This window comes from Ornithodoros turicata, chromosome 3 (assembly GCF_037126465.1).
Source record: "Ornithodoros turicata isolate Travis chromosome 3, ASM3712646v1, whole genome shotgun sequence".
Lineage (NCBI taxonomy): Eukaryota > Metazoa > Arthropoda > Arachnida > Ixodida > Argasidae > Ornithodoros > Ornithodoros turicata.
Window position 1 is genome coordinate 25,446,469 of NC_088203.1, and position 281,100 is coordinate 25,727,568.

A 281,100-nucleotide genomic window follows, 5' to 3' on the forward strand; every position below is an offset into this window, starting at 1 on the left:
GAGAAATGGTGTAATGAACTTGTATACGTAACACTTCCTCGAGTATGAAGAGGAGACACTAAAAGACAAATTGAGTTCGTCCCTTCGTGTCTCTTGTTTTCCGGTCTCCTTCTCATACTCAAGGAAATGTTACCTATACACGCAATTGTTGTCTTAGCGCGTCGTTTTGTAACTTCCTTCGAACTCTGTAATTAGTTTCATCCGATGTTCTCGGAGTAAAACTCGTAGATCCGCAAATGAAATGTACTGCTGACCATGAAAGAACTGATGTTCTGAGGCTGGAACAACATAGAAGGGATAAATACATACAAAGCCTCAATTTGCCTAGGAAATTAACGATGAAAGATGAAAGTACATATAAAGTACATTCAAAGTACTGCTGACCACTCCCAAAGGTGTGATAACGACGCTAAAGACATCTGGGCCGATGCGATAGGCACTCGGACGCCCTCGTACTTCCGGCGAATTTTCTACCCTGTCGCCTAAGAAGCACCCTATAAAATACACGGCAACATACGTCCATCTCTTGGTTCTGTGTGTGAATATGTAGGCAAGCGCATAAACGGAAGATAAACGAAATCACGTGACCTCCGCAACGACTCTCCGGGAGGGGAAAAGAAGAGGGAAGGTCAGCCAAACAAGTCGTCGGCTAGCTATTCCGCAAGGAAAAACGAAAAATAAATCAAAGAAGTCTTTGTCTTTCAAGAAGTTTTTGTCTGAGCATAGGGGCTACCTGTTTTCCTGCTTGATGACAATACGCACGTAACCTCAAAATGACGTTTCCTCTGACACGCGACCGGGACAAAATGGTGATTCTGCCATGAGCGACCATTTGAAGGTAGCTACAAAAAAAAATTTGGGTATAGAACATCCCTTTGGTAGGGGTCCATCTGTATAAACAACTTTTATCGTGACACAGACTTACTAGCATCTTCGGTCGTGCTCGAACCTTAGCCCTGCGTACGTGTTACCAAACGACCCTTCTTGACTGCTTGATACTTCACGTCGAGCATCATACGCGTGACTTTTTTAAAAACAAACTGCAACATGTGCGTGAAGAAAGTCGCTGCGATTGAACTCCGTAACATACAGGTCGGAGAGCAAGAGCGCCACTTTTTAACCCGACATTACCTTCACGTTCATCGACTATACCGCACCATACTCACACCGCAACCTATAGTCTAACCTATCTGACCATTTTCCAATTTAACGTAACAGGAAAGCTTCAATGCTCATTGTTTTGGTATTAATTCCACATGGACTTAAATAGTTTTGAAAAAGAACAAGAATCATCAAGAGATTTTGCTCGTGGTATATCATGACGCCGTGGGAAATAGGTGAACAACGTCAGCTTATGGTCAGCTCAGTTCAGAGGCATGAGTGTCCGACTGTCTCTCCGGTGTTCTATCAGAAAGAAAAGAAATGAAGCCGTGCTCCTGTATCAGTGGTGGAACAGAGATACACAGAGTTTGAATTCAGAGATACACAAAACCTTCCTGGGAGGGAACTCACCGAAACATGACGGAGATATTCATTGTTGGCTTGACTTCAAGTGTAGGATTTATTCACGTCACTCGTAGGGGAGCGCCGCAGTCGCCAGCGGATTTTCCGCCATCATTTATTTGCCATTCATTTGGCATTTCCATAAGTTCTTGTACTATGTGAATATATTTATACCCATTCCAGCAACTTCCATGATTTCAACCTTACTGTCTTCTAGGTACTATATGGCAGCGCACAAGAACTGAAACTTGACCAATTGAAATATGGCGTCGGCAGAACTGAAACCATCGCGGGACCTACATCATGGCGGTGGTCTCGCCTTTTCGAAGCTATAGGGCCCTCTAGAGGGCTGGCGCCAGTGAATAAACTGCATTGCAGACGAGCGAGTGCATTTCCGGCAGCCAAGGTTCCCAAAGAATAAATGGCAATCGTCTTCCACGGAATATATTCCGCAACAGGTGTCTGGCGCCTCGAAAACTATATATGCTCAGGAAATTTGTTTGCGCATGATTCACGAGATACTGGCTGATGATATCTACAACGCGCAATAAGATACATGCAGTGCCAAATGAATTATAGAACGTTATGTAGAACGATTCCCGATGTAAATGCACGATAAATATGTATATTCTGTTCAAGAACCATTCTGTTGTTGTTTGGAACGATATTCGTGCTTCGTGTACATGATATATGTGTGAGTGTGTATTAAACATTTTATGAGCAGAATCCCTATACAGAGGACCGTACAAAACAGTACAGTACTGTACAGTACACTACGAACTACTGATGCAACCAAACAAATTCCGGGTGCAGAGCGCTGACAAGCAAACACCATCGAGACATCGCTGTGAAATTACCGCAATGTGAAAGGGGCAGCATCTCTGACGTGTGGTCTAAATTACTAAACTTGCATAATTAAAGCTATTTAGAAAATAATTGAAGCTATTTAGAAAATAATTGAAACAAAGAAATCGCCATGTTTCGACTGCAGAACACATTTTCCGTCACCGGTCGTGACCCACTTCCCAAATTGTACTCTGACATTTTTAAGTAGCCTGTCTGGCCGTTTCTCCCATTCTGCCCTGTGGCTGTACGGGTGATGTCTATCGTATGAGAGACGAAACGTCTGTTATTAGATTTTGTTTTCTGTTGTGTCAAAACTGTTGCTGGAGCTTTATTTTCTAACCCACATTAAGGAAAAAGAAATGGGAACAAAGAAGTACAAAAAAAATAACGATGAAAGTCACTGAAAAGGTTAGCCAGCTGTAGGACTCGAACCCACATCTTCTGGATTACCGGTCCAGGGCTCTACATCAGTATTCTCATGCAAGAAGTACAACTCGCGGGTCAAAGCGATTAAGACGCAGTTTTGCACGCATCTTCAGCACCCTATTCGAAACAGTGCATTTTAAATACTTTCGTTTGTATTTTAGCATATTACTCAGTGTATTTCCCAAAATGTATTAGGGTAAACAACGAGAATTAGCCGAAGCAGGCCGACAAATATATGGACACGTTGCGCGTTGCATAGTTCGTATTAGCGTATTTATACTCCGTTTCAAATACCTCTCGCAGAATTTTCTGCGAAGTACTATAATACTACATTTTCACAGCACCCTCTACATGACTGCTACAACGCAATCAATATTTACGAAAAATTTGTTTCGTATTGTTGCGTGATAAGATCAATCACGAAAAAGGTGGGCCCCGAAAATTCATATACAAGTGTGTATTGGCATCAAAGTGGAAATCCAGTCACAAGAACTAGCTCCAGTTGCATCTGGTTGAATATCAACTCCTGCACTAGAACTCACAGCACAAGGATAAATGTAGCATTGCTAGTCGTCGCCAGGTAATCGTCGCCAAGCAGCAGTCGCCGCAATTTCAGACGCAAATTCAGAATCAGTAGCCAACACTAATCCAACACAATCCAAGTGAATAACTGAGCTATAGAGATATCGGCCGCGGTGCCAGATCTTGCACGCATAGTCGGATGATAAAGATGCAGATGATATGGCGGGCGTAAACAAAAAACGTAATCAAAAGCTCTAGGAAAGCCCAGAATCAGATCCAGTAGTACTAGCCCCCCACCCCCCACCCCCCTATAGTTTTTTCTTTTTCTGGTACTGCGCGAGACATATGGGGACGCAAACCTCGTTCACCCCACTTCAATTCCCGTGTCACTAATCTAATTGCTCACACATTCTTCTTTCTCTCTTTCTTTCTCACTTTCTTTCCCCTGATTTGCTGAAAACGGGGGGCGTACGCCATTTTTGTTAAATTATGAACCACATAATGCCACAAAAATGGCGTACGCCCCCGTTTTCATCAAATCAAGGCAGAGAACGTTGTCATTCGGGGTGACGGTTGGCTAGGAGCGCACTATGCGGTGAAGCTCCTGCTTCCAGAGCGCACACACCCCGAGTCATCGTCATGGTGTATACTCTTAAAAATGAACTTCACCGCATAGCACGCACCTAGCCAACAATAATCTCGAATGATACCGTTATCTGCCCTGATTTGTTGAAAACTGGAGGCGTTCGCCTTTTTTTGTGAAACTTATGCGGTGGGCAAACGACGCACATTCCCCCAGGCCCATGGCGTCAGTAGTGACGTTGCCCACCTCTGAGGCCGACAACGGCGAGCCCTTTCATCGTCACCACCGCCACCACCCCATTTTTAAGAGTGATAGACTCCCATTTGTTATTTCCCGGAGGCGACGTCACACTGGCCCACTGGCCTTACCAAACAATAACGAATAGACTGCAATGTCCAATGTCCAGTTTGCGTTAACCACTCCGCCGCAAACGTTCCGACCTTGCAGACGATCAATGCGGACCTAAAAGCGAAAATAGCGGCCTTCCATTCTCGATGCCGTGAAGGCGAGCGTGGAACAACGAAGAGCTGCACATGTGGAGCATCAGTATGCAGACGTCTCATTAGGCACAATTCATTGCAGTCATTAATCTCAACGCTGCGTGCGCAGCAAGGGTTAACGGACCATCAGCAGCAAGAAGGAGGTGAAGGCCAGTTCCCATCGAAATTGCAATCTCGAGCATTGTTTGGCATGGACAAAGGCCGTGCCCGAACAATTGGTCATGCTGCGCTTTATGGAGGGCCCATTATAGGACCATGCTGTTAACGGCGTCTGTCTAAGTGGTTAATGCTGTCGCGTCGAGTATATATGAATAATATATTCTGTTTTGTACGTGCGTGTGTGATTGAAGGGCGCTGTCTGTCAATCTTTCTGCTGCTTGCAATGATTTGATGCAATCCCGATAAGTAATGCGTCACAGTTTGGCGATAAGAAATAGGTTTTTTTTTCTTAGCTCTAATGTGGAAGGGCAATGCGCAAGAAAACAGCGTACTAATTTTACCTGGAAGGTATAGCGAGTCGTACGTGCAAGTGTCCATGATGTAGACTCGAAGGCTGATGCATTCCCAAGTAATGCGCTATATTCGTTAATGTTAAATTACGTGGAGTTCCATCGATGTTACGCCTTGAGTTCCACATGTACACTCTTAGAAATGAACTTCACCACATAGCACGTTCCTAGCCAACCATCATCCCGAATGACAACGTTCTCGCCCTAGATTTGGTGAAAACGGGAGGAGGAGCCTATTTTGCGCCGTGCATAATGAGCACAAAATAGGCTCCTCCTCCCGTTTTCAGCAAATCAGGGGCGAGAACGTTGTCATTCGGGATGATGGTTGGCTAGGAACGTGCTATGTGGTGAAGTTCATTTCTAAGAGTGTAGCCCTGAAAGGCAATGAATTCATCAAGGGCGACGGCCCTGGAGATAAGAAGACTTTATATATAAACCCAAGCAGCACGATGTACCGAAAGTCGAGTGCAATAGGGGTGGACGGTATGTGTCTTATCAATGTTCTTTAGTTTCACCAGTCTGTTCAAGGCCTTCCACCTACCCGTCCACCCCTATTGCACTCGACTTTCAGTACATTGTGCTGCCTGGGAAGTTTCACTTGAAAGTAAACGTGCGTTGGACAGGCGGTAAGGTACACGATATCACCTGATATCACGCACCTCGTATCACGATAAACGATAAAGCTAGTAGAAGAACTATACCCGAAACTCCAACGACGATTTCACGTGGGCACGATCGTTATCAGAAGCTATACAACCATTTTTTGTGTACCGCAGATGTTTTGAGGTGCGCTTTCCTTCCGAAAGTGAACAGCGAATGGAACGGTAACGTGTGTTAACTTGTATTTTAAACGAAAGCTACATTTCCGTCAGAAGGACGAGGAGGCAGCAGGCGAGCTGGCATATCGTGACCACGAAGAAAAAAGAACGCGAGACAGGACCAAAGGGTTTGGTATCGTGCATGGAAAAATCAAATAGACGGTGAGAACCAAGCATTTTGCGTTAAAGGGTTTGCTGTGTCTCACATCGTGTGTGTTTCATGCGCCCTTGGTCTTTCGCTCGCCATGTGTCGGGAGGTCTGCTTCTCGGAAACCGTCATGTCTGGAACGCGTATATTTTGAGTGTTTTTCTGTAGACCCCGCGCTATTGTAGTGCCATTGACGATGCATTTATTAGAACAAATAAATAAATAAAATTAAATATCCTATCCTATAGTATCCTACACTCTAAAAACTGAACTTCACTGCATAGCACGTTCTGTGCCAACCATTGCCACGAATGATAGGGCTATCGTTTCTGATTCGAAGAGAGCCACAAAAAAAGCGTACGCCTCCCTCTCCCCTCGAATCAGATGCGATAACCCTGTCATTCGTGGCAATGGTTGGCACAGAGCGTGCTATGCGGTGTAGTTCCGTTTTGCAGAAGGCAGGCCTTCCCATCTCATGCTTTGCACTCCCCGACGAACTCGTGCACCCTCACCGCATCCCCATCCTTCACGTCCGTCCTTTCTTTGTGTTTTGTGTGTGTGTGTTTTTTTGTTTTGTTTTTTTGCTATAGTCGTGACTACGCCCACTTCTGTGTGGCCAACAACGGCGAGCTTATCCTGCCATTACCCCCCCCCCCCCCCGCTCCGTTTTTAGAGTGTATATCCTATCCTATATCCTATCGCGGCTGATCCTTTCTTTAATGGAAAAATGCGACCGCTCCAATACAATATTACACCTTGGAGCCACTTTGTTCCTTACTTCCAAGCCAAATCATTATTACTGAACCTCGTTTCTTTTGTCCCGCAAAATGCGAACGGGGCGTTAGGGGAATCGATTTCATTACACGGATGCATGCTTACATTCATTAATTGTGCATTATTCCTTGTCTCGTGCGGAATACAATAGTGTGCGCTCGAATGTGCGCCCATAGCGAACACTGTGTTTATGTGATCATTATGTACCTGCAGAAATATGCAAATTGTGTGCCCTAAACACCAGAAAATAAGGTGCGGATACAGTAGGCGCTAAAGTAAATATTATCACTCGAGAGAAGCGCAAAAATACAATAACGTGGCGAGACAGAAAGGACACCCTTGTATGCAATGCAATATAAATATGTATGGCGTTGAATTCTTTGTTGAACAAATGGATTTTTGCCAAATCGGTATTCCCATGAATATTCGTTATGCGCTGCGACCTGCCTTTTAATTTCGGGAGTAAAACGGAATTAAAGGGGCACTACATCCTAAAAACAGTAGTTCACCGCATAGCACGTTGCGCGCTAACCTTTGCCACGAATGATAGGGTCATCGCTTATGATTCGAAGGGAGAGGGGGCTTTTTTTTGCATTTTCGATATATGATAGTTGTCACAAAAAGGCGTAGAGATGCCGTTACCCTGACAGCAACATAAAAGGAACGGGATTCACCCCTTGCGTCTATAGATACAGTTATCTGCCCTGATTTGTTGAAAACGGGAAACGTACGCCTTTTTTGTGGCAGTTATGAACAGCATAAGTGTCACAAAAAAGGCGTGCTCCTACCGTTGTCAACAAATCAGGGCAGATAACGATATCATTCGAGATGATTGTTGGGTAGGAGCGTGCTATGCGGGGAAGTTCATTTTTAAGCGTGCATGACCGATAGAAAAAACGCTTTCGCTCTCTCTCCTTCTGAAGGAGGCCGACAATGCGAAGCGTGCTCTGATTGGTCCACTCAAACGATTTGTCCAATCATAGCGGAAGGAGGTTTGAGGTGGCCAATCCGTCACCATCAGAGCATTGTTGCACTGACACTTCTTGAGAAGGCGAAGGAGAGGGAAAAGCGCAACTTGCCGACTCATATTTTCATAAATATGTAGTTTATTTTTTCATGTAATATTTTCATAAATTGCTCCACCGATATTTTTAAACGTTCAAAGACATTATTTAATGTTGATTATATCGGGCTCTACGCTCCAATACGTATAGTACAATTCATTGTTTCATTACGAAATCAAACTGATCTCGTCCATTTTTTTTTCTTATTTTGGTCCGTGTTAGCGTCGCGAAGCAACCGTGGCTGTGGCCGGCGTGCAGACGTGGAAAGATGGAGAGAGGACAGCAGGAAGGAGTGGGGCACACGGAGGTCAGCATGCGTCCTGGTCCGACTTCGCGAGGTACTGTGCGGACATCTAAAAAGTGTGCCGGAAAACCCAGGGAAATCCTCACACAACGCAGTCGGTGCGAGGATTCGAACTCGCGTCACCTCTCACTCTCGACGTGGAAAGCTATCACCCTAACTTAATTGTACGACACGGGAGCTGGTGATCTCATCGAGGGTTGGTGCAGTTCGAATGGTGTTGCTCAAAAGCTTAGAAAGCGTTTGTACTATCACACACTAGAAAACATGATTGTGTTGCTTTCGTGTATACCCCAGGGGTGCTCCTTTAAAAAAAATGTCGGAAGTTACTAGTGATCTTGACGTCTTTTCGATAGCAAGCCAACATGTAAGCTATATATATTGTAAATGGTTCCGTTTCTGTGTTGGGTCTTATCACAAGAATCACACGGGGCTTGAGTGATCCACGTTGCTCTATTAGATTACTAAATTATATACTTCTCTTCTTGTCACAAGTCTCTGTATTTTGGAATACCATCTCCATGCAAAATTGAGGATATATTATATATATACATACCTTCATAAGTGTTTAGGGCGGTGTTGCTGCCATAAATATATCAGAATTCTCATCATCGCGAAGTGGAATTACTCGTTTTAGGCGCAAAATTCGTGACTCGATATTTCTGCATAAGTGTGTGCACGGAATCACGAATTGTACATGTTCAGCTGAAGTCATTTGCCAGTGCCCGTTGGAGAACAATTTGTTGTCGCTCCATTAGGAAGGGTGCTAGGTTGTTTCTGGGCAGATAGCAAATAAATGAAATGAAGTGAGCATTAATATTATTTGAACAGGTACCTTGGTGAAAACGCTTACAAACGTGTCCACAAAAGGTTACAAGCGTTTACTGTCGTGGTATTGTAATCGCTTGTGAGCCATTTTGCCTGGAGGTACGGCTTTTCTAACTAGAAAACATTTCGTTCGTTTGCCACATTCTTTCATTTCCATTTTTCTTGTAAGTAATTACTATACAATTAACCCCTGTTACTTAAAGAAGATGGCTTGACATGATCTTCCCTGTACTAACGCTCTCTCTCCCTCACATACATGAATACAGACAATTTGCAAACCGAATATTTTTTTTTATTATTAGATTCGTACCACGTGATAAGTTTCGCGTGATGAAACGCGCGAAAATCACACTTTTCCTATTTCCAACTCTCCCCGTTCCTCCTTATCCAGTTTTTCTCCTTTCGTTCGTTATCGTCTCTTTCTTCTGCATTTCCCGTCGCGCCTTTTTAACGCTTACCCCCAAAAGGCAAAACTCGCTCAAAGGCACTCATAAACATTCAATTAAGGTTGTTGTTGCTGTTCAAAGCTCAGAACCACCAGACAAAGCTACTGGAATGGAATATCGTTGCCGTACAAGATTTGAAAAGAACAGTAGACGCTAAGAAACAGACACATACGTGCATTCGTGAATCAACTAGGGTATTTCTTTAAAAAAATGAAACGAGCATGAATAAATTAACGGAATATCAGCAAAATAACTGCCCTGAGGAGTCATTATTACATCAAGGAATAGATTGAAATACAATCTCGTAACGTTGGTAAATAGGGAAAAACTTATGATGCCTCCCACGAAAATATGTTACGCCTTTTTTTTGTGACACTCATGCTGTTCATACTTGTCACAGAGAAGGCGTGCGCCTCTCGTTTTCAACCAATGAGGGCAGATAACGACATCATTAGAGATGATGGCTGACTAGGAGCGTGCAATGCGGTGAAGTTCATCTTTAAGAGTGTAGGATGGAACGTTACAGCCATACTTCTCTTGTTGTATCAACGCACACTCTCAAACAGAACTTCACCGCATAGCACGCTGTGTGCCAACCATTGCCACGAATGATAGCGTTATCACTTCTGATTCGAAGAGAGAGGAGGGGCAATTTTTGTGGCAGTTTGGATATATGAAATTGCCACAAAAGGGCGTACACCCCCCTCTTTCTTCGAATCAGAAGCGATAACTCTATCATTCGTTGCAATGGTTGGCGTACAGCGTGCTATGCGGGGAAGTTGTGTTTTTAGAGTGCACCTCATGTATCAGCCCTCATGAGAAACGGAACGTATATCACGAGCCTCTTTTTCTTTTCTTTCTGTCACTCTCTCTCTCTCTCTCCATTCTTCCATTTTTTTTACGTTTGTTTTTCCTGGTTCGCGACCAAACGTGAGTCTAATTCCGGATGCGGCCTACATATATAGTATATCCCATTTGTGTTTGTCTAGTCGATCGAGAATGACCGTGTGTCACAGGGAGAAAGGCTGCCACTATAATGCTGCTCCTCTACATTATAGCACTGCTGCACGGCTCCCTTGCAAACGCATTCGAGTCACGTAATCCGCGGGTGCGACGCATTCGGACCCAAACGTAATGCCTCAGGCAGAATAGTAGTATTGCTCAATGTGTAACCGTGGTATAGCTGGCTGGGGAATGAGGTATACAAGATCTTTACGACTTCCGGCTGTTTCTATAAATTGTCTGACTTCTTTCAGCGGTTTGTCTCGACGGGGCCGTCGACGCGTTAACGGAACGGTTACGACGATGTTCCATAATTGGCGTGGGGTACAGGTGGTCCCCAGGACTGTGGAAGTGTCTCCAAATTTACTGTTATGTGCTGGAATACAATGGATATCGGTGAGGAATACAAGCACACGTATAGTTCTAACAGATGATACAGCGAAACTGGAATAACAAGGGTCAGGCGCGCACTCTTAAAAACGTGCGAGCTCCTAGCCAATCATCATCTCGAATTATATTGTTATCTGCCCTGATTTGTTGAAAACGGGAGGCGTACGCCTTTCTTTTTGTGACACTTATGCTGTTCATAATTGTCACAGAAAAGGCGTACGCCTCCAGTTTTCAACAAATCAGGGCAGATAACGAGATCATTTGAGATGATGGTTGGTTAGGAGCGTGCTATGCGGTGAAGTTCATTTTTAAGAGTGTGCTTGGCCCACACTCTTAAAAATGAACTTCACCTCAGAGCACGCTCCTAGCCAACCTTCATCTCGAGTGATATCGTTATCTGCCCTGATTTGCTAAAAACGGGAGGCGTACGCCTTTTTTGTGAAAATTATGAACAGCATAAGTGTCACAAAAAGGCGTATGCCTCTCGTTTTCGACAAATCAGGGCAGATAACGATATCATTCGAGATGATGGTTGGCTAGGAGCGTGCTATGCGGTGAAGTTCATTTTTAAAAGTGCAGTCCTGCACAACCATGGGGCGGCTTCCCACGCTTCCTTCATGCGTCCGCTATCTCGACCAGCCTCGAAGACCACTTTTTCTTTTTAAGTCCACTGTTTTTTTTCTTTTTTAAAAGAAATAGCAAGCCGACCTGTGCCTGACTAACCTTCCCTCTCTTTCTATTTGCAATGAAAATTCCCCTTTCGTTCCACTGTTTATTTTATGTTCGATATGCTCGGTTGAGCGGTTGTTGTGTAATGCTCAACGCGTCGAGTATTTCACTGCGATACATTCGTGATGGCAAACGTTTCCCATCGCACTCTAATGACAGAAACTCACTGCATACATTGCGCCGAAAGGAGCATTCTTACAGCAGAACTTCACCGCATAGCACGACCCTAGCCAACCATCATCCCGAATGACATCGCTCTCTCCCCTGATTTGTTGAAAACGGGAGGAATACGCCTTTTTGTGACACTTATGCGCCTTCCATTTTCAACAAACCAGGAAAGTGCATGATTCTGGATGACTGTATGTTCTGAGTACACTCTAAAAGCAGGGGGGGGGGGGGGGTGTCGAGGTAGCTTGCCATTGTTGGCCGCACTCAAGTGGGCATCGTCACGACTATAGCCAAAAAAAAAAGGAAAAGAAGGTGGGAGAAAGTGGGAGGGGAGTTGAGGACTTCAAAGTGATGTAGAAGCAGGATGACCGGTACTGATGGGACGGAAGCACACTGTAGGTGAGAGGTCCACTAGAGTGGTCTCTCCGCTAGGCCCGTTGCTTGGAGAAAGCGCACGAGGCCGCGAGTTTTTGAAAGTCGTTCCGCACAAGAACCTTCGGGGAAGAGGACGTCCGTCAGTATACCAGGCCTTGCGTGGGGAAGATGGGTTTCCCGCATGGCATGGTATGCACGGCATTCTGTCAGGATATGCGCAATTGTCTCCGGATGATTACAGTGTCCGCAACTGGAATCCTCCCTGGAGCCGATCTTGCACAGTTGAGAGTTCGTGAAAGCAGATCCTGTGCGTAATCGATGGAGCATTGTCTGCATACCACGGGGAAGATCTTTCGTGGGGAGAGAGGGTCGGTGATTCTGCATGATGTCCTGTATGCCAGGGTGACGCACCTCAACTAGCTGTTTGACGACCAAGAGCCTGTCAGTGTCGGCCGGGACTGCTAAGGATGGGCTGCAGCTGTTGTGTGCTGAGGAAGCTAGCTGGTCCGCTCGTTCGTTGCCTCTGATGCCGACATGAGATGGGATCCATTGGAGCGTAAGCTCACCTCCGGTTAGCCTATGCTGGGCACGCGATCTCCTTATACATCGGGCCAGAATGCTACCACACATGGGGTTTATCACGTTGTTGAGGGCACTTTTGGAGTCCGTAAGCAAGACGGCCTTAGGTATTCCGGTGACTTGAACCGCAGCAGCTGCGTGTAGCAAGGCCAGGAGTTCGGCCGTCGTAGATGAGATTGGGTAGCGAACTGATTTCCCTTGCCAGGCCTCTAAAAGCAGAACTTCACCGCATAGCACGCTGTCCGCCAACCACGGCCAGCCACGAATGAGCCGCTTCTGATTCGAAGAGAGAGGAGGGGCGTGTACACCTTTTTGTGGCAATTTGAATTAATGAAAATTGCCACAAAAAGGCGTACGCCTCCCACTGTCTTCGAATCACAAGCGCTATCAACGGTTGGCGCACAGCGTGCTATACGGTGAAGTTTTCTTTTTTTTTAGAGTGTACTTTTAAAAACCAACTACACCGCATGGTTGGCTAGTTGATTCCTTCATTTGTTATCATATCATATCATATCATCTCATCTCATCCTGGCTACAGTCGTGACGCTGTCCTCATGAGTGAGGCAAACAACGGCAAGCCGGTTTTCGTCACCAGAGTGTATACGTTATGGGGTGAAGTTCTCATCTTAGAGTTTAGAAACAGGCAAGAAGCAGGAACGAGCCACGGAATGGAACAATGGTGCACATTGTTCAATTAATTGAAAACTGCTCGTGATTAATACGAATTAATACAACAAATTGTTTAGCGAGGCGCACGTTGTATTGAACTATATGATGTCAATAGGAAATGGTGACAGGTATTTCTTGATGCCTAGTTATTTTGGACAAAAGAAAACGAGATGTTTGGTTCTTGCAAAATGTACGTATAGGAGGTCCTGCTGCTTGATTTCAACGTGCTGTGGCTTTAATCCGTTGACTGTTTGTTTACAAAAATACAACCTGAAATAAAGATTAGCAATGTTTGTGCCTTGAAGTGACATAGGCGTACCTTTCACTATGTTTGACCAAGAAACTGCTCGAAATATTTTGCTGAAGGTACGCCATAAACTAGTCACGTAGGCAGAGTAGTCACGTGCGAAGAGTAATCAATTTTAAAAGAATTATGCCTTTTCACTATAGCATTATTTGCAAACAGTCGCGTATTGCCGGACCTTCAATGTAATGGGGCTCGATACGAAAACCCGCCCCGCTGATCCTGTGTGCGCTCACGCGCACATACCTGTGCATACAGCGAGATGAGAAATGAAAATATAGAATAATTGAACGTTTAATTATGCGGTTCCACGTCATGACCGTTGAGGCCACGTCACGAGATTCGAAGTAGCTTGTAAGGCTCATAACATAAAATCTATCCAAGAATGCGACCGTTTATGCTGACGAGACGATTTCAGACGATTTTGAGGCGATTTGCGAGGGTCGGCCCGTGGCATTGATGGGGCGACGCTGTTTCCAAATTAACTTGTTTGTTTCTACAGTATGTGTGCGACATAGCTCGATGACTTTGACGTTGTTTGGTTAAGCGTTCACAATAAGCTATCCTCCTGGCATTCTCTTCCTCTTCAACGTATTTACTCCTCACTCTACAGAAAAATGGTGTGGAAAACTGGTAACTTCTATAGTTACCACCTGGGTCAACATAGCATCTGATCAAAGGTGTAAAAGGCTGGTAAAAGCAATTATCATATACTCAACCAAATTACTACAAAGAGGCGTACGCCCCTCTCGCTCACCGGATCAGAAGTGGTAACCCATGTCATTCGTGGCGACAACGTGCCATGCGGTGAAGAACTGCTTTGAAAGTGAGGTAGCCGGTAGAACTTCGCAACCTTTTAGGTACAACATATGCGACAACCTATTACCTCCCAAAAGGTGTAACTGCTCCACCTTTTTTCTAAGTGTGATTGACACTTTGTTGCGTAATTCAAAAGCAAGGAAATGAAAAGAAACAGCTAGATGAAGGGGAAATGTGTCTCATAAAAGGAGCAAAGGTTGATCCCTTTAGATTGCAACAAGCGTGAAGGAGGTATGGACTAAATGAAGCATACTCTTGGAAATGTGTGCCTCTTGGCGAAAGCCACAGGACAGTCTCGGTATACTTCCATATTCTTCACCGCATTCGTGTCTTTGTTTTCCGTCTGAACCCTCAAATGGAAACGGTCATGCACAACGCTAAGAAAGAAAAGGACTGCCTCCTATTCTATAGGTCTAGGGTGTACTTCATATACCGGTAGTTTACCATTTTTCTGGAAGCCAACCCTACAGGACCACTATGCTGGCTGCAATACCATCTCACACCCACAGTTCAACAAATCACACGCCCTCAGCCGGCTTACCTTTTCGCTTTTGATCTCCGAAAACCCACACCTGGTCGTCTGCTAAGCACACACGTCTTCCAAGCCCACGGAGTGACTCGGTCTCGTCCCTACACCCGTTCTTTTTCTGACAAGTGGCACAAAACTTTCGTTTTCACAAGCCCCGCCACGAAGACATCTCACGATCATCCTAAACGCCGGTTATTATAAAGCTGGCGTCGAAGAAGAAAGGAGGCTATGTAGGTCGTTGGGCAAGTGTCGTCTTCACCCCCACCACATCCCCCCCTGCGAATGTTTTGCTTGTTTGTTTCCCCGCTTTCTTTCTGACAGCTTTTCCGTGATTGTGTATACGTCGAAAGTGCCACGAAAGTGAAATGGAGCCGACACGCAGATCTCGCGTCGGCTGCACGGTTTTAGGCTTAAGTGCCCTCTTACGTCAAGTGTGCACGGTGAAGTCGCGTAACTCTTACCATTCGGTGTCGTGACGTCCTCCCTGTTGTTTGGGTGCGTACACGGATAGGTGTGCGTCGTGGATTGACGGAGGTAATTTGTGGCATTTACGGCCAAGGTTCCGTGATTGCTGCTGCTGCTGCTCGCTGTCCGGTCAGAGTGGCCTAGTTGGACGGAAGGAAGCGTGGGAGGATCTTCAACACTTGAGTTCATATCGCTTGAATCGGTTTGAGTAAAACGCCTTTTTCTGTGGTTTGTTTTATCACCGCAACCCGGAGGGCGTGATGCACTGCGTACCTAAGTATAGGGTCGGCCCCGACGTTCAGGTGTCCTCTTGTGAGGAAAGTTGAAGTCGCACGAAATAATGTGTGAGTCCGTTTGCTCTTTCTAGGGGTGCGCCAACCGAATCCTCGAATCCTAGGCAGAGATTCGAGGTTCTGGAATCCGAATCCCAGTGCCTAAAACGGCGAATCCACGAACAACGATTGTTTGTTTCTCTTTAAAACTGGCACGCGCGGAGTCCGCCGGAAGCCTGATTGGCCAGCGGATGTTTTCTTGTTTGTTTGTTTGTTTGTTTGTTTACATTGCTCTGGACTGAAAGAGTTCAGGCAGGAACTGTTTCATTAGAAGTTTAAAAGTAACATGTTTTTTTTTTTTTTTGCTTTTGATTGTGGCTTAGTTTTATGGAAATAATTCAGAGAATTTATGTATTTCTTGTAGTCGATGGACAACATGTTAAGTAAATTAAGTTTAAGATCGATATGGGTATATTTTCTCCTGACACTGAACTATTATTTAATTTGTTGTTGTTTTTCATTAAACAAAGATATCATATACCCAAACAGAACACTATCTCCTGCGGACGTTCGAAATAGATCCCAGCGTCCATGTCCTGAAATGGATATCAGATGGACATCTCTGGGAGCTACATGAATGGACGTCCCTAATCGTACATCCGCAGGATGTACCTTAACGGCCGTTTGAAGAATTGTACGAATAAGCTCCCTGACGGGATATTGCAGGGAGCATTATCAGAGGGGAGAGGAACATGGCAAGGTGTGTCGCGTTGTGAATTCGACTTTAGCTGAACCAGCTAATTGCCTCAAATCAAAAGCAGTAAGAAACACAGAGACTATCGTTATAGTGACTTAATACGCCAAGCGGTCCTTCAGTCCAGTGTTATCAATATGCGCAATCGCATTAAACTTAAACCACCTCACCCTTTAGTTTGACTCGAAGTCAAACAGGACTCTCGAATTTGTGAAAGCTCGCGAGATAAGCAATATATAGTATCTGTTTTTGGGTTTGGAAAGGCATGCCGCTGCCTTTCTAAGTTCATGGTTCTAAGAGCTTTTTTTGTTTTTTAAAAGTTCATGCTCATTGTTCGCAACAGAAATACTACAAAGAAACAAAGAGGGACAACTGAGAAAGAAAGATGCAGTGGCCGAAGCTGAAACAAAATGGTAGAAAAAAACGCCTGGTAAGAATATTTCCACTTACGCAGCAGCTTAATAAACAGTATCAATAATAATGAGAAAGTACAGGGGCCTGAGCACGTACGCAAATAAGTCCGTGCAACGTCCCGGCATCTCCGTGTAGCTTCCTGTCAGGACAAACGACGGATATTTGTGGGAAGCCCAAACCGTGGCCACTCAGGGATGTGGGAGATCCGAATTTCCAGGAAACTATATCCCCAGGAACACCACGGGAACTTTTGTTCCATTTGGGATTCTACTTCAAAATACTCTTCAGTAGAAGTTTTCCAGCCTTTTAAACTCTTTTTAAAGAAAGGATTCGAAAGGTTCGAGATTCGTAGGATTCGTGGATTCGCAGAACCTTCTTTGGATTCGGATATGGATTCGGATACGGGAAATTCTAGATTCGTCCCATCTCTAGTTCCTTCTATTCTACGTTCCCATGGTCTCGAGGTTTTCGTGTTGAAGCGAGTTTGAAGAGCTCATTTCGGCGATTATCTGGAGTTAAGTTGAAAATATGAAAGATGGGCTCAGTCGAGAAAAAGCAAAGCGAGCAGAGAAGATATATTGGACATTGATGTACTAACAGCAGAGGCACGCGACCTTTTTACGGCACGAGTCTACCGCCCAGATGGTGTATTTGCACGTACTCTGGACTGTCTATTGTATGTGAACAACATAGGTAACAAAATGTGCAAGATAGTAATCCATCGAGATTGCGTAAGTATGTATCCGAAACCGAAGGCGCTGACTGCGGTGGTGCTAACGCAGCTCAGTCCCGACTCCGGGAGTCTGTGTTTCGCTTCCCAACATACGTGTTCGACGAATGCAGTCAATACGACGCACTACCAGTAAATACATAAACGTTACAATATATTTAATCACATTACCGCCAGCAAACTCCCCAATCATCATCTTTAAAATAAAGTTGCCTTTTACGTAATTGTTTCCCTGTATCAAGAGCGTTTATTTTTTATTTATTTATTTTATTATACGCAGAGGTGGATTGATTTTTTTTTTTTTTTTTGCTTGGCAAAAGACAATTAAAAAATTGAGATATATTTAGTGCTGGTACTTATATGATTGAACGGAAACATCTCCTGTGAAGATGTTTCCGTTCAATCGTATACACTAGCTTGCTTGCCTTCTCTACTTATGTTCAAAGGTATTTATAGCTTTCGTGCTCGGGAGCGGAGAGATACCCTGGTTCCCAGCTCCCACAGTTTGAAAACTTTGAGCCAATGTTTGTAACATGGTGCATATTATTCCACTCAAAATTGCACTAACATGCACAGCGTTCGTCACTGGAAGCTGAGGTACACTAGCAATTTGTACGACGAGTCCGACTCCTGATATCATTTCGTACGAGTGATTCCTCTAATTTTATCGAGATAATTTCATAAGTTGGTACCTGGTGTAAAGAACGGAACCCATCATGCAGAGCTTTTGATATCACAACACAGAAATCTACGCACAAAGTTTATTTGCATTTCATCGAATGGCTGCGAATGCCTGCATGCACTAATGTGTGCGAAAATTTATTTACAAGTGATTCACATTGTTGACGAACGCGTGCCATCATAGCTGGGTTACTTACACGATGACGTTTTCTCGTATTTCCAGAGAGGGAATTCGTCATTTGAAAAAAAAGATTTGCCGAAGCAAATTGGTAGCGAATTCAAACTGGTAGGCACGTGAAGCAGAAGCTAGCATTCGAAGTAGAGCCAGTAGGGCGCTGCGACGGACGGCACTGGCACGAAAACCCCAGCAAGACCCGATCAGCATCAGGCACGGATTTTTATCAAGTCTGGGAACGTGCCACACACCAGAAAACCGGAGCCTGCAGGATGGATTCGGATCCCAAATTTATTTTGCCGTTGGGCGCTACCGGGCCCACGACACTTGTCATCAACTTTAGCCTGAACTCTTTGTAGCACATTTCAGATCTGTGATCTGGTGTACACACGTGTCACGCGTGAAACAGCTTTTTGAACTGATTTTGTTCAATTTCTGCGGTACCTTACTCACCTGCCTTAATTCAGCAACGCAAAGGCGCGTGACGAGGGGCTTAATCGCTTCCATCGCTAACGAGCGGACGAGGGGCGGGTCTCTCCTAAACACGGACTCGTGGCACGTTTCACGCGACGCGCTTTTTTCGTTAACGGGACAAAGCCGTACTAATCTCGCTCGCGTAACCACCAACGGTGTCGTCTGCCTAAAGAGTGTGCTCACGTGCTCTCAGGCTTCATCGCCTACATGGTCATGATCTAATCGCATCGCGAGGCACTCAACAGCAGGTGGTGGTGGTGGTGCTGGTGCTGATGCTGGTATGAAAGGGCTCGCCGTTGTCGGCCTCACAGAGGTTGTGGCAGAGGTGGAGGCGGACGTCACGACTGACGCCCTGGGGGAATATGCGTCCTGGGCAGGCTGCAGGCTTCGCAGACAGCAGGCTGCCAGCGAGGCTGCATTTTCTCCGACAAATGGGATTGTTTTATTTGTTCCGATAGCTCGCCATACTTGTCGTTCTCTGCTGCAACTTCTTCTTCGTCGTCCTCTCAAAAGATGGCCCATCCCATCTCGTCGCATTATATGTCTCGCTGGTCGTGTAAAAATATTGAAACAGAAAGGATGTCACTGTATATGTACAGTGTATGTATAATCGTCGACCAGTACGCAACAATTGTAAATCATGTTCCCGCCACGACGAAGGTGTTGAATGAAGAAAGGTAATGACACGAGAAGTAGTGTGTGCTGAGTTCTCGGACACATGGAAATCTGGGGCCAGAGGGGGATGAAGTAGTGTTATCAGTAGTATCAGAAGAAGAAAGAGGGAGAGGCTGCCTTTCTCCTCGGCGTAAACACTTACAGCGAATTCAGCTGGTCGTTTTCGTGCAGAAAAAGTTGCAATGGTTCGAGCGTGCATTTTCTGCAGGTAATGGTCGTGGTAAGGCACGTAAGGTTTGTCTGCGCAGTGTGGCGACATGTTGCACGCGCCGCAGGGTAGGACTGCGGATAGTTTGGACCATGACCTACTACTGTATTGAGACCTGGACATCTGCAATGTTCCCAGCACCGTGGTAGTAGTTCTGGCAATCGCTGCTTGGCTATGGGATTTGGCGCTAGCTCGCACTATTCGTTACCACGTGACTTGTCGAAACCGCGGCGATGTATGGTAGGCTGAATTGACAACGACGAAGCAGTATAAGAGAAATAATAGCGCTTGTTTAGCAACAGCCTGTGTATCCCTGCGTAGCAGACTAAAGGCGGTGGCAAGGGTGATTCCCTCTCCCCAATAATGCTATGTGGCGCTTGCAGCGGTCACTAACGTAACTAACACGTGACCCGTCTCTCCCATAGGGGATCGCCAGCTGTCCAGGTCTCTAGTATAGAGTAGGTCGTGGTTTGGACCACCTGGGGTTCTGCTGGTCGTTTCCGGTCGACACGCAACCTATTCCGCTGGTCGTTCGCGTGCAGCTTGCGCCCGCGAGCACTGAATCCGTGCAGGTAACGCCACACCGAGAATATCGGCGGTGCGGACCGGAACACGAGCTCTCAATTTCCGCTTTCCGCTCCTTCTCACCATCCTTTCCATGGTTTACACTTGCTCAACATGGCCGCCATGGAATCGGCAGACCTACTGCAGACGTTGGATGCTTTGGATGAGGCAAGTTCGTCGAGTTACACATCGCTTTATGCTAAAGCGTTCGACTGATTTTTTTTTTTTTTTTTTTGTCCACGGGCGGAGCGTCCTAAGGTGGAGAACGTTACGTCGCGGACACCGTTTCGCACTACTCGGGCGATGATGAACTCGAACTCGGGTGGTATGGATGTGGGTCGTGAATGTGGATTCTTGCATTGCCATGTATTTTATGTCTTGAGTGGTTATTAAACTGGTTGTCCTGCGGCCGCGATTCCGTCTTATACATCAGTGCAATCAGTTGCATTAGTTTTTGGTCAACACTGGCACTATCTAACATGATCTTCTGGGCGGATCGGTGTAAGCAGCACTGACGCAGTTTTCCTGCACCAGCCATACACCGGCGCACGGCCTGTTCTCAAACGACCAGATGAATTCGCTATTATTTTACTACCTCTATGTAAACTTTTCCTTCAAGCATGGAAGTACAACGTCAGGTTTCATAAACAGCAGACTTTGAATAAATCTGCAATGTAACAAAAAAATTTTCATAGTGAGCTTGAATAGAATGTGCAGGCTAGATGCCTTCTGCTAGATGCTTTCGGCTTAGGTATTCATCACAACACCCGTATTTATACAACCTTCCACTGTTATCGTAGATGGATATTTTTCTATTTCTTTCCTCCTCAGATCTCTGTATAATTCTTAGACTGAGCTTCCGCTGCAGTCTTTGCTTTTGTCTAACCTTTTCAATTGCCGCAATGTATGCTTCCCTGCTTCACAAATTGCTGGCTGCCATTCCGACATTGGACTCCTGTGATCTACCCCCTGTTGGCTAAAATGTCTTATGTTTATTCCCAGCCAAAATCTTGCTACTTGGTGTCCGATGTCCTTCTCATCCAACATCCTATATATTCCATGTAAAGCATATGCTTGTGATAATTGTTTCAGATCAGAAATCTGTAGTCCCCCCCATTTCAATAGGTAGCTTCATTTTCTCTTGCGCTACCCATTGCGTTTTCCCCTCCCAAATAAACTGGAAGCAGAGTTTCTCAATTGTACGGCATATTTCGGGAGAAGGGTAAGCGACAGAAAACACGTACGTGCATTTCGTTATCATAATCCTTTTGATAACCTGCGCTCCAGCTGCAAGTGGCGTTCCCAGTTCAAGATACTTTTCCTTTAATTTTTCCAAGTATTTTTATAACTGCATCCAATTGTTGTATATTGTATTGTATTGTATTGTATTGTATTATATATTGTATTGTATAAAACCCCGTCCTTCTTAAACCTGACTCCGAGAATTTTGGACTCTTTCACAACGCTCAGACCCATATTTCCTCGCTTTCCCCACCAACTAAATATACCAATTTTGATTTGTCTCTATTCATTTTTGCCCCACTCATTGTCCCACATCCTTCCATTACTTCCAGAGCTTTTTCAACTTCCTTTTCGCCTTGAACTCCCATAGTGAGATCATCTGCGTAAAGTACTATGATTTTGCACTGCCTCACACTGGTCTTGTATTGTTGACTCTATGAGATGAGCCACAGAAGACTGTGCACTCATCTTCCTAAACTTTCCCTTACCATTTATCCCGCTTGTTATCCGTATCTTGCATATTTCTGTCCTTGAATCAAGAACTGAGACAAGTTCTAAAACAATGCCACATTGCTATCGCACTGAAGTGCAACATCCCATCGAATACTCTCGAGGAGTGCCAACACCGCTGTGCTTCACATTTAAACCACCCCGCTTATCTTACCAATTCCCTCCCCTGGAAAGCTTTAAAATGTTAGAGGAAAATGAGTTCATTCATACTTACTCACTGGAGTGGAACTTGATAATCCCATCCACCACCCAGAAGCCTTTTCACTGCCACTGTTTGCAGAAATTTTGCGGTCCCAACTGTAACCTTTCCCTCCCAAGCCACATGCTCACATAACAGCTCACGATATTTCTAAATTTCGCCTTGCTCCAACAATCACCTCCATGAACAACCCTACACCTATTAAGCCAAACTTGATAGACAATTTCCGCGGCCACCAATAGATAGATTCTTTGCTGCTTCTTAACTACCTGCCCGGTATGGTCTCAACTGCTTGTTCAAAAGTTAGACTTCTTAATCAAAAAAAAATTTGAAGCATAACCACAGGTATGCAGACACTTTACACTCAGAGAATGCATGTTTTACCGTTTCTGTGCGACTACAAAGTGCACAGTCCCGTCTACTGGTCTTACCCGATAAAAAGAATCTAGTCTCCTCCATCCCTCTCGTGTTATCTGGGAAGAGAAGTTCTCGACTAATTCTTTCCTCAAGTATTTGTAAATTTCCACGACCTTGCAATCGCCGTAGTCCTTATTATTGTTCAACTTTGTAAGTTGTACAAAAGCCTGTTTCGCTACTTTGTATAGTCTTGGCTTGTTTTCAGACATTGACACTCTATCATCAATTCTATCGTGCGTAAAAAGTTAGTGCCCCGCCAAAATCTCGATAACAGTTTCCCGGAACTTTTCTGTGCTAGCATCCTGTAGGTTCAAGGTACCGCGTATGCCTGTGCCAAATGTCGAAAATCCGGAATTTGCAGGCCACCATCCTCTATACTGAAAGATTTAATCTTTCTTGCGCCACCCACTGAGTCTTTCCACTCCAAATGAAGCTAAAACAACGTTTCTCTATTCCTCGGCATACATCCCGAGATGGGTGAATGACAGAGAACAAGTAGGTGTACTTTGGCACCACGATAGCTATAATGACCTGTGCTCCAACCGTCAGTGATATTGCAGGCTCGTCGTGATCTTTCATAATCTTTTCGACTGCTGTCTTGAAGTAGGACCAATTCTGCAAGACGCTCCATGCTTATCAAATAGGATTCCTAAAATGTTTACTTCATCAACAATCCTAAGCCCTAGATCTTTTCTTGGGTACACGCCCCACATGGACAACATTTTCGATTTCTCTTTGTTAATTTTCGCTCCACTTCTTGTTCGCATAACCTTCTAAAAGCCGGAATGTGTCCTCCACGTCCTTTTCACCCTGAACAATCATGGACAGGTCGTCTGCATATCCGACTATTGTATTTGTCTGTGCTGAGCCAGGTATTCCCACTCCCTTGATTGATTAACACTGATAGAGCTCTCGCAGGAGGCGATCAAATACCAGTACGTATAAAAGAGGAGAAGGAGGACAACCCTGCCTTACACCTCTTCTAATCATAAATTCCTTCCCTAGACAACCGTTGATGAGCAAACTGCTCATACATCCTCTATACATCCTCGTATAGTGTTTACCATTTCATTTTCTGCTTCGACTTGTTCTAGAGTTTCCCTCAAAAACGCATGTTTCAACCTATCAAAAGCCTTTTCTTGATCAAAGGCCAGCAAAATGCTTCGTACGTCCCTCTCAGCTAACCACTGCATTACATCCTTGATTTCCCAAAGTTTGTCCTGTACTTTTCGACCACCGACTGCTGCTCCCTGAAAATGGCGATATCCAGTTTTCCATGTCTTTTGCAGCCTCTTTACTAGAGCCTTTGCCAGAATTTTGTAGTTGTAGTCTACGTTTAAAAGTGTTATCGCCCTCCAGGTTCCCAACTACTCCTTTAGCTGGGGGCCACACACAACAAGGTAACGGTTCCCTCCATAAACTCCTCTGGTATTGATCCCTGTTTTAGGGAGTCGTTAAACACCTTAACCAGAGAGGGACCCAGGAGGTTTCAATGCTGCTTGTAGAACTCAGCAGGAAACCCATCGGGTCCTGGCACTCTTCCGTTTTTCAGGTTACGGACAGCCTGAACAACTTCTTCGCAGTTCAGTTCAACACCTCTGTTGCGGGTGGAATCGGAACTGAGACGATCCAACTCTGTGAGGTCTCTCCCGTACAAGTCTGAGAAGAACTCTGGCTATTTGTCTCTGACCAGTGATCCTGCTGCCGTTTTTCATTAGATCCTCCATTCGCGGCTGAGCCGAAGAAAGATGTCTGGAGAGTGCCTTCGGGAGCACCAGGCTTCCATCTCAACTGTATTTTTCGCCGCCAAGGACCTTACTGCCTCCCACCGCTCCTTCCTCAGAGTGCTAGGTGATCGTTAGCAGAAGAAACCCAGTGCCGGTTTGTTGAACTTGGCGCAGATGTGCCTGAAGTTTCCATGTAAAAGCACGCTTCTCATGGGACTTTTTCTGGCCCCAGGCCCAGGTCAAGGCCCCTGTACCCCCTGTATTGGCATTGAAAGCGGAAGACCAGCCATACAGCCCTTTACACAATCTGTATTGCATCAAGCAAGAGAACTACCTATGGAGGTAGCCTCTTTTACACAAACTCTATCTCACATACCAGGTAACAACGCTCCAAAGAGACACTGCTTTTTGTACGTGCCATACCCTGCGACCAATCCTGAAATTCCTGAAGAGTCGCTACGGGGGGGGGGGGGGGGGGGCGGCAGTACAGTCCTAGTGGGCTTACTATAACTTGATATGCCACTTACCTTGATCGTGATCAAAAAGCCGAGTCGCTGTAAGCCAGCGGCGACAGCACTCCACAGACCCAAATAATGACTGCTCACGGATGATACGTGTACGCAGCCAGGCTCTCACTGCCTGAAAATAGCCATGCTCCCAACATATGGGCCACCAAAAGCCCAGTTAAGGAAGTTAATTTCCGAAATCAGCCATGCTAGTTGCTTCCGCTCTGCGCGTACGACCGGCAACGGCTCCAGGTACCTTACGGTGGCCCGCTCAACAGCTGGGAGCCCAAATATTTGCGCCACCCTACTCCACAGTAAATTCGTATTGTAAGAGTAAACAACAGAAGCAGAAGAGCTGCCTCAGTACAAGCATGTACTGCCACCCACGTACTGCAATAGGAACCTGTGTGCGTTGGCAATCGGAAGAAGCTTAAACTGACTATTTCCTACACTCTAAATCGTTTCACACCTTTAAAGGTGTAAAATAGGTGTATTAACAAAGATCACACCCCTTTCACACCCTACAACTTTATTTTGGAAGTTCCTGAGGGTGTAACAATGGCGTACTACACCCTCAGGTGAAATATGGTGATAAGTGTGTCGCCTGGGTGTAGAAAGGGAGTATGTTTATTTTCGTTCACATGAACAAAAGTAAATATATAAAACAAGAGGGGACGGGAAGCTACATTACAAAAGTGCATGGCGTGGATTTACAACACGTCTACCATCCAGTAATGTATGCAGATTTAGAAGATCTGTTGAGATAGTGCCTAAATTTCTTAAAACACGTTGCTCCTCATTGCAAGCCAGAAACAAATACATGATAGTGCTCATCATACTCAACTATAGTTAATCTTTGTATGAGAAAAATGGTATCAGGGTTAACAATGTATATGCCTGTAATCTCAACGAACACGGGTAAGTCCTCTCAAGATTCTTTGGCAACAACACAGCCAACAGCAAATGTGTTATCATTATGAACTGCACTTTTCACATAGACTATAGAATTTCTTTGAATATCACGGTTATGAATGTAATTCTGAATTGCTTCTGGGGCATGTTGAAGTAGTATCTCCTTGGAACCATCAGTAGATGTGGCATTTCTGATGAAGGGCTGCGACCCCACATACATTTGATAAAATTGATGTCTTCTTGCTAATGAAAGGGTTATGTTCTTAAAATGGCAAGTTTTTCTAGCAACATCTTTAAAATGCTGGTGTTTCCCTTCGATACGCATACACGACACAGCTAGGAGAGGAACCAAACATCCTGATGAGTCGCGGATAATGAACAATGTAATGCATTGCACAGGGGTTAGATATTTGTGGGTACAAAACTGCAAAGCCTTGAAGAAACGAATAAATGCAACGTTCTAAGTAATGAACATACATATGGGGTAGGTGCCTGCTCATGAGAAGGTCTACAATTTCACGAAAAGCCTGTCATGCTTCATTGCCATGCACAGCTGCCATGCCACCCATGATTTTCTGTATGTCGACTGTGCATGGTTACACACATATTTAATCACCTTGATGTGCATACATATATGGACCTCAATGTGATTATATGCAATGTGCTGGTAATTGTGAATACACAGTTACCAGCATATTGCCACGAGTTTTATTCGGCGTTACAGCCTTTACACCCCAATTGCCATGAGGGTGTTAAAATACACCTTAAAAGGTGTGCGCCATACACCCTTTAAGGTGTAAAACGATTTAGAGTGTACGACACATCTGTGCGAGCGTGTATGTGCTATTATTGTACTTCATGCGAGTCACAATTCCCGGTGTCTTAAATTTTCCTTACACACTACATCGGAGGCTGGAGAATGATCCATGTGTGTGTTTGTCTGAGGCAGGGGGGTGTTTATCTATCCTATGCCTAAGAAATGACCTCGGCATGATTCACTCTCGACGTGACCCATTTGACTACATGGAGTGCAAAGTGAACATGGGTCTTGCTGTACTGACTGTTGTGAGGCTGTGCACTCCACCGTCAGCTACAGTTACATATGTTATTATCACGGATATACCTATTTGCCGGTCTCCCTGCCCCGTTTGTTGTAGTTCAAAATGTCAGTGCGCACCATCCATTGTGGGGTAGCAGAAAGGTTGACATTCGCGGAAAAAGCTGGGCTGATGTTACGAGGATCTGCGACTTCATCTTCTCAGTGACGGTGTTTTCGGGAAGGCTTTCGGGGCCTTTCTCTTTGCTCGAAGGATGTATCCATGTACCTGCTGTGGGCGGTTGGCCTGGACTTTCGGAGAAGTGACCACATTTCCATCTTTATTGGCTTTCAAAAATTCACTCAGAAACAACGACATAAAGTTGCGACGATATCGGATTGGTCAGCCTTTCGCGCCTTGTACGCATCCAGCACCCGAGAAGACCACTCGCTAGACGAGATGGCAGTAGGCATCGACGAGGCCCTTCGATCATCAAGCAAGGATGTTGAAGTCGTCCCTATACACACCTCGACACAAACCCCAGGGTTGAGCAGCTGCGGGCATACTGTCGACGTGTGGAGCGCACAGCCCCTCGGACTGGGTTACTAAAAGACTTTCAAGTAGCCCGCCGCGCTGCAAGACAGTCACTATAAGGAGCTGGCGGCCATTGACCGTAAGCGCTGGACACAGTTCTGCGGATCGTTGTGACCTTTTCACAACCCTGCGAAGATAATGCGTGTGGCAAGAAATTTAAGCGACCCCCCACGAAGCGGCATCCCTTAGGTGGGATTGCGTCCTCGAAGTCTGAAGCTGAGGTGGCTCATGCTTTTTGCAACACCATTGCGGCTGTTTCGATGGCTTCGGATCTTTCTGTTACTTTTTCTATAGATGTTTTTTGTGCGAAGTACTCCATCTTTTTCTGCCCATGTCACTGCCTTAGTCGAACGGGTTCAAGCTGCGCCCACAGTCAATAACCCGGACCTGCATATGAACTCCTCGCTAGCCGGGTTCAGAAATCCACTACTACTGTTTCGGACCTCTACAGCCCTCTACAGGTCTCTCCGCAACCTCGACCAGAAATGTGTGAATTGTCTGCTGGAGGTATTCAATAAGTCATGGACGTCACGGAAAGTGCCTGAGAGTTGGAAGCGCGCAAGTGTTATTCCTCTGTGGCCAGTGAGCCTGACTAGCTCCCTGGGCAAGTTAATGGAGCGCATGGTACTCGCCAGACTGGAGTGGTAACTCGAACATCGCTGCTTCTTCCCGCAACAAATGACAGGTTTTCTTCGGCACATAGCAGCATAGACTCGGTTCTGGATATTCACGTACGTGAAAGAGGCAAAGGTGCACAAGAAGACAGTGTGAGCAGCCTTCCTCGATGTTAAGCGGACGTACAACAATGCCACGCTTCTGTTCTCCGTGGTCCTATTGATGCCGCCCTACCCTCTATAGCACACTCATGGCTAACTGATTTCCTTCATGGACGCGAAATGTTCGTCCGCGCAAGCCAAGGTGATGCAGATCTTGTCACGTTGGCCCATGTTGTGCATCAGGGGAGCGTTCTGTGGCCCATCTTATTTAACGTTGTTATGGCTGGTCTTCGGGGTTCTTGGCTGGTCTCGGGAAAGTGGCTATTTCCATCTGTGCTGATGGCATTTGCCTCTGGACCAGCGGCAAATCTCGTCCTGACCCGCCTCGACGCTAACGACGCCTCCAACTCGCTCTCGACGCTATGCAGGAGTACCTGTCACTGGCGGGCTTGGACATCTCGACGTAAAAGACTCATATATACGAGTCAGACCATGCGGCCCTTCCAGCTTTCGGTTGCTGGCATACTATTGAAGTACGTGTTTCGCCGTCGGTTCCTCGGCTTTACTGCTGATGCAGGGCTCTCTTCGTCGTTACTGGACTTTTTTTCACGGCTCCCACCACGACTTACAGTGAAAATAAATTTCATTCACTCATTCATCCACTCTTGGTGGAAACATATTACAAGCTTGGAGGGCAAGATACAGCGTTGGACTGCGGTGATCCGTCGCTTGGCAGGCATGAGATGGGGAAGCGACACGAGCCCTCTGTTGGCCATCCACAGGGCTTTGCTGCGAGCGTATAGTTTTCCGGTGCTTAATGGCCTCCCACCGTCTTCGGATCATAAGAAGCAGTGCCTCCTGGCGCGAAGCCTTCGTGTGCGCCTCGAGGTCCCGTGAGTAGCAGACCCCGCTGGACGTTCTTCGCTACGGTGAGACCTGCGGACTTTTCCTCCGCCTCTTATCCATCATCGGCAGCACTCGCTCGTATTGAAGATTTTAAGGCTCAAGCACTGCAAGGTCCGCCCGGTGCATTTGAGCTGATCGCATTTGAGCTGAGGTGATTGCTCAGCTGAAGCCTAACGCTCCGCGTCTCGTGGCGAGGACAGCGGCTCCCAGTACCCCTCCATGGTCTCTGCTAAACCCAGTCGTCTGCCTAACTGTTCCTGGCCTGCATGGAAGCAAAAGGGATACAGGCCCGTGTGTCGCCTAGCAGCGTACCCTGGGCATGATGAATGACAGGTACACGACGCCAACGTCGGATTTCACTGACCGGTCATCTACGCGGTATGGATCGTCCTCTGCGTTTGTCATTCCATCTCAGTCAGTCTCCTCTGCTGTGGTTACCATCTTTCGCACAGAATATCATATATATGCACCATTCTTTTTGTTGTCCAAGGAATAGTAGCCAGCCCAGCTCTGTCCTGGGTCGTCTTTACACACTCAAGACCCGCACTTCAGTGTGTGGCGAACTTGGGGATACGCGGCTCCCTCAGTCCTGTTGTCTTTGACATCCTGCAAGTTTACAAGAAGCTTGCTGTTGCAGAGCACACTGTCGCATTGCAGTGGATCCCCAGACATGTCGGCATCAGCGGTAATGAAGAAGCAGACAGAGCCGCCTCGAGCGCCCATCAGCACGCAGCTCTTTCCCCGATAATGATGTCTCGGGGCGACGGTAGATCCCTCCTTTCCACACCCACCGGACCCAAGATGCAGGCTCAATGGCAACACGACGTAGCCCACTCCCTTCTCTCTGCGTAGACCCCGCACGTTTTCCTTTGAAATTCCTCCGCATCCACCGCGCCGTTTTACTGCACTCTCAACCCGAACCGCAAACCGCTAAAAAACCAAACTATTTTTTGTTCTCGCGTTGAACCGAACCGGAACTGAACCGAAAAAAAATTTAAGCGGTTACCGGTTCGCGAAACGATTATGGCGTAATGTGCGTTGTGAGATATCGCAACTACGACTTACATAGCGGATTGAGCCGCGTTGCCAAACAAATTCGAAACCGGAACTGAACAAAACAAAACTGCAACGCAAGTGAGTGCGCGAGGTATTTCCTCCTCGCAGCTATTGCGTTCATTGAGTTGTCTGGTTTTGAGGTCCGGCGGAGCTTGAGTTCACCTAGATTGGAAGTTGAAATGACATTCTAAACACAATTTTGTTGGAGATCGTGCTATGGCGGCTCAGATTTCTTGCTCCCAAAGGAGAAAACGGTTGACTGCGCGTTCGGGAAGGCGCCGTTTGGTCCAACGGGCCTGAGCCAACACTGAGCGTGCGAGCAATGTACCGTGTACTGTACTGTAATGTATGTACTGTACGTGTTAGATGGCACAATTGCGATTTCGAAGTTGCTTCTGTGTCTTGTTCTTGTGAGGTGACCGTTAGCTGCCGCTCACGAATACTCGCCGTAAAGAACAGCGCTAAAAGCATTCGTCATAATTCTCTTATTCTCTTCTATCTTAGACTGTGCAACTAACGGCCAGTCCCTGAGCAGGATGGAAAAGGGTGTATGTATACGGTGAGTGAACATAGGGAATACAGCATGCTGACGTAACATTGCACCTGAAATGAAGATCTGTATCAGGCAGTGTTACTGTGAACCACTGCTGTGTCGGCAACAACAACAATAAAAGTACATTTGGGTTGTTTGAAAACCGTAAGGATGTGCTTGCTTTTAACCCATGACAATCTGCTCAAAATTGACTTTCCTGAACCGGTTCGAACCAATATTTTGCGCTGCTGCGAAGCTGAACCCGAACCAATGTGCCTGAAACTGAACCTGAAACGAACCGAAAAAAATAACGGTTCAGATGCCTGGATTGGATGCGAGGGTTGCACCAAGGGGCGACTAGCGTGTCTCCAATGTTCCTACATGGCGGGAAAATTTTAAATCATTCTCCCCGCAGGTCGCTCGTGTGAAAGTTACCAGCGGCTCAACATTCCAGTGAAACAAGAAAAAAAGAAAAAAGCGCTTGCGAACCGGAGGTTCCGTCACGTTTTCTGTTGAGCATTCGCTCGGTGCCGGAATATCGGGAATGGTGTACTGCACTTAGCAGACGACACCATCGGCCCGGTCGTCAGCTATACGGAATATCTTGCGGCTGAGCCACAGGATATATTCCATGCGGTTAACTTAGCGCGAAGGGAAATGACGTCAACCGCTCGTCCTCACGAGGCAGCAGCGAACCCACCCCGGGCTGACCAATGAAACGGGCCCTTTCCTCCCTTTCTTTTTCCAATAAACATACCCCCCCCCCCTGTCAGTGACAAAAAAAAAAAAAAAGGAAGCAAAAGTCCCTACCGATTAGTTGAGTTCGCCACTATAACAGTACAAAGAGTATCCAGGTTTTCTTTAAACGTGCCGCAAATCAACAGGCAGGCAATTTATATTGGCGGCTTAATTTAACAGTGTGTTGTTTGGAAACCCAGCGCAACACACGCATTTTACTGCGAAACTGCAGCAAAATAGAGCAGTAAACGTTTGGTGTGAAATAATCCCGAATTCGACAAGCAACAGTGATCCATGTTCCCGAGCATGGTATGCCTAAGCGGCCATTTCGCCGCATATATCTTCCTCTTCGGCGCGTCAAACGCCGGCGGCAGCCATATGCCGCCCGATTGTTATCAGCATAAAGATGCCGCTGGGTCGTCGGGGAACTCGTCTGGAGACGTTGTGCTCTGAAGTCGGCTTATACGTGACAACCCGAGGCTTTCCACAAGCGCCATGAAGGGAGTGTGCGCCGCGTTTTGCGCCTGCATTGGCTGCAACAACAGTTTTGCGTACCCGCACACTTCTTCGATGGTGGTCCGCTAGGAATGTCTCGAATTGGAGAGTGTAGTGTGCCATGATTCCAATCTGAACAGAAGCCGCAGTAGCCAGAACGTTCCACCATCGGTTTAAACCGTTTGTAAACGATTTAAACGTTCCCCGCCGACAGTGAAAAGCACGCCACACGATTCCGCGTTGTCGTAAGCAGTTTTATCCACATATTTTAGAAACCTTTATTTGCGTAAACCATAGAAATATCCGCCGGGCAACACTGGGATGACATAATACAATACGGCGGCTTCCGTTATTTCACCGTGGTTCGCGATAAGCTTGGGTTACCTGCAGACTTGTACAAAATACTGCGCAAAGGTATTTAAAATAAGATACTAAATACTCTACGGAAAAAGTATTTAAAATAGAGTACAAAATACTCAAAACTGAAAGTAATTTGAGTAGAGTACTAAATACTCTAAGAAGTATTTAATATACTCTTTAAAGTACTTTAGTATTAGCAGTAAGTGAAACGCGTATTCTGAACGTGGCCTTACAAATGAAGGGAATAAACTTCATCAGCCATGCATATCTTTCATTTGCAACGCCTTGGTGTCAAGTAATGTTTGGTGAACTTTGGTGAACCCAAGTAAACGTTGTTGATATGTTCTGACCCAAAACTTCGTAATCCCTCCTGTATGTCGGTTCGGGTCTTTTAACCTCTGGCACATGTTTATTGCTTTGATGACCAAGGAAATAAATGCCAAGATTATCTTGTACCTAATCCCCTGGTGATTCACCTGGCAATATGAATAGGAACGGTTTTCTGACGAAGTTGGCTATTGATAAGCAAAGCCAGGCTTGGGACCAGCCTATTGTACAAGAGGATAAATGACAGATTCGCGAATTCCCGAAAAAGGAAAAAGAAGAAAAAGGGGGTTAAATTCCAGTGAGCTGAAAATCTCGGCACGGCGGGAAGCGTGCTGCTTGACGAGGAAGGAAAGTATTTTGAGTACTGAGTAGCAAATACCGAAAAAAGTATTTTAAATACATTAAAAATACTTGTCGCAAAAAAGTATTGAGTAGAGTACTAAAATACCAGAAAAAGTATTTAAAATACTGTATTTTGAGTACGTACTCAAGATACGTACAAGTCTGGTTACCTGTTCCCGAGAGTGATTTGCTGCTCCTGAGAGCTGCCGAACTTTTTTTTTTTTCCTTTTTTCTTTTTTTTTCCTTTAGGGTCCAGTGTTATGCGCAGACAATGTAGTTTTGCCACCGTACTTGACGTAGTTTTTAACTTTAATTCTCTAATAAACTATGATTATTATGATAATTTCAATTTTAATTTTCTGTTTTCTATTCTATTTTTCTATTTGCTATTCCTATACTGTTTTCTGTTGTATTATGATGATTTCAATTTTTATTATCTAATAAACTATGACGAAACCTATGACGAAAATTGTGACGTAGGACTACTGACGGCTCAAGCTATCGAGTAGAAAAATTTCCAGAGACTGCACGCCAGCTGTATTTACGCTATACCTTTAAAAATTTTGAGAACTTGACTGCTTCACCCTGTCACGGAGAAGAGTAAAATTTATCCCGCAGGAGACTATCTTCCTTCCATCTATATGTAGAATGCCCATCATGACTCATGGCGATCCCCAGCATCTCACGGGCACAGCGTTATTTGCATTGCGGCACGTTTCCCCAAGTTGTTAACATATTGTCTTACACTCGGTATTTTCGAATACCGAAGCGAATAATTGTACAGGATGTGTGCTGATAAAGTATACCCACATTTGCGCACCAACTTCAGGTGGCGCACGACGATGCAAGATATATACGCGAGCTAAGCCTATATAGAAAAATATATAGAAAACTGTAATTATAAGCTCTCAGCTCGTCGATAAAGCGATAAAACTCTCAGCGCGTCGTCTTCTTTGAGTACGTCCTTGTCCACACACTCAGGGTTTTATCGATTTTAATTATGAGTTACCAACAAGTTTTTACCCTTTTCTACTAAACTATGCGTAGCGTAATAAATAAATATAGCGACGAAACTTTGACTTGCGTACATTAGAACGGGCATCAGTTATCGATGTCATCATGGCAGCATCCCGAGAGTTGCGTGCAGGTGCTGACACGGGGGCGCTAACGGTGCAGAAACCGAAGTAACAGAAATGAGCATCCACGTGAGACTTCATTTCGGTTCCTGCACCGGTGGGAACCCTAGCGGCAGCTGGACACAATTATGTGGCACCGCCATGTCACTTTCGAAATGCACGGCAGCAATGCAGTCTTGGGGAAAGTTACTTTGAAAAATAACTGAGTTACAGTTACAGTTATTCCAAGAAAAGAAGTAACTAGTTAAATTACAGTTACTAGTTACAGTTAGTTAGCGGATTTTCCAAACAAAGACGTGGCATAAACAGGCTTTACTGCAAACATGGAGGTTATGAGCAATGTTCTATTTATATACATATTTTAGTTGAGCAGCAACCGGTGTTCGAAGTTCACATCACTGAGTTTGCCTCGTTTAATTGCGAAAACACCTCTGCCCACGCTCAACAGGGGCACTAGAGGGGATACCAGTGTTATGCTTTATGTGTTATGTTATATGTGTTATGTGTTATGCTTTATGTGCAGTGTTATGCACTGTTATGCTGCAGTGTTATGCTAGAAACATTTTTCTAATAATTGGAAAATTACTCAGGGTAGTTAGGGTGCTGCGGCTCCCTTCCTTCCACCTGTCAAACTCTTCGGTTCCTGCAGATTCCGTGTGAATATCGAAGAAGTCGTCACCGCCGTAATCGACGTCGTCGGACGTCGAGGCCATTAAAGATGATGTGTGCTGATGTGTGCTTCAGTTAGCTGGAGTGGAGCAACAGAGATTCGTTGTGTTGGTGTGTTTGTTATCCGTCGTCGTTCGCTTTTTTCGTCACTTTGGAGTCTGATGGTGACTGCCCCACATCCAATGGAGTTGTGAAATAAATGCAAAGTGGGGAAATCATCGTGAAAATCTATAGTTTCGAAATAAAGTAACTGGTCACTCAGAAAAGTAGCTAGCTATGGTTACGAGTTACATTTTTTGCAACTAGTTGCTGTAAGTATAGTTACTTGCAACTAAGTTATTTGCCAAGACTGGAGCAAAGTTAGCGTGGCTATTATTTTCTTACACAGAGTTTGGTTACCAAGGTTTCTTTTTTCTTTTTTATTCAATCTTTTTCTTCCTTTCTTTTCTTTTGTGTTGTTGTTTGTTTTGATCGCATAAATTCGTCGTTCTTCCGTAGTTCGTATTCGTGCACTCTTAGAAATGAACTTCACCGCATAGCACGCTCCTAGCCAACCATCATCTCGAATGATATCGTTATCTTTCCGGATTTGTTGAAAACGGAATGCGTACACCTTTTTTTGTGGCAAATATGAACAGCACAAGTATCACAAAAAGGCGCACGCCTCCCGGTTTCAACAAACCAGGGCAGCTAACGGTATCATTCGAGATTATGGTTGGCTAGGAGCGTGCTATGCGGTGAAGTTCATTTTTAAGAGTGTAGTCCTTCTGGTAAGCAGGCATTACGTCACGTGCTCAAACGTGCACTCCTAAAAATGAGTTTCACCACATAGCACGCTCCTAGCCAACCATCATCCCGAATGACAGCGTTCTCACCCCTGATTTGTTGAAAACGGGAGGCGGAGCCTATTTTGTGACACTTATGCAATTCATAATTGTCACAAAAATGGCGTACGCCTCCCGTTTCCAGCAAATCAGGGGAGAGAACGATGTCATTCGAGATGATGGTTGGCTAGGAGCGTGCTATGCGGTGAAGTTCTGTTCTAAGAGTGTGTGCATATACCGCATCTGCACACACCCTGCATATTCAATTCCAATCCTTTATTTCCTAATTCTTTTCCTTTCTTTTTTATTTATTTTATTCCCCTTTCATTTTTTTTCTTTGCGGAATAGCAAGCCGACGTTCCGTTTGGCTGACCTTTCCCCCCGTTTTTGTTTTCCTTTGGTCTAATAAATATATCCAAATCGAATTCCAAATCCGATTATTCTACATCGCAATTTCGAATCAAAAGTATGTGCCTTCCAAAGTGAATATATTCGCGTAGTTTCAAAGCTGCTCCCGTAAGTAGCGAACTCCACGAGAGCAGGTACACAGCGAGACAAGTGTTTCCATTAATACGAAGACCTGCATGCACGTATCACCTGCATGCGCTGTATATCCGTATACGCGCTTAACACGCGTGCGGCTTCGGTTAAAGAACCATTAGCATAGTAGTAGCTTCGTACTTGCTTCGGGTATACGTCCATGCGCTTCGGTTTTAGAATGACTATTCGCACAGCCCAAAATAACTCACGTGGACAGTGCAGCATTACCCGCTATACCCTCCGCGGGAACTAGGCGCAAAAACAATGCGCGGCTGTGCCGCAATGAGGTTTGGAGCGTTGAGTCAACAGAGAAAAGTTTAAGGAAGCAGCGGAGAGAATGTTCTTCTCTGCTTCTGTGTCAATTACGAACACAGGTCGTGACTGTGTCTGTCGCGTTACGATCACAAGGTGTCAGGTATGCTGTGCGACACAGTTACACCTGCTTTCGCGTCCGGTCCATGATGCGTCAGCGTCTTTTACGATTTCCTTAGCCCTCTTTCGTCTTCTCGTCCGATTTTTATTAATCTTTCTCTTATATTAACTCGTGGTCTTTCCATCGCGTTACATGAATTTTCATTAGGCAAGGGATATAACGCGTCACTCTTAAAACAGATGGTTGTAGCGGTGATGGAACTGCTTGTCGTACACTCTTAGAAATGAACTTCACCGCATAGCACTCTCCTAGCCAACCATAATCTCGAATGATATCGTTATCTGCCCTGATTTGTTGTAAACGGGAGGCATACGCCTTTTTTGTGACACTTATGCTGTTCATAATCGTCGCAAAAAAGGCGTACACCTCCCGTTTTCAACAAATCAGGGAAGATAACGATATCATTTGAGATGATGGTTGGCTAGGAGCGTGCTATGCGGTGAAGTTCATTGTTAAGAGTGTAGTCGGCGACGCTTAGACAGACAATGTGACGACTAGCGCAGGTGGATCGGTACGTCCTGGGCCGACTTCACTGGGAACTGTGCCGATATTTGTCTTAAAGCGTCTGAAGAAAACCCAGGGAAAACAGCCAAACTCTTAAGTAGGAATTTCACCGCGTAGACGCTCCAAGCCAACCATCATCCCGAATGACGGCGTTCTCGCCCCTGATTTATTGAAAAAGGGGGCGTACGCCTCCCGTTTTCAACAAATCAGGGGCGAGAATGATGTCATACGGGATGATGGTTCGCTAGGAGCGTGCGGAGTTCATTTTAAGGGCGCAGACAGCAAACACGGCGCCCGGATTCGCACCGCCGGACACAACAGATGGTGGTGGTGGTGAAAGGGAAAGGTGAAAGGAAAAGGGAAAACATAACAGAACTTCACCGCATAACACGCAGCTGATCAACCATCGTCCCGCATGAGATCGTTCTCTCACCTGATTTGTTGAAAACGGGAGGTGTACGCTCTTTTGTGACACTTATGCAGTTATTCTAATTGTACACAAAAAGGCATACGCCCAGCGCTTTCCACAAATCAAGAGTGATAAAAAGAGTGATAAAGGTATCACTCCGTACAGTGGTTGGCTTCTGGCGTGCTATGTGGTGAAGTTATGTTTCGAGAGTTAGTGCTAGAAATTATTTTGTATCACTGATAAGCTTCAAGCTAAGATTGCTCGAGAGCGGGGGGGGGGGGGGGGGTCGAGGTAGCTTGCTGTTGTTGGCCGCACTCAAGTGGGCATCGTCATGACTATAGCCACAAAAATAAAATAAAAAGAAAGAGGGAGAGGGCACTTTGAAAGAGATGTTCACCTGGCCAACCACCATCCCGAATGACATGTCTCTACCCCGATTTGAAGAAAACGGGAGTCGTACGCCGTTTTGTGACACCTGCGCAGTTCTGGGAATTATCACAGAGAGGAAATAGCCCCGTGCTTTCCATGATGTCACAACGGTATCATTCTGTGCAACGGTTGGCATTCAGGGAGTTATATGGCCAAGTTCTGTTTTCAGGAGGTCACGAACTCGATTAACTGACGGAAACAAAGTATTTAGTACAAAGTTAGTGTTTATAGCAGCCACGTCCTGAACACTAACTCTTGCCTCACTGCCACACTCTAAAAGCAGAGGTGGTGGTGGTGGTGGTGGTAACTTGCCTCGCAGCCTATAGGAATCTAAAAACAGAACTTCACCGCATTATCACCGTTCCGTATGATACCGTCATGTCTCCTGATCCTTTGAAAACAGATTGAACAGAGAAAACATCATTTGCGCTTCACTGCGACCAGCTGACAAAAATATGTAAACCGAAACCAATTAATTACTGCAAGAAATGACCAGCTTTGATGGCAGATTTTTCTCTAGAAGGTGTCCACTGAAAGTCAAAGAAGGGGTAGTACCCATTTTGATGCCGACGGCGCCCTGCTTTAGAAGTTACGTTTTTTCACGAAACTCATTTGAATTTTTATTTAAATATTGAGCGCCTCCCACTCATTCACACGGTGCGCAGCTTGTAGGTGGTATCGGACAGATACTTGGAAAAAAGAAAGTTCGTCGATTGGTGCACCCGTACGCAAATTATTTAGCCCGGGGATTTAACAGAGACAGAGGTACGCCATTAATGTGGCATTATGCAGTTCATAATTGCCAGATAAATGGCGTACGCCTCCCCCCCCCCCCCCCCCGCTTTCATCACATCATTTAAGAGAACGTTGTCATTCGGGACGATGGTTCGCTAGGAACGTGCTATGCGGGGATTTAGTGCAGGGATTTAACTGAAACACCCGGTATAGGATCACGTCCTAAGCAGCAAAACATTTTGGCTTAATATTGGGCCAATACTGGGCCAAGATGTTGTGCTCCTTGGGGTAATGTGGCGAACTCTTGTTGCAACAGGACTTACTACAGTTACGAGTACATATTAAGAAAACTTGATCTGCTTACTTTGCCACAGCGACGCCTCACACGGGACTTTACCTTTCTGCATATAAGGTGCCACAAGGCGACATGATTGTCGTGCACGTGAATGTACTTCCTTCTGTTTCTTTTCACGTACCTAGACGGTTATTACCAGACAATGTGCAACGTTTTACGTTCCGAGGAGCCGGACACTAAGTCCTTTACATCGAGTCGTTAAACTTGTCGATAATTTTTGCATCGCTCATGATATTGACATCTTCCAGGTACTTTGCTGGGTGTTATTAACTGTTTTGTTGATTTGTCGTGCAGTCTGTCGTTCTTGGGCACCTAGAAAAATAAAACACGTCAAATAGCTCACACAATGTACATGTATATCCACTCCCGATAATTATTAGTCCGGAGACCGACCACTGTGACGTCACTCACGATCGTAGTTGTCTCGACGACGTAAAGTTAGGAATTATGGTCATTATAATTTTTCTTATTGGCGCTTCGGTGTTCTGACGTTACTCGCCCAGGAACGTAACTATACAGTGCACGCCAAGCTCAAGGCCCCCCCACCAGAGCAATGAACAACACCCTTATCTCATCTCGTTTGCTGAGCATGATGGGCGCGCCCCTTTCTGTGGTAATTTCCATTTCTGCAGTGCAACAAAGGTTGTACGCCCCACATCGTCTCTGCATGAGATATAAGGCAGCGATATCATTGTCGACAGAGGATGGCCCCGATCGTGCTATGCGGTGAAGCTCTGTTTTGCGAATGCGGCAATCTTGGCTGTATATAGGCCTACAGGACCTAACGGGAGTTTTGAGCATTACCGCCTTTGTGATTTTTCCATGTCATAGTAGACTTGTTGCACAGGCGTTACTGGGCGTAACACCTTATTTGGTAGAATTGCGTATTTTGCCACGTTTCCATGTCTAGAGTCTAAAAACTTAGCTTCACCGCATAGTACGATACTAGCCAACCATAATGCCGAATGGCATCTTTATCCGATTCCTTGAAAAAGCCTTTTTGTGACGCTAAAGCAAGAAACCTTGTTCTCTTTCTGCAGGAGGGAGGTCTTGCCCTTTGCACTCTCCGACGGACTCATGCACCCTCTACGCATCTCAACCCTTCATCCTTCATCCGTTTTTTCTTTTTTTTTTTGCGCTAATGCCCATTACTGTGTGGCCAACAACAGCGAGCCGATTAAGATATTACCCCTCCCCCTTGTGACATTATGCAGCCATGTTAATTGTCACAAAAAGCCGTACGCCTCGCGCTTTCCACAAATTAAGAGCGGTAAAGGTATCATTCTGTGCAATGGGGTGCCAGGCGCGTTACGTCGTGAAGTTCTCCTTTAAGACGTGTAGAAACCATTCGAAAAATTTCATCCACCCGAGCGTCTTTTTTTTTCTTTAGAAACACAAGAAAAACGAACGTCATTTTTACATCCAGGTTACGCTTTACGGTGACGTAAACATATGCTACCACACTTTGGCAGAGTATACTACACAAGGTTGTGCGACCGACGTAAAGTTGTTTGAAGGCTTGCTTTGAGATACGATATCTGATATCTTGCTTTGAGATACTTTGAGATACGAATGTCATGACCAGCAGGTTATGCCGCGTATCAGTGTCTCGTTGGCGTTGCACAGAGCAAAACCGGAAGCTCATGAGAGTGACGTCACGAAAGTGCTTGCTATAAGATTCAATTATAAATAGCGGGCTAGGAATTTAGTTGAAATATTTTGCACGGTGACTCTGAGCATCACCAGAAAGCATGTGACAGCATTTCTTTTTTAACTCTGCTTTGGGGCTGAATAAAGGGACACCAAAGTGCTAAAAGTTCGTCCTCAAGCACTGGTAGATATGCCACTATCTTGTCTCTGCCTATTACCAGTACACAAAAGAAACAAGGTTCATATGCAAATAAAGATCGACATTGAATTGACTGACACCGATCGATCGATCACTTCACCGCATAGCACGCTCCTAGCCAATCATCATCCCGAGTGACATCGTTATCTCCCCTGATTTGCTGAAAACGAGAGGCGTACGCCATTTTCGTGGCATTATGCCTCTCGTAATTGCCACAAAAATGGCGTAGCCCCCCCCCTCCCCCGTTTTCATCAAATCAAGAACATTGTCATTCGGAGTAATGGTTAGCTAGGAGAGTGCTATGCGGCGAAGTTCATTTCTAAGAGTGCAGTTCGCTTGTGTGACACGTTGGACAGTAATATTCCCTTCTGGAATATACATAGTCTGCAACACTTCGCAGCGGCCATAGGTTTTACATATTCATTATTCCACGTACATTGCGGGTTTCCGTCGGAGAGTGTGGGTGTTATGGAGCAAGGGTGCATTTTGACCGAGTACGTACTATTGATAGTCGCCCGTATAGATAAGTTCGCACGATAAAAATCCGCAATGTGCGCTAAAGGTGCAGGATCGGGTTAGCGTGAGTTCACGACTCGCGCGAGAGGCAAGAATAGAAAGGAGGAAAACTTCCGCTTTTGTGTTACGCGCACGATCTTTTATTACGGCCATATTCCGGGGCGACCCGTAACACGGCAGGGATAATCAATGCGGGGTTGATAGTAAAACGAGAAATACGTTTTCCGGTCGTACATAGGAAAGCGCTCAACATTTTCCCCGTTTATAGTGAAAAATGTTACTGCTGCGTCGAAGCTTGTTCGTAATATGAGCATTAAGATGGGCTGAGGTAGTGAGGCCAACGTAGTGCCCAATGCCGATGATGAAACCCCTGATGAGAGTAGCCGTGTGCTGTATGACGTTAACGGAATATCATCTTCCTCACAATATATATTACAGCTTTCAAACAAGTGTCAGCCTTCACTAATCGTTGAGAAAGTTCTTCGTTGTTTTCTTGCCTGAACCTAACTCGGGAGAATGACACTGCGCTTAGGTCGTATATTAATAAATGTTAATGGTGTAAATGGGGCATCGTGTAAAGAAATCAATGAAAGTATACACATTCCAATTAGTTCTTCTAAAGGCTTCGTTGGTTATTTCTCTGCACCCACCTTCCCGGTTGTCCGATGTCAATTTCATCCACTAATTTATCCAAGACTAACGTCTATGATTATTTTACAGAGTGAATATTTCGTAACCCCTCGAGTTTCTGTTGTACTAGTATGACATTTCTGCCGTCTTCGTACGTACTGATAAACCAATCCCCTCTATAACGATGTATTTTGTCTGGAAACGCAAAGCCACGAAATACAACTCAGCGACAATGATAATTGTCATCGTTATAGCTGTACGCCCACAGCGTACATAAATAAATAAATGTTTATTCGATATACATCTTTGGGCAGTGAGAGCTTCCTGTGTCGCTTCCAGTGCAGTGATGGTCAGTGCGCTCTTAGGACAGAACGGGACAACGACTACTCAAATCCCGTTATAACTCCATATTAGTGGAGAGAGCTGTGCGCGCGCCTTTTTGTGGCAATTAACATAAATCCATAAGTGTCACAAGAAGGAGTACAGCTTCCGTTATAGAACAAATCAGATGATAGAACGATATGTCATTCGGGATGACGGTTGGCCACAGGGCTGTGTTGGGAGGTGAACTTCTGTCTGTCACTTGTGCACCTCTCCCAAACGGGCCTCCTGTGTGACCTAACAATGCAGCCGATGAATCTCGTTCATTTTGTGTTGGTCAGAAGGCGACGGCACTTTTCATTCTGCGAGGAGACATTTTTGCACCAGCTCGCGTGGCGTAGCAGTTAGGGTGATCGCCTTCCACGCCGAGACTGGGAGGAGCAGCGGGTTCGAATCCCAGCATCGGCTGTGCGGTCTGGAGTTTTCCCTGGGGTTTCTGACAAACTTCCGATATACAATATTTCGGTATCGACATACACGTCAAAGCAACTTGTACCCTACCAGGAAGTCGCTGGCGTCCTCTCCCAGGTTCGAACTCGGCACCTTGGGATCAGTAGGCGAACACATTAGCACCTGGGCAACGTTCCCTTCCCCATTTCGGTCGCGTTGTCTTCTCCTACAATTTGCAATATTAGCAGGACTCTTGAATCTAATTACAGCGACATGAAGCCAATAACAATGAAGCCAATGACATGAAGCCAATAACAGCGCAAAGGCCGGACCGCGTGGTGTGTACGCAGCGTGCCGAAATACGCGTATCAAACCGCATCAGGCGCAGATCCCGCGGCTGCGTACACAATAGTGTTTTGCGTACGTGCTGCCGCCACTTACCGTGTATTCACACGAGCGACATCCTCACGGAAGATTCTAGTGGAAGAAGTGGAAGAGAAAGCGAAGACACTTGTTCACAGAATCCAAGTTCCGTCCAGCGTTATGTTGAGCATTCACACGGTGCGAAATATCGGGAGTGGCGTACTGCCGTGCTGCACACCTAGCAGACGACACCGGGACAGTCTTTTGCTGTCGTCTGCTACAGAATATCTTATGGCTGCGTCGCAGAATATTCCCCACTGTTAGCGGTGTACGTGAAGACACGACGTTGAGCGCTCGCGCTCACGTGACTGCAGAAAGCTATGACGTTTTTCGCATCTTCCACTGCAGTATTCTAGGGAATGTCGCTCATGTAAAAACACGGAACAAGTTGAACATCGGGCCCCTATCCAATCCACTGCTTCCGCTACCTCTTCCCACAGCACAGCATTCAAATGTACATTTTTGTTGTCAGAAGGCTGCATATCCCGCAAAATGGGTTTCTTCTCCACCTCAGAAACTATATTTTCTCGTTTTTCCTGCGTCTTCTGCAGCTTTTTCGTGAGAACAGCCATTGCTAAAAAGGATGTAGGTCGCTTCTTCTTCTTCTAGGACGGTAGACCGGAGGCAGAAATGCCTTCCTGCACTCTGACTGGTTGCTATGGGCTCCCGTCAACTGACCGCTGAGTGAAATATCAAATCTGCTCTGACGCACAGGATCATGCGCTACGAGCAGCTGCGACGTAAGAAATTTTGCGCTGTGCGTAAAAAGGCAACTTTCACGCGTGAAATACGCCCCATGAGGGGCGGCCTTAAGTTCATGTTCAAAATTACGAATATATTTCCCATGCTATAGCGTCCTCGCATTCTGAAAATCACTACAATCGACTGTCCGCTGCGATCAAGTGCCAACCCGCATAACTGTTAATGGTCCTCATGGAGTCGCAATTTATTGACGAGGACAGACTGCGACCCGAACGGAGCTTTTATTCGTGAACAACGCTGATGAAGATTCCTTCACTCGGGGAAGGCCAAACAGGCCGCTGGCTATTAACCTATCTGAGTGGCGATCAAATACAATTGACTTCACGGTTCTACTCATCGACCGAGGTGTGCCATTTCGTTTCCCCGATTCGCCGATTATCCATTTCTGTGATTGGTGCCGGCAGATGGCGCCATTTGCGACTGCTGTAGCTGGCGTATAATGGCTGAATTTGAATAGGGCATAAGCCTGGAGTCATAGGGGAAAGAACGAATGTAGGTGCACTGTTCCACCGAAAAGTGAAATTAGAGGGTCAGCCACGTGGGGTCACCGATAGTTTTCTTCTTTGCGTTTTTACAGCCGGTGCTTTGCCGTTGAAAGAGTGGCTTCGAATAGACCTCTACCCGAGAAACGTCATCATGACGTTGGTAGACAGACTGAAACCGAAACCAATCGGAAGGGGACGGCTAGGTTCCACGAATAGGCACTTGTTCGCTGCCTCCTAACTGAAACAAAAGTAGGATCGAAGGTGGTGTCTCTTTCAGGAACCATCATAATCCCCTCAAGACCGTGACTTTCGGGTGCGTTCTTGTTCGCCCCTATAGCTTCGAGCGTAGTTCACTGTTGGTGGCGCTGTCGAACACTATGAGTCGTTTGTTTCCAAAGAGGGAGAGGTCTATTGATGGACAGATGTACCCTTAGCCTTTCAAAATCGACAGCACCTAAAGTAAACAAGGCCTGTTCGCTTATACCGCTAATCGTACTTTTGGCGGCCGTAACAATGAAGACATGTTGCCATCAGCCGCATGGGGTTCCACTGGTATAGTAGCAGAAAACCTGTGCTTGAAATCGTCCGCGGCGATTACCTGAAGTAGACGATATTCTGTCTCCAAACGTCCGCGTGGCGAAGAAGTGAGACGGTTATGGCGTTGGTCAGAAGAACGCTCCGAGAGTGGCGTGTGCAAAGCTCTCTGATCGAACAGCTCAGGTAAGGTGACATTGACAAGATGCAAAATAAGCTAAGACTTTTACGTCATTTGCCCTACACCACGATGCCCTGCACTCTTGTCTTACCCACATGTCCCTCTCCTGTGCATAGGCACTCTAAAAACAGAACTTCACCGCATAGCACGCTGTGCGCCAACCATTGCCTGCCACGAAGGATTGCCATGAATTAATCGCTTCTGATTCGAAGTGAGAGAGAGAGAGAGGTGGGGGTGGGGGCGTACACCTTTTTGTGCCATTTTGGATATATGAAAATTCCCACAAAAAGGCGTGCGCCTCCCTCTGTAGACACAAGTCATATCTTCGAATAACAAACGATAACACTATCATTCATGGCAATGGCTGGCGCAGAGCGTGCTATGCGGTGAAGTTTTGTTTTTAGAGTGTGGCTTGGAGCTCATTCTGGACAGACGACTGATACGAAAGACATCACGGGGCATGTCGACAGTATTTTGTTCAGTTTTCTTTTAAACAGGGCTCCGAAAAACGTCACGTGCGATATGGGAGATAACGTCACGTCACCTTGATATCGCTCAGCACTTTCTGTGTCTTCGCAGCCTGCAACCATGTCTTACAACCGTGTCTTTGCACATCCTGCTTTAGCGCAAAGGGCGACTTTTACCGTTCTTCTCCAAGCGCAAGATTCGCCAATTAAGATGTACGGGAATGATTAATGATATAATTATCTGCTAGAATTCTTCCGCGATACTTGGTAGTCGCGTGCTCTGTCATTATTAGCCCCGCCCTCGAACTCATGTCGTACCGTTCCTTAACGAAAGCGGAGAAATAAATTTTGTAAGTCATTCGTCGCCTGTTCTTTTTAAGTTGCTCACTGTATTAATTAGAAAGATGATCGCTTGGTAATGACCTCATCACTCTTTCTTTTTTGTTTTTTTGTTTTTCTTTTGAAGGTTTTGAAATCGAAATTGACACGCTAATGTTTCTAAAAAGCCTTTTAAGATATTCTTTCGTCCGCACGGTCGATTTCGTTTTTCTTATTAGGTCTCATCTTTCTAGAACAGCTGCCTCCTTATTCCTCTTTAGTTGGAGTGGTACACACAGTAATATCCATGCCCTTCTGCACTTCTTCTGGTTTGTCGCCAAGACGACATCCGGTTTCGTAGCAAACAGGCTCTGCGCCAACCACTATGCCGATTGACACATATCGCTTCTGATTTGGAGAGAGAGAGGGCCGTATACGTCTTTTTGTGGCAATTCCAATTGCCACAAAGAGGCGTACGCCTCCCATTTTCAACAAATCAGGAAAGTGAAAGATATCATTCTGCATCGTGGCTTGTTCCGAGCGTCTTTAGTCGCGGAAGGACCGGAAGTCTTCGTGGCAACGGAAGTTGTGACGGGGGCTTGTTTATGTTTACCCGAGAATATCATGTATTAACTCAGTGGTCCATGGACCTAGAAAGATAATATCGGACAACGATAAAATAGCATAAACGCACGTAAACCCGTGGACGTGATAAATGACGAGGAAAACCTGAGCTTGGGCACGAAAATTAGACAGCTATCGTTGTGTCGCCCTCTCTCATTTTCGCGTCCAAGCTCAGGCTTTCCTGATCAGTGATCAAAGAATCTGCCCATATCTCTCTATATAGACAATCTATATCTGAACATATAGCACACGACGAACCGGTTGACTGGGTGGTCTTACACTTGCAGGAGCACACTGTGCTACAAACACCCCCTTTCCCAAGGGAGGATGAGGCGACCAAGTGATGCGTGGGTACAACAATAGCAACTGGTATAGCAACAGCAACGTTACAACGTGCGCCAAAGTGTCGTTATGGCACACTACGTCTCTTATGCGAAACTGTAAGAAGGCAGAATGGAATTATCTAGCTTTACAGGTTAAAATATTGATATTTATGCCCCCCCCCCCCCAATCCTCCGATGGACGAGAGCAAAATGGGAGAACACTATGTATAGGCGTACCTGACGCTGATATTAATCAACAAGCGACAACTAAAATCACGAACAACACAAGCACCGCACACGGCACAGCGTGTGTCTAGCGTCTGACGAGAAATACTGGAGTTGGAAATGGGAGTTGGGCTAGTTGGTATTAGTAAAGAAATTGTGGGAAGCAAGGTTTCTTATAAAGTTCGTCTACTATCCACCGTAATAAACGTTTCAGTCAAAAATGAGCGTTTTGGTGATTGTCGCTTTTTCGTTATCGTGTTTTTGTACTGCTCTCTTCGTCCTGGTGATAAAGGAGGGAGGAGAATGCAGTTTAGATGCTGAAAAAACCGTGCTTATTTCGTAAGGCAGCGCGTCAGAAACAACCACACAAATTATTACCGCTGATCATCGCATTATCACAGCGCTATTTATTTCACGAGAGCGCTATAAATACGCACTGCGTAGCGAACGGTTCTCGAACCTGGGAGTAACACAGGCCAGTGTGACGGCGTGCGGGGAATGCTCTCTCGTTCGCTGTGGAAAATTCTTTCGTTGCGGCGTTGTTTGGCCGCACCGAACGGTGCCCCAAAGCCACCTAGATACATAAGAGCCTCGCGTAAAGCCTCCCTCTCATTCCTTCGCCGCGTGGATATGTGGGATGCGTTCGTTTATTCTACGATCGAGAGGAGTCGTAGTGGTTAGGATGATCGCTTTCCACGCCGAGACTTGGAGGTGGCACGGGTTCGAATCCTGGCACCGACTATGCTGTAAGGTTTTCCCTATGTTTTCCGAAGGCTTTCGAAACGAATGTCGGCACAGTTCCCCCTGAAGTCGGCCCAGGACGCACACTAACCCCCCTATCCCCCGCACCTTCTTCTTGTCCTCTCTCCATCTGCCCACGTCTGTGCGGCGCTCGTAGCCGCAGTTGCTTCGCGGCGCAAACACGAAAAAAAACTATAGGGGGTTAGAGTCGTGACTCAGCGAGTCATTGTACGGCATCCAATCCAGCGATACGCTTTAGGAAGAGCGTGGCTTGGAGTCTGAAGTGACTTTACGGGAGTCGCCTCTCGCGAGCACCACTACACTCTTAAAAATGAACTTCACCGCATAGCACGCTCCTAGCCAACTATCATCTCGAATGATATCGTTATCTGCCCATTTTTATTGAGAACGGGAGGCGTACGCCTTTTTTGTGACACTTATACTGCTCATAATTGTCACAAAAAAGGCGTACCCTCCCGTTTTCAACAAATCAGGGCAGATAACGATATCATTCGATATTATGGTTGGCTAGGAGCGTGCTATGCGGTGAAGTTCATTTTTAAGAGTGTACGCCTTTTTTGTGCCACTTATGCTGTTCATATTGTCACAGAAAAGGCGTACGCCTCACGTTTGCAACAAATCAGGGCAGATAACGATATCATTCGAGATTATGGTTGGCTAGGAGCGTGCTATGCGGTGAAGTTCATTTTTAAAAGTGTACGCCTTTTTTGTGCCACTTATGCTGTTCATATTGTCACAGAAAAGGCGTACGCCTCACGTTTGCAACAAATCAGGCCAGATAACGATATCATTCGAGATTATGGTTGGCTAGGAGCGTGCTATGCGGTGAAGTTCATTTTTAAGAGTGTACGCCTTTTTTGTGCCACTTATGCTGTTCATATTGCCACAGAAAAGGCGTACGCCTCACGTTTGCAACAAATCAGGGCAGATAACGATATCATTCGAGATTATGGTTGGCTAGGAGCGTGCTATGCGGTGAAGTTCATTTTTAAAAGTGTACGCCTTTTTTGTGCCACTTATGCTGTTCATATTGTCACAGAAAAGGCGTACGCCTCACGTTTGCAACAAATCAGGCCAGATAACGATATCATTCGAGATTATGGTTGGCTAGGAGCGTGCTATGCGGTGAAGTTCATTTTTAAGAGTGTACGCCTTTTTTGTGCCACTTATGCTGTTCATATTGCCACAGAAAAGGCGTACGCCTCACGTTTGCAACAAATCAGGGCAGATAACGATATCATTCGAGATTATGGTTGGCTAGGAGCGTGCTATGCGGTGAAGTTCATTTTTAAAAGTGTACGCCTTTTTTGTGCCACTTATGCTGTTCATATTGTCACAGAAAAGGCGTACGCCTCACGTTTGCAACAAATCAGGCCAGATAACGATATCATTCGAGATTATGGTTGGCTAGGAGCGTGCTATGCGGTGAAGTTCATTTTTAAGAGTGTACGCCTTTTTTGTGCCACTTATGCTGTTCATATTGCCACAGAAAAGGCGTACGCCTCACGTTTGCAACAAATCAGGGCAGATAACGATATCATTCGAGATTATGGTTGGCTAGGAGCGTGCTATGCGGTGAAGTTCATTTTTAAGAGTGTACGCCTTTTTTGTGCCACTTATGCTGTTCATATTGCCACAGAAAAGGCGTACGCCTCACGTTTGCAACAAATCAGGGCAGATAACGATATCATTCGAGATTATGGTTGGCTAGGAGCGTGCTATGCGGTGAAGTTCATTTTTAAGAGTGTACGCCTTTTTTGTGCCACTTATGCTGTTCATATTGCCACAGAAAAGGCGTACGCCTCACGTTTGCAACAAATCAGGGCAGATAACGATATCATTCGAGATTATGGTTGGCTAGGAGCGTGCTATGCGGTGAAGTTCATTTTTAAAAGTGTACGCCTTTTTTGTGCCACTTATGCTGTTCATATTGTCACAGAAAAGGCGTACGCCTCACGTTTGCAACAAATCAGGCCAGATAACGATATCATTCGAGATTATGGTTGGCTAGGAGCGTGCTATGCGGTGAAGTTCATTTTTAAGAGTGTACGCCTTTTTTGTGCCACTTATGCTGTTCATATTGCCACAGAAAAGGCGTACGCCTCACGTTTGCAACAAATCAGCGCATATAACGATATCATTCGAGATTATGGTTGGCTAGGAGCGTGCTATGCGGTGAAGTTCATTTTTAAGAGTGTACGCCTTTTTTGTGCCACTTATGCTGTTCATATTGTCACAGAAAAGGCGTACGCCTCACGTTTGCAACAAATCAGGGCAGATAACGATATCATTCGAGATTATGGTTGGCTAGGAGCGTGCTATGCGGTGAAGTTCATTTTTAAGAGTGTACGCCTTTTTTGTGCCACTTATGCTGTTCATATTGTCACAGAAAAGGCGTACGCCTCACGTTTGCAACAAATCAGGGCAGATAACGATATCATTCGAGATTATGGTTGGCTAGGAGCGTGCTATGCGGTGAAGTTCATTTTTAAGAGTGTACGCCTTTTTTGTGCCACTTATGCTGTTCATATTGTCACAGAAAAGGCGTACGCCTCACGTTTGCAACAAATCAGGGCAGATAACGATATCATTCGAGATTATGGTTGGCTAGGAGCGTGCTATGCGGTGAAGTTCATTTTTACGAGTGTACGCCTTTTTTGTGCCACTTATGCTGTTCATGTTGTCACAGAAAAGGCGTACGCCTCACGTTTGCAACAAATCAGGGCAGATAACGATATCATTCGAGATTATGGTTGGCTAGGAGCGTGCTATGCGGTGAAGTTCATTTTTAAGAGTGTACGCCTTTTTTGTGCCACTTATGCTGTTCATATTGTCACAGAAAAGGCGTACGCCTCACGTTGGCAACAAATCAGGGCAGATAACGATATCATTCGAGATTATGGTTTGCTAGGAGCGTGCTATGCGGTGAAGTTCATTTTTAAGAGTGTACGCCTTTTTTGTGCCACTTATGCTGTTCATATTGTCACAGAAAAGGCGTACGCCTCACGTTTGCAACAAATCAGGCCAGATAACGATATCATTCGAGATTATGGTTGGCTAGGAGCGTGCTATGCGGTGAAGTTCATTTTTAAGAGTGTACGCCTTTTTTGTGCCACTTATGCTGTTCATATTGCCACAGAAAAGGCGTACGCCTCACGTTTGCAACAAATCAGCGCATATAACGATATCATTCGAGATTATGGTTGGCTAGGAGCGTGCTATGCGGTGAAGTTCATTTTTAAGAGTGTACGCCTTTTTTGTGCCACTTATGCTGTTCATATTGTCACAGAAAAGGCGTACGCCTCACGTTTGCAACAAATCAGGGCAGATAACGATATCATTCGAGATTATGGTTGGCTAGGAGCGTGCTATGCGGTGAAGTTCATTTTTAAGAGTGTACGCCTTTTTTGTGCCACTTATGCTGTTCATATTGTCACAGAAAAGGCGTACGCCTCACGTTTGCAACAAATCAGGGCAGATAACGATATCATTCGAGATTATGGTTGGCTAGGAGCGTGCTATGCGGTGAAGTTCATTTTTAAGAGTGTACGCCTTTTTTGTGCCACTTATGCTGTTCATATTGTCACAGAAAAGGCGTACGCCTCACGTTTGCAACAAATCAGGGCAGATAACGATATCATTCGAGATTATGGTTGGCTAGGAGCGTGCTATGCGGTGAAGTTCATTTTTACGAGTGTACGCCTTTTTTGTGCCACTTATGCTGTTCATATTGTCACAGAAAAGGCGTACGCCTCACGTTTGCAACAAATCAGGGCAGATAACGATATCATTCGAGATTATGGTTGGCTAGGAGCGTGCTATGCGGTGAAGTTCATTTTTAAGAGTGTACGCCTTTTTTGTGCCACTTATGCTGTTCATATTGTCACAGAAAAGGCGTACGCCTCACGTTGGCAACAAATCAGGGCAGATAACGATATCATTCGAGATTATGGTTTGCTAGGAGCGTGCTATGCGGTGAAGTTCATTTTTAAGAGTGTACGCCTTTTTTGTGCCACTTATGCTGTTCATATTGTCACAGAAAAGGCGTACGGCTCACGTTGGCAACAAATCAGGGCAGATAACGATATCATTCGAGATTATGGTTGGCTAGGAGCGTGCTATGCGGTGAAGTTCATTTTTAAGAGTGTACGCCTTTTTTGTGCCACTTATGCTGTTCATATTGTCACAGAAAAGGCGTACGCCTCACGTTTGCAACAAATCAGGGCAGATAACGATATCATTCGAGATTATGGTTGGCTAGGAGCGTGCTATGCGGTGAAGTTCATTTTTAAGAGTGTACGCCTTTTTTGTGCCACTTATGCTGTTCATATTGTCACAGAAAAGGCGTACGCCTCACGTTTGCAACAAATCAGCGCATATAACGATATCATTCGAGATTATGGTTGGCTAGGAGCGTGCTATGCGGTGAAGTTCATTTTTAAGAGTGTACGCCTTTTTTGTGCCACTTATGCTGTTCATATTGCCACAGAAAAGGCGTACGCCTCACGTTTGCAACAAATCAGGGCAGATAACGATATCATTCGAGATTATGGTTGGCTAGGAGCGTGCTATGCGGTGAAGTTCATTTTTAAGAGTGTACGCCTTTTTTGTGCCACTTATGCTGTTCATATTGTCACAGAAAAGGCGTACGCCTCACGTTTGCAACGAATCAGCGCATATAACGATATCATTCGAGATTATGGTTGGCTAGGAGCGTGCTATGCGGTGAAGTTCATTTTTAAGAGTGTACGCCTTTTTTGTGCCACTTATGCTGTTCATATTGTCACAGAAAAGGCGTACGCCTCACGTTTGCAACAAATCAGGGCAGATAACGATATCATTCGAGATTATGGTTGGCTAGGAGCGTGCTATGCGGTGAAGTTAATTTTTAAGAGTGTACGCCTTTTTTGTGCCACTTATGCTGTTCATATTGTCACAGAAAAGGCGTACGCCTCACGTTTGCAACAAATCAGGGCAGATAACGATATCATTCGAGATTATGGTTGGCTAGGAGCGTGCTATGCAGTGAAGTTCATTTTCAAGTGTGTACGCCTTTTTTGTGCCACTTATGCTGTTCATATTGTCACAGAAAAGGCGTACGCCTCACGTTTGCAACAAATCAGGGCAGATAACGATATCATTCGAGATTATGGTTGGCTAGGAGCGTGCTATGCGGTGAAGTTCATTTTTACGAGTGTACGCCTTTTTTGTGCCACTTATGCTGTTCATATTGTCACAGAAAAGGCGTACGCCTCACGTTTGCAACAAATCAGGGCAAATAACGATATCATTCGAGATTATGGTTGGCTAGGAGCGTGCTATGCGGTGAAGTTCATTTTTAAGAGTGTACGCCATTTTGTGCCACTTATGCTGTTCATATTGTCACAGAAAAGGCGTACGCCTCACGTTTGCAACAAATCAGGGCAGATAACGATATCATTCGAGATTATGGTTGGCTAGGAGCGTGCTATGCGGTGAAGTTCATTTTTAAGAGTGTACGCCTTTTTTGTGCCACTTATGCTGTTCATATTGTCACAGAAAAGGCGTACGGCTCACGTTGGCAACAAATCAGGGCAGATAACGATATCATTCGAGATTATGGTTGGCTAGGAGCGTGCTATGCGGTGAAGTTCATTTTTAAGAGTGTACGCATTTTTTGTGCCACTTATGCTGTTCATATTGTCACAGAAAAGGCGTACGCCTCACGTTTGCAACAAATCAGGGCAGATAACGATATCATTCGAGATTATGGTTGGCTAGGAGCGTGCTATGCGGTGAAGTTCATTTTTAAGAGTGTACGCCTTTTTTGTGCCACTTATGCTGTTCATATTGTCACAGAAAAGGCGTACGCCTCACGTTTGCAACAAATCAGGGCAGATAACGATATCATTCGAGATTATGGTTGGCTAGGAGCGTGCTATGCGGTGAAGTTCATTTTTAAGAGTGTACGCCTTTTTTGTGCCACTTATGCTGTTCATATTGCCACAGAAAAGGCGTACGCCTCACGTTTGCAACAAATCAGGGCAGATAACGATATCATTCGAGATTATGGTTGGCTAGGAGCGTGCTATGCGGTGAAGTTCATTTTTAAGAGTGTACGCCTTTTTTGTGCCACTTATGCTGTTCATATTGTCACAGAAAAGGCGTACGCCTCACGTTTGCAACAAATCAGCGCATATAACGATATCATTCGAAATTATGGTTGGCTAGGAGCGTGCTATGCGGTGAAGTTCATTTTTAAGAGTGTACGCCTTTTTTGTGCCACTTATGCTGTTCATATTGTCACAGAAAAGGCGTACGCCTCACGTTTGCAACAAATCAGGGCAGATAACGATATCATTCGAGATTATGGTTGGCTAGGAGCGTGCTATGCGGTGAAGTTAATTTTTAAGAGTGTACGCCTTTTTTGTGCCACTTATGCTGTTCATATTGTCACAGAAAAGGCGTACGCCTCACGTTTGCAACAAATCAGGGCAGATAACGATATCATTCGAGATTATGGTTGGCTAGGAGCGTGCTATGCAGTGAAGTTCATTTTTAAGAGTGTACGCCTTTTTTGTGCCACTTATGCTGTTCATATTGTCACAGAAAAGGCGTACGCCTCACGTTTGCAACAAATTAGGGCAGATAACGATATCATTCGAGATTATGGTTGGCTAGGAGCGTGCTATGCGGTGAAGTTCATTTTTACGAGTGTACGACTTTTTTGTGCCACTTATGCTGTTCATATTGTCACAGAAAAGGCGTACGCCTCACGTTTGCAACAAATCAGGGCAAATAACGATATCATTCGAGATTATGGTTGGCTACGAGCGTGCTATGCGGTGAAGTTCATTTTTAAGAGTGTACGCCATTTTGTGCCACTTATGCTGTTCATATTGTCACAGAAAAGGCGTACGCCTCACGTTTGCAACAAATCAGGGCAAATAACGATATCATTCGAGATTATGGTTGGCTACGAGCGTGCTATGCGGTGAAGTTCATTTTTAAGAGTGTACGCCATTTTGTGCCACTTATGCTGTTCATATTGTCACAGAAAAGGCGTACGCCTCACGTTTGCAACAAATCAGGGCAGATAACGATATCATTCGAGATTATGGTTGGCTAGGAGCGTGCTATGCGGTGAAGTTCATTTTTAAGAGTGTACGCCTTTTTTGTGCCACTTATGCTGTTCATATTGCCACAGAAAAGGCGTACGCCTCACGTTTGCAACAAATCAGGGCAGATAACGATATCATTCGAGATTATGGTTGGCTAGGAGCGTGCTATGCGGTGAAGTTCATTTTTAAGAGTGTACGCCTTTTTTGTGCCACTTATGCTGTTCATATTGTCACAGAAAAGGCGTACCCTCCCGTTTTCAACAAATCAGGGCAGATAACGATATCATTCGATATTATGGTTGGCTAGGAGCGTGCTATGCGGTGAAGTTCATTTTTAAGAGTGTACGCCTTTTTTGTGCCACTTATGCTGTTCATATTGTCACAGAAAAGGCGTACGCCTCACGTTTGCAACAAATCAGGGCAGATAACGATATCATTCGAGATTATGGTTGGCTAGGAGCGTGCTATGCGGTGAAGTTCATTTTTAAGAGTGTACGCCTTTTTTGTGCCACTTATGCTGTTCATATTGTCACAGAAAAGGCGTACGCCTCACGTTTGCAACAAATCAGGGCAGATAACGATATCATTCGAGATTATGGTTTGCTAGGAGCGTGCTATGCGGTGAAGTTCATTTTTAAGAGTGTACGCCTTTTTTGTGCCACTTATGCTGTTCATATTGTCACAGAAAAGGCGTACGGCTCACGTATGCAACAAATCAGGGCAGATAACGATATCATTCGAGATTATGGTTGGCTAGGAGCGTGCTATGCGGTGAAGTTCATTTTTAAAAGTGTACGCCTTTTTTGTGCCACTTATGCTGTTCATATTGTCACAGAAAAGGCGTACGCCTCACGTTTGCAACAAATCAGGCCAGATAACGATATCATTCGAGATTATGGTTGGCTAGGAGCGTGCTATGCGGTGAAGTTCATTTTTAAGAGTGTACGCCTTTTTTGTGCCACTTATGCTGTTCATATTGCCACAGAAAAGGCGTACGCCTCACGTTTGCAACAAATCAGGGCAGATAACGATATCATTCGAGATTATGGTTGGCTAGGAGCGTGCTATGCGGTGAAGTTCATTTTTAAGAGTGTACGCCTTTTTTGTGCCACTTATGCTGTTCATATTGTCACAGAAAAGGCGTACGCCTCACGTTTGCAACAAATCAGGGCAGATAACGATATCATTCGAGATTATGGTTGGCTAGGAGCGTGCTATGCGGTGAAGTTCATTTTTAAGAGTGTACGCCTTTTTTGTGCCACTTATGCTGTTCATATTGTCACAGAAAAGGCGTACGCCTCACGTTTGCAACAAATCAGGGCAGATAACGATATCATTCGAGATTATGGTTGGCTAGGAGCGTGCTATGCGGTGAAGTTCATTTTTAAGAGTGTACGCCTTTTTTGTGCCACTTATGCTGTTCATATTGTCACAGAAAAGGCGTACGCCTCACGTTTGCAACAAATCAGGGCAGATAACGATATCATTCGAGATTATGGTTGGCTAGGAGCGTGCTATGCGGTGAAGTTCATTTTTACGAGTGTACGCCTTTTTTGTGCCACTTATGCTGTTCATATTGTCACAGAAAAGGCGTACGCCTCACGTTTGCAACAAATCAGGGCAGATAACGATATCATTCGAGATTATGGTTGGCTAGGAGCGTGCTATGCGGTGAAGTTCATTTTTAAGAGTGTACGCCTTTTTTGTGCCACTTATGCTGTTCATATTGTCACAGAAAAGGCGTACGCCTCACGTTTGCAACAAATCAGGGCAGATAACGATATCATTCGAGATTATGGTTGGCTAGGAGCGTGCTATGCGGTGAAGTTCATTTTTAAGAGTGTACGCCTTTTTTGTGCCACTTATGCTGTTCATATTGTCACAGAAAAGGCGTACGCCTCACGTTTGCAACAAATCAGGGCAGATAACGATATCATTCGAGATTATGGTTGGCTAGGAGCGTGCTATGCGGTGAAGTTAATTTTTAAGAGTGTACGCCTTTTTTGTGCCACTTATGCTGTTCATATTGTCACAGAAAAGGCGTACGCCTCACGTTTGCAACAAATCAGGGCAGATAACGATATCCTTCGAGATTATGGTTGGCTAGGAGCGTGCTATGCAGTGAAGTTCATTTTTAAGAGTGTACGCCTTTTTTGTGCCACTTATGCTGTTCATATTGTCACAGAAAAGGCGTACGCCTCACGTTTGCAACAAATCAGGGCAGATAACGATATCATTCGAGATTATGGTTGGCTAGGAGCGTGCTATGCGGTGAAGTTCATTTTTACGAGTGTACGCCTTTTTTGTGCCACTTATGCTGTTCATATTGTCACGGAAAGGCGTACGCCTCACGTTTGCAACAAATCAGGGCAGATAACGATATCATTCGAGATTATGGTTGGCTAGGAGCGTGCTATGCGGTGAAGTTCATTTTTAAGAGTGTACGCCATTTTTGTGCCACTTATGCTGTTCATATTGTCACAGAAAAGGCGTACGCCTCACGTTTGCAACAAATCAGGGCAGATAACGATATCATTCGAGATTATGGTTGGCTAGGAGCGTGCTATGCGGTGAAGTTCATTTTTAAGAGTGTGCGCCTTTTTTGTGCCACTTATGCTGTTCATATTGTCACAGAAAAGGCGTACGCCTCACGTTTGCAACAAATCAGGGCAGATAACGATATCATTCGAGATTATGGTTTGCTAGGAGCGTGCTATGCGGTGAAGTTCATTTTTAAGAGTGTACGCCTTTTTTGTGCCACTTATGCTGTTCATATTGTCACAGAAAAGGCGTACGGCTCACGTTTGCAACAAATCAGGGCAGATAACGATATCATTCGAGATTATGGTTGGCTAGGAGCGTGCTATGCGGTGAAGTTCATTTTAAGTGTGTAGTGTTGAACTCTTCAACTTTCGAAAACGGGAGTCATGACTGTAGGCATGACGTCACGAGAGTGGCGCCGCGGCATTTTTGTACACCAAAAGTCGGCTCTATCGGCTCCAACAAATAAACGAGTGCACCCATGAAGACGCGGTGTCGTCTGCTTCACCGAATCGGCGCGGACGATTTCAAGAACAGGCTTCCTGTGACTACCAGTGGCAACCCATGCGGCTGATGACTGCTTTTCTCCACCGCTACGGCCGCCGAAAGCACGGCCGTGATTGGCGGACTCATAATGACTACGCCACGTCGTTTGAGCGATCAGGCTTTCTTTGTCTAGGTGGGGTTGACTGCGCGGAGTCAGTGACCAGTGGCGGCAGACTTTCACGACACGACACTTCTGCCATAACTTTTGGTTGGCGCTGACATGTTTCGTCACACGGACACCAGAACGTCGTGACCGGTGACGTCAGCTAGGCAACCACAGGGTAGAGTGAATCGCGCGCGTAGAGTTCAAACGTCTGCAGTGCATAATGCCAGCTGAGCTATGCGCTCGAAAATGTTACGGACTAATCTGGTTCCACAGCGATCGGTTCTTTCGTGCACTGTTCTTTTGAAAGTCCCTGTCGCAAGACTACTCACAATTATCCTTGCCACCTAGAACACAATTTCAGCTAAGGGCAAGGCATTTCCTACTTTGACAAGTTTCTGCGTTACTTTGCGTTTGGTTGTGCGGTACGCGAAACACTGAAATCGGCGCGCTATTCCCGCGCATACGCGCAATGTCATGCGACAACACTGTGACGTTACGACGGCGTTCTCACCCAGCGTCTAGCCAGGCAAGGCTAAGCAGCAGCAACGACCTCCGGATGGCTGTCATATTCGCTCCCACGTGACCACCTCAGAGCGAACGTCATGCAGCGTCACGCCGAACAGATGAGGCTCTCTAGTTTTATATCCCTGTCACACGGGCACTTTCTATGCTGCTTGAGGCCGATCCGCATTGACTTCCTCAAGAGTGCTCGACATTTCCGCATCTACACGGGCCAATCTGAATGCGCATTGACGGGTTGGATTGCAGCGCAATAGCGAATAGCCGCAAAGACCGCGCGTTTCGACATTACACGCTGCGCGGTCGGAGATCGCTCGCTGTGATGGAGAGTGCTTTGAATGCAGCTTGAGAAGCCCGATCCCGTTTCGGGGCCTGCATTGAGTCGAGCTGCATTGAAGCCCGATCCTGCTCAACGGTGCCCGTTTGTCTACGCCTGATCTGCATTGAGTTTGATGCGCATTGGCTCAATGCAGCTCGAAGGTGCCTGTGTGACAGGGGTATTATTCACCCTGTGAATCCGCAAGCGCTGCAAGCTCTCACAGCAAAATACAGATACAGTCTGAAGATACAAAGATTGCGAGCGAAAAGTCCTGGCTGGACAGTTGTTTAGAGTCTTCTGTGCATACCACCGCGTCTCAGGAAGCTCTGCAAAGAACTCGCGATCTCAAGACTCGACTCCTTCCCAGGTTTTGTCTTTCCGTGTTGTGAATATGCGAGAAAAACGAAATGAAGTCCATCAGGTCTCGCTACTAACGACGACTACTAGCGGAGTCCAGCGTGACATGCTCGAACTACTCGTCAGTTACCATGCTTCAGTGGCCCAAAGCTGAAGGCGCCAAGGCCAAAGAATAGAAGCCTGATTGGAGCACTGGGCACAAGTTTTAATCGACCACTTTTGGTTTGTTCCGTCACTAGTGTGAAATAGACAACAGCGGTCGACTGATATGCGATACTCTAGTGGGATATACGCGATAGTGTGCTCTTTCACCCTCTCACATTGTAGGTGAACGAAAGTCGCGTCTCCGAAGATGCGCAATGAACAAAATAAAGGAAGAAATGGTGTTCCTTCCCGATTTTTTTTTTGCGGACGATCTGTCGAACGGATGTTTGTTCTGAAAACGGCTCCGGCATCAGGTGACCGAAGGGACCAGATGTTCTCAATGGGACAACTTCGTAGCTTTTATAAGTAAAAAGTTGATTACTGAAAGTTAATTGAGACATTGCCTTAGGAGTTTGCTAATGCCCTCCGAAGGAGTGCCCTTCAGCATATGCTATATTTCAAATGATTTCATCTCGGAAAAAGTGATATATATATATATTTTTTTAAATGTGTTCGCATTTAGCTAGGACACCCTGTATATCGCCTTATTGTGGAGGTATTGACAGTACCGTAATCGCTGGTCTGAACTTCTCTAGCGACATATTCGTTAAATGAGATCGAGACGGTTCCGCGTTAACAGTTGCCTGAAGGTCCTTGTGATCAGTCACAACTTAAGCGTCGTGTGTCACATGAACATAATTAGAATTCGAGGACCATTAGAGTCAGGATGTTGGTAAGTAACGATGCTGTGCTGAAATTGAAGCGTGGCACTCTGTCGCATTCTCCTGCGTGAATTTGAGTTGTGTTTACTCAGTAATTACGTAGCTAAATGTTCAGTTTCCTACCTTGTAACGCATTAGGTCGCCTGTTTGTTCAAGCAGCAGGTCATATAGTCCGAGTGCTCCTGGTGAAGTGTCCTGATCACCGTGGTCCGGACATCTATGATCTTGAGCGTTGGCAACTATTTGTCTGAATGTTCTGCTTTGACCCGTGATAATTCACTGGTCGAAAAACGTAGCTGCATGCCTCCCGCGTTGTTCTGCGAAGACTGAAAGCCCAAAATGTCAGCGGAATTAACAGAGTTACGGAGGGAAAAGAATATAGGCTGTCACATTAGCAACTAGCAAGAACGTGCATCACATTAACAACACGTTACAAATTCCTAGACCAACCACGGCTGACGTGTGCCGTAGGAACCCAACCACATGACACCTTATTCCGAAGGGCGCCTCGCGGCGTTTGTCGGGCAGGGGGCCAAGCGGCAAAGAAAGGAAACCCGAAATTCCCCTCACCGTACGGCCTGTCCCCTTCCCAGGGGCGTCGGAAGGTGGGGGCAGTCGCCCCTCCGGAGTTTTCGCAAGGGGGGCCCTGCCTCCTGAGCTTTTGGTCTGAGGGTCGCGCGCTACACCATCTTTCATCCGTAGGTCTCATCCGAGACACATTCGCTTTCATCTTTGTTATCGCAGAATGAAAATGAACACCGGTTTAATAAGTAGAAGACGAAATTCACCCGAATAGGTACTATCCTCCCAATTATCCTATACGTGATACTCTATGTGCAGACCTCCCACGCGAAGAGCAGCGACACGCCATTCAATAGCCTTGCTCAGACGGTACACGAAAACGCAATTTTCTCTTCAACAAAGGACGCCGCCTTGTTTTTGATCAACGCACGGAAACATTCGAGGCCAGAAAGGGAAGCTCTTATCCTGCGGCGAGGAGCTTTTAAGCAGTTCGCTGGTATACGTTTGATGACTCATGTGGCGTATCTGGCTGTTTTTGCCCGAGCCGTGGCTGGAGCCTTTTCGGTGCAGCAACAATGACACCCCTTTGCAGACGAAATCATTGTACTTTTGACGAGAACGAGGAAAATTAAGAAACACGCCACCGCTCACTTACTTCTTTAAATTTGTTTTACCGCATTTTATAAAACCATCAATAAGTATTTAAGTTTGTGCTGCTCCGATGCCAATTTCTTTTTCGCGTCAAGGTAATCAAGAACGCGAGATGGCCTTCCCTATCTGCATTACAACCTCCGCTGTCATCGGATTACTTGCACGAGTTATTTTTAATCAGCGTACCAATGGTTCCCATTGTTGTATTTGCCGCACTGCTCAACCTTGAACCACGCACCATAGTGCTCACCGCTAGGTTAGGCTAGCCCCCCCCCCCCTTTTCTGTGAAAGACTTCCGACGCCTCTGCCCCTGCCGGTCCATCGGATGTCTGCGAGAAATGGTGGAAATGGCGCACACGAAGGCAAGAAGTGGCCAAGCAGATATCTTGAGAGAACAGCTTTTATTCTGGTCCCAAACACAAGTCTAGGAACACCGTCATATGATTTAGAATGCTTGTCCTCTTCCACCCTTTCTGTGAAAGACTTCCGACGCCTCTGCCCCTGCCGGTCCATCGGATGTCTGCGAGAAATGGTGGAAATGGCGCGCACGAAGGCAAGAAAGGCCAAGCAGATATCTTGAGAGAACAGCTTTTATTCTGGTCCCAAACACAAGTCTAGGAACACCGTCATATGATTTAGAATGCTTGTCCTCTTCCACCCCAAATATTTTGGACGATATCAGATCAGATAATTTACAATTAATCGATCGTTTTCGTTTCGCCCTTTCATCCGAATACAGGCAGCAGCTTGCTCTGCCTTGACGTACCATGGTTCGTCGCAACTTCCTGTTGTCTTGCGCTCACTCCCATGGTAGACGCGTGTTGTGCGTAGCTCCCATCCAACCCGCAATTTTTTTCTCACCGTCCTTTGTTGCTAACGATGGAAAGAGATGTGTGGTGCTTCGTGAACGCTGTGGCCACATCACCGAGCTGTGCAATGCCACAGTGCCGTGTATGCCAAAGGGAGTCTGGCCATTAGGAGGAGCATAAAAAAGAGGCTCGACCTGTCAATCATAACTTAGGCGCATTTCATTGGTTGCCGTTTTCCATGGGAGCTGCCATGACACCAAATTTTCTCCAAGATGGAGGATGGGGCTTGGAATAGCGAAGCGGAAATTTCGTGACAAAAAATTTTCATATACTACGTTTAATTTTCATACTGTAAGCATATATCTTCATGTACGCATCTGCAAAATCAGCTTCACTTTCGCTCCGCAATCGTTATTTACGCGAAAATGGGATGTTTCGTCGCTAACACCCCCCCCCCCCCCCTTCCGGTAGTAAAAGTATCCTGCTCTACTGCAAAGGAAGCAATGGGACTGTTTCACGAAGTTTGGGGGCGCTCCGAACCGTACTCTGCAGCGCCACTTGTGGTCGCGTAGACGGAGGGTCTTCCGTACACATTCACGTATCACCTACACCACGGCCTTTGTACCTGAGGAAGCGTAGACCTCCACGCGAAAGCTTGTACAAATTAAACTTAAACAAAAATCTTCAGTGTCGGCTTCTGTATTTTGTTTATGTGATCTACAGGACTTGACTCCCCTCTTCGTATACGCATCTACACCACGGCTCTGAAAAATCGTGACGCAAGGATTTACACATGAGAGGTGACGTTCCCGGCACGGCGGTAAGGCAGGGACACGCCGGACACGCCAGTCTATTAAGGGCGCTCTACACCAGAGGAGGACAGCTGGCGCTGCGGTCGCCGGACGAAACTTTAGTGCAACAGGGTCCCCGTGACGTAATTGTGACGTTGGTAGACATAGCGAAACCGAAACAGCGCGGACAGAGCCATTTATAGGAAGAGTTTGGTCATTCTTTGATCTTTTGCCGCCTCATGGGTGGAGCCTGTTTTGACGTCAGAGTCGTCGTTGCGCCGCCCAAAAAGCCTCAATCCAAGCTGAATCCGCCATCTGGTGCGCGACATTTTGATGCTCTCCACCCTGGTTCACAGCTTTGTGGTCGGATTGAATGTAATCTACAGGAATAACCGGCTTATGGCCCACAGCCACCTGTGATAAGAGGGGCTTTGTTGCCGAACTGAGAGTTCAAGGACGAAGGGCTTTCGAATGACGATGTACACAGGTGTCTTCCCTCCTTGCATCGTAAACAACGATCAGCATCAATATGGCGTGTGCGACCGGCTGCTGACGGAACAACAATAGAATATGGCGAGGGTGGTCAGCCGTGACGTCGTATGACGCGCTTCAAGTGAGGCTCCTCCTAATGGCCAAACTCTCTCTATAAACGGCTCTGAGCGCGCACGGAGAACACCGCCGTTTCACAATGCCGTATTCCTGCATGAAGGTCGAAGGTCGCTTATTTGTATTAGTGGTGCACACAAATGAGGCCACGTTTTGAGTTACTTTGGTGTCTTCATTCCCGTTCCCAGTCCACCGCGGAAAAAGAAGGCTCCTCCGAAGGGTAGGTTGCATGGTATCGAAAGTCAATGTCGTAATCCTGTGGTTTGTTATTACGACTTAGTCCGCGCTTGCTTGGTATAGGGACACCACGTGCACTCCCAGAGAAACTCGTGCCGTTCAGGCTACTGAAGATGGAAGATCCCGGTAGCCACCGTTAGAAAGGACTACCGGTAGAATGGAGCAGAACAAGGCCATACAACGAATAATATGAAAGAATTGCATAAAAACCTTACAATATGAAAAGCCACATTTAAACATGGCTTTCTTGCGACTTGATTTTTTGCTGTAGTAGCTCCAGTTTGCCAAGTTGGCGGCGCTGTTGTACCATCTGACGTCATTAGTTTTTAAGCAGGGAGAGGTCTATACGGTCTTGAAAGTATGTGACTCATTGGCATAACTCCCTACAAAACAGGTCATCCAGCGTTCAAAGACGCGAGAGCGCAAACCCTGTGCCCAGAAACGTCATTCTCCCTTGGGAACGTGATATTCACGTGACCCGGGACGTACACACAAATACAAGTTGGGCGAAAGCATGCCAGAAGAAATATCGAAACCGGATGTGTGCATTCGTTTCTCCTAAATGAAGTGGTTTTGTGAAGTGATATTTTGCATGTATATATGTACAGTTAAGACCCAATCGAACCCAACTATTTTAAGAAAATGATTGGGCCATCTCAGACAGTCCCTTTCATGTTAGCATATCTTCATCGGGTTGCATCAGTTCTTGAGGGATCAGTTCTTGCATCAGTTCTTGAGTTCTTGCGACTCGTGCAATACGGTTTGGCTCGTGTTATCTGAAGAGCATTGCAGAAAGAGTAAACATATATGTGGGAATTCGTAGCGTTCAGCGCATGAAAAACAAAAAGGAAAGGTGCAATAATAAATTGCTGAACACCAACTTTATTTGAATGATGATGAGTGTGGAGCTTCATTCCCAGGGGCGGTTGCCCGGTTCACACGATTGTGTTCCGAAGCGTGCGAATGCGTGTGCGTGAGGGTTGCCGTGGTAACCAATCTGTGCGTCGCCCCACAAAACGCAAGGAGATGCATTATCGTAGCCGCGCCATGGTTCACACTACTGCGTTTCATTGCGTGCGGATGCCGGCAAACTTCGGCTGCCGTGACAACAGACACTTGCGAGAAGGAATCGTAGCGTTCCGTGCATGCGTGTTGAGGCGCTTCTCCTCTGTGCAATACGAGTTCCAACATGGCCGCTGTAAACATGGAGCACATGCATGGTGTGTGCAAAAAAAGAAAAGCAGGAGTATTCATTGCATTTGCTTCGAACTGGCACCAGCTTCTGTCATGTCACGCTCAAACGTGGACACAAGCTCTCTGCCATAAAGCTTCGTGGTCTAAGAGGCCACGAAAAACGCGTATTGACTGCCACTTGCGCTACCCGCATGTATGTGAACACTCTAGCGGATCGCTTGTGTCGCACGCATGCGTCTGCATGCTATGAAACCAAGCTGACGAATGTCAACGCATACGCACGCATTGGAACGCAATAGTGTGAATCGGAATTTGCGGTAGTATTTGGTGCCCCGTGCGCACTGCACTCTATTATCTGATAACTTGCTCGTTATGTTATACTGCTTGCCGTGCCCCACACCTGCAGCTTCAAGTAACTTGTGCAGGTGAAGATTGTGCACTCTTTATGCCTATATCGGCATGATTTTTCTCAGATGAGCCTCTGAACACCCTAACAGTCTGCATCGTCCGTCTCCAGGAAAGTAGGTTGCAGTAGGGGTTGCACGCTTTGGAAAAAAATCCTGGGAACACCCACGCTCGCAAGCACCGTTCATTATGCGTGTGTAACGTATCTATTTGTAGCAATTTCATTACGACATATGAAGTTTCCTTCCTTGAGTGCGAACGGAAACGCACGCATGGGACACGGTCCACCTGCCACTGTGGAAATACTTCATGCTGTTAGGAAGTTTTTCAAGAGCGTCGCTGGATAGTGTTTTCGAGAAGCTCGCCGGTGTACGCTCGCCGGAAAACGCGGCATGCGATTGTCGCATCCGAAAAGTGTGTATAAGACCGATACGGTAATCTTAGTCACTTCTTCAGTCACCTTGGCCAAATTTCTCTTCCGAAAACAGCTTACACATTAAATTGTAGAGGAGGTGGTGTCCCTCTACGTGAGTCCTGACCGGCGATGATGGAATGTCCCAGCGGGCAGATGGTCGTGGCCTCACGCTAGGACGGTGCCGGCAGAACTGCCGTGCCAGCGCCGTAGCGCGTGGCAACAGAGGCACGTCGTCATCGTCGTCCACGGGCCGCCACATCACTCCCCCCTCAGACGCGAAGCGGTGCATGCAGTTGAGGTTCGCGTCGATACCATGAAGAGGAGAATGATGACGGCTCGTAAATGGTGGACGAGTCGGCACACGGCTTGTGCTTGTGGCTGTTGATGCAGCAGCAGCGGGATGGCGGGAACAAGAGCGCTGCGATCCGTGCGGGTTCCAGTGATGAGATGTGTATGTTGAGTGCTTGGATGCTTGAGTTGTTGCTGATGGTATTGAGTCCCTGCTGAGTGTGTTGAGCCCTTGTTGAGTACGCTGAGTGCTTGTTCAGTGATTGCTGTCGAGCGTTGATTGTTGCTGAGTGAGTGAGTTGCTGAGAGGGTGACAGTACCGCGACCGGTACGACAGCGTGAATGCCGGTTGGTGCCAGAGAAGTGCCGAGGAGGACCATCATGAAGCAGGTGGAGGCCGTAAACTCAGCTTACTGTGGTCTCCCTGCGGGTCCCCGGTGGAACAGTGGTCTCGGTGGGCCTTGCCTGCTAGAGGGTGGTTCGCTGCTGGTTTGCCGACGAAAAATTTAGGATGTTGCATGGCCGAATTACGCCGAACATGTTGTTCGTTGTTCGGGTCACCAAATGTAGAGGAGATGGAGTTCCTCTACACGAGTCCCGATCGACGGTGATGGTATGCCACGGAGAGGCGATGACGGTGGCCTATCTCCATGGCCGCGCCGGTGGAACTGTTGCAAAATTTGGGATGGATGAAGAGGTTCGGGTCACCAAATGTAGAGGAGATGGTGTCCCTCTACGTGAGTCCTGACCGGCGATAATGGAATGTCCCAGCGGGCAGATGGTCGTGGCCTCACGCTGGGACGGTGCCGGTAGAACTGCCGTGCCAGCGCCGTAGCGCGTGGCAACAGAGGCACGTCGTCATCGTCGTCCACGGGCCGCCGCAAAATAAACGAGTTTTAGCGATTCGCACTCCCTTTGCAGCTAAGGAAGCCCCAGCGATCGGAAAATCATGATGACCGCGATGGAAATTGATTATCTGAGGCTGGAACACAAAAGAAAGGACAAACACACAAAGTCTCAAGTGCCTAAGAACAATCATCGAAGAAAGAAGGAAGGAAGTCCAGAAGATGTGGGTTCCAGTCCTGCAGCTGGCTAACCTTTTCAGTGACTTCCTTCTTTCTACCATGATGACGTCGGCTAGGCACACGAATGCACGAATGGAAGTGCAGCGTAAACGATCCCGTTCGCACCATATACTACTATGGTAATATACTATGGTAATATACTAAGTGAAAAGTCCTCGATAAATACGCCTACTTTCGCTTACCAGTGCGAGTTCCGACGCGACCATGTTGCGTGCAACACGGTGCATGCACGGTGCGTGCAACACCTCGAACACGTCCAACGCTGACCAGAAACATCTCGCAAGCCGATCAGACTCTCCACTACCAACAGACTCCATCCGTCCCGCCCACCAATCGGTCGCAAAGGGCCCTCCAGCCGCTCTCTGATTGGACTTGTCCGCGCCAAATGGGCGCTCACTGATTGGCCTTGTCCGAGTGACGTTTTCGCCGACTTCCACAGAGGGAATTCCGGAATACCCTCAACATCCGTCGTCGCTCTCTTCTCATGCGTTACATCAAGCTGCACAGGAACAACTCCACTAATTCATGTCAGATTTCCGGCTTTATTGTCAGTGATGAACGCGGAGTAAAACAGCACTATAGTTTTGGGATCGACCGCGAAGGATGCGCTAGTCCAGAACTATGAAATGAAGGGATACATGCTTCTGAGCACATGACCTAAGATTTACCTTCGGCAAGCGAACAGTTTTCTCTTCGCCTTTCTGGACACCACAGGACTTCGATGCTTATTGTGAAGGAGTTCATTATTTCATTCCCCGCATCACCACTAGCAATGGGGTAGAGTATCACCCCCGGCGATGAAACTCCCCAGCCATCATCCCGTAATGAAGTTTTTGTTGTCGTTTGTTTTCTCATGGTGTCAACAACGCCTGCAATGAAGAGAAGAGGCAAACTTTGTCCTCGTTTTCTTTTTTTCTATTGACACGACGCTCCTTTCTGAGACCCGTGCGCAAACCCATACTTCCGAACCGCCACTTTAGCATGGCAAAGGTTGTTGTTCCCATCCTGAAACCAGGCAAGCCCCCAAATGCCCTATCCTCCTTTCGTCCGGTGAGCCTGACAAGCTGTATGGGGAAACTGATGGAGAGAATGGTTCTGCATCGCCTCGACTGGTGGCTCGAAAAACGACGTGCGTTCCCTCACGAAATGGCTGGATTTCGTCGCCACCGAAGCTCCATGGATCCAGTTCTCGACCTAGTCTCTACAGTTCAACATGCTCGAGCCCATCGACGGATCGTCCGATCGGTCTTCCTCGACATCAAGCGCGCCTATGATACCGTCTCGCACATTTGTGTGCTACATGCCTTGCGCTCGTTTGGAGTATCCGGTCGGCTCTTCATCTGGCTCCAAGACTTCCTTACGGACCGAACTGTCGCTGTCCGTACGTCCCAAGGCCAAAGCCCTCAGCATCCTGTTCCCCAAGGAGTCCCCCAAGGAAGCATTCTCAGCCCGACACTGTTTAACGTGGTGATGGCCGGCCTACAATCAGTAATTCCTCGCAAAGTGTCGTTCTCCGTGTATGCAGATGACGTCGCCCTTTGGACAGTAGGAAAATCACGCCCGGCTCTCCAGCGCCGCCTGCAGCTCGCTTTAAACAATATCCATACGTACCTGACGCACCTCGGGATGGACCTTTCACCCGAAAAGTGTGTCGAGCTCCCTTTCACGCGTAAAGCTATGGCCAATTTCCCACTTTGGCTTGGCTCAAAGAAGCTAGAACCAGTACGCTTTCACCGCTTCCTTGGCGTGGTAATCGACTCGGACTTGCGCTGGGCTCGGCACATTAAACACCTTGAAACTAAAGTGCAGCGATGGCTCCCCGCAATCCAACATCTTTCTGGCCCAGGATGGGGCTGTGATCAGCGTTCCCTGCTCGCGGTTCACGCGGCCTTGGTGAGGGCAACTGTGCTTTACAGCCTTCCTATTCTGCACAGGATATCAACAACTTCATTAAATACGCTTCGGTCCCTGTTTGCTCGAAGCCTTCGTCGATGCCTCGGAGTTCCCAGAATGGCTGAAACACGACAAGTACTGGCTGAAGCTGGTGAGCTCCCGCTTGAAGTTCTCCGTGAACGGGAAACGGCTCGGCACTACCTCCGTTTGCGTGCTCACATTCCCCGCCACCCGCTACTCAAGAAAATTCGATACCGCCCTGGAAGCGACTTCTATCGAGTAGCGCAGAGGACACGCCAGACTCTCACTGGCTTCATAACTAAGGACACTATACCGCCGGAAGCCCCCTGGTCTCTCCCGGTACCGCCCACGTTTGTACGCCTCCCAAACCTTCTGCAAAGAAGAGATCAGGTCCCCCCTCAAGTCCTCCGAGCCCATTTTCATGCTCTGGTAGACGAGAAGTTTTCTACGTTTACGGCAGCATATACTGATGGCGCATCCCGAAACAACAAGTCCGCCTCAGCCTTCGTCATTCCATCCGAAGGCGTCGTGCATGGAAGACGCCTTTCACATCCAACCTCCTCCACAGCTGCGGAACTCTATGCCATCCTTTTCTTTCTACAACACATCGCTGATTTTCCACCCCGGGAATGGGCAGTCTTTACAGACTCCAAATCTGCACTTCAAGCAATTGAAACTTCCGGCATACGAGGCCCATCCGCACCCCTAGTCACCGACGTGTTAATGGCTTACCACACTATCTACGCCGCAGGCCACAGGCTAGTTCTCCAGTGGGTTCCAGCCCATTGTGGTGTCGTGGGGAACGAGCAGGCCGACAGCGCCGCAGAAGCAGCACTCTCGTCTCGGAACCGGACCCGTATTGTTCTGCTCAGAGGAGACCGCCGTTCAATTCTGCGACGTCTAGTGACACCCCTGGCTTCCCGCCAACGGACAACCGACATTCTTCCCCCCTCTATGTTGAACAGAGTTGATCCCATGCTCGCTTTCCGCATGCCACGAAACACATCTCGTCAGGATGCTGCATTAATCCACCGCATGCGCCTCGATGTGGCCTTTACAGCTCAGTGGCGTTACCGCTTGAGACAAATTGATTCTCCCACCTGTTGCCACTGTGGTGCTCTTGAGGATCTGGAGCACATTCTTCTTCATTGCCCTCACTACGAACCTTCCCGAATCACACTCTCCGAGTCTCTTCGTCAGCTGGACTCTCGCCCTTTCTCCCTACCGAAATTGCTTGGTCCCTGGCCCAATCCAGCCCAGCAACGCTCTGCGCTCAAAGCTCTTCTGACATTTCTGGACACCATCGGACTTCGATCGTTATTGTAAAGGGGCTCGTTATTTTATTCCCCCCATTCCACCAAGCACTGGGGTAGAGTATCGCCTGTTGCGATGAAACTCCCCACTCTCCAAGGCCGAAAATAAAGTTGTTGTTGATACCGTTATCACTCATGATTTGTTGAAAGCGCGGTGTGTGACTTTGTGTGACGCGGCTGCGCCACCTGTTGGCCGCGCGTTAGTTGTCATAAAAAGGCGCAAGCTTCCCGTTCAGAACGGTGGGCGGCGCATGGGGAACTTCGCCAATAATCCTGGCGGTTACCGTGGTACAGGAAGCTTCCCAATGAAGACTTCTGAGGGATGCTCGCATGTTTTCTGTGGTGGGTAGTCCTCTTGGACTACCCAAATCCCAGAGCAAGAGGGTTAGCACGCCGCTCCCTCTTCTGTGCCACCCCCCCCCCCCCGTTCAGAACGGTGGTTGGCTGAGAGGGTGCTATGCTGTGAAGTTCTGTTCTGACGATGCCCACTGGAGTGCGGCCAACAACGGCAAGCTACCTCGACCCCCCCCCCCTGTTTTAGGAGTGCAATGTAAGGAGTACCCTTTGACCACCCATATAGCAGTAAAGAGGAGCAACATCGGAGAGAGGTCCAAAGCCTATTTCAACCATGCGTGGTATCACGATACCAAGAATTCACACGAGTCAGTTTTCTGCCGGCAGCAAGTCGGGAAGGAGTGAGAGGATATCAGAGATAAACGAGGTCACTACGCGTCTGAAGACGCCTGCTCGTTCTCACCATTCACACGAGTCATTTTCCCGGCGGCTGGCAGTTTTCCGATCCCTTCTGTATTCGCGCTTGCGTATCATCTGAGTCTAGCGTAGGATGGACCAATGAAAGAAAAAAAAACTTATTGGGCTCCCAAGCAGCACAATGTACTGAAAGTCGAGTGCAATAGGGGGTAGACGGTATGTGTCTTATCGATGTTCCTTAGTTTCACGAGTCTGTTCAAGGCCTTCCACCTACCCGTCCACCCCTATTGCACCCGACTTTCGGTACATTTGGCTGCTTGGGCTTGGGCTCCTTGTGGATGATTCAGAGTGCATTCACGTGAGAAACGGGACAAGATATGGGCCAAAGAATAGGCTCCGAAGAAGCGCTATGGAATGTAAAACAGCATTAACCCAAATCTCCGTGTGGACGACCCAAACGCCTGTCGGAGTATTCTAATAATAGACGTTGTCACATTCGGTTTTATTTTCCACTAATGAAGCGTATCTCGATGCTGAGCATCAATATAGGCGCGACAGCGTGCCGACAAGTGATGGTCTGGCGATGAAGCTGTGATGTCGAGCTACAGGTAGTTAATAATTAATTAAACTAAATTAAATTAAATTTTTATTTTCCTTTCGGTAGGACGAGTAGCTTCCAATTATTATATTTTTATGCATGTATTGGAAAGGTGCAAGCGAACGATTATATGTAGTCAACGGCTGTCCAGCGAAAGAAATATCCGCGTTTATAAAATTCATGCTTTGTATTCCGTGTCTGTTTCGTCACACGTAGAAAAAAAGCTTCCTATGCAACACTACATTGTAGGCATCTATCTATGCATTGCATAATTGTTCCAAAGCTGCTGCGCCGGTGTGTCGTTGTACCACTTTCGCGGTAAAGCCAAGCATCGTTGGCATTCCAATTCCACAGATTGGCGCCACAGATTCCGACGACCGACGGCGTCTGTTGCGGGCACAAGAGAAGATGACGCAGCGGGCCGCAAGCATGAACAGCGTGTTTGTATTCGATTTGATCTGAATAGTAGAGCAACATCCACCCCTGTGGAAGCTGAGCGACGAACATACCGGAATGTTCCCAAAAAACACCACATTTCGGAAAAAATATGTGAGGAACTTAAAAAGCACGCAGACGTCCACATAACAAAAGGTGGGTGCACATAAAATGCGATAATTTTCGCTTTTGCCGCATCCTCGTAGTTCATTTATTCTAAATGTGACACCGTTTTTAAAGTGTTCCGTGCATTTCCCTGAACAGATATTCTGAAGAATCTTTTTTCGTCGAAACGGCGACAATATGAAGACGAGAAGCGCACGAAACCAGCAACAAACAGCGGATCCGCGGCAAAAGTATACACTGGAAAATGGCAGTTTTACAGTGCCTTCACATTCCTTGACCAAAACTGCCCGTCTGGCCCTGTCATAATTACTGGATTGAAAGAGGTAAGCGCTTGAGAATCACTGTATTTAGGCGTGAGATGACAGCAAATACGCGTGGATGAAGCGTGAATAGAGCTAGGCGAGGGAGAAGATTATATTTTTATTATGGGCTAAACTTTTCTGTCCGCGATCACCCCCATGGTGGTACATGCAATGTACCTTTCTTCTGAGTGAAATTGATTTGCCTTTCTGGCTGCTTGTGTCACCCAGGCACGGCAGCGGGATGAGGAGCACAGCATACCTCCTGAGGTTGAGGAGCAGGATGCAAGCGTATTGCATTCCCTGGAGCCTCTTCGACTTGATGAAGGAGGAGGAGAAGAAACAATGGGGCAACAGGAGTTCGACAGCTCGCCAGATGATGCAGCTATCGTGTCCCCACGTCTTCCAGCTCCTCGTCAGCACAAGAGGAAAAGCAAGAACAGCGACGAATGCAGTGAGAGGGCGGCGGCATTAAATGAAATTGCAACGGCACTGGCCGCACCATCACTACAGGCCGATGAGTGTAGGTCCTTTGGCAAATTGTTGAATGCCGTCTACGTCAAATGCCTGTGACACTACGAGACGAGGCGGAAGTAAGCATACTAGCTTTGCTAAATGAAATCACAGACTGATTGTGCCAAGTATGATCTGTAATTTGTGCCTTGCAAGACAATAAACAAAAGTTTTCATGCAAAAGTGTTGCCTGCTCGCGGAGGGGTCCTTTGTGCACGCACCGGCTGTTCTCCAGGTTATGCAAATATATTTGCCAGACGGATTCAAATAACCAACCACACAAACGTACAACAGGTTTCCAGAACCAATAAGGACAGCAGACAGGGATCTAAAGAACCCATGAACATTCCCCACATAAAAGATAAAGGACAAACTGTGCGGGAGAATGGAACATCCGAGGAAGTGGGGTTCAAAGGTGGTGAAAACGAGGGCACATGTATGAGACGTAAGTGAAACACAGAACACTTGTTGCATTGCGTGGGAAGCCCAAGTGACCATAACGACTCAAAAGAAAATTGGGGTATTATGAAGAATGCACAGCTAGAATATGGGTTGAGCAACTGCAGGGGACCGCCGTGCACGTTTATAATCCCTGTGGTTCCAAAGAAAAAAAGTAAATTAGAAAACATATTACATTTGCTATCAGCGCTGTAGCCAGATCTTAGATTTTCAATAGACAGGTGATAGCCAATAGGTACACATTTTAATGTTAAAAAAAATAACACGAACACAAAACAGGTTCCATCATTGCTGCAGAGATCCAGTTGTGCTGAAGTACGTCCGCAGAGTGTCGCGCACAAAGGCTGCGCGCGATGAATATCGTGCGCACGTGCGGGCATATCAAATGCCCTTGATTGGGTGACGCAGTTAGTTTGTGCAGTTCGCGTGAAGGAAGAGTCGCACTGCTTGAGCAAGTTATGGAGAACGCAAACTGTTTTGTATGAGCAAGGACACTTTCTCTGGGGTTGCGTAAATTTTCGTATGAAAAATCCTGAAACGATTTGAAAGCACTCCAAATGTACTCTCTATAATTATCCGTGCTCTGATAGCCTATAGTTGAAGGTCCTCTCTTCCGGGTTGAGGGACAGCCCAGGGTAGGGCTTCATGACATTTTCGGACAACGGGAAGGCGTCATCAGCTACTATCACGGCTGGCAAACACAGGGATGAGTTGGTGAGCCTTACACTTGTAGGCAGGTTTGCGGTGCCATTGGAAAACTGCTTTCCAAATGGCGTTCTTGCCCAGACGCCACCATTACTTGCAGAGCCTGGTGTACCACTGTGAGCATACAATATGTTCTGCCGCGCATCAACGAGCACGAAAAGTATCATACTGAACGACTTCTTGTAGCTGCAGTACAGCGATCCGCTTTTTCCAGGTTTCACGATTTCGACATGTTTGCCGTCCATGGCTGCCACACAGTTAGGAAATTACCACAACATCTGGAAGTCCTGGGCTTTGTCCAGCCACTCCTGTTCGCTTCTTGGTAGCTGTATCAAATGTCCAAATTCGGCCAGAATTGCTTTGCATGTGTCCCATAGAATGGTATTCACTGCACTGTGGCCCATTCGGAACAGGAACGCCAACGATGCTTGGCTTTCCCCTGAAAATGATACTACACACACGTATAATATCTGCTAATGCGGCAGCTTCGGAACAATTATCCAATGCATAGATGCATGCCTGCAATGCAGTGAGCGGAATATAAAGTAAGAATGAAAGCTGACATTTCTTTCCGTGAACAAACTTTGACTCCATATAATCGTTTGCTTGTACATTTCCAATACAGGTATATACAGTACGCATACGATAATTACAAGCTACTCTTCCAACCGAAAAGGAACGCTGAGACAAGTTTTGCATTCCATGACGCTTCTTCAATATCCATTCCTTTGCCCACATCTTATCTCGGTGTTTCATGTGCCTGCACTCCTCGTCATCAATGAGGAGTGCCAGTGCAATAAGTTTTCTCCTTCGTTGATCCATCTTAAGCTGGACACAAACGAGATGCCAGTGCAACGAGCGAAAAGAGGACTGACTGTCAGAAAACCGACTCGTGTGAATGCTAGAGGACGAGCGGGCGTCTTCAGACAGGTGGTGACCCCGTTTTCCTTGACCACCCTCTCACTCCTTCAAGACTGTCTGCCGGCAGAAAACTGACTCGTGTGAATACGGGGTTAGTACAGTGCGCAGTACTTCTGTTACTACTTCAAACGCTTCTCGTGGTATGGCCTGGGCCCTTCGGTGGTTCTGAATAAAACTAAATGGAAGGTTCACCATCAAATTCCGGACAATGGATTGGAAAATTGCCAACACGGTAAGAAGGCATTAGAAAGCGCCATACCTGTACCAGCCAAATGCACGTGTGCCTATGAATGGTCTAATGAGATGGGCAGTCAGCACTTGGACTCATGACCCATATGCCTGACCTGAATCAAATCGCACCACAGGGATTGACTGGGCCATCAGGTACAGACAGCAAAAATGCTTCGAAAACAAAACTTGGCTAACGGCCGCTTTGTGATTGGAACATGCGAATGAGAGATGGCTCTACAAGCACATAGCTAAGGGATTTAAAGAGGGACACCAGCAAGCTTTTAAAGAACATTTACAAAAGTTCATTCTTTTTAACAATACATTACAACTCCTATTTTGACGTGTTCTGCACAGAATCTTGGACATCCAGGTAGATGTTGTACTCTTGGTCTAGTCCGAGGTAGCTGTCGCTCATCAGGAAACACGTGTACACCAGCCGTCCTGGTTCTGATGGTGACATGAAGGTCATCTGCGAAAATGAAGGTGAAGAAAGCGAAAACATTTTATTTCACGTGGTTCCATTCAATTTTGGAACAAAAATTCGAGGGTCTTTAAAGGACCTTTTGAAGCTCAGTCGTCATTTTGGAAAGGATGTAAAGCACAGTATATGACCACGGCTTCAGCATCTACAAGTTATTGCACGAGAGAATACATGACTATCCTTGCGTTTGCTGACCAAGAGCGAGGGAGGCTCAACCTCCTGGATGCTGGCCAATAGTAGGATGCGGAAGATAGGCACTTCCCAGTCCTCTGCTCTCGCCTAAGCGATGTCGCAGAGTTATTGTTGTTTCACACGTCACAAGGCTTCTGCCATGGCGCACCAATCTAACCAATGGCTTCGCCATCCGTCAACATGGAAACAAGGTCAAGCGGGAGTCGCGCGTACGGCGGTTAACGGACGGCGAAGCAGTTGGTTAGATTGGTGTGCCATGGCAGAAGCCTTGCGACACGCGAAAAACTGTAACACTGCGCCATCTCTTAGGCAAGAGCAGAGGCTTGGGAAGTGTGCCCTCCGCACCCTCCTATTGGCTGGCATACAGGAGGTGGAGCCTCCCTCACTCTTGGTCAGCAAACGCAAGGATAGTCGCATAATTTGCACTAATAGCTCCACATGAATAAGAAAGATGGAAAATCAAGGGCTTTCAAGGATCAAAGGACTATGGAAAACTTTGAAGTTGGAAGTTGGAAAAACAGCATCTTCAAATTCCAGGATATTCAAGGGTTCCAAGGACCAGTGGGAACCACCACTTCAGTTTCTTTTTTTTTCTTAGTTTAGTTTTATCTTAATTTCTTTTACTGACACACGTCCCCTTGGACAGTACCAATGTTACGATAACGGTTCTCCAACGCATGCGGTGATTCACATGATCAGCATAACATCTTATAACTCTAATCAATACATAACTCTTATCAATCTGTCTCCGGGTGTTCCTCTCGTTAAATTTCCTTACCGTCAGGTAAATTCAGCCTTGTAGCTACCAACATAATCCATAATGTCAGGCATTGCAGTCGCGAATGATCGGGTTTAACTTGGAAAATGTCACAGATCGATTGGAAACTGTACACATTTCCCTAAGACACTGAATATTTTGCAAAAAAAACAGACAATTTTGAGGAAAACACTAAGTTCCACAAGACATAGCAAATTCTGCGAAATTTCACGGAATCACAGAAAGCTAGAGACTTGCGCATGACACAAAGAAAAGCAGCAAGGCTCATCTTGGGTCAGACGAATTCTTCTTATCGGTAGGAAACTCTGACATGTTGCTCTTACACATAATTATATAGATAGAGCCTAAAGTTTTAGGGTTTTACCCGATTCTTCCCCGAATTTGCACCCCGAATTGAAGGTTCACCCTTTAGGGTGAAACCCGATTTTTACCCGGCAAATTCCCCTCACTGGGATGTCTGTAGGACTGCATTAACTTGCTTTTTTTTGCAGCAAATGCAATTACATCACCATTTGTACCAAACCACCACAGTTAGTTTGAGTAACTGAACCAGATTTCTCCCCGAATTTGGCATACCGGCTGTTTTTTCACCCGAATTCGCATGAATTTAGTGCACACGTTTATTTACCCAATTTTTACCCCCCGAATTTTGAAAAAAAAAATTTCCCGAAAACTTCAGGCTCTATATATAGACTACTTCTTGCAAAAAAAAAAAAAAAAAACTGCAATGACTACAGTGTGAATGTCAACACGTAAACTTCTCACGTGATGCCTGGAGGTGTGCGACCGGCAGCTACCGACGCGCTTGAGTGCGATGAGTTCTTTGCTCTCCTTGTGGCCGAGGATGAGGAACCAGCCTTCATCTTTGGGCTTGGGAAACTTTGGAGCGATGGCTGCAGCGCTGGCGGAACCTCCTTTCCTTCCCGACTTTACGGGGCTGGAGACCGCTATCTGCAGCACATACTCACGGCCGGTCTGCACAGCCAGCCAGAAATCGTCCGGAACGGCTCCGCCTGGACATAATGCAACATAGCATCTAAAATGGTGCGCATTTATGATTAGGGGCTCGTTTTTTGAGAAGTTCTTTTCTTTTTTTTTTTTTTTTGATTCGACGGTAAAGATCGGGTTTTAATTCGTGAGATGTAAAACAAGGTAAAAAGCGGGTGACACTGGGTTGAGAAACGTACTTAGGGTGGAAATTAAAAAAAAAAAAGCTACTTCTAGCATTTTATTATATGAGTGTGTATAAGATGCAGAACAGCCGTCCTGAATCCATAAAGCTCAGTGTTCTCCAGTGTTCATATTAGTGGCTGAATTGGCACTACGCCAAGTTAGTTTCCAGGCTTAATCGTAAGTGAAGATGATGTAAATCAGGTGTGGCGTCTGTGCTTTTCGCAAGCTTAAGGTTTCAATAATGGACTAGGGCTGTGTGCTAATGAAAAAAAAAAAAAAAAAACTTTTTGCGTTATGTTTGGAGTATGCTTATCGCATTCTTTTTGTGCCATGCCGGTACGTATGCCTCCTGAACTCCCTATATACAACCGTTATACGGAATGTACATTGATGCTTGGCCTGTGTACCACTTCGTGTTTCTTCTTCGAGCACAGGCCTTGTTTTTCTAATAATTAGTGCGCTGTGTATAAAGGGTGTTTGCTCTAATGTGTCCAGAATTTATATTTAAAGCGAGCGATAACGGAAAAGCGAGCAGCACTTTTCTGCTACTTGAGTAAAAAGCAGGTACTGCTTCACTAGTAGCACCTGTTTCTTAGTCAGGTAGCTGAAAAGTAGTGCTCGTTCCTCTTTTATCGCTTTCTGGAGACGTTAGGTTAGAGCAAACACCCTGTATTCGTTACGCTATCCACTAAGCTCAGCGGTGGAGCAGAGCACTGCTGCAGCAACGCTGGCTGATTCAATATGGCGCTCCCCTCGTCAGTACGTCCCACTTTTGGAGGTTTCCTTCTACTAGCACACTCCTTGAGCTTTCTGTGTCCCACGGTAAATGGTCACCCTTTGTTGCGTCAAGCATGTGCATGCGGAAAAAAATCGGGCAAACTGGTTATCTCCTTCGGCGTTGACACCAGAATGTTGAATTCCTCTGCTGTGTCAGGCCATCGACCCTTTCCCGCCTCTTCGATGAGGGAGGCTTCCTACTCTAGATCCAAGCAGTTGCGTACAGACTCTGGCAGCTATGCGCGCATCATGTCGTTGAAGGCACGTGCACGCGACATGCCTCTCTCTCTCTGCCTCTGTGGAGGGGAACGTTGATGCAACAAACATGTGTCGCTACCTGGTGTCACTAAATGGTGCTCCATTTTGACTCCCGTCTCTGGATGCCTCTCCATGCAGGCTTCTGCCAGCTACCTATTTACCGTGCATCTACTATGCTATGATCATACTATGTGAAGTCAACTCGCAGTAAACTCCATATAATCCAGTTTGAAGTACATTTCTATCAGGACACGGTGAAATTTCAAACAAAATGATAATTCGCATAAAGCAATTTTGTTCTAATGATGGTTCACTGTAAACAGCACTGAGAGAAGGGCTAAACACTCAGTAATGTTTCTGCTTACTTGTGGGCCCCTTCTGCACAGGCGTCCACCTCAACTTTTCAGCAACAGATACTTCTTGAAGGGAGAGACCGACATTCAGGCATGGTAGATGTTGAAGAGTCTCCAGGATCTAGGGAGGGAAAAAAAGAAAAAGAAGGAAACATAACAATGTTACCTGCATTCCAGAAAAACAACTCTCTAACTGTTCTTGGGTAAAAGCAACATAAAGCCTGAAGTTTTCGGGAATTCGTCCCCCCCCCCCATTTCTTTGGGGGGGGGGGGAGGAACACAATTGGGGGAAATCACCATTGAGGGAAATTGGGTTACGACCGAACTTCAAAAAGTCGCTTTGGGGTGCAAGTATCGTGAAAAATAGGGTTTAACCCGAAAATGAAGAACTCTACTCATGAACGATGGTCGATTAAAGGTCAGCACTGTGCTTCCTGTGAACAAGGATATTAGGAAAAAAACATGTTGGTTGGGTATATATATTCTCGATGATATCAACCTCAAGGTGAAGTTTTTATTTTTCGTTATTTTTGAGGGACAAAGTCTGTTATATCCTTTTGTATCTGTGTTGTATCAAAGTTCCTTAGCAAACTTTGCTCAAACGAACAAAACAGAGCAGACGTGCTGTCACTCGCAACAACGTCACCATTTATAAAGTGCCGTAAAATGCTGAGCACGTGCAGCGCCTCAGCTCTCATTGGCGGAGCCAACTCCACGTGCTCTGCCTCACCGCTGTCATCACTGCCGCTGGCCATGACAGCTGGTTGTGGCATCGACTGCTGCACTATTCCTTCCACGGTCCTTAGTGATGAAATCACTGACAGAGCGTTCGGCTCCAAGATCTTCCCAGTCATCGATCACTAAGTCATTCTCCTCAACTTCGAGGCATGTCGACACAGCTTGGTTACAATCCCGCGCTTACGGAAGCAGTTCTGGATTGTGTCCTTCGTTGCTCGATCCCACGACACTGCAACGAAGTGTAGGGCATCCAAAAGACTTATTTGAAGGTCCTTGTCTTCCCTTTCCATCTTCGCAAGGAGGTGCCGGACCAGCAGCGCCTTAAAATGGTGCCTCGCGTTTCAAATTATTGCTGCGTCCAACGGCTGTAAATGGCTCGGCGCATTTGAAAGCAGAAACACAAGCTTCACGTTTCGTAGCTCCACGTACTCCGGGTGGGCGGAACATTGGTCGACAATCAGCACTATCTTTCTGTTGCTGCACGACACCTTGTTGTCCAGGTTAGAGCACTGCACGGGCCCGCTGGCCGGGCCAGGCCTTGCATTTTTTATGCGGGCCTGGGCCCTCCTGTTAGCCTTGTAGACGCAGGGCAAATTGCCTGCGTGTTTGAAACATCTCGACTTTTCAAACCTCCCTATGACAGTCAGTCTTTTCAGATCCGTCGGCGTTGCAGCAGAAAAGAACGGTCACTCGGTTCTTGCTCTTCTGGCCACCCTGGCACTTCTGCCCCTTAAAACATAAGCGTTTGTCCGGCTGTACGTCGTAGAAAAGGCCGGCCTCGTCAGCATTAAACACGTCACGTGCATCGTACCCAGCAATAAGAGACGGCAGCGTCTCGGTCATCCAGTCATTGACAACAGATTCGTTCACATGACATGACATCACTGACGTGACATGACGTCACTCAGGGGAACGACCACCGTCATCTTCTCACACTCGTTCGTATCATCGGTAATCGCTGGAAAACCCGTTCGTATCATCCGAAGTGTAATACATGGGAAGAATAGGAAAAAAATTCGTATCATCCCGAAATTCGTGTCATCCGGGATCATATCATCGGGGTTCTACTGTACTGCTTTGAGAATTAAAGCTCGATGATGGTTCTGCACAGAATTCTCGTTGACAGAAGCTCTGCTGTCATGCACAGCTGTGTGGCTACAGTAACTGCCACAGCAATACGTTCTTTCAGGAAAGTGTTTTTTTTTCCTTGGAAGAAAAAAATAAATATGTACTGCAGGTGCCCACAAACACCACCGAAGCTTCCAAACATTTTACCAGTTGCAAAACTTCCAAAATGGTACAACTGTACATTAACATTGCTCAGAAGACATATTCACAGTGTCAGCTATAGCTACCTTCAGTTGGTCAAAAGAGCTTAGTAAATTTCATTGGCACATACGCTCTGGACCTGGCTATCTTCCATGCCGTGCTTCAGCGCAGACTTCAAAGCTCTTGCATCCTTCCAGTATAGGTCTACAGCTTCTGGGAGGGAATCAACAGATACAGACCTGGAAGAGCAAGAGTGCAGATCTGTTCTAGCAAATGTTTTGAAAGCAAGCTAAGGCAATTAATTCAACAACAACACCAGCACAAATACACTTACACCACATTAAAGAAATTTATTAAGTGATCTATTTTGGGGATTTTCAAAAGCATTCACATGAAATTAAATGGCTCGTAATAAGTGTGTGCGAAGGTCTTCTACAAGTGCTGGACCAGACTGAGCAGTCAGCAGTAAATCTTCCACCAAACTCCTCCGCCACAGAAGTGTGGTCCTCACTGGACACTGAGCACGACATTCCACTAATTCTTTTTGAGATGTTCTTTGTTCAATGTTGCGCATGCACACCACACTTCAAAGCATGAGTTGTTTTGGTATGTGACCATCGCAGCGCAGTCTGAATTATTAGAGCCTGAAGTTTTAGGGTTTTACCCGATTCTTCCCCGAATTTGCACCTCGAACTGAAGGTTGCCTCTTTAGAGTAAAACCCGATTTTTACCCGGCAAATTGCCCTCACTGGGATGTCTGTTGGAATGCACTAACTTACTTGTTCGGCAGAAAAACGCAGTGAAATCACCGTTTGTACCAAACCGCTACAGTTAGTTTGAATAACTGAGCCCGATTTCTCCCCGAATTTAGCCTACTGGAAGTTTTTTCACCCGAATTTGCATGAATTTAGTGCACATGTTTACTTACCCGATTTTTACCGCCCGAATGTAGGAAAAAATATTTCCCGAAAAACTTCAGGCTCTATTAATTATCCTGCGCAGGAAATACGGCGCTTTCCTGTAAATCTGGCGCTTGAGGGACGATACATACTAAAAATGAAGCAGGCTGCAGGAGAAATAAGTACTAAAAATTGGACAGATCTCTTGCCAAGGAGTCCCATTATTGGACGCGAAAATACATTGGCTCTATGGGACGATTGACGGTGCTACCACTTTGGTCCTAGTAAATGGAAGGTTCGAATTTTTGGAGTCCAAAAGAACGGTCAGAAAGAACCGTAGAACACCTAGATGAAAGGGAAACCTTTGTCATCTGGTACGTACGTACATACGTCAGCCACAAAGATTGCTACTTCCATCGCGACGAGACAAAACCAGGAGCAGGGCTGCAATCAGGACTGGCTCCAAGCATGTAGATATAAAGGAATATGAATCCTTAGTAGTTTTTGTTGCTTTGTGGCAAGTAAGTGGCAGAACGTATCTACTCACCACTATGCCTTTTTATAAGCGTGCACAATTTGTCGCGATCTTTTAGTGGTCGTGAAATTCGTGAAATTTTCACGAATCAAAATATGTTTACAGTACATTCAAGTGACGTCCCATACCTAAAAGTTGCTAGTGTCTCTGCTTCACAATGTGGCAGGGTCAGGAGGGTGTTGTCCTTGTACCACCGTGCTTGTATCACCATTTGCATGAGTGTTATGCCACTAAGAGCAGGACAGAGCCAGCCTTGGTTGGCAACTATGTCAATGATTGCCTGCAAAAAAGCCGTGCAACAAAAAGGGTTTACGGTTCCTCACATGGTAGTTACTTGATACACAACAGATATTCATTTCTAATGACATCAGTAATGACAGTAAGAATACTATATGTAGTGGCAATTCTACTGCAATAGAACCTCGTTAATTCGAAATCGTCTGGACAGCGAAAAAATTTTGAATGAAGCGGGTGTTCGAATTAAGCGAACCTGGGCACATGGTGTAGGAAAATATCTAAAGACCTCATAGATCTTCTTCGTCTATTGCTTTCTGAAAATGACATCGCATGTCACCGTTCGTTCAAGATGGGCTACGAGGTCCATCATACCACAGCGTGCGCCGTTGGCATAACAAACTTCCAAAGACGACAGCGCGCGTGCAGATTCATCGCGCCGCCGTCATTCTGTTCATTTTGCATGCTCCGTGTTCAGACCGATGTCCCCCGTTAGAGTTGCAGCACAGGTCTGTACTGTGTCTTCTATCCAGATGTACTCTTTGAAAGACGCGAAGCCCTCCTTGGAGCATGCATCACTGGCAGGAGCTTACAGCACGTTGCAGATCCCACAGCTGCGATGATCGACACCATTTCTTTCATTGTCAGCGTGTTGTACTTCACCCGCGGAATGTCTCTCCACAGGCAAGAGGTGGACTTCGAAGTGGATCTCAATAAAAGCGCGAAACGAAAGCAAGCCGAAACATGGTTCACATAATCCGTAATGGCAGCACAGATCGGAGTGGGACGCTGGGTGGCAAGGAAGTGTGAGGAGCGAGAAGGTTGAGGCGCGTGATTGGCAGCTGGGAAAGGGAAGTCAGCGAGGGAGCAAGCACGAGGTTTTTACGGCAGCTCGTCGTTGAGTGGGTTGGAAGCCAATGGTAGATGAAATTCGGTGGGAGGCTTACGAATTAAGCGGGATACGGGTCAGTTTTCTTCAAATTATGCGGTCAGATTGCAACGCGCGAAGACGGAACTGCAGCAATCCTTCCAATTAACCGGAATTTCGAATTAAGCAATATCGAATTAGCGAGGTTCTACTGTATACATAAATAATAACTCCTAGTTATGACTGCATCAAAAATAGCAGTGGGAAGGCTTAACAGGATTTAAAAAGAAGCAAGAAAAATAAAAGACAAAGGAAAGCACAGCACACTCATTTAATGCAGTTTAACATTCCTCTTCTTCCTGCTACCAACGTGCTCTGTGTTATGAGCTGATTATCTGCTCTTGCGATATTACAGCGCAATCCTGTAAATTCGAACTTCCGAGTAAGTCGAATTGACATTGGGGTCTTGGCAAAGTCCATGTGTACTTCAATGGGGGAAAATGCCCAGCAATTTGAACGTATGACGCGCACCAGTTTATTTGAACAAGACTGCCCCGCCGCACCTGACTCCTAACTACGCATCGGGTCGAATGCGGCGGGTGCACTGCTCATGCATGCCAGAGAAACCTTTGCTTATTAAATGCCAAGTTTCCATATTACTTATAAGTCAATTTCTCGTAAAAGGAAAGCTCTTGCTAGAGGAAACAAGAGTACGGAATGAATCGCCGTAACGGTAGGCGCAAACGCAACCGGTATGGAACGATGCCGCTTACTCGTCTTCGGCAAAGCAAGCGCGCCTTGCTGTTTTGAGGAGAGCAAGACCGTTCCTGTTGGCTACACAACCAAGAAAAAGGCAGCAACATTATATTTTCTCAAATTGGATTGGCAATATTCGCGTTCGTGGGGCTCGCGATTGGGTTGGGCTTAAAGGGATTGCGACAAGTCATCCCGGGTTATCCCAGATAAACGTAAGAAATGGTGCTTTGCATCGATGTGAACTGGAATTGAAAGTTTCACAGCGAAGATGGTAATAGAAATGGATAGAAACAGAAACGGATAGAAATAAATAATAGAAACGGAGAAAACGGGCACTGCGGATACCGAAACTCTTGTGTGTCTGACATCACAGACCTGGGCGCAACTCTGAGATCTGTGACGTCTGCACTCTGCACGGGAGTGCATTAATGGGATTGTATCTCACTAAGCGTGATACATATAGGAGAATAATGCTTGTTTCCTCTGTATTCTGGCTCGCAATACAATGCGCTCATGATGTAACGAACCTATCTATGAAACTGTCTCCTCATTCGGAGCAGCTCCCTTTACTTCAGAATCCGCTTTACTGAAACAAATTGTAAGTCGCCTTCGAGTTCGAATTAACGGAACTGCACTGTGTTAACATTTTCCTGTATTAAGCAGTTGGGGCTGTAAGTTACGTACCCTGGCCATGTGGAAAACAGACTGTGGCAGCCTATCTGCAGTCATGCTCCTGCCACAGTCCGTTTTCCACGTAGCCGGGGTATGTAATTTACAGTGAAGAGTAATTAACAGCCCCAATTGCCGTATCGCTGCAGATGGGCTACCACAAAACCAAATACCAATATAATAAACCAGAATACAGGCTGAGGCTGTTCTTGAAAAACCTTGATCTACATTCCAGTTTACAGTCGCCGTCCGATTTTTCGGACTCGGCGGGGATCGCGCAAGAGTCCGAATAATCAAGTCCGAAAAAACGAATTTCGCTTCAAAATAAACTTTACTAAGCCCTAGTAGGCTGGAAAAATTTGTCGATGCTTTCCTAACGCGATTCCAGCTCTGCCTGATAACATCAGCTTCTATTTCCCGAAGCGACACTTCGTCACTGTAGGCACACTGACAGAGGCACCGCCGTCATCAAGACCGCAAGTCGGCTTCACCTAACGCATGCGTGCTTTAGGTGAAGCTCGCTTTACAGCTCTGTCGCGCGACTCGCGGGCGGACAGCACATGCTGGGCTGTTGGCCAAAAACGAAGATGCAAAAGCGCTACGCCTCTTCTCAGACCTCTTCTACTCAGAGGAATAGAAAATCAACAATCATCACTGCCTATTTTTTTGCTTCAATATTATAGTTGGTTGATTTCTTTTGATACGAATTTCAGATGATACCAATATTTTCCGTCACCTCAAGAGAGAAATTCGCGAGTTGCGCAAACGGAGTCCGAAACATCGAGCGACGGAGCTGCACGGCGTCCGAAATTTTGGACGTTCTTATACATCAACTCTCTGGGACCCGCGGCCGTTCCGCGAATGAGTCCGAATAATCGAGCACGTACGAAAAATCGAGGTCCGAAAAATCGGTCGGCGACTGTAACCGTTGTGTCAAACAGTGCAAAGATCCTGCAATGAGCTACCTTTAATAGTAGTTATACTTATCAGGATGATTAACTTCTATACAAGAACAAATTATAGAACATTTTTTACCTGAAGCACCCTGATTGCCTGGTCCAAAACAGATTTCAGATCCGTCATATAATCGGAACATGGTAGCTGCAGGCGTGAAAAATGTGCTTGAAACAGAAGGAAGGCCTTGGTGTGGGGACTGTCGAGGGTGCTGGTGTCTACGGCAATGGGACACATGTTTGCAAGGTCACTGAAGAGACGGATAAAACAATTTAGCCAGTTTAACGCATACCTCAATTAGCTTACCCATTGAGAAGGTCTTCATTGTGGCGTACTGGTAGCTCGTTGTACTCCCTGACCTCTGTGAGCACCTTCAGGACTTGCTCCACAGAGGACTCCACACGGATTGTATTGTACAGCAGGTGCACACTTTCATGGCTCATGTAGTAGAATGATGCAATCTTGCCCAGTGCTGTTGCAATCAAGCTCCTCTCATCCTGGCAAATTTTGAAGGGACATTGTGCAAGTTGCAGTGAACATCATGCATGAACAGTCTAAGGTTACCAGTTAAGCACAGAGAAAATAGGCAATGAGACGCAGGTATGTACTATAGGCGAGTAAATATCGAAGTTCACAACACAGTCGCCGACCGATTTGTCAGACACCGTCATGGGATCGTGATACCCCCCCCCATAAAATTGGTGTGCAACAGCCACCGAAATTCTGGATGCTACGTAGCCTGTTGTTCAGACATGATTAAAGAAAAGTTTCCCCATCTGTCTCTTGCCTTCAGTGCAAGTGCTTCTGATGCTTAGAGACACCACGCGTAGCGATCTTGGCTTGCAATAACGAAGTGACTTTGGTCTGAAGTGATTTAGCCTTCGAAAGTCAGGTAAAATGATGGCGGTTGCTTTTTTTTTTTTTTTTTTGCTGTATCCTCAATTATTTGTGTAATGGAGGCTTGGAAATACCTGCTGCCTTCCCATTTTTCTTGGCAGATTTTACTGACATGGACAACACAGTCATGTGCCGAACTGACTGTTGACGAGATCAATCTGTGCTTGATGGATCCGTTCCAATGACGACGGTGCTGCCATATCCGGCAGATGTGATCACGCAGGAAGAGCCTTCACCAACGAAACACTGGCAAGCTTTTTCTGGCCACCGAACTGAATGAAACAGTCTTTAGTAGATGTGTGCAAATATTATATATTATAAATATTATAATATATTATATAAATATTATATTGAAATTTTCAAGTACGAATCGTTTACAAATATCTGCAAAATTGCAATTCGAATATCGAAACAAATTTCGAATATCACATCATAAGATAAAGTCTATTTTACTTTTTTTTCTTTTTTTTACGTCTTTCCTACTTTTGTTAAATTCAGTGTTAGCATAGCGAAGCAGCTGTGGCCATGAGTGGCGTACAGACGTGGACAGGTGTAGAGAGGACAGCAGGAAGGAGTGGGGGGTCACTATGCATCTTGGGCCAACCGGATAAAGTCTTCTAAGAGTAACAATTAAGCCCCGGTAAGGTAACATTGTCACAGTTGTGTGCTGCTGTTCCTTAGAAAAATGCCCCTGGGCATTCACTTGAAAAAAGCTATTACAAGGAATATGTATTTGTGCATTGGCTTAAAACCAGGTATACATGCTTATCTGCACATGTACAATCAAATTATTTTTACAATGAAACAATATGTGTTGTTCTCATGAGGCAAAACTGAAAACCGCAAAAACAACTTGCACTCCATGGGCACTGAAAACCTGCGTGGGCATTGTAAGTGCTGGCGAAACAGACAGACAGAATAGAAGTAAAGAATAATGGAAGTAATGACATGTTCAGAATGTGCGATGGTTTACTGATGAGCACATCTCAGCTCACAGGTTATCAAGAAGGAAAACTAATGTAGCAAGTGCTCTCTTCTTGCACTGGCAATGCCTTCTGCATTTGCCGTGTAGGCGAGAAACTGCATGGTTTCGCTGTGATCTCACGGGTGAGACCATTCTTCCTGACGGTAATTCATAGTTTGGAACAGCCTCGTTCATTAGTGCAGTGAAACCACAATCCTCGATGATGTTGCAAGGGACACTACTTTCTGCAAAACTGTATCAAACAGAGTTCTCACCGAATCAACGTCCACACAAAGAGAATCCTGAAGTTTCCTTATTGTGCTGTTGACCAGGTTGGACAAGTAGAGGTTTAGGGACTTGGACTCTGTGTTCTCGAGACCGTAGTAACTGTTTGTGAAGACCAGAAAAAACAGCAGGTCAATGATACGACCTCCAGCAATCAGCTTCGGTGGGTGGGACGAAATCTCAGGCCTTTTCAAAGTTTTGTTGCAGCACTTCTGGGATGTATGAGGAAGGGTAGAGGAAGCTCATGGGTGATGAAGAAACGCCTGCTTATATAAGTAGAGCCTGAAGTTTTCGGGAAGTATTTTTTTCTAAATTCGGAGGGTAAAAATCAGGCAAATAAACACGTGCTCTAAATTCATGCAAATTCGGGTGAAAAAACTTCCAGTATGCTAAATTCAGGGAGAAATCGGGCTCAATTACTAAAAAAAAACTCTACTGGTTTGGTACAAACAGTGATATAACTGCCTTTGCTGCGAAATAATGCAGTTTGCATTCGTACAGATGTCTCAGTGAGGGCAATTTGGCGGGTAAAAATAGGATTTCACCCTAAAGAGGAAACCTTCAATTCGAGGTGCAAATTCGGGGAAGAATTGGGCCAAACCCTAAAACTTCAGGCTCTACTTATAAGTAGAGCCTGAAGTTTGAGGGAAATATTTTTTTTTTTTTAATTAATGGGGTAAAAATCAGATAACTAAAGATGTGCACTAAATTTGTGCAAATTCGGGTGAAAAAACTTCCAGTATGCTAAATTTGGAGAGAAATAGGGATCAGTTGCTCAAACTAACTGTAGCGGATAGGTACAAATGGTGATGTAGCTGCATTTGCTGCCAAACAAGTTAGTGTGCATCAGGTGTGTGCAAAAATCGGGTTTCAGCCTAATGAGGCAACTTTCAATTCAGGGTGCAAATTCGGGTAACAGTCAAGTTAAACCCTAAAACTTCAGTCAACCAGCATTCTTCTGTAGCAGAACACTTTCATATATATATACACACATGACTCCAGAAAATGAGGCTGAAAACAAGAAGCTGTGAAATGACTATTATTTAAAATTAATAAGATTTAAGATTTTAAATTTAAGGGCTTATTTAATCAAATTGTCAACCAGGAGTGCAGTCATGCAAAATATTTTTGCTGAATGCAGTCTCGTCACTGCACAACTCCGATTTACAAAAACGCCCTGGAAAATCAGCCTTGTGCGAGAGGGCGTGACCTTCCCCTGTCCCCCACCCCCCTCCACTACTACCTAACTGCAACCAGCATTGCATTACAGCGCCACTGAGCGGCCGCAGGCGACATGGAGTACCTCGGGTTCTGCAGGAGCCTCCTGAAGAAGTACGTCCACGTCATGTAATCCAAGCAGTCTTGCATCGAAGTTATGGTTCCGGCCACAATCTCCGCATTTATGTGGTCAGGAAGTACGTGCAGCAGGCTATAGACACAAACATGGTTGAAATGAGTCGCAAAAATAAGCCGTCGTGCTAGCGGAACCGCACCTCGACTCCACGGGGAACGGTTCGTAGAGGAACTTGTTGTAGAACTTCTTCTTGAGGTCGTGAACAAGGACGACGGCCACACCTTGGTCGTCGAACTGAGGTCGACCAGCACGTCCTATCATCTGGAGAACATCTAAGAAAAAAGAGTGGCAACTGTTTAGACAGAAAACACCTATGTGAAAGCAGATCAGGCAGCAGCAGAAGTGACTTCAGCAGCAAATGAGCACATGTCACAGTTATGATGCCTTGCCAATTATAAGCGTGAGCAAAACGTATACTTTAATGGCACCTTTTCAAACAAGCTTTTGCCTATACAGTTAAACTCCTTTACAACGAAACTCAGGGGACAGCAAAAAAAATTTGCAGTAAAGGTATTTTTGTTAAAAAGGATGTCCATTATTGGACCTATAGGGCTCCAGTGGGACCGCAAAAAAATTTGCTGTAGTGGTATTTTCGTTAAAAAGGTGTTCGCTATAAAGGAGTTTGACTGTAATGTAACAGAGTAGATGAGTAAACAACTGCTACAACAGTATCCAAAAGTATCCAATATTCAAAACGTTTGAATATAATTTTTTTTCTTAGTATGAATACGAATCAAATATCAGAAATGTTTAATTCATATTCAAGAGTTTGAACACTTGCACACCTCTAAAAAAAAAAAAAAAAATACAGTCACTGTTCAAAATATCGGCGGCTCTCGTCCTAAGGCACTTCGCTTCATACAGGTTTGAAATGTTAGTCATTCAGAAGTATTGCCATACTTATGCATATCAATACAAGGGATACAAAAATAGAGGGGATGAACATCAAGCAGATCAAATGACATAGTCCTTTCTTGGTAAGTGGATTAGGATAACGCTGGTTTGGGCAAATTGCTGCCTCCATTTAAAGCCTGAATAACCAATAGCAAAATTTGGATAATCAGGCAAGAGGAGAATGGTACCAGAGCAAATCAAGAGGGGCACGTGCAATTCCTGCGGCTTTTTAGATGACTGCCATATCTCAACATTTCAAACTGGGCACTTCCCAGTTATACGGAGGGGAAAATGGGTTTTCCAGTTGAACTATCTCTATCAGTGCATCTGCATACCTACCAGTGATTGGGAAGTCTACGTAACGCTGCACTTTTGCATCGTAGTACTCAGTGCCCTTCACAACAACTAAGTGGGCAGGGAAGTTGACGCCCCAGGCAAGAGTGGAAGTCGCAATGAGGACCTGTATCATAAAATTAGACAGAAGGACGAGACAATGTAGATATAATACTGGCCAATACTACAAAGCAAACACTGACCTGTATCTTCTGGTTCACAAACAGTTCCTCAACAATCCTGCGGTCCTTGTCTTGCAGACCAGCATGATGCAAACCAATTCCAAACGCCAGGGCGAGCCTCAGGTTTTGGTCATGTATCCTACTTATTACGGAGTCCATCTGGATGCATGAAAAATTTTATTTCGAACGCACGAAACATGAGAGACCGCCTCTACACACCATGAATTAGCAAAACAGCAGTTACAACGAAATTTGTTAACAACCGGCGAATAATTAGACCCTAGTGTTTTCCGGTTTTACATCTTTCCAAGCTCTGGGGGTAAAAATAGAGTCCTATTTCTTGAGCTGTAAAATAGGGTAAAATCGGTCTACGTGGGCATATATGGGGTGGAGAAGCAGATTTCCAGGTGGAAAATAATAAACTGCACGTCTCACACTTAAGATGAACGGCTGTCTTGAGAAAAAAAATTGAGAAAGAGGCACTCATCACGAGAGCCGGCTACTCCAGATCACTTAGAAAAAAAAAAAGGGTAAATACAATAAGCACAATGAGTGACAGAGACAGTCAATCAGTCACTCACACACAGTGTCCACAGACACTGTCACACCCCCTGTCAGTCACACTGACTCTCACCGGCATGACTTTGCACTTTGGCAGTTCATTTTTGGGAATTTTCAGGTTTTACGCCAAGTGATGATAAAGATGGTGCCAGTAGTTCATGACAGACAAACAAGATCGTGTGACATGACACACTAGCGTGTTGCAGGACCAAGTGCAATCACTTTTCCTGGTTTTCAGTGCACCTGAATGCATACCTCCTCGTGCTGCATGTGTAGCCACTGCCTTGGGTTGTTTTCGGCTGCCAGGAATGCGATGAGGTCCAAGGCCGTGAGCCGAGTTTGGCGTCGTGATGACACGAAGATCAGCACTGGCTTTTCCGGGGAGTACTGCAGAATAGCTACAACACAAAGCGTACACGCAAGCACCGCTTAGAAATACTCATCAACGTTCCAGATTTCAACGTTGACAAACGAGCAAACGTACCACGGTATGTTGGCTTGTTCATGAGCGCCATTCTTGGGCAGTAGTGCTTGCCGGGAAACCCTGACACGTGCACTTCCAGCGGGACCGGTCGCACTGCAGGTTTGAAGTTGTATAACCCTATCTGAACCACAGAAAAGTTTTTGTTGAACAAGTTCCCCTCATAAAGAGTAGCCAGTCAACTAACCTCCCCAATGCCGAGCCAGTCCGCAAGGTCTCGTGCATTAGCTAGTGCCGTTGACAAGCCGATTATCCTCACTTTGCGGTTGGTGTAGGAGCTGATGTAGTTGGCACGGGACACTATCACCTCCAGAACTGGCCCACGGCCCTCACCTGTTGAGATCATGAGATAGAGCGAAACACACTTGCACATGTTTCTAATAATAATAATAATTTGGGGTTCACGTCACGAGACAACTGCGATCATGAGCGGCGCCACAGTGGTCGGGTCTGTGGTTTAATTCTTGCTAAGGCCCCTGGTTTCCTGCTGCGGCAAATTCAAAATTCTGCGGCACCAACTTGTAAATTCCGTGATTTTCCACGGCAAGCAGTCAACGACTGATTGAAATGAGCAACACTTTATTTCCTTGGATAATGTGAGAACAAAAATATTTTGTAAAATTACAGATTCAAAGCACTGTTGTGGCTCAGCATTACGTACATGATATCTCATGTTCTCCTCTGACTGTTTCTGGGCTGTCAGCATTATTTAAGAGTCTTTAAAGGCAAACTCCCAAACATCAAATCAAAATCTCCCATTGCCACCGCTAAACTGCACACGGAAGGGACGCCACCCCTTCCTCATTCAGAGTTTGCGCAATAAACTTGGGCTAATGTTATCTTAAGCTGAACTACAATCTGTCTGTGTTCTACTGCAGCTTGGGCTTCGTAAAGCCGGCTTCACCTTATGCAGGGAAGCGTCAGGTGTCACCACTTTCGGGAGGTGTCTGCGGATATTCTGGTGTATATATTCTGGTGTATATCTGCGGATATATAGGTGTCTGTGGATATTCTGCAAACAGTCAGATATTCGGAAATCTGAATATTGGCATTCGTTTCGTGAATAAAATACTTCCGAGTGATTGATATTTGATTTGAATTCGAGAACTAGAATATCCGCACACCCCTAAAAATAAGGGATTCCATGAAACTCCGTGCCAAACGAAAGATTCCGCGATGAATTCCGGATTCCGCCAAATCGCAGAAAACCCAGGGCCTTAATTTTTGCCCACCTGAGGGTTCTTTAACGTGTGCCGAAATCTCGCCACACCACATTTAATGTCCTTGCGGAAGACAGTGTGTCGAAGCAACTTGCACCCATCCACCAAGTTGCCACCGTCCTCAGCTGGGTTTGAACCCGCGATCTTGGGATCAGCAGGCGGACACGCTACCGACTGAGCCACCAAGGGCGGCCACAAGGTTCTGAATTGTAGCATTTCGACACCGTAACACAGTGCAATCCTGTTAATTCGAAATCTCAATTCAAACTTCTGGATAAGTCGAACTTCCGCTCAGGTCCCATCAAAGGCACGCATATTTCAATGAGGGAACACGCCCATTAATTCGAACATATGAACGTGCCCAGTGGTTTACTCAAACGAGATTTCCGACGCAGCCAACTCCCGAAAGTGCGACCACGTGCAGCCCCGCGCGCTACAGGCATGCCAGGGACACATTTGCTTATTAAGTGTTCAGTTTACTTACTATAATTATATGATAATTCGTATGGTGTACAACAAAGGAGGTCAGTTCTAGTGTTCTACCACGGTCGGATTGTGCCCTTGTTGCGTGTTCTTCATGGATCGACGGGTCAGTGGCGTTCCAGAAGACATGAATCACTGCCACCTCTTTCGTTAAAGCTGCTTGGGGGAAGGCACCAGGAAGGTCAGTCTACTCGAAGCTGGACGCGCCCCTGTTACGCATTGTTCGTGCATTGGCAGGGAGGTGCTGTCGGCCCTTTCGTTAAAACTAGAGTCACTAAATAGGTGACTGCAGTTAAAACCTGGCTATGGGGAAAATACCAGGGCAAAATAGTCATCAGATAAGTCGCAGAGCGCCCGTGAGAAAAAAAAAAATTGCGCATAAGCTGTGGCTAATACGTGTGAAATTACGGTAATATGAGTGAGCAACTAATGATATCGAGGAAGAGTTGAAAACCCAGTAGTCCATGTGGTGCGAAAGTTACGCGAGTGGAAAAGTGTTGAAGACTTCCATCTTTCAAAAGTGTTGAACATCGTTATACGGCTCAAAACTGCTATCTCCATTGCTCTATGGAGGCCGTCTCTCTGTAGAAACAATGCAATGCATACATGTATTTTGAATGTGAAAGCATAAATCATTGTTCTGGAAGAGCTATCGTTATACCAGGTATCATCATTAGAGCCTGAAGTTTTAGGGTTTTACCCGATTCTTCCCCGAATTTACACCCCGAATTGAAGGTTGCCTCTTTAGGGTGAAACCCGATTTTTACCAGGCAAATTGCCCTCTCTGGGATGTCTGTAGTAATGCACCAACTTACTTGTTAGGCAGAAAAATGCAGTTACATCACCATTTGTACCAAACCAGTACAGTTAGTTTGAATAACTGAGCCCGATTTCTCCCCGATTTTAGAGTAATGGAAGTTTTTTCACCCGATTTTGCATGAATTTAGTGCACATGTTTATTTACCCAATTTTTACCCCCCCCCCCCCCCATTTAGAAAAAAATATTTCCCGAAAACTTCAGCCTCTAATCATCATGAATCTCCACGCATCCTGTACGGTGCTGGACCTTTGCACAGTGCTCAACAAAAGTTTGCAGAACGCGCGAGCACTGTATTTTCCCCCACGGCGCAACACCCTAGTGGGCGGGCCAAAGTGATTTCGTGCCTCAGAATGAGAACCCCCAATATTTCTATGAGAGACTGGTCTTCTATGTCTGCGTTCAAAATATCGGAGGCTCTCATCCTGATGTTCTTCCCTCGACAACACAGTCAAGGTTTTCTTCAACCTTTTTGATGACAGCTAAAGGCTCCAATTTTCTGTGGTGGAAAATTAATTTTTCCACGGGGCTCCAAAGTCAAATCCGCGGGCGTCCGCGAGTAAAAATCGCAAATTCCGCGCCATTCTGCAAGTGTGGCACAAATGCATGTCTGGAAGCAGATGCACTCAGATCAAGCCAGTCAGTACCTCAAAGAGATGAACACACTTTTATTTTCTGTTAACCACGTTCTTTTCGTCGACCTCCACCGACACTGTCGACCCACGCAGCACGCCAATCTTCGTGTTTCTCAAACAGTTCTGGAATTCGACGGCGAAGTGCGCTGGGCCCGGTATCAACCCGCCGTTGGTAACTCGCGTCTCCAAGAAATTCCTTATTTTGCGGCGTCCAACGTTTTTCAGCGGAATATTAACGCCAATGAGTGCTTCCAGAAATTCCGTAACAACGTCCATTCTTGCTTCCCGGGCTGTGACCACAGAGTCCAGCGTCTGCAATCTTACATCACGCTGCTACAGTCCAGAACAACCAGCAGCAACGTTATTGCCTCGCTGCGTTTCCTCCTGCCTTCGCTTCAACTTGTCGGCGTTCATGCGGTGCCTGTTTCTCATTACGCTGTCGTTGATCGTAGATTTACGTCGATGGTCGACAGACTTAGCACACACCTTGCAAAAAAGGATGCCTCCGTCCTCATAGAATACGGCGTTTCTGTATTCCCGAGCGCGATCCCGCGCAGTTTTCTTCCTAAGGTGCGACGTGACACCAGGAAGGCGTTCGTTCTCCACCGTTCCCCGAATGCACGTGCGCGCTGACCCTTTCTCATTTCTTTACAACACGCGGGGAGAGGAGAACCGTGCCATGTGACTCGCGCTGGTCGCGCGTCTGCTGTCGGCGCCGTTTGCACGCATCGCTCGAAGCAAGCTTTTTTTTCTCACGAGGCTTTTTTAGCGAAGGGCTTTTTTAGATCTAATAAGCATTATTGACTAAGGGAGCATAAATTATTAGTTACACAGCGAATTACAGCATTCCGCGGAGTTTCCGCGGAAAAAGGGCGATTCTGCGGAAGATCGTCATTTCCACGAAATTTCGCGGATTCACGGAATCGCGTAAAGTTGGAGGCTTTAATGACAGCAAGGGGAATATCCCAAACACTTTGTCATATTTCACTCACACATACAACTCACGTTTTTTATAGGGGTGTGCGAGTACTCGAATTTTCGAATACGAATCGAGTAATACGCTATATTCGGTTGATATTCGCAAAGGATATTCGCTATTCGCAATTTTCGAATATTTTTCGAGTATCTGCCCACCGGCAGAGATGCACGCAAAGACACCCGTGCGTGCTGCTAGACTGGTAGCGCTGCGTGGTGACGTCACCGCGCGTGAGCTTCCTCCTCGCGCTCCTCGCCACTCCTCTCCCAAAGCGAAGCGAAGCGAAACTGGCGAAACCACGTGCAACTGATGAAACCGTTGAGACGCAGTCACGAGTCGCGCAGGGCATGGCAAGTTCGGCTGTGTGTACAACTGAAAAACTGCAGGATGATGGACACGATTGTGAAGTTGTGCAGGATAACGCGGCAGCGAAGCGAACAAACAGAAGCGCCGTGTGGGACTACTTCCAAAAAGAATTGGCAGTTTCTGCTAGTTGCAACCGGTGCTCTGCGCGCATCCAGACACCATCGGGGTCCACAACCAGCATCGTGAATCATCTGAAGCGACATCACCTACTTTATGCTGAGTTTAAGAAGAAACATGAGGCTAAGAAGGCGGAACAGCAAAGTCGACAAGTTCGCCACAAAGAGACAGCTGCCACGTGCTCGTAAAGAAGCATTGGATGTCAAAGTGGCACGCATGATAGCCCTAGACTACCAACCGTACCGTGTGGTCGAGGACCGCGGGTTTCGAGAACTTCTGGCCGAAGCGGTACCAGACTACTGCCCTCCTTCAAGAACGACGCTATCCCGGACGCTAGTACCGAAACTCTTTCACGACACAAGGTGAGAAGTTCAAGCAGAACTCGAAACCGCCTTACAAAATGGTGTTGAGTCCATGTCATTTACGTCCGACATGTGGACGTCACGCTCGAACGCCAGCTTCATAAGCCTAACGTGCCACTTCGTCGATCACAGCTTTCAAGTGAAGAGGTACAACTTGGACACGCGTAGTTTTTCGGGAAGGCATACTGCGACGCAAATATCATCGGTTCTCCGCGACATGGTGAAAGACTGGAACGTACCACTGGATAAATTTCCAATCTACATCCAGGCTAGCACGCAAGTACCTCGCCATTCCAGCAACGTCAGCTTCCAGTGAACGGGCATTCTCAGCAGCAGGAAATGTTGCTACACCATGCAGAGCTGCCTTACTCCCTGAGCATGTCAGGCAGCTGACATTTCTGCACGACAACCTGTGAACTGTTGAACAACAACTGAACAGAGTATTCCAGTGTGCTTAGACTGGACTAAGAAGTGTTGTGTTAAGTGTACCTCAGTGCGCCAAGACTGCCTGAATTTAAAACCAAGTGAAGGTTCAACTATTTCAGTGTGTTTGAGAGTCTCCAAAATGTACATTTGTGGGAAGAAAATAAATAAGAAATGTGTGACATGTTAGTTCTTATTACTCGAAAGTATTCGAAATCCTGATTCCAACTATTCGTACTCGATTCGCAGTGAATTTTAAATATTCGAAAACTATTCGCAGTCTAGAATTTGGTACTCGCACACCCCTAGTTTTTTACTATTGAGCACCGCGACATATTCTTTTCCTGTGGTACCTACCCAGCAAGTGGATCTCGTCTATGATGATCAGTGAGACCTGTTTGACGTAGCCCCGAGTGTGCCAGCTCCGACTGATGCCGTCCCACTTCTCTGGCGTGGTCACAATAACATCGGCTGTCGTGATCACCCTGAAGTCTGGAGTGACGTCTCCCGTCAGTTCTGTCACTTTTTTGCCGAGTCTGTCACGCAGGCGAACTTTCCAGTCCTCTATCCTTTCACGTACGAGTGCCTTCAGAGGGGCTATGTAGACGATCTGCAAGGAGTTGAACTACGTCAATGACAACGCCTAGAAGTAGAACAATTGTCGCAGTTGCCCACTAATTCTTCCGGCTTCGAAGAGCTAGAGAATTGGTCCACATTACCAAGCAGTCAGAACCTGTTACTCAATGGCAAAAATCCACCTTCTTCTCAAAGTCTTTTTCGAAACGCTAATACAGTCAACCCTCGACTCATGAACGGCATGCATTCCTCGGAAAATCGTTCATAACACGAGGGATTCATGAGAATTGAACGTCCCCGCACACTAAATGGGAAATCTTTAAAACAATCCCATATCTTTCTCAAGACTCATTTTCTGGAAAGTGTGTTACACTTTTTGTCTACAGATCCAAGTCTACAGGTTCCAAGTTAGCTGCAATCATTTGCGAGTTCTTGAATTTGCAGAACGGCGAATTCTGACTTTATATCTCCGCGTAGCGAAGGAGGGAGAGGAGGCAACAAGCAGGCCCTCTGTATCTAGGTGGCGTTGCCTCAGCTTTGGCAGCAATGGAGGAAAAAGCGTAAAGCAACACAGTGAACCTAAACAATGGTTTGACAGGTTGGCCGCTCTGTCCTTGTTTGTGGCGAAGGTCATAGAGTGTTATCTCAGGGAGCGGAGCAATGATTAGCGGACATGAGGTGCATTCAGTTCAATGGAAATCTGGTCGGAGACTCAACTCAACTACATTTCAAACAACAGACAAACACACAACTACACAACTACAACTACAAACAGAACAAAAACGGGAAACGTTTTAGAGGGTCGTTAAAACGTTACAACGTTAGGTTAAAACGGCGTTACATCGCTGGGAATCGTCAGCAAGTTGTCAGCGCTATTCGTGTTGGAGGCTACCCTGTTTCAAAGAGCCTACGTGCACAGCAACTGACACTCCCTTGCTCAAAAGCCCATGCTCCGATTCAAAGACTCCACCCTCTTCTTCCGTTAGTAACGAATGTGAGCGAGAATGTGAAAACCTCACATACCTTAGCACCAGGGTAGACATTGAAGACCCGAAACATAGCAATCTCTGCAGCGATGGTCTTCCCAGAGCCCGTAGGAGCTCCAAGCAACAGGTTGCTGTCCGTATGATACAGTGTGTGAAATATTTGCGTCTGGATCGGGTTGAAGTGACTGAAGTTGTACAGCACCTCGTAGGTCATGTCCGAGAGAGCGCTCACAGGCAGGGGCAGCAAGTCCAGCAGTTCTGCAGAAGGCATGCATGTTTATTACCTATACCTATGGGCCTGACTTTTTCGGGTTAAACCCGTATCCGCCCAATATTTACCCCCCGAACGAAATCTGTAAAATTCGGGTTTCACCCAAATCTACCCGAAAACATCCGGGTCGCGTGGCACGCTCATAAGCGTGCATTAAAATAAAGTTTGATAACATTGCTAAACATTAGTTCCATGTTAAGACAAATTTTTATTAAACAAAAAAAAAATCACCCGAATACACCCGAATTCCTGACGACAGAATATACCGTAACGGGATTTAACCCGAATACACCCGAATTTTCAAATGAAAAATATCACCCGATATTTACCCCCCGAATTTGGCCAAAAATAAAACCCGAAAAAGTCAGGCCCTACCTATACCTATCATTTTCAACAATGTGATCATGTTTTATAATGCGGTCGCCGACAGATTTTGAGGATTTCCCGGAGCAACGAAATTGGTCCTGAATTATCCGGCAGTTCAAATTTTTAGTGAATTGCATAAATCCACTTTATTTAAAAAATCTTCGCTATGAATATTCAAACTGACTTTTAAAAAAAATAATGTGCATGTATCTGCTTTGGTTGCCCAAAAGCACAACAATGTACAGCAGAGTCTCGATTATACAAATCTCTCGGGGTGAGGAAAAATAATTCATATAATCCGAAATGAACCAAACGTAACAGGTAAGATAAGAAAATAGACAGTGACTGTTCACTTTCCATTACTCTCCGTGAAAGAAGTCGATCGTAACGTTTTGGAGTCTTCGTTTTTGGCCAACATTGCCGAAATCAATTGCCGCAGAGATTCAGCTTTGCAATTTCAGCAATTCGATTCAGCTCCACCGCAACATAGCAAGTCTCTCTTTTGTGTCGCAAGAAGTTGCCCCGATATGTTCCCTCTACGTGTTCTGGTCGCTCTTTTTTTGCTAAACCAGTGCACCACCACCCAGCTCTGTGGCTTATTGTTAAAGCCTGAGGTTTTAGGGTTTTACCCGATTCTTCCCCGAATTTGCACCCCCAGTTGAAGGTTGCCTCTTTATGGTGAAACCCGATTTTTACCTGGCAAATTGCCCTCACTGGGATGTCTGTAGGAATGCACTAATTTACTTGTCTGGCAGAAAAATTCAGTTACATCACCGTTCGTACCAAACCACAACAGTTAGTTTGAGTAACTGAGCCCGATTTCTCCCCGAATTTAGCATACTGGAAGCTTTTTCACCCGGATTCGCATGAATTTAGTGCACATGTTTATTTACCCGATTTTTACCCCCCAAATTTGGAAAAAAATATTTCCCGAAAACTTCAGGCTCTATTTATTGTGGCGCAGGACAAGGAGGTAAAAAGATCGAAACAGTGATAATATGACCAGGATCAGGGCTGTCTAACCCCTTTGATCCTATCTCTCCAACACGAGCGGGAAAGTCATTGCTTGCATCGAGTAACATGATGTAATGGAACCAGAAGATCGGCGCACGTGTGTAACGGGTCAACGACCTCTGTAGCTTCCTCGGCTCATTCGTATCATCCGCGAGTTTGCATCATCAAAACTACGAACTACAATACATGGGAAGAATATTCGTTCCGTCCGGGACCAGAAAAGAATTTGTGTCATCCGTGATCGAATCATCGAGATTCTGCTGTATCGAGGTGAATTTCGGCGAGTGCATCATCAGTGTGGTCACCACCGCAAGGGTCCTCAACATCCTCGTCGCTGCCCTCGTTTTTACTTTTTTAAATGTTGTTGATGCCGAAGAGAATGTCGCTGCTAAGGCCGCTGAACTGTCAAACGGCGATGACACATTAGCCTCGATCGTTGATAAATTTATGTTTTCACCTCTACCAGACACGTCTATCGTAGTTACATCATCGACATCCTCCCGTGAAGCTGAGGTCAGCCATTTCAGTATTTCTGATACTCAAAGGTACCCATACTGAAAGATAAGTAGAGCCTGAAGTTTTAGGGTTTTACCCGATTCTTCCCCGAATTTGCACCCCAAATTGAAGGTTTCCTATTTAGGGTGAACCCAGATTTTTACCCGGCAAACTGCCCTCACTGGGACATCTGTAGGAAGGCACTAACTTAATTGTTTAGCAGCAAATGCAGTTACATCACCGTTTGTACCAAACGAGTACAGTTAGTTCGAGTAGCTGAGCCCGATTTCTCCCCGAATTTAGCATACTGGAAGTTTTTCCAACCGAATTCGCATGAATTTAGTGCACACGTTTATTTACCCGATTTTTACCCCCCGAATTTCGAAAAAAATATTTCCTGAAAACTTCAGGCTCTAAAGGTAAGCAGTATATGTTGTTGGGCTAGTTGGTGCATTGCAGTACAGAAGATAGCACTAAGAGAAGATGTAGACGGCACGTCTACATCTTCTTAGTGGTCATCTGTTCTTAGCGCTACCTTCTGTACTGAAAGATAAGAAAGATAAGATGCAAATACCCTTTGCGCCGTAAAAGCAGTACGAAATGTTGAGCACGAGAGCGGATTGTTTCGCTGCATTTCTGGCGCTCTCGAGACTGTAAATCCTCAAAACCATGCAGGTGTGAAGTAAGACAACTATAAATAAATTAGAGCCTGAAGTTTTCGAGAAATATTTTTTCTAAATTCAGGGGGTAAAAATCGGGTAAATAAACATGTGATCTAAATTCATGCGAATTCAGGTGGAAAAACTTCCAGTGTGCTAAATTCAGGGAGAAATCTGGCTCAGTTACTCAAACTAACTGTACTGGTTTGGTACAAAGGCGATGTAACTGCATTTGCTGCCGAACAAGTTAGTGCGCATTCCTGCAGACGTCTCAGTCAGGGCAATTTGCGGGGTAAAAATCGGGTTTCACCCTAAAGAGGCAACCTTCAATTCGGGGTGCAAATTTGGGGAAGAATCTGGTTAAACCCTAAACATTCAGCCTCTATGAATAATCAAGATCAAGCCCGCCTTCCGAGGAATGGTCCAAATTATTGGACGTGGAAATAGATTCGTACTATGGGGCGTTTGACAGTGCCAATAGGCAACAGTATAGTCCCCCAAAATTGGAAAGTCCGAATTTTTGGAGTCCAAATTATCAGCGACTGTAAGTGATTTTCGAGTGATTATCTCAAGATTGTGTTGCAAATTTCAAGCATGGTCGTCACAGCAAAAACAGAATAAAACAATTTTTGTGCACCTGTGTGTGGAGGATGTCTCTGGGGTAATATCAGGTGATGAAACATGAGAGGAATCGTCTGCTCCGCGCCCAGCCAGTAGTCTGAGTCCACCCGCACAAGGTACTGTGGTGGGAGCGGTTCAGAGATGGGGATCGTGAAGACCAGGTTCTGCGTCTCCTTCTTCACCACCTAAGAATCGTTATCAAGCTGGTAATAACCACAATTTTTCTCTCTCATATACCCAATACTGTACAATCCAGGTGGAGTGGGGTGAGGTGGGGTGGGGTGAGCTAGCAAAGTTGTGCAGCCACAGCCAGGCTTAACTGTAACGCACCAGCACCACGGAGCGTTAGATGCTGGGTTTGAGATGAGGTCACAGTGACCAGGTCCACTATGTCTTGGGCGCAGTCACAAACCTGGGTACTAAAGCTTTGCAGCTGGTGTCTTCGCAGTCTACGCATTAGCTCTTTCATTACCGCACGCATACAGCGTCGATCACCGGATGATCGACGGTTTTCGAGCAGCGCTACTCGGCCTCCAAAGCAGATATGAACAAGTGGTGACATTTGGTGGGTACTATAAACACTTCAGAATGAGCTTCGTCATGAAGCTGGCTCTGTGCCAAGGAGGCAGTGTGGAGGTTTTATCCTGGTCGCCTCTTCGCGTTCCCGTGCCGTATCTCTTTCGCAAATGCGCAATACAGTCAAACTCCTTTACAGCGAACACCTTTTCAACGAAAACACCACTACAGCAAATTTTTTTGCAGTCCCGATGGAGCCCTATAGGTCCAATAATGGCCATCTTTTTGAACGAAAATACCTTTACTGCAATGTTTTTTTTTGCTGTCCCCTGAGTTTCGTTGTAAAGGAGTTTGACTGTACTCGCATTTGAAGCATACAGTTGAGCCCGTTTATAACAATATTGACGGGAACACGAATTTCAATTGTTATAACAGAGTATTGTCATATGCGAGTTTTCGCGAAATAGTCGCGCAGTATGTGGTACAATCGGGAAACATGCGAGAACAACAGTAATGCAGATTGGCCATACCTGATTTATTGCAAAAATGAAAACAACGTCGTTTGCTTCAGCCTTGGACCGCTGTTGCAAACACTCTTTTCTAGTTTATCCAAGCACAAAAAAAAGTTTTGGTCGAGGCCGCGTGCAGCCACGAACTTGCTGAGGTCCGTGATAGCCTCCACAGCGCGCTGCACCGTGACTGGGCGGTCGTCTTCATCATCGTTTTCACTTTCACTGTGTTCATCGTTTTGGGTTGGGCACACCTCCTGGATGATGGACGCATCTGTCGCTTCCTCACGCGTTGATGCGCAGCTGTCTGCGTTCAGGAAGTCCTCGAGGGTCACGTCGTCTAAGGGCGCAAGCCGCTCCCACGCTGCCTCCACTTCTCCCTGGATTGAGGCTGCCTCCACTTCCTCATCTACCAGGCCTGTGTTTTCGTCAGGAACGCGTATTCCAGCTTTAACAAAACAGTTCCGCACTGTCTGGCGCTTCACTTCATGCCAGGCAGCGTACATCATTTGTACGGCCATGCTTAGGGTAATCTTCGTCACGGGAGTGGTACGGGCCGCCGGGTTGGGTCCGAGGTCGCGAAGGATCCGTTCGATAACTCTCCGCTTGTAGCAAACCTTGAAGTTTGCAATGATTCCCATGTCAAGCGGCTGAGTTTTGCAGGTGCTGTTTGGAGGTAGAAACAGTAGCTCCACGTTAGACAGCCGGGGATTGACGCGATGTGCGCTGCAGTTGTCCAGCAGGAGGAGGATCTTCCTGCCTTTCCTTGCCATTTCTTGATCGAGCTCGACAAGCCACTCGGCGAACAGCACCTTCGTCATCCATGCTTTTGTGTTGCTCCTGTAACGCACGGGCAGGCTGTACAGACTTCGGAAGTCTCGTGGTTTCGCTGACTTGCCGATCACAAACAGCTTTTGCCGATCGCTGCCGTCCATATTGCAGCACAGTAGGACCGTCACTCGAACTTTGCTGTGCTTGCCACCAGCACACGTCTCGTTCCTCAATGCATGTGTGTGTGACGGCAGGAGCTGAAAAAACAAGGCAGTTTCATCTGCGTTGAAAACATCCCGTTCGTCGTACGAGGCGATTTTCGCGGCGTGCATATCTATCCACTCGTCGATATTCGAGATGTCTGCGGAGGCTGCTTCGCCGACGATTTTCTTAAATCGGATGCCGTGTCTCTCTTTAAAGCGGTGCAGCCAACCGTTTCCAGGACTGAACCCCTCGTGCTCCATCAGAAAGGCCAGTTGCTTCGCTTTCGCTGTGAGAACGGCACCACTTACGGGGATATTCCGGCCACGGACTTCCAGAAACCACTTGTAGAGAGCGGCCTCGACGTCCGGGAGTGCTGCTCCCCGCATTCTCTTTCGTTTCCCGGACGTACCGTCCAGTGTCGCGGACGCAAGGATCTTGTCCCGGTTCCTGATGATTGTAGAAACAGTCGGCTGCGAAAGACCATACTTTGTAACCAAGGTCTTCACTGGAATCCCGGAACGATGGTCGTCGAGGATGCTGTGCTTCGTCTCGAGGCTGATAGCTTTTCTCTTCAGCTGACTTCCCGACGACGCGGACGCCATGGTTGCGAGTGCAGTCGAATATTCACGTGCCTACAATCTGCAATGTGTGCTGTCGGCTCTGCAGGCACTCCCGGTGTCGAAGTGGAGGAGAAAAGGAGAAAGAGGAAAGGAGAAGGAGGAAAACGTCTCTCCGCCACCCTCTCCGAGGTCGCGTGCGTTAGCTGCGGTTACGCAGTTTTGTCCCGTGACTCACTAATCCCTCTGCTCGGGCGTCTAATCCCCAAGGACGCAAAGTGGCCTCAAAAGTGTTCCAAGAAACCTAGCTTGCATTGCTGAACGAATGGAACCCTATTCTTTGAGTTCTGTTCTCATTTTTTCCCCCGCAGAGCAAAATCCCATTGTTATACACGAGCAAGGCATTCCTATGACCATTGTACAAACGAAGTTTTGTTTGCACGTGTTTCAATGGGCTTGCTGACGGGATCCTACAATTTCATTGTAGTATCAGAGTTATTGTTATATTGAAGATTGTAATAAACGGGCTCGACTGTATTTGGGTTCGACTTCGTCGATTAGTATGCGAATAACGACGCTGAATGTGTTAGGTAATCATGTTTTTGTCCTGAATGTGTGGATATGTATAACTTGCACTTTTGCTATTCTTCCTGTGTCAAAGCTACCCGGGAGGAGTTGAAAAGCAGCGAAATAGCAAAATGTAGCACAAGAACGAGGAAGTTGAGCAAGAAACGAATGTTTTCTTCAGAAATTATAATGTTCATTTCTGTTTTACTCCTTCAATGAGCTCTATCACTCAGTTACATAAACATCGTGAGTGTTGACGCGATTTACCACAACTGATGAACTTCTTAGTCCAGGGTGTTGATATTTGCAGATATTGTTTCTGACAAAATTTGCCACATTTTGTATATTCTGGAACTTGTAGATTGATATTTTTGTTCAAGATACAGGCGCATCTTCGCAAGATTTTTCTGCTGTTCGCACCAATTTTTCTTGTGTTCTAAAATCAATTTTGGACATACATGGAGAGCTTTGTTTCTGAAACATACATCATTTGAGAGAACTGATGTTCTGAGGCTGGAACAACATAGAAAGGACAAATACATCCAAAGCCTCAATTTGCGCATTTGTGCATGAGTGAGAAAAATGTAAGAGTGAAAGGGGGATGAGTGAGAGAGAGTGGTTGATTTGTCCCTTCAGACGACGCGCCCTTGGAAGTCGCTGGGGAGGTGTGTTAGCTTGGCTCAATTGGTAAAGCCCTGGACCGGTAATCCAGAAGATGTGGGTTCGAGCCCTACAGCTGGCTAACCTTTTCAGTGACTTCCACCTTTCATCGATACATCATTTGATAGGGCCTTAATTTGGCTACAGTTTCCTATATATGGAAACATATTTTGAAGTGGTACTGTCAGGTCACAAAAAAAATATATTTGTCAAACCACCCAAAAATGGCTATTTTTGCGGTGGTAAGGAAAGAGTTAAAACGTTACAGTGAAGTCAAATGGTGACTGTACATGGCAGCTTTCGCAGCAATGAGTGTAGCTAAGGGACGGAGGACGTGCGATCACTTGCATTTTCTGGTGGAAATATCGCGTGCCTCTGGAGAGCTTAAGAAGGTTCACCTGCTTTCTGTTCAGAATGAAGTACTCGTAGTGGTAGATCTCGTCAGAGTTGGGATCTTCCACCCAGATCCAGAAAGCTTCCGAGCCCTTGTGCACACTAGCATTCCAAATGAAGTCGGCTGTGATGTCCAGTTGCACTTTGAGAACTGTCCTCGTGATCGGCTGAATGCTTGGTACCACCACAACTGAAGGTATCTGACGTGCATACTGGTGAACTTGCGTGCCAACCTTGGGATTATGCACCATCAACCCTGCGGTAAGGAAGTATCATTAGTATCAGATATCGTCAGCCAACAACAAGCATCATGAAGAGACAATGAAAAAATGGCTAGGAAGATGATGCATAATGTAAAAAACCCCGAGACTAGGGAACACGAAGGGACAGACACAAACACGAAGTCTCAACACAGCTGAAAATTTTACTTCATAAACAAGAATTATATACAAACAGAAGGGAAGGGAACACCAGTTAAGAACAAAATAAGAGGTCATTTCGGGGGAACGAGCAGTCTGTTCAAGGCCGGACTCAGGATTACGGATGGTTTGCTGACACAGTTCCCACAAGAAGTTATGAAAAGGGTCTCTCTCAAAAGCCTTCTGTGAGGGTCCACTTCGGATGCCTTTACAATTGTTTCATCCCATGGAGGGAAGCAATCTGAGCATTCTTCCAAATGTTTTGCAATTTCAGAGTTTGAAGCTTTATTTTTTACTTTTAATGAATGCTCTCTCAATTTGAGACTTCGTGTTTGTGTCTGTCCCTTCGTGTTCCCTAGTCTCGGGGTTTTTACATTATGCATCACGAAGAGGCCTCTTGCAATAACGTTGTGGATAAGTCAGTCGCCACCAAAGACGACTAACTAACGGAATGCCACTACCCGCTACTCCAGAAAAGGTAAGTTTGAAACCTTTGAAGGGTAACTTGATACTGCTAAAAATAAAGGTGATGCAAATACTTTTCCTTGCACGGCTTGGAGTAGCGACACTGAGTTCCACAGGTGAGCAAGGAAGCCATTTTGTTTCTGCTCCACACCAGCACCATCCCCAGTTGAGGAGCAGAGACGGCTAACATAACGACGCTTGCCGTGGAGTTCGTGGGTTAGGGAAGCGTGTGTGATTGTTGTGCATCTCTATCTATGAACTGTCCACGAAAGCATTGGGAGGAGGTCAAGGGCGAGCTTGCAATAGAAGCAACATTTTGGAACACGCCTGATAGATGACATCGTGAGCGCCGTCAGGTGATGCTAGTGTGGTGTGGAAACAAAATGCCCTCTCCTTGCTTTCCTGCCCTTCCATGGAACTCAGTGTCTAGTTGAGACACTTGCTGAATCATGCTGATACAGACCGCAGGCAACCTTGAGAACAAAACCGCATACGTCCCTTTAAACGCAATTACATAAAATATACCGTCCTTCGTGCCATGAGGTTTAACTGAAAAGTAATGCACAGCCGACACACAGCTCGCAAACGAAAAGAGGTATTCAGACCAGGGTGTCGAACCGCAAAGAATACGGGTTCGGTTCGGGTTCGGGTTCGCGTTGTTTTGATTTCGTTCCGGTTCAGTTCCGGTTCGGCCACGCCAAAAACCGAACCGGTTCGCAAACCGGTTCGCAGCCCCGAACCGGTTCGCGAACCGGTTCAACGCTTCCGTTTTATATGTTCCATAAAACTACTTTTATCAGGAAATGCGTGACTAATAGCTTACTGCTGTTGTCTGCATTGACGTCTCTAGAGGTGAGGTAGCCCTTTAGTGAGAGAAATGAGAAATGGATGAACACTTATTGCAACTAGAGTTCACGCTGTTGAAGCGGTGTAGTCCTGCTACTTTCTGTTCCCAAAATATCTTTTTTCACACGCACAGTGCCAGCAAGATACACTTAAAGGAAGCCTAATAAGATGGACAGCGTAACATAGACGACAGTACTTGTCGGCACACTGCCTTCGTAGCGTGAATCGATCTGAAACCGTACTGAAGCATGTCGAAAATAAGCCTGCAAGCCTTACTCTGTCCGAGCTCACAGCAGTGTACTTGTTAATCCACAACACAACGGCAATGTGTCACGACGACACAACTGCGCTACCAATAAGCAGAACCACATTTACTTTTCAAAGCACGACCAATCAAACAGGCACCGTTCTGCGTACGCTCCTTCTCCACTTCTCATGTTTCTGACTTGTTTAATTTGTGCTGCTCACGTGTAAAGGGAAATCTTGGGCGCTTATTTGGTCACATATTTGTCCTGTAGAGCTATATAACTGGCCTACTCCATTCGTGTTTTATTCGTCCGCGTGGCACCTGGTCTCTGAAGAGTAGACGCCGCACCGCGTGCGTGGGGCGCTAGCCGCGGCGCTCACAAGGACAACTGCGCTTCAACATGTTAAAAAGACGTTGAAAGTATACTTACTATACGTCGTCGTCTGACTGCTAGGTGAACATTTCTGAAATTTATGATATAGGCGCGTGATGATGATACCAATGTGTCTTCGCTCGGGGATAGAGAGGAACTCTTATGCTGACTTCTTTTATGTCCGAACCGTTTTGTTGCGAACCGGTTACCGCTATTATTTTTTACGGTTCTGCTCCGGTTCGGGTTCAACAGTGTCATGAAAATTTCGGTTCGGGTTCGGTTCCGGCAAAAATAACGGTTCGGGTACGGTTTTTGGTTCGGGTTCGGGTTCGGTTCGACACCCTGATTCAAACGAATCTCTCTCTTCTGTTTGCAACAGTTGATCCGTGCCCATGTCATTCAACCATTTCGTTGCCCATTTCGTTGCCCATTTCGTCTGTAGATGCTGTAATATTTGTTGTCCATCAAGCGGCCAGCATGCAGCATAACTAGGGTCTTGTTCTTCTGGGGTTAAATCCGGCAAGACCCATTTTTTACACCCACAAAAACTAAATTGGCAAAGTGCCAATACAGCCACTGATATGGGCACTGGAGAATGATAAGCACTGCACCTTAATTGCAGCGTGTTCCGCAGCGTGTTCATATCGAATGTAAGAACCCCCATTTTTACCCCCAACCCCATTTTACCCTCTTTTTTTTATGTTGTTACAGTAGCAGACATTGATTATTCTGACTCGTTCCGTAGTTCGGACTCTCACGGAGATTTGTGATTCTTCCCCATAGGATTACAGTGAAACTTCACTTGAACGTACTTCAAGGGATATCAAGAAACAGTTCACTTAAAGGAGTACAGAGGGCCATCCAAAAAAATTTCAGATTAAGACATCTGATGAAAGTGTGTGTGTCATTATACCGAATAGCGCGAAAGGTTTTAATGTGTGCAATTTGTTTCCCAGAAAAAAACTCACATAAACATAGCTCCGCGCCTTCACCCTTAACTCGCCACTCCAGCTATAACGAGGATGAGGAGGTATGATGGCACGTCACCGATGACGGCATAAGGAGACTCGTTCTGGTTTGCCGATCAGTGGGGGTCAGCACATTGTTCCTTTGCCGCCGTAAACCTGTTTTGCCAGTTTTCCCGGAGAATTGGGGATACAAGGAGCGCCCGAAGCATTACCGAGCAAGGAGAAAGGCTTTATCAGAACCCCGAACAGCCGAGTAGCAGACGACAGCGGAGTAGCAGACAACATTTTTCTAGGCCAATCAGCGAGCGCTCTCCTTATAGCGTCAGCGCGAGGTTCCAGGCAAATCACAGGCTGGTACTGCTCTTCACCACCGTTGCGCACGGTCGCTTTTTGCGGCATATTTTAAATTCAGTTTCTGCAATAATTATGACTCTGTGGTGTAAATTACTTCGCATGGTGCATCTTACTGGCAAACTTCACAGTTTTATAAGAAGAAAACTGGGTGTTAAAAATGACTTCTGTGCTACTTTAAGTGAAAGTTCACTAAAGTTCACTGAAATCAGTACAGGGCAGCTTGCTGTCACGAATTAAAATAAAGCTGTGGTGCCTAAATGATATTTAAAGATATTTATTTTGCATTATTCACAAGTGCATTGAGATATCTGGTACTTAGCAGAAACCTTCACTTTTGCAAATCAAACCGTGGTGTTGTTTCACAATGTCCGCTTCGCACTTTCCGTGGTCCGAACCTCATAAAACTTTGTCTCTCGTCTAATGATGGTATCGTTTATGTAATGCACATATTTTGCTGAGAAAAACAAAATGCCACAAAGCACACACGTCAAAAAAACGATGAAAGAACGGGAACATTCGTTCTGGCCTGTCACTTGCCATTCTGCTGCATGTCACTGCATTCTGGCTGCAGCTATGGCTACGACCCAAATTTGGCGTTCTAATCAAGTTGTAGTCGAAAGCCAACATGGCGGTGGCCATGATGAATCAAGAAGCATGCAGTGGGGCCATAGAAAAGATACGTAGAACTGAAATTTGCACCGCATTGGGATTCGTTGAACTGGAAATTATTTACATTGGCTACAATAAAGTTTCGGTGGGGGATTCTAGCAAAGTTCGTTCATCCGAATAGTTCGTTCAAGTGACGTTCGTCCAAGTGGTGTTTTACTGTAATACATTTTTACTGGCATATTTCCTGTCAAACCAAAGTCCGAAGGCATGATTTTCCAGACCACGTACAACGCTTGCGGACAAGAAGCACCAACAAGACTATTTTTGGCATTACGGCGGAAACTTCGAAACCGCCGTTTTGGATTGTGTGCTTGGATTGAATTGGTGATTAGAATCATAGGCGAGACTGCTCTAAAACTTCCGAACCGTACCGCTACGTGACGCCATAGCTTTTGGCGCCAGCACTTTTGGGAATTGGGACGGCAGTCGAGTTTCAATTTGGGCACGCTCTCCCTGTGTCAAATTTGTGATGCTCGTGCAAATGCAAATGCATATCATCACACGCAGGTGCCACGTGAGAGGCAGGGCACTATTACAGACTTCTTTGGTGCAGTTGAGGTGAAATAAGGTTTAATTTAGTGATCGGCAGGTTTTTCAGACCCCTGTATTATTCAAACTTTTTTCCAGTCACTGCAAGTCTGGAAAATTGGTTGGCTACTGTAACCCTACTCATATGTAGAGCCTGAAGTTTTCGGAAAATATTCTATTCTTAATTTGAGGGGTAAAAATCCGGGAAATCAACATTGTGCTCTAAATTCATGCACATTCGGGTGGAAAAGCTTCCAGTATGCTAAACTCGGGAGAGAAATCTGGCTCTATTACTCAAACGAACTACAGTGAAACCCGCATGTAATGATATTGGCGGTAATCACAGATTCCATCGTTATATGGGGTACATCGTTAAACGAGGGTTGACCTAAATAGTGCGTCACCACAAAATCGATCGCCACCCCGCGTGTTGGAAAAGAAAGAAACAGATGCCAAAAAACACGAAGCTGTGTGACATCGCACTGGCTTGGGAAAACAGCGACGAGAACTCGTGGAGGGAACCAGGGAACATTACACGTCACCATTCCGCAAGTCGGCTTCACCTAAGGCAGGCCTGTGTGCTTTAGGAGAAGCTCACTTTAGAACACTGTCGTGCGCTGGACCTTCTGAATCATCTGTGAATTTGAGCAGCACTGGCCAAATACGGAGACATAAAAGCGTTACCACCGACCTCTTTCACTGACAGTATTGGAAAATGAACAGTTGCTGTCTACTTTCTTGCCTCAATTCTTACTTTGGTTTAATTCTTTCTATACAAACATCGGATGATACGAATTTTTTCCGCTACCCCGTGAGATTCGTATCATTGCCGCGAGGTTATGCGCACGGGACAGCATCCAACATCGTCATACGAGTACTCAGAAACGCGGTCTCCATCGCTGTACGCGATTCGTTTCCCCGTAGAAACAATTTATATTTTCACGGTAAAATCACAAAACCATCGTTTTACAAGGGATATCATTATACGAGATATCATTATCAGCGGGTTTTACAGTGTACTATTTGGTACAAATGGTGATGTAATTGTCATTTGCTGACAAACAAGATAGTGTGCATTCCTACAGACGTTTCGGCGAGGGCAATTCGCCGGGTAAAAATCTAGTTTCACCCTAAAGAGGCAACCTCCAATCCAGGGTGCAAATTTGGAGAAGAAACAGGTTAAACCCTGAAACTCCAGGCTCTACTCATATTACTCCATGGTACTCATGTTATTAGTACTATATGTTGTTCGATATTATGCACCTTTAAGACGTAATCAAACTACACCATACCCAGGTCCTTCGGTACCATGTCGCGGATGCGGTCGAGGCTCATGTTTTTCTCTTCGATGTTGCGCAGTACAGAGTAGCCAATATCGGGGAACTGCTTGAGCGGGCTTTCAAAGCTCCACATCTGTCGCTCCACGACCTTGCAGAGAGTCAGCAGTCGACCAGCCATGATTGCTCCGCCAGACCGCAGCACCATGTCAAATAGTGCACGAAGAATTCGGGTCGCGTTCTGCAACGTAACATTGGAGTACACCCTGTTTATAAGGGCCAGTCAGTGCTAGTGAGAGCTGATTCTGAATTACCGCATTTGCTCGCATAAATAACACACTTTTTTTTGGTCCTGCTAGGAACCTGTCGAGGTAGAACTTTGCAAAAAATTGCATTAAACGTTACCTGGATGATGTAGGCCTGATCAGACACTAGAGAGAACGTGTCCACGACCCCACGTGAAATGTAGTTCTGCAGGAGAATGTTCACTTTGCCATGAGAGTTCTCGCTTCCTCCTGGCACGGAGAGTTTGCAGCTTATCTCCAGGATGGTGTCCAATTCCTCCAGTTCGTCCTCTCTGACCTGGAAAGGGTGGGGGCAAAGAAATTGTGTCCTTGAGCTGTTGTGCTTGCTGCAATACGTCCAGGTATGGCTGTGCCAGACATTGCACAGTCAACTTTTGTTAACTTGTCCGTTTTCCTTTTTTTTGCTTAAAGGAGTACAGAGGCCCATCCAAAATATTTTCAGTTTAAGACACCTGATGAAAGTGTTCGCACCAATTTACCAAACAGCACAAAAGGCCTTGATGCCCGCAGTTTTTTTTTTCCCAGAAAAAAAACGTACACAAACACAAGCGCGCTCGTTGAGTCACGACTTGACCCCGGGGTGTAACGAGGATGAGAAGGACGACCGTAGCGTCATACCACACCTGCCAACCTGACAAACTCAAAACTTGGGAGATTGTCCGAGGGGGAGGGGGGAAGGGGGGGTACACGCTGCGCATTACACTCGAAAGAGCATTGCCGCAGCAGTATTGCGATTTCTCTACGTCGTATGTAGCCACTATCCAGTGTAGCTGCGGCACACCATCGTTGCTTCTGTCAACCGCAATTGCGAAGACGCGTCGTCTCAGGCTCTCCAGCATTGCATTTTATGCTGCCGCAACCGTTTCACCTATGATGCCAGTGGTGTTTGTCAGTCCGTACCTGTAGCGCTTCGCTACGTCACATTTTAGGAACGTGTTCCGGAATAGCAGTCACACGTGGTCGCTTACTCTCCGCAGCTGGTCGTACTCAACCAGAGAACCCATGCAGGTATTTCTTCTGTGTGGTGAGCGCCTCGGAGGAGACAAAACTATACGATACAGATTTGATTGTAGGACAATAGGGCATCTTCTCGAGAAACACAGACACAATGAAACCCACGATCTGCCGCGACCTGCTGCCCCGGATTAAGTGTATGTACAACAGCCTCCAACACGTGTTACGGGCTGTTGAATTCTTCAGGAATATATGTTTGCGCAGATTTTAAAGGAAAATCAAAGGGAAAAAGTCCAAGGCCCCAATTTTCCGGGAGATTGGAGGGCCCGTTCGTACAATCGGGAGATTGGACGAAATTTGGGAGTCTCCTGGATAATGCGGAAGAGTTGGCAGGTATGTCATACAGTCTTCGCGGTCAGTCAAGGTCAGCGCCTGTCTCTTTCTTTGTGTGTGTGAGGGCTTTCTCCTTTTGTAGTCTGTAAACCTGTTCGCTAGGGGGATATTAGGAATTGAAAGGGTGACCATGCGCATGGAGGATTTGATTGTCCTCACGCCCGAGTTTCCCTGTGTGCTATGCTCCTTCACAGCCCTGAATAGCTGACTAGCAGACAATACTCTGAACCAATCAGTGAGCGCGGATAGCATCAGCGCAAGGTCACGGGCTGGAACTGCTCGCCACCACCATTGCATGAAGTCACTTTCCAAGAAATCCAATTCAATCCAATTGTGCACAAATGCACCAGAGAGTACATTCCGTATAGGGCCAGACTTTTTAAAGAGCAATTGGTTTAACCCAATTCCTCCTGAATCAGTTCAGGACCCATTCTGGCTAAACCCATTTATACACATGTTTGATGTAAATATTACATATTTGAGTGCAACAATAAACTATGTGAAGCACATTTGATGTTACACTGTATGGTGCTTGTCATCATAAATTGCAATGTACTTAAGGTTGACTAAAATGTGCACTTTAATTGCAGGTGACTTGCCGGACAGAAAAAAAAAAAGAATTACCAGATGACACCTGAACATATCACTAGCGCCTGATTTCACCCCGAATTATGTATTTAAACTAGAGGTGTGCGCATACTGAAATTTTCAAATATGAATCGAATACAAATACAGTCTAAACCCGTTATTATGACAACTCGTTAATCCGACTGTGACCGAAATTTTGAGTACGGACCAAAAAGAACACGTGTATTCTGCCCTCGTTATTATGACCGTCGACTGTTGACCTCGTCGACCATGAACAAAGTTTCGAGAACGAACGGCGGAAAACCCCGGTGTTCTGTCCTAATTGTGACCACCGACTGTTGACCCTGCGGCTTTTGTGATCCACCAAGAATCCACCAAGATCCACCCGTCTTCAGAATGCGTTAGTGAGTCATAGTCTTGCACCGAAAGCAGTGCTTAAAAGGCCAGGACGTTTCCTCCCTTGACCATTGCGTTCGTGCCGAACCGAAAAAACGCATTCGAGACGCAGGTTTTGGCTGTGCATGCAATGGGACAGTGAACAACGGTGTTCAGCTCAACGTCAACAAAATTTCGACATTTAACCATAATTTCACCGAACTGTAGGCCTCATACAAATGTTCAGAGTTTGTTAGCTATCCACTAAAGCCGCGATTGTGCTGACTATGTATGAAACGTACCGCGGTCTCGGGTTTCGCTGGGGCGGACTTCAAAATGGCGGCTGCACACAACAGCGTACTAGTTTCGGTTTCGGTTACCGAACGTACAGCGACGCATTTGTAAATGAGCGTACCTAGGAAGTCGCTTTGCAGGTGTTCTACTATGCATGTTTGTCGCCGCAACGTACAAATTCCAGTGCGCAGCCCGCAACAGCTTTGTAACAAGTTGCTATGATATTCGAAAAAAATCGGATATTCGGACTTTTACGAATACTCAAAAACTTCGAATATCAAATTTTCGAATACGAATCGAATATCGCAAATATTCGATTCATATTCGAAATTTCGAATACCTGATGCTATTCGAATGCTATTCACGACATATTTGCAGTATCCACATTTTTGAATATTTTTCGCATAATACTGAAGCAAGGTATCGCTGTCCTGTCACCACTCGAGAAGTCGGCTTCGCCTCATTACAATACCGAGTTAGGTGAAGCCCTCCCCACGTTACTGCCATAGTGTCTTTGGTGCGCGGTCCGTTCTGCAATTCGGCTTCACCTCATTGCACTGGAGCGTTAGGTGAAGCCCACTCTACATTTTCTACAATATTCTGTCAAATAAATAAAGTCTACAAATTTTGTGAGCTAATGGTCAACACTGTTGGCACTGGCATTGCAGGTTCCAGTAAATGTACTCCCAACTTCAAGTAACAGAACAAAATACACGGTGTTTCACCTAAGGTGATAAAAAATTCAAACTGGCGACGTACTCGCTGGAGGATTGTAGGACTTTCGGCAATTACCTTCTGGAAACTTTTGCCACCATTAAGGAAGTCGTTTGAAAATTTTTAATTGAGGAAAATGTATTTTTGTCAATTGAACTTTGAAAATTGCCAAGCCAACCGAACTTTTTTCTTTAAAAGAAATATGAAGTCCCCCACGGATAACCGCAGACCCAACAAAAACTATGCATAGCATTGCAACAGAAGTAGTCGAAAAAAAATTAGTAAAAATTACTCTTTAGCCCCGCCTGCTAGATTTTCTAAAAGAAGCGCGCTCAAAATGCGTGTCTAGAGGAGGAAGTGTCACCGCCTTTTGCCTTCTTTGTGATAAGACAGCTGTTTTGTTTTCTTCGTGATAAGAAGGTTGTCACCAGCATCAAGGTAAAAGCGGGGGAAAGAAAGGTAAAACAAGAGGCAGGAGCACTTCCTCCTCTCCCCGCGTCTCTCGTACACTCTTCTCTGCGGCAATCGAGCAGGCGGGCCTAGAGCGGAAATTTTACTAATTGTTTTCGACTATTTCTGTTGCGATACTGTGAATAGTTTTTGTTGGGGCTGTGGTTATCCGTGGAGGGCCATAGCTGGGCGTCCTCGCTCATGAAGACGCCTCACCTCACGACGATGAGGTGATGGTGAGTGAGGCCACACCACACAGAATGTTCCTTATGAGGAGAGTCGCGAGGCATTGTCCCTCATGAGGCCCACCGTGAGGGCCCTCATGTGGCCAGTCGTCATGAGGCCATCAATACATGAGGGTGCAACGTATTCCGTGAGGAACCTCACGGATGAGGCTATGAGGCCCTTGGTGAGGAACCTCACGGATGAGGCCGTGAAGCCTTTCGTGAGGAACCTCACGGATGAGGCCGTGAAGCCTTTCGTGAGGAACCTCACGGATGAGGCCGTGAGGCCTTTCGTGAGGGACCTCACGGATGAGGCCGTGAGGCCTTTCGTGAGGGACCTCACGGATGAGGCCGTGAGGCCTTTCGTGAGGGACCTCACGGATGAGGCCGTGAGGCCTTTCGTGAGGGACCTCACGGATGAGGCCGTGAGGCCTTTCGTGAGGGACCTCACGAATGAGGCCGTGAGGCCTTTCGTGAGGAACCTCACAGATGAGGCCGTGAGGCCTTTCACGTTCACGGCGGTTCGGGCTCCTCTTTGCTGATGCCAAACACTAACATTAAACCTCGCAGTTACAGTAACAACTGTTATCAAATTTATCCAAGCACAGCACGAAACCCTATAAACGGTTTAATGCCGCACAGTATCATTAGTACCAACTACCGACACAGTAGTTCAACACTGACGTGTCATGTGAACATGATGGAAAGTTCTTTTGAGGCTCATGTCAGGCCCGTCAGGCCATTAGGGTATTTACGAGGCGAGGGCTCGTGAGGATGAGGGGTTGTGAAGCCATGAGGGTCCTCATGAGAAGAAGGTACGTGGGGCCATGAGGGCCCTCATGAGGTGAGGGCACGTGAGGATGAGAACTCGTTAGGCCATGTGGGTCCTCATTAGGCGAAAGTACGTGAGGCGCCGTGAGGACATGAGAGCCCTCATGAGGTGAGGACACGTGAGGATGAGGACCCTCGTGAGGATGAGGGGTTTTGAGGCCATGAGGGTCCTGATGAGAAGAAGGTATGTGAGGCCATGAGGGCCCTCATGAGGTGAGGGCACGTGAGGATGAGGACTCGTTAGGCCATGTGGGTCCTCATTAGGCGAAAGTACGTGAGGCACCGTGAGGACATGAGGGCCCTCATGAGGTGAGGACACGTGAGGATGAGGACCCTCATGAGGCCATAAGGGTTGTGAATAGCCTCATAAGGTGAAGGCATGTGAGGATGAGGATGGTGAGGACTCTCAGGATCCTGATGCCCTGAGGTGAGGTTTGTGAGGGCAAGATTCAAAATGGAATGTGAGGATGAGGGCGACTGAGTTTTAGTTACTGGTGAACAAAATTTGGTGAGGGTGAGTGAGGTCAATAAAGCCTGTGCTTCATGAGGTGAGGATGAGTGAGGCCGCAGGAAAATGCCCACCTATGTGGAAGACTTCATATTTCCGTAAAAAAGTGAGGTTCACTTGGCAATTTTCAAAATTTAATTGAAAAAATAAATTTCTGACAATTAAAAATTGTCCAAAGCCTTCCTTAATGTTGGCAAAAGTTTCCAGAAGGTAATTGCCAGAAGTCACACAATCCTCCAGCAAGTACGTCGCCAGTTAGAATTTCTTATCGCGTTAGGTGAAACACCCTGTATGTGCAGTTTCTAAAACAAGGTGCAGGACATTCACATTGTAAACTTAGAAATGAGGAGATGCACACAAAGCAGGACACATGGAATATGTTGACTAGCTCTCAATGCAGTTAATCCCACTAATGCAGTTGACGATACATAACACAGAGACCCTTCTCTCACGGTACGTTATGCTGGGTGAAAAAGCTCACGTGCTTGGAGCAGAAAATCTGCACATCACAAAATATTTCACATTGAGGTATTCCAAACTATTCAAATTGGGCCTTTTCTGCTTATTCAAACTTGATTCGCCATTTGAAGAAATCATTCAGATTCAGATTGAGAGCTTTCTTAACTCACTTGAAGTTGGTCAAACTCCTGTGCTTTTGAAACAGCAGCCAGGATGTCACCTTCGGTGAGGGCCTTTCGTTCAATGAGTTCGTTGAAGTGCTCCACTGTTGCATGCTTAATGTAGAAGTGACTAGCAGTACGACCAAGGTTAGTAGAGTCTAGTCGTTCTGATCGTTGGTCGAAACGGATCATCTTTGCCTTGTCCAGTGTTTTGGCAGCACATACTATGAGGTCGTGTCGGCATTTCATCAGCAGTGGGTCTTCCTATAGGGCAAAAGGAATTACAGGGGCGTCAGCTCAAGCACTGTTCTCACAGTTTTATGCTCTTTCAACAGTATCCTTATTCGCAATGTCAACTTGGTAGGAATATACAGTAAAACCCCATTAAGCTAGCTGTACCTGGCAGGGACGCGGAAAAACTAAGTTTTAAGCGGTACTATGGCATATCTGGAAATACAAGATAAGCACCTACCTCAATGGCAAGGAAGAAGAACAGAAATCAATGGCATTTTTTTAAAGAAAAGACATAACGACATATTAATTAACAGAATTACAGAACTCTGTTAGCTTTGCTTGTCAGCAGGCGAGAATCGCGCCCATGAGCTAGCCCTGCTTTCTTTGCTCCTCGCTTGCTGGCTTGAATCAAGTGCAGCTTCTCCTTCACGGTCAAAACTCTGTGCTTTACCGGTTGGGCGGTGCTTAGGAGGATCACAGAGAACAGAGGAGGTGAAGGGCGTTCCACAGCTCTGATAGCTTTCCGCTTTGTATCCCCTTTTCTTGTGGCGGGGGGGGGGCATGATCCCATTGGCTGGGTTGCGGGAGGCCAGGCAGGCAACATGCTGTATCCCACACTCTGTGGTCATGAGTCACACCCCCGGTTGGCCCCATGGAATTCCGCTTCTTAATCCATGCCGTTGTTATTTGTTATCTTGAGAGTGTTGAGCTGTCGAGCGAGGTCGTCAAAAGGCCGGCCGTGTGGCGTTCGCAGTGTACGGAACTACAACAGCTACGGATTAAACGATAAGTATGGGAAAAACGACTGCGGTTTAAGCGGACGTAAAATACATCAGGCTTAATGGCAACTCATTCAGGGACTTGGCTCAACTATTGTTAAACCGAAACTACGGCTTAAGCCGGTATGTTTCAACGAGGTTTTACTGTACCTGATTTACTGGATACGTCGGAGAAGATGTGATCAATGATAGGCTCAAAGCTCAAAAATAACCCTACTAAAAAGTAACCAGCTTAAGACTACGGCACCATGGTTAAAGATTGCACCTCACGATAGTGTCTGAATGTCGGCACAGTTCCTTCTGCAGTCAGTCCAAAACGCATACTAACCCCTAACCCCCCCTGTCCCCCACTCCTTCCTGCTGTCCTCTCTCCATCTGTCCACGTCTGAACGCCGCTCATAGCCACAGTTCGTGGCGCTAACTTGAAACTAAAAAAAAAGAACAGTTTTCCTCTCTCCCCTATTGCTTGTGGAGTAACCTCATTGGCCCTTTTGCCAAATAAGGGTGTAGGATTTCAAGGTGAAGGGCAGTCGTTTCTTCCCTGGACCCCAGGTGGCCTACGAATACCCCGTTATCGCTGCCTTGTGAGCAAACAGGCACTTGTTACCCTCCCCTCTCCCTCCCACACTTTATCCTCTTTACCCACTCCCATGTGCAGGGACAAACTTCAGAGTCACTGCCATAGCATATATGGGGGCTGTACTGAAAGCAATACAGAAGTGAGCATGACTCTAAAATTTAATAACATGACACAGGTAATTAAGACTGGACATTGATAGAGTGACTAATCAACAGCATTTTGTCCCTGGTACAACAACTTCATGGAACTAAATAAATAAAAAGGGTTCTGATTGTTGGGCAGAGCTGCAAGCTACTATAACTAAGTATCGATAGCACGACACATATGTAACCAGACGGAGCACCTCATTTGAGAATGCTTACCACTAGCGTCGTATACTTGATCCCGTAGACATGTGGGTTACGACGCATTCGCACATAGAGGTATGTGTAGCTGAGCCACTCCACAGCTTCACTCACTGAAGACACAGTGCCCAGAGATATCTGCAAACATCCAAAGGTGCATTTCTTTTATTTCACAAAGTGTATTACTCACTTGCTCATTATGAGCACCATGAGCACCAGATCGGGATATACCACACAGGCACAGCGTAACAGGCACATATAATATAGTTAAGGCCCTCGGTTTCCCTTGATTCCGTGAAATTTCGCGGAATCTGGAATTAATCGCGGAATACTTCGTTTTGTACACAATTTCACTGAATCCCTTATTTTTAGGGGTGTGCGGATATTTGAGTTCTCAAATTCTAATCGAATATCAATCACTCGAAGTATCTGATTCGCGAATCGAATACTCAATATTCGGGTTTCCGGATATTCGACTATTCGCCAAATTACGAACGACACCTCCCGAAAGTTGGCTTCACCTGACGCTTCCCTGCATGAGGAGAAGCCTGCTTTACGAAACTGTCCATGCTGCAGGACAAACACACGCAGATTGACGTTTAGCTTAAGATAACGTTAGCCCAAGCTCATTGTGTACACTTCGCCTGAGGAGGGGGCAACATCCCTCCCATGTGCAGTTTCGCAGTGGCAGTGCGGGATTTTGATTTGAAGTCTGGGAGGTTGCCTTCCGAAAGTTAACTACGCATTAAATAATGCCTACAGCCCAGGAACAAAAAAAGTAGGGGTGTGCGAATATTCGAATTCTCGAATTCGAATCGAATATCAAACGCTCGAACTATTCGATTCGCGAATCGAATATCCAATATTCGATTTTTCGAATATTCGACTATTCCACGAATATGAACGGCACAACCCGAAAGTGGGCTTCACCTGATGCTTCGGTGCATGACGTGAAGCCTGCTTTACGAAATTGCCCTTGCTGCAGGACCAACACAGGCTGGACGGAGTTTAGTTTTTTAAGATAACGTTATCCAAAGTTAGTTTTGTAGACATCGGATTCGCACACCCCTAAAAAAAGGGTGCCCGAAAAATGTAACTTCCTCTTGGCATGCATTGTAAAGTCCTTCTTATAAACTCTGTAAATGCTGAAAGATCTTTCAGCAGTTATAAATTGATTGCAGACAACAGACCGCATCAGAGGAGAACACAAGATATCATGTAAGTAATGCTGAGCCACAACAGTGCTTTGAATCTGTAATTTTATAACATATTTTTTGCTCCCACATTATCCAAGAAAATAAAGTGTTTCCCATTTCAAGCAGCCGTTGACTGCTCGCGGCGGAAACTTGCTGAATTTACAAGTCGGTGCCATGGAATTTTGAATTTGCCGCAGCAGAAAGCCGAGGGCCTTAAATATAGCAGTGCAGCCTCAGGTGCACGAGTATGCCAACGCGGTGCATGAGTAGAGTAACGCAAGGCGAGAAAAGGCGAAGGTCAAAGTGCCGAAACGGCCAACTTATATGTAGAGCGTGCCGCTGCTGCTTTGTGCGCACAACATGCTGCATTTGGAGCACTTTGGCACAAAATTACAGATTTTTATCAGGGTGGCGCAAACGCTTGGTGCAAAATGGCGCCTTTGGCACAGGAGTGGCATCACTGTGAGCACTATCATACAACGTCATGAGTAGAGCGTGCTCAACTCTGGTGCGAAGCGTGCCCCCGACTGTCAGCTCTATGGCTGCCAGAGCACGCTGGTGTGCACTGCAGCTGCAGCCAACGTCGTTGCGCACGCAAGGTCATCCCACATGCATGACACTAAAGACAACTACTGTACAAGGCTACAATCAAAAGCAGCGACTGCGTGATGGCCACAACGAAGTGGTGTCTATGGCGATGCGGCTAGCCACCTTTCACCAAGCTCTTAATCTTGTTCTCTGAACTTTGGACATGACTGTAACGTGCAGGTGATTTTTAAGCCCACTTTTTGAGTCAGAAAGGTGCTCGTTAGAATCCTGCAAATACGGTATATTCATTCTAGACCATGTCATTATAAAAAGGTTCTATAATGAGCAGAGTTCGAGGTAACTCGTTACTGTAACTAATTTCCTTTCTTTTGCTAATCTGTAACTTAACTCGGTACTTTTTTCGGTGTGGTAACTTACGGAGGAACTAGTTTCTTTTTCCGGTAATTAACCTAACCAAAGTAACTTTCAAGCTAAGTTCGAAGTTACTTTTAATTCACTTTTCACTTGTGTCCACATATTTTCTTGCTTTCTCTCTGGTTCTTTCATGGCATTTTATGTCGTAAAACGTGATATTCAATCACGGGTAAGATGTAAAGCATTCGAATTGTTGGACATACACGAAAACGATGTAAGCGTGTTGCACTCCTCCGCAGGCAACTCAAGGTCTAACTCAACTGCTCAAGCGCGCATTTTATGCCCCAAGTAACTTGGAAGTAACTTGTTCTTTTTTTAAGTAACTCCCGTAACTGCGAGTTACATTTCAGGCTGAAGAACTTCGTTATTAACTTACTTACGTTTTTCACACGGTAACTTAACTTGTGACGAGTTCTTTTTGACGGGTAACTTCGCGATCTATGATAATGAGCGTGACTACTCCATTGCATCGGCAATTTGGTGCATGCTGTAGTTCACGCATAAATTTATGGTTGAATCTAAATAATAAACACACACTGACCTCAGCATTCAAGTTGTCTACAAGGTTCTCATGGAAGCTGCTCTCAATAGGGAACTGACATGTGAGCAGTGACAGGTACTTGTTCAGTTTGGCATGCGTAGTAATGATAGTTCCGTGCCCTTCTTTGTCAAACTGGGGCCGGCCAGCACGACCGAAGATCTGCATCACATCTAGGATCCCCAAATCCACAAAGCTGCCATGCTTGGAGTCGTATATGTCGGTTCCCTAAAACACAAGGTGAACGTTATCGCATGTCACAAAACACAATACTCATAATACTAAAATATTAGAGGTGTGCGAATATTCGAAATTTCGAATACGAATCGAATACTTGCGATATTCGATTTGTATTCGTATTCGAAAATTTGATATTAGAAGTTTTCGAATATCATAGCAGCTTATTACGAAGCTGTTGCGGGCTGTGCACTGGAATTTGTATGTTGTGGCGACGGACATGCATAAACAGCTGCAAAGCGACACGTGGAGCTTCCGAGGTACGCTCATTTGCGAATGCGTCGCTATACGTTCGGTAACCGAAACCGAAACTACAGTGAAACCCGCGTATAACGATATTGACAGTAATCGCGAATTCCATCGTTATACGGGGTACATCGTTAAACGAGGGCTGACCTAAATAGCGCGTCGAAAAGTCGCGCGCCACCCCGCGTGTAGCAAAAGAAAAAGAAACAGATGCTTAGAAAAACGCGAAGCTGTGTGACATCGCACTGGCTTGGGAAAACAGCGATCAGAACTCGTGGAGGGAACCAGAGAACATTGCAGGACAAGTTCTGGCAACACTACACGTCACCATTCCGCAAGTCGGCTTCAACTAACGCCTGCGTGCTTTAGGAGAAGCTCGCTTTAGAACACCGTCGCGCGACTCGCGGGTGGAAAGCACGTGCTAGGCCTTTTGAATCATCTTGTGAATTTGAGCAGCATTGGCCAAATACGGAGACACAAAAGCGTTACCACCTACCCTTTCACTGACAGTATTGGAAAATGAACAGTCGCTGTCTATTTTCTTGCCTCAATTCTTATTTTGGTTTAGTTCTTTTTTATGTGAATTTCGGATGATGCGAATTCTTTCCGCTACCCCGTGAGATTCGTAGCATCGAGATTCTACTGTATCTTATCGCGGTGAAAATCGCCGCGAGGTTACGCGCACGGGACAGCGTCCAACATCGTTATACGAGTACTCGGAACGGCGGTCTCCATCGCTATACGCGGGTCGTTTCCCCGTAGAAACAATGTATATTTAGTAGTACGCAGTTGTGTGCAGCCGCCATTTTAAAGTCTGCCCCAGCGAAACCCGAGACCGCGGTACGTTTCATACATCGTCAGCACAGTCGCGGCTTTAGTGGATGGCTGAAGAACTCTGAACGTTCGTATGAGGCCTACAGTTCGGTGAAATTACGGTTAAATATCGAAATTTTGTTGACGTTGAGCTGAACGCCGCTGTTCACCGTCCCATAGCATGCACAGCCAAAACCTGCGTCTCGCCAAAACCTGCGTCCATACAACATCGTCGAGGATCACAGTTTTACTGCGCCATAATGCATGAGGCCATTCCAAACCATGCGTTACCGACAGTAACGATGGTCTCACGTGTGACGTCACGCGTGAGAGCAGTGAAACCGTGCAGTTTCTCGCCTTCACGACAAATGCGGAAGGAATTGTCAATGCAAGAAGAGACCACTTGCCACCTTCATTTTCCTTCTGAGATGCTCATCACTAAGCCATCCCACATTCTGAACATGTCATTGCTCTTTACTTCCATTCTGTCTGTTTTACCAGCACTTTACAATGCCAACACAGGTGTTCACTGTTCATGAAAGATTTTTGAAATGAAAGTTTCTTTTTACGGTTTTCAGCTTGCCTCATGAGAACTGCACACTGTTTCATTGTAAAAATAATTTTACCGTACATGTGCATATAAGCGCGTATGCCTTATGCTAAGCCTATACAGTGAACCCTCGTTAATATGACCCCCGATAATCTGACATACGCGCTTTACGACCATATTCTTGGGGAACAATGCTGTGAAACCCCTGCAAATCCCCCCGTTAATATGACAATTCCGCATTATGACCAAAATTTTCGGGAACGACCATGGTCATAATAATGAGAGTTCACTGTACATTAATACATATTCCTCATTAGCACTTGGGACATTTTTCTAAGGATCAGCAGAACACAACTGTGGCGATGCTTGTTTTCGGGGCTTAATTAACTTCATTGACTCTTAGAAGCCGTTATCCTATGACGTGATATTCGGTATTCGATTCGATTCAATATTCTAAGGACAATTTTGTAGATACTATTCATATTCGATTCGTATTCGAAAATTTCAATATTCGCACACCTCTATAAAATTTACAAGATCAGGGCCTTGTGTTCTGGGGTTAAATCAGGTAAAACTAGGTGTGTGTGCGAATCCAAATATTTTAAGTCGAATCGAATACCGAATCGAATGGGGGAAAAAAGTCCCAATACCGAATCGAATATCGAATATTCGTGCAAAATTTACAATATGCGACTTTCACACTAAAAGTTTCCATTTTGTGGCCCATGGCTTTAGTGTAACTTTTCTGGCATTAACTGCCACAAGAGAGACACGCAATTCTTCTGTTTAAAGCACCTACTCTTTAATTTTACATCAGAGTGCTTCCTGCTTTTCAGGTGAGCCTACACTTACTGGAGTACTGGAGTGGTTACCTTCATTTCAAAATTTTATGTCAGGAAGTAGCATGTTATACGGATGAGGCTGTAATTGTTTCAGACAACCACAGGCCATTTGTGAAACAAACGAATTGGCATGCTGCCTCAGCTTTGCCATGAACACCCTTTAGTTTCTGTGCTCTCACCCGAGGAAGTTGCACTGCTGAAATTTTAGACATAAAGGACATCTTTAAAACAACCTTCTTGTTTGTGGGCTGTAGTCGTTACTCAAGAGTTTTAACTTTTTAAAGGCAACCTCACAAACATCAAATTAAAGTCCCCGTCGGCACCGCTAAACTGTATGTGGGAGGGGCGCCATCCCTTCCACAGACGATGTCTACAAAACTAAGTTCGGATAACGTTATCTTAAAGGGAGGCTCCGCACCAAAAACGTGTTGAGGTAACATTGCGACATCAATCTGTACCGTATGATATTTCAGTGGATACAATTTCTCATCCCCAAGTGGCCCAGATGATTAGAAAATGAATATTTTCCTTTGAGTGATTAGGCGCTTCTCCACGAAAAAGCAGTCCAGCAACACTGTGCTTCACCTCATCGGTATTCCTCGTGTACGGCTTTCTGTAGGTTTTGCTTTTACTGCTGGCGAATATTTTAGAATGAAATCGAGGAAGCAGACAACTGGTCATCCATGCGACACGAAAAAGTTACAAAGCGCGTGCCCGAAAAACAGCCGATGGCCCACACGAGACTACCGGTGACGTCACGCATGGTACAGGAGGTAGTAGAGGGAACCTTCAGAAGTTTCGGTTTCGTTTTGAGCTTCCCAGCTCTTTTGGCAACTAACGTGTCCCCGATTGCCAAACCAACTGTATTTCTCATTTCGGAAGAAAGTATCGAACTTATTTATACAGCCATTATAATAGTTTCGAATTGTCCCGGAGTCTCCCTTTAAACTAAACACCCTCCGGCCTGTGTTGGTCATGCAGCAAGGTCAATTTCTTAAAGCAGGCTTCACCTCATGCACGGAAGCATCAGGTGAAGCCCACTTTCGGGTTGTGTCGTTCATATTCACAGAATAGTCGAATATTCGAAAAATCGAATATTGGATATTCGATTCGCGAATCGAATAGTTCGAGCATTTGATATTCGATTCGAATTCGAGAACTCGAATATTCGCACACCCCTAGGTAAAACCCATTTTCACTCCCTGATCTGCATCGTCACTTGAGCATCGTCACACTGAACTGCACTGTCATTCAACCACAGGTAAAACTCAAGTAAAAAAACTACCATACCTTCTCAAATCTAAGATGACCAAAACAAAACGCAAAACAAACAAAATGCAACGCTCTATAAAGTATTACAGGAAACAGCTGCAGGGTTTACCTTAATGACGACAGCATGTGCTGGCAGGTTGACTCCCCATGCTAGTGTCGAGGTGCAAACAAGCACGTTGATGAGCCCGTCACTGAAGAGCTTCTCCACAAGATTTCGGTCAGAACGCAACATTCCAGCATGGTGGACAGAGAATCCATAAGGGAAGAGATCTTTTATGGCTGCATTGCGGGACCTCATCATCTGATTTAACGAAAGGCAAATGTGGCATGGTCAGCTGGTGCTTTGTCAAAGGAGCACTGAAATGACATCTAGCACTGCTGGAAACCCTGCTCAATTAATCGAGACACCATGGAAAGTAGTTTTGCTGGACGGTTGTCTTATCACCGCACAATTCAATTTACAAACAGAATGCCCTGAACAATCAGCTCTGTGCAGAGCAGCACACCATTACAGGCACTGCCCGGCCTGCTGTCAGTACAGATCAGGCAGTACACTGCCGAATACAGTGCACAGAACTCTCGTAATAACTAGGGACCAAGATGGCAAAGAGGGCCACCTCAACAACTGAGCCACCACATCAGGTACGGTACACCCCCTAACGTGTTACGAAGAGTACCTCTTGCCAGCCTCGCACACCATTCACTCATATCTAGGGCCAGAAGTTTTCGGGTTTAACCCCATTTCTCCCCGTTTGTACCCCCTAAATGCAATTATCAGACTTCAGGTTAAACCTGATATTTGTGCCCCGACGATGTCGGTAAAACCCGAGAAACCGGCCAAACGATGTCGGTAAAACCCGAGAAGCCGGCCAAACGTAGAACATAGAGGAGGGCGCAAGCTAACCAGCCAGTCTCAATCCGTGTCGAGCCGAGCGACGAGTCAATCCAATCCAACATCTGATTTGCGCATGCGCACCAAGCGGCAAGCTTTCTGCGTTCTCCCCGGTTACGGATGCGTCATGCGTTAGTGTCGGACGCTTTTGGTCACACTTATCACACGAACTTCGTTCAGTTTTGCAACGTGCAACTTTGTGTGACGCTTATTCTTGGGATCAAAGCCTGCTGTCCTGATGGGCTGACCAAAGAAGACTGCCCACGACTGGGCGAGGGAGTACTCAGATCTTGAGGTTAAGAAGAAGAAGGCGCGCCTGGACGCTTTTCAGGACTCCAGTGAAACACCTGCGGAATTCACGTTGGTCTGCAAGTACTGCTGCCTGGAGATTTCGCCAGATCCAGCAAAAAAGCCTTATGATCGCATCAGAGAGCACGTGGCGTCGGCACGGCATGGCAAATTGAAAGCGGACTTCAAGAAGGCCGAGCAGGCGAGAACGAAACGATAAACCATCTTCGACATTACCGTAAGACAGTGGAGCTAGGAAAAAAGAAGCAGAAGGTGCGATACACGATTTTGTGCGCGCTGTCTGCTTTGCAGGAATAAGTCTGGAGCATGCAGACGGTGAACTTGGGCGCTTCTTCAAAAGGTATTGCCCGGCCACGAGGACAATGCCATGTACGAAACAGCTGAGAGAAAAGCTCCTCCGACAGGTGTTTGAGGCCGCCAAACTGAAGTTTTTAAAGAAGATAGCCACTGCAAAGATAAGCGTCATTGTAGACGAGTCCCCAGACGTCATCGGCACTCCTACCGTCAACACTCTCTACATATTAATAGTGTAGGAATCCTGCCACTGTACAGATATAAAATAAAGCTTTTGGACTGGAGAATGCATCCTGCTGTCAGTCACCTGAATTTGCATGAATTTGGCCATCTAATATATAGCACCCCGAATTGAGAAAAAAGTATTTCCCAAAACATTTTCGTCCTAATATCAGACCCGATTTCTCCCTGCACCACAATGCACTAGCACAGTGCAAAGAATTTCACCCGATATTTGCAGGAATTTAGGGTGTAAACGTATTTCCCCGATTTTTACTCCCCGAATCTGAAAAAGAGTAAAACCCGAAAACTTCTGGCCCTACTCATATCGCGGCAGAAAGCCTTAAACGGTACAGTACCCGTTCCTTACAGAACAGGAAGCAATCCACACAGACCCAAGTGCAAAAAAACATCACTTGGATTCAATTGGATGTTACGGATGACGACCTGCCACATCCTAAAGCACTAAAGTAATGGAAGAACATTTAACTGCTCTTACAAGACAAGTCTGATGCAATAATGCAATTTTTTTTTTTGTTTTTTTTTTCAATACCTGTTTCTCAGCTGCAGTGTACTGCACACTAGGTGAGACCCTGAACTTTTCGAGCTTGCCCTGCTGCTGAGCCAACTCTCGTAAAGATCTGGCTGTCTTTACGGTCGAGTTCCTTGAGTGGACAAACACCATCGCCTGAAGACAGGAAAACAGATTGATAATGACCAGCAGTAATATGGCAGTGTAGATATTGTAGTTAGGGCTGTGCAAGTACTCGAAATTTTGCGTTCGAGTCGAGTCGATCTCATACTCGACTCAAACTCGAGCCGACAAATGATGACTCGCCAACTTTCGAGACTCAATATCGTTTCGAGCTCACGTTAGATCCACATTAAAATCCACCCGTACAAGATATAGCCTGTCACAACGATTCTGTCATTTGGAAACACGCATTCGGCGCAGCCGTGATCGCTGTCATAATTCCGCCATGTTGTTTTCACTATTAGCTTCGGCTAACCTCGACTTGGCTACAGACTGAGTAGTGACTATAAATGGCAAACCAGCTTCAACTGGCTACTGCTGGCTATGGAGGTGTTGCACACGTCTATCCCACATCAGACATGGGAGGAGCGCATTTCAATTGACATTTTTGTTCAGGATACAGGCGTATATTCATGAGGTTTCTGCTGTTCGCACCAATTTTTTTGTGTCCCAAAATTAATTTGGGACATACATGGATAGCTTTGTTTATGAAACTTACATCATTCGATAGAGCATCCACTTGGCTGCATTTTCATATATAGCAACAAATTTTGAGGTGATACTGTCAGCTACAAAAAATATATTTGTCAAAGCAACCCCAATTTTTGCAGCGGTAAGGAAAGAGTTAAACCGCGCCTTGTAGACAGACTAGTTCTCCTACCTAATAACTTGTAAATCTCTCTATGCTTCTTTTGGTTGCAACGTTCATTTAGCAATGTTGTTCTTAGGTGGCGCATTGTTTCCATAAAGCTTTTATAATTTTATAGCTCTCTTCCTGCTTCTACATATTACCTATCATTTAATGTAACGCCAAGTACCTTATGTACTCACATAATTTGCACCCCCCCACTCTTTCACTAAAAAAGTTGTGAAAATAAAAATTTGTATAATGTGCAATGTCATCGCGTTTTCCTGCGACTGGTATTTATTTATCGAAGACTGCGACGTTATTTCTGACCGAAGCAGCGATGATGGGTCATAAAGTCAGCGTAATAAAGTACAGTCGAATCTCGATGATACAATCATGGATGATAGGAATTTCAGGATGATACAAATTCTTTTCCGGCCCCAACCAGAATGAAGATTCTTCCCATGCACGTTCGGATGGTACAAACGCATTATCTTGCCTTTACGGATGATTCAAACGAGCAGAGGATGTGACAGAGGTTGTTCCCCCGTGACCAGACACACGTGAAGGGAACATGTCAGGAAACCTTCTGACAACATGACGCGTCAGCATTCCGCAAGACGGCTTCGCCTAACGCATGTACGCTTTAGGATAAGCTCGCTTTGGAAAAGCGTGAAAAGCACGTGCTGGGCCTTTTGAATCATCTCACAAATTTCGGCAGCACTGGCCAAATATGAAGAGAGAAAATCGTTACGACCGACCTCTTTCACTAACAGTTATGGAAAATGAACAATCGCTGTCTATTTGCTTGCCTCAATTTTTACTTTGGTTTAATTCTTTCGATACGAATTTCAGATTATACTAATTTTTTCCACTACCCCGTGAGATTCATATCACTGCCGCGAGGTTACGCACATGAGACAGCGTCCAACATTGTTATACAAGTACTCAGGACCGCGGTCTCCATCGCTGTACGCGGGTCATTTCCCCATTAGAAACAATTTATATTTTGACGGTTAAATCACAAACCATCGTTTTACAAGGGATATCGTTATACGAGATGTCATTTTATTTTAGTGTAATTCTTTCGATATGAATGTTTTCTGCTGCCCCGTGAGATTCGTATCATCGAGATTCTACTGTATTATTCACCTGAAGGCCCATCCTTTAACAGATTTTACACACGTTTTTCAAGTCGTCTTGTTAATGCCTCACGTAATTTGCGCACCCCCAACCTTTGTGTCATTTTTTGGTAAAAAAAGTGCAAAAATTGTGCGACTAAGTACGGTACTCAAACTCAACTGGATACTCCAAACAGTGATCTGTTATTACTCGAGCTCGACTCAAGCTCGAAAGTTTTGCTACTCGCACAGCCCTAATTGTAGCTCTAGAAGACCAAAGAACAAGCGCACAACAAAACTCTACTGCACAGTTGTTTGAAATATCGTCTTCATGTTAAGCACATCTACATCTTGAGAACTGACATCTACTCTTCACCAAAACCTGCCCTACTTGCTTGACTTTCTGACTACGTTTTCTTTAATGTCAGTGTGCCATATTTCTAATTCAGAACAGACTTCCATAAAAGACTCACTTCCTTGGCAGTCCCGCATTGCTTGCAATGTGCATAGATCCAAGATAGTTTATTTTAAATTATGTCACGTTTACTCGCATCATTAGCGTGCTTGTTTAATTAGCACACACACCACTCGGGCATCCAAATGTTGATACTTTTTCCCTTGGAACACCTGTGTGTTTCACGTAGATCCTTGGGCTCTAGATTTAAACCTGGTAAACACGGTTTTACCCCAACTTGCATCATCGTCAGGGATGCTTCACTAATTACACTTACTAATTAATCTGAATGAAAACTAAGTTTTGCCAAAGTACAAATTGAGTCACCAGTATGTGTGATAGTGAATGCTGCTCAACATTCATGCTAATCTGAAATGCGAAAAGTGCCCTTTTTACTGTCCATCCAAAGGTCTGGTTTCTCACCTGTTGTTGCCCAATTTTACAACTCCTGAAGCAAATCCTGATTTTAGCACTAGCTCCTATAATCTGACGGACAACACATCTGCTAAGGTAAACAATACTACTGGGCCCTTCATGCTTTAATCTACTAGTACATGTTTTGATATGCTGAATGGCTTATTCGTAACACTAATAGAAAAACTTCAGATATGCATTTAAAAAAAAAAAGTACTAATAGTATGTGTACGAACTGTGCCTAAGGTAAAAACAGAACCCTGCCTGATAACCTCTCTGCACAACTGCAAAGACTTTGTCAAAGCAAACTTCATCCATGTCGGTCATCTGCTGGAGCGGAGATGGAGCTTTTACTCCGATGAAAGTCTGTCCCAGTGGAACGGGGCGAAAACGGTTGTCGAAGTAGAACAGGCCGGCCCTGGGGTTCACTCGTAGAAAGTGGGCTACGTCCTCGTAGTTGGGAAGAGTTGCAGAAAGTCCCACTATACGAATCATTCTCTGTGATGACTCCACCTGCAAGGAGTGGCAAAGTACAGTAGAACCTCGTCATGGTAACTCTGCTTGTAGTAAAACTCCGCTTATAGTAAACAAGAACTCCGGTCCCGATAGAATATATACGTATGCATGCACCTGATATAATAAAACTCCTGATGTAGTAAAATTTCGTCCTGGTCCCAGAGAGTTTACTACAAAGGGGTTCTACTGTAATGGATTAAAGGGATTGCAACACTCCAGTTACAATACACCGGTTCTTAACTTGTACTAATTGAAGGGACTTGTTTTCAAGTAACCACACTTTCAAGAAACCCACATTCTAACCAAACATATACAACGCATAGGCACCTACATATAAACATCCAAGATAGGCAGACAGCTGCATCTGTACAAAGCAGGTTACACAGAAAAGGGGGTAAACAGACAGTAACAGTAACTCTCAGTGCATGTGTTCTGTGTGTTTTCTTGTATCATTCTTCGTCAGTTTTGTTAGCCCTGCTGGCACTACGGCTTTACTGCTTGTAACAAATGTACCACTATCCAGACAAAAACTCATTCATTCATAAATACAGTCAATCCTCGATATAACAGAAGTCAAGGGAACGGAGGATTTTTTCGTTATACCGAGTATTACGTTCTACCGAAATTCGATAAAATCGTGACGTACAAATTGTGGGAAAACATCATATTGAACGTAGAATTAATTAAAAAGAGTGAAAGAGACAGTTGAAATACGCACCACACTTTATTTTGCACGGAAGTAGTCTGTCATCTTCGTCTGGCTTGTACTGAACAGGCAAGGGGTGACATATCGTTCGTATGCTAATATCGCCTTGACGGCCTTTTCTAAGTCATCACGCACGCATGCAAAACATCAATAGCGCTGACGACCTGTTGAGGTAAATCATTGACGTCCAGAAGGGAGGCAAAGTCCCTCGCTTTTTGCTGCAGTATTGCTCCACTCATCAAAACATCCTTCGCCCCCATGTCGATGAACCACGTGAAGAGAGCTATTTCTACTTCCTCGTACGGGGACGTCTTCATCCTTTTCCGACCTGCGCTCATGCCGGAGTCCTTCGCTTTCAGGATTTTTTCTTTGCTTTTCAAGATTGTTGACAGTGTGCTTGGGGACACGCCATACTCCTTAGCTACGTCAATCTTCTTTCTCCCTCAAGAGACTGCATTGATCATTGCAGCTTTCTCTTCCAGCGACAGCACTTTTCTTTTCTTTACGCCGCTATCCATGGTGGGCTTGGCAGGCAGAAAGAAGACTCGCTGAGAGCTGCCAGGCACAAAACTACGCCGTATGACAGGACACGCTGCTAAGTGAAATCTCGGGGCGCACGTGCTCTCTGCGACTGGGTGGTTCCATGCGCACGCTCTCGCTCCCTCTCTCAGTTTTCTTCTTTTTTTTTTTCTCCTGAAGTCCACTGACCCCGCTCTTGAGGAGTAGGAGCTTCAACGTGCATTAATCTCTCGTTTTCGACGAAAAAGTGTTTTCTGAGCGGCCTTTTTTTTTCCGTTGTAATGAGGTTCCGGGTTAAAATCATTTTTTGCAACGAGAGCTGAAATACATTGTTTCCTGTGGGAGCATGACTGGGGAAGGTAAATTCTCTCGTTCTACCGAGAATTTCGTTGTATTGCGTTTCGTTGTAGCAAGGCTTGACTGTACTCATTCATTCCATAAAACATCATTCTTACGTAGTATTACATGTGGGACGCACTGAAGGCATCATTGAAATGTCATAGCCCTCTCCAAGCCTCCAGTCAATTGTCATTCATACAAGATGCTTCATCATCATGCTTCGTTAATTGGCAGTTTAAGGGGAACAGTTAAAATATTACAAAATTTACCGACATCATTACAGCAGTTAATGCAGAAGCTAGTGTCGAAACAGTCTGATAGAAAATCCGGTACGAGAAGTGCATCCGAAACTCGCAAACACAAGAATCAAAATTTTGATCACGTAATCATCGCAAGCACACCGTCAATATGAACAAGACTCGCCTGATTGTGACGTGCTAATAACTTTGAGGGACAAAGTGCACGTTAGAATTATGCAAATATGGCACTTGCCATCCTTAAAAAACGTCCTTCTGAAACAGAAACATACCTGTCTCAACGTCCTGGCAACCAATGCTTCCAGCACAGGCCCACGATCGCCGTGAAGAAGGTGCACTTCATCCAGGATGAGCAGCTTCACCACCTGATTCAATGCTATGTCACCTGTTGACTTTCGAGTCACTACGTCCCACTTCTCTGGAGTAGTGACCAACATCTGCAGCCGGGGATAAACAAAGAAGCCTGTCATGTGCTGCTCTTGTTTACTCACATGATCGGATGGCTTCACATAGATGTAGAAAACTCACGTGTGTCTTCATGATCTCTGCCTTGCTCAGCTGCATGTCTCCAGTCAGCTCTCGCACGACCACTCCGAGTGGCTCGAGCCTTTTGCCGAAATTCCGAACCATTTCGGCAGCCAGCGCCTTCATTGGTGCGACGTACACAATCTAGGACAAAATATTATGCGTGTCATAAGTAATCGACTGTGGGGATTAAAGGAGCGCAGAGGGCCTTCCAAAACATTTTCAGTTTTAAGACATCTGATTACAGTAGTACGTATATGCGTCAATTTGCTGAGCAGTACAAAAGGTTTTGATGCATGCAGTTTTTTCCCCAGAAGAACACGTACACAAACGCAGCCGCGCTTGTTCACTCTCAACCTGCCTCCAGGGGTGGAACAAGGAGGAGAAGAACGACCTATGACCAGGGATTGAAACTGGAATGGAATTGAAAACCTAAAAGCGCTTGGAACATGAATTTTTTCCAGAACCCTAACCGGAATGTAACTGTAATGCACCATCGGCAATTAACCGAAATCGTAACCTGAACCAAAAAATGTGAATTCGGTTACAGGTTCATATGAATCGGTTCAAGCGTGAACGCAAACTTTGGATGCGATATTTGTATTGCTTTACAACTCTGATTAGTGGTGTAGTACGTGCTTCTGTTAAAGTAGATCCCTTCGTTACGTGTTTTTCATTCAGAAGTTGTGCAGGCCTTGTGTAGATAGTTGTGTACCATATCCAGTGTTCTATGTATCGCCGTTACAGTAATCGATACCTTTTCGGTATCGGAGTGCGTATCGCGATATCTGCATCGTTATCGATACCGATACCATTTTAGTGCCCCACCCTTTCTTCACCGACCATATTTATCACTCTTATTCATTGTCAATGGTCCGCCTAGCCATTGGTCAATTGGTCAGCCTAGTGAGGGCTTTCTTCTTTTGTAGCCTGAAAACATGTGCCCTCGGAGGGGATTAGGAACTGAAAGGGTGACCATGGGCGTTCATTGTCCTGTGGGAGTGTCCCTGTGTACAATGCTTTTTCAGATGCCTGAACAGCTGACTAGCAGAAGATACACTAAACCAATCGGAAAGTGCGGACGGTGTAGCATCAGCGCAAGGTCACAGGCTGGTACTGCTCTCCAGCACAACTGCGCACGGTCGCTTTGTGCGGCATACTTTCAATGCAGTTTCTGCGATAATTATGACTGTGTGGGGCGAATTACTTCTCATGCCACATTTTACTGGCCTACTTAACAGTTTTATAGACAGAAAACAGGGCGTCAAAAATGACTTCTGTGCTACTTTAAAGGTGATATAAAGCTACATACTCTAAGAGTAGTTAATTTCACTCTGTTACAGTAGAACCTCTCTATAGTGAACCCGCATGTAGTGAAGAAACGGATGTAGTGAAGAAACGGATGTAGTGAAGGGAAATCTCGGTCCCGATTGAATGCTCATAGACGCCCATGTATTTGCAACCCGTTTATAGTGAAGGCTTTTCTGCCCGAGAACCGGGTATAGTGAAGAAAAGTCGGCCGAAACTCCGAAATTTCCCCGAAAAAATTGCTCGTTCCGCCATCGCGGTCGAAAACGGAACTCACGTAGCGCCGCCGTGCTCCGGAAGTTGGGCGTGATCAATGACGTAGGATAAAAGGCGTGGTCATGAGTCATGACTAGGGCCCGGATTTTGAGGCACTAATAGGGGGCGCTCTTGACCGCATAGCACGCAGTATGCCAATCATCATCGCGTATGATATCGCTAAGCTGAGAAAGGGGGTGCGCACCGTTTTATGTATCAACATTCCTTCCAATCGGAAGATAAAACGATACGGTTCTGAAGGTTAGTTGGCCTAGAATGATTTATCCAACGAAGAGCGCTACCTGTTAGTGCCTAAAAATCCGGGCCCTGGTCATGACCCAACCAGCCAAGCTCGCCATTTTGTTTTGTCTTGTCAGACGTGCCGTGCATTGCGGTGCATTTTGAGCTAGTGTAGCGTTGCAAGCATGTCAAAGAGAAAAGTTCTCACCATCATCGAAAGACAGCAGCTGCTTCACGACGTGGACGCCAGAACACTGAAGCGCAAAGATATTGCGAAGAAATTTGAAATTTCTGAAGCGGCAGTGTCCGGCATAGTGAAGAAGAGAGCAGCTATCGAAGACGCTGTTGCAGGTGGGTGCAATGGAAAGAGGCGTAGAATGAGGGCATCCCCCTACGAGGACATTGACACGGCGGTGTTAAAGTGGTTTTGTCAGGCCCACGCAATGAACATCCCCATGTGCGGCCCACTGATGAAAGAGAAGGCCTTGGAACTCGCGTTGAAGCTGGGACATGAAGACTTCAAAGCTTCGAACGGATGGTTTGAATGATTCAAATTACGCAATGGAATATTGTTCCACAGAATATGCAGTGAAGAAAATGCGGTTGACGATGCGACAGTCGCTGAGTGGAAAGAAGTGCTTCCAACCATTTTCGAAGGATATGCACCAAAGGACGTTTTCAATTGTGATGAAACGGCAGTCATGTGATGAAACGGCTGCCAAACAAGACTTACAACCTGCAAGGTAGCAGAAGCGCTGGTGGAAAAGTCAGCAGAGACCGTGTCACGGTTCTGTTGTGCTGCAACGCGGATGGCAGCGAAAAGCTACCGGCCCTCGTGGTCGGCAGGTCCAAGAAACCGCGAGCTTTCAAGAACATAAAGTCCCTCCCCGTGCACTACAAGAGCTCAGCAAAAGCATGGATGACGTCGCAGATCTTCGTGGAATTTCTTCGTGCCTGGGACGTCAAGCTTCGGCTCAAGAACAGACACGTACTTCTGCTTCTCGATCGGTGCTCAGCACACCCTACAACTTTGTCACCACCACTAGCAAACATAAAGCTGCAACTGTTACCAGCGAACACCACGAGTATGCTTCAACCACTAGACCAGGGAATTATTCGTTCAATGAAGGTTCATTTTCGGAGGAAGATGGTTCAGTACCTGCTCTTTCGTCTGGAGAACGTGGATTCTACAAAGCTGGCGACTGTTGACCTTCTCAAAGCCATGCACTACATCGCATCATCGTGGGACGCTGTGACCAGAGGGACCATTGCGGCATGCTTTTCGAAAGCGGGAGTAAACAATGATTGTGCAGCAGCACCTGTGTGTGATGTTACCATCAGTGATGATGAAGACTTTGTGCTGCTGGCCTCACGACAGCAACTGGATGCGCCTTGTACATTTGGAGACTTTGTGGATATTGACAAGGAAGTGCCAACATCAGGTCTTTTGTCAGACAGTGAGATCTGTGAGGAGGTATTAGATGCCTCAGAAGCTGAGGGTGAGATGGAAGTGGAAGACAGTGAAGGGCCTCAAGAGCCCCCCAGTTACCATGAGGTTGTAGCAGCACTTGATGTGATTAGAAGAGCATTAAATGCTAAGGATGTTGGAGAGGATGAGTACAAAATGTTGGGCAAGATTGAAAGTTCCTTAACATTCTCCAGGCAAAATCTTGTGCAGACCACCTTACTGCAACATTTCAAATAGCTCCAGATGTATTCACTATCATGTGTTTTCATGTAAATAAAGTGTGTGTATTGCATTACAACCAATATCTGCTGCTTACATGCATTCTGTGGGTCATACATGCCAGAAAAAAGTGAACTACTGATATAGTGAAGACCCTGATATAGTGAAGATATTTCATGGTCCGGACGACTTCACTATAAAGGGGTTCTACTGTAATAATTTGCTAGGCAGGACATTTAGGGATCATTTCGTGGGACTTTAGTTTCACGATGTACGTTCTGTACAACAGGTTCATGGGGCCCATATGGATAAGAATGCTGGAAGTTGAGGCATTGCAAAGAACTTGTATACGTAGTATGTCGACATCATTTTGTCTGCACTAGTATGCTCTTATCTGATGGGTTACTTCACCATGATATCAAGAACAGCCAGTATTTCTGTGACATCCACATTTATGATCACCCTCATTCTCAACCTCTTCTTCAGACACTAAAGTTGAGAATGAGGGTGGAGTGGACGAAATAATGTTCGCCTGAATGTGGAATCAATGGCCAGTAGCGTAAATGTTGTCAGAGTGTGCTAAATTTGTACCAATGATGCAAAACTATATTGCACTCAGATCTGTTTTGACTTAGTAAAACTCATTTGCTGCAAATTACAAATTGTTTCCAATCATCATTAACGAGATAAATTTGCAAGAAAATTACAACTGTGAAATTTGCACAAGTTGCTACTTGCTAGTGAATGAGATGCCACCGATCATATGACATGGTACCATTCCTAGTGGACCTTTGATGCTATTCCTCCTTGCTAACATTTATGATGAAATTCAGCAGATCCACCACCACTCTAGGAAAACAACTCTACACAACCAAGATACTTCAAGTAGAAAGCAATGAGCATAATACCTTGAAAGAGTTGTTGAGCACACGCCCATCAATGTGCTGTTTCACTTCATGTAGCACTGCCAGCATGGCAATATTTGTTTTGCCTGCCCCAGTTGGGGCACAGATGAGCAAGTTCTCGTTCGTGTTGTACACCATGTCGAAAACCATCGACTGAATGCGGTTCAAAGTCTTCACTCCTTTGAACCCAATCTGGCATACCTGAAGGAAGACATATTTCCCATGCAAAATGATTGTGTAAAGTGAGACACCCTAAAAATGCATCTAAAAACAACAAGAACGTATTGAAGCAGAAGGTTCGTCCACTCTACCAGCTCTACTGATAATTGTTGGGCCATGCTGACGTCAACTTATGTGGGAATACATGTAGCTGTTTTCAGCCAAAAATCTAGCCACGATTAAAACATGTGCCATTCTCTGGGCAATGCTGCATGTTCAAAATTTGAACAGAAGTGAATGCAGACACAAACAAGTGAGCAGGCAAGTTAGAAGGAATGCCCAAGTTATTTAAAGCCAGCTACAACCACTTTTAAAACAAAGGCCGAACACAGGCAGTCAACCAGAACTGAAATCAAATAGTTTGTAAAACCGCAAACGAGGACCTTTAACTCACGTCATCTAAGGTTGCGATCTCAACAAGGTTGCTGCCAATATTTGTTGGTGGTGGCTTGCTGGGTGGTATTGACACCTCTTCGTATTTCTGAGCGTTGACAACCTTGATGTCTGCAGGTAAGCTCATCTGCAAATGAACACATATAAACGGTACATTCCCCCCAAAATACTGAAACGTAATTCAAAGGGGGACCCCCTGTGTGGTACCTCACACTGTACACTACTTGAACGCATAGTATGTGCAGCAGCCACTATGCGACCACAAACCAGCACTCTGACACGTGAGGCTACAACTGCCTCCAGTTACGTCAGTCTTCTTCCCAACCCATCATCATCTAAGAAAATTGTTGCTGCAACAAGTGCCTTAAAGAAGTACAGAGGGCCACCCAAAAAAATCTTCAGATTAAGACGTCTGATGAAAGTGTGTGTGTCATTTTACCAAGTAGCACAAAAGGCTTTGATGTGTGCAATTTGTGTCCCAGAAAAAAAAAAACTCATATAAACATGGCTCCGCACGTTCACCCTTAACTCGCCACTCCGGGTGTAACGAGGAGTAGAAGGTATGATGCCACGTCAACGACGATGTTACAAGGAGAACTCGTTCTGGTTCTCTGGTCAGTGGGGGTCAGCGCCTTGTCCCTTTGCCACCGTAAACCAGTTTTGCCAGTTCTTCCAGAGAATTAGGGACAAAAGGAGTGGCCGAATCATGACCGCGCCAGGAGCAAGGCTTTTTCAGATCCCTGAACAGCCGAGTAGCAGACGACACCGGAGTAGCAGACAACTTTTCTCTGGACTAAACAGCGAGCGTTCTCCTTGTAGAGTCAGCGCGAGGTTCCAGGCAGATCACAGACTGGTACTGCTCTCCACCGCCGTGGCGCACGGTCGCTTTTTGAGGCGTACTTTAAATTCAATTTCTGCGATAATTATGACTTTGTGGGGTGAATTACTTCGCATGGTGCATCTTACTGGCCTACTTAACAGTTTTATAGGAAGAAAACAGGGTGTTAAAAATGACTTCTGTGCTACGTTAAGAGAGTAGCTGCTGTTTGTGTAAGACCGAAGGAATGCTACTCTGGGTTAAACCTCTGATTTTCAGAAACCTATCTGATTTACGGCACTGCGATCTGCCCAATGGGAATTTGCCGACTACTGATGATCGGCCGTCCATCGGTAGTCGGTCGGCAAACGACTTCATCAGCCAAGAATGATTGAAACAAGCATGGGCCAATGTCACTAATAGGGTATGTTGGTCAACGGACGCTGGCCCCACAGCACGCCCTGACACCTTGTTGAGGTGTTGTTAAAGCGTTAGCATGCATCGTCTGGCCAACATTGGGTGGCCGTCGCGAAGAGATTCACCGAAAAGAACACACAGCCGCTCTTTTTTCGGTAATAGCAATACATATCGCAAGATTTAAACCATATGGTGTTCTCGATCTCAAGTGGAAAGTGCCGACAGTCAACCATCGGCCAGCAGTCGGCTTTTGGTTGGCGTGCAACTTAGTCGGCCATTGCACGTTGGACCAACGTCAGAATGATGTCGCTCACAGTTGTTGGCGAACGACGTTGTGGGGCGATTTGCGGGTGTGCTATTGAGTTTTGCAGAATATGGGCGGGCCAATGTTGGTCCTGCATTGCAAACAAACCCTAAAACAATGCAGCTCTTACTCAAAAAAAAAAAAAGAAGAGAGAGAGAGAGAGAAGGCGGTTGTCCAAAAGTGGGATGATAGTTGGCCATCGACTCTTTCGGCCGGCCAACGTTGGTGCAATGTTGCATATTGATAGGCAGAGTGAGGTTTGATAAGCCGTCGGCGAAGGGGCAGACCTGTACCAAGAACCAGCTCGTTGGCTAAGCACTTGCAAAGCACGGCTAGGTTTGCCAGCCGAACTCTTGCCAAGCTTGGTCCAACCTCAGCATGTTTCCATGGGGAGAGGGAAACGCGGAATGGTGAAGCACTTCATAAGTCCGACTTTGGTTTGGCCATGAGATTGTCTCGAACCCAAAGCAGAAAGAAACAGACACGTTACCTTCATGGTGAGCTAATACGACCAGCAATTCCTCATTTCATTGTTGTTTGTGTACACGTTGAATTAAACTTAGACACCTCACCCATCATCTTGACTCACGCACGAACAGGAATCTCGAATTTGTGGAAGTTCGCGGGACAACCTATGTACAGTATCTGTTCTTGCTCGCGAAAGAATTGCTTACGCTTGTCCCGTCCTAGAGTTGGCAATGCAAGAAACGCAATTGCTCTTCTTTGTGATCTGTTTGATTCTGGTGGTCACAGGCATATTGGAAGCTTTTATGATTCTCCCTCTATTTTTTGCACTAATTGAAATATTGTTTCATTGTGTGAAATTTCTGTGCTTTAGACGGCGTGCTCACTGCCTCCTGAGAAAAATACGGACAAAAAACAAAGGATGATAAATTGTCACTCTACGCTGCGAGACAATTGAGTATGAATAACGTCCATCCAACGTCGAGCCTATTGCTCTATGACTCTGGGGCTCATGGTCGGCCCATCGATAAAAATAGATTGCTGCCTAGGGTGAAGCCAGGGAAACCCCAAGCTGCGACCAATCTCGGTTTTATGTTGGCACTAACTTAGCCCTATGTCGTTTAGGTCGGCCATACACGTTGGCCCAAACTCCAGCAAATTAAGTCAGGCCACGTTAGGCCAATGTCAATCCCCGATCTTGGCCCGTTCGCTTTTACGTAGGTCAGGCCGACAACTTTTATTCTGACACTATACATTGGGCCGACTTTGTGCCGACATTGTTTTTTCCATTGGGTGGATGTCTCGCGTTATATTCTTGCGTTATATTATACGCAGGTTCAATTGAATGCACTCCCGAACTCTGTGGTTTGTGCCGAAAAGTTCTCTTTTTCTAAATCAATAACTGTGCTGTTAATTGCTTAGGCATTTACGACTAATGATGGACAATCTGATATGCGTGCTCTTCATTTTGTTGTTATATGTGTAATTGCTTGTTTGTTTTTTAGGATTTCAGTTTTCTGGAGGGGTAACGCACACACATGCTGCTTTTCTTGCAGGCAATTTGGGGGTGCGTTACAAGACTTAGGGGTGTCTTAAGGGTAGGGGTGCTGTGAAAATCCCTGTTGTAAACTACTGCAGTTCTTGTTGCATACCTGCAGTTGCGCTTAAGTGCTATGAAATGTACGTCCTCTCCCGCATTGGCCCCCAGCAGGGCGGTCTAAAATAAATAATAAAGAACACTAGCCTCTCAGAATATGCGCGACAGTTAAGCAGAGTATGTAATCATAACAGCGAAAGGGCTAAGGCGCAGGCGGGAACCCGAGGGAGGACGTAATGGATGGGAGGATGCACACTGATGCACGGCACGTAATCAAGTTCCTTACCTTAGCACCCGCAATAAAGGCGGCATTCTTTTTCGCCTCGGCGAAAGAGTCGTAGACATTGGGATATCTCTCCGGTTGAACGGTTGGTCTTCGTGGCAACACTGGAGCATCTTTGACTGTCTGAAGCTCCGCATTTAATTCTGAATGCCTGAACAGCAATACACGTAACCATGACTTGGTGCAGTCGGGGAACACGCAGAAACACATGAAAAGCGATTCCATCTGTCACAGAAATAGACTACTTCACAGATGGCCAAATGGTCGACGATGCAGAGTTCGTAATCAGAGCCTGAAGCGTTGGGGTTTAACCCGATCCTTCCCCGCATTTGCACCCCGAATTGAAGGTTGCCTCTGAAGGGTGAAACCCAATTGTTTACCGGGCCAATAGCCCTCACTGAGATGTCTTTAGGAATGCACACTAACTTGTTTGGCAGCAAAAGCACCACAGTTTGTACCAAACCAGTAGGGTTAGTTTGAGTAACTGAACCCTATTTCTCCCCGAATTTGGCATACTGGAAGTTTTTCACCCTAATTCGCACGAATTTAGTGCACATATTTATTTACCCAATTTTTACCCCCAATTTAGAAAAAAAAAATATTTCCTGAAAACTTTAGGCTCTATTCGTAATGTAGTAGTGGCTTGGAAACATAGCAAGATGAGCACAACACTCAAAGGGACAGTCGCATCCATTCTAGACTACTACTAATATAGTGTCATTTCATTCCTTGTGGACTACTGACCCTAGGACCCTATTCGCTACTATCCCATAGAGAGCATTATGTTGTAGTGAGCATTGTAAAATATTTGCTAGACCCACGCTGCTATAATGACGAACATGAATCAGACTAGGGGCTGTGCTGCGCCACTGTTAGTTAGCCAGGTCAATGGTTATAGTTAGAGCCTGAAGTTTTAGGGTTTTATCCGATTCTTCTCCGAATTTGCACCCCGAATTGAAGGTCCACCCTTTAGGGCGAAACCTGATTTTCACCCGGCAAATTCCCCTCACTGGGATGTCTGTAGGAATGCATTAACTTACTTGTTTGGCAGCAAATGCAGTTACATCACCGTTTGTACCAAACCATTACAGTTAGTCTGAGCAACTGAGCCCGATTTCACCCCGAATTTAGCATACCTGGAGTTTCTTCACCCGAATTCGCACAAATTTAGTGCACATGTTTGTTTACCCGATTTTTACCCCCTGAATTTAGAAAAAAAAATTTCCCGAAAACTTCAGGCTCTAGTTATAGTGCGCTACTCTGTAGTAAATGGGCCAGGTAGCATACAAATTTATCAGGCTCGAGCTGGGAAACCCACGATTCTTCAGGATCGGGCTGGGACAGACATGGAGTCATTGGGCTGGGCGGGTGAATCAAAGGAAGGCGGGGCCTATGCAGTGCTCTGTGAGATGAACACGGGATGCCGAGTGGCTGTGCTGAATGCAGAGTGCTCAGCATCATTCAGTGCCCGTACTGGTGGCTGGATCGGCACTTTGCAAAGTCCCGGGTTTTAACCTAAGTGCGGGTGATGCGGATTGGGGGTGCAAAAGTTCATTTTATCGCGTTTTGAGCAAAAAATACGAGGCTCTACATATCCACCATTTCAAAAGAGACCATACAAGTTGGACGTGATAATGTGGTAATAGGGGGCACCACCTCCGATAAAAGGGGCATTGCTAGCCTGTTATCTCTTGATAAAATAAGGCGCACAGAGTGCAATAAACAAGTTTTGTTCGACTGCTTCCTGTGTGTGTGTCGTCTGCCTGCCACCGCATGATGCCTACGCGAGAATACTGCAATGGGCGACGATCTGGCGTTACCAGCCACGGGGAACCGCACTGAAACAATGAAGGTCGTACACTCCATACAAGCACCTCAAAGGTAAGTGAGCGCAGCACAGTATTGTCAAACGCAGTAAAGTTAAACAAAACCGCACGAAACTGAGCGACCAAAATGACACCTCGAATAGGACGGCTACTTGAACTCGATGAAGCCCACTACAATTTTAAGTTGTACATGGAGAACTTTGGACATTACGGATCGGCCAATGAAGTTCCACAAGAAAAGAAGAAAGCAGTCTACTCTTGCACATCTTGTGGTGGAAGGTTTCGTCGTGGTCATTCATCACTCCGCAGATTGTTCCGCTTACCTTTGCCTTCGAAGAAAGTCCACGTTCAACTGAAAGTCATCGTCCCCATCCTTGGATGGAACTTTGCCCTTGTCTCGGTTGAGCCTTTTCTCTTCTTTTTGTATCCTCTTCTTGAGGTTTTTTTCCTGCTCAGACTGTGATGATGCAAGCCAAGGTTGAGGTCAAAGTCAAAGCCAGAGCAAAGAGCTGCTCCGCCGTGTCACTCACCTGTATGGTAACCTGACAGCCGTACATCGGCTTCTGGGGATTGTTCTTGAAACTTGGGACCACGTCAGGAAGCAGATTTAAGTTGACAGCATCTTCGTTTATATTTTTTATCAACTCTCGACGATGAGCCAGAATGTCTCCAATAACAGTCAGGAAGCTAGCTCCTAATATATCAAAAAACTGCGAGAAAACAAATTTAAACTCTCACAAATCAATTCACTGGCCCATTTATCATGGTTTAAGATGAGCTTCAACATGCAAGATTCACAACTCCTGCACAAATAGCGACATTCCATGTAGGGTGAAAAGATAGCGAGCATTAAAAGCTGAAATACTTGTAGAATGTGAAAGGTGTGCATTGTAAAACCTACGGTGACAGCATTTTCATTTTCCATCGAACTCTAATATGCAACGAGGCCTAAGATAGAACACAAAGCTACTCCAGCTGGACACTTCTTGTTTTGCTACATCACTTTTGACAAAGTGGCAGGCACGCAGATCCAGAGTCACACATGATGGGGTACTCGCTCATTTTGCATTACCATACCAAATACGCACCATTTGAGAGCTATAGAACAAGAGTTTGCAAAAATCAGAGGCCGCACCTTCTCTTGGCTCAACATGTTCAGTCATTCTTCAAAAAACTGGTCTTGTCTTTAATTTAGGGGCACAGGGTTTTGAGATAGATTTTTTTACAAATAAATTTAGTGTACCATAGGTTGGCACTGTTCTAGAAATTAATTCAGCATCATGTCTATGGGCCTTACTCACTGCCCATCTCATCGCACTGTAACAAGCGTATGCAGTTTCCTGCATTTATTTATCCGGATATTCAGGGTGTGTTTATCTTTGTCTACGCCATTTTGCAAAATCGGAATTTTTCTGCAGTAATATTCAGACTAGAAAATAAGTGCTTCAATTCAGGTGCTCATACATTCGTATTACAGTGAATGATGAATGCAGAATGTTAATGCTAATTACAGAAACGGTAACGCCTGCATGGTCTTTATGGCATGGCATTACTACATTAGCCTTCGGAGCCCTTGTGCTTGCGACCCATCGCAAGAATGGCACGAGACATGTTCTCAGAAATGGGAATCCAACTGGGATTTCCCTTTTCTGCCCTGTTATGCAAGCCTCTCCTCGACATTTTCCAGTTGTTCCGATCTATTCAGGATAAGGTCACTTAAGGATATATATTCAGATTTCTTTTTAATAAACCAAATTTGCAAAAATGCTCATCTGGCCAGTGCTTTTTGGCGTACTTCAGAAAATGCTGAGCATCAGAGACCCTAATCGTTACGAAGGCCTTGTGTTTTGGGATTACCGTAATTTCACGCGTATAAGCCGCACCGCAGATAAGCCGCAGGACGCGTTTTTTGGGGCGTTTTGAAAATTTTCTGGCAGATAAGCCGCACCCGCAGATAAGCCGCGGGGCAATATGAGACGACTGATTTGTGCGACAAAGGAGACCATAGAGAAGTCCATAAACCCTGTGGTCCATACTCCGGGATCGGCACAGTGTCCAGCAGAGGAGATCAGTTCTGGAGTTCTACCAAGATCGGATTGTGCCCTTGTCGGGTGTTTTTCGTGGACTGATGGGTCAGTGATCTTCCAGAAGACGTGAATCACTGTCACCACTTTCCTTAAAGCTGCTTGGGGGGAATGCACCAGGAAGATCAATCTACTCGAATGTGGACCCGTCCCTGTTACGCACTGTTCGTGCATCGGCAGGGCTGTTCCAGAGACACTGTCGGCCCTTTCGTTAAAATCGGCGTATGGGGAAAATACCAGGAAAAAATAGTCATCAGATAAGCCGCACCGGTGGATAAGCCGCAGGGCGCCCGTGAGAAAAAAATATCGCGCGTAAGCCGCGGCTAATACGCGTGAAAATACGGTATATGTTTCTTGAAAATTAGGAGGGCGGGTGCAAAAATCTGGCTTCAGGAGCCATAAAACAGGATAAAGTCTAGCAATACCAGGTGGAAAAGCAGATTCTTGAGTGAAACATACAAAAAAAAAAAAAGAAAGAAGATCCATTCTCGCATTTTCGATGAACGCGAGATACAAAACAGCCGTGCTGAATGTGCACTGCTTAGCATTCTCTAGCACCTATATTGGGGGCTGAATTTGCACTTTTGCAAAGTTACTTTCAGGGTTTCTTGGGTTTCACTTTAAAGGAGCAGCCTAAGACCGAGAAAAAAAATTAGTTTTTTTTATCGTGATGGAATGTCCGATCACTAAATAAAGTTTTCACGCAAGGAATTAGCGTAATTGCGCACACTTTTGGGTGATGGTCCACTAACGTGATAGACAATAGTGTCACTCGAACTACAAAATGCAGAAAGAAATGCTGGACAAACACGCCACGACAAACGTGACAGCACAACATGGCAAAGTTGGTGAGCATAGCGTGCCTTCGGTTGTCAAGTGTGATTAGTGGCATTTTTCGGGAGTGTCTCGACACATTTTTCACCGGTATGTATGAGCGGTAATGGGTCGGAATTTTTTCCTCCTGACCGGGCGGCAATTGCACAGTATTTGGGTACTTCTTTCATCTTGCGCAATGCAGTGGTAACGTCAACATCGGCTCTACTGAGAGCCTGTATTACCATCATACTAAAATTTTTAAATTTTGCATCGTTTGAATATTGTAACCAACATTCCCGCGCAATTTGCGAACCCCCAACTTTTCCGACTTTTTTTGTTTGTTTGTTTTTTTGGGGGGGGGAGAGAAAGTGCGCAAATTTTGCAAGTAAATACAGTAAGTGTAGCTTAGTTGTTGCGTTCCAACTTTCCCCCGTGTATTGAACGCACCAACACAATGGCAATGTTTTTGGGTAAAAAAATGTGCCCCGTATGCGCGAGTATAAGTATGGTATACCCATTCCGTATTCAAATTCGAAACATACCTCGCTTTCGAGCTCCTTGTCTGACTTATGGGAATCCAGCAGCGGAAGAACAATGTCCATCACTTCATCCAGCAACAGCCCGCCACCAGCAGACAACCCCTCTTTCACCTTTTGCCTCAACCAGTTCGCGTCAACCTTTTTCTTGGTCACTTTCTTCGGCTCTGGCTCGTGATACGCAATGTCCAACATCGCTTGGTCCTTCACAAAGAGTTCGTCGTCGGAACACACCTCGATGTCTTCGTCTCCGAATGGAATAAAGTCTGCCACCTTCACTTTGCGTCCAAATTCTTCAGACTCTGGGAACGAATCTTCCAGGCTGTTCTTCTGTTCCAGAAGGAGGCACTTGGTCTCCGGAGAGAGCCACGAAAAAAGTTTGTGAACTACATCTCGCGCTTTAGTCGCCAGCTCCGGAGGGAAGCTGCCAAAGGTGTTCCGGAGGAGGAGACGCTGCTTCTCTGTGACGAATTCCGACGTGTCGTCGTGGAACATGTCGATGAGCTGCAGCACAGCGGAGTGAAGGAGGTCTTCGGTAGACACATCCCCAACTGCAAATGTGCACAAAATAAACCGGTGTATGTGAATGCACTGTCTGAGTCTTGGGATAAATTCGGGTGGTCATTACGTGGCAACTCTTTTTGCCAGACCTCAAGCAGTCATGTTCGCTTGATCAAAGTGCAGCAATGTTGCATGTTTTCGTGGCACTTTCCGAGCGCCAGGAGTTTGCCAGCTAGCGCTTTTTTTCGCCCGGCCTCGATACAAGCTGGCAGTGGGTTGCCCAACTACCCGAAATCATCACATCCACACCGCGAGAGTGTGTCATGAATCCATATGCTGAAGTTCACGTGGGTTAGCAGACGACAGAACCCAAAGATAAGCGACTGCGACGCACCTAATGTGATAGGAGCAACTGAAACCATTATATTCCGGGTACTCATGTTCGGGTGGCAACTGTCACGTGACACAGTGCGGATAAAAAGGCTAGAAACTTCCTAGCGCTCTGTCGTATTGCAACATTTTGACCAAGCGAATTCGCCATTACTCTGCTTGCATAGTGTCTAACTTTTTGGGGTTGGATGCCTTTCCCAGATTCAGGGGCAAATAGGGTGCTACTGATAAAGTAAGGTGACATACATTATTATTACATGTATTATGAATAGGGAGTGACTTTTTCGGGTTAAATGCTTTTCTCAGATTCGGGGGGTAAAAATCGGGCGCTATTTTTTAAATCTGTAATTCGGGGAGAAATCGGGTGATAATTGTGTCTTCGGGTGTTACCGGGTGTTTTTGTTTCTCCTCTTGTCTATTAAGTCATTTCCTAATCTCTCGCTTTCTGTTGTTGTTGTTTTTTTGTTTTTGCGGGATCCTGACCTTGCAGCAGTAATCCCCGAAGACATAGACAGTGTTAACACACATGGGTGTATTGCAGGGAACGTAAGTGACCAATTCTTACATGTGTTACACGTGGCGACCTTTGTTCGTCTTCAGTGGAAAAGTCACTTGAGGATTTCATAGTGAGTGGAATTCGGGGAGAAATCGGGTTTAACCCGAATTGGTCGGAGGTCAGTTCGGGGGGGGGGGAATAACCGGGCGGAATCAGGTTTAACCCGAAAAAGTCACTCCCTAATTATGAACCAGCCACGGTACGAGTTAGCAGGGTTTTTTTTTTTCAAAAAGTTTGTTGACAAAGTCAGAGAGGTTCGACACGTTCACGCGTATACAATGACCACTTTGCAATTTCCCAATTTCGACACGCATTTAAAAAGTGCACGAATCAACACCCTAACCCTTTATTTTTTTTTACAAAACAAGGAAGACGTTCATTTCTTTTCAACATGCATTCTGTAAGCATAGCAGTATCGAGAAATGCACATAATCCAAATCTCATTCTCGTGCTCGTCGCCGAGAGCCACGGTTGAGCTCAGATAGCATAGGAGAGGGATTTCCGCGCTCCAATTACTTCACTGGGGAATGGGTCTTACTGGGCTTGACCCTAAAATGCGAGGCTCTTTTTACTGTTGTACTCAAATAATATTGAAATCAGGCTTGCATACAAATTACTACTAAAGGGTGCTCGTTGAACCCGAATTGCTCTTAAACTGATCCGGGAGGAAATAATCTGGAGGAATCGGTCTTAACTCTGCAAAGTCAGACCCTACACATGCAGCATCAGTATGAAACACACCAAAGAGGGTTCATGCAAAAAAAGGCTGCATCCTTGGACATTCCACAGACTGTGTTTAAATTTGGTAGCTTTAGGCAAATTTTTGGCAAATCCCCTTTCGAAACACAATAAAATTTTTATTGAAAAGCCTTTCATGTTTTCAGAGGGGTCACTGCCACCTGTCCATGTCCCCCATCATTTGCTGACCGTTTTGTTCTCTACCTACCTACATCACAGACAAGAGCCATGCAGGTTACTCACGAAAATCTCGGGCACAGTGCAGAAGGTCCCTCAAAGTGCAAATGACCTCCGTGTCTGTTTGGTCTTTCAATGACGAAAATGTCTGTCTTACGTAGTTCCATGATGCACTACTTTTCCTGCAAAGAAAAAAAAATGCACATCACATTCGTTAGGCAGAATCAGCTTTCAGAAAAGACAGATAAATGTGCCTAAACCTGACCATAGTTTCTTGGCTAGCACGGCATATGTAGGGCCCGACTATTTCGGGTTAAACCCGATTCTGCCCGATTATCTCCCCACCCTTCAGTTTCGCAGCCAGTATTTTCACGAAATTTAGCCCCGAACTGGGAGACACCACCCTCGACGCTCTGTGCTTTCTCAGGTCGTGCGTCAAACATTGTACAATGTGATAAGCACGCAGCGATGGTGTTGTAAACTCTTTAGTGTTTTGTTTCTTTCCACATTCGTCTTTTTTGTTGCTGCTACACAGTGGAATGTTACACAGTTTGAAGAAATTATGAAGTAATATTTCCTGTGACTTCCAAGTGTTGCGGAACTCGCCTTCTTTTCACGTGCAACAGTGAAATGCACATGAATAGAAAAAGAGTGGCATTGACATAGCTGAAAAAAATAAATAAATAAATAAATAAAATGTAAGAATGTCATCGTTACTATTTTACCAATGGGGTTACACTGCGAATTTTCGAGTGCCTTCCTTCAGGAAAAGGTAGAATTGACAGAGCACACATGAACTGCGCACAACACACCGATATAGTCACTTGAGGTAAATTGACTTGGTTAGATAATGCCGGGTTAGATAATTCTGACCCGCGCAGGACTATACTTGAAAGCACCACCTGAAGTCGTTACAATCCCGAAATCCCGTCCTGGGATCCCGTGATTGACAGCAAAAAATCCCAAAATCCTGGGACTGCAAAAATGGCTCAAGATTGACAACCCTACTCCAGACACACTAGCAGTGAATGGTACCGTACAGACTTGCAAACAGGTGACTGGCCTAGGCCTAGGTAGGTGGCTACCTAGGCACATGTCTGTAACTCCATATGGTCCCATTCACTGCTAGTGTGTGACTCTCAGGGAAGAATGCGCCGGAGCGTGATCCATATACATTTGTCCAGCACTATATACGGTTTAGTAGCAACTCGTGCACAATAAAATGTTTATTACTAAAACAACCTTCTAATTCTAAGAGACCGCTAGCATGTATGTTGCACACGGTTGGTGAAAAGATTGTGTGCTACAATAAATGATGCGAAGCACATATAATGTTACAGTATGCTGCGTCTTGTGACAATAATTCGTGAGGAATGCATGTCTGACCAATAGGTATCCCTTTAACTACGGGCTGCTTGCTGGGCAGACAAAAAAATCACCCAATGACCAACGAATCGACCAACGAATCAACCAACGACTGTATCAATAGCACCTGATTTCACCCTAAAATTTGGTCTAAAAATATCACCCTGATTTCACCCTCCCACCCCACCCCCCTGAATACGGGAAAGGGCATTTAACCCAAAAATGTCAGACCCTTGCTATAGTGCGTGTTTAAGCAACACAGGTTCAACATTTTCATGACTCTCAGAACAATTTTGGTGCAAGTTTTCAATATCCAAGATGTCTGTTTTTATCGTTTACAGATTTATGTTTACGTACAGATTTACAGATCACCGTTTACAGATTTTTAAAATAAAAAAGGTATGAGAACAGCATAGATGCTGTTTTTCCATTTGAGTAATACCAAGGCTCTTGAGGCTGTTCTTGGGCACCAATAACACACTCTTATATAAAAATACCCATCCCCAAATTTTGATAAGCAAATGAGCCAAAACTGAAGCCACGGTCGCCGGGAACGCAGGGAGTACAGCGCTCATTTCATGCCACGTGATTTGGCCATGTGATTTTCGTGTATAAATCCCAAGCAATAGAGGAATCCCATTCCTTCTATGTTACTGTCACTGTAATAGAACCTCTCAGTCCACAAGCTGCAAATTTTGCACCGCAGCGCCCCTTTACGGGTTATTAGAGGACTTCAAGAACAGCTTTAAAGGGTCGGTCGCATCCGGAAACCCATCTACGAAACTGATGTCACGATGTTCTGCATCGGCTGACAATCTACTTGGCAAATTTTTTGGTCCAAAAAATGCTTAGATATTAAATGAAGAAATCTGAAGAATTTTTACAAGTTTTTTTATTTTAAATATCAGCGCTTCTCCCGCAGCTGCAGAGGTTCGACGTGTGGTGTGATGTCACTGCCCAAGCTGAGGTTTGAGAGGGCAGCGTTGAGAGTAGAAAGGTGCCGTTGAGACGCCCACACATTCCTTTTCTTAAAGTTGCACCCTGATTGGTTCATAGAGAGTGACGTCTCGTTTTTCCAAAGAGGCATTTCCGGCATTCCCGCAACATCCGGCATCTGCTCTTGTCACGTATTCCATCGAATAACAGTCAAACTACACCACTTTTTTGCGTGGCATCTTCGATACTGCGGTCAGTGGTCCACGAGGAATAAAATGACAGTACAATTTTGAAATCGAGTGGTACGGATGCTTTTGCTGTCCGTTTAAGGCATTATCCAGAGCCACTGGATGGTGATGAGAAGACATTGTTGGTGATTTTAACACGTCTTCCAACAAGAACAACTGACTCATGCTACAGACAGTAGGCTGGGTATGATGATGTTAAAGGACCAGCAAAAGGTTCCACAAAACTAAGCTATGTTTTTCCACATTTTTATAATGGGGAACGTGAAGAGTCATCCCTCTGTCTTGCGGCACTAATATAACGGACATATGCCCTTTACCGTGAATCATCTTGCTGATAATGTTTCACGATCATGATGTTTCAAGTTCCACCTGCAATATGATTGCCTGCAATGGGAAACCTTACTTTGTCCTTTTCTCTGTCCAGAATTGCTTCTTTTCCAGGAGAGCATTTGAAGGCTCCTCGAAACACTGCTCATTTGCTGCAAATGTGGAGAAATTCCGAAAGGTCTCCGATAGATGAGGCTGAAGCCACTGGGCCATCCCTATGTAAAACAAGGACAAAAAAAAAAAAAGAAAATGCAGTCACAATTGTTTCTGTTGGTGGTAGTACCTGAATGAATCACTGTGGTACTGAAAGTTGCTGAAAGTACATCGAAGGTGCTGTAAGCTAATGGCGGCAACATAGTTTCGTTTTCGGGGGCATTTCATTCGTACGGGATACTGGGTCCCACATGCAAAAACCTGAACTGACGAATCACCTCAACAACAGTCAAAGAAAAAGATGCGCAATGGCTTGATATGATGTACCGCTGTGCAGTAGATTTTCTGGAGGAAAATGGGGCTTCGAACAACGATCTGAACGTTTGGTTTTTGAACACTGTTACGCGATCTTTAGAGCACAGAAATGAAACTGTAGCAGATAAACTTGAATATTACAAACAAAAGCTTATCGCCTGTTACACAGTAAGTGCAGTCTTGACGTAAATACCGCAAAATATTCAACGCTATTTACTCAGTGGCGATAACCGGTCGAAAGCCGGAGCAAGCACAAACCTCGTTTATTCCTTTCAACTTACCGCTTAGTGAGGATCACTGACTATTAAATCGCTTAAAGCTTTGGAGAAAACATATTTCGGTGACTTAATACCGTACATTGCGTAGAAATTTCAATTAGAATGTGCCACGACATTGACAGCCTGAAAACAGCATGGTTCGAAAAGGGTTGAAGAACGAAGCGCCAAAACTTCCGTAGCGGGCAAGAAAGCCATTTCCTGTGAGCCTGATCCTGATCTGCGATGGAATTCGAAACTAGAACGACACGTTCGTGCGTAGAATCACGTACTGGGGGTTGAGAGTGAGGATGACACACTGTCAAGTGGACACAAAATTGGAAACAATGCATTCCAATAGTGGTGTATTGCACGGTACACAGCGCTTCAACTCAATAACGACAGCTGCAGGAAGATATACCTGAACAACCTACCTGAGCGAGGCGGTGTGCAGCGAAAGGGGTGTGCAGAAAAATAGCACCGGGTTACGTATCTTTAGGAAAATATTGGATACATTTTCAGAAGCCTAGTGTCTGTAACTCAGTAATACTTTTTTCAGCAACTTTCTAGCACTTTTTAGAAGGTAGACGCAAGTGATGGCACACGAATATGACTACGTGACGTGTGGAAGCCAAAGCATTGAACAACTACGATAGCGGGTGGAGTGACCGTTCGTGGGTACATAACGAGCATGTACCATCTAGTCCAGAGGCCTGAAACTCAAATCGAGTCGCGGGACGCCATGAACCCAGACCACGTCATGGGGGGCCACCCAGCAAAGAAAGTGCGGTAATTACCATAAAACACCCTGATGGTACCATGAAATAAAAAGCATACACAAAAAACAGGAGCGGTGTATAGTCATTGTGGAGCCAGGACGTGTGTGCAGGATGCATGTTTGATACTTCAGGAGCACTGAAATTATCTCCTATTTACGCACTGTATTGTTGCCTTTGCCTACAATTTCAAGTTGGAAAAAGAAATAGAAAAGCTCAGAGAGAAAAACCTAGCTGACATTATTGACCATGGATGGCGTAGGGTTTTTGCTACTTGCTTCTAAAGATTAAAACGTAATGGCCTTTGTACATAACGTGCTCCGTCTCTATATTTTTTAGTGTGCCACGTACTATTTCACTTAGTGTTACAATCAAGATGGGCCCATCTTAATCCTCGCCAAAACAGTGAGTTGGGCTAGTTGAACAACATTCGTCGTGTAAAGCGCCTTGTCCCGTGTTCATCTCTTACGTCCTACGTGCTTCACCCTTTTCATGATTAATCCTCACATTAGTTACGGTGGCAGTCCTCCAAAGTGCACGCGAAGGCCATGTTGCCGTGTCCGTGGTGAAGTTCATGAGCCACAAGTGCTCACATACGTGTATTCTGCCTAACATGGACAGGGGCAGCAGTGCGCCGGGCAAGGCTAAAAACAAGGCCTAAAAATTTGGTTTCATTCCTAATTCTTCACTGAATTTTTAAGAGGGCAGCTTCGTTCTTTTTGGTGGCGAAGGACCCGCGGACCACAGAGTACGTCATCGAGGGCCATTCAGACCTCTGATCTAGTCGACATACTGTGAATAAACATATGTGTATAATTTGCTACTGATATGCAGGGATCGGAACCGGTATTTTCTTTGGTCCGGTTCGGGTTCGGGTTCAGGCATATTGGTGCGGCTCGGGTTCGGCTCAAGGAGAACCCCCCCCCCCCCGCACACACACAGACAAAAAAAAGAAATCGGTCAGCGGTCGGGACATTTACAGGGATTGGAACCGTTACTTTTTCCGGTCCCGATTTAACCGGTTCATGGGCAGTAATTTTACAACATGAAAGCGAGCTTACGCTCACCGTACACGGTTGTAAGAGAAAGATGTGATAGAACCATTTCAGGTGAGTCAAAAAAGGTCGGTCAGTAGTACAGTTATTTCAAGTCTGAACCGATTTCCGAACCGGTAACCGTATGCATTTTTTTCGGTTCAGTTTCGGTTCGGTTCAGGACAAGCAAAAAATTGTTCGGGTTCGGTTCGGTTCGGGTTCGCCAGAAAATAACGATGTTTTCAGGTTTTCGGTTCGGGTTCAGTTCCGGTTCCAAACCCTGCTGATATGTGCATATAGAATGTTTAAAAAATAAATTATTCATTTACAACAATGGAATGTATTACTCAATATACCCGGTGAACCGAGAAAATGATTATCGTTTAGTTTACTTTTGGGGATGATGGAAGAAAGCATGACTAATGAAAGTATCGAGCACCGTTAGGGGAGTACCTGTAACTGTAGCATTACATTGCATTGTGTACTGGGAACGTTGATATTGCATCTTGATTAAAGCACTAAGAACGCGTAGAAGGACAACACCCCAACACCGAGCCGGCCCGAGGCGAATATCCACCTCGGGCAGGACAAGCGTGATAGAACCCAATTGGGTTCTATCTTGCGAGAAATGCTTCACCTGCGACACAAACACCAGTGGGCGGTACGTTTAGAGTGATAAGTAGTTTAGAGCGATATCTGGGGCGTTTCCGATATATTTTTGTATTCCTGTTCCAAAGGACACGACGCTTTATCTGCTCCGAACACTATAGATGAAAAAAAAAAGAGAGAGAGAGAGAAAGCTGTAAATGTGCTATCAACACGCTCACAGTTTAACAACTGATTGTATGATGGAACTAGCTTATTCGTTGTCCATGTTATGCAATATGGTATACATACCTGTTTCGCAAATGTGAGCTAGAAGTTAAAAATGCGCACCCCCCCCCAAAAAAAACACACACACACACACACACACACACACACACAAATCATATTCCAAACTATTCGACAGCGCCTAGCCTATGAAAGTGCAATTCAAGAAGATGGTCATATGAATTTGTCTGATTAGAAAGCAACTAAAAGGAACAAGAATAAATTGATTTGCTGTTATTTTACTTTTTTCCACATACAGGGTGTTTCAAAAAACGTGTCATTCGGACTTGATAAAAAAACGGGGCGACGGAAAAATACGGGGTAAACGGCATTTGTGTGGCAAATGAATTTGCCACCTTGAAAAAATATTTTCATTTGATTTTAATTAAAATAAATTGAATTTCTTTAATTGAACTCCAAAATTTCCCAAGTCAACCTAACGTTTTTGTTTTGTTTTTTACAGAATTAGAGAGCCCGTAGCGTACTTAGTCAGATCCACTAAGAAATCCGCTCGATATTGCAAATGGAACTGCCAAAAAAAAGTCCCGAAGTTTCGGGTATTCAACGGCGCACCAAATCAGACGCAAAGATTCGTGGAGAGGAGGACATGCTCCTGCCCCCATGAAAGATAGGTCGAAAAAACGCAGGGCGGGAAAAAAGAGGCGGAATCATTTTTGTTTGCTGCTTATCAACGTATGATGGAATGTCACCTGCCTTATCTGCGCGTCTTGTGCAGCACTCCGGTCCGGCGATAAACTGTTCTAGCTTCATGGGGGCAGGAGCATGTCCTGCCCTCCGCGCATTTTTCCGACTGATTTGGTGCGCTGATGAATACCCGAAACTCTGAAGCCTCAACCATTCCATTTGCAATATCGAGCGGATTTCTTGGTGGATCTGACTAAGTTCGCTACGGGCTCTTTAATTCTGTAAAAAAAAAACGATATGTTGACTTGGGAAATTTTGGAGTTCTATTAAAGAAATTCAATTTATTTTAATTAAAATCAAATGAAAATATTTTTGCAAGATGGCAAATTCAGTTGACACACAAGTGCCATTTACCCCGTATTTTTCCGTCGCCCCGTTTTTTTATAAAGTCCGAATGACACGTTTTTTAAAACACCCTGTATGAAAAATAGCGGTAGTGGAGAAAGAGTCCACCCCTACCCCTATTTGCCACGTTACCAATTTAAAATGTAGCGCGATCGCTACCCAGATACTGGAAAGTAGCAAATACGGTACACTGTGGGGTACTGTAAGGATGTGAAAAAGTGGTAACTTCTATAGTTACCACCTACACTCTTAAAAATGAACTTCACCACATAGCACGCTCCTAGCCAACCATCACCCCGAATGACAACGTTCTCGCCCTAGATTTGTTGAAAACGGGAGGAGGAGCCTATTTTCTGTCCATTATGCACGGCACAAAATAGGCTCCTCCTCCCGTTTTCAACAAATCAGGGGCGAGAACGCTGTCATTCGGGATGGTGGTTGGCTAGGAGCCTGCTATGTGGTGAAGTTCATTTTTAAGAGTGTAGGTCAACATAGCGTCTGACAAAGGGCTTAAAAGGGTGGTAAAAGCAATTATCATATATCCAAATTCCTACAAAAAGGCGTACGCCCCCCTCGCTCACCGAATCAGAAGTGGTAACCCTATCATTCGTGGGAGTGAATGAGGTAGCACTGCTACCTCATTCACTCCCACGAATGATAGGGTTACCACTACCTGCTACCGTACCTGCCACCTACCTGCCGTACCACTACCTGCTACCGTAGCAGGTAGAACTTTGCAACCTTTTAGGCACAACATAGACAAATATTACCTCCTGAAAGGTGCAACTGCCCACCCTTTTTTCTGAGAGCGTAGCCGTGCTACTAGTACCACAAAATGAAGGACACACCGCAAGCATTTGTCCTTGTTTTTACCCAGCACTGGGGTATTTTAACGCTTTTTGTTACTGTTACTTACGTTAGAAATTCTACTGGCAGGGCAGTAGCATTTGACTGCATGACTACACTGTAACCTTTTAAAGTGGCGTCCCGATTTTTCACGCGCCGATAATTTTTTAACGGCTTGTGACAAGTAGGCCGGTCGCGTTTACACTACTCTTGCGCCTGCATCTCACAACCACGTGTCGGCCACGTTTGAAATCACTCCCTGTACCTGTACCTATGTGGAAAGGAAGAAATGTATATTTTCAGCAAGTCGAATATTCTGGCAAGTATGCGTGTAACTGGCGTAGATCGTGGTATGCACTCCCTGTATGACAGCGTATTCACAATAATTATGCAATGCAAGTTCTTCTACAAGATTCTTCGTCCTGGAACTTATTGGGACCCGCTAAACAAAATGTCGGCCACCCTTGGCACTCGTTGCTCAGCCTGTTGTAGAAAACTTTTCTTCGAATGGCTTTCTTCAAGAAATGACACATGGTGAGCTTCCGCTTGGTCATGCACTTGGATCCTGCAATAAAAACGGTACCTTGTGAAAAAAACAAACAAAAAAACACGCATACAGCTCACTTCACACATGCGTTTCAAAATGCGGTTGCCTCCTCAGCGTTCGCGGCGCGGCCGAGAGGAGCCGGTGACACACATGAGTTTGCCGCCAGCGTGCAAACGAGTTTCGTTGTTGCTATGTCAAGATTGTACCTGCCCTTCTTGCGCTCTCTGTTCAAATCATGCTCTGAATCATTTCTGCTGGCGCCATTAATCGTCGGAACGACAGACATGACACAATATGTCAGTAGTACTCTGATAGTATAAAAAAAGCTGTCAAATTCAAGCTTAGCAATGTGATGCGAGATAAATATTGATATGTACAATATACATATTCATACATAAATTTTCCTTGTACATAAGTATTTTGAATTCCAAATGTTGAAATATAGTTCGGAAGTTGACAGTGAGAACTTGTGGCGGTCTTGGACAGATCCCCCCGTTTAAAAGAAACAAGGCGATTGGCTGCTTATGTTTTCGGAACTGTTGTCGTGAACTCGCTAATGCAGATGCAGAAAAGGGGTTGCGGAAGAAGCTAGACATGTCGGCGTCCAGCACACATGATCACACTCAAAATCGCAATTACCTTCGTTGATTATGTGGTTTGCCCAGCTCGTCGTTGACAGCATTTTCGTGAGAATGAATTAACTGACCCGACTGACACGATCACACCAAGCACACACACAAAAGGACAAAGGTTGCCCGCGTGGTAATAGCTGTTGTGCTGGGAGGCCCGCCGGCGCCAAACGAACCCCCTTCGCGAGCTCTCCGATTTGCGGGATGAAAAGAGTTCGCGTTTCTGCTATTCGAAGCTGCAGGCTGCAGCTATATTAGATGTGTGATTGTGATCGGCGGCATGTTTTGTGGCTGGGCTGTCCAGTTGTCGATGTGTAGCGCAAAGAGATGGTCACGTTGTATACCGTTCATGAACAACTTGGTCTCGTAGCGACACGTGTCTGATTCCTTCATAGCTCTAAATTATACTGGTATTGTGGAAAGAGACAGTCGAGAGCGGTGTAGCAGTGCAACACAGCCGATGTCGCATCTGCGGAAAGCATTCGCACGGCTGCGTTCATTTTATTTTTCCAACATCTCCTTCACTCTTAAAAATGAACTTCACCGCATAGCACGCTCCTAGCCAACCATAATCTCGAATGATATCGTTATCTGCCCTGATTTGTTGAAAACGGGAGGCGTACGCCATTTTTGTGACACTTATGCTGTTCATAATTGTCACAGAAAAGGCGTACGCCTCCAATTTTCAACAAATCAGGGCAGATAACGATATCATTTGAGATGATGGTTGGTTAGGAGCGTGCTATGCGGTGAAGTTCATTTTTAAGAGTGTAGATAGCATCAGGCCTGCGCGCTTACGTCACCCCACGGAGGCCTGCCTGGCTTTGCGACTTGCTTCAAGTTTTCTTCTCGTTCGCTCTTTCATCGACATCATAGCAGCATCCACAGCAGGCCTTCCTGTGTGACGCCGTGTCACGTGGGAGCAGGCCTGGTGCTACCTAGGTGGTATTGGTTTTTCCCACACAAAAATGCGCTAATGGCGCCTCTTTGGCGCTAATGGCGCGAACAGATCACTTCTTTTCGTGTGCGTTTGTACTGCTGTCTGGCGGTGTTTCGAAACTTTAGGGGCACTTTTTTGAAACCGGGGAAAAAAAGAAAAAAGATACAGAATTGAGATGAGGTACATAATCACGGGCAAGAGAATCAAAGACTCCCTTACCCCTCTACAACTCCGCCATTGACAGTTTTGCTATAGCCCCTGCAGTTAAAAGAATCACCAAATAATTTTAATTAACGAATTATGTAATTTACGAGGAAACAAAAAATAGACTGAGTATCTCTGCACCCTTTTTAACATTACGCACTATAAGCCTCGTTCAACTGCAATGCAACGTTTTTATAAAAATGCTCGACTCATTTTAAATGGAACGCACTTCAATAATAGTGAAAACAGAAAGTATCGGATGTATGATGGCATTGGGAATGCCATTCATACCAGCGATACTCCTCTAAAAAGAAATCTGGCATTTGAAAGCGACGAAGCAGTTTGAAGAATCCTTATCAAGCTCGTCACACGGTGCCCGTTATCACCAATCAAAACGACGTGATCCGTGATAAGTGTTCGCTCTCTCCTGTCCTCCTCCTTCCTTTCGCGTTTCAATCCTCCTCTCACCTATACACGTGTACAAACGTACACTGTTAAAACAGAACTTCACCACATAGCACGCTCCTAACCAACCATCATGCCGAATGATATCATTCTGTGTCATGATTTGTTCAAAAAAGGAGGGAGGCGCCTATCTGGGACAAGATAATCTGTCCCAAATAGGCGCCTCCTCTCATTTTCAACAAATCATTGCACGGAATGATATCATTCGGAATGATGGTTGGCTAGGAGCGTGCTATGTGGTGAAGTTCTGTTTTAACAGTGTACAGTTGTCTCACTTACACAACGCGTGCTATTAGGCGAAGCGCACTTTAGGGAGACGTGTCCGCGAATCTTGGGCATGCCACGTGCCTTGATTTGGCCCAGGAAGGAAGATTAAACGATTATGTCGTTGCGAACGAGTTCACCGAACGAATGAACGGCGGTATGGCGGCAGCGTCTGTAGTGCGCCCATCACGTGTTGCCTACGTCGCAGACACCCGAGTAGTGATGCACGCACCGCCATTTCCGGCGCCGCAGAGATGCTCGCAGACGGCTTCCGAGTCGTAGTGGAGCTCCATGCACGTTCCGTTCTCAGGCCTCCATTGTTGACAAGTGTTGGTCGTAGTATTCATGTAGTACAGAGGAATGAGATCAGTCTTTGTGCACGTGCCGAACTCGAAAGGTAGGTAGCAGATATCGTCTGCAAACGAAGACAAAAGGAAGTTATGACCTGGTAGGAAAGAGTCACAGCCGAAGCCATATATACAGTTCCCGATTGGATCGAATGGCTAATAGACAATGGATCGCCTGACTCGATGTTCTACTCGAATGTTCTATTATGTTTCTTTCATGCTATAGCGCACGAAGTAAAAAGCAGATATTCGGCCGACATGTACGTCCAACCATACTAAGCCATCGTCTGTTTCACTTCATTCATGTTATTGCCACACTCCCAGAAACAAGGGTGGAGCGGTTATACCATTTAGGAGGTATAGTTGTCGAATACGTTGTGCCTAAAAGGTTGCAAAGTTCTACCTGCTACCTCACTCTCTTCCACGAATGATAGGGTTACCACTTCTGATTCGGTGACCGAGGGGGGCGTACGCCTTTTTGTAGCAATTTGGGTATATGATGATTGATTTTGCCACCCTGTTACACCCTTTATCAGAGACGATATGTTGACCTAGGTGGTAACTATAGAAGTTACTATAGAAGTTACCACGTTTTCACACCCTTTTTTCTTAGAGTGCGCTCTAAAAACAGAACTTCACCGCATAGCACGCTGCTTGCATACACGTTGCATGGCACGTTGCCTTGCATGCACGTTGCCACGAATAATAGGGTTATCGCTTCTGATTCGGAGAGAAGGGGGCGTACGCCTTTTTGTGGCAATTTGGATATATGAAAATTGCCACAAAAAGGTGTACGCCCCCCTCTGTCTTCCAACCATATAAGCGATAACCCTATCATTCGTGGCACTGGTTGGTGCACAGCGTGCTATGCGGTGAAGTCCTGTTTTGAGAGTGTGCATAACCCTTTTGTAGCAATTTGGGTATATGATAATTGCTTTTGCCACCCTGTTACACCCCTTATCAGACGCTATGTTGACCTAGGTGGTAACTATACAAGTTACCACCTTTTCACACCCTTGTTTCTTGGAGTGCATAACCCCAAGTGATTCGCGATTCCTTACCTACACTGTTAAAACAGAACTTCACCACATAGCACGCTCCTAACCAACCATCATACTGAATGATATCATTCTGTGTCATGATTTGTTCAAAACAGGGGGGAGGCGCCTATCTGGGACAAGATAATCTGTCCCAAATAGGCACCTCCCGCCTGTTTTGAACAAATCATGACACAGAATGATATCATTCGGTATGATGGTTGGTTAGGAGCGTGCTATGTGGTGAAGTTCTGTTTTAACAGTGTAGAGACTCCTATATGACTCGTTCCTTGTGACCAGCGATATCTTCCCTGGCGATTACGCCCCACCCTATCGTTACGACAACAACAACTGATGGAAAATTAATCCACCATGATCGGCGAACGAAACTCACCGGGGACCTTGCGGATGCACTTTTCCTGGCATTCTCTCATTCCCAGGACGGACATATTGGCGTAAGAGGGCGGCACATGCAGACAGCCAACGTCGTAATCGACTTTGTTGAGGCACTGCTTGAGCCTCGCATCGTAATAGTGGGTGAAGAAAACGGTCTCGGGAATACAAGGCATCACCTCGATGGCTGAGGTACATGGATTGCCTGCGAGCGTTCATCGGACACTGTTAAAACAGAACTTCGCCACATAGCACGCTCCTGACCAACCATCATACCGAATGATATCATTGTCTCATGATTTGTTCAAAACAGGGGGGAGGCGCAAGTTTGGGAGAAGATAATCTGTCCCAGATAGGCGCCTCCTCTCATTTTCAACAAGTCAATGCCCAGAATGATATCATTCGGAATGACGGTTGGCTAGGAGCGTGCTATGCGGTGAAGTTCTGTTTTAACAGTGGATGGCAGACACTTATGTCGTTAGATGCAGCAGTTAGCGCTTAGTATTTACCTTCTGCAAGGCCTCTTCCACGTGTTGGATCACCAAACCCCACTGTGAAAAAAATAGTGCATTTTTTGTGGATTTATACGCGAGTGTTAAGCGACATTGCACCTTTATCTTAGGAGTCAGGTAATTATTCGTATATTTTGACTTTGACATATCAGACTTGTAAATACTCTACTCAAGTTACTCTGTCTTAAATACTTGAGTAACTTGGTGTATTACAAATACAGTCAAACTCCTTTATAGCGAACACCTTTTTAACGGAAATACCACTACAGCAAATTTTTTTTTTTTGCGGTCCCGCTGGAGCCTATAGGTCCAATAATGGACATCCTTTTTAACGAAAATACCTTTACTGTGAATTTTTTTTTTGCTGTCCCCTGAGTTTCGTTGTAAAGGAGTTTGACTGTACTTTTAAAAGTCCGTATTTAGTATCTTAACTTTTATTTTTTTACTCGCTAACGGATACTTCAGTTCTTGTTTTTCTTTATTTTTTTCGGGTTGAGCGTTATGCCATATTGTGCATACATTTCATCTGAGGTTCTGCCGGGTACCACCATCCTTCTGCGGCGCCTACAGTCTAAAGGAGCGGGACAATGTGTAGACTAGAAGGGCGCATTGGTAAATGTCCGGGGCAGGGATTTCCACCAACTGTTTTTCTTTTTTTTCAATGCAACCCCCCCCCCCCCTCCCTGAAATATCAGATTGCCCAATGCAACTCGGCTACCAATGCATATGCCCATAAACAGGTGTCCATATAGATATAGCCCTTCCCTCCTTTGCAAGCTCTGTGCCCCCCATCCCCCAGAGGTCCATTTCTGGGGAAATTACTCTTCCGGGGTCTGTCAAGGCCAAGGTAGAGGACCGTTGTTTCATGGGGTCATAGCGCGTGAGTACGGGTACATACGTTAATAACACAAATTAACAGTTAATGGAAACCATAAGTACAGTTAAGACGGCCGGCACGCTTATGTCCGTTTTGTATCCGGGCGAACGCCATTGTCGTGCATGACGTCCGCAGAGGAGAGCATGTACCAAGAAGACATCGGCGGAAATATCATAAACTGCAACTCGATAGTATCTCGAAAGCAACGAATCCCATTCGTGAGTAGTTGGCATTGGACTCAATTATACTCTACTCAGTTACTTTTTCGCTTAGTACGCGGTAACTTCACTGAAATTCTACTACTGGGCACCTTGTACAAACCTGTACGTTACATACCTAACTGTTGGAGTGCTGGAACGGCACCCTCTGTTTTGGGAACAGAAAAGACAGAGCGTGTAATAAACCATTTGGAAGAAAATTTGACATCACTGGTATCACAACTGAAACATTTGTAGAGGTACAGTTCGCATCATATTTAACTTGAACGCCTTTCCGGCCTGCGGACCCTTGTGCTGCGTAGCAGAAATAACGGCGGAGGGTGTTTTGATCATCTATTTAGAGGGGTGAGCCTCGTTACGAAGGCCCCTTGTAACTCCTTTTTGGGAGTAACCCTCGCCACAGATATCACTCCCTTTTGTGTGTGTAATTTGAAAGCAGGTGATCGTTTACGTCGTCCCCTGAGATAAAGCCTGAAACTCCACTTCTGAAATTGGTTATTCGAAACATCGAATCTGTTCCTTCTCTGGACGGGTTCTGGATGGGGCAGAACTGGAACTTTTACCAGTTTAACGTCATTGCCGCTAGTAAAGATGAACATCACCGCATAGCACGCTCCTAGCCAACCATAATCTCGAATGATATCGTTATCTGACCTGATTTGTTGAAAACGGCAGGCGTACGCCTTTTTTGTGACAATTATGAACAGCATAAGTGTCAGCATAAGGCGCAAGCCTCACGTTTTCAACAAATTCGGGCAGATAACGATGTCATTTGAGATTATGGTTGGCTAGGAGCGTGCTGTGCGGTGAAGTTCATTTTTAAGAGTGTACAGCAGTATACTTTTACAGGAGTACTCTTAAAAATGAGTTTCACCACATAGCACGCTCCTAGCCAACCATCATCCCGAATGACAGCGTTCTCACCCCTAATTTGTTGAAAACGGGAGGCGGAGCCTATTTTGTGACACTTATGCAGTTCATAATTGTCACAAAAATGGCGTACGCCTCCCGTTTCCAGCAAATCAGGGGAGAGAACGATGTCAGTCGAGATGATGGTTGGCTAGGAGCGTGCTATGCGGTGAAGTTCTGAGTGTAGTTACAGTTAATTTTACAGTAATTAGCAAGTTGTGGCAGATCGGAAGGCGTTCCGTACCGAACAACGGCCGGTAACAGGAGCCAACCCGCCTTCAGAGTGACGTCACGTTACCGATATTTGACTTGACACACTCTAAAAACAGAACTTCACCACATAGCACTGTGAAGGCCAACCATTGCACAGAATCACAGAATGATACCTTTATCACTCCCCATTTGTGGAAAGCGCGGGGCGCACGCATTTTTCTTTTCTTTTTGAACTGCATAAGTGTTAAAAAAAAAGCGTACACCTCCCGTTTTTAACCAATCAGGGGGCAAAACGATGTCCTTCGGGATGGTGATTGGCTAAGAGCGCGCTATATGGTGAAGTTCAGTTGTTTGAGTGCAGATTCCTGTATCGTTTTAGAGTGATTAGTGAGGGGGTTTTAGTATATCGTACGCTATCGCCTTTCCGTACGTAAGGGACAGCGTTGGTTGTTCAGGGCGTGTGCGAAACATAAAGAGAGCTTCGCGCTGATTTTGCGCACTGAGCAAAGCTCTGCTTGTGCCTTGCGCGTGCGCAGAACCGCCAACGTACGCGAAGGCGATAGCGTAGGATGTACTAAAACTCACTATTCCGGTATACTAAAACTTTGTATTAGTAAAGCTTTAGTATATCGTACGCTGTCGCTCTTTGCGTACGTAAGAGACAGCGTTGTGGTTCTGTGCAATGCGCAAAGCTGTCTATGTTCTGCGCGTGCGCAGAACCACCAACGCTATCCATTACGCACGCAAACGCTATAGCGTACGTAAGGGATAGCGTGGTGGTTCTGCGCAATGCGCGACACTCTATGTTTTGCGCGTGCGCAGAGCAACCAACTTTTCCTTACGTACGCACAGGCGATAGCGTATACGATGCACTGAAACTCACTATTATGTATTATGAATTCTAGCGGGCGAAAGGGGAATACCTAAATCTTTTCGGTAGACCACGGCGACCAGTATCACCAGGGCAACGGGCAAAATAAAAAGTGCAAAGAAGCATACTGTACGTTTAAAGGTACAACCAGACCTGGAAACAGAAAAATAATTAATCAGAACAGGGAAACAAAAGTGAGTTTTAATGCATCGTACGCTATCGCCTTTGCGTACGTAAGAGATAGCGTTGGTGCTTCTGCGCACGCGCAAAACAGAGCATTGCACAGAACCACCACACTATCCCTTACGTACGCAAAGGCGATAGCGTAGGATGCACTCACTAATGCCACTCTCAAGAGCATAACAGTAAAAGTTCGCAACGTATAGGCGTGTAACCAAAATAGCCGTATGACCCACGTTTCAAACGCTTCAAAATTCTTGGGCAGTGGCGTCACTAAGGGGCTGCGACGGGTGCGGTGCGCTTTATAGGTGACGCGCCGCACCAGTTACCTACCTCTCTCATTCTCTCTACCTACCTCTCGTTCTTTTGTTTTCCTTTGCTATCGATAGCTACATTTTGGTTCTCAGTATCAATGCTTTCGTTCCTGTCTTCGTTTGCGCACTGCCACAGTGACAACGAAAACAATCACGTGCGACACGAGTTAGCTGTAATGTATGGATGGTGCGCTGCAAGCAGATGTTTATCATAATCGCACTCATGAGACTGAAATGCCACAATCAATCCAATTCAGAGTGTATCACGTGACCTTGTGGTTGGTTTGAGCGGCATCAGAAGGTCTGAAGTTGTATTGTAAAACTTGTATGAGTGAGGCATTTTCTTTTCCATTTTTATCTGCTCCCCGATAGTTTTACGATAGCAGACTATCCATAGTACTATCGGTAGTCTATGGAAACTCGACTATCGAAAGTGCTATCGATGGTTTTCTTACTATCGATAGTTCGACTCTCATACGACTACCGATAGTATCGATTGTACTATCGATAGTTTTGCATCACTAATAGAATCCCATGCTTCCTGTGATGTTACACGCTGAGCGGCGTTATGTACGCACGTGTGAGGTGGCCATTAATTTCAATCATAATCGAGACTGCCCACTGTGACAGACAAGGGTACAAGCAAAAAAAGAAACAGATGCACGAACTTCATGCAGTTTTTTGTTTCTTTCTTTCATGTTCCTGTACAGTAGTGCCGGTTTCCTGGCTATAGATTTTTCTATTATCCTTTTTCACCTGCCGAAAAAGGAATTGTGATTCCCGAATTGTGATTTATTCTTTACGATACCGACGCGAAAAATGCAGTCATTTTTACGTATGCATTCAGTGCTTACTGGCGACCGCCTTTAATTTAGTTCATGTTTGAACTTGAGCCCATTGGTGGTGAATATTAAACTACGGCCTCCTGCCTCTACGTCCTCCCGTCCTCGAACCTTTCAATGTGTCACAGGGTATTTAGTGCATGTACCGCTGATAGTTCAGCATCCGTCAGAAGAAGAGATAAAGACACACACAGACACGAGACAAAACGAACAGTTTGCACTTATACTTGCCTGGTTTCTGGTTCCATTTTCTGCAATCAAAATACACATAAATGTAAATATGCGCATACATGCGCACATAGACACGAATGTACTTGCACGCACATTAGTAATGTGCGCACAGCTGCGTGCGCGCTGCGCCAGGCAGCGTAAGATGGGACATACTTGTTTCTTTCATGAACTGTCCATTTCCATAGTGACGATGCAATGGTAGTAATATCAAGGCAGATAATTTGTACAGGTATGTTGTGCTCTCTTCCGTTTCTTGTTTCTGAAGGGAGTTGCTTTCTTTTCCCTACACATGCGTTGAATGCAAATACGTTCGCGCGGTCCTCGGTTTCAGCGATCGGTGACATAAAATTTGCGTTGCACTCGTACAGTTCCTGTTATACGTTACGAGCCTATATCTTGCATTATGATTGTCTCTACATTGTAACTGTCGTATCCTATGAATATGGAGCTATACCAATTTGGTGTGGAGTATAGGGGGCGCCTTTACAGGTCGAAGCGCTGTATTTTTGCAATGACATACATAAAGCAATGACATCCAACAGATGCAGTTAATACACGTTTCGACAATCGAGCATGTCATCAGCGATTGAACAAAGTTACTCCGATGACGCATTACTGGCGGCAAGCTGTAAATTGATCAGTTCAAGTAGCGAGTAAAATATTGGCTAAATATTTCGGATCTTTTTTAGATTGATGTTTATGGGTTGAAATACTCTAATCACATACACTGAGCGTAGTATTTTGCGTGGACGTACCCAAATCAACGCAGCTTCGAAGTCTTGCGACGAAAGAGTTGTTCTTCTCTTCTTCTGTGAAGTGTCGCGTAGCGCATAGTTCGACTCAGAGCGCGCGAAACAGGCATCATTTCTTCTTCTTTCTATCGCTGACTCTCGAATATGGTGGTTCGACGAATGCATACGATAAATAAGTCAACAGTATCAATTGACATTTATCACGGGGGTAATTCCATTTTAAATCGAACAAGGTTCGCCGGTGACATTTCTTGATTTCAGTAAAATATAGATATATATTGGAAAAGACCTTAAGGCGGTGCATCAGAGCCGGCACTTCGTCGTCTACAATCGAGGGATGGCGCAGCGAGCGAAATGGTTCGCGCAGACACCGCTTCACAACATTTTGGCGCTTGCTTGGAAATGCGGTACCGCTGATGTAACTTCTTCTTATTCTGTTATTTTTGTTTTCTCTTTGCGCGCGACGGGTCAAGCGAAATCTTGTGCAAACATATGACCGCTCGTGCTCACCCATGCCAAGTCCAATACTGTAAACACGCATATCGCGCTCAGCCAGACGGAACAATTAGTTGCGCGGCTTTTGAATGCGCACAGGCTGTCCAGCTGTCTCCTGAACTTCTTCGTCGATCTGTTGCTGTTCCGTGCTGTGTTCTTGTCGGGCGAAGGGTTAGTCACCAGTCGTTTCGTGTGATTTCGGCAATGCTTTCGCATATAATAAATGAAATTCCTCGTAACACAAAAAACCTAGGTTGGACACGACGCGGTTGAAACACGTTGGTGTCGGCATGTTATAGCTTACCGACATTCCGCGGAAATTGCGAAACGAAGCCGCAACCTGTTTTTGTTATTTTCTGTCACTCTGGGCTTACAAATCTCAGACCACGTTGTGGTGGTACAAAACACTTCATTTACTTGCACAGTCAGCGGAAATGAAATAAAACTGCAAAGAGGCTGCATGACGTTTCCCATATCCTTGGACATCAGTGGAGAAGGAGGAAAAAGGCAAAAGAGAAGAAGAAAAGGGAAGAAAAGCAGGGTAGAGGAGAAAAATGTGTCTGCCTGGACCATACAGCTGCTTGGAACGTAAAGTGCGAATGGAGGTTTCCAGTTTGGTCGTCTGTATAATTCGGGTCCGTTGTGCTCATCCTGGTCGTCACTAACCACGGCCCCAGACTTCACCCAAGCACAGATCAGCATGCCGCGAACTGGGTCTCTGATGTCCCATTCGTCTGGAAGTGACCTTCAGCTCGTGGTTCTGTCAGTCTGGATCTCGGAGTGAGAGCATTTCGTAACAAATTGTCATTGTGAGTGTCATCTTGCCTATCCGCGCAGGAACTTCCAGAAATCCTCTCTAGCTTTCTTTTTCGTCCTCGTCGTGGCTGCCGACATCACGACCTTGTCTCGATTAGCAAAAAGCACACGGCACACTGATTACAATTGTTCTGGCCTGGCGTACTTCCTTCTGTAATCGGGAACTCTAATTCGCATGCTTCGAGGATAGCGAGGGTCAACAAGCTCTAGCAGGAGGCAGTCGCTATAAATTCGCGCAAGGTACACCACCCTTTTCTCGTTCCACAAGGCGTCGTCCAGTACCTACAACGAAGAGGCAGTACTGACGGTTGGTTATACGTGGAGTTGGCCGTGGATCTGGTACCGGTAGACATGCGTGCACTTCCACAGACCGCACTTACTTCCTCAGTTCCGGTACGTGACTCTGTCCTATACCCTTGCTACGGTCCGCCAGTTGGTCCTGATATTTCACGAATGTTCCGGTCACTATACACGGCATGTTCAGCGCAGCACAGAACTGAGCATGGGCTCAATATCGCGCTCCACTAGAGAGGACTCCCAAAACTACAGCGGTGTTCACGTCCATATGATCTTGTCCGATGCTTGGTGGACGCTCAGTGTCAGCCACACCCTTTAGTCTGTACATTTTGCACTGCAGTGTTAGTTCACTGCGCAATCCTTTTCTGCGTTCAGAAACGACTTTCATGTCCGCAAGTGCACAACAATGGGTGATGGTTTCCGAGCGCCTTGAAGCTACTGAACAGGTGCATTAGTGACAGACAGACGTAACTAAAGCCCACAATATTGACATGTAACTAAAGCCCAAAATACTGACATGTAACTAAAGCACTTGTAGAGGGGCGCATCCTGCATACTCTACCAAAAAAAAAAGACGCCGTAAGCCGCTTTCTCCTTTCTTGTTTCCACCGGAGGCTCAGCGACTGCTCTATGGTGTCTTCCTGTAATGCGGCATGCTCCTCCTCTGAGAGCTCAAGCAATTTTTTGTAGTCGATGCATGCCGTCGCGAAGGACGTTGGCTCCATGTCTGGTCTTTGCGCTTGTTCCCCATAGTCAGCAATTCGGCGCTCGGGCTTCTTACGCAGGGCTGGAAGGCTGGCCTTCTTCGCTTTGGTGTTGAGACGGCGCTTGGCCCTTGCCTCTTCACGTGCACTACAACGTTTTTGAAGGCTCAAAGTGTACTTCCCTGGCTTTGTTTGACACATCTCCTTGTGCACACGATGATGCAAACCTTCACGTGAGTTCACTGTTACGGCTGCGGCAAATGCGCGTGTTTGGTAAGACCGCCTCTGACAGAAGTTGATCCGCTTTCCCCCAACAAACTTCGCGATAACGGAATTGAAGTGCTCGGCGGCGTTATTGTCAACATTCATCAACAAGCTGCGAGCATTGCCTGCAACACGACTTAGTGTGATCTCAGTGACTTAGTGACTCAGTGACTAAGTGACTTAGTGACTCAGTGTGATCTCAGTGATCTCCAGTGTGATCTCAGTGCGCAACCCTGTTCTGCACTCATGAATTATTAGCGAGTTTTAGTATACCGTTGGTAACGTCGCCGGTAAGTTACCGTGCCCACCGGAACCAATGACAGCGTGCGTGATACAGAATCTTAGCTGTTGATAGAGTGCGGTAGACGCGGTAACTACGGTGCTCCCGGTAGCGGTATACTAAAACTCGCTATTTCCATATCTCAAACAGCCAGAAGCTTTCGTGCCTGTCCGCAATGGTTTTGCTTCAAGTGTTTCCTTTATACGATAGCTGACTGGTGCTCTGAATTTTTTCTTGCATTCCTGTTTTTAATACACAATTTCCAATGAAGTGAGGCTGAACGCGATCGTCCCGGCGTTATATGGGGGAATGACATGCCACGTTCATGCCCTCCCCCGCCCCTCCCCCCGAGAAAATAAACATCGATGAATGAACAGCTCATGTATAGTATAGTCCGTTCACGTATTTGCGGCAGGGCTAAGCTGCGTGTGCTCGTGCTCCTGCGTCACAGTCAACGTCGGCTTCGTCGTCCACCTGCACGTGCAGCGGTATAGCATTTCCAGCGCTCAAATTGTTGTGCCTTGTGACGATACCCTCCATGAGAGATGGCAGCACTGCGCTGCCCATTCTGAAGCGGCGTACTCCACGGATGACCATACCTGACAAAAACTCGTGTGCCGAGTCAACGGCTTAACATAGATGAAATCTTTTTGTTGGTATTGGTTCTTGATATGTTTTTCTAGTGCGTGATCGAGCCAGATTTTCGATTTTGGGCGGCTCTATTTTGTAAGCGAGCGGAATCTCGAAATATAGCTTTTCCCAAACCTTTCGACGACGATATAAAAATTTCTGAGTCTAAAACGCAAAATCTGCTTCGATCAGGCACTAGATCTAAGCATCCTCTTCCATTTAAAAGCAGTTGCACGGAGATCAACCGAATTTTCGCGGCGCTACGGGAGTTGAAAAATGTATGGGGATTCCCATAGAGCGTCGGTGGTGATGCACCGCCTTAAGCGAAGACGAAAGCAGGTATCCAGAGCTTCCTACGATCAACCAGTCTACAGATGGAGAGAGAGTACGGTGGCGCCGTCTTCGCGACGTGATTTTTTCTCGCGACTTTGCTGCCTTACTGACGCCATGTCACTCGCCTCACAATCCTCATAGCTGGCACACGTAAAGGCTGGGCACTCTAGTATACCTGTAAGGAGTACAAACGGTCACACTTTAAAGGGACGCTGAAGAAATTATGCATAAGTCAGCAGATATGGCAAAAATTCCACATCTTTTAGCGCTTCTACTTACTCGACGCTAGGTTGGATATTCCTAAATGAACTATAGTTTTAATGCGCAATATTTCCTCTATAGTTCAATATATACAACACCTTCCTACCTCGTTTCGTTGCCGGAAGAGATGTCGCTGAACTTAGATGAGAGCAGAAAACTGCCGATGTTTGATATGGCATACCCCAGCCGCTGCGATACTTATTCAAATAAATTTGCTGTTACTGAAACGCCAACGTACGTGCACATAAATGCTTGCATAAATCTGATAAAACAGTGGAAACAAAGGGGGGGGGGGAAGAGAAGCGAGAGAAACAACGAAGGAGACGCATATTCGCCATGTCACCCAGTATATTACCGCTGAACCTGCAAAACGCTTTCCTATGAAGTAATTTAATTGCGATCACAAGTACATGCTCATAAAAGATGCAATCACACAACCATGATTGCCACTGAAATTCGAATATGGTTACTGTGTTAGTGTTATTGGGTTTCACCGAAGTTACATTCATTTCATGTGTAGTTTTCATTGTTACCTTATTCTTCTTCCCCCAGGAACGAAGTACAAGTATTTATTTATTTATTTAGAAGTGTCCATCATCTGAAAATCCTACTAGATAGTGCATTGTAAACATTCACATACAACAGAATGGCGTAAATGCAGGCTAGCTGGTGGATAAATTCCATGATAGGCAAGCTATGGAACTTGCCTAAGCTGCTTGCCTATCATGGAATTATCCAACTTACAGCAATATAAGAAAAAAATCAACAATCATGTGCCTAATGCACCAAGCTAGGCAATTCACGTTTAAACACACCACAGGGCGAAAAAATTATCAATGCTACTATCACGGGAGGACGCATTATAGTTACTCTGAATACGATGCCAAGGGCCAGAACTAAAATGACAGAACGGTAAAAAGTCAGACAAGAACGCGTGTGTTTACTTGGCACTTAAAAACAAACATTATTAAGGAGACTGGGAGAATCAATAACGTTCTGAATTAATTTATGTAAAACGAAAAAGGTCTCCAAGTGTTTTTCTAGAAGACAAAGTAGGCATGTTAATCATGTGAAGTACAGTGAGATAATTATAAAAAAAACACGTTCAAAGTATTTATCATACAAGATAGCGGTAAACTTCTGCACTGTTTCAATAGAAGAAACCTGAGAACTTGTATATATAAATAATCGAAAGTAATTCAAAAAGTAACTTCAGCTGCGTTACAGATTACTCGCAAAACAGTTACAATCACATCGAAACAGTACAAAGTTGCAATCGCATCGAAAGTAATCCTGGAAGTAATCAATTCACAGTATAGGTTACCTTCTTTATCGGAGTAATTATGATTCACTACACTAAGCTCGGTCTAAAGCTGGCTATTTGAAAATTCTAGCCAAAAGCGAAAGGTACACTGATCCATATTTCATGACGAGAAAGCGACGCTAACAAAGGACCAAAAGTGAAGGCGAAATTCGATGATAAAATAACTAAAATCTATCTCTCTAGACACCCGTCGACAAAAAAAAAAAAAAAGTATTTCCACGTTCGCCTCGACCGCCTCTACTCAGTCGCAATACGGAGGTTAAGAAACCCTTTAATTCAAATACTTATCGTACATATACACCAGAAAACCATCGGTCACTTCCGGAGCGACGGTCCGGTCAAGCCGTGGGATGGCAGACAAGTTGACCGCTCCCTGGCTCTTTCTGGAGATCCCACGACTCGTACACTCCTTCGCCGCTTGTGGGCGCCACCCACTGTTAATAGCGTTTCTCTTAATTCCTCACCATTCAAATATCCGAAACTGGACGCAAAACTACAAAAACCTTGACCTTGTCGCTTTCATTCATTCTCGTTTTACAAAGCCGAAAGCGAAAGTATCCAACTGGGTATTCTGCAATTTACCATTTTTGTCGTCTGCATTCACGAATCATAGCCAGTACGGTACGAGACTTGTCGATGAAGGCAATAAATTCTGCAAATCGAATGTTTCGTCGCTATCAAACTTTATTTTTCCTTTTTTTTTTCGTTTTGCTTTTTTGTGTACGAGAAAGAAAGGGGTGAGGCGGTTATTTTAGGCTATTATGCACATATACCGGATCTGAGCGAGTGTTATAATACGGGCTTTGATAAAAAGGTTAAGAGAGTGAAAAAGTGAGGATGGGGGTTGGAGATAAAGTGGGTGTGTCGTGGTCTATAGATGTATTTTCTGTTTGTCGTCGTTCTTTGGCCTCTCGATTATGTCGTGGAGGTGTCGTGGGGTGTAGTTCAATCACGTGACTGGGCCAGAAGGGTTTAAAAGCGGTATCTGCCAGTGTGGAAGGCATACAGAGCTTTGTTAGGTTCAAGGAAGAAGCTGCCGACATGAAGGTACTCCGAGTGGTTTGGTGTTGTAGATGGTGCTATCGGACAGTATGATTTATTGGCAATGTGCTGTAGACTTATGAGTGGCAAATACTAGTACTGTTTTCATCAAGTGTTCTGAGTAATCTTAATGTAAAGTTGTGAGAACACAAATTTGAGATTGTTCATGTAAAATGTGTCAAACGTTTAGCCGTTCCTGATTTTATTTCCAGAACCCATCAACAAAGACTCCTCTCATATCATTGTGGCTGTTCGGAAATCTTCCTTCTAGTAACTTTTGTATGGATTTGTTTTCAATAGTACTATAGTATTTCATCAAGTAATCCTGAACAGTTCGGCACCTTTGAACCCTCAAAGACAGTGCATTGCAAAAGAACACTAATACATCAAAAATACCTTTTAGGATTCGTCTCGTAAGCACTCACTTTAATTCACATTTAGTGTGAATTAATGCTCGCATTGCACTCCATATTCAAGATTAGTGTTGTAAAGTTATAACCTGATGTAACTGACGTATGTTTCTCTCTCTCTCTCTCGCTTTACGCAGTTCGTCATAGTATTCGCCACCCTAGCAGCGTTCGCGAACGGGGGTACTGTGCCTGCTGTGGCAGTACCCGTCGTGGAAGGAGAGGGCACCAGCACCCACTACAAGTCGGAAGATGTAAGTGTACACTTCTAATACTTATTCCGTTATAAGTCATCCAGTCCTATACTCACTGCACACCGAATGCGCATTGTTAATTGTTTAGTATTGTAGCAAGGGGGACAAGGAGGGTTGAGCACTCATGATCGATTAACAATGATTTAAGAATAACAGCTGACGAAAAGGCACTTAGTAGAATCCGTAGCCCCCTACATCCCGGTCTCCGTCCAGTGATGCTACCAGTTATTCTGTCATGGTATAGGAAAGCACATGGACACGTAGTCACCCTCGAGACTCAAGTCTTTCTAACGGCAGCTTGGTACGTCTGTGAGGGGGTAGCTAGCATAGTGTAACTGGCACCATGTCTTACCGGAGATCGCAGTGTGTGGGTTCACGCCACTGATGGTGGTGCTTTTTCGTCAACAATCGTGCATTATTTAATCGAAGTATACAACTGGGCATTACAAGGTTCAAGTGTTCTCTTCGTCAACGTTCGATGTTTCATTGTCTCAGCTATTACACAACGATTCAGAACACTTTTTCACTGATCCTATTTCAATGTAGCGAACGGTCATAAAGTCATTTAAAGACTACGAGGCGCGCTTGCCGCTTCATCGACTATCTTTACCACTATTACACGTGCATCTGACGAAAATCACTCATGAGCATGCTAAATGTGGCGAGTGGAGCTGAGCATGATTGAGCAAATGGAGAGCTGAGTGGGAGATGAGTGAGCACATGAGTGAGCGGGATTCACCTGTGCCGACCTCTGGCATCTACTCGTAACACGATCGAGACAATCTTGTGCATCGTTTGCTGGTGTACAGTGCAGCTTTGAAACGCGAAACGTGGTTTACGTGGGAAACCTCGTGGCACACAGAGATGTACGACAATAAACATGCCAGATTTACTTCAGACACGTTGCTCAATCTTCTTGACAAATACTCGTTTCCAGGGCCTAGGGAACTATCAGTTCGGCTACGACATCTCCCACACATCCGGCGGTAACTTCCACAAGGAAACTGGCTCTGCTGGTTACAAGGCTGGTTCTTACGGTATCCGCGACGCCGACGGACGCGTCCGTGTCGTGAACTACGTTGCTGACGAGAACGGCTTCCGCGCTGACGTCCAGACCAACGAACCAGGAGTCGAACCCAAAGATCCAGCCCACGTCACCATCAACAAGACTCCTTCGGTCGCACCTGTGCCGTCTGTCGCCTTTAACCTTCCCGTACAACCCCTGGTGACCGTTCAGAAACCAGCATCAGTCGTCCTCGTTCCTCCCAAGACCACCGTCGTCGAAAAGACGGTCGCTCCTGGATCCGTAGTGGCAGCTCCTCTGGTCTTCCAGCCAAACTACCCAGTCGTGCCCGGACGTGTCCCCGCACCAGCCCATTTCGTGTCCTCGCCCTACGACGTTTACGGTCAATACGCTCTACCCCAGTACCCGTACTATGCCCCGTACGGTGCCGGATACCCTGCTGGTTACCCCGCTTATTACAACTACGCGTACCCCAAGGCACCCGTCTCCAACGTCGTTTCTTATGAACGCGTAGTTGCTCCCCAGAGGGTTGTTCCGTACCCTGGACAAGTCCAGTTCGTGCAGCATGCACCATCTCTGCACCTCCTCAACCCATGGGACCGGAAGTAGTTTTGGAAAGCGAGAAGAAACCCAAACTGGTGGCATTGTGGCAATACTGTTCGAAGGACCGGACGAAGTGGTGTGAATGATTCTTCTTTGACTGATCTCCTCCTATGTTTTCGTGTCGTTCGTGACACTGTTTGCTTGTTGTGCGCTTTTTGTTAAGCGTATTTATTCTGCACTGCCCCGTTATTCACCTGTCTGCTGTTGTGTCTGTTAAATTGGTCGATAAAATAAAAAAAGAATGCAGGTCATACTTACGTTGTCCATGATGTATTCTCATCCTCATTACAATCGAAACGACTCAACTTCACAGCGTAAGACGCCCAGAATAAACCACCATTTAGAATTATATATTTATCTTTCCTGGTCTTTCGAAAATACGCTCTGCATGCAGGTCACGATTCCCTGCAGCTCCTCAGTTCCCCCTTTCCCTCAGCCTCTGACGTAACCTAACGTGGCACATGATTGGACGCCCCCCACCACAACAAACTGCACGCGGAGAGTCCACGTAGGTCGGTTCACGTGGGAAGGAAGCAACGATGTAACCGCAACCACAACATCGAGCACGTTGGTTACTCCGCGCCGACCGATCAGTGGAGGAACGCTGCCCACGTGATTTCTCCGCCCATTTTCCCCTCTCCTGCAAGAACTTGCACGTAGTATAGGAGGTGTCCACATCGTTGTGGCAAACTGTGAATGCGTTAAATGTCACAAAACGGCGTACGCGCTCTCTCTTTCTTCGATCCGCCGGGACGGCTGACACAAGGCGTGTTATGCCGTGGAATTCCCTTTTTAGGGTGTATTAAGTCTACATCGCATTAGATATTGTAGAGCAAATGTTAGAACAATTCAAGTGTATGCTGATCTTTCCGTACGCCCAGGCGAACGTGTCAGGTAGGAAAATTGCTCAAACGGAGAAACAGAAAGGCACAGGAACGCAACCAGGTAAAAAAGAAAGAAAGAAAGGTGTTCATGGCAAAATTGGCCGAGTATCAAGATTGCAGAGTAATGTTGATCGTGGAATCAACACCGTGTGTTTCCACAACTGCCATGCGTAAAAATAAATATCCCACTTCACAGAGGTTAATATGAGAGGATGAATTAATGGCGAGCGCGACGGCGAAGACAGGCCGGAGTTCTGTTTAGAGCGCTTCGAGGAGGCCTTGCACGAAAGCAAAAAGGAAGCGAAGAGCCCGGCACTAATACCCCCAGGGGGGGTCTCGAAGCAGCCCACAAATTGAAAAAATGCCAGGTCGTGACCATTGGCGGATCCAGACCCTCGGTTGGGGGGGGGGGGCATTCCTTTGTCGGAGCGCGTAGCGGGGGAGGAGAGAGAGGGAAATCCAATGTATGACCTGACGTTTTGGGACGGAGCGATCGCCCCCCCCCCCCCCCCCGTTTGATCCGCCACTAGCCGAGCCCGCTATTCTGCGTTATCAGGGAGCCCTTGGCAGTAGACCCGGATGTTCCTCATAAATGCGCTTGCATGTGGGGTTCGCGACCCCTTCGACGCTTCGCATAGCCACGCTTTCACGCCGCTTTGGCTTGTGCACGATGGCCAAAATCTACAGGGTGTCCCAGAAAACGTGTCATTGAATTATAATAAAAAAACTACGCCACCTAGAATCATGCGGTCAACGGCATTTGTTCTTATTAGGCTTTGCCCACCTTGTAAAGTTAATGTCATGTACCCCAAGTTTAATTATGCAAATATTTGCGAACTGAACTCAGAAATTTGCCAAGGGAAGGTCACTTTTTTACCCCACCAATATGAAGAGCGTGCCGAATTCACTCAAATTCATGATAATTGACAGTGATATTCACGAGCTATCCCATCGGAAAAAATAGCCGAATATCATGCTTTTCGGAGCACCGGACCATAACGCGCGGTGTCTTTCTGAGCGCAATCGCTCGCAGTCCGACGAAAGGAGGTTCCGAAGCCAGCCCACAGAGTGATAGTAGAAAAAGTAACAGTTCCTAAAATTGGGAGAGGGAAAGCATTATCCCAGCGAAAGTCGGACGTGATAAGCCATGACTGCGTTATCTCTTTCTGCGATGCCGGGGTGGGCTGGGTTTCCGGTGGCGCAGCGGTAACGCGTGCGCTTGGAGACTGGGAGGTCCGCGGTTCGAATCCGCGGGCCGGCTGTGCCGTCTGGGGTTTTTCCTGGGTTTCCCTCAGATGTGTAATAGGCGTATGCCGGCACAGTTCCCCTGAAGTCGGCCCATGGACGCAGCTATCCTCCCCCCGAGCGGATTCCGCTCGGTCTTCCACTTCACCCTTTCCTCTCCTCCTCTCCACCACCTTTCCCTTCCCGAGAAACATGCCGCCTAATCAGGCAGGCAGACCTCTCGGGTTCCTCCCAACGACACTCCTCCTCCTCCTCCTCCTCCCACCTCCTTTCGTCGGACTGACACAGCTTGGGCTGAAAAATTCATCGTGCGCTATTCTGTGCGACCTCCGTCGGGCATGATGTTCGGCTATTTTTTCCGATGGGATAGCTCCTGAATATCCCTGTCAACTATGATTAATTTGAGTAAATTAGACACGCTCTTCACATTGGTGGGGTAAAAAAGTGACCTTTACTAGGCAAATTTCCGACTTAAGCCCGCAAAAATTTACATAATTAAACTTACGTTACACGACAATCACATGAGGAGGTGGCAAAAACCCAGTAAGAACAAATGCCGTTGACCGCACGACTCTAGGTGGTGTAGTATTTTTATTATAATTCAATGACACGTTTTCTGGGACACCCTGTATGTCGTAAGTTCCACTCACTCCCATTAAAGGCCACGGCGTCTGCGTCTATCGCGGCCACAGGGGGGGGGGGGGCATCCAATGTATTGTTCCGTAGACGAAAGCGTGCTGGGCGAACGCAATGCATCCTGGACAGGTCCTGGTCGTACGTCACAGCACACGTCAAGGCACACGTGACCTTAAAGATGGCGGCGCCCGTGATCGGCGGCCAGACCGTTTGTAAACAATGCGGTTGTTGTTTCTGGACGACGTTTTGGATGTTTTTCGATCACGGTAATTATTTTTATCCGATAATCTCGCAGTAAAACACGCAGTTTTACACATAAAGCCTCGTATTGTTGACAACTTCCAAAGATGGGATGACCACCGCGCGTTAAGACTTACCGAGCAGATGCGATGTACTTAAACTAAGGTGAAATGGGCTACCATGTTGCGGAAGAAGCACCGCATACTTTACGCTGGCAAAATACGTCCATCTCTTGGTGTTAAGACGGTGAAAATATGTCGGTAAGCGGCAAAACGACATGTAAACAGAGTCACATGACCTTAAAATCACGTTTGCTACGACGTGCGACCAGGACAAGATTGCAGTTTTGCCAAAAGCACCCGCTTGAGGGTAGTTACAACAATGGCGGGTTAGTGTCACCCCTGTGATCGCGGCATACACACTCTTAAAAATGAACTTCACCACATAGCACGCTCCTAGCCAACCACCATCCCGAATGACAACGTTCTCGCCCCTGATTTGATGAAAAAGGGAGGGAAAAAGGGAGAGGAGGCACAAAATAGGCTCCTCCTCCCGTTTTCAACAAATCAGGGGCGAAAACGTTGTCATTCGGGGTGATGGTTGGCTAGGAGCGTGCTATGTGGTGAAGTTCATTTTTAAGAGTGCACGGACGCCCCGCCTTCACGGTGCACAGCGCAGTGGCGTCTTCTCGAATTAGTGCATACGCCAAAATCCTAAGAAAACCGTATCGCCTGCGTTGTCGGTGAGCGTCGCATGCACGTTCATGCTTGTGGTTTCAGACTTCTGCGTGCCACACAGCTGTTTTATAATTGAACTATTTCTGACCGCTGTCAAAACGAAAATCATCTGTGGAGTCAGGAAGCACAAGCGCTGCGTCAGAGATAGCGCGCCTGCCATTGTGCAAAGCACCGGGAGCACGCCCCTTTTTACTAAACGGTGTTACTCGTTTTCGGGAGCGTTGAGCTCTCGATGAACTCTCACGCTCCAGCGTAAGTTTTTTTTTTAAATTCCACGTTAGCGCCGCAAAGCAACTGTGGCTATGAGCGGCTCCAGCGTAAGAGCTGCTCTAACGAGTGGCGGGAAATTCAAAAAGGTGGGCACGTGACACATTGCGCGTGACGTGTACCACGGCCTTCACGTATCGCGCGAAGAGCGCCGTGCACGTGTTCTATCACGTGCCCACCTTTTTAAATTTCCCACCCGCCTTTTTGAATTTCCCGCCACTCCTTAGCTTGTAACGACCGTAACGACAATGAAGCGATTAAGCCCCCTGCTCCGTGAAGTACGGAGGAAGGGGGAGGCCGCAAAACCAGTGGGCGTCCTTGGAAACTTCACCTGGGCGCTCGTGGATCTGAAAGACCGTTTAGCAGACGCGCCGGAGTACGAGGGTTCAGAGTACCCATCGAGCGCGTTAGATAGAGCCACTACTCAACGCACCCCAAGACGTTTTGGCCCAGGGAACTCGCTCTGAATGTAGCTCCAATAAAATGTCAGAGTACCGTTTTCGCTGGCGTTCATGCGCTGAGATCGGAAGACGAAGACGTCCGGCATCGCGAGGAGGAAAACGGGGGGGGGGGGGGGTCGCGACGGTGTCGTTTACATTTTTGTGGTCTGCAGGTCGGCGAAGTTTAGGGAGCACTGGTCTATGGTCAAGGAGCCCAAGTTGGCGTCGAAGCGGCGTTCACACGTGTACCGGTCACAGTCCTCGATGATAAGGGGAATCGTTGCTGGGGTGTGGCAAGCTGGGCAAGGCGACGTTGAGTCGTAGACGCCGCAGAAGTGATACAGCTGCGAGGGAAGCCGTCTGGCATCTTAAATGATAAGGACGGGTCCACTGCTTGGAGGTGTGACCATTGAGTACAACAACAACAACAGATAAATTAATAATGATGAATGGGGAAATTCGCCAGATGAGGTGTGGCCCACTACCACAAGGTACAATGGGCAGGATTAGATGTGTCCTGATGATGAGGTGATGAACGACGCTGTGTAAGGGTCGATAGTCAGTGGAGTCAGTGAGACATCAACAGAACGCTAGGCAAAAACACAACACACAAAAACACAGCACACAGGTATGTGGGCACAAGGGTAGAGAGGAGACCGGTGTCCCGGAGAGAAATCTGGAAGTACTCAAGAGCTTGGCGATGGTCGATCTGGTTAGACCAAGGGCCAAGGATGGTTGCCAATGTGAATAGTGCGACCGCGATCGATTGCAGGCGACACTGTAGAGCTGCTCTTTGGGAGGTGTAAAGATGGCACATGCTTGGTATCCACCAAAACAGCACAGCGAGAGCAGAGCATAGAGTCGGAGCGGCCGACCAGATGCTTGAAAAACCATCCCACCATTGGAGAAGAAGCAGAAGAACAGTCTCTGTTCGAAGTATTGGCGGCTGTCGTCCTGAGGCAATTCTCTTCATACTTCCTTACCGGTTCTATGGTGGCTAGATGAATGTTGTCTGGTGTGAGGAGCGGGCGCAGCCTCCTACCCGACGGTGCGGGACTGTTGCGGAAGACGGCCACTAGGCGCGCTGCTCCACGGATGTATGCTAGTTTCTGCGCGCTCTGGCTAGTCCCCGGGCGGAGTTCTTTCGTGCGTGACGTATCAGAGGGTGGGATAACGACGCTGTCGCGTCTTTGAAGTGCTTTATTTTACTTTATCGTCGGCGGTGCACTGCTTTGTGGAATGGTGAACCTTGAGAATACGTCTAACGCCAGTGTGAAGAAAAAGCACCGTGCAAAAACGAACAGAGCGCAGGCCATCCGTCGTCGTACATGAAAGAATTCAACAGGGGTGGCCTACGCTACTGTTCAGAAACACTCTTCAAGCTTATCTCCAAACTTGAAGATACCTTCACAAGGTTCTTTTCATGCCGTAAAGGGCATGCAGACAGCCTATACTAGAAGTCATGGCATGTGCTATGGGCAGTGATGGGCAGTACTTGATGTACCAAGTACCCAAGTAGTACTTTAAGTACATTTCTGTGTACTTGTACTTTACCGTAAGTACATTTTAGGCCGTGTACTTTGTACCGTACTTAAAGTACTCTTTTCCGAGTACTTTCCCATCAAGTACTCAAGTACCCAAACTGGACTCCAGACAAAAAGTCACAAAAGAGTATCAAAAATGCACCCTACAAAAAGAGCTAAAATGACAACAAGAAAACGAAAACACACGGATAGCGCTATCTGTGTGTTTTCGTCTTCTTGCCGTCATTTTAGCGCTTTTGGTGGGATGCAGTACCAAGAGTGCCGTCTGACATTTTACTAAAAAGGATTTTTGTGCTGTTAAAGATCATATTTGTTGAAGCAAATTTATTGTTGAAAGGCTTGGAACGTTGAAAAGGTATCAACACTTCTATGATTATGTAAAACGAATGGAATGCATAGACATCCACACATTATGATACTGCACCCGGCAGCACAATGAATTGGTATTGTCATTTCAGTTCTTCCAATGCAGGGTTCTATACTTTTTTTTATATTGTTTCCTTCATTGGCAAATAATAGTCATTTTATATCACAATGTGTGATTGCATCACATGATGGACACTCTAAAAGACACACATGCTTTAATTTTTACATTTTACGTTTTTTTAATTGGTCACATGGATTAGATTGCTGCAGATCACAGTCGTATAAAAATGATGGCTTACATTGTGCTTCCTTTTTTACTTTCTGCATATTCTTTTTTAAACATGTTGTATTTCAAAAGGCAGCATGGAATGCCCAGAAATATATAATCTCAGTTGGTCTGTACTCCCCCCCCCCTCCCGTGAAATTTCCTAGCCTGTTATAGTAGAAGATTGGTACCGGAACACCACACTAGGCGGGTGATCTTCGATCATTCAGGGTATAATATACAATCACAGGCCAGTTGACAGATTACCTCTCTACATGTAACTGCAAATTATGTCATCTGATTAAGTTCATATTGATGGGACATTGATGTTATGAAATGCTCTCACTCCGAGATCCACGAGCTGAAGGTAATCTCCAGACGAATGGGACATCAAAGACCCAGTTCACGGCGTGCTGAACTGTACATGGGCGAAGTCTGGGGCCGTGGTTAGTGACGACCAGGATGAGCACAACAGACCCGAATTATATACTCGACCAAACTGGAAACATCCATTCGCACTTTACATTCCAAGCAGCTGTATGGTCCACGCACACACATTTTTCTCCCCTAGCCTGCTTTTCTTCCCTTTTCTTCTTCTCTTTTGCCTTTCTCCTCCTCCTCCACTGACGTCCAATGACATGGGAAATGCTATGCAGCCTCTTTGCAGTTTTATTTCATTTCCGTTGACTGTGCAAGTAAATGAAGCGTTTTGCACCACCACAACGTGGTCTGTAATTTGTAAGCCCAGGATGACAGGAAATAAAGAAAATAGGTTGCGGTTTCGTTTCGCAATTTCTGAGTAATGTCGGTAGGCTATAACATGTCGACACAAACTTGTTTCAACCGCGTCCCCTCCAACTTAGGTTTTTTGTGTTACGAGAGTGCGCAAACATTGCAGAAATCACGCGAAACGATTGGTGACTAATCCTTCGCCCGACAACAGCACAGCACGGAACAGCAACAGATCAACGAAGAAGTTCAGGAGACAGCTGGACAGCCTGTGCGCATTCAAAAGCCGCGCCACTAATTGTTCCGTCTGGCTGAGCGCAATATGCGTGTTTACAGTATTGGACTTGGCATGGATGAGCACGAGCGGTCATATGTTTGCACAAAATTTCGCTTGACCCGTCCCGCGCCAAGAGAAAACAAACATAACACAAAAAGAATACGTCACATCAGCGGTACTGCATTTCCAAGCAAGCGCCAAAATGTTATGAAGCGGTGACTGCGCAAACCATTCCGCTCGCTGCGCCATCCCTCGACTGTAGACGACGAAGTGCCGGCTCGCCAAAGTTTTGTCAAAAAAGCAAGACACATATACTAAACAGTAAAATGCGAAGTGATACAAATTAAATTCACAATGTACATGATGAATACTTGAAGTGCTTTGCCTAGTACTTTGTACTTTACTTGAAGTACTAATGACGCAAGGTACTTTGCCCATCACTGGCTAGGGGATTGTTGGCCGAGGGGAATGTTGGCCGTCAAGCCCATAGTGAATATTTCACGATGAACATTGTAAAATTCTATGCTGTGATGAGAATGCACTTCCTCGTAAAGAGCATTAACCGTTCTCGCGCAGAGCGGAGCAAAAGCAGAACCTTTCAAAGGAGGCGCGTCTCCAGTGAATACACTTATGTGAGCATTCAGACTCGTGTAAAGATGTTCTTTGTTTTCATTGTGTGCATATGTATGTACATATATATCATGATGAGGGGACGAAACAGGTTATTTCTATTGCTGTGTATAATAAATCTTGTTTTGGCATTGCCAGGTTGAGATTTGCAGATGATCGTGTCTTCACTGACTGATAGGAAACTTTATACATCGAGGAACAAAAAGAAAGATCAACCGGCCTTGTTGTTATGACATTAAAAAAAGAAAACTAAAAGTAAGAATGAACAAAAAAAATAACCTGATAAAAAGAAGAGATATAAAAGTTGAAAGGGGAGGTTGCCATCAGGTCTGTCACGTCCGAGCTACGCATGGGACATACCAAGCTGAGCACCTGATCCTTTGCATGCTTGGATAAGCGATCTTCAATGTGTTTTAAGCTGTTCGGTTTCCATTGATATTTACCCCTCACTGTTACATTCCTCCGCAAGACTTCTCGGCCACACGGGCGAAAACGGCCCGTTCAGCAGACACGCTTCGGGAGCGTTCGGGAGAATCTTCGCATCATGCTTCGCATACATCCAGAGCCGTATATTAAAAGGGAGTCTGGCCATTGGGAGGAGTCACAAAAAGAGGCTTGACCTGTCAATCACAGTTTCGCTCCTCTGATTGGTTTGCTTTTTACCAAGGGGGTCGCCATGACACCATACTGCCACCCAAAATGGCGACGAAAACAAACACAGTGAAGCGGGGATTTCGTGACAAAAAATTTTCACAGACTAACCTGATTTTACGCTGCAAATGTACATCATAATATAAATTTCTCAGAAATCAGTTTCAACTTATGCTCATCCATCAATATCTAACTGAAAATAGTGCGTTTTGTCGCCGGTGTTAGGCCTAGTGAACACGGCGATCACAACGAAATCGTAACAAAAACGGCGCTGTGCTGTACAATATTATTTTTAACAGCTGGATTTCATGGATATAAACATTCTTGCCTCTTATATTCCAACTATTCATGTAGATTTGTTTAAAAATCATACCGACAACAGAATGTGTCCCAACAGGTGGTTCTGCCGGCAGCGGTACAACGACGGAAGCAGACGACAATTCCCGACGTGCCTTACGCTCCCTAGGTGGCGCTTATCAAATTTGCACCAACAATCCACTACTTTTGGAGATTGCGAGAGGTATCCATTTCAATCCCATCCAATCCACTTGCCACCCAAAATGGCGCTGCCCATGTTGGATAGGGGGGGGGGGGCAAATAGTGAGGATAGGCTGATTGATAGCGCCCCATATTTCAACACCTCATTGGCCGGAAAGCTGAAAAAGTGGGTGGAGCTTCAGGTATAGGCATGACCCATTAATGGCCAGACTCCCTTTTAATATACGGCTCTGCATACATCCGTGTTGGCGCGCCACCTGACGGCGTCTTCCGCGAACGGGCCGCCCGGCTGCGGCGCTCCTCACACCAGACAATATTCATCTAGCCACCATACCGGTTCGCTGGATTTCTACCCGGCTACATCCCATAATTGAGTGCATTGAAAGTACAACTATGAGATTTCCAGCAAGCACATATTCGGGCATCTCGATACCTCTACCAATCACATGGATCTAGTGCGAGTCACGAGCACTCACAGATAAAATTTAGCGCGAAGGACATGATTAATGAGGAATGATTAAAAACCTTGGTTGAACGACGCAAACGAGCCGACTGGGTCTTAAAGGTGAGCAGGGCGGAAAGTAATTGAATGCCTCTCTGCAATAACGATGCGAACCAATTTGCATTGCTTTCAAGAGAAGTCTTTAGAGGTCTGTAAATACAGGCCTACTTCACATACATGCGTAAAGAACATGAGCACTGCTGCGTTTGAAAATCGGTGCAGTAATTTCCAGTTTAAAAAAAATTGTTTTCATTATTTCTAATATTTCTAATTTGTTCAAAGTGCAAATTTTCACTTACATCATTGTTGCAGATAGCCATTCAATTATTCTGAGCCTGGACCACAGGAACTCTTTAGCTTTTCCGACGACTGCCATATTGCGATGAAAGTGGTTCATTGTTACAGAGGTGAGAACGGGTAAGACTAATAATATCCGCACCCGCACGGCACCCCCGCAGCTAGGATCAGCGAACGCATCCGCAACGACATTAGTTCCGCGCCGAGACTACATGGGGGGTGATGGGGGTTCCAGTCCCCGCACCCACTGTGCTGTCTGAGGTCTTAGCTGGGTTTTTCGGCAGACTTTCCAGACGAATGTCGACATAATTCCCCCTGAAGTCAGCCCAGGACGCATACTAACCCCCTGCCCTCGATTCCTTCCTTCTTTCCAGGTCTGTACGCCGCTCATGGCCACAGTTACTTCGCGGCGCTAACACGGAAATAATGCGAAATAATGCGGAAATAAATTTGTGGGGAAAGGACCTACATGATAAAAATGTGTTTACTTGTGTGTGTACAAGCTGCTCAGACACATTATTTCATCCCCAGTAGTCCAATGATAGCAGTTAAAGGAATGTAATTGGATGACGGTGTTCGTCACCATTTTGAATTCCAAGTGCGCTCGCAAGTATGGCTCCATCTAGGAGACGTCGGCAGAGACACTAATTCTCACTTGCGGATATAGAATGCGAATATTGCGCCAATATCGAGCGGCTTTATCGGCATTTTATCCGCATTTTCAAACTCCATTTATTTCTAGTTTTCATTTAGTTTATTTCCCATTCAGCACAATGGGCGGGGTCGAGGAAAAAAGTTACAGAGGCAGCTTGTCTCCGGCCGACATTAGAAGGAGGCAGCATGTATACCAAAACGAGTGTCACGGGAACAATGTTAGACACATAACTATGTAGGATATAAACAATCGAAAAGCATACTAAATATCATAATGCTACATACAACAAGAACAAATGGTACTATACGTGGTAACATTAGAAGTATTGACAAATTGAAACATGACACAGCTACAAATATCACAAACAAACAAACAAAAACGAAAATGGTTTCGAGAAAAGCCTTACTGTTTCGCAACCACCTTTACCATTCGGCAAGTATCTGCAGCAATTGCTTACGTGAGGTGTGCACAGTATCTACATTAAGGTCAATGCAATGGTTTAGAATCCGCGGTATAGTGTATTGCGCAGATTCCGTACGCCATAATTCGTACGAAACGTGTGGACATATCAGTCTTCCCATCGTCTATACCGGGGTACATATATAGCTTCTGACGAAGACAAGTCACGATGTCACGAAGACAAGTCTTATGTTAATTATAGCTTCTTTTTTTTTTTTTTTTCAGTTTCCTTCTTATAACAGTGAAGTACCCTTACGTCGTCCAACTTAAATAGCATATTTATAATGGTATATTTCTTAAATAAGTCAGCTGTTACGAGCAACAAAATTGTTAGTACACATCGCACGTAATGCCTTTTTCTGTAAGGTATACATTTTGTTCTCATTTGAGATAGTGGTTGTACCCCATACTAAGCGGGCGTATAGTTCAAGTGAGACAGGAACAGCGAGTTGTGCAGGGTGAATTTGACGCTAGCAGGAAGAAGATAACGTTGCTTAGAAATTATTCCGGTGATGTGATGTGATGTGATAAAGAAAAAAAAAATGTGGATGTGAGTTTCGACGATGTCGAACTGGCTACCCCAGTACACTTACACACAGAAAGTACAAACAGATGATGAGATGATGAAACAACAAAGAGATGATGCCCAGAGAACAGAGATGATAATGGAGCTCAACATGTAGTCAATTATTCTAGTAATCCTGGAAAGCTTAGTGATTACATGATCATCCCAGATCAACCGAATATCACACATTTTTAAAATTTCCGTCCAAATGGCGCGCGGATCCTCGGATATAACCGTTCCCGTACTTGTACCACGCGCATCAAATTGCTGGCGTCCTCGGCTGGGTTCGAACACACAACCCTGGGATAAGCAGGTGTGCATTGCCAACGGATCCAGGAATGCTGATCTGGGAATTTAAAGTCATGCAGAGTGAGCAGCAAGCGAAGACATTTGTAAACATCAGCAGTTACCGGTTGCATCTACGAGACATATTTATTCGTCCAAATTTCTTCTACTCTGAGTTCTCAAACACTCGTAACAATACATGCAATACATTTTGTTAATAGGGGGTCTTAGTGCGCCCAAGGATACATGGTGCCACCGATATCAATCCCGAAAAAGGATAACGACTGATGAGTGGGAAGGACACATCCGTGACCATCCTTCAGCAAGTTCGTTACGAAATGTTCTCCCTGCTCGCACACTGATATAGGAACCATGCATAAATACACCTAGCGGCAAGCATGTCCAATCCTGTGATTCATAATTTCATGTTATAAAGCAGGATACATAAAAAATGGCTCCTCCTTCAGCCCATCTAGCTCCGAACCAAAGTTAAAGATGATTTACTTGGTTACACAGTAAGCAATCGATTCACGAACGTGGCTTTGGTTAAATATAAAATCGTACTGCTAACATAGGGGTACCAGAGCTGAAGAGTAGAGCAGACATCCAAGCGGCTTTGTATTTGCCTTCTGTTGCTTCAGTACAGGTACCCGCACTGAAAAGTGAACTGTCGCTACCATAGGCGGGGAGTTTTCAATCTGCCGGAGGGGGCCGGGGCACAACCCCCCCCCCCCCCCCCTCATACAGAGAGGTCGAGCATGGTATCAGGAATTTCGTGTTGTGACGTTATGAGACGAACTTTTACAGGATTCTCATCATCACTCGCATGCAACACGCGATCGATTCTTAGGATATCCCTCGAAACTTTCATCTTGAGTGTCAGCTGGGCAGATTCCCGGAGGGGGGCCTGGTCCCCCCTAAGAAAGTTTCGGGGGTGCTCAAGCCCACAAGCCTCCCCGCACTCGGCGCCTATGGTCGCTACCAAGCGAACCCCCAAGCAGTAGTTTATGAGGATGAAAAGTATGCCCAGAGCAATCTGGGCAGGACAGCTGTCGTGCGGATAATTTTAATTAGGTATAGGTGACACTTCCGGAGTAGACTCTCGCTGATTTCCGGAACAGAACCGGTTTTCTATGTGTTCACTCACACGTTGCTTGTGTACAGAGCATGATTGCATATGTTTATCCCCAACTCACACCGCAATTAAAGGACAACATACGGAAAGTCGCCGTCTCACGACACGCTAATGCCCTCTCAATCACTTTTCCACAGACAGGAACCGATTCAACCTTGCTCGGATTGATGCAGAAATCGGCAACCACATTTGAGAGCTCCAGGCAGATACGGGTGAATGACTTTCGCATTTCAGAGAACAATACGCTCACGGTGAAAGCTCGCACACGCTTATTGGACAACTGCATTGCGCCGTAAGTATGGCTTTTTTTTTTACCAGAAAAAGTAGTAAAATGCTGAGCCTGGATCGGAAAGTTGTAATCTCTGAAGCGGAACAGCCATTGTCTCTTTTGACCACGAGACCGAAACCGAAAGTATACTTTCACACGTAGGAAAACGTCCGCATAATGACAGACAGGCAAAGTGGAGAAAAAAGAGAAAAGAAAGAAAGAAAGACCAACACACTGGTGAAAAAGAGCGAAAGTAAATTTTGCCAATGCTCGATGAACAACGCCATCGAGCCAAAGCGTGTTTCCTCTCATCGGTGAACGGGTATATATAAGGTGCTGAGTGTTCTTGCAGTCGTATAGTTGTTGCAGGAACCTCAGGGAGCACAGCCGGTTCGAGATGGCATTCTTCTACAAGGTGAGTTCTATGGTCTGTATGGCGAATTGACAGGTGTGAGCCGCGGTGCGCCTAGGAGAATTACCGCCCGAAAATGATGAACATACGGGAGTTCATATAGTATGTCATGGAAGCCTTCCAGCAGTATCTCGTTCCGATCTACTGACGAATATATAGTTTCGTATCGTCAGGAAAAATTCCTCCGACATATACGCTAACCCGTTAAAATTTTACGAAGTCAGAAATGAAAGCAACTCTTTCGCTATCAATATGTTCACGTTTTGCGAAGAACCAGAAGCGCTTCAACGCCAAGTGCTGCCTGGAAACAGAGCACGTCTTTCCTGAGGACAGCAATTGCTTCGTCACCAACTCTTCACTGTCATATAGAAGGACGATAAACGGCTATGCCCTTCAGAAATAAGATAACATCGTGGATCTCCAAGGTTTTGCAGGAGCCTTGTTCCAAACCAGCAGAGGACATTATTATTCTACATATAACTCGTGATTGCATGTGAACGGTAACTGAACGTTAATCTCAACCCGCGATAATTACGCGGTGGACAAAGCTACTTTGAGGTCAGTTCATCGAGTATTACAATCATGGGAGATTGTTTGTGACGTGCTTACTGAAATGTTAACCTTCTCCTATACACCGCCTCACGGAGAAGGGCACCTTTGCCACAAGTGATGAGGTTTCGTACTAGCTTAACAACAGCGACAACAACAACTTTATCTTATGGTGATGACTGGGGAGTGGCCTAACGAGCTACATAATGTATGTTGAAACGCGCTCATAAGGAATTTCTTGTTTCATGTATAAACAACGATCTCTGGAATGTGGAAAAAATCTCTTGATGTGGATGGTTGCAATAGCTGGTGGGTATTATTGTACCCGTTGAATCCAAGAATCCAACTGTCACGATAGCACCAGCGTGAAATCCTTCTGCGAAGGCACCGAATTAATAAATAATAATCGATGCCAAATAAAACAGCGTAAACGCGAGCATGCTGGTGGACAAGATCCATGAAAGCGTGACCTTATAGGTCTTTTGAGCTAAGGTTGTGTCGGTCTGTCTAATCCTCGAGCCCAAGCTCAGACTTTCATCGTCATGGAAGGTTCGCCGGTTTCATCAGAAGTTCTGGCCACGTGTCTTATAGGAAACAGTTGATATGTAGCTTTTGAAAGGGTTGTGACTTTATAGGAAACAATCTCTGGATATTATCACTAGTTACGCACTTTACTTGTGCTTCCTACATAATGGAACTGTGTCACTTTACAGACAGCCCTCCTGTTCGGCCTGACTGTAGCCATAGTGAGCGCGCAAGACGGAGACTTTGGTGGCGGTGATTTCGGTGGCGGCGGCGGCGGTGGAGATTTCGGAGGCGGTGGCTTTGGCGGTGGAGACTTCGGTGGAGGAGGAGGAGGTGACTTCGGCGGAGGATTCGGTGGAGGAGACTTCGGTGGCGGTGGAGGAGGAGGAGATTTCGGTGGTAGCTTCGACGGTTCCGCTCCAGAGCCTGTGACTGTTCAAGCGCCACGAAGCAAGCGATCGGTACCAGTCGATACAGCTAGTGCGGAAACTACGGCGCACCACCGCGTGAGGAGGGGAGGGCACGGCTACGTGGGGCCAGTGTACACATTCGTGAAGACGGATCACGATGGCAACTTCAAATGGGGTGCCCGTCATCTTGTAGGCAAAGCGTACGGTGGAGGCCATCATGGCGGAGGACACGAAGGTGGATACTTCTAAGCACAACGACGTTGATGGACACGAAAGAAAAATGAAAGCGGAGTTAACACACTTTATCTTGTATGCTATGAGTTTTGTTCTTGATTCTTTCACACGGAATTAAAGGGGAGAAATCAGTGTCAGAAATAATGGTGGCAGGGGCTTGATATGGCATTCATAATATACTTTACGGAAGGCGTCAAGCACGCTCCGACTCCACAGAAATTCATCGTTGGAGCTGGAACCTTTTTTACCTGTTTACGTATGCCCATCTCTTAGGAGCTCTTAACAAACCGTCTCTAATGATTATATGGGAGGAACGTTTAAATGGGAAGTGAAACGCCCCTGCATATTTTTATTTTTGCTTCTGGCTTTGACGTGTTGTGTAACAAAATAACATGAGTTATTGGGAAGGAACGACGAGAGGTGTCTGATCTGCATACCTTCCAGAAACGCTCCACGCCTTCAACGAGCTCGTAAGAGAACGAGGGAAGTCGACGTCGCCTCGTGACGTGCACGGTCCCGGTGGGAGGGTCCATGATGCTGAAGCGCCGTAGCAGAAGCAGAGGAACTTTCGGCGGCAAATATGAGCTTACGGTTGCTCCCTATGAAGGAATGACGTCACGCAGGCCTGCTGACGTCACACGAAGAGATCAGACCGTGGTGTTTTGTAAATTTTATTGCGCAGTGACAATACGCTGCACAGCGAAAATGTTGTGCATGGTGGCTGCTGATAGAAGTCCTGATGAATGAAACAGGGTTTCGGCCATGTTAAATGTCACTTCCTTTCTGCTCTGAAGTAATGCGGCAGTCAAAATTTTCTCAGTAGGAAAGACCCGCACGCCCTCAAAACAATGCCTGTTCCTCAATTGTCCCTTTATTCTAGTGTCTTTCATTGTGGTAGCTCATCATGTTATGGTTTATGCCATAGTGAGCTACAAAGTTCAGTGAAGGCCCAGCCGAATTGAATCGGTTTAACATCGGTTTCTCGTCAACATAACAACACACACAACACAAACACTAAGCCACCATAAAGACATACTGCACTTGAGTCGCTTAATGGTAAGTCCCCTGCAAAACACTTCGGAGACTGCAAAACATTAAGAAACACAACAGCGCAGGAAGAAAAGACAGGGACGATGAAGTGACGAGGACAAGTGCTATGTTCTATTGATTGATTGATCTTCTCTTCTGCGCTACTGTGTTACTTGATGTTGCACCAACCCGCCCAATCTTCGACGCTCTTCAATTTCACAACACTAGCGTCCACAAGAGGCTAGGGTTGGCACAGCCATTACTAACGTGCTCTGGTTAATTCGAAATGTGCGTGCCTGCCCTATTGCGAACCTGCAGAGTCGACGTCGTTGGGCGCTTCAGTGTGATACGAGAAACGTTCTGCATTAATATGCTCCGTCTGACCCGAACTTCTACAAAGGTGACCACCTTCAACACCGAGACCGTGAGGGGACCCATATTCGAATCCCTTCATCGGCTGGGCTAACCGCGTGGAGTCGGCACAGGGCGACCGCCTCCTGACCAACCTGCCGCCGGACCGGCAGGCAGATCGCTAGACAATGACATGTCACCAAGTATTTCCGTTTTTCTGCGGGAATTCAGGAGGATTAGTGAATAACCACCACCTTTTAGGGATGCATATATCTTTGCAGCATGTTCTGAGGTAAATAACACCTGAAAAGCATCACCTAACATAGATAGATAACACCTAGCACGTCTCTTTAAATATTAATACGCTTCACGTGTTGAATGTTGAGTTAGAGATGCACGGTTGCAATTCCGTTTTTGAGCTGAACAGGACTACAGGTATAAGCAAGCAGCTTTGTTTTCTTTGTATTCGATGTCTATTACCCATTCGGAGGAACGAAAAAAAGTTATATTTATCAGCATTGTCTTTCTTCAATGCGTAAAACAGGGCACCAAAGGACACCTTGTTCAAAGGTCATGACATTTGTTGTATTATTCCACTCACGACACACACGGTGGCGGTATGGCTACCTTAATGATAAAGAGAAATAATACTGAAAAATGAAAACATGTCGGCATTTCCTGCTACCGTCCGAATGTTTGTGCCTTCAAGAGACAGATGCTACGGCCATGTATCTTCGGTAATATTGTTCCGTTGAGTATTCGGAACCTTAAACTGTAAAATTGTCTTTAAAAAGCGGGAAGTGCGAGAACAGCGTATAGCCCCACTCAGGGCCACGAAAAGTTCGTTGACCGTCCAGATATAAGTGGCGACCCACTAAATAAACGTGTCACATTCCGTGGCAGAAGACACGACAAACGTTGCCAGACTACACTATTTTGCTCCCCTATTTCAGCTGCGGATGACTTCCTCGCCTCGGTCGCATCGCACGTCATTACGTATCCGTCCAACCGTACGCTTATACACTCTGCGAGATGCTTATGCTTTTTAGAGCGTTACATTGGCGTAAGATAAGCTTAAGATTGGTATGTGCGTGGTTATATTTGCTCTTATATTGAAGGTGATATTGAATGTTTGTTTTTCATAGTCAGTTTTCAGAAGGCTGGAATGCAATGAAACGGAATCTGTATGAAAATAGGAATCTTTTACACAAAAAGCCTTTACACAACGCTCAAAGAGATACTGACACATTGTACTGCATGCCAGGGAACCGAGGGAAGAAGAATTATTTTCGGCACAATACATACCCTCTAAGGCACTTTGGAGTGGCGCTCTGACGTCAGAGGAGCAGGAGCCACGGTCATTCTCATTGGTTCTCGTAAACACGTGAAGGGTCTGCTGCCACTGTTCGCTGCACGCCACACTTGGCAGTGATCCATGTTCTGACGTCGTTGCAGGTTGTGTTTCGGTATTCATGGTACCGATTCCCTACATAGGTTCACATAGATACAGATAAACGTCGACGACTTGCTTCTTTCCGCGCCAGTAAGGGCGCTCCGCCGATCTGATGTCACAACACGACAAAAGGAACTGGGAGAGATGACGAGCACTCTTGTAAAATCAGGAAAAGTTCGCTTCCCAAAAGAAATATATTGTGAGACAGTTCTTTTTTTTCTTCTTAATGAACGTATAACCCCCCCCCCCCCCCCCCACACACACACACACCTGCAAAAAAGAAAAAGTTCGAGGTTCCTTCTGTGATGCTGTGAGGTGATGCTGTTTGCCTGATCCTGGCAGCTTTGCCTGATGCATTATATACAATGTCTTCTAGAATGCCTGAAAGCATCTTATCAATCCTGGATTTCTAATTTCGTTTAGCATTTCCATACGGTGTTACTCCATAACGTCTTTCACACGATGCTGTGTGAACCATTTTGCTAACGTAAAGATACATGTATTCTCTCGTCCTACGTGTACAAGAACAATGGAACCACACGATCCTTTTTTACAAATGTATGGGACATGTGAAGGCTAGGTATAAAACTGACTGGATAATCGGAAAAGATTCAGTTCTGCGGCGTCAGTCTACGATGCCAACTCCTACATACTAGAGTCATTGAATAGCTTCGCTACTGAAGCTGTTCAGTGACTCTACTAGATATACCAGAGATATACGCATGCAGGAATAGCATCATGATGAAAGAAGGAAGTCACTGAAAAGGTTAGCCAGCTGTACGACTCGAACCCATATCTTCTCGGATGTGGGTTCGAATCCTACAGCTGGCAAACATTTTCAGTGACTTCCTTCTTTCATCGTTAATTTCTTAGGCACTTGAGGCTTTGTATGTATTTGTCCTTTCTATGCGTTCCAGACTCAGAACATCAATTCTCATCATAGCGTCATTGTCATTTGTCATTGTCATTTATGTTTTTCGGTTCCCTGTTCTCTGCAAAAGCATATTAAACTAATAAAATAACATAAAAATAAAACAATAAAAATAAGAAGAAAAATCCAGGGCCTGAGAAGGTTAAACACGCAATATCAGAAAGCTAGTATAATTGAAGCCACAGAAAGAAAAACTATTTTTATTTGTTAAAATAATAATCAAAGGCCAATTCGAAAATTATTGGTTATTAAAACAGGACTACTAGTTGCCTCATGTCGGAAGTGTATTCTTGAACGCTTATTCGCCTGGTTCACATGCTCCGGGATTCCGAAACCGTAACTCAGCACCTACTGCCGAACGAAAAAGCCCTGCTGGCAACCGTGGTAGAAGCTTTGTAGCCCAAACAATCCGTATCCGTATCCGACACAGATGGCGGGAAGCGCCGAATGGCTGCACGCCGACATTTGGCGAGGTAATTGCAACTTCTAAAGCTTATTTTCGGTAATGAAATGAAGTCATGCACTTTTTGTGGGAGTTAAGATGTTGTAGACCACATATAGTTGAGAATCATCACGTATCAGAGAGCAACGGGTGCACGAAACAACGATAACAGGCATTTGATAGGGCATGTTGTATTTGCATTAGCTTATTGTTGGAGGAAGCGAAGAAGCGGCGCGGGAAATTCTATTCCTGTCAGCTGCATTGTCAGTGATGGTGAGCACGGGTTTTGTTACGACTAAAGAAGCGTTAGGTGGTCAATGTAAATATGTATTCTGTTCTAACGGAACAAAGAATGATGACAATAAAACTTGTAGAATTAAAGTAGCTAAGCTGGCATAAACAAGTTTCGCCCGCATTCGGTGCTAATTCTCATGTGCGAGTTATTGTTGAAATACCAACTGTCTGAGAACTTCGTCATGCTTGTCTCCTCACACCGCGTCTCGGTTTTTGTTCCTTAGTCTCCTTAGCGCCCAGCCCTTTCTGTCGACCAAGTGTTGTAGCCCTATTTAAACGTTATTTCGAAACGGTAGAACGGTGTATTTAGGATTTCGTCACGAGGGAAGGGCACCGGCTGCGACCACCACGGTTTATTTAAAGTCACTGGATGTGGAAAGATCTCATTGTAGGATATAAAATTTTGAGTCACAGACACAAACTAACAGATGCCTTCCCTCTCTGAACGTTCCAGACAAATCTCCTATTTCTCTTTTATCCCTCGTTTAATCTCTTCCCTAATGACTAAGCTCGATAGAACGAAAAAAGGTTCTAAGCCAAAGGGCAACGCCAACAGGACTATTTCTGCAGAAGATACGCTTGTCCGTGTATTTACACGGCCGACATCCCCACGAAATGTTGTATAGACCTGTTGCTCTGGGCCAGGTGGCGCAAGTGAGCAGCAACATTAGCGCCCCAAATTATGCAACACTCCCTAGTTTAGCAGACGACGCGGCACTTTCAAATACACGGTCCCGAGTTGTTCGCAGTTTTCAAGAAGCACCGCTTTTTCTGTGGATTTCCTACAGGTTTTGTAGCTTTCCTTGGCACCATACCGTTTGAAACATCATGCAAAACCCGCTGATGAAACTCCTTAACGTTTGGATCCGTGGCCGCTTGGGCCAGAAATGGCGCTGTGCAAACTTCAGTGCAACAGCCCTATAGTGGAAGAAAAAGCAACGAACCGCTCACGGGGCGAAAGTTTCACCGTCTGCTGAGTATTCGTACACAGCAGGCGACACTGTTCGCCCTATCGTCTGCTACGGAATATGCAGTGTTGTACCCGTTACCGAAATATGGTATCGCGATACCGATACTCGTTCCTTGAGTAAAAAGTATCGAAATACCGATGTCGATAGTTCTTGTTAAAGTAACGGAGTACCGCTACCGTTACTAAAAAATAATAACGCGGTACTTTACCCGGTACTTTTGTTGAAAATACAAAGTTGACGCAACATAGAAGTCTCGCTTACGTGCAGAGGCGCCGCTAGCTATTGTGGTACAGCGCCCCTCGCGGAAAGCGCGCGCATAGTCATGCTGTAGAGTGACGAAGCGAGCGTGTTGTGTTTGCGCTTAGGTATGGCTGAGATCTTCTGTGCTGAATTTGTTTGGCTCGCATGTGTTAACACACACTTAATAATAATTGGGAAATTTACGTGTAACGGGATTCTGCAATATGACTAGCTACATGCTGCACATGCAGCCAGGTATAGAACTGCGGATAATCTTGAGCACCTGCTGTGCTCAGCAAGCCTACACGCTGCTACCTGAGCTACTGAGACCGGCAGTGCACGAAATGGCAATCCATATCATGCAGTGTTCAGCATAGTGGGCATTTATCATACTAATAACTCCTATTCCCTACAGTAAAAGACGAAGCAAGAATACAGGGCTAAGCAAATTCATCAGCACAGAACTCATGTGGGACATATGTCGCCCATGTAGGGCACAAGTGTGACCAGAATTCGAGTATTACGTATATTTACTTATTTTTATTTATACACGTATTATTACGTGTGAGATGTTGTCCATTGAGACAGGTGGCATGACTAAGACGGCTTTCAATGACGGCGGATGATGATTGACTCCATGTCTGCACCTAGCCCCGGAAATCCTTGTCACTGAGGATCACATGGCTCTTTTTCACGTGCTTCAGGAAGTCAGAGTTCACAATGATGTAGAAATGTGTAGCCCGCGGCCACCGTACGGTTTCGAAATACGGTAACATGCCCTCTGTCGTTCGATGCCTCTTGTGAGCCGCGTCCACGCCGTGATCTCCTTGGTGGTATGCATCAGGAAAGGCAGTGGAAATATGAAAGGGCTGTTTGCAAAATTGTTCGTCTTGCTACCGACGCACTGCATACGACAGTTCTCTTCGATGGTATCTTCTTTTCACTTGGCTGCAAATGTTTGTACTCACCTCATCGTGAAATAAAATGTGCCGCACATTGTTTGTTTCTAGGCGTAGATGAACTTATTCAATCCAATGAACTGTTGTGATCCAGCGTTCTCTCCTATCCTTCCCGTGTGGCTTTCCGAGGAACGAGTAAATGGTTATACAAGGCGTGGATATCATCGCGTAGCCGTTGTTTGCTGTTTGGTGTTTTGGTGCTTTATGGCACAAAAGACATTGTTTGTTCTGCCTAAATGCAGCCCATCGATTAGAATTTTCGTTTTTTATGGCACAACATACGAAGAATTCGACAAACAGAGAATGCAGTAGATGTGAGCGCTAACGAGCCAGCGAAACAGAAGAGAGCTATCGCCATCGCGACAGCGGATATATGCGCGCTCCCGCCACAGCGTGGCGCTGGCGTCGCTCCAAAGCTGTAGCAAACGTTGGCTGTAGCGCAGCTCGCCTATAATAGCAAATTGGGAGAAGACAGTTTTGCAGTAAAAGGACAGCATATTTATTATGTAGCTCGGACACTTTGCTTGATTTTTATCAATAGCTGGTTCTCAAAGTCGTCTTCTGCCATCCTAGCAGGCCGTGGCCTCTCCGGCAGCGGACAGAGACCGATATGACAATTACAATAGTGTCAGGCCCATACATACCGTTGAGTCCAATGACAAAGGAAACCTAGGCGAAGTTACAACATCACAGTACATATGTGAGCGTGACTCAGTGCGACACGGCAGCTTAGCCGTGGAATTCAGAACGCATTGTCCAGGTCTTGGCCTCTGTTCGTTGACCTCAACGCTTTGGTTGAGCACAGCATGATTATGGTTCCTCCAGGTTCCAAGAAAAAAAGTGAACATGTGTTTGGTATAATTCCCGTTACGGAGCACGTACGCGTGACCACAGACGTCTTGTGGAGCGCACGCGGACCAGTGACAATTAATAGGAGTAAGAAATATGATTAGTGAGCAAAGAGGGGAGCATTAAAAAAGTATCGGTAACGACACGGAGATCGCGTTACCGTAAATTTGTAACGGAATTACTTTTCCGACACCGATTTAAAAAAGTATCGCGATCCGCACTGCGATACCGAAAAAAGTATCGATTACTGTAACGACGTCACGTACAACACTGAAGATATGTTGCGGCTGAATCGCAGGACATCATTAAAAGAGTACGAAAGGACATGACGTTGAGGTATCGTGCTTACGTGGAAGCAGAAAGCTATGGTTCCTTTCGCATCTTCCGCTGGAGTATTTGGGGAAAATAGCTCGTGTAAAAAATGCAAAAAGCCCTTCTCGCCGAATGAAGGACGACGTTACGTGGACACCAACATAAAAGGAACAGGATTCATTCCTTATAGGAAGGGGGCGCTGGGCAAATAGCGCTCTTGTACGCGGTTCAGGTGTGTATTGTCATCATGCAGGGAACTTACCTATACAGGTACTGGGGTGGGTAGCAATAGTGCTACTTTGTATTACAATACTATCACTGCAATACTTTTGAGTATTTGCATTATGTATTATAATACTCGGATGCCGGACAACTGCTCACCGCCTCTTTCACCACACTTTTATGCGCACTCGTGTTTTTATGTGATGTGATTTTATTTCCCGTTTACGGCGCTCATATATTTTACTTTTTTATGTTAGCTGAACTTCTTTTTTAGTTTTTTAATGTTGAAGGCTTCCCGACAACACGCTTCCCGAGGGACACATAAACGACACGGTCACAACACGACGTGTCGTTTATTCTCCGGGTTTTAATTAGGGATGTCCGGCAGAGACTGTTCTTCTTCTGGGCCCAGAAGAACAATCTCTCTTCGAAATATCGGCGGCTCCTGTCCTGAGGCAACTCCCTTCATACTCATTACTGGTGGATTTCCTAGGTATATTTGAGGCAGCGTAGAAAGCTAACGAAGAAGTTCGGCTAACATAAAAAAGGCAAATATATGAGCGCCATAAACGGTCAAAGAGGTGGTGAGCATTTGGCCGGCCTCAGCAGCTTTTGGTGAGTAATTGTCCGGTGAGCAATTGTCCGCGCCCCATAATATTATTTTTGGAAATTATTTGTATCTGTATTATAACACACTAAAGCCAGGTATTAAGCGTATTATAATACTTTGACCGTGTAATACTTTCCCAAAGATCGCAAGTCCGACCTGCTGAGTGTCACTATCAGTAATTTTTCCTGTCCCACAAACATTTGTGCACGAACAAGGCCCGTATTATTCCCGTGCCCGAAATTATCCCAAAGGGAGTGACCTCGGAGCCAGATGTTACTGGAGGCTTCCCCGCATTCCTTCCAGTTCAGCATCCGTAAGGGTGAGTCATCCCATTGCAAGCCCTTTGTCGTATGAAAGAGTTCCTACAGTACAGCCCCTGTACTCTGTGGACAGTCACACACTTTTGAACGGCCCACATATTATCCTCCATACTGGACGAATTCAAAACTCTGCCACACTGAGAGCAAGCTCTTCAGTGTGATCGAACTCATCAGCGCTATCTCATCATATTCGGAAAGGCCATGCACTATAGCGGACTACCCCTTTGAGAACATGCTCAAAATGTAAGCATCTGAAATAAAACCTGATTGGAGAATGACTGTTTCGATAAGTGATGCACAAATTCTATATTTCTGCTTTTCTTTTCATTCCCTTCTCCCCATGTTGTGTATCAATGTATTACTAGTATATTACTCGTGTAATGCACACAAGTATGGTATTATGTATTATAATACGTCAGAATCAAAGTATTACGCACTAGTATTATGATACCGATTACTAGGCAGCATTATGTATTAGTATTATAATACAAAAGATGAGTATTACTGCCCACCCCTGTGGAGGGCAGCCCCCTTTGCATGGTTCAGGTGTGTATTGTCATCAAGCAGGGGAGCTACCGTACCGGTTCCTCGTTACTGAGTGTGGTGGTGTACAGATGAAGTTACGAGGGTCAACTGTGAGCCGTACAAGAAGTTCTATTTTAAGAATGTCGCATATCCAAATGTAAGGACAAAACTCGCAATAAATGTGTCTGTGTTGGGTCCCAAAATCCTTCCAGGTTGCCTGTCAAAAGGAGTCTGACCTATAAGAACGGGACGCCAAATCAGAATGATACGCGGTCAGCCCACACGCACACGTGAAAATAAGGCGGTCCATATCGCAGTGTCACCAATATAGTTTTAAATGCAAACGCTTTGCGGCAGTGCAACCAGCTTGAATAGCGACGAAAATAAAACCATTGCCAGATACAATGACATTTATAAACCTGTTCTACCCAACAGATGTTCCGATCACCGAGGTCCCGGAGATTCTGCGGCAGCTTTACACACCGGTCGCTGTCCTGACAGACGTTGTAGAGCGCATAGCCAGCTTGACGGAACCCCAGAAGCGGCAATGCCAGCTCATGAAACCCAAGCTAGATCGGTTCATCGTTTCGCCAAGGGACAGGCCCGTTCCTGTAAGCATAAACGAAAAGCTCGATGGCATGAAATACGAACCGTTTCGACGCCTAGCCTCGGACAAGGTGCGTTGGTCTCCTCCAGACATCTTCCACATGTCTTGGTTCAAGCTGTCGATCCGGAACGTCTTTTTTGGGCGCAGAACATTCAAGGACGTTTTGGACGTTGTTGGAGCAAGGCATGCTTTGAACATCTTAACTAGCTGCGTGTTGTTTGAGCGTATTGGGAGCGACCAGTATGTTCAGTGGACCGGCCCTCCGGCCTCAAAGAAGACCCTGATGCCCTTGAAAAGACCGCCAATGGCTTCGAAACCGTCGGGAAGTACGTCTTGGTCTACATTGGAGCTCCGTACACTGAAAAAGCTGAAGAAATACAAGAAGCGGACGAAGAGCGTGATCTCATCCGTGACCGAAAAAGACTTTCGTGAGTTAACTAAGATAGACATTGCCAGGATCGTGTACGGTGCAAGCTGTGCGAAGAGGCTTCGGTCTCAATACATGCTAGGGTCACCTGCAAACGCGCAGAATGCTGCGGCTCTTCTGGAGAAAATCTTCTGTAAAGAACCGTGGAAGTCATTAACGAGCGAACTACAGTCGCTGAAGGCCGTGCTGAGGAATCTGCTGAAGAAGTACAAGATTTGTAATAGCGACGAGCTTCTGAACGAGCATTGCAAAGTGCTAAAGTGGGATCCTTACATACTGTCAATGTGGGACCTATGTGACCACTGGAATGATACGAAGAGTGTTGTAGCTTTCCTCTACGCCTTCATGTTACGTGTCATTCCGGACGACATTCTGGGTACAAAATGCAACTGGCGCCGCTTACTCAAGAACTTGTCTTCTGTCCCGACTTTCGTGAAACATGACGTCGTAACCGTAGCGCACTTCACTCGTGGAATCAAGCTGAACCACATCCCGTGGCTGCGGAAGGTGCAAGATCATGCGCTCAGAGATCAGCTGATGCACATCATGGTGGCGTGGTGCGTCAACATGATGCTTTGTCTAATCAGAACGTTCTTCTACGTGACGGACACGAGGAAGACTAAACGGAAACTGCTTTACTACAGGAGATCGACGTGGAATGACCTGAATAACACCTGGGTTGCCCGAAACGAGATGATGGTTCGCGAAGAGAAACCGAATCCAGTCTTTCTTGGAAAGGGCCGTCTGCTCCCAAAAGACTCTAAAGACGTGCGACTGGTGGTGAAGATGAAGAGAGACGAGAAGACAGCTCTGCTGCGAACAGCCAAGGTGTTAATTGCGAGCCTCAAGGACGAAGAAGTGGAAGACCTGTTTACTCGCTGGAAGAAATATGTCGTCGCCTGGAAGGAAGCAGGGAAGCCAAAGATATTCTTCGTCAAGGGAGACATCGAGGATTGTTTCGGTTCACTGAATCACGACATAATACTTGACATAACGAAACGGATATTTCGAAGACACTCGGTGTCGCAGCTTGTCTTGAACTGCATGCGTCTGCAAGTCCTTAATAAAAAGCGTCTCGTCAGGACTCCGGTTCAGATCCTTGCTTGGAGGACTCTCACCAAGCCTCTGAAGGACACTCGTCGCCGTAGCCTGGCTGTAAAGATTCTAGTGCCGTTACTGTCAATCACACCGTCCGAAGGCAAAGTAACCGAAATCGTGCGGGACTACCTGAAACAGTTCTACGTCCAGCTATGCGGGGAAACGTATAAAATCATAAGAGGTGTGCCACAAGGATGTATACTCTCTGCTGACATCGCCGACGTTTATCTTCAAGAGCTGCAGCGAGAATGCCTCTCACCGTACGTTCGCAGACCAACAGATATGCTGCTCCGATCAATGGACGACTTTTTTTTCGTGACAGAGAACAAAGACACTGCTGAAGGTTTCCTGAAGTGCTTCAACGATAGCTTCAAGAAGTACGGCCTGTGGGCAAATTCGTCCAAGATAGAAACGAACCTTGCGAGCGACAGTTCCACGCCTCAACGCTTCGCTCATTACTGTGGGTTCGCGTTCGACAGTGAGACTCTGGAAGTGTTTCAGGATTTCGACAGCAAGTTAGAACCCTTATACTGCGTAGGGCATCGCAATGCTCAACAAGGGTTAGGACTCTTGAAGTTCTTGGAGCCGTACAGCTTAGCCTTCTCTCCTCTGGAGTTAGACACGACGGTTAATTCCGGTCCGCGGGTGCAGGAGAGTGTGACGCGACGCGTGGCCGAAATGGCAGACCGCTTCTTCTGCGCAGTCAAGCAAATGAAGTTTGTCAACGAATTCTACGTTTCGAGGGTTCTTGTGGGCATGGTGGAGAGTTTCCTCGCTCAGATGGCTGGGTTCAAAAACAGTGGCTTTGTGGAACTGAATTTGGACCTGGATGACCTTAGGTGTATTTTCGTGTTTGTCTTCAAGAACAAGACGCCGAAAATGTATAAGGACGTGCTCTTTACTCTGAAGAAGCGTCTTCTGCAGATGAAGAAGAAAAGTGGACACCACAGGGTGAAAGAACTTGAACGTTTCGCCCATAGGTGCTTGCTGCGACGTGCTCAAAGAAGGATTGTGAGCGATTCCAGGGGGCAATCTCCCCAAAACGGCTGTGAGCGATCACCAGAGCCTTCCTGTATTACTCTCAGTTCGTGTGATTCTCTTGAAGTCATTGATTTGGATTGAAATGGTAAACTCGAACCAGATCCAATACTGGCTCTCAAAAGCTTGAAATGTCTCCTTTTACAGCGCGTTCAGGAATCTATCGTCGCATGTTAAAACACAGTGCAATACACAAACTTAGTCCACGCTATGTGTTTCGTATGTTAACGCATTGCTTTGTAATGTGCGCACTGCCCACAGCTCTACTGTAATTTAAGTTGATGCTCGTTATTTCCTGTTCCGTAAATAAATTATGTTCCGCACTGGAAACCTATTCTTCGTGCTGTTTGTGTTCGGTTGATACACGGAAATTTTCTGATGGTCTGAAATGACAAGGACGGTGCCCAGCAGAAGAAATCTCTGTTCGACATATCGGCAGCTCTCGTCTTGAGGCTTTTCCCTACACAAGAACTATGTTTATTACATACATGTCGGTTAATATACTGCGACCTCGCTATGAAGGGAGTATTGACAGTTAGTTCTTTGTTACGCACTGGATTCATGGATAAAATATTTCATCATAGAAATGCATTTTATTTCGTTTAAATAAACAAGAGATCACTCGGACATAGACTGACACTCGAGTAGGAACACATGTCATGTACAACACACTTTATGACCGCAGTGTATTTACAGCGCAAGCAAAACAATGCATGTCCTACAGGTATGAGGAAGTGACGGCAAACGTCCCTTTCATGGTCTGTTTTATCTATTCAAAGTACCAAACTGATCGAATAGCCTGAGTATGTAAATATCAAGATGAACTTCACACATCATAATAATATTGGGAATCAAAGTTCGACATAGTACAGCGACTGTGACACATTCGGTCTGTTGAAAGGCTTCGCTAGATTTTGTCTCAATATTTATCATAATATACTTTGAGTTTCAGGTGTGATCGTTCATCACGAATTCCCTCTTCTTTTGGCACGCGCTGTGGAGAACGATGCCCACTTGTAGACAATTAGCTGAAGACGCCATTTGAAGACGCCTACTACAAGGGCCAGCAATTTTGCACACCAAATTCTTCACGATGGTTCGCCAGCTGTACAACAGGACACGGACAGAAAAAGGGGGAAAGAAAAAAGAAGTAAAGCTGAAGGCACAGGGGAAATTAAGTACCTAGCCCATTCACGTTCTCACGCGAAGAGCCAGTACTATTGCTTCTGTGTTGTTTCAGCGAGACAACAAAAAGGACAACACCTGTCTCGGTGTACGAAATCCAAACCGTAAGACTCGAGACAGGGAACGGAGGGCAAGGTGTATACAAGGCTGCTAGTACCCCGTTGCTCACTTCCAACATACTCGGCTTATTCTTACCGTTACCCAAACAATCGTTTCAAGGCACACATTTTCCCCACTCATTATATAAATATTCTACAAAAGGTATCAAAGAAAACACCACGAATGAGCGCTGCACGAACTTCGCCATATCTTCTCTAACATCTCCATAAGGCACCCTTGAAGAGTGGCAGATCTTACTTAGACTGACGATAGTGTCCTTGTTGTGGTTGGTAAGAGGCGCCTTGCTGAGCACCACCGTAAGCTCCTGCACCAGCGAATGGGAATGGCCCGGCGGCACCGGCTCCTTGAGCTCCAGCTCCGAAGGATCCGAGGGCAGCACCGTAACCACCGGCAAGAGCAGCGCCGAAACCACCAGCGTTAGAAGCAGCGCCGTAGCCTCCGTCTTGTGGGGCGCCATATCCAGCGGCGCCAGCACCGCCGTAAGCTGCTCCCTGTGGGGCGCCGTATCCTCCAGCAAGGCCGGCTGGAAGACCCTGAGCACCGTAGCCCTGATGTCCTTGCTGTGCGGCGTATGCGGCGCCTTGGTTAGCAGGGCCGAAAACGTTAGCCCCAAAAGATGGAACCTGTCCAGCGCCTGGTGCGCCTTGCGCTTCTCCACCGTAACCAGCAGATGGAACAAATCCGCCTTGGCTCAAACCAGCGAGGGACGGCACACCTTGCGCTCCACCATAAGCACCTCCTCCGAGCGCTTGCTGTGGAGCAGCGAAAGCCTGCTGAGCAGCTCCGGCACCACCATACCCTCCTTGAGCAAAAGCAGCTGGGAAAGCTTGTTGAGGAGGAGCTTGTTGAGCGTAAGCACCTGGTTGAGGACCAGCAAAGCCTCCTGCTCCACCGTACTGAAGACCACCAAGAGCTGGAGCACCACCGCCGTAGGCCTGTTCAGTAGCACCTCCATAAGCCTGGCCAGCACCTCCATAAACCTGGCCAGCACCAGCACCTCCATAAGCCTGGCCTGCGTCAGCACCTCCATAAGCCTGGCCTGCGCCAGCACCATAAGCTTGAACAGGAGCTCCACCGTACGCCTGGGCACCTCCGGCACCAGCGCCAGCGTGCTGAACGGCATTGCTAATACTAAAGGGACCAGCAGCTCCAGAGAAACCGGTAAACTGAGGAGCCTGCTGAGGTGCTGGTTGAGGAGGTGGGTTGTAAGCTGCGGGAGCCGGTGCTGCGTAAGCTGGACTGTATTGTTGAGCTCCACCTGCGGCCTGGGCACCGGCATAAGGGCTGCCATGGCCGTAAGGCTGATCTTGGATGGGTGGTGGGGAAGGTTGGTATTGAACAGCGGCTGCTGGTTTAGCAGCTGGTTGCTGAAACTGCTGACTCACGCTGATGTGAGCGTAGGGCTTCTGGAGCCCGCCGCTGCCACCGGCCGCTTTGCCTCCTGGGCTGCCGCTGCTGACGGAATACGAGAACCCATCCTTCTCCTGGTTGAAGTCGATCTTGGTGCTTCCATCAGGGCCGACCTTCTGGCTGTAGGAAGGGGCCAAAACACCGAGACCGATGGAGAACGGAGCGTCCTTCTCCTGGGCAAGGGCTACGCTTGCGACGAGGAGGATAAACACCTGCATCGAAGCCGAAGAAAATACAGAATCATTGTAGAGTGTTACACTACATCACATCACATGATCGGCCCACGTGCTGCACACAAAAAAAAAGAAAGAAAAAGAAAAGAAAACACTTTGTATATCGCGTCGCGTCTGAATGGACATATGGTGACCACTCTACGGTGCAAAAGGCGCAAGGCACCAGCCTTGTAACACTTTCGACATTCCTTATGGAACACTCTAGACAAGGCAGTCGCACGTCATTTTGGAATGTGACTAGCTTACGCGATACGGTAGAGCTATTGTTCCGCTGTGCCGCGCCCTCGCCAAGTAAGTCATAGTTATAAGCCTTTCTTTTCTCAGTCCCTCGCTCCTCAATGGCTAGAAGATCGCATAGAAAAGTAGTGAAAGCCGGGTAAGAGATGAGGGAGTTATTAGTTCCGAATTAGGCAGTTCCGAGTTGCTTTTGTGTAAATATTGTGCTCATTGGATGCTGATGTAGGCCCCATGAGTGCAGGAAAGACCATTCATATATGCTTTTCCAACAATATAGGTAAATCTTGGACCTCTTCAGGTATCGCTTTTGATTTCCGAGAGAAAAACCTCATTTTACGAGCCTCCCGCGGGATATGCGGAGGGATATTGGGAACACTGGTTAGATCAGCCCCACACAAAGTTCATAATCTTTCACCGAATCAAGTTTCTACACAGTTAAAACAATCTTCGCCGGACAACGCACCACTAGCCTACCGTCATCCCGAATGACATCGTACTGGAAGCGTACGCGGTGACAATTATGCAGTCATGTTTATTGTCGCAAAAAGGCGCACGCCCCACGCTTTCACAAATCAGGAGTAACGATGCTGTCGTTCTGCGCAATGGCAGGCCTTCAGCATGTTATGTGGATCAGTCCAGTTTTAAGACTGCCTCTTGGAGAGCTTGTAACGCAGGCTCACGATTAAAATCCCTGTTTCATTCTGTTTCTCTATTTGTCTTTCCCTTCCCCACCATTGCAATTCCCGCCTCCACTAATGCCCTGCATAACTTTGCATCCCTGTCCCATATTCCGTGTCGAGAGAGGTCTGCTACCGCTGCATACAAACCACCTTATACATCGGTATACATCCGTCTTATACCCTAGTCAGACGGCAAACTACCAGTTCCCGTTGCACAGTGGTTAGGGTGGTCGCTTTCGACGCCGAGACTGGGAGGCGACACGGGTTCGAATCATGTCACCGGCTGTGCTGTCTGAGGTTTTCCCTGGGTGTTCCGAAGACTTTCCAGACGAATGTCGGCACAGTTCCCCCTGAAGTCGGCCCAGGACGCATACTAACCCCACTGTCTCCCTCTCCTTCCTGCTGTCCTCTGTCCATCTGTCCACGTCTGTACGCCGCTCATAGTCACAGTTGCTTCGCGGCGCTAACACGGAATTAAAAAAAAAAGACGGCAAAGTTGAAAGAAAGAAAAGACGGCAAAGTTGAACTAGTTGGGCTACAGGTGAAGTAAGGGCCGTTAGCAGAACGGCCCTTACTTCACCTGTAGTCCAACCATCATTTCGAATGACATCGTTCTCTGCCCTGATTTGTTGAAAATGGGAGGCGTACACCTTTTGTGACAATTATGCAGTTCATAATTGTCGCAAAAAAGGCATTGTCGCAAATCACGACAGAGAACGAGCTCCGGCACCACCATACCCTCCTTGAGCAAAAGCAGCTGGGAAAGCTTGTTGAGGAGGAGCTTGTTGAGCGTAAGCACCTGGTTGAGGACCAGCAAAGCCTCCTGCTCCACCGTACGAGAACGAGGTAACTCCAGAGAACGAGGTAATTCGAAATGATGGTTGGGTTACAGGCTATGTTACGGCCGTTCCGCTAACGGCCTCAACTTTGCCGTCTGGGTGGTGGTGGTGGTGGTGGTGGTGAAAGGGCTTGCCGTTGTCGGCCTCACGTAGGTGGGCAACGTCACGACTGACGCCCTGGGGGAATGTGCGTCCTGGGCCGACTTCTAAGGGAACTGTGCCGACATATGTCTGAGAGCGTCTGAGGAAAACCCAGGAAAAACCCTAGACAGCAGAGCCGGCACCGGGATTCGAATCCGGGTACCTGCCAGTCTCGACGTGATAGGGTGGTGGTGGTGGTGATAGGGTATTACACAGTACGTGCACCTCTAATCTAGCGACAGCCATCGAGCATATCGGTGCATAACTCTGTCACGCTGTTCGAACCAAAGCATGCCGTTCGCGTGATGAACCATTTCCACATCCACGAATAGACCCGAGTGATTGTGAACTGACATTTCCCGCAAGCTATAGTTAGGGTAAGTTTTCCGACATATTCGGCAGTACACTTAACTAGGTGAAGCACGCCTTCCAGCACAATGTGGCTTTTTATACCCGCTTACTTTGAGAAAATGCCGCGGTTCATTTAAAATAGCCATTTTGGACCTGGCACTTGAGCTGCTAGACCGGATGCGAGCGATACGCTCCACTCAGGCATAGAAATCATTCAAACGGAAAGCTGTCTCTCGCGCTTCACTTCGTTCAGGAAGCTTTCTGTGGTTGGCGTCAAATTAGTTTCACTCGGTGTATTTCGCTTTGCCATGCACTGGGCATTTCGTATTCGTTCGTTTCGGTTTGGTAGCCCCAGCGGAACATGGTTGTTGGCTTCCGGGGTGTTTCACTTTTGTGGCCAAAGTATAAGAAAAAGAGGAACTTCACAGCTTGCTTGAACTAGCCTAGCGTTGTGTTGATATCTCACTGACTCAACTGACTATCGACCGCAATTTAGCGTCGTTCATCACCTCATCACTAGGACACATCTCATCCTGCGCATTGTGCCTTGGGTTAGTGGGCCGCACCTCATGTGGCGAATTTTCCCCATTCATCATCATTAATTTATCTGTTGTTTTTGTTGTTGAACTAGTTTACCACACTCTAAAAACATCACTTCACCGCATAGCACGCTGTGTGCCAACCGTTGCCAAGAATGATAGGGTTGTCGCTTCTAATTCGAAGAGAGAGAGAGAGGGGGGTGTACGCCTTTTTGTGGCATTTGTGATATATCCAGATTACCACAAAAAGGCGTACGCCTACCTCTCTCTTCGAATCAGAAGCGATAACCCTATCATTCGTGGCAATTGTTGGCGCACAGCGTGCTATGCGGTGAAGTTCTGTTTTTAGAGTGCATACTTGAACTTCAAGCTTGCGATTGTCCCATCCCGCAGTTAGCAATACAACTCACACCATAACGGCTCTGCATCTACACTCTTAGCAACGATCTTCACCGCATAGCACGCCTCTAGCCAACCATCATCTCGAACGCTATCGTTATCTGCCCTGATTTGTTGAAAACGGGAGCCGTACGCCGTTTTTGTGACACTTGTGCTGTTCATACCACAAAAAAGGGGTACGGAGGCGTACGGCTCTCGTTTTCAACAAATCAGGGCAGATAACGATATCGTTCGAGATAATGGTTGGGTAGGAGCGTGTTATGCGGTGAAGTTCATTTTTAAGAGTGTAGCGTTGCGTGGAATGGTACAGTTATCGCTTCTGATTCAACACTCTTAAAAATGAACTTCACCGCATAGCACGCTCCTAACCAACCATAATCTCAAATGATATCGTTATCTGCCCTGGTTCGTTGAAAACGGGAGGCGTACGCCTTTTTTGTGACAATTATGAACCGAATAAGTGTCACAAAAAGGCGTATGCCTCCCGTTTTTAACAAATCAGGGCAGATAACGATATCATTCGAGATAGTGGTTGGCTAGGAGCGTGCTATGAGGTGAAGTTCATTTTTAAGAGTGAAGGGCAGAGCGGTGAGTACACGTTCTTGTGGCAGTTACCATTTGTCGAAATTGACACAAATAAGCGTACGGCTCCCATTTTCAACAAACTAGGAAAAAGAACGGTATCATTGTGATGGTGCCGTTGTGAATGACGTGACCATAGTTATGCTGATGAAGGTAGTGTCTCCTTTTAGTCATAATCTGCTTTGAGGAAAGTGCTGGGCGCACGCCTTTTTGTGACAATTAAAACGACTGCATAAATGTCATCAATGCATAAATGGCATTTGGGATGCTGGTTTGGGATTCTCTTAAAAATGATGGTGGTGGTGGTGATGGTGAAAGGGCTGCTTAAAAATGAACTTCACCGCATAGCCTGCTTCTAGCCAACCATAATCCCGACTGACAAATTTCTCGCCCCTGATTTTTGACGGACTGGAGCCGTACGCCTTTTTTGTACCGTGAGGTTCATTTTTAAGAGTGTAGGAGCGTGTTATGCGGCAAAGAGTTCTGTTCGGCGGATGTTCAATGAACTGAAATCGTAAGTCTCTGACGACCTGCATTGTCTTGCTTGCTATGTGAGCCGGTGCATTGTCCTGGAAGAGGAAAACACCTTTCCGCAGTTTCCCGCGCCGTCTGTCTTTCAGAGCCTCCTAACCGGCAGAACAAGCTACAGCAGTATGCTGCATTAAGTGTTTCACATTTCTGGAGATAGTCACCCCCAAAACTCCTGCCTTGTCACAGAAAGCCGTGGCCATGACCGCTCCCACTGATCGTCGAGTCATGAATTTTGTCTGCCTCGCGGAGAACCCGAGATCCAACATCCCATGGACTGTCGCCCAAGAAGAGTGTCTCTCGAAGACTCAAAATGCTTCCAAGGTTTCTGCAACCCCAATGACATACCTACTGCTACAGTTAACACGGAAAGCTGGGCGAGTTTGTACATACTCAAAACAATAAAGCGCAATAGTCTGATCCTTCTTGTTCTCGTTGTTGCCCTGTATCGTTTTGAATACCTACTGCGTTATCTGGATATGCCTACAAGGTCCCCACAATTGTTTTTTGGCCGAGATTCTCCGATCAGCCAAAACGACACAGTCAACAAGTTCTGGTGTTGACAACGTTCGGATGTCGCCGTGATCTTCCGGCATCACGGTTGATACGAGCAGGATGGGCTACTTGTCACTTAATGCTTGCATCATGCAATCACAGGTTTCCCTTGGAGTTTTCTTCTGCAAGTACAGGAACTTCATGACAGCCCGAAGTTCAACCTTGGCAAATTCCACGCTTGTAGCAGACATCGTTTTGTTGATTGCCCGAGCAAAACTGAACGCTTCGCGTTACAAACCTTCTGCGTCTCGCTCTTTGTGTCTACACGATGACGAGATCGCGTTCGTATATTTGAAGTGGGTTGGGCCGATAACTTCTCTGCACGCCCTCAAATTTATGTTGTTGTTCTCTCACCAGCACAACGTATAACCAGAAAAATATTTCCGAACGTGTTGTTCGGGAATTTTACATGGAGGAGAGGATTTTAACTTGATTTTCCCTCTCCCAAATGCATTACCAAAGGCACAATATCAGGGGTTTGAACCCCTATGACCCCCCTCCCCCTCCCATATTCACCAAAATTCTGTCGTGTTGCCTCCTCTTCCGTCCGCCGTACGGCCCGTTCGTTGGGTACACTGGCTCCCCCATTCTACACTTTTAAATACACGGGGGGAGCATCGGAAATCAATGTGCGGGAAGTAATGTTTGTATCCCTCACATTTCTACCGTCCTCCGCCGGGATTGAACCCGCGACCTTGAGCTCAGCAAGCCAGCACGTTACCGACTCAGCTACCGAGGACGACAACTTTTTCAGCAATTCGCACTTCGGGTGTCCCACGGTGTTTCCAGTTCGGTAGCTAGTCATGAGCTCACCTTGCCTCGGAAACGTCGTATATTCCTTAAGAGTAGCTCACATATGACAAGTGCAAGTTCCAAAAAAGTGAAATGCATTCTAATCGACCATCCTAATCGACTGGACTTCTACGGTCTAACTTTCTTCTTCACTTCTAAAACCTACAGACTATTATGGTAACATTTTCCGCAAGAATCGTCGTTCTTACTCTGGAAGGAGGAGGAAAGCTTGCAAAAAGGAAAGAAAGAAAAGGAAATCAGAAATCGAAAGAAAAAGAAAGCTGCCTCAATGATCTGCGCGCAAGAGCAAACTTCGCAGTATACATCTCGCGTAACATAACCTGTTAAAATGACACAATCAACTGGTACGGTCACATCAAGCGCTCTTGAGGTAAGGGTCCAGTTTTCTTACAATAAATACCGGGTAAAGCATAAATTGTAACACTCGACATCTGACAATAAGCATCCAAAGTGTTGGATGGTGGGGGTGGGGGTGGAACCGCCTGCTGTATAGCCGGCCACGCTTAAGCGGGCAACGTCACCACTAAGCAGGGGGATCGTGCTTCCTGGGCTGACTTCACCGTTTGAACTTTCTCTCTGCCTACCAACCGCCTGCTGCACTTCACAAATCGCTTGTTCGTGTTGCGAGCACTATACATAACCGCTATCCCGTCGTATGGAGGCTATCCAAAACTTCTTATAGTTCCCGAGAATGCCTTATTCTGCGGCATACGTAAAATTACTTCAAATAACCCGGTTCCCCCAAAATCTTGCCGTTGCTGAGGTACTGCTAGAAGTTCCCTTTAGTTTCGTTAACAAAACAAAACTCGAGCTAAAATGTTTGTCGGCAGGAGTTCGCAAATGGTTAGATTTACGTCTCCTCCTCTGACTCCTCAATCTCATCCACAATTCTTGACCCACCGGTATCCTCATGGCGACGATCGGTTAATCCCAGTAGACGACAGGTCACACAAAACACACACACACAGTGGGACTGAGTGAAAAAAAACTTTCGCCGGACACCAGGGGCGAAAGCTTTTATAGCGGGCGAGGTACACGTCCAGCCCTCGTCTTTCCGCGAGTCGTTTTCTGACCTAATTCCAACACCTCCTCCCTCACCCGAGAGGAACGCTTCATTTCCTTGCAGACGACAGGTGCTCGAGTTGAAGTGGTTTCTGCTTGCTACCTGGCCTCCCGTGGGTCCGCGTATGGGTGAAGCCGATGTCGCGATAAAGAAGTCTAGTACAAAAATTCGGAGAATCATTGTCAAAAACGTTGCTGCTGTTTGTGAGCACCAGATGACTATAGAATGAGTCTGGTAAATAGGCATGCGATGCTGTTGGAACTGTGTATTGTGTGTTGCTCTGGGTTGACAAGCAACAACCTTTTAGTCTACGCCGTCAACATGAACTGCCTGTCCGCTGCTTCATGTACCTACGTACGTACCTTTAACGCGCTCAGAGTTATTGCACAGTGCCTGAGCCGGATGGCCGTTTCTTTTTTATAAAGACTTTTCTTCTGATTGGTCATCCTGAACACCGCCCTGACATGGGGTCAACGTACTGACGACTGTAAAACTGTTCTCCTCAACAAATCCTCAGCCCAAGCTGAGAATATGAGCGCTGTTCTATAAGGCGGACGGAAATGTCGATGTGACACAACGAGTAATTTCCTCTTCAGAAAACGGCGCTTTCTCAACAGATGACCTCGAAAGCAACAACTTGCTCTAAACTATGACGAGAACAACTATTTTGTCACGGGTCTCTTGGTCACGAGATTCTTTGTGAAGTTCGATCAATCAAATATCGTGCGTGTATAATGAGGCGATTCTGACTGCCTTTGTGGTACCGTTACAGTATCAATGTGCCACTTTTATGATTCCGGAACGAAGACGCCTGAAGCATACATACGAAAAGGTATCGCCGTGATCTATAATATGGGATCCCGTTTAAAAGTCATGTTCAAATTTCATGCTCCCGTCCTGAGGCACTTCCCTTAAAATGTTGTTTGATATGTATAATGTAAGCCTACAGCTCACATTCAGTTGACTTCGCACTTTGCGAAGGACACATCCGAAGCGCACCAAGCAGCTTCAAAGTACTGAAAAAAAAAATATATATATATATATATAAAGAAGAAGAAGAAGAGAGAGAGAGAGAGAGAGAAAAAAAAGAAGGAAAGAAAAGAAACAGGCCCGAAAGAATAAAAGAAACTGCTCCTGGGGAGGGTCTACCTCACACTTATGACATCGTTACGAGAAGACGCCGATATCAGGTCGGCTTGGAAATTACGCTATGTCATGCGTGCTCAGAGGGAAACAGTGTGTGATCCAAGATCTACTGGTGATGGTGATGATGATAGATAGAAACAAAAAAATAGGGAGGTGAGTCACGACTAAATTGGACTGGCTACCCCAGTGCACCTGAGCTACCGAGTATCATAGACAGAAAATCACAGAATGCTTCCCATGGATTCTATCGGCTACCACATTCATTGCGAATCTAACGCTGTGGCTTCCATTGCACGACACACCCACCGTTCCTGTTTATGACGCCGATGTTATCTTCAATCTTTGCATAACACAGCGTACGCAATGTTCGAAAGGAAACGCCCGCCTCAGCAGTGCGGCTTTACTGATAGATATGGACCTGTAAAAGCAAGAAGACTTGGAAAAGGCCCCCTTAGGTGCTGCAGAGATATCAGATATTCGCCGGTAAGAAAACGGTGGCAAAGCGTCGCTTGTCCAGGTTGCAAGCGTGAAAAATGAGTTACCAGAAAGATATAAGTTACCAATGTCGAGAAGCTGCACGAAATTCGTACAAAAATATTGTGTGTTCTTTCTTTATTCATGTTCACCTGATGCAGTGGTCCTCTCAATTAGACTTTACTGATGACCTTACAATGTGAACTTAACACTCATTTCAAGAAAAGCATTTGAAAACAAAAGTGTCCTCGCTTGCGGACACCCAAATGGAATAAAACAGCGCCCCAACACCATAATTGAGTATCTTTTTTCTTGTCGGCATATACGTCAATAACATACTTCTCGTAAGCGTTAAAACTGAACGCGCTTGACACACTTTCTATTCTGTCTTCGTCCATGTGACACCACTGTGCCCTTGTGCTCTACTTCACCTATACTCACCGTCACCACCTTAATCCTTCTACTTTTTTTTTACACAAGGAAATACCATCAGATTAATAGAATCTAAGTTCACTTTCCACGGACCTTGCATATATCAAAAGATTTGTCTCGCTGATCTCATAGACAAAGTCCTCCCCACAGCACACTAGAGAATAACCTCATCTATATTCTACAAGTTCCCTTTTGTGCTCGAAATAATGTCAATGTCACCGACCTCTAAGCCTTGCCCATATCTGCGTATCGAGCGATGCTTAAACGGGAGGAACTTTGCCGGATTTGGGCTATAAGATTTAATTACAACCCACATTGGGAGGTAGAAGACTAGGTCGACGTGCAGGGCATACGTAACCAACCTTGGATAAGCAGAAGTGCGTTTCACGAGAGAGAAAAAAAGGTAGGGAAAGATCTTATAGACAGGGGGGAAAAGTACTTCAAGGTCTTTCAACCTTGTAGTGCGGTCAAAGCTGTTTCGGAACATTTCACAACCGCGATTATCTGTGCGATATGTAACAGCACTCTGAAGCATGTCGTCGTCGCCTTACGATAGGAGCCGACAGCGCTGGTCGATCGGCCTCGTAATGTCGTCAAAAGTCTAGGTCGTCTAGGGCCGTGAGATCCACAATTCTAGCAACGAGCGTTTGGCCAAATATTTCCGGAACACTGAGGCGGTCACCAAAAACCTCAGTGAAGAACAGTAAAACTAGCAAGCCAAGTAGTAGCAAGCCAAATATTGTGAAAAAATTTGGAACCCGAGAAAAGGACAGAGGAGGGACGACACGACACGTTCTCGAAAGTCCCTCCTCTGTCCTTTTCTCGGTTTCCAAATTTTTTCACCATGTACCAGCTGGCCTGCACCCTTGCCCTTTTGCCAAATATTGGCTGACCTCTCTCAACACTTAAAAACAACAACAACACTTTGTGGTTTCGCGCACTTTGGTGGTTTCGCGAAAAACAAGAATTTCATTCTTGTTTTTCCTTTTTTTTAAAATCTATCTCATTCGCATTTTATGTTTTCTTCATTTCTCGTACCATCGCAACTGGACCGGACTACCACACTTGGAGGTACCATATAATAATTTGCTGAATTCATCCGTCCACGTTTAAACATATTACCAAGCAAGATCACTGTTGAACACTGTACCTTTGCCTTGTCCCCCCCCCCCCCCCACGCACACACCTGTTTAAAATAAAACAAGATCACGATTATTAAAAGACACTATAGTACTGTTTTAAGGAGCGGCATCTGAACGTTAATGGAGCGAATGGAGTGCCGCAGAAGCAGCACTCTCGTATCGGAAACGGACCCGTATTGTTCTGCTGAGAGGAGACCGCCGTTCCATTCTGCGACGCCTAGTGACACCCCTGGCTTCCCGCCAACGGACAACCGACATTCTTCCCCCCTCTATGTTGAACAGAGTTGATCCCACGCTCGCTTTCCGCATGCCACGAAACACCTCTCGTCAAGATGCTGCATTAATCCACCGAATGCGCCTCGATGTGGCCTTTACAGCTCAGTGGCGTTACCGCTTGAGGCAAGTTGACTCTCCCACCTGCTGCCACTGTGGTGCTCTTGAGGATCTGGAGCACATTCTTCTTCATTGCCCTCACTACGAACCTTCCCGAACCACACTCTCCGAGTCTCTTCGTCAGCTGGACTCTCGCCCTTTCTCCCTATCGAAATTGCTTGGTCCCTGGCCCAATCCAGCCCAGCAACGCTCTGCGCTCAAAGCTCTTCTGACATTTCTGGACACCATCGGACTTCGATCGTTATTGTGAAGGGGCTCGTTATTTTATTCCCCCCATTCCATCCAGCAATGGGGTAGAGTATCGCCTGTGGCGATGAAACTCCCCACTCTCCAAGGTCGAAAATAAAGTTGTTGTTGTTGTTAATGGAACGATAACACAAGTACCCTGAATGAAGAAGAGACTAGGTACGTCACTGAAAAGGTTAGCCAGCTGCAGGGCTCGAACCCACATCTTCTGGATTGTCGGACCAGGGCTCTACCAATTGAGCTAAGCCTCGCGAATGTCCTGCAGCTGGCTAACATTTTGAGTGACTTCCTTCTTTCTTCATTCATTGTTCTTTGGTACCCGAGGCTTTGTGTGTTTGTCCTTTCTTCTGCGTTCCCGTCTCAGAACATCAATTTCCACTGGTACCCTGGTCACATTCGAAATGACGGGAGGACGTGATGATGATGATGGTGATGATGATGGTAGGGGAAAAAATATGGATATGGGAGTCCGCTCACCGCGGGAGGACGTGTAAAACACTAATTTCTATAGTTTATCTTTTTTTTTCTTTTGCTCTCTAAAAACAGAAAATTTTGCAACAGAACGACAAAGAAGTGCCAACCGAATCATTCGGGGCAATGGTTGGCGCACAGCGTGCTATGCGCTGAAGTCACGTCGAGACTGGGAGGTACCCGGGTTCGAATCCCGGTGCCGGCGGTACTGTCTGGGGATTTTCCTGGGCTTTCCTCAGACGCTTTCAGACATATGTCGGAACAGTACCCTTATAAGTCGGCCCAGGACGCATGTTCCCCCAGGAGGTTAGCCGTGACGTTGCCCACATCTGTGAGGTCGACAACGGCGAACCCTTTCACCACTACCACTACCACCATGTTTCTAGAGCGTATGATGTGTTCCACAATTCGAAATTTAAGCAGAACGATGTTAGCACGTTATGAGGACATTTATGTAAATACACAACTTTTCGGGAGATGAATATACGTAACCGAAACGAACAACGAAGAAGGTCCCGCAGATGCCGTTATCTCTGCGGCATCTATTCACTTCAAATGCAGGAACAAATGGCTGACTGTGTCAAGCTGACTTTGTTAAACTTAACGCTAGGATTCTGACTTCGCATATTCATTCTGCTGGTCATGTGATGTCCCGTGTGACTTGAGAGAAATCTATTTATGAAAGCAAGCACATTTCTAATAGATTTTCATGCTATTGCGTGACGGTTGCAGGATTCATGACCCGCAAAGTTTATCCGTATCTTCGATTTGATTACACTGTACCGCTCGCTAGTACTTCCGGCTAACATGAAAGTCTGTTAGCCCTGTGCTCACGTGATTGATGTGTAAAATATATGGACACCTTCACCGACGATGTAAACGATGACTCATTGTGAAGAAAACATACATATGTGATCGTCTGCGTAAGACGGTGTAATTTTCATTCCAGTTACAGAAGCGAGATTCTTGAGAGAGTGTTGGCATTGCATTTCCGTATTGAACGTATATTTTCCCCAATGTCTTCCTTGTTCCTCCCCGTTTTCATTATGATATCTTATCACGCAATAGCGGAAATGCATGGCACAAAAACGATGAAGTAAATTAAAAAACGCGAAATTTTGAGGTCAGGCCACTGAAAAATACGTATTGTGTCACACTGCCTACCGTATTCGAGTATTGGTCGTCTGTTTACATATTGTTCCATTCATCATCAATTGTTGTTGACCACATATTGTTCGATGTATTCCGAGTTTTACTGAATTTTTATGAAAATTCAGACGATTCTGTGTACAACGTGTGCAAAATCTCGGCGTTCTTTGCGTCAGGGATTTTCCCAGCACCCGCGCCCACCTAATGCTCAAACCATGCACAGACAGCGCATAAACACACACACACACACACACACACACACACACACACACACACACACACACACACACATACACAAAGTAAAATACCGTCCAGAAAGACCAAACAGGCCACAAAAGCAGCAGATATGGGCGTCACATCCTGGGACGGATCTAGGATTTTCCTCGAGGGGTCCTGCCTTGGACAGTATTCTACTACACTACCTAAGGTCAATTGAAACTCTATGTAACGACAGAAATTGAGAGGGGGGAGGGGGCTAGATCCATCTTTTGACATATGCACAGCTGCGCGCGACCGCGTGCTTTTCGTCATACGCGCGCTAACTCGCCCAAGAGTAGCGCTTTGTCCTGTCATGCCTTCACTTTTGTCTTCGTTCCGCGCCGGTAGTCTAGTATACAACAATATCAACTATCCTAATTTATTATCCTATCGAAGCATACTGGAGTGATTCAAATTCAGACGCACCAAAGTAAATTAAGAGTAATTACGCCTTCTACTCCCTTTCTGCTCTTTGCGCTCGTCTTTGTTTTGATCATCTCGCTTTAGTCTCGCTCCGACACTCACCCTGTGCTGCCAAGAACGTAAAGATACTCAAAAGAGCGTAAAGCTAGAGAGACAGGAACTGTAATAGACTACACTGTTAAAAACGATGGTGGTGGTGGTGTTGATGGCCGGAAGGCTTGCCGTTGCTTGCTGTTAAAAACGAACTACTTCTCATTGCACGCTCTTAGCCAACCATCATCTCGAATGACATCGTTCTCGCCCCTGATTTGTTGAAAGGGAAGACGTACGCCTTTTTTTTCTCTTCTTTTGTACCGCTTATGCAGTGCATCAGTAATTCACAATCTATGGGTCGCGACCCCCAGGGGGATCGCGAAGCGCCCCACAAATTAAAAAAAAATGCCACGCCGTGCCCGCTATTCTGCGTTACCAGGAAGCCCGTGGCAGAGACCCGGAGGTTTCTCATAAATGCGCTTGCATGCAGAGTACGTGACGCTTTCGATGCATCACACAGCCTCGCTTTCACGTCCGATTTCACTTGTGTACAAGGGCCAAAATCTACGTCATGAGGTCCATCCACTCCCACAGGCCACAGCGTCTGGGCCTATCGCGGTATACACGAACGCCCGGCCTTCGCGGTGCACCGCGCAGTCGCGACGCATGGCGCAGAGTCGTGTGACACAGCTGAAGTCCTCGATTATATTAAAGGACATATCTCGACTCTCAAGCTTCAGTTTGAGAAGTACTCCCCGCAAAGCCAGTTCAAGAGACATGGCAGGATCAGGGATCCATTTGGCACGATTTATCTTTCCGGGGGCTTTAGTACAGCAGACAAAGAGCAATTCCTGGACCTGGGTTGAGATTGAAGCTTGAGGTTGCGGTTTCCACGATAACCACATGACGGGAGGCAGAACCTATTTTGTAGCCATATGCGGCACTGGGTAATTTATACCGACTCCAAAGCAGCTCTCCTGTGCATTAAAAACATGGGCATCCGCGGTTCCCTTTCCTCAGTGGTGATAGGTATCCTGTGCGCCCTGAAGTCCCTACAAGATCGCTCCCACTCCGTTGCCTTTCAGTCGGTTCCAGGGCATTGCAGAATAACTGGGAACCACGAGGCCGACGCTGCCGGTGCCGCTGCACATCAACAACGGCCTTCTATGCCCATCATACTCTCGAAAGGAGGCAGAAGATCCCTCCTCAGGCATTTGTCCGATTCATGGTCTACCCTACAGTGGCAACACGACATTCCAAATAGGTCATCTTTGGAAAGTGTAGACCCAACGCTGTCATACCGGCTGCCTGCAAAGCTTCCTCGTCCCCTGAAGTCGCTCATCCACAGGCTACGTCTGAATGTGGCCTTCTATCCGTTCTATCGCTACCAGCTAGGCTGTGAGGCTAGCCCTATGTGCAACGAGTGTGGTGTACTTGCCAACGTAGAACACATACTCCTCCGCTGTCGGACCTATATCAACGAGAGGCGTACACTGCAGTCACAGCTTGTTACCCTTGGCTGCAGCCCCTTCAACTTGTTGTTGAGCATCCTCGGCCCTTGGGACACCGCGGGCCACTCCAGGGCAGCCTTACGTCATGTAGTTGGCTTTTTTGAGGCGACAGGCCTAAAGGACTCATTGTGACCCCAACAGCGCTCTCGGACATTCCCACCGTCACGATCAGGATCGCCATCGCCACTCCGATCATTCCCGTCATCTCTCATCGTCATCGCTCATCATCGTCATCACTTATCATTGTCACAACTCATATTAGGCCCCTAGCTATGGGGGTAGCTTTCCACTCCTAGAGTGGAGAACCTCCCCACTTCATCATCAGAATATACATCATGTCTATGTTGTTGTTGTAGCCATCATGTGAGGCCTAATTTTCACAAAATAGGTTCCGCCTCCCGTTTTCAACAAAGCAGGGGCGAGAACGTTGTCGTTTGGGACGATGGTTGGCTAAGAGCGTGCTAAGTGGTGGTACACCTTTTTGTGACAATTAATACCCTAGTCAGACGGAAAACCTAAGGCCGTTAGCGAACGGCGGTAACTTCACTTGTAATCCAACCATCGTTTCGAATGACATCGTTCTCTGCCCGGATTTGTTGAAAACAGGTGGCATACGCCTTTTTTGTGACAATTATGAACTGTATAATTGTCACAAAAAATGTGTACGCCCCCATTTACAACAAATCAGGGCAGAGAACGATGTCATTCGGAATGATGGTTGGACTAAAGGTGAAGTAACGGCCGTTCCCCCCACGGCCTTAAGTTTGCCGTCTGACTAGGGTATTACATAGCTACACAATAAGCGCCACAAAAAGGTGTACGCCACCCATTTTCAACTATTCACAGGGGAGAACGATGTCTTTCAAGATGAGGGTCGGCTAGGAGCGCGTTATGCAGTGAAGTTCTATTTTAAGACTACGTGGATTAAGAAGAGTTGTTTATTTACAAGACACGTTTTTTACACTCAGAAAGAAGTAACAAAAATCACTATGCAGTCATCAGTGTACCAGTATCAAATACAACACAACAAGCAACGACATAGCAGATACAAGACTCATGAACTATCACTATCACTCACACTAACGCTCACGTGGTGGCAGACACGCACACACATACACATTCTTCGCATAGCCGGGCCTCATTCACATCATAGCTTCCTTTTCTCTACTTCCCACAGTTCTTTTTTTATGTCACTTCCCGCTTCACTTCTCTGAACTGACACGAAGCTTCTAGGCTGAATATTACGAGAGAAAAAAGTGCAGTAGGAGCCCAACGTGTAAATTCGCCAAGAACAATACGACTTTGCTTCCATAAACACCGGAAGGTGGAATCTGTGTCAGCACTTACGGAATGGACGACACGAAACGGAGCTGCATCATCATTGAAATTCCTTACACCGGAAGACAAAGACGTTGAATGATGGCAAGTATGCGAAACAATGCGTACTCCTCCATTAAAAAATTCCATTATAAAGTATCGTCACGCGCTCGCTTCAATGAAACAGCACATTGTACCACGTGACATTTGCACGTCGTTCAGGCAGTTCGTTGTATTGTAACCCACGCGCGTCATCCCTTTAGAATCAGGACTACATTGTAGGAATGACAATTGCGGGGAATGACACATTTAAGAGGACGTTCATAACCGGCGGTTTCGTACATTGAGCTACTGGGTACAGGAATGTTGTTGAGGTGCTTATTTGTTTCTCGATTATTTATTCTCACGAGTCCCCATTCCTTTTGTGGTTAAAGTAGCATGGAATGCATCGAAACATACCTGGGTACAGTAATGTCATTCCTGTAATGAATTACTTTTCCTGGCAATTTGTAATGTATGCATTACTTTTACATTATTTAATTTGTAATGTAATTTAATTACACTTGGGCAGTAATTTTAATGACATTACTCAATATTTTTTACGAAAGAGTCGAGTGTATGTTCTGTGTTTGCACTTGGCAGAGAGTTGGGAACCGGCGAGTTAAAAGAATTCCAACGCCCACTATGAACGGTGACGCACTCAATCGGCACAAGGAACGCCAGTTCCCTTGACGAGCCAGTTGCCTTAGTTAGGGCACCCACAAACAAACGTTCTACAGGTCAACGGTTGTAGCCTGGGCGAATCACTGTTTGCGGACCCCATCCTCCAGACAATCTTCCTGTTGTCCTGATACTTTGTATCACCTTCGTCTCTACACTCTTAAAACTGAACTTCACCGCATAGCACGCTCTTAGCAAACCCTAATGTCGAATGATTACGTTATCTGCCATGATTTGTTGAAAACGGGAGGCGTACGCCGTTTTTGTGACAATTATGAACAGCATAAGTGTCACAAAAAAGGCGTACGCCTCCCGTTTTCAACAAATCCTGGCAGATAACGTAAACATTCGAGATGATGGTTGGATAGGAGCGTGCAATGCGGTGAAGTTCATTTTCAAGAGTGTATATTGTGGAACGATACGTCATACGTGGCACACTAGCCGGACATGTAGAAGAGACAAATAGAAGCGTACAAGCTAACTACTGTTACATTGTCAGCATACATTTCCCCGAATTTCGGGGAAGGCAAGTTTCGTCAACTTTTGTGTTTTTGTCCCTTGTGCCCTCCACAAAACTCGGGAACATGTATGCCAATAATGGCAAAGTAATGACTTTGTAATGTGATTACTTTTTCGTAGAAATTGTAATGTAATTTCATTACATTTCAGTAGCAGTAATGAGTAATGTAATTTAATTTCATTTTAGAAGTAATTTACCCAGGTATGCCTCGAAACAAATGTGGAAGGAGTAGTAGAAATTGGGATTACAAGCCCGAGAGCGTACATATTCGCACAAAAGGTACGAGTGCAGCGCGCTTGCAAGAGAGCTTGCAATCTCGCGGACCGGAAAAAAACAAACAAAAAAACTGCTCCCCTCAGCTTCCAGTCTCCCGACGTCATCTCGTTCGACCAATAGTGAGGCGCGTGCACTTTCTTCGTTCTTTCTTTCTTTTTTGCGGTTGTGTTTGGCGCCGCCCGTCCCGCGTCTGACACACAGCAATTGACAATGTCGCCTTGCTCCCGTGGTGTAACAGACGATTCTCGTCAGCCAATAAAAGTGCTCGGATGAGCTGACTTCACAACAGACCAGAAGGAGCTTGGAGAGTTCGTCACCGCTGCGCGCATTCTCGTAAACAATTTTTTTAAAGGTGCGCTTCCCAAAGGAAAGATTTATGTTCCATGCTCCATTAAGTTAATCTGTCTTCCACGCCGAGTGTCCCGTGCTCGTATCCTCGCACAGGCTATGCTATCTGGATGTTTTCCTCCAGTTTTCACCAGACGCTTTAAGGCAAATCTTGGCACAGCTGCCTATGAAGTTAGCCCTGGATGAACACTCCCCTCAAGTAACATGCCGTCGTACTGGCAGGCAGATCGTTCGACAATAACGCACTATCTACCAATCAACCATATATTCTGGACCAAGCAACATAAAAAAAAAAAGAAACCTGTGCAGTTCAAGGAGAACTTAAGGCATCGAAGGCAGTGATGGGTAAGGTACTCTAAATTGTACTTAAAGTAGAGTACGTTACAAAGTACTGCGAATTGTAAAGTCAGGGCAGTAATCTAGGCAAGTTAGTATATCTTGAAGAGGGAAACCTTGCAATGTATGTGCAAGTGGAAAAAACGGAACCAAGGAAGAAATGTTTTTCTTCTTCTTCATTACGACGTCAGTTTGCACAGCGGCCCGTGTCACGGTTTGGTGGTGGTGACGGAATTTGCTAAAGTGCTCATGTTTTAATTATCTAAATGCCAATATAAGCATATTTTGCAAATATTGCATATTTTTCTAGTTCTGAACCCCATGTAGTTGATGCCTACCCATGAAACAACAACAAAAACTTTATTGGAGATGGTGAATGGGGAGCTTCATCGCCAGGGGCGATACTCTACAGTCTACCCCATGAATATGAACTGTACTGCCGGGCGCCCGCTCACGTTCCTTAAAACGGCGACCTGCGAACGGGAAGAGCGTCCACACTAAAGGCACCCGACAGTTACAGTAATCTGGAGGTATCTCGACGAGAGCGAGCCTTGCGCCACTTCCGTACCCACTGTCCGGTCAATTGCTCAGTTATCGGTTTCATGCAACCGCTGTGCTTTCCTTGCTTTCCTCCGCAATTGTGGGGGGAGGTAAACATTGCTTCCAGCACCGTGTGTCGGAGATTTCCGGCGCACGTCAAAAGAACCCCAGGTGGTCCAAATTATCCGCAGTCCTATACCCTGCGGCACGTGCAACATGTCGCCACACTGCGCAGAAAAACCTTACGTGGAACATCACAGTACCATTTTTGCAACTGCAATGGAAGAAAAGGAAGTTCTTGCCACAATCAACGTGATTCTGTTGTCAGTGGCGTGAATACTTTGGAATAGACGATCAACCAAGAGCAAAAGCGGCATGTACACCACGTGGGGAACGTGGAGGTAAACAAACGTCGCGTTTTCTTCTTCTTCGCCTTCTTGGTTGGTCATCACCCGTACGCCGGTGTCAGTCGCGCAAGGACTGCTCTGGACGGCGCCAGAGAACGGGTCTCCTATAGTGACGTTTTTGCCGTTGTGGGCGTCGTCGCTAAAGCCCCCAAAGCCCCTGCTCGGCAACCAGCTGTGCTAGTGGAAATTAGTTTTATCCTGATTCATTCATCCTTGCGTCTCTTGGTATAGGTACTGCGAAAAAAGAAAAAAAGGAGGACAGCAATTTAATTTATTTTCTTGTTCAAAAATACTGCTTCTATACAGAAAACTTACTTGACAGAGATACTATTATTTGTCTTTGCATCTCAGGCCTCAGGGATTTGAGTACTTGATGGGAAAGTACTACACAAAAGTACTCAAAGTACAGTACAAAGTACACAGTTGGAAATGTACTTAAAGTAAAAGTACTCAGAAATGTACATAAGTACTTGAGTACTTATGTACATGTACTTGAAGTACTTGAAGTACTGCCCATCACGATCGAAGGCATTTCGACTGAAAGCCACAATAAAATTATCTTTCGGACCCTAGACATGCCTTGCTATCACCTGCAGTGTTTCATTCAAAAACTTATTATTTTGAGAACCAGTTCCAAGGGCTTCAGTGGCATTTTGGGCGACATCCGAACTGCTCTTCTCCCTAGAGCACTTGCTGTTTCCCTTACTGTCGCCTACGACAACAGTCACGTGCAGTCCACCGATCCCTCGGTTACCTTTTTCAGTGCGTGTCGCTGCAGCTGTCAGGAGGAATCACTGTTGCATCGCCTCGCCTCCGTCTCAACGTTGCCCGCACCCCATTGCTTCCCTACAAAATGAGCCAATCCAGCTCCCCCTTGTGTCCCAGCTATGGCGAGGTGGCAGACATTCCTCATTGTCTTCTGCACTGCCAGCAGCGCATTCCCCAACGGCAAGCCCTCCATCGCCGTCTAATACAGCTGGGCTGCAACAAATTGTCCATGGCCACACTCCTTGGTCCCGTCCATAGGCCTACTCAGTGTGCCATCACCACAGCCCTGCTCCGCTTCTTAAAAGACTCGGGCCTTGCGTCTGCCCTCTGACTGGACATTCTTGGGACTTTCTTTCATGCCTGTACTGCACTGCACTGCGTGCCTGTTTTTATTCCATGTTTTTCCTTTCCTTTCTTTCTTTTTCTTTACACAGTCTAAAAGCTGTACTTCACCTCATAGCACGCTCTGCGCCAACCATTGCCACAAATGATAGGTTTATCGCTTCTGATTCGAAGACAGAGGGGGGCGTACGCCTTTTTGTGTCAATTTGGATACGTGGTAATTGACACAAAAAGGCGTACGCCTCACTCTCTCCTCGAATCAGAAGTGACAAGCCAATCATTCCCGACAATGGTTGGCGCAGCGCGTGCTATGAGGTGAAGTTCAGTTTTTAGAGTGCAGTTTCTTCCTTGCCTTTCTTTTTGTTTATTTCGCAGTTTCTTTTTCGGACTAGCAAGCCCCCCCCCCCCCCCCCCCTCATTGTAGTCCGATGCGCGTCATTCGTTACCCATAAAAGATTTTGTTTAAGTCATCTACAAGTTGAACAAGAAAAACGCGAGTAGAGGGATGTTGGCGCTACTATCGGTTTGGCGAAACCTTGGTCACATACTTTGCATTTGCACACCCCTGTCTCCGTCGTATCGCGGACGACACGATGCATCTGTGGTAATTAAACGAAACGCAGCATATCGGCTGACGAGATAGGCAGTGTCAGTATAGGCTCTTGGCAACGTCGTCGTGAAGTTATCGTACCTTCCGGAATCAATCGCAGCGTGCGTGACTCAGAAATCGACTCATTGATTGGCGGTGAAATACGGTACTTCGAAGGCCGCGTTATCGATGGTCTACTGACACTTAGTTGTTTTCATGTTGGACGACGCGAAGTTGATAGCGATTTCTATTCAATCTTTCGGATCTTCCTCGCTGCAGGTTTTTTTTTCTTCAAGCAGAAGCCAAAAAGAGGTGAAGGAATTCTTTGCAGCGCTTTTGCTTTCCTTCGTTTTTTTTTTCGCGTGCGTGCGCAAAAAAGACGTCAGCAGAGCTTTGCATGATATACGTTATCTCCTGCAATTAGACACCGTAGAGCTGCAACACACCTGTAAAGATTCGAAAAGATATTTAGAGAGGATCTTCTTGACCTGATTTCAACGACGTTCACTTGACGTCATTATACGGGGAAGACTTTCCATGCCATGTTGACGTCACATACGCAGGAAAAGTACGAAACAATGCCAGGAAGAAAAGTGCTCCCTAATGGAAAGCCGCATTGCATTTCTGAACAAATTTTCATTTCGACTTGGCTCGTGGGTGTTTTGCAATACCTTTTAGTGCCAAGAACGAATGTCTTTCAGCACTGCACCGACTGCCTTGTTTCTTTTGAGGTAGAGCTTTTTACTTAGCTTGGGTAACAGATGGACGTGGTTAAAGAATGACATTGAAGAAACGGCAGCATTACTGTAACGTGGTCAAGGAGAAGTGGACAGGTCAGTCAAGGGCGTGGACAATCTGCGCCCGCATTCTTAGGGGTTCTTGTAAGGAAATGCTGCGTTCAACGCCCTTTCACCAAGTATGGGACATCTCGGTGTATAGGGCATTTCGTTGTACGACAGTTCGGTGCACAACTATTCCGCTGGACATCCAGGTGCCGTGATGTTGTAATAGGAAAATTTATTGACGGTAACAACACACAACACACCCGAAACACTACCATACAATATGCAGTGACAACTAGAGACAATATTATGTACATTCGTTTCAGAAAATATTTACACACAATAACACACCCTAAAAACTTAAACTTGTCGTGAGGCAGTGACAATAGTTACAATATGTACAGGTCATATCTACAGTCAGTATTATGTACATTCATTCGGCCGTGATGTTATCGCTGCACGGAGTTTCAGTGACACGTCAAACAGAAAATACGAGGGCTGTTCAAGTCAAGCCGGGACTTTCTGTCTCCTGAGCGTACAAATGGCTCGCGCTACTTCTTTTTCGTCATTTTCACACGCGTCAGGCCTCCGCGTTCACCCCGTGGAGCTCCAAAGTTTGTGCAAAATAAAAGACACGTGCTGGACAAGATGGCCGACAATGAGGTGAGCGCGCACATCGAACAGCGAACTGTCACGAAGTTTCTCGTGAATTAAGGCGTAAAGTCATCTGAAATTCACAGAAGACTTCAGGCTCAGTATGGCCACGATACACTTAGCCGCAGCACAGCGTTTGAGTGGTGCAAACGGTTCCGAGACGGCCGTACATCAGTGCAGGACGATCCCGGCCGGGACGGCTCAGAGCCCAGTGTCAGAGTTCCTGAGGATATCCAACTTGTGGAGCGCCCGATCCTCAAGAACCGGCAGATAACCGACAACTGGCTCGAAAGACCGACCTTTCTGTGGGAACGTTGAACACTATCATTCATGAACACCTCCAGTTTCGGAAAGCCGGGCCTCATCACCAAAGGAGTCCTCCTCCTACAGGACAATGCACGCCCGCATACCGCACATCTCAAGACAGGCACCTTACAGGAACTTCGCTGGGAGTTGCTACCACATCCCCCTTACAGTCCAGACCTCGTCCTCAGCCATTTCCATCTCTTCGGTCCACTGAAGGCGTTCCTTGGGGGCTGCCACTTCAGCTGCGACGACGAGGTCAAGAATACGGTCCGATCATGGCTGCTACGCGCCGGTAAGGATTTCTACGCGGCGGGCATCCACGCCCTCGTGAAACGCTGGGACAAGTGCATTAGTGCAGCTGGAGATTACGTTGAAAAATATAACTAATTTCTCGCCTCTAAGTTCATTTTACTTTTGCGAAAAATAAAAAGTCCCGGTTTGACTTGAACACCCCTCGTACATCATTTTGCACATCATTCATTGGGAGACCGGTGTCTAAGTACCATTGACCATAGGGGGAGAACGGAAGGAATACATAAGGGATCGCACAGAGGGTCTGCGTCTGCCTCTGAGCCCTCCCATGAACGGCTTCAGGAAAGGACTGCAATGTGCCCTATGAAGTATGCCCCAAATGCACGAGCACCCCTCCCCACAAATGGCGTCACATCGTCAGGCAGACGTACGGTCGCTGGGTACAGCGACAGCACCGCGTCCACAGGAAGCAACAGGATAACTATTTCCCCTCACGTATAAACTCAGGGCAACAAGGAAAATGACATCCTTTATTCGTGACACGCAGATACGTGATACACACTCTTAAAAGAGAAACCATGTCACTGGGCAGCATGTTCGAGTCAGACCACAACGTAGAGTAACGCTATTGCCTTACAGCGTTGGTGTCACAAAAAGACGCGCTCACAACAGGTTGGACATATCAAAAGACAGACGGACACTATGTCCTGATGAATGTTATATGATGATGTTTGCTATTGCTCTCGCATATGTGGTCTCTAGCACGTCCGTCGCACGCACGGCATATGTCTCTGGTTTCTAGCACTGGATCAAAGAAATAATATGCAGGAACATACGAGTATATCTCACTTAAATCAGAATCCTCCTTCCCTATCCTCCTTCCCTACCCCATATTCAACAACAACAACAACAACAGTTTGTATACGTAAAGAGGCATGCACCAATTCCATATGTGTGTGATTTGATGCTGTCGTTCATGTTCTGTAGGGAGCTTTCTGATTACACTACTTTATTCCATCCTCAACCATCTCCAATCTTCTCCATTCATCTACTTCCTTGTTCTCTTCTCTTTGTCTTCTGCCAGCTACAATCGACACGCTTTATACAAACGGGGATATCAACAATTTATTGTTTTCAAGTGCTCATAACAGCTTTGCAGCCTTAAAAAATAATTTATAGTTACTAATTCGTACGTGTAGAAGAAAACCACACTCTTAAAAATGATCCTCCTGCTCTTGCTCCTGTATCGTTATTTGCCCTGATTTGTTGAAAACGGGATGCCTGTTTGTGACAATTATGAATAGCATAAGTGTCACAAATAGGACGTGCGCCTCCCGTTTTCAACAAATCAGGGCAGATAACGATATTATTCGAGATGATGGTTGGCTAGGAGCGTGCCATGCGGTGAAGTTCATTTTTAACGGCGAGCCCTTTCATCATCACCACCACCACCACCTCATTTGTAAGAGCGCAGGCATGCGGAAAACAAGCCCATTCACGAACTTTTGATAGTGGTGCTATATAAGATAGCCGACAAAAGCAAGAAGACTACGTTGGCGTGGGCCGGTATAACTAGTGCAGTGACTTTTTAGCGAAGATTCTCTGATATAACGAGTCACGTAAGGACCTCGTTGTGTTCTCCTTCCTGTTCCTATTACGTGAAGCAACTCATTAAAGGCGCTGGTAGGTCGCGAGCACAAACGGTGGACCGTCCACTGATCGGCATGTACCGAAGCAGGATAAACAATAGGTGACGTAACTCGTGTACATTCATAGGTCACTCGTGGCAGTTTACTGACACGAGTGACTCAGCGCGCACCTGGTGTTTACAAAACCGTTATCGAATAGCATCACCAGCTCGCGTCAGGACGATCGCCTTCCACGCCGCGAGTGGGAGGTGATGCGGGGTTCGAATCTCCGGATCGGCTATGCTGCCTGAGGTTTTCCTTGGGTTATCCCGCACGCTTTCCAGGGGAATATCGACACAGTTCCCCCTGAAGTCGGCCCACACTCTAAAAACAGGGCTTCACCACACAGCACGCTCCTAGTCAACCATCATCCTGAATGACGACGATCTCTCCCTTGACATGATGAAAACAGGGGGCGTACGCCTTTTCTGTGGTAATTATGAACTGCATAATGCCACAACACACACAGATATATTGGATGTTGATGAGTTGGGCGATTCACAGCTGCTGAGGCGGTACACTGCTCGGTTGCCACAAAAATGGCGTACGCCTCTCCGTTTTCCTGCAAATCAGGGGAAAGACCGATGTCACTCGGGATGATGGTAGGCTAGGAGCTTACTATGAAGGGGCGGATCTAGAGGGGGGGGGGGTCAGGATGTCCTGACCTCAATTTCTGCCTTCTCATAGTGTTTAATTGACTGATATCGTGTATCTACAATGCTGGCAAAGGCTGGACACCCGTCTCAGAAAAATCCTGCATCCGCCCCTTGGCTATGTCGTGAAGTTCAGTGCAGGATGCATAATGCCCTCCCACTACTTTCTGCTGTCCTCTCTCTATCTGTCCACGTGTGTACCCCGTTCATAGCTACAGTTGCTTAGCTGCGCTAACACGGAATAATAATAATAAAAAATAATAAGAACCATAAGCATGCCGAGCATTACTGTGGAACCTGATGAACGTAAGCTTCGGTTCACCTTGTGCGCTAATATTGCTGGGCAGATATTTCAGAAACGAATAGCTCGCTCTAAATGTTCAACTGGAATTTTCATTTAGCTGGAATATCCCATTTTCATGCTCTAGTAGACGATAAGTTTTCTACAAGTGTTCTACAAGTACCGATGGCGCATCCCGAAAAAACAAGTCCGCAATGAAAAAACGGCTAGGAAGCAAGCGAGCTGGTGAAGATGATGCATAATGTAAAACCCCGAGAATAGGGAACATGAAAGGACAGACACAAACACGAAGTCTCAAATAAGAAAGAAAGAAAGAAAGAAAGAAGTCTCAAAGTTTTGAGACTTCGTGTTTGTGTCTGTCCTTTCGTGTTCCCTATTCTCGGGGTTTTACATTATGCAACAAGTCCGCCTCAGCATTCGTCATACCATCCGAAGGCGTAGTGCACGGAAGACGCCTTTCACATCCAACCTCCTCCACAGCTGCGGAACTCTATGCCATCCTTCTCTTTCTACAACACATCGCTGATTTTACACCGCGGGAATGGGCAGTCTTCACAGACTCCAAATCTGCACTTCAAGCAATTGAAAATTCCGGCATACGAGGCCCATCCGCACCCCTAGTCACAGATGTGTTAATGGCTTACCACACTATCTACGCCGCAGGCCACAGGCTAGTTCTCCAGTGGGTTCCAGCCAGACTTGTACAAAATACTGCGCAAAAGTATTTAAAATAAGATACTAAATACTCTACGTAAAAAGTATTTAAAATAGAGTACAAAATACTCAAAACTGAAAGCAATTTGAGTAGAGTACTAAATACTCTAAGAAGTATTTAAGATACTCTTTAAAGTACTTTAGTATTAGCAGTAAGTGAAACGCGTATTCTGAACGTGGTCTTACAAATGAAAGCAATAAACTTCATAAGCCATGCTTAAGCATATCTTTCGTTTGCAACGTCTGGGTGTGAAGTAATGTTTGGTGAACTTTAGTGAACCCAAGCAAACTTTGTTGATATGTTCTGACCAAAAACTTCGTAATCCCTCCTGTATGTCCGTTCGGGTCTTTCAACCTCTGGCACGTGTTTATTGCTTTGGTGACCAAGGAAATAAATGCCGGGATTCTCTTGTACCTAATCCCCTGGTGATTCACCTGGCAATATGAATAGGAACGGTTTTCTGGCGAAGTTGGCTATTGACAAGCAAGGCCAACCGTGGGACCAGCCTATTGTACAAGAGGATAAATGACAGATTCGCGAATTCCCGGAATTCCAGTGAGCTGAAAATCTCGGCACGGCGGAAAGTGTGCTGGATATGGCTTGACGAGGAAGGAAAGTATTTTGAGTACTGAGTAGCAAATACCGAAGAAAGTATTTTAAATACATTAAAAATACTTGTCGCAAAAAGTATTGAGTAGAGTACCAAAATACCGGAAAAAGTATTTAAAATACTGTATTTTGAGTACGTACTCAAGATACGTACAAGTCTGGTTCCAGCCCATTGTGGTGTCGTGGGGAACGAGCAGGCCGACAGCGCCGCAGAAGCAGCACTCTCGTATCGAAAACGGACCAGTATTGTTCTGCTGAGAGGAGACCGCCGTTCAATTCCCCGACGCCTAGTGACACCCCTGGTTTCCCGCCAATGGACAACCGACATTCTTCCCACCTCTATGTTAAGCAGAGTTGATCCAACGCTCGCTTTCCGCATGCCACGAAACAACCTCTCGTCAAGATGCTCCATTAATCCACCGAATGCGCCTCGATGTGGCCTTTACAGCTCAGTGGCGTTACCGCTTGAGACAAGTTGCCCACCTGCTGCCACTGTGGTGTGCTTGAGGATCTGGAGCACATTCTTCTTCATTGCTCCCACTACCAACCTTCCGGAACCACACTCTCCGAGTCTCTTCTTCAGCTGGACTCCCGCCCCTTCTCCCTATCGAAATTGCTTGGTCCCTGGCCTAATCCAGCCCAGCAACGCTCTGCGCTCAAAGCTCTTCTGACATTTCTGGACACTATCGGACTTCGATCGTTATTGTGACGGGGCTCGTTATTTTATTCCCCACATTCCCACCAGCAATGGGGTAGAGTATCGCCTGTGGCGATGAATCGCCCCACTCTCCGAAGCCAAAATAAAGTTGTTGTTGTTCAACTGGAATGCGATAGTCAGGTCCCGATCATTATGATGATCTTGATGATGCCGATGCCGATTTAGCCTCACAATATCGATTGCTTAGCAGACACCGGAAGTTTACCCAGTGTTTTCTGTTTTTAAGAACTACGAAGCTCCTGTAGATAGGACCCTGTTTCTTGTCTGTGTGACATTCATGCAAGTGTAATACGTAGCGGGTTAAGCAATAACTTTTCCTTTTTGAATAAAGCAAGCCATTACTCAGCGGGAGGAGGACGGTTGTGGCTGGTTCTTAGGCGTGTAGCGCTATCGCTACTTCGCTACCGAAAAAAAGTATAGAGAATACGGGCGCCGCTACTAGTAGCACCGCTATGTACAACACTGCTTGAAGTGCGTAATCACGTTCGCGAACGGGGGACAAGTGTCTCCGTTGTCGGCCTCTGTCTCGTTCTGAGACTCGCTTTTTCCGCACCTGAGGTCGACCACAATCGCCGCCTAATCATGATTGCGAGCGATGTGGATCCTGCGTCAGTGCGTCTTGGGTATTAGACTACCCTCAGGGTAAAATATGCTGATGATGATTTGATTTTTCTAGCGCAAACGCAACAAGGGCCATAGAGCGCCAAATAAAACATGCAACCACCGAATTCGGGCTAATCTGATAATATATACTAACCACCATGCTGTTCCGGCGTGTCTGCCCTGCTACGCCTAACTGTCGCTAGAACGTGGCTTTCATTCGCTAAAGCGACTTCGGCAGACATCGAAAACTCATGAAACCGAGAGGTTAATACACGATATCGAATTGCTAAACACGGCATATCACCTTACGAGGCAGTCGAACATTTTCTTTGTTTCGGGACCGCAAATTTCGAGATGGGAAATTTCGCAACCGGGGATATCGAAGCCCTCCCACCCTGGGTAATCAGATCACATATCACAGCGTAAACAACGAGAATTAGCCGAGACAGGCTACAAACATGGACGACACAAACGCGTAAGTCTCCGACGCCCAGAATCCTGACGTCAGCACCTTTTTTCCCGAGTTGTTTGATTACTTATCACAAGCCTGTCTTATATACGTTATGTGATACGTCACCATCCCATTGAAAACATGCGAAAGTGTTGTAAGGCTTACCGACAGCAGTCCCCACAGAACAATTACTTTCCATAAAATTGCAGATTTCGTAATCAGAGGAGTTCTGTGTCCCATAGGTGTGTAGCCCTGTAACTTTCCCAGACCGTCGGGCATGAGTCGATGTAAATTTCCCCTTGTTTTTGTCGAAGGTACAGCGTATAGCCTTTCGTTGCTCTAACTTTCGCAGCTGTCAAAACGGATGAAAACTGCAACATTAATCGGTGCACATTCAAAATATTGCCAAAGGAGCCCGGGTGAGCAAAACACAGCAGTATATTCCGAAAGAATGCGCTCACTTTCGGCGATACGAAGCGAGTCGGCTAGCCTTCCAAGAACCCTGGACAGAAACAACAGAATATTTATACAATTTGATGCGGTGAAAGTATTGAATTACTCGCTTGCTGTCCGTCGAGAGACCGTACAACGTTCCGTACGTCTCTTGTCGTTATTATTTCAACTCATACAATGGGCAGGGGAGGCCCTGTAGCAAATCTGGATAAGTGTCCCCACGAAGGTAAAGTGACTCCAGTCCGATTCTAAAAAAGGAAGCATGTCATTTCAAAACTTTACTAGTCATGTACTTTTACCTAATCGTTCTTCGTTACATCGATCTCACGCTAAGCGGGGCCTTTATACATCTCCATATTTTTCTCTATCATCATCACAATTAGGACAGAAGTCCCTCCCTGGAATCATAATAACCAACAACATAATGACGTGTCCCCTCCCACAGACTCTGACCGAACGCGCACCCGCAGTTCTCAGCTGGAACGACACGTTATATTGCCGAGTCAGCAGTGACTGTAAAGAGGCCCTTGATGAGAGCCCTTCATGACAGGTCTCGTATCACCTGCCGTGAAAGTAATGGAAGTACGCCGTTGGTGATTCTGACTTCATTTCCAAGGGCCATTGGGCGGGGACGAATTGAGAAGGCAAAATTATACACGCGTCGACCTTGCACTTGTCACGACTGCACGGCGTGGCGGCGCCAACGATCCGTAACGGATTTCGTCGCAAGTGAGTCCGTGAACGAGCCGCACGAGACGGCGATTCGAATAGGGAAGGACAAAATATTACCATAATCTGCGTCATTCTACAGCTTTGATGGCCTCTACGATGCATGAAACTATACACCGACGCTATGGCAACGTTCAGGCAACTTTTCCAAGCAACTCAAACCAACGTCTTACGAGCAATCTCGAGACCGCGTTCACATGTAGAAACTCGGTAGCTCCACCCACAAGCAACCTTACGGCGACCGGTGAATGTGGGTTTGAATCCAAATGTTGGTGCCTGTCCTTTAGTTGCTGTTCATCAAATTTTAGTCAGTTTATTACGCCAAGAGATCACCATTAACTTAAAAAAATGGCTATTGACATGTTTGCGTGACGTTAGTAAAAAAAAAAAAAAAAGAAACAAGAAAGATAAAGTTATTTCTCAGCTGAACCTGCAGTATTTGAACCCATGAGCCCACGAACGAAATCACACCACTGCATCGGGAGTCACGTGGCAATGCTGCCCTCGATGATGGCCGGTGGACGAGCATCTTCTAAAGTTTTCGGCAGGGTTGGCTACTGGAAACGGAAACAAAACTGTTTTACCGTATTTGCCGGTGTATAACGCGCACTCGTGTATAACGCGCACCCCTAAAAACGGGCTGAATTTGAAAAATGTTCGATGTACAACGCGCACCGCAATGGTGCACGAGATTCTGTACTGCCACCAGTATACACAATAAACCAGAGCGGTGTATCATATACGTATGCATATGCTATATTTGAAACACATTTAGTCAAATCCATTAAACTCCGATGCAACAGCGTCGCTGTCATAGTATGTAGTAACTGCAAAGCTACTAGAATAAGAATTAGGATGGGTTCACGTTGGCAGAGCGTTTAATGACCAGCTCTCCGGGAACAGCTGCTGATCAGCTGTGGGTCAGCTGACGAATGCAAACAGCAGGTCACGAGCCTCGCTCCGTCATAGCTCGGTCGTCGTCGTCGCCTACATCATAGTATACTTCAGTGTCCTCTCTGCTTTCCGTTTCGCGTCCCTTCTCAATCACGCCATACTTCTGAAATGAATTCAAGATTATTGACCGTTTATGAAGTCCAGTGTCCTTTCGCCGGATCTGTCAACTGACCCTAAGAGATACAGGAGAAAACCACAGCACAACCTAGAAGTGGCTAGAAATTGTACGTCACTGACCACTGACCTGAAAAGGAACTCTGCAGGAAAATATTTCCGTGTATAACGCGCACCGTTAGATAACGCGCAGGACCTCTTCAGAGCACTTTTTTATTGTATGACGCGACAGGCCTCCGCGTTCACCACGTGGTGTTCCAAAGTTTGTGCAAAATAGAAGACACGTGCTGTACAAGACGGCCGACAACGAGGTGAGCGCGCACATCGAACAGCGAATTGTCATGAAGTTTCTCGTGAATGAAGGCGTAAAGTCATCTGAAATTCACAGAAGACTTCAGGCTCAGTATAGCCACGATACACTTAGCCGCAGTAAAGCGTTTGAGTGTTGCACCATTTCACTCCTGAGTCTAAACGCGCATCAAAACAGTGGAAGCATCCGGGCTCGCCAGCTCCCACGAAGTTCCGAAGCACCCCGTCTGCGGGTGAGGTCATGGCCACGGTTTTCTGGGAGAAAGCTGGCGTTGTTCATGTTGATTTTCTGCCCAGTGGTACCACCATCAATAGTGCATACTACTGCCAGGTTCTCAGGGATGTGCATAAGGCGCTGAAGCAAAAGCGGCCGGGCCTCATCACCAAAGGAGTCATCCTCCTATGCACGCCCGCATACCGCGCATCTCACGACACGCACCTTACAGGAACTTGGCTGGGAGTTGCTGCCACATCCCCCTTACAGTCCAGACCTCGCCCCCAGCGATTTCCATCTCTTCGGGCTACTGAAGGCGTTCCTTGGGGGCCGCCACTTCAGCTGCAACGACGAGGTCAAGAATGCGGTCCGATCATGGCTGCTACGCGCCGGTAAGGATTTCTACGCTGCTGGCATCCAAGACCTCCTGAAACGCAGTGGCAAGTGCATTAGTGCAGCTGGAGATTACGTTGAAAAATAAAACTAATTTCTCGCCTGTAAGTTCATTCTACTTTTGCGAAAAATGAAAAGTCCCGGTTTGACTTGAACGCCCCTCGTAGAATATCTGACATGAAAAAGCCAAAACCAGACAGTACGAGTTCCGGATGAGAAAGAGAAACCAGTACCGAAATTACCTCGGAAACGGAAACGGAAACGCAATTCTTAAAAGGAAACGGAAACAGAAACCGCTACCGAAAATCCTCCAAAAATGGAAACAGAAACGAAAAGCCGAGTTTTTCAGTTACCGGAAGCGGAACCGGAAACAATAATATTTTCGGTTACCAACCCTGGTGTTCGGTCGGGGTTCCCGGTGCCGGCTGTGCTGTCTGGTTTTTTTTTTTTCTGGGTTTTCCTCAGACGCTTTCAGAAATATATGTCGGCACAGTTCCCTTAGAAGTCGGCCCAGTACGCACATTCACCCAGAGCGTCGACAACGGCGAGCCCTTTCACCAGAACCACCACCACCATCTCGGTCGGGGATCGATTCCGAGCTTGCTTATACAGTGAACTCTCGTTATTATGACCATGGTCGTTCCCGAAAATTTTGGTCATAGTGCGGAATTGTCATATTAACGGAGGAGATTTGCAGAGGTTTCAGTGCATTGTTCCCCAGGAGTATGGTCGTCGCGTATGTCAGATTATCGGGGGTCATATTAACGAGGGTTCACGTAGTTGAAAATTGCTTATAGTTGCTGGAAGAAATTGCCCCGTGTGAACGCTGCCTATCGGTTGAGGGACTCATGAGTGTCTGCATCGTTATGCAGGAGGGCTCATCGAGGTGCATACGATGCACAGATGAATTTTTACCGCACATTAACTATAAAGTCGGAGGTGTAAGGGTTACTTCTGGGGCCTATACACATTTTCGTTCACCCGGGCGGACACTGTGTCAGAAACATCTGGTGCACTTTTAATGTCTGCATGAGATTTGGGCACCGTCGGGCGTGTGACGAATCCCGGATCTGCCTCTGATCATAACCGATCTTGGGGTCTGTTGTTTTTCTCGCAGTTTATCGCTAGTTTGTTCACAGATTGGTCGCCCTATAGATTAATAGTCACATCTTCCATTTATGTAGTTACACTCTAAAAACAGAGCATTGCCACATAACTTGCTTAGAACAAACGTTTTTCAGAACGACGTTGTCCTATTTCCTGATTTGTTAAATTTATAATTTAATTGCTACAACAAGGCTCGACTTCAGGTGGATCTTTACCTATGTCCGTCTGGAAGGTCTGCCGGGACCCTATAGACGAGTTCTGTCCTCCCTCCAGCCGTCCACATCCATCGCTCGCAGCCACAGCTGTCGCGCGGTGCTGACATCGAATCCTATGAAAATGAGCCCTGGGAAAAAAAGTTTCATCTACTGCGAATCACAGGGGTCGCGATTTTCCTACGGTGTGACTACCTCGCCGCGTGCAAAAATAACTCCGGACTATCAAACGCATTGAAGAAAAAGAAAAAGAAAGGAATCTCAAAGTTACGCACTCTCACGGGAACGGGAAATTAAACTTGCCCGGAAATCGTAGCTGCCGGGTGTGCAATAAAACGGCGTCTAATACGTGGTTATATTTAGCCTTCCTCGCCCATTGGAAAACAGGAAAGAAAAAAACAAGGGTGTGCTTGTATAATCAGAGCACACTCGGAATGTTGCCTTACAGTGGAGCAGCTGTTCAGAGTTTCGGAGATAAGCTCTACTTCACGTACTCAATTCAGATTAATCGGGGCAAGGATTGGGGACAGGTCGTTACTTTGGAAGGAAACGTAAACGGTGACATCGGAAATAGTGTTTTGGTGCCCCATTTCTCCTCAATTTTTAATTTTTTGCGGGTGACATTGTACATTGACATTGTGACATAAAGTTATAAGGGTGGATTTTTGTCACGCACGTCACGTGACGTGAACTGAAGTCTATATTTTGAAACGATCACACTTTTCGAAATCAGATTTTAGAACACTTCACCGTGGGATCAACGCTGAACACCAAGGGATTCCAAGAATTCTCCATATTTTTCTTTTTCCGGTCAATCAATCAATTGGACTAGGTACACATGGCTACGCGGCAGTTTTACATCCCAGCAGGTTTTTATCTTAGCTCAGCCCTAGAGGATTTATTATGTTCCGAAACTGAAATAATTTTTACAAAATTTTTGTTCCGCAACCAACGATTCAGCTTTGAAGAGAAAAACTGACGAACTAAAAAAGATGTCTATTTTATATCGTATTGATTGATTGATTATAAATGCTCTTCCCCGCGCTTCCACGAATTTTCGATTGGACCAGCGAATAGTTTCGGATTCTCAAAGGCTATAGGTGATGCCACCAGGAGTTCATGCGTTCCTAGCAGTACAGTATACATGAATGGGGTAATGTGTTCTCTCGCCCGGGTCTGGTAATGCAGTGCGTGTGAATGGCACACGGGGGCGCTGCTGTCGGTTTCCACCGAAACTCCAGACGGAGCATTCTCAGGGTGTCGGAGCGAACCGAAAACCAGAACCGAAAACCGAAAAACAAAACACACGCTATTTTGGTGCGAACCGGAACGGAATCGAAACCGTATACGCTTTTTTCGCTCAGGAGGGAAACCGAAACATTTATTTAACGGTTTTCGGTTCAAGAAAAAAACTTCGTGTGTCGTGTGTTCTGAAGTCCATGTCATGGATACTTTACGAGGGTTCCTGCTACGGTGGAATGTATGTCGATATACTATGACCCTTAGGCTCCCTTTTTTGCGTGTTATCGTTCACGCACATAGACTTAGAGGTACCTGTGACCGGTTGTGACTCTGTACCAATGTGGCGTAGTGTTCGTTTTAATTTCATCCGCGCAAACTTTCCCCAACTAAACAGCAACCCAAGGGGGCTGGGTCACGACTTCTCTATCGGTAATGTCGCGCAACGTGTCCCTTGTTTGAGAGCAGCGAAGTTGAATACACGTACATTTACGTATCCGGGAGGGCAAGAGCAAGCGAAGTGGCGCCTCTTTTGTCGGCAGGACACGAAGAAATGAAAACGGAGCCGTCGAGCGGCGTTTGTGAGTGAAGGTGTTCCTCGATTTGCGTCCTACTCGTGCGGTGGTGCTTGCTGGCTAGGAAGCAACAACAGCATTCGGATGGGACGCGATCGTACCAATCCAGCAAGAAGGTACTTTTCGTATGACATCATGACAAACAAGTCCGTCTGTATCATGCGCTTCATGAAAGAAGAAAGCCTATTTGAGCATACAGTCACCTGCAGGAACCAGGAGCTTTCAACTTTACGGCTGCCTATTAATATTAAATACCATGTATGCGGAACAAACGGGTTTACATTTTGCAACATTGCTTTTTTTCTGGGAATGAATATGCCCGCCAGAAGCGGAACCGGTTAAAACCGGTATGAACCGTTATTTTTTTGCTCGGGAGCAGACCGTTTATGATAGAACCGGAGCGAAAACCGAAGCGAAAAACGTTTCGGTTCGACACCCTGATTCTCACGGAGGTGACGTAAAAGCTAATACGCGGGATTTAAGAGGGGATACGACCTCCTGCGGCCCCATGTATTCTCTATGGGCGAAACAATGCGATCTTTTGCAGCTAATACTGAACCGATTTGGACCAAAATGGCCTTGTTCGATAGATTTTAGAATTTCAAAAAATTCGCATTGGAGACATTTGCAATTTTTTTTGCAGAAGTTTTTAAAAACCTTACGAAAGCAGCAAAAAAATTATAAGTTCGGTCTCTCGCTTTTGGAAGTTCGTAGCTCGTTTAGTGTAGCACATATGTGAAATGTAATCAGTAGCATTTACGCGGAATTCTTTCTTGAATATTTACGTGTCCATGTCATGTCTGTCCATGCCTCCAGTTGTTCACAATATTGAAAAAGCTTAAGGTATGTACGGCTCCGTGAACTGCCCCGTCTTGCCATCGTACAGTAGCGCCACATTGCTGGTCAGAAGAGAACTTCATATCGTTCCGCGGAATGCAGTCACTGTTCTGGCACCCTATCCCAGAAGGGGTTTCCCCGGCAGCGGAAGCGCGAAATTGAGGTCGTGAAACCTGTCTGAAGAGATCCACGTTGAGTAAGTCGTCGCAAAATAATGGGGAGGCCTTGAGTGAGAATAGGGAGAATAGGCGGCATAGACCAGGAAAGCTTTGCTACACTACACAGCCACTATTCGTCTCGCATCGCATGTACGTAAAAAGAACGGTAGGGTTAGGGGAGGTGAGGCACAGTGAGACCGAGTGGTGTTATCATTCGCTCTCCCGATGTGTTGAAATTGGAAGACAGTTTTTTTTCTTTTTTTAATGAGGTAATATCAAACAGACAAAGACTGGATTATGGAAAGGCCGAAAAATAAGGAATTCCAAGAGGATGTCTGCGAAATAAATAATTTATGAATAAAATGTTGAAAAAGACTCCACGTAGAAATTCACTTTTCAACTGAACTTTTTCAAAAGAACCTCTTTCTCTATCCACAGCTGTAAGATCAACCCCAGTGCACGAGGGATGCTGCCAAAAAGTGGCATGCGCTGGACAAGGTCATACAAAGTTATTTTAAATGCATAAAAAGCATTTAGCACATTAATTCCGAATACCTGTCCTGAGCACAGCGTTGTGGATCTACCTGATGTAGCAGATGTAACTTTTCGAATATATATTTTTCCTTTCTTGGTGGCCTCTGGCTTTCGATAGTTCAGTCTTCCGAGTTCTCGGGCTCGGGGTCCAATGATGGGTGTAACAGCGGTCCCGGAAAAAACGGTCCCGGAAAAAAGGGTCCCGGAAAGAAGGGTCCCGCTGGCACAAGGTGGAAAAAATGGTCCCGCAGGCATGCGATATAGCTTTGCAATCGCTTAAACACACATCTATGGTGTGACAGTGATATATGTATTATATTTTGTGAACACGGTGTTTTTTTTTCCTCTTTCTTTTTTTTTTTTTTTTGATTTGTAGCAGGGGTGTCACATATTACACCTAAAAGAAGGGTGCTTATTGGGTATATTGACTAAAAAAATGGCAAGTTCTGAAAAAAAAAAAGGCTTGCTCCCAAAATTCACGGAACACTATTTGCACTGATGTACTGCAACATGCATTTGCAAGTCTGAGCGTCTTAGCTGCCTAGACTCTTTGGGGACATGTTTACAAAAAGAAAGTGCCTGGTGGATGATTGCCAGTGAAGGGTGTAGGAAAGAATGTCCCCGGAAAAAATGTCCCCGGAAAAAACGTCCCCGGAAGAAATGTTCGCGAAAAAAATGTCAACGTTCCCAGCCCCTCAGGTAAGATTATAGCGCAAAACAATGCACCGACTTTTTGATCATACCAAAGAATGTATTTAAAATTCGACTACATACCTACAACTGCGGGTGCAATAGAGTAAGTTACGAGAGTGAATGAAGGACATTATTCTCAATAGGCACGAAACAACGGTGAGGCGAGTAGAAGGAAATGCCGCATATTATATTTCTTTATTTTTTTCTGCAATTCTATATTTATTCATGTACTTCCTGATCCACATGTGTTCGGCTGACGTTAAAACCGTATCGTCCGTCCAATGCCGCGCAGTAATTGCTAAAGGGCTCTTCTCTCCCGGTGTCTACTGCATACAAAGATTCCGAAGCCATTTTTTTATTGAGCCAGATTTTGATTAACCATTTTCGATACCTTTACACGCTTTTTTGGCGCTATTCCTATTGCTTCTATAGATAAATTATAGCAGACTTGTGTGAGCATCACCATATAAATGCGACAGCAAATCAATCCTTAGACGGTAATTGTGAACATGCTTACCTTCAACTTACTCCTTGAAACACGTTGGTCCTTACTTGTCAGAACAGAATAAGCATCAGCAATGACAGGACGATCAATAAATGTACGGCAACAAAATGCGGCCTAAATACCATGCGATTGTATCCTCAACAACCCGTTCTGTTCAGTCGCACGTTCTGTTCTGACGCCTGTTCTGTCTGTACCTTATGTCCACAAATATTGCAGTATGCTATCCCATCAACGAGCCCAACTTTTTGCACTTGTTCAACACCCCGATTTTGTTTTTTGGGGAAACTCCGGGTAACCTCTTCACAGGGGACACTTCTTCCGGGGACCTTCAGCTTATTGCTTGGAAATACGTTGACCCTCATTTCACAGCACAGAATAAGCATTAACAATGACAGGATGTTCAGTAAATGTGCTGCAACAAACTGCATTCTAATACCATGCGATCCTAACATCAACACCCTTATTTTGTTTCTTTCGGGAGCTCCCGGTAGCCTATCCACAGGGGACATTTTTTCCGGGGACATTCTTTCCGGGGACGTTTTTTCCGGGGACTTTTTTTCCGGGGACATTTTTTCCGGATCCCGCCAGTGAATGACTTGTACTACCCACTCAATGAATTTTAGAGGATATGGTGTCGCTCTATATATTTGGCAACCCGAACGTGATTGTCGTCGTGTACAATAAACACTTGCAATAACACAGTCATCTCTACTTTTACTTTTTGTTTTCTGCCTAAGTGATCGAAAGTACGTTATCTAAAGGGAAGTTTGATGAAACGATTTATTCCCTGTATTAATTCTCAACAATTCTATCATATCTACTTTGTAGAGCTCATTTTTTATCGCAGCCGCTCGTCTGTGGAAACTATAAGAAGGAAATTTCGCCATGGTACAACAAAACATATTAAATTAACAGCATATAAAGCATTAGTTCCGAGTGGCTCGGGACTAACATCTCCATTTCTTTCTTTTACAAATCAATCAATCAAAACATTAGGAAGGGAGTTGCCTCAGGACAGAAGCCGCCGATATTTCGAACAGAGACTGTTCTTCTTCTATTCTTCTGAGACTGTTCTTCAGAGACTGTTCTTCTTCAACAGTCTCTGTTCGAAATATCGGCGGCTTCTGTCCTGAGGCAACTCCCTTCCTACATCTCTACCGGTTCGCTGGATTTCTACCCATCTACAATCAAAACATTAGTTCCCCTCATTTAGAGTATGCATCTGCAGTCTTGGATCTCTGCACATCCACGCTGTCCGAGAAAAAAATAAAAATAAAGAAGACAAAATGCAAAGGTCTGCTGCACGGCTTATCTTGTCTAGGTTTCGGAGGACTTATTCGGTTAATGTTTGTGGCGACAAATAAATTTAGATTCACTTGCACACAGACGCAAGGTAAATACACTAAATCAGAATAGTCAGTTAAATACAAAATGCGTCCGCAAAATGTTCTAGTGTGAGAACTAGGCGCCAAAGAAAAATCAGCAGGTGAATATAAATAAGCGAGGGCCAACGAAATATAACATTTGGACTCCGCGCTGCGTCCAGAAAGTCAGACAAGCTAAGATAGCATAACATCAAGAAGTCACCAGATGCAGTCCACAAAGGGACAAAAGGGAAGAATTGGCTTTCGTCGGGACCTCCTTCTTTCTTTGTAGCTGAGTTGACCTTGGCAACCCAAACATGACGTGAGATCCCTGCATCTCAATAGTCATGGAGGTCACACGTGTTTTTGGGACTACACAATCCTTCGGAGGAGTGAGTTATTTGTACTAAGGGTAATGGTTACAGCTTCCTCCAGGCTGAGACCCGTATGTTCGTGTGGCGCCATCTACGAGCGAAAAAATCGTGAATCGGAGATGCCGCCTCACTCGTATCCCCTCTTAATAAACTAGGGATGGGACGAATCCAAAATGTTCCGAATCAAGATACCGAATCCAAGGAAGGTTCTACGAATCAACGCATCTTATGAATCTCGAATCTTCCGAATCCTTTCCTAAAAAATGTTGAAAAGCGAGAAAAATAAAAATAAATACTACTGAGAAGCGCTTTAAAGCAGAATTTGATATCTTTGTTTAATGAAAAAGTAACTAAATAATAGTTAACTCCCACGAGAAAACATACCCACGTACTTCTTCTTCAATGTAATTTATTTAACATGTTGTTCATCGACTACAGGAAATATACAGGGTGTCCGGTGAGAAAGTGTCATAAAATTTATAAAAATAGGTTCAACTTCAGAAAATTACGAAACTACTTGGAATACACACACACAGACTTTTGCCACAGATTCAGGCCATTTGCATTCGCGTCACAAATTAATTAAGCTAATTTTGCTAATTGCACTCGAAAATTAGCCAAGCAAAGGTATCGTTTTTCTTGATGAATTGAGAAGCCAATGGCCATAGCACACTATTCCAACCGAAATCACAGGTTTTTTCAGAAGATTTGTACAAACATTTGACAGCCGCAATACCGGCACTTGGCAAGGCGTGCTCTATGAAATTTGCGTTTGCGTAAATGCTGGCTCTGCCTTTATCTATTTTTTATTTAGAACATACTATTAGCCCAAGGGCTACAATAGGAGTGGCAGCAGAACAATGATACAATGAAAACAGAGAGAGAGAAGATACAATGTAATATAATTCTACTCAAAAAATCTATCTAATGCTGACACGAAAGTGTCAACGCTAGCACAGTTTATTACAAATAAAGGTAACCGGTTCCTCTCGCGAATGGTACGAGGGAAAAATGAATAACAGAAGCTATCAGAGTGAAAACTGAACTCAGTGAAAAGTTTATCATGAGCTCGCCGAAGTGGGCGACCGACCAGCGGTTGCAGATACTTTGACCTGTCGATACTTAACATACCACTGTGAATTTTATAGAGAAATTTCAGTCGGTTCATGTCAAACCGTTTAGACATAGTTGGAATACCATCCCTAATACGTAATCCAGAAACAGACACTGTCGAACGATACTCATTGTAGATGAAGCGCAAAGCTCTATTCTGTATTTTTTCAATTTTCTGCATTGCGGACTTAGTGTACGGATGCCAGACAGGGCTTGCGTACTCCACAATGGGTAAAACTAGCATTTTGTATGCAATAAGTTTCGTGCCCGATGTAGCGTGTCTTAGCGACCGTTTAAGAAAACAAGGCTTTTTGAATGCTTTTTCAGCTGCCATGTCCACATGCAAATTATATGACATATTTGGCTCAATATGGACACCGAGGTACTTGAAATTACTGACGCGATTCAACAGGACACCATTAATAGAGTAATCTCACACTCACACAGCTCACACTCACACACAGCAGAGGGCCGAGAAAAGTGTCACAGAAAAGGCGTACGCCTCCCGTTTTCAACAAATCACAGCAGATAACGATATCATTCGAGATGACAGTTGGCTAGGAGCGTGCTATGCGGTGAAGTTCATTTTTAAGAGTGCATTTGTAGTACTATTAGGGTGAGAGACTACAACAATGAGAAACTCAGACATTGCCACCAGGGCAGCGCCACCGTCGCGTCTGGTTCGGTCGAGTATTCTTTCCCGCGCGGCGCGTGTGCGGAGGGTTGTCCGCGCGCTTATCACATGCATAGACATGCAAAGAAGAGTCATAGACAAAAAGTACAAGTCAAAATATATTTATTAATGCCAATTGTGATGCCAATCAGGTTGAGATATATTTATTAAAGCCAATTCTGCTGGGAACTGTGCCAACTGTGATGTCAATCAGGTGAAGGAGAAAAACCCAGCCGACAAACCTTCACGACCTGTAACAGAAGAAACACAAGACAGTACATGTAAAGGAAACATACATTTATTCATTTGTTAATATTTGTCTTATTGTCTCCACAATAACACTTTTTATAAAGTCTTTCATTTCAGACCCAGAAAGAAAACATAAAATTAACGTTGTCACATTGCTTACCACACAATAACTCACGTTGGACACAGCACTGTCCTGAAAAAGCGGTTATTGTTATTATATGAAACCACATCAATAATACATACAATGTAGTGGCGGCGGACTCCAGTAATCTGTAAGTGAATCTAAATTAATATCAACTTATACATTTCAATAATACATACATTGCGGTGGTGGACCCCAGCAATCTGTAATGAATCTAAATTAATATCAACTTACTCATTTCAATAATACATACAGTTCACTAGATCCAACGTTGGACAATCTGAAAGATAGCCACATTATCAACATCCATACTCGTTTTGTAATAATAATACATACATTGCGGTGGTGGACTCCAATGATCTGAAAGAGAATCTCATTTATTATTGTAATCGTGCCCTGTAACTTTTACTCACATTCGGGCGTTGGCCGTGGTACAGGCGTGTAAGCTGAAAAAGACATTATCAATTAATAATACACAACACACATACACTCAACTACACAACAACTATACACATACACAACTACACCTCAACTATATACACAACTATACACAACACAACTATACATGTCTATATGTATTCCAATAATACATACATATTGGCAGAGGCGACTCCGGAGCTGAAGCAAGAAATCAAATTTAAACAGTTTAAACAGTCAGAGTACGACATCCACAGGAGGCCCGCCATCCCGTGGTACCGGCAGCCGGGCTCCGACAAGTACGCACGCAGACTAGGGCCGCGTTTTAACGCGCTAATCGCCAGTGTACGCCTTTTGAAGCAGAATTTTTTCACGTAAGGTGAAAGGTCTAACATGGGGCCATGTCCTTGCAAAATATAAAAGAAATAAAAAGGGGCACTTTCGAGAAACGGACGCTCAAAATCCTTGTTTTTTTTAAAGTATACCTTAACATTTGCCTGTTTGGGCAGATACCTGTAGAGGGCATACGCACGATATATATACCAGATAAAAGAGCATTAAAAGCGGAGTGAAGTGATACCAAATAAGGTAGTGAGGAATATCTACAGTCAGAGAAATCACGCGTCGAAGTTGGAACAAAACCACACGAGAGAGCATGTTCGCCATTTTTTATATCACAGAGCGTGGCTCCTGCGCGCCAAAATTTGCACTCGAACTGCTGGCCTGTAGGCATGCTAAAGCATAAAAAAATCACTGCAGTATCTTTTAAGACTCGGGAGATATACGCGTGGAAACACGACAAAACTGAAACACTCGAATTCAGGGCCGGATTTTGTGGATTTTTTGCGCGAAAACTATTCCGTAGAAATTATTCATTTTACCGCTGTTGGTCATCATGTACGATGAGCTTCTAAATATTAAAAAATAATAAAAATCCAAGAGGTCGACGGGACCTCCCTGCCTGAACTGACGTGAAACCGGCCGCATGTTCTTTGGTTGCTCAGTGAATTGTCGTATGTTCATCGAGAGCCTGGGGTACCAATGGGAATCCACGTCGTAGTTGATCCATGTACTTGATGAGAATACACATGAATCGATGTTGTCTGTTCTGCAGTACCGTGATGCAGCCAAATTTGTACGGTACACGCGCAGTCATTACTGAGGTTACTGCTCACTTGGTGCCTTGCTGAGGCCCAAGGAAAACTAAAGACGCAATAGTTTTCACGGAGACTTTGCCCTGGTGTAGTTACGCAGTATACCATGGTTTGCCTCGGGCCTTCCACATTTGAACAGGGCGTAGCAGCCACAATTGTATTTCTTGGTAATATTTACCCGCTAGCCTTCCAGAAAAAAAAAAAAAAAATCGCTACGTCACTTGTGAGACCACTTGGGTGTATCCATTTCTTGTATCGACTCAACAGTGCGTCGCTGCGCTCCGCGCCGTTCCTGTATAGTGCGGTTCTTCTCACATGCGGGAGACTGAACAAAGTCCAGCATGTGGGTCCAGCATGCATTTCCCTAGGAATGCCTTCTTATATGCCAAAAGGGGGTTCCTCTTCTGTACAGGGCGCATTTTGTGTCCTAACCCCCTGTGCACGCACGAGTACTCTCCCGGCTTGTCGTGCCTAGTACAGCAATAGTTAGCGTGCTTCGTACTGTGGCACCGTATTCGCGGAAGGTAAAACACCTGGGTGAAACGCATGGCTCGAGCTCGACTCGATTCGTAACCACGCGGAAGTGCTGCGCCTTCAGCAACGGAGAGTCATGCCCAGTCTGAACGCGACATCGTCAAATTTAATTACCCAAACAGCTTGAAAGCATATTATACCTGTAACCATTGGGATAGTAGTGCCAGAAATGGCACACGAAGCCGCTTCCACGATGTGCCTTTTCAGAATTTTACTTATATCTGATGGGAATATTCCTTTGTCGTAATCGCGTTTTGGGATACTTATAACAGCCAATGACAAAACGACTGTAATGCTACAGGCTAGCTTATATTCAGGACTGTGGGTATGGGCCAGAACGCAATGCTTATCGATCACACTGATTGCAAAAACAGCAAGTGCTCTCGCCCTGCCATGAAAAGCAATTTCATTGTGTTGTACCCCTACCCCAATGTGTGGTGTCGACAAATGGAAAACCTACCTAGTCCATACACGAAGGGACACCAAATAGACACCAAGCTGCTTAATGTCGCCTGTCCCTTTGGGTTCGCCCAAGCCCAGGCTTCATCTTCATTGGATTTCGTCCACCTGCTGCTTGCCTACGTCTACGCAACTTTATCGGCCTGCCGATAAAGGTAGAGCCCTATAAACGTATTCCTGCTCTGGCCTACTGCCGGGGAACGACTCTGCGCCCTCCCCCTGTACATAATGCTAGATGGCTCAAAAAATAAAATAGAAGACGACTGCGGGTCCTTGAGCATCAGGGAGAAACAGATCGCGTTCGGGCGTGTCACAGTTACACTCTTCAGACTTCTTACACTGATGTATTTTAATCTTGTCACACAATATATGGGATCAGCAGCCAAGATCATCATCATACGCTACTGGTCGAACATTTCGTAAGCTGCAGGATCGAGCTTGGAATACACCACTTATGCATCATTACAACCGATGTAGCTCAGTTCTAGAGCGGGCAGAAACGGGTTAACAGTCTTTCCTACGTCATTGACTTACAATAAACATCACAATGGATATGCTGGTGTAACTTTTCTGAGCTTCGCGTATAACAATGGGCACTATAGAGACAAGGGTATGTCTTCGCTGTTACGCAAGCGACCGGTCTGCTCCCCAGTAGTTACGCCGACTACATAAGCGCAGTTCCTCTTTCGTTCGATTGTGTAACTTGTAATTCGGTGCCTTTGGTCTCTTGGGCATCGAGAGTGGATGCAATCATCGCGTGCTCACTGTGCATCTATCTCAATTTGCGACATTGTGCATCCGACCGTACGCAATGAATCACAGTTGGACTGCACGAGTTAAACGCATCCGTTACGTGATGTGTGCAGAAGTTGCGTCGTTATAGTGCTTGAATGCTGTCAGGCTGCGCACACAGACGAAGGCATAAAATGGGTGTAATGAAGCAGTGTTGCTGTTACGACATTCCAGATGCCCCCTAGAGTGAGCACTGCACAATATTTGTGGTTGTCAAACAACAAGAACATTGTTGTTTATTTATTTACCGTATTTTCCTGTGTATAACGTGCGCGTTATACAGTAAAAAAGTGCTCTAAGGAGGTCCTGCGCATATCGGTGCGCGTTATACACGGAAATGGTTTCCTGCAGAGTTCCTTTTTTGGTCGGTGTCGTACAAATTCCAGCCTATTAAGGTAAAAAAAAGAAGAACAAAAGAGAAGGGAGGCGCAACTAAATATGTTTCAAATAAAGCATATGCATATATTATACACCACCTTGATTTATTATGCATAGTGGTGGCAGTAGAGTTGTAGCAATATTGCGGTGCGCGTTATACAGGGTGTGTGCAGAAAAACATGACCCGCATTTTTACATGTAACTCGTTGTCTACTTAGCCGAGGAACTTCCGGTGGCGCACGACGGCGTATTTATGCGTGCGAAAGCTACAAAAAAAAATCCTGGAAGCCATACTCAGTGTAAAAAAATAAACAGCGCGCGAAGACATGGGCTTCCATGCATTAGAATAGGGCGGTCATGACAGTGTATGGTAGTGCATTTCGTCTCAGGAGAGTTATGTGCAGGCACCGCTAGGGGTACTGCCAATGAGCATCCATGTGGGACATCGTTTCGATATATGCACCGATAGCTCCCCTAGCGGTACTTGAACACAACTCTCCTACGTCCACCGTGTTGCCCTTTCACATACACCCTGTTGTCCACCATGTTGCCCTATTCTGATGCACGGAAGCCGACGTTTTCGTTGTTCCGTTTATTTTTTAAGCTGAGTATGGCTTCCACAATTTTTCTGCAGATTTCGCACGCATAAATGCGCCATCGTGCGCCACCGGAAGTTCGTTAGTTAGGTAGGCAACAAGCTATGTGCCTAAATGCGGGTCATGTTTTTCTGCACACACCCTGTACATGGAACTTTTTTAAAATTCGGCCCGCTATAGGGGTGCCCGTTATACACCGGAAAGTACCGTAATAATGATGATTTTGGAGTATCGTCGCTATAGAGACGATACTCTACCCCATTGCTGGCGTTGTGAATGCCATATCGCTTTGTGCTAGCATTGTTTACAGAACGTAGCTATAGGTAGGAACAAATATTAGAAGATCAGCGACGGCCCGTCGTACATCGAGCCTGACATCATAACTGCGTCTCATGAGTGCTTGTGGTAATTGCGCGACGTCGGTAAGGCTTGCGGTTGCTTTTACAACAATACAAAAAGACCGGGATTTGTCCGTGTATTCACAGCAGCGACACTCCCGAGAACACTACAGCGGGAGATGCGAAAAACGCATAGCTTTCTGTTGTCACGTTGTGCGTTCACGTACACTATTACTCTGGGGAATATCCTGCGACACAGCCACAAGATATTCTGTAGCAGACGACAGGAAAAGACGCCGGCGGTGTCGTCTGCTAAGTGCGCTGTACGCCAGTCCCGATATTCCGGGACCTTGTGGATGCTCAACATAACACGGGACGGAACTTCGTCTTCGTGAGCAGTATTTCCGCTTTTTCTTCCACTGGAATCTTCCGTGAAAGTGTCGCTCGTGTGAATACACGGTATCCGTTACGTCGTTCGTGATTTATGCGGGAACGAACGCGCAATTTACGTTTTCCCCCTTCCTCTCCTTCTGGAGAAGGCGGACAATATACGGAGTGGCCTCTCATTGCTCCCCTGAAGCAATTCGTCCAATCATCGACGGAGATTGTTTGAGGAAACCAATGACAGTCCTCTTCGCATTGCCGCGCTTCTTGAGCAGGACAGAAGTGGGAAAGTGTAAATAAGCGGTTTCGTTCGCGCATAAAATAGGAACGACGCAACGGACGAATCCCGTTCCTTTTATATTGACTCCGGGGAAAACTCGCTGAATCTGTCTCAAAAGCCTACGGGAATACCCAAGGCTCAGACATTCACAGTTTGTGCTACACGATTGAAATGGAACCTCACTACTTAACGTGCCGAATGCCAACAACGGCACAGGATGGTACTGTTATCTCATGAGAGGCTACGAACAACCCAAGGAAGACGCACAGACAATAGTGAGTTTTCATGCATCGTACGCCATCGCCTCTGCGTACGTAAGGGATAGCGTTGATGGTTCTGCGCACGCCCACATCATAAAGAGAGCTTCGCGCATTGCGCAGTACCGATAGTGTACGGTGCACTAAATGCACTCTCTAATGTCGCACTTTCAAGTTTTCCGCCATTGTGCACAGAAGTGAAACTATACAGTGAAGTACTGCTCGCGACTCGGTTGTCTGAAATCTTGGTATGGCAATTGACAAAGAGCGTGCGGTGTGGAGAAGTTCTGTTTTTAGAAAAACCCCATACAGCACAACCGGCACCGAGATTCGAACCTGGGTACCTCCCAGTCTCTACATGGCCTTGTCATGTCACGACTGGGATGTGTCATTTTTTAAAAAAACTGCGCCACATAGAATCATGCGGTCAACGGGCATTTGTTCTTCCACTGCCCACACTACCAACCTCCCCGAACCGTACTCCGCGGATCCCTCAACGAGCTAGACTCCCGCCCCCTCTCTCTCACAAAATTGCTCGGTCCCTGGCCACATCCAGCACACCAACGCGCTGCCCTGAGGGCTCCCTTCACCTTTCTGAACACCGCAGGGCTTCGATCCGTATTGTGAAGGGGCCCATCATTTCATTCCCCGCCTCACGACCAACGAACAGGTAAAGTATCGCCCCCGGCGATGAAACTCCCCAGTCTTCGTCCGTAATAAAGTTGTTGTTGTTGTTGTTGTTTTTTCTTGGTTTTTGCCACCTCCTGATGTGAATGTCATGTAACGTAAGTTTTATTATGTAAGTTTTTGTAAATGGAACTCGGAAATTTGCCAAGTAAATGCCTTTTTTTTTTTACCCCACCAGTGTGAAGAGCGTGACGAATTTACCCAAATTCATGATATTTGACACGAACATTGAGGAGCTATCCCATCGGACAAACTAGTCGACCATCATGCTTTTCGGAGCGTCCACAGCATAGGGCGCTACGACTGTTTGAGCGCAATCGTTGTCAGTACGACGAAAGGAGGTTGCAAACCCAGTCCACAGAGGGATGGTAGAAAAGTGAGAGTTCCTGAAATTGGGAGAACGAAGGCATGATCCCAGCGGAAGCTGGATGCGATAAGCCGTGCCTGTGTTATCCCTTTCTTCTTCTTCTTCTTCTTCCACCACTAGGAACAGTGGCCACCAGCCACTCCCGGTATGGGTTGAGTTTTTCATCCTCCTTTCGTCGGAGCGACAACGATTGCCCTAGAAATGTCGTCGCGCGCTATGCCCGGGGTGTTCCCAAAAGCATGATTTTTTTTTAGCGATGTTTGATGATCGGCTACTTTTTCCCGATGGGATAGCTACCCAATATCTGTGTCAATTATCATGAATTTCAGTAAATTTCAGTAAATTTGGCACGCTCTTCACATTGAGAGGGGTAAAAAGTGACATTTACTTGGCAAATTCCCGAATTCAGTTCGCAAAAATTTACCAAATAGAACTTACGTTATATGACATCAACATCAGGGGGTGGTAAAAACTAAGTGAGAACAAATGCCGTTGACCACACGGTTCTAGGTGGCGTAGTTTTTTATTATAACTAACTGACACGTTTTCGGGGACCCGTTGTATGCAGGTCATGGTTTGCTTGATTTAAAGGGAACATAAAATGAAAATTTCGGCTTCTAGTCAGAGGCCAGCAACTCACATCACTTGCACCGGTTGCATTGTTGAAAAACCTGTGGAACGTAGAACAGTGACGATGACGACGACGGTGCGATGATGATGATGATTCCGACGAAAACGATTACAAACACAGAGGGCACTCGTATAGCTCGCGTATTTGTTTTCTGTTTTCCTGTGTCTTAGTAGGCCCCGCTAGCTAAGTCACAGGTGTTCTCCCGTGTTCCTTTGTCTCCCGACCCTGCGGGCCCACCCATGTCACGTCTTTGTTACGTAAACGGCTTCCACACTGTCTACACCCCTTTCGACACATTCAAGTCGCAGTACTTTTTCTCATTCTCGTTGCACGTCCGCTGCCCAATCGTAACACAAAAACCTTGGCCTCTGTCGACAGAAGACTGAAAGTGAGACGGCAGCCCGCACACAACAAGAGGGCGTGAAATCACGGCAATAATGAAGACAAAGGGCAGCCACCGTGACTCCCCCCGAATGCCAACCGCATTTTTTTGTGGGCGCCAGGAAAGCTGGTCGCTCTACATTTCATAGCCAAGGAAGGCGCGCCACCGTATAGCCGTGGCTTTGAGATGTGTAGTCGCAACCGAAAACGAGGGTTTGTCATGGACATCACACAATACAGAATGAATGCGTAATAGGTTGGCAAGAAGGTTTTCAAACATTGTGGGCGAAACGAGATTGGGAAGTACGCGTGTACGATGTTTTGTACATGTGCATGTATGTGTACGTCCAACTGGAGGACATATTTGTTTCAGTTCTCAGAAAGAAACAGAGAGTGTGCTGTCGACAGTTGAATCAGCGTAAACGGCAGGCAAACTGACGGAGAAAATCCATTACGAGGTAAGCTTGAGCTTCGGCACAAAAATTAGACGGAAGGAGGGTTTGCGCTGTCATTGTGCCGTTCTGTCTATTTTTGGTTCCAAAGCTTTGATTTTGACCATCATGGATGTGCTCCTGAGGGTCCCATTAATTGCTGACTACACACAGCCTGACACTTAAATCGCTTATCGCTAATCAGATGTGTTAGGTGGAGCCGTGCATGTCAGAATGTCGATACATTTGTTGAGCGGGAAGTTGCTTACTAGCTTAATAAACATTTTTGCCAATTATTCGGAGCACGTAACCAGTATAGATAACGAGCACAACTGTTCAATAAGTAAAACGAAGTACCACTTTGTGTTACGGTAGGAAGAAATAACAACAACGATAAATGATGACGAGGTGGGAAGAAACTGGTACCCTGCAGCATTCATATGAAAAACGCCGTATGCAGTACTGCGTACAAAAGGCTGGGTCTGAGTTCATTCCGCCTAGAGTCTCTATGCAAATTTTTAAATGCTTCTGGCTTTCCACGTGCTACTTGCATTATGTACATTTCAGCTTGCGCTCCATAAAACCGTATATAAAAAAAAGTGAAGCTAAGGTTGATGAAACGTCTGTGATGGTGGCGGCGGTATTCGAATTCACGCTTCCACCACGTTGACATCTCGTTCCCGTCAAGCCTCGTTATGAAATATGTTATGTAACCCTCTGCAATTTACGACGTGCCGGAAGTTTCATGCACTTGAAGCTGGCATGCTTCATCCTGCTTACCAACAAAACAATCGTTCAGAGCTTCCTACGACGACCTACTAGATTATAGCGACCATGTCACAGGCACCCCTTCCCATCGCCACATGTGGACATTTGGAGGCTAGCGGTGGCCCGGTTATTGTTTCTTCAATTTCTCCAATACTTTATACTTCACCTCAGCTCAGTATTTTTGTACAAACGGTGGACGTTCCACGAGAGATGCTTCTTTCTGAAGTTGATTATCATCATCATTCTACGCGTTTTCATGGGAGCTGTTGCTGTCGTACGGTAATCGTACGTCCGCTTCTGCGCGTTCAAAATTCAAATTTCCATTGTCCAATCACGATGTAGGGCTCGCGAGCCGATGTGCAGCTCCTAGGACATCATAGGACGGTCTCCTCATAGGGGTAGCCGCTAATGACGTGGTCGTTATAATCTATAGTAGGTCGTGGTTCCTACATGAAGACATGGCACAGCAGCGAAGTACCGTCCTTTTTCGGGGGGATGGCCACACAGTCCGTCACGCAAGAGTGATTCATACTCGCTCGAATATTTCACAGGACCTACGAAGTGGCACACGTTCTGGTATTCGGATGTAGCAACGCACAAAGGGGAAAAACGCTTTTACTGTTTGCGGAAGCGCATTGCTTGATCCGGAGACGAGATTGTTGCGTGATGGCACGCCCTTCTGAGCCAACATTACTCTGGAAAGTGGGTTAAGTGACCACTGCTTTCGTCGTCTCTTGCAGCCTCGTCAACGTGTGTGCCTCGTCCTAGAGGGTGGTTATATAACGAAGGAAAGGCTATTTGTAGCTAACATTTGTCCATGAATACTTATTGCATAACAAAACGTTGAAAGATGAGAACAACTGGAAGCCGATTTCTCTCTATTGTTTATAGGGTAGTATTCCAACTCCAAACAATCGATTGCATGGGATACTTATATGCAGCTGTGAAGACGTCACGCAAAGGTATATGACCCTCGTTTTCCACAAATCAGGACTGATAACGGTATCATTAGCGAGTTTTAGTATACGTATACGTACCCTATCGCCTCTGTGTAAGGGATAACGTTGTGGGTTCGGCGCACGTGCAAGACATAGACAGAGCTTTGCGCATTGCGCAGAGCCACCCCTTACGTAACGCAAAGGCCGCAGCGTATGATTTAAAACTTACTATTGTGCGGAATGGTTGGCCTTCGGCGTTTTATGCTAGGAAGCTATGCTTTTGGAGCGCAGCGGACACCGAACTGAAGCAGTTTTCATTAGAGTGCACTATGTTGTACACGGATGTTGTGAATATCTTAATAAATACGAGGGGTGTTCAAATCAAAACGGGACTTTCTGCCTCCTGAGTGTACAAAGGGCTCGCGCTACTTCTTTTTCGTCATTTTCACACGCGACAGGCCTCCGCGTTCACCACCTGGTGGTCCAAAGTTCGTGCAAAACAGAAGACACGTGCTGGACAAGATGGCCGACACCGAGGTGAGCGCGTACATCGAACAGCGAATTGTCATGAAGTTTCTCGTGACTGAAGGGGTAAAGTCATCTGAAATTCACGGAAGACTTCAGGCTCAGTATGGCCACGATACACTTAGCAGCAAAGCGTTTGAGTGGTGCAAACGATTCCGAGACGGCCATACATCTGTGCAGGACGATCCCGGCCGGAGCAGCTCAGGGCCCATGCAGTGTCAGAGTTCCTGAACATCCAAATTGTGGAGCGCCTCATCCTCAAGAACCGACGGATAACATGTCTCGAACTGGCTCGAGAGGCGAACCTTTCTGTGGGAACGTTGAACACTATCATTCATGAACCCCTCCAGCATTGGAAAGTTAGTGTCCGTTGGGTCCCGAGGCAGCTCTCCGTGTTTGACCGGCAGAATCTCCCAAGAGCTAATCTCTCAAGAGCTCCCAAGAAATCTCCCAAGAGCTAAGGTACCGTTTCGACAGTGAATGACAGCCGTTCCTTGATCGGGTCATCACGTGCGATGAAACGTGGGTGCACCATTTCACTCCTGAGTCTAAACGCGTATCAAAACAGGGGAATCATCCGGGCTTGCCAGCTCCCAAGAAGTTCCGAAGCACCCCGTCTGCGGGGTCATGGCCACGGTTTACTGGGACAAGGCTGGCGTTGTTCATGTTGACTTTCTGCCCAGTGGTACCACAATCAATACTGCACATTACTCACAGGTTCTCAGGGATGTGCATAAGGCGCTGAAGCAAAAGCGGCCGGGCCTCATCGCCAAAGGAGTCCTCCTCCTACAGGACAATGCACTCCCGCATACCGCGCATCTCACGACACGCACCTTACAGGAACTTGGCTGGGAGTTGCTGCCATATCCCCCTTACAGTCCAGACCTCGCCCCCAGCGATTTTCATCTCTTCTGGCCATTGAAGGTGTGGCGGCCCACGGACGACGATGACAACGACGTGCCTCTGCTGGCGCGCGCCACTGCGCCTGGCAGCCAGTTATACCGGCACCGTCCTAGCGTGAGGTCACGTCCATCTGCCCGCTGGGACATTCCATCATCGCCGGTCAGGACTCATGTAGAGGGAGACCACCTCCTCTACATTTGGTGACCCGAACAACGAACACCATTTTCGGCGTAATTCGGCAATTCACCGTCCTAAATTTTTCGGCAAACCAGCAGCGAACCACCCTGTAGCAGGCAAGGCGCACCGGGACTACTCTTCCACCGAAGACTCGCAGGGAGACCACAGTAAGCTGACTTTACGGCCTCCACCTACTTCATGATGGTCCTCCCCGACACTTCTCTGGTGGCAACCGGCATTCACGCTGTCGTACCGGTCGCAGTACTGTCGCCCACTCAGCAGCGCACTCAGCCAGCAACAATCAGCACTCAGCAACTCACTCACTCAGCAACAATCAACGCTCGGCAGCAATCACTCAGCACGCACTCAGCAGACACTCAACCAATCGGCATTCACATCCCATCACTGGAACCCGCCCGGAACGCAGCGCTCTTGTTCCCGCCATCCCGCTGCTGATGCATCAACAGTCACAAGCACAAGCCGTGTGTCCAGTCGTCCACCATATACGAGCCGTCATCATTCTCCTCTTCATGGTATCGACGCGGACTTCAACCGCATGCACCGCTCCGCGTCTGACGGGGGGGGGGGAATGATGTGGCAGCCCGCGGACGACGATGACAATGACGTGCCTCTGGCACGCCTGGCAGCCAGTTCTACTGGCACCGTCATAGCGTGAGGCCACGTCCATCTGCCCGCTGGGACATTCCATCATCGGCGGTCAGGACTCATGTAGAGGGACACCACCTCCTCTACAAAGGCGTTCCTGGGGGCCGCCACTTCAGCTGCGACGACGAGGTCAAGAATGCGGTCCGATCATGGCTGCTATGCGCCGGTAAGGATTTCTACGCTGCTGGCATCCAAGCCGTCATGAAACGCTGGGACAAGTGCAAATTGGATTTGGGACAAGTGGAACAGTGCAGCTGGAGATTACGTTGAAAAATAAAACTAATTTCTCTCCTGTAAGTTCATTTTATTTTTGCGAAAAATCCCGATTTGACTTGAATACCCCTCGTACATCCTGAAAAGAAAGAAAAAAAATCATGTTTCGATCCGCCGGTGCCTGTGAGCTTTCGAGATGGTGGCTGTCTTCAATGTTAGCGAGGGCAGTGCTTGTGGAGTGCTCTTAACGCTAGCTGATCTCTGCCGATCTCTTCCATCATGATCAGAGTAATTGGTGAAATCAAGTTCTAGCAAACACACTCGGACTGTACGTGCTGGCCTTTAGAATCGTTCGCATATTGTATGCAGGTACAAAAATGGCTTCCCTTTGGGAGTCGTGTTTATCCAGTATATGTCAGTCGAACTTGGAGACAACGCGACCCATCAGAACTACAAGATATTGCGTCCAACCCTCCCCCTGATTTCGCGATGCCACAAGCTTTTCGATTTGGGCGCATGAATAGTAATAGTAATACATGAACAGTAATACACAAGACCGACGCTGGAATTTAATTTGACAGACGATATCGTCACAGGTAACAGGCGGGCTAGAGACCATCGCAGACAGAAAAATACACGAGTGGCAGCACGGATAACTGTTCCCATTCACTAAACTGAGCTCGCTTTGCAGACATCGTGGTTTGCTACCACGAGCATTTTTGGGACGCAGAATAGTGGGCAGAGTCTATGGACATCTCTTTTCTATAGTTTCTGAGCCAATATGCGACCCCCCCCCCCCCTGAATCTGCCACGACGCCCCTGGGGTGTCGCGACCCACAGTTTGGGAAACACATACGGTATGCAGATAGAGCTCCTGTCTGCGCAAAGGATTTGCCCTGCATTGGTAATTTTCCTACTTGATGAGAATACACAACATTTGTCTTATACACTAGTCAGACGGCAAACCAAATCGTTAGGTTAGTTTGGAATACAGGTGAAGTAACGGCCGTTCCGTTAACGGACTTGCCGTCTGACTAGGGTATTAGTGCTAGCGGAGCCAATAAAGGCTTCGATTTTCGTCTTTCCCTTTCATTTCGGCAGGAAGAAGTTAGCGTCTGCAACTCGTTGGGTGTTGTGAGTTGGAATAAAAAGAAACATATGGAGATGATGTCTCCTACAAAAGACAAGAGCCCGCTACTCCAAAACAGTTGAAGATAAAAAACAACAGCATGAAATACAGGAAAAAAACAGTAAGACTAAAAAGTTAGATCTTTAATGTATCAAAAGTCTAAGGACGCCGGCGTGCCATGCTCGGCGATTTACTCAATACAGAGGTAGGGTATACTGTTGCAACATATAGAGCCCTGAAGGAGATTCAAAACGCACAAATCCCGTGTTCAAAACAATTCACATGGTGGTGCTACAACGGTCTGCTGAAACGCTACTCCCCCAGACGGCGTGGTGACGCGCAACACTTCAGCGCCCAGAATTGCAGTGAGTTATTCTGTAATGGCAGTCGCTTCAGTATTGTGCGTCCTGGGAGCAGCGTCTCAACTTCCCTTCGCAACACCGCCATTTTGATAGTTTTGAACACGTGATTCGCGTTATAACTTCGCACTATACGAGGCCCAGTCACTTTGAAATGTACCAGGATTGAATGCCCTTCAGAGCTTAAAATGTTGACAGCACAATATTCAATATGACTAATCAATGAGTAACTGTTATAGTAATTGAGTACTCGTATTGAATAATTCAGCATAGCACGCTGTATAGGCTTCCAGAGGGTAACACCCTGTATGTTCATTTATTCGGCTCCATCGAAAGTTATGGGCTCAGCATCCGTCAACCTCCATGACGCAACCCAAAGTGCGGGGTTTGCTTTCAAGCAAATCACATGCGCCAAGCGTGCGTGTAGCTGAGATAGTCACTGATGTATATGGCATCTGAATGCAAATTTTTGCGTTGGTTTAGATAAGCTGGAGGTATCTCACAAATTATGCAACATATCTCCGAATCAGGGGTAGATACAGACACTCTCTTTGGGGGACGGGCAGTTTATTTATCGAAGCGCGTAGGAAGGGGATGGGAGAGTAGGAAATCTAATGTTTAATCTATTGCTTTAGAATGGGGCGATCGCCATTCGGCTCCACTTTCCTGGATCCGCCACTGCTTTCAATTTGCTTGATTAGAGACAATTACGTCAATCGAGTCTGCGCATCTTTCGTTGAAATTCACAGCCATACCTAATGAAGCAATGCAGCGAAGACACCAGATAAAAGAGAGGAAACTTCAATCTACTTAGCAGAGTACCGTATTTTCCATTGTTTTACAGGGCACAAATTGTTGCAAAGAGCTTACGCGTGCACGCTGTGCGCTTTACACATATCGTTTTTCCTTATGAATCGGTCCTACGAGGACTTCACCCAACCTCTAGCCTCGTGCCTTAGTCCAGCTACACTTCAAATAGGTGCTAATTCTTCGCTGAAGTGCCATGTTTAAGAAACTGGTTGACAGACGGCAGCACTAGTATTTGAACAGCGGGCAGAGGCATGGGCAGGCCGAGGTGGCGAAGCATCTTCAGAAAATGCCTCTTCTTCACGGCTCTAAAAACAGTTATCACGTCATAACCTCGCGATATTGCTGCATCAGGCATCATCGCTAGTTCCAGTTGGCCGAAGGAGATTGCGCGCACCGGGATTGGTTGGCAAAGTTCCGAAATGGCGCATGATTGAAGATGCAGAATCTTCACGTCACAATTCGATGTAACTCCGTGAGATAACAATGTCTTCGCGACTATTAAGTCATACACTTGCAGTTTCCATTTCCAGCGCATGATTGAATATACCAAATCTTTGGGTCACAATTAGAGTGGACGCCGTCAAGGTGTCAGTGACCCTGAACTCATTTGACGAGAAATTTGACACAGAGGGTGACGGACGCAGACCCTTTCGTGGCTTTTGATGATGACGTTATGGAGTTGTTGATGTCATCGAGTAAACAAGTGTTGTGCCCGCTATCGACATTAAGTAACGGAACTATCCGCTACTCCAGTCAAAAGTAGCACAATACTAGCGTCTCTGCAAATCCGAAGAAGCAAAAGTAACGTTATAACGCTACCATGTAAAAGTGACACAAATACCTTTCCGCTATTTTCCCGGTGCTATAATCTTGTCGTTTTGGTATCTCGTTGCCCCTGGTTTCTGGACCGTCACATTATATGTCTATCTACGTCATCTTGTCGTCTTACGTTCGTTTGTAAAGATAGCTCTTCAAGAACAGTTTTGTGTTCGAAATAGCCGCAACTGTTAACATCAAGATCTTACCTCAATTTACTGTCATCGGATTATTGGATGTTACTTCGAGACTCTCACTAGGGGCGCGACTATGCCGCCTCTTGGTGGGGATCCTCGTTTAGTGTATCTTACTTACGTAAAAACTGTCATACTGGAATGAAAATGCGACCTACTTGGAACACATACGTCGTTTTCGTCATGCATCACCAGGAAATATCGACGCCGGTCAGCCTGTTACACGTGCAATGCCTTGATACGCAATGCAACCTCTCGGCGCCAATATTATATATGTCGTATTATCTAAAAAATCATATATTGAAATAAGGACATGCCGATACACTTTTTACGAGAGCTTACCAACCGTGTTACATAAAAATTACCACCTCGTGGGCTTTGACAGTTGTAGCCACTAAAAAACACTAGCACTTCCGCGCACTATTTACGCCGGCATTTTCACCCACGCGGGGCTCATTTATACATCGGTGCGCGTTATCACCGAAATATGCGGACAAAGTGTCATTTCTCTCTATTACTGTTTTTATTTGATCAAATCAAATCAATCCCTCTATGAAGAACAAGGATGTAGCCTGTCCTTAGCGTCACACGATGTTTTTATTTTTGTTCCGTGTTAGTGCCGCGAAGCAACTGTGGCTATGAGCGGCGTACAGATGTGGACAGATGGAGATAGGAGAGCAGGAAGGAGTGTGGGGACAGCAGGGTTTAGTGTGCTTACTGGGCCGACTTCAAGGTGAACTGTGCCGACATTCGCCTGGAAAGTCTGCCGCAAAACCCCAGGGAAAACCTCAGACAGCACAATTAACCGGTGGTGGGATTCGAACCCACTACCTCCCAGTCTTCAGCACGACCTAGGCTACCACCAACGACGATTGCTCGACGGCCGACGACCGTGCTTGACCAAGCTGCTGGCGGTCACGTGATGTACTTCGAACATAGATTCACAATTATGACAACTCAGCATTCCCTATATGCTATGCGGCTATAAAACGTTCAAATGCTGTTACACCCATGCATAGCTGAGCTGCAAGCGTCACAGCCGTGCCAATAACCGCCCTGCCCACGGCCTTTTCAACGAAGGTTACACGCAATGCCAACCACATTCTACCCCCGTGTGTAGAAAAGAAAAAAGAGAGAGAGAGAGAGAGAGAAAAAAAAAGTAAAGAAACATCAACGCGCAATCATCGTACAACGCCATAGGGTGCCGTTACATTTTCTTATGTCTTTTGGGAAAGGCTTAGAACATTCCCCGTCGTTCCGGTAGCCGCCGTTAGAACGCCCTGATGCTTAGGTGCGCCCTTGGCCTCAGGCTGGTCTCTCGGCGAGGGAGCGGAAGGCCAAGAACCGGGACGGCGCTCTTTAGACGGCAACGGTTTTGCATTTCAGATCAGTCGCAGATTAGAATCAACGGAAGAAACGGGGTTGCGCCAACACGGTCGCCATTGCTATTTAATTAGCTCAAAGGGTGATTGAGTTACAAGTAATTGAGTAACGGCATGCACTCTAAAAACAGAACTTCGCCACATGGCACGGTAAAGGTCAATCATTGCATAGAGTGATAGGGCTATCGCTCCCGATTTGTGGAAAGCGCGGGACGTACGCCTTTTTGTGGCAGTTAACATCACTGCATAAGTGGCCCCAAAAGCCTCCCTTTTTTTTAACAAATCAGGGTACAGAACGATGTAATTCGGGATGGTGGTTGGCTAAGAGCGTGCTATGCGGTGAAGTTCTGTTTTTAGAGCACATCTGGGGCACAGTTCCCTTAGAAGTCGGCCCAGGACGCACATTCCCCAGGGCGTCAGTCGTGACGTTGCCCACATCTGTGAGGCCGACAACGGCGAGCTCTTTCATCACCACCACCACCGCCATTCATCTGTTTTTAGGGAAGTACACTCTTGAAAATGAACTTCACCGCATTGCACGCTCCTATCCAACCATCATCTCGAATGGTTACGTTATCTGCCAGGATTTGTTGAAAACGGGAGGCGTACGCCTTTTTTGTGACACTTATGCTGTTCATAATTGTCACAAAAACGGCGTACGCCTCCCGTTTTCAACAAATCATGGCAGATAACGTAATCATTCGACATTAGGGTTGGCTAAGAGCGTGCTATGCGGTGAAGTTCAGTTTTAAGAGTGTACTGCTTTGTTTGGGAGGTACCTGGGTTCGAATCCCGGTGCCGGCTGGGCTGTCTGGGGTTTGTCCTGGGTTTTCCTCAGACGCTTCTAAACATATCTCGGCACAGTTCCCTTAGAAGTCGGCCCAGGACGCACATTTCGTAGGGCGTCAGTCGTGACGTTGCCCGCGTCTTCACCGCATCGCACGCTGTGCGCCAACCATTGCCACGAATGATAGGGGTATAGCTTCTGATTCGAAGAGAGAGGGGTGCGTACGCCTTTTTTTGTGTCAATTTGGGTATATGATGATTGATACAAAAAGGCCTACGCCTCCTTCTCTCGTCGAATCAATGTTCCGTTGCAATGATTCGCTCTCAGCGGACGTAAAACGCAAGCGCAACTGTAAACGCGGCAGTGTGAATCAGCTTTTACGCTACGCTATACACTCTAAAAACAGAGCTTCACCTCATAGCACGTTCGTCGCCAACTATTGCCACAAATGATAGGGAGCGATAACCCTATCATTTGTGGCAATAGTTGGCGACGAACGTGCTGTGAGGTGAAGTTCTGTTTTTAGAATGTGTGAGGCCAACAACGGCGAGTCTTTCACCATCACCACCACAACCACCTGTTTTTAGAGTTTAGCAAGTCACGTAGAGCTACGAGTGCCCTAAAAAATAAAATAAAATGAAAAAAGAAGAGAGAGAGAGAGAGAGAAAAGGGGAGGGTTCTCCCGTCGGTGTCCACGGGGTTTTCGGACGTCGAATTTAATTTGGTGACTTCCATTTTATCTGCTTTAATTTATTTTATTTATCAATTAACTTTCTGCACTAGTTGATAGACACTGAAATAATAATTAAGTATTAAAATATTTATATTATTGTACTTCGTTCAACCCCGACAAATAACGTAACCTACACTCTAAAAACAGAACTTCAACGCATAGCATGCTGTGCGCCAACCATTGCCGCGAATGACAGAGTTATCTCTTTTGATTCGAGGATAGAGGGAGGGGCCTTTTTGTGGCAATTACCATATAGCCAAATTGCCACAAAAAGGCGTTTATAAAATTTATTGGGTGTAAACCACACAAACGATCGGAAAGACATAAATTCTAGTTTTTTTTTCCTTCTTATTCTCTCTATCACATCACCATGACCATCTAGGTTAGGAAAAAATAAAATTAAATGAAATGAAAGGAGAGCAGCAGAACATGAGATTTGTTCGTCTTTTTTCGTTTGTTCATTTTTTTTTCTCTGTGTAAAAGCGATGGAGATACGGGAACCCATGACATAAGCTATGAATTCGTCGTTTGTAAAGCGCCTTGCTTTTTCACGGAACACCAATGAAACTGTAGCGACTCGCCAAGTACAGTCGCACAGCCAGATGTACAACGGTTTTCTTTACCTTTACTTTCTCTTTTCTCCTTCTCAGAAAACACTGCGCTCCCGTCCTCTCTTTCCTTGCTCTCGCTTCCCTTTTTCCCTTGCCGCGCTCTGCGGCTGAAAAGCTGTAAATACAGGCCAGTGGGCCTCCGACCATTGAAGTAAATAGATTGCTTTTAAACACACTCAACTGCTTCCGTGTTCTCCGTGCCTTTACTTGTGGCGACCCGACATATTGGTGACCCGGTTTTTGGACTTGCCTTCTGTTTATGTCAACTCCACATCAATGGCCACTCAACAAGCACCTGCTGACATCTCTGCCATTCAGATCAAACTCCCGGAATTCTGGCCCAACGACACTCAAGTCTGGTTCACCCAAGTGGAGGCACAGTTTGCACTACGGAGCATATCATCACAGACGACTCGATTCAACTACGTTGTTGCCGCATTAGCGCCCCATCCGTCGCCACAGAGGTTCGTGATGTACTTCTTTCGCCACCAGATGAAAAACCGTACGACACGCTGAAAGAACAACTGATGAGCCGGACATCAGCGTCAGAACAACGACGTATACAACAGCTGCTCACATCGGAGGAGCTGGGCGACAGGAGGCCTACTCAACTTCTCCGTCGTCTGCAACAACTGCTCGGAGAAAAGGCCAGCACCATTGATGAGACTCTATTGCGGGAGCTTTTCCTTCAGCGCCTCCCAGCCAGCGTTCGTATGATACTGGCGTCAGCGAAGAGCACAACGTTGTCGGACATCGCCAACATGGCCGACAACATCATGGACGTTGGCTCCCCGGTCATCGCTGCCGTCGGATCCCAACACGAACCCCCGGCTATAATGGAGCTCCGGAAGGACATCACAGACCTCAAAGACACGTTAGCCGCACGGGACAGCCACGCCATCGATGACCTCCGCGCCGAGATGAACAAGCTGGTCAAGATGGTGCAGTCGCTCGGCCCAACGCAGCGAGGCCGGAGCCGATCAGCTTCACGCCGACCAGCGCCAGCCCGACGACAGTCTCCAGCACCGAGCAACAATGGTAATGCACTTTGCTGGTATCACCAAACATTCGGCGACAATGCCAGACAGTGCCAACCACCGTGTTCGAGAGCGGGAAATGGGACGGCCAGCAGCTAACGGCGGTAAGCGAAGCTGGTCACCCACCCACCCGACTCTTCTATGTCACGGATCGCGTCACCAAACAGCAGTTCCTTGTCGACACAGGTGCACAAGTGAGCATCATCCCGGCGTCAACAACGGATCGCCGTGGCAAACCGGCTGCACCTGAACTCTACGCTGTGAATGACTCTGCGATCCACACGTACGGTGAGCGTTCCCTTACCTTGGACATTGGCCGGCGACGAACATTCCGTTGGATCTTTGTGGTTGCTGATATTCCCTACGCCATCATCGGAGTGGATTTTCTACGCTATTTTGGACTACTAGTGGACATTCGCCAAAATCGCCTTCTAGATTCAGTGACATCTATGACTACTCCTGGCACGCTATCACGCCTTCTTTCACTGAATCTCACTACCATCCGTCCCGGCCTTTCAAACACGTTTTCCAACATTTTGGAAAAGTACCCGTCTCTCACCCGTCCTGTAAACACTGAGCTACCTGTCAGCCACGATATCAGCCACCACATCGAGACCAACGGACCGCCAACATTTGCACCACCCCGTCGACTGTCACCTGAAAAGCTCCAGATCGCCCGACGCGAATTTGAGCACATGCTGCAGCTAGGCATCGTCCGACCATCTTCGAGCCCCTGGGCTTCGCCGCTACACATGGTGCCAAGGCTACTTCAGGTGATTGGCGGCCGTGCGGGGACTATCGTGCTCTTAACAGAGTTACGGTCCCAGACCGCTACCCCATACCGCACATACAAGACCTGACCGCATCACTCCGTGGAGCGACCATCTTTTCACGGATAGATCTGAAGCGGGCCTACCATCAGATACCCGTCCACCCCGATGACATAACGAGGACGGCAGTCACCACACCATTCGGACTGTTCGAATTCGTTCGTATGCCCTTCGGATTGCGAAACGCCGCGCAAACGTTTCAGCGCTTCATCGATCACGTCGTCCGCGGTATGGACTGATACCACGCGTACATTGACGACATTCTTGTTGCAAGTGCGTCACCTGAAGAGCATGAGGAACACCTAAATGCTTTGTTCGCAAAATTGGAACAATTTGGCATAGTCATCAACACAGCGAAGTGCGAATTCGGAGTGTCATCACTAGACTTTCTCGGACACAAAATCGACAGCAACGGAATTCGACCACTACCAACGAAGGTTCAGGCAATCACTGACTTCCCAGCTCCAACGACGAAACGTCGCCTGAGGGAGTTCCTGGGACTTGTCAATTACTATCGCCGATTCGTTCCCAACTGCGCCGAAACCATCGAGCCTCTCCACAAGCTTCTCAGCAAAAAGCATAAAAACGACAAAATTGGACCGTTGGAGTGGGGCGATCGAGAGAACGCTGCCTTTGAGGATATCACACGCCATCTCGCCAACGCAACTCTGCTAGCCTACCCACAGCCGGACGCGCCAACATCTCTTATGACGGATGCATCAGACACCGCCATCGGCGCCGTCCTCCAACAACGCATCAACGACGAGTGGCAGCCCATCTCTTTCTTTTCTCGCAAGCTGAGTCCGACAGAACGCAACTACAGTACATTCGGACGAGAACTCCTTGCAGTATACTCTTCAATTCGCCATTTCAGTCACTTCCTCGAAGGACGCGAATTCACCGTATTCACAGATCATAAACCACTGACATTTGCTCTGAGATCGGTGAAGGCCCAGTCCGGATCCCACACATCTAGAGAACTCCGGCAGATGTCGTTCATACTTGAATTCACCTCCGACATCCAGTACGTGAAAGGCAAGAACAACGACGTCGCCGACTGTCTTTCTCGGATACACGCTGTAAACTCAACGCCACCGGCTCGCACCGACTACAACGGCATTTCTGAAGCTCAAAAAGATGACCAAGAACTCGTCCAAATTTCAAGTAGTCCAGGAACGCTGACTTTCCAGAGGATCACTCTTCCAGATTCCAACCCTACCCTTGTGTGCGAAACATCGACTGGAAAAGCCCGACCATTCATCCCTCTAGCCTTTCGAAAGGACATCTTTCACAGCATCCACAACCTTTCCCACCCTGGCATTAGAGCTTCCCAACGACTCATCACGTCAAGATTCTTCTGGCCATTAATGAACAGAGACGTCAGGCACTGGGCTCGCACATGTGACGCGTGCCAGCGCTCTAAAATTCATCGTCACACGTCCAGCCCCATCTCAACCTTTCCGGCACCAGAAGCACGCTTCGCGCGAGTTCATTTAGATATTGTGGGTCCTCTTCCCCCATCCCAAGGCTACCGCTACATCCTCACCGCGGTAGACCGCTTCACCCGTTGGCCCGAGGCAACGCCCATGGAGGACATTACCGCCCTAACGGTGGCCCGCACTTTCGTTTCTACCTGGGTTGCTCGCTTCGGCGTACCATCAACAGTAACAACAGATAGAGGCGCCCAATTCGAGTCATCCCTCTTCAAGGAACTTCTCAACATCATCGGATGCGACAGATTACGCACGACAGCCTACCATCCAGCTTCAAACGGCCTCGTCGAGCGTTTCCACAGGCAGCTAAAGTCATCTATCATGGCTCGTGGGGATGTTCGATGGACAGATGCCCTCCCTTTTGTCTTGCTCGGCATAAGAACAGCTCTCAAAGCTGACATCGGCTGCAGTGCTTCGGAGCTCGTTTACGGCACCCCGCTGCGTCTCCCTGGCGAGTTTATTACACCTCTCCCTGCAGCAAAGATTCCGGATCCCGCTAACTATGCCCACCAACTTCAACAGTTTATGGCCACACTACGCGCCGTCCAACCAAGAGCACTGGACAACGACGCATCGTTCGTGAGCCCGGAAATGGAATCTTGCTCGCACGTGTTTCTTCGCCACGATGCAGTCAGAAAGTCACTGCAGCCCCCCTACGACGGCCCATACCGCGTTCTCAAGCGCAGCCGGAAGCATTTTACTATACTTATCAACGGACGCAACGAAGTCGTCAGTGTTGACAGACTAAAGCCAGCAATAATTGGCAACGGGAGCAGCGACAGAACGGGAACCCTGCCTCAACAAAAGACACCCACACGTCTTGAAAACCCCTCCGGCAAGCCACCTGCAGCGCAGAGGACACATGCAGAAGAGCCTTATATCACCCGCTCCGGCAGACGGGTACGGTGGCCACAGCGACTTGTGCTGGGACACTGACGAGTATTTTTGTTATTTTCTCGCTCGTTCCTCACTAGAGGGGGAGTATTGTAGCGACTCGCCAAGTACAGTCGCACAGCCAGATGTACAACGGTTTTCTTTACCTTTACTTTCTCTTTTCTCCTTCTCAGAAAACACTGCGCTCCCGTCCTCTCTTTCCTTCCTCTCGCTTCCCTTTTTCCCTTGCCGCGCTCTGCGGCTGAAAAGCTGTAAATACAGGCCAGTGGGCCTCCGACCATTGAAGTAAATAGATTGCTTTTAAACACACTCAACCGCTTCCGTGTTCTCCGTGCCTTTACTTGTGGCGACCCGACAAAACTGCTGAGTCGGACCTCCCTTGGAATGGCGTTCCCATTCTGCTCCAGGACTGTCGTCTTGTGGACTTGTGAGTCTTCTCTGTCGTGCTCCAGTTTTGCTTCTGTGAGCCAACCTTTTCCAACAGACATAGTTCAGATGATACTGCCTTGGGACGCTCACCAGTGAAGTATTGCGAACATCCTGTTACGAATCAGTTATATCCGAGCAGCTCCTCCCTTCACTTTTCCACCGTCTTAATACCCCTGTAGAGGGGGACCACCTCACCGCATGCATGACTAATTCGCCCGAAACGTAATTAAGGGTTGACAGCGCTACCGGAACATCGTGGTTGATGATGCGGCTGCGCGCAGATTTATTTCATACTACGCGCTCATTGCCTGCGGCTGCAGCTATTTACCTCTAACATCCGGTTCCAGTTCTTTCTTAGTTTACTTACCTTCCTCGAGGAAACATGCATCCTTTACGCGCACCATTTTCGAATTTCCCTTTCCGAGTTAGCTCCGGGCACTTTGATGTAGCTTGCCGTTCGCCGAGGTATCTCTCTCGAGAAGTCGAAGTTCGCTTGACGCTCTGACGCAGTAGTTTATCCAGCATCACAGGAATGGAGAGGGGTTAGCAAAAAAAAAAAAAGAAAAAATAAAAAAATAAAAAATTCGGGAGTCATCATTACAGCTCTGTTGTACAGAAAAAAATGGGGGAGGTTGTTGGTAGGGTCTGGACAAATCACTGCTCTGACGCCTGGCACTCCGCCTTGATTACTGCCTCTAACCCTGAAAGGAAAAGCAAAACCTAGTCGAGACACGGGATCCGTAGAATTTTGCGACCCAAGTCCACAGAGCGGAAGGGACGTATCGTTCACGTACCATAACAAGCTCCGCTCAACGCATTAACCCCATGCTTTTGTTTTAAAGTCAACTTCTGTAATCCATATCATCATTCTTTCACTATTTGTTAGTTATCTTTTCTTTTGTCACCGTTTGTTGGTCTATCATTTACTTCCCAGTTGTTTTCTTTTCTTTTTTATTTATTTTATTCTTCTTTTTTCATCTCCATTCTTCCTTTTTTCTTTCGTCCTCATTCTTTTCTTTTCTTTATTTTATTATTCTTTCTTCAGCTTCATCAACTTTCTTTTTGTTGCGGAATAGAAAGCCGACGTCCCGTTTGGCTGACCTTTCCCCGTTTTTTTCCCTTTCGTCTAATAAATATCCCCCCCCCCCCCCGCTCAAGCAAGTGCGCGTGTTTGAGAAAGCATAGCACACGTGCGAGAATGACAGGGAATTGGAGTGGAACGCTCTGCGGCCTTGCTCGAGACATGAGAAACAGGAGCGGCGCTGTTAGAAAAACCATTCGGTAACCGCACTTAACGAGTCACGTGTCCGTGCTCCTGTTGGCTCTTGCAATGTGACATATTGTATCCTGCCTCTCGTATGCGACGGTTAAGTTAATTGTACAGCGCTGCGTGTTGTTGTAACGGAGGAAAAAAAAAAAGGAAAGCCATATGTACACTCCATCAACATGGATGGCGACTACCCCATCTTAAAGGGGTACTAAAGGGGTACTGAGAGGGTATAAAGGGGTATACTAAAGAACAAAGATTTCTCCTCGCCGGGTGAAGACGACTTCGTCATGTTGACGTGATATGATGCGATGTGATAAAGAAAAAATGGGGACGTGAGTTTCGACGAAGTCGAACTGGCTACCCCAATACACTTACACACAGCGAGTACAAACATATGATGAGATGAAGAAAAAACAAAGAGATGATGCCCAGAGAAGAACAGAGATGATAATGGAGTTCAACATATATAGTTCAAAAGTTTCGACCAAGTGAGAGTAAAATGTTGGAACCGCTGGGGGCACACACAGGACACATCACACTTTCAGCGTGTCACAGAATGTCCGTAAGCCCGGTTGTATGCAGAAAGCCTTCAAGTTCCCTTAGCGCCTTGTCGGATGACGGATGACCTAACAGCTTCTGATGTCGAAGGTTCGGGAGACCACACCAGAGAGGCTCGTCTCTAATGCCCTTCGAGCATCACCGTATTTCTGACACCTGAGAAGGATGTGGTCTACATCCTCTACAGCACCACACTCACTACAGTTCGGAGAGTCTCGCTTTGCAAGTTTCAAGAGGAGACGTGCGCTGTACGGTGCATTGAGCCGTAACTTATGTAGGACAGTCGTCGTTTGGTAGGCAGGTGGTGGAAAGAAGGTGGTGCTCGAAAGCTCGAAAGCTCTGGGTCAACATTGTACAGAAGCGAATCCCGAGCAGATCCTGTTAACCAGGAGGTGCTGCACATTTGTTGTTTGAGGTCGTTCAGCATTCAGCCCGCGTCGCCCTTGGTGAAATAAATAGACATCATTTGGACGCGCCTGAGTTGGAGAGCCCGGCGTGCAGCAGCGTCCACAGCCTCGTTGCCTGCAATTCCACAGTGACCTTCACTGCATTTGGATGTCATGAGCTTTTAAAACTGCCGCACGGTATGCGTGCAAGACATCTTGCGCTGCTGACGGCAGAGATCCCGTAGTAAACATGGTAGCTAGAGTCTATAACGCACATTTCGAGTCGCTATAGATGTCCATCGAGCAACTAAAGATTGAGAGTTGATAAAACTTGGTGCCAAGAGGACTCCATAAAGGTCAGCGGCCGACGCAGAGGTGACGTGAGACAGCCGCACCGCTCTTTCGGTATTCGTCTCCGGGATAACAAACGCACACGAGGAGCCGGATGATGTCGTAGAGGCATCCGTGAAAATCTCTATTCTGCCTGCGGTGCTGTTTAGTAACTCAAGACTGAACTGTCGAAGAATATGCGTTGGTATATCCTGCTTTCCCGGAAGTCCAAGCACATTAATTCTTACATCAGGAGGCTGTAGGACCCATGTTGGGATATCGGGTAGTGCATGTGGCTTGTGCTTCAGAATAAGACCAAGTTGTGTCTGGATGGCTCGGGTAAGAGAAGAGTAGTGACGACTCATAATGACTCCAAGCTGAGGACGGCGATGGTGACGCGTCGCCAACCGCACGTAGAGCCTGAACGTTCCTTGCATCCTGAGAGCTGATACAGGTGGTTCCCGTGCTTCTGCCATGGCTAAAGCGTATGACGTCGCTTGAGGAAGGCCAAGACAGAGTTTGACGCCCTTTGCTAGGATAGACTCTAACACCTGACACCACGTTATTTCGCTTGTAAAGAAGGAACGACGCAGCCGATGAATCGCGTTCCTTTTGTGTTGATGTCAACGTAACGGCATCTGTCATCCGGCATTTTTGCACGCTAGTTCTTCTTTGAGGTATAGACGTAAAAAATAATAATGGCGCTATATAAATAACAACAACAAGAACAACACGCCATAGGAAACGAACCTCAAAAGGGTCGGAATACTTCATTGTTGGAAATTGTCAGGCTGAGAAAGGGGCCTGCATGCAAACATGAAAAAAAAATCGATGTGATCAGACAAAAGAATGAAGCTACGAACAGCCTGCCGTGCGAAGGACGTACACTAGGACGCAAAATTCTGCAGAAAAATTACTGCTGTTTAACCATACCTTGAAAGTGCCAGCATATTATAATTCCATCTGATATATTCCTTTCCGTTTTGTTGTATTGTTGAGGTATGTTATAGTTGAGGCACATATTTTCTCACTCTTTGCTTGTTTACGTTGCCCCTCCTCCACCTCGCTTCACTTGCGCGGTAATGGTAACACTTCAAATGATGTGTCACGCTTACACGAAGTCAAATCAATAAAATGAAAGTGAATGAATTGTTTACGTTGTTGACATTGATGACCTGTGATAGAAAAAATATATATTTACCAAGTACAAGGAGATGTTAAAGTACGAAGAAGTCGTGTTATAATAGAAATACTATATGGCTTTTAAGAGGGCCTGCTGCATATTAATATGATTTAATGTTGTTTAAAATATCGATCAGCAATGATTTTTTGACTTCTTGGTAATTCATAAGGTGACTGACAAACGATCACCGAAATGGAAGGGGACAGACACAAACAACAACAACAAATAAATCGTGACTATGACCTTGGGTGATTCACCACTGGAGAGCAGTACACTATCCCATTACACGTGAAGCATTAGATGTGAGATATCAGAATGAAGTAGTGACGACTCATAATGACTCCAAGCTGAGGACGGCGATGGTGACGCGTCGCCAACCGCACGTCAGAATGAAGTTATATGAAGTTATAAAAAGGCAGGCAAGGTACTAGCGCTTTTTCGATATACCATCGATATTGTGTGTATGCGTGCACTAATGAAAGTCTCTATGCAACGTATTAACAAGCGGCCGTTCAACCTCGTGAAGATTCTCGGACCGTGGTCGAACGCTGCCCACCAGATGCAAGGCCTTCGTCTTCTTGCGGAGTACTTGTGCTCCGCCGGTCTGGTGACGGCCCCCATCATCATCCCCTCATCCTTTCCCAGCGTGCAATAGGGCAGTGTACCGCATCAGCGGCGGTGAATCGCCCACCTCATCATCATCCAATGTATATGTGTGTGTGTGTGTGTGTGTGTGTGTTGTGTATATACACACATACTTGTTTATAAAGAAAACGGATTTTTTAAATTTATAAATTTTCCTTTTATTCCAAGTTTCACTCCTTGCCAACCGGAGGACATGCATTTCGAATCGTATTATTAAAAGTGCACACCCAGCGGGCATCGTTTAGTGCGAAGTGAGTGCCAACGAAAGCCTGTACAGCTGGTACAGCTGTATTTTTTAAAATCGTTTTTAAATATTGAGCTGAAAGGCTTCTAATGTGTTCATCATCAAATTTTGCTTGATTGCTTGACTGATTGTTGTATGGTTTCTGTACGCTTCTGAAGCTACAGTGGTTGTTTTTATGGAACTTTTCCTTTTATCAAATTGTCGCTTTCATCGAATTTTTCCCGGTACGTCTTGCCTCGCTATACGAGGTTTGACTATAAATCCGTATTTAGGAGTACATAGTGATAGTTATCGATATATATATAGATGCATACATAGATTGATATTCAGCAATAAATACCGATATTTATTAAGAATATAGATAACATATTCTAAATTTTTAGAACGTCCATCACATTAATAACGATGCACCCCAGCGGGTTGACTTCTCCCTCCATTTATTTATCGCGTTTCCATCTTAGTTTTCGTGCTCGCGTGCGGAGACTTTCATGGAAGGCGGCCCTTGGTTTAGGTCCCGCGTCGGCTGTGCTGTTTCTGAGTGTTATGCCTGGATTTTCCATTGACGCTGTAGCACACATGACGGCACAATCCTCTACGAAGTCGGCCTAGGACGCACGATCCTCGCTGTCATCTTGGGCAGGCAACCATCTCGTTCACAACGGGCCGACCGCCACCATCAACCTTCGTCGAGTCGCTGGATTTTGCACTTTTCGGCTTTTTTCTCGTTGC

The 281,100-nt window shown here is 46.0% G+C and overlaps 7 protein-coding genes across 7 annotated transcripts; 4 read left to right on the forward strand and 3 right to left on the reverse strand.

Moving 5' to 3' along the window:
* Positions 1-66,090: 66,090 nt before the first annotated feature.
* LOC135389227 (uncharacterized) lies at positions 66,091-73,171 on the forward strand. Its single transcript, XM_064619293.1, has 4 exons — positions 66,091-66,199; positions 72,012-72,248; positions 72,357-72,541; positions 72,749-73,171. Exons 1-4 carry the CDS (start codon positions 66,091-66,093, stop codon positions 73,088-73,090), a joined length of 873 nt encoding a protein of 290 aa, XP_064475363.1. The 3' UTR covers positions 73,091-73,171.
* A 2,450-nt stretch (positions 73,172-75,621) lies between these two features.
* Positions 75,622-155,529, reverse strand: LOC135388313 (activating signal cointegrator 1 complex subunit 3-like). Its single transcript, XM_064617781.1, has 38 exons — positions 155,377-155,529; positions 154,704-154,842; positions 151,818-151,933; positions 149,396-149,940; positions 146,484-146,663; positions 146,277-146,410; positions 144,131-144,278; positions 140,747-140,872; positions 140,137-140,334; positions 135,742-135,882; positions 135,486-135,650; positions 133,141-133,389; positions 130,059-130,193; positions 127,901-128,092; positions 123,835-124,059; positions 121,153-121,272; positions 119,207-119,461; positions 113,347-113,523; positions 112,957-113,182; positions 106,801-107,051; positions 102,635-102,803; positions 99,230-99,450; positions 97,988-98,240; positions 92,419-92,564; positions 92,235-92,355; positions 92,006-92,148; positions 91,211-91,348; positions 91,014-91,134; positions 89,920-90,052; positions 89,730-89,855; positions 88,417-88,528; positions 86,587-86,777; positions 86,362-86,530; positions 82,928-83,079; positions 81,496-81,604; positions 79,371-79,479; positions 77,563-77,810; positions 75,622-75,815 (listed from the first exon to the last, which is right to left on the reverse strand). The coding sequence occupies exons 2-38, from the start codon at positions 154,838-154,840 to the stop codon at positions 75,678-75,680; spliced, it is 6,519 nt and encodes a 2,172-aa protein (XP_064473851.1). The 5' UTR covers positions 154,841-154,842; positions 155,377-155,529; the 3' UTR covers positions 75,622-75,677.
* A 4,672-nt stretch (positions 155,530-160,201) lies between these two features.
* Positions 160,202-170,771, reverse strand: LOC135390073 (uncharacterized). Its single transcript, XM_064620083.1, has 8 exons — positions 170,674-170,771; positions 169,919-169,938; positions 168,404-168,504; positions 166,477-166,506; positions 165,261-165,302; positions 164,753-164,956; positions 163,207-163,389; positions 160,202-160,490 (listed from the first exon to the last, which is right to left on the reverse strand). The coding sequence occupies exons 2-8, from the start codon at positions 169,933-169,935 to the stop codon at positions 160,312-160,314; spliced, it is 756 nt and encodes a 251-aa protein (XP_064476153.1). The 5' UTR covers positions 169,936-169,938; positions 170,674-170,771; the 3' UTR covers positions 160,202-160,311.
* Positions 170,772-177,106: 6,335 nt separating this feature from the next.
* On the forward strand, positions 177,107-179,637 carry LOC135390074 (cuticle protein 19.8-like). Its single transcript, XM_064620084.1, has 3 exons — positions 177,107-177,121; positions 177,663-177,776; positions 178,714-179,637. The coding sequence occupies exons 1-3, from the start codon at positions 177,116-177,118 to the stop codon at positions 179,407-179,409; spliced, it is 816 nt and encodes a 271-aa protein (XP_064476154.1). The 5' UTR covers positions 177,107-177,115; the 3' UTR covers positions 179,410-179,637.
* Positions 179,638-193,375: 13,738 nt separating this feature from the next.
* Positions 193,376-195,123, forward strand: LOC135389228 (keratin, type I cytoskeletal 10-like). The gene is made up of 2 exons (XM_064619294.1): positions 193,376-193,393; positions 194,653-195,123. The coding sequence occupies exons 1-2, from the start codon at positions 193,376-193,378 to the stop codon at positions 195,121-195,123; spliced, it is 489 nt and encodes a 162-aa protein (XP_064475364.1).
* Positions 195,124-199,293: 4,170 nt separating this feature from the next.
* Positions 199,294-208,120, forward strand: LOC135390075 (telomerase reverse transcriptase-like). Its single transcript, XM_064620085.1, has 2 exons — positions 199,294-199,345; positions 205,052-208,120. The coding sequence occupies exons 1-2, from the start codon at positions 199,303-199,305 to the stop codon at positions 207,868-207,870; spliced, it is 2,862 nt and encodes a 953-aa protein (XP_064476155.1). The 5' UTR covers positions 199,294-199,302; the 3' UTR covers positions 207,871-208,120.
* Positions 208,121-208,368: 248 nt separating this feature from the next.
* Positions 208,369-217,428, reverse strand: LOC135390076 (spidroin-1-like). The gene is made up of 2 exons (XM_064620086.1): positions 217,299-217,428; positions 208,369-210,713 (listed from the first exon to the last, which is right to left on the reverse strand). The coding sequence occupies exons 1-2, from the start codon at positions 217,308-217,310 to the stop codon at positions 209,325-209,327; spliced, it is 1,401 nt and encodes a 466-aa protein (XP_064476156.1). The 5' UTR covers positions 217,311-217,428; the 3' UTR covers positions 208,369-209,324.
* Positions 217,429-281,100: the final 63,672 nt, after the last annotated feature.

Coding starts and splice junctions, on each gene's coding strand:
- LOC135390073 (XM_064620083.1), bottom strand. Junction 166,507..168,403: donor GGTCTACCGAAAAGATTTAG/GTATTCCCCTTT, acceptor TTCCCAAAACAG/AGGGTGCCGTTCCAGCACTC. Junction 164,957..165,260: donor TGGAAGAGGCCTTGCAGAAG/GTAAATACTAAG, acceptor GAACGCTCGCAG/GCAATCCATGTACCTCAGCC.
- LOC135388313 (XM_064617781.1), bottom strand. CDS start 154,840: ATGGCCCAGTGGCTTCAGCCTCATCTATCGGAGACCTTTCGGAATTTC. Junction 102,804..106,800: donor TCATTCTGAACAGAAAGCAG/GTGAACCTTCTT, acceptor AACGATTCTTAG/GTGGTGAAGAAGGAGACGCA. Junction 81,605..82,927: donor GAGACACTAGCAACTTTTAG/GTATGGGACGTC, acceptor TTGCTCTTCCAG/GTCTGTATCTGTTGATTCCC.
- LOC135390075 (XM_064620085.1), top strand. CDS start 199,303: ATGGCGGGAAGCGCCGAATGGCTGCACGCCGACATTTGGCGAG. Junction 199,346..205,051: donor GCACGCCGACATTTGGCGAG/GTAATTGCAACT, acceptor TCTACCCAACAG/ATGTTCCGATCACCGAGGTC.
- LOC135389227 (XM_064619293.1), top strand. CDS start 66,091: ATGGTGGACGAGTCGGCACACGGCTTGTGCTTGTGGCTGTTGATGCAG. Junction 66,200..72,011: donor GGGTTCCAGTGATGAGATGT/GTATGTTGAGTG, acceptor CCAATTCCACAG/ATTGGCGCCACAGATTCCGA. Junction 72,542..72,748: donor TAATTACTGGATTGAAAGAG/GTAAGCGCTTGA, acceptor TGTGTCACCCAG/GCACGGCAGCGGGATGAGGA.
- LOC135390074 (XM_064620084.1), top strand. Junction 177,777..178,713: donor CCCACTACAAGTCGGAAGAT/GTAAGTGTACAC, acceptor ACTCGTTTCCAG/GGCCTAGGGAACTATCAGTT.